This window comes from Talaromyces amestolkiae (genome assembly GCF_001896365.1).
Source record: "Talaromyces amestolkiae strain CIB chromosome Unknown scaffold13.1, whole genome shotgun sequence".
In the NCBI taxonomy this organism is placed as follows: Eukaryota; Fungi; Ascomycota; class Eurotiomycetes; order Eurotiales; family Trichocomaceae; genus Talaromyces; species Talaromyces amestolkiae.
This window is the reverse complement of record NW_024468049.1, coordinates 59,063-299,937: the sequence shown is the minus strand read 5'-3', so window position 1 is coordinate 299,937 and position 240,875 is coordinate 59,063. Positions and strand designations below refer to the sequence as shown.

Below are 240,875 nucleotides of genomic sequence, written 5' to 3'. Positions count from 1 at the left end.
AAGAAGTGATTACCATACTAGGCAAGCATGATGCCATCATGTCCGCATCGCATCCAGGATAAAGCAGATGGTTCCTGTTGATCATCGCTGGAAAAGTGGATTGCTCGCTAGTCAGTGCCGAGTACTCAATCCGGGTACGACAATACATACACGTACGACGCGTCGGTATGCCATGATACTAGCTCGTATCCAAGAAACGTTATTCATTGTTCAGATTCAAGGTTTGTCGTTCGCGATCCGGACCTTTCGTATGTACTGTACTGACTTGGAAGTCTGTACTATTACGTCGATGCAAAGTTCAGACTATGTACATACCCGCTAAACTACGCAACAAGGTACCAACGCAGCAAAGACATCCCATATTCACGGAAAATGTACCAACAGGCCTCACCGCTTTGATTGTTGTCTATCTTCATATTGATCTCTGAAAATAAACAAGACTAGAATTAATAGACTGTAAGATTACGTAGTACGTACGCGGTGAGTCGTTGGCCCTAGTCGAGCGTACTGGGTCCTTACAGGTCCAGCCCCTCGGTTTTTCCCGCTGGCGCAGCGGACCGTCCCTCTTTCCATCCGATCCATCACCCATGGATTCATGCCATACGTACTTCATACTATATTATTACCTATTCTCGGAGCATATTGGCGACAAACATTATCTATCAAATTATCACAGGTATTTACTCATCGGACCTCTCGCCTCTGGCAAGGATTATACATATGCTGTGTGCGGGACCTGACCTTAGTGGAGTCTATCTCCTGTCATGAATCATTCATCCCAAGTCAAGAGTCGAAACCGTCAAATCATTCAATCGGTATGTATTCGTGATGTAGTATTGTGCCCGATAGTCTAGATTTGCTCGACAAAGTCGGTCAATCAATCCCGAACATGTACGGGGTAGACTCAGTAGAGAGGTGAATACTTAGCATCCTCGATACACCGACAAGTCAACCGAGTCGGTGAAGAATTGACTAAAATGCTAGCATCTCAACAGTCCACACGCTATATTAAAAATGCTAAGTATATAGTTGACAATATTCGATGCCTTACTGACCGCTTCTCTTATTCCTTGATATCTTCTATGTGATGMGAGTTGCATTTTTCTAATCTTAAATCGAAAATGCCATGCAAACAATCTGCAACTCGCGCATGATTAAAACTATTCCCACTTTAGGCAATTCGTACACATCCTTGGCAAACTTGCTTTTTTGCCCCTTTCCTCAGGCTCCTTACTCAAGAGCAAGATCTCCCCCTTTCATTTCCTTACCAGGCAAACAAGCCACAAAACACCCATCGTTTGAGAATTCGGAAGCTTAACCTCTTCTTCGGGACACGCCTTTGCTGGATTCGTCAATTGGAGTCTCCGGTGAGGATCCTGCCTGGGCCTATTCTATCGAGCTAGAAAATGAAGAATATTCTTTTGTTCCGACACTCCGTTTTCTAGTGTGGGATGTTGCAAAGAGAAAGGATGGTCATCCCCGTTGAGTTAGATTACGAGTGGATCTTGGCTGGGAAATGAAGCTGCTTTACTGCTCTAAAAAGTCAAGTACCGAAAAAAGGGGCTTGAAGGGAGTTCCCGGTTCCCCGGCGCCACTGGTGTCGACTTAAAGGTGGACTCTGTTGGTGAACGACTCACGAATAAGTTTTCCTAAGTCTGAAAAGCACTCCCAAAGTCTGGACATGGGACTTGACTCGTTTGGGATAAAAAAGACGTCGATCGAGGATAAATGCATCCCTCGAAGACTCGTCGGTTCTGTGCAGTAGGTTTTGTGTTCCGTCAAAGAACAGCAGAGTCTACTCATTGCACATGGTCAAAATATCTTAGTACGAAATACTAACATGCTCATCCATCGAGAAACAGCTTAAGTCATGCTGTGATTTCAGTATAATGTTTTTTTATTAGATTATCTGGATCGAAATCTTAGGCTTGAGGTATAATAGTGGAAGCATTCTAGTAGACTTATCAGATGGCATTTTGTATCTTCTATAAATTTCGATCTACCGTTGTACACTAAAGACTTTTTCTCCCCCAAACCAAGTCTCGTCCACAGTCGCCTGCAACAATTTCTCCTTCGACCACTCCATATCAACAACCACAAAATCCGCCTTCAACCCTTTCTCTAGCTTGCCTGTAATCTTATCCGCAAAGCAGGCGTACGCGGCACCCGTGGTCGCCGCCGTGAAAGCAGTAACCAGCGGCAGAGCGAAATGCGGATTCACAGTCTCTTCAGAATCGGGCAATCGAGCGGATCGTCTAGTGGTCGCTGTATATACGTTTGGTAAAGGCTCGAATGGTGCTGTGGGCGAGTCAGATCCGAAGGCGATCGGGGCGCCACCATCAACAAAGTCGCGATATGCGAATGCGCGACGACATCGATCATGTCCAATCAATGAAGGCCATGCTCGTAGGATATCCGGGTCTGAGTGTACCGGTTGCACTGATGCTGTAACACCTAGCTTGCCTAATCGAGCTGCGTCTTCGGCAGTCGTCATTTCAAGATGCTCGATGCGGTGTCGACCATCGCGAGTACCGTGAGCCTCGAGCACATTCAGCACCATATGCACGGTTTTGTCTCCTATCGCGTGTAGAGCACATTGAAGCCCTGCCTTGACCGCGCGACTGACAACAGGCGCTAATCTCTCCTCCGGCCAGAGAGGATCACACGAGACGCCGTTAAGGGCATACGGCTCGAGAAGTGCTGCAGTGCATCCATCAACTACTCCGTCACAGATGACTTTGATACCTGCAATGCGGAAGTCGGGCGAACTTTCCAGATTGTACTCGGCATGAAGCTCAGTTGCTCTGTCAACCTGCTTCAGATCTGCTTCCGAGTCTGCGGATGGCACTATCAGCCAATGGGCAGCAATACGCAGATTCAATGTCCCGTTCGGCTGCTGCTGTCGCAAGACGAGAAGTGCCTCCCATGTGTTTTCGTCCATGGCCATATCAACAAGACCAGTGTATCCGGAAGCGGTATACGCGCTAATTGCGCCCTTCAAAGCATCCAGTTTCTCTTCCATTGAAGCAGCACGCGCAAGATGCGGCCAGATCACAGCAAAGACCACGGCTTCTGATAGAAGACCCGATGGCTTGCCATTTTCATCGCGATGAATGGTGCCACCCTCTGGATCGGCCATTTCATCGACCTTTAATTCCTGAAGTGCGGCAGTGTTGCACCATGTTGAGTGCAAGTCCTTAGCATCAATGAAAATCGGTCGTGGGTCGAGATCATCCAGCATTGACGCCAGAGCCTCATTGTCGGTCATACTCTGCATCCATCCTTTGCACAAAATCCGAGGAACCTGTGGATTCTGTTTGGCGTACACGCTAATTCTCTCCCGGATTTCGCTGAGGTCCTTGCAGCCGTCCAGGTCTAGCTTTTGGAGCGCCTGGCCGAGAAGGAGCAGATGCATGTGCCCATCAATGAAGCCAGGAAGAACATATCTCTTCTTCAGATCCCGAACCACAGCACCGTTCTGCTGAGCCTGGGAAACCACTTCGTCTGTTGACGAACCGACGTGCACAATGGTGTCGTCCTGGATCACCAAGCATTCCGCAAAGGACGCCTCGTCTACCTGTTCCGTCCCCTTTCCGGTGAAGAAGTGCCCGTTGGCGAAAATAGTCGTCATTTCCGAAAACCCTTCGAGCCTAAGAGTTTCCCCAGAGAATAGTGAGAGGATGAAGTCTCGTGTTGTCTGAAGCGGGGGTTTTCTTATCTCCTTATCGGTCGTTGTCTTGGATGTGGGGTGGTCGCCTATATGGCCCTGAGTAAAACTGAGTCATATTTATCACACAGGCAATGGCTGATGCAATGTTCAAAGTAGGTGGAATATTCATATTGAAGGTTGATTGCACAGCTAGGATGTTCGGGCTCTGACTCTCGAGTAGCGAGTGGTATCCCTGCCATATAAGCCATGCCGGCGCACTTCAGACTCCCGGTCTTGAATGTCTTGTCGATGATCTCAAATCAGACCAGTACAATACCACAGGAAGTATGTACTGCATCTTTGCACCATGATCACTGGGGAAAGTATTAGCAGAACATGTGCGCCTTCTCATCTAATTCCCGCCTCCGCATTCCCCCGAGATATAAATCGACCTTGATCAATTGATACGGGCCTTTAATGGTTGAACAAGCATATTGTACAAATTTGGCACCATGATTATCACAGATGCCGGATTTCACCTTCAATGGCTATTATATTTCAGCGGACTCATGTACTAGTAATATGCTCCACCGAGGCGAGATCATGATGATCGTGCGTTCGTTTGGGCAGCTCAGGCGAGATTCGCTCATCAAGTTCATCAAGTTCATGATTTGTGTTGAAGAAAGTAAGCTACGGTCAATGAGCTTGCTTAATGGTATCTTAAAACTTAATTGGCAGTACGATTACGTCGGTAGCATGCGAGGTGGGCTTTACAGATTCAGAGAAGTGATTTGGCACTCGCATGTAAGTATTGACATTAAGTATGGCAAGGGAGTTCTGGAGCTTGAAATGGCGGCTATCAAATCACATATTGTTCGTTTATTTACATATTTACATGTGTGCATATCTATTTTGAGTAAAGAAATGTATGACAACCTTGATCAGATATTGTCGCTAGAACCGACTCTTCCAAACCTTAGGGTCAGGCTACTTTCGTGTCTTTTTTAAGGTGCTCAGGTATGCACAATTTATCACTTCCAGTTAGGTGTATCCACCGCTTACAGATTTTCGAAGCATTGGTGTAACGTTATGGAGTAGAGCTTTGCCGCAGGCCTGCCCTAATATTATATCCTCAGATCAATTATACGTCCAATACAACCAACGTAGGAAGTCAAGGATCAAAGACCAAAATCTCACCCATTAAATTAGTACTGAGCCAACCCCGCGACTGAAATATATGGGAGCTTGATTTTCTGGCAAAGCCGACTCATCACAACTTTCGATAATGTGCGAGGACAAGAGGAACTGTTACCCAACCCAACGGAGCTTGAACCACCAGAACTACCACCACCCATCGAGGCAAGATCAACCCTCAAATGCAAAGAAGTAAGAGTCTACAATGTCCCATTTTAGTACAACATAGAGATTTTAATGATCCCTTATGACATGGTACATCGAATGTATAGAAACCAGGTCAAGTATCTCTCTAGACTCTGCGCTTGGATGAGGGTAATCGCTGTGGAAACTACAGATCTTTGAACCCACAACTGGTTCTCGGGAATGGTATGAGGAGTGGAAAAAACGCGCTGAATGGATGAGAGATTGTAATGATCATTGAAGCGACAGCATTGGCCTGATTCTCGGATGTTAGGGTTGGTAGATCCTTCCGCTTGCGTTGGAAACTACCATGTCAATCATAACCACCTTGATAAATTCATCCTTCATCCCTAGATGATGTGTACTACGCTTGTCCTTGTGTAGACACAATCAATGGGACTATTGTGCGTTTTCGGACTGGTCAGGTGAGGAAAATAAAGAAAAGCAATTCCTCGGGATGGTCCCCAGCATGATATACCTCAAAAAATGAATATACAAAAACATAATTGGCAGGGAGCAGACCTACCTAGGTATGATTTACATTGATGCCGAGGTAACTGTTCCGATACATCGAGATGTCCTGCAAAAAATGACCATCTGACAGCTTGTACGAATTTGTTGACATTATAGGAGCAGAATGCATACATACTGTTGCATACATAGCATATACACGTACTTATTCTCCGCAGCGTAGATAAACGGATAATGACCAATCTCGCGGTAGATTGCAGGCGAATCCTCCGGACTATAATCCTAGCAAGTCATCCATGGATGTCGGGCATACATCTACGACCGATGCATCATGATGTATGCGTTAAATTCTTTGACGTGCCTTGGTTGATGAATTACCGCCAATATGATTAAACATACTTTCTAAGAAGTCACGTGTTATATTCAAATGAATTCGTCCCAAAATTGGAAATTTTGAACCGCTTCTTGATTATACTAAGATGCAAGGAATATCGGGTAAATACTTGTAAGTTTTCAAGCAGTTCCTCAAAATTTATCCAATCGAAAAAAACACAAAGCACAGAACATGAAATCTGCATCTACCGGTAAACTATTGAACGATAGTTCTCCGCATGTTGGTCGATCTTGTTCGCATAGAGAAGGAATCGACGCAAAATGGATAGATCCTTGCCTGTATTGCAGTGAAACTGTCAAATGGATAAATCTTAACGGCTGTAAACAATAAATAAGAATACATGCATCCGATATTCTGGTCCGTGGCCCTTGGCTCTTGGTCAGGCAGAAAAAGTCTCTTGAACAAGCAATGATCATCTACACTAGAATGATTTACGGAGTCGACTTAACTACTTACTGGATAGAGTAAATTTGGCCGCGGCTCGTAGCGTAGCCTCTTAGTGAACACTCCATGGAATCATGTGTACATGCACATCGGCAGCCTCCGAATGTCGTTATCGACGTTATCGTTATCACGACGCGACGTGCCTAGCTCTGCTGTCCGGTCCAGGAACAGATAGGAAGGAGAGTGAAAAGAGGCGTCGTTGGCTTGTTCTAGAAAACACACAGAACGAGCCCTAAGCCGCTAGAATATATTAGACACGAGGGCAGTTCTAGACCGGCAATATTCGGATGGTAGTACGTACTACCTAGTACCTACTAGTGCTAGATGTTGATTAGGTTACGAGAGGACTGTGCAGAGGGACTGTAACCTCAAACCGTCGCGATTTTATACGTCGTATGTTACGCGGGTACGAGAATGCCGAGCCCCTGGATATTACATAGTACCTTCTCAACACGACGACGCGTATGGCATACATACATACATACATACTAAGTAAGAGCACAAGCATCGGCTGCACAGTGCACAAATACGAGCCTCGCATGGCGGCCATGACGCAGTGCCATGCGACACCGGTACATGTACCTAGCAGAGTGCACAGACAGATTCGACGCAACGACTGACCTTGTCGTATTTCTACAATGTAAGCATGCCTGTCAACTCTTGAAATGAATTCCACGGAATTTGAGAGTGTCGTGTAGCGAGGCGGACCCCGATGTATCACAGTCATGCCATGTTTGAGATGTATCAGTGTGATACCTTGAGCGTTGAGGGTCTGGTTTGAGACAGTTTCGGATGCCGAGATGATAACAGACTCGCCGTCAGAACTCAGAAAAACTGCTGGAGAGGAGCAACACTTGACAGCGCCAATACGGAAAAAAACTCCGCAAGGTCGCTACAGAGTGCCCTGTATGTTCGTACTTTGTCCAGGTTGGATGATCAAGAGGAAGAAGAGAAAATGCCGCGGTCTAGACTAGCTGACTCCACCAATCAGCTGCCCCAGTAACACTCGCGACGCTGATTGGCTGTGTCGCCAGGGAAATGTGTTGTTTGCGCCAGCAAATAAGCGACCGCTACTGGGGTTTTAGTATACTATGACTCTGCATATTTACTCCTAGGAATTAGGATTATTTTATACTTTACACAAGTTCAATAGACGGGTGGACACTGGAACAGCCATGAGTCGTTCCGCACAAATGGGGTGCTATATACTAGCGCGTGTTATGTACTACGGAGTATGGCGTACTGAAGTTTCAACGTCGGGTGGGACCAATCCAAAAGTACGGGGTGCCAAATCCGTATTACTTCCTACATCCATAAGTAGTACTCATGGTCTGAACGACGAAGGTACTCAAATAATAGAAGAGGACATAGTCGGTACCCAGTATTGAAGGAAAATATTGTGGCACCTTCTGAGAGTATCGACAAGTTTGACAAGACAAGTTCAACGACGAGCACAGCCCGGTGACAGAACCAAACGGTCCCGTAAAATACGTATCACTTGAAACAGCAAAACACAAGCCAAGCATCTGATATCGTACGCTCAGTCGCTCACCTGTTGACTTCTCTTTCTCTACGGGGTTCCTAGTTCATCGGATTGCAGGGTTCAAGTACCGGCACTCTGACTCTTCTCTTTGTGACGCCGAAAAGGTCTGCCCTGCTCATTCTTGTGATGCCTGGACAGCAGTGGCAATTTCTGCCAGAGAGGAGTGAGTCAGGTTTTCAACGACTCCGCTGTCAGTTCGATCAATGCACATGAAATGATAGGCGTCAGTCAAGACCAGACAAAAAGCCAGAACAACGAAATGACAAGTCGAGAGCCTCGGCGCGAGAGTATCTCATGTTAAGTACGTAGTTGACTATCACATTCGAATGGTCAAGTAACTACACAGTAACAGACAATGCGATGAGTGAGTACAGCATTAATATCGACAGTAATACTATACTTATCATTCAATAATGTGGAGAGCACCCGTACGCAGCGTAACTTACAGCCGGCGTATCGGTACGGTAACGTGTAAGTTCTGCCGCGCTTGAGCCCACTTTTTCAGGCAGTCTGTTCTCGCCAATCTCTGTGCTGCGTCTGCTCTTGCCTTCTTCGCTCTCGCTCTTCCCTCGCAGTCAGTCTCTCTGACACTTCTCCTCCTTACCACGACCTCCTCCTCTCAGATCTACATTCCGCCAATTTCAACCTCATGCTGTGAACTCGCTCTTTTGGGGATATTCAACTCTCTATCCCCTTCAGCTAACACCTCTATAACTCAACGTTCATTCTGAGTGCCAGCCGAGGCCGCCCCTCATTCCCGAAAGAGCCACCCCCAATCTGCAACGGTGCACGTTACCTATATCTTACAAACGCAACGCAACACCACCACACCTGCTGACCCGCGACCGTCGACCTGTGCCTGTGTCATCCGTTCTGTTATCAAGTCATGAGCACTCGATTGTCAAAATTAGTCCTTTAGTGTTCTAGCGAGCATATTCAACCTCATTGGACCAGCCAGTCAGATCGATACATTTGCTACTGACTACGTACTCGTACTCCGAATCATTTGCCCTCGAAAAGGGTCATGTACCAAGGTGGAGTGGCAGAGCCCTTGGCTTTGGACGCTCACCCCGGATTCGCTTTCAAAAAAACTGCTGCGTATGCTGCCACCTTTCGCTACGAGACCGACGAAGAGCGTCCAGACATGGCAACCCATTCCCCTCTTCGCACCAGTGGTGGTCGCCAACGTAGTCACTCGATCCAAAAAGACATGTCCCAGGCCTCTCCGCAGCGCCAGACCTCCCCCATCAAACTAGCAGCAGAACCGCTCCCCGCACTCTACGTGAAAGCGCTGTATGACTACAATGCCGACGATCGCGCCAGCCTTAGTTTTCGCCAAGGCGATGTTATCCAGGTCCTCAACCGACTCGAGACGGGATGGTGGGACGGCGTCATCGGCAATGTTCGGGGCTGGTTTCCCAGCAACTACTGTACTATAATTACCAACCCAGACGAAATAGAGCATTACGCCTCCCATCGAATGATGATGATGATGGCTGACCCCGGCGATGCCAGCGCAGAGTCAGGTGCCGAAGACGAATATGAGGATGACCAAGAGGACGAGTTCGACCTAGAGCACCATTCCCGCGATTCGCAACCCATCCTGCCTATTGAAGGTGTGCCTCCAATGGACCAGGAAGAAGCCGCATATTGGGTGCCACAAGCCACCGCAGACGGTCGCTTGTTTTATTTCAACACTTTAACCGGAACGAGTACTATGGAGCTACCATTGGAGAACCCGTTGTTGGCAAACGAGACTGGCCCACGCGATCGTAATAATTTCTTCGTCCCAGACCAGACCCGCCCGCCACCAGAAATGATGGCTCGTGGTGTCGAGCACGAAGATGATTACGACGGTTCTGGCTCAGAAGGCGAAGGCGAATCATTGATGCTGGCTTCTCGCGATTCGATCTCCCGAAGACGTCGATCACTGGCAGATGATGTCTCACCTGCCACCTCCATGGATTCTCTGAATCCATCACCTGTCACCAAATCTTCTCAACATACTACAACACACTCTGGCCAAGGTTCATACCTTCACTCTAAAGACTCGATATCGACATCTATCGCTACGTCTAATGGATCTTCAATACCCCGACACTTCGTGGATGACACACCTGGCTCTCGAATTGGCTGGGCTGACTTGCTCGAGAACATGCGTCATGCCATCGACGCTTACCGACAAGTTGTTAGAAACGGCGACCGCAACGAATACGTCCGAAAAGCAGAGGATATTTCAGACCATCTTCGCATGCTGCTTGCTGCAGGTTCAGACACTACAGACAACCACTCCGGAAGCCCTTCAATTATTTCACCAAATCGTCTCCTGTACCCACACTTCCGAGACATGATGTCGAAATTTTCCAAATTGGTTCTATCTTCACACATTGCCGCTGCAGATTGGACGAGTCCTGATTCAGCCACGAAATGTTTGCAAGAGGCAGATGGCGTCTGGCAGGGAGTTTCCGGATATGTTCAGGTCGCTAGCCAACAGCGCGGTGACAACGTCAACCGTATCGTCCCCGGATTCGTCCTTAACAGTTCCACAGGTGGCCACTGGCAGAATAATGGTATTCGAACTGGTGAATCAGGTGCCACCTCTTTTCTGGATCCAGATGGTCAGGATTCCAGCCAGGAACCTTCCGTTCCGCTGGATGCTGCGTTGGTTGATCAGATTGACTCTATGAGAAAGGCCATCGTACTCAGCATTAGAAAGATTGACGAACATCTAAAAATGGAACAGAAGACCATTACCCCTCGACAACATCAAGCGTTGAGCGACGCTATCTGCTTAGCTGCCCTGAGCGTTGTCGAGAAGTACAGACCCTGGATCGCCACGATCGAATCGATTAATCTAGCTCCATTTGGTACAAGTCTACAAAACCCACAACTAGTCGATTTTGGTCTGCAAAAACAGAGGGTGTATGAAACTATGGCCGACCTCGTACTCAGCTGTCAAGCCGTTTCGGCTCCGCTTGGTGACGAGTGGGCCGAACTACGCAGAGATCCTATTGAGGATCGTCTCAACAACGTGCGAATTGTCGCACGCCAGTTAGAAGGCACCATTTCGCAAATAGGATTCTCCTTGTCACTTCTCCAAGAGCAGGTCCCGCAGGATGCCAATGGCCAGACCCATTTCATTGATGATAATGAGGCCGGCGCTGCGCCAAATCGCGAACCAGGCAGACGACGGGGTACTACTTCCTCAGTGTCGGCCGTGCCAATAGCAGCCCTCACTATTGATGACGACGACACACAAGTGCGCCGAAATATGAACAAAGCACAGCGATTCTTTGGTCAGGCTCCTCCTTCCACAATCACGAGAGAACCTCTTCGCGAACCAGTTTCATTACCAGAGGAGAATCCTTGGTTCTTGAACTTTGATCAAGAAGGCGAGGTTTTCTATGATAACAAGGCCGATGTCCCCACACTCAAATGCGGTACGCTGGAGGGTTTGGTTGCTCAATTGMCCCGCCACGACAAGCTAGATGCCTCTTTCAATAATACTTTCTTGCTGACGTATCGCTCTTTTACCACTGCTGCCGAGCTTTTCGACAAGCTCGTGCAAAGATTCAGCATTCAACCACCTTATGGGTTAACCCCTGATGAATTGCGAATGTGGATTGACCGCAAGCAAAAGCCGATCCGATTCCGAGTAGTCAACATTCTCAAGACGTGGTTCGAAAATTACTGGATGGAAACGAATGATGAGGCAAACATGCAACTTCTTCGCGACGTGCACGCTTTCACACAAGATTCGATTGCCACCACCAAAACTCCAGGATCACCACAATTGTTGAGTGTTATTGAACAGCGATTGCGCGGTCAAGATACTACAGTCAAGAAGCTTGTTCCTACGCAGAATATGGCCACGCCGACACCTATTGTCCCGAAGAATATGAAGAAACTCAGATTCCTTGACATTGATGCGACTGAATTTGCCAGACAACTCACGATAATTGAATCGAGGTTGTATGGTAAGATTCGAGCAACCGAATGTTTGAACAAGACATGGCAGAAGAAGATTGGTCCTGGGGAGAGTGAGCCGGCTGCGAACGTCAAGGCTCTGATCCTGCACTCTAACCAACTTACCAATTGGGTTGCTGAAATGATTCTAACTCAAGGCGACGTCAAAAAGCGCGTTGTCGTCATCAAGCACTTCGTCAATGTGGCAGATGTGAGTTGCTCTTGCCGCGATTGTTGGTTATTGAGGATTAGCTAACGATTGATTTTAGAAATGTCGCGCTCTTAACAATTACTCTACGCTTACGTCTATCATTTCAGCACTGGGAACTGCCCCGATTCATCGTTTATCCCGAACATGGGCTCAAGTTAGCGGTCGAACTTCGACTGTCCTTGAACAAATGCGCAGGCTTATGGCCAGTACGAAGAACTTTGGTGAATACAGGGAAACGCTACATGCGGCAAATCCGCCATGTATTCCATTCTTTGGTATGCGGGAAAATACAACACTGGTTTTGAGCTGCACTGATTCATTTTTTTATAGGTGTATACTTGACCGATTTAACTTTTATCGAGGACGGTATTCCATCACACACGCCATCCGATCTCATCAATTTCAACAAACGAGCCAAAACCGCCGAGGTGATACGCGATATCCAGCAATACCAGAATGTGCCTTACCAATTGCAGGCCGTTCCTGAGCTGCAAGATTACATTTTAAGTAACATGCAAGCGGCAGGCGACGTTCACGAAATGTATGAGCGCAGTCTGGAAGTGGAGCCCAGAGAACGAGAAGACGAAAAGATTGCAAGGTATGGTAAAAGTAGCACTGATTCCTCTTCAACCGCCATGACTGTTTCATCATTTCTCAATTCGATGCGTTGATCATGTTCTACTAACATCTGTCACTATACACGGCGTCTTTTCTTGCATTGATGAGCTTCATGATCCTGACACGACCGATATTTTATTTGCACTTCCAATCATATGTGGCCCCATTTACAGCCGCTGTCTATTATAAGCGACGTATGCGATCATTCGAAAGCAAACTTTGTTTAAGGTCGCTTTTGCAGCTATCGAAAATTGATATGCTATGAATGTCATCGTATATGCCGGCATCTCACGTTTCTTTGTTCATTCTTTTCTTTTTCTGCTGATCTCTTCCATTATTTCATTTTCCTCTGACTCCACTATTATCATCTTCTTATGATCATCTATGGATATCGCAGAGACTAACGTTTTTCCCTCGCGTAGACTGCTATCGGAATCAGGCTTCCTCTAGAGCCCTGACGATCGAGAGTTAAGACAAACCGGCGTGTTCAAAATCAGATATGCGACTGGATCTCATCGACAACAAATCACAGCAATGCGGCACTCGGGATCCCTGCCAATACTACGAAAAATAGTATTACAGCATCCTGCAAAATGATCCTTCGGTGGAGTCTACTTTCTACTTTGAGCTCGCGAAATCCGGGTGGATCGTTCGTTGTACGATGGCTCGCCGGGACGTTGCGGACTGGCGGAACTAGGGGCGGGCCCGTGTCTGATCAGCGTGCCGATTGAGCGTTACATGCGACGCTGACACGTTAGACTGCTCCGGCCCGCGTTCTTGTTGGAACTCCGGTAATCAGACTAAACCGGTTTACTATATACACACAGAACAGTAGCACACCGCTAGGTCGGCCGGATAAGAGATAAGCTAGCTTGTCTGCAAGATCCTGCGATAGGCCCAGATTCGAGCTACGAAAGTCTCGATGCAGCAAAAGTCTTATCGATTTATTATCTACAACAGCTGACGACTTTGTCTCTGTACTGAGGAAGCCGAGTCACCGTTATGCGGGCGAATTTGTTGTACATACACATATTCTTTCTCATCCCGCCGAGCATCACTCTGGCTCTTACATATTGACGTCTTCTTTTCTCTGGACATATGACTTGCACCTTACACATGTCGCTTGAACTCACTTTCTTCGTCGATCCTTTTTTTCTCATTCTTGTATCTATCATTTTGATTGATCTGTCTCATGGTTGAAATTTTAGTTTTTAGTGTTGGAGTCTCGGGATCTTGGAGTACGAGATGCTATGAATGGTCGGACATGGTTGCTTCAATTGGTTTGGTGTTGGTTTGACGGCTAAATAACTGCTTATCTTATGAATGACACGTGATGACTTCTTCATCCTCTATCTCCCTACAAGAAATTTTCATAAACCACATGTTCATATGCATCGTAAATCGTAGTCGTGTGTAGTCTATTTGTATTTAAGCTGTCTCGGGGATATTTTGGAAAAGCCCCTTCTTAATGTCAGCAGCTACTAGGCCACTAACTTCCTCGGCAACAATGCGATTCCCGTCACGAACAACCTTGGAAATCTGTTGGTCTTTGACTGGGACATTTCTACCGCCACCTGCAGCAACCCCATCTAATGCTCCTCCAAGTAGCCCTGATGCTCCCATACCTCCGCCGCCGCCACTTCCGATTGTCTTTGCGGCTCGTTTCACTTTCTGGCTGAGGKCCATGATTTGCTTGCTGCCGTAGTCTCTGGTAGTGAACAGCGGACTCTGACTCAACGTTGCGACCCAGTACTTATTCCAGAGTAGCGACAGAAGCTGCGTATCTAGCGTGCTCTTGAAATGCGACACGTCCAGCGAATAGTATTGTGAGGCATGTGCGCCGAAGTCTTCCACTTTGTTGAGCGGGATACTCTGATACTCATCATCCTCGCTCGATTCCTTGGGTGCCGTATAACCCTCTGGATACGTACGGAAAGCGCCGATCTCGACTTTACCCGCGGATATGGTACGATCGGGATCAATAACGACGGCCACAAATGGATCACTCATCTGCTGCATCGACTGCGTTGAGACATCGATACCAGAAAGCCAGCATCCATAACCAGGATGACTATGATACCAACCCACTGCATTCTCCATACGGCCAGAATCTCGGCAGGACTGTAGGTATTCAACCATGTACTCGTTTGCATCGCCCTGGGCGTTGACTCTAGTCTCTGTGCCTTCGACAGGTAATCGAAATGCGTCGGTGACGATGAATGTCTCGGATGCGATGTATCCTTGCATCAGGCCCATAACCTCTAGCGATCCGCCTGATCGTGCGTGCATGACCATTTTGAGCAGAGCGACGGCGGAGATTTTGACATTTTTGAAGTAGCGTGGGTCAGCGGCCCAGGGTTTTGTGTCAGAGAGGGCGCGGTGGGCATCGGCGTCATAGTTGTAGAGAGCATCGCGGCGGGGGTCTATGAGTTGGACGACATTCTCGAGCTCTGTCGTTGTCAGTTGGGTATCTGATATCAAGGTGATGAAAGCTCACCCCACGACTGCTGTGCAGTCTGCATAGTGGATGGAGACCACACAGTATTCTTCAAGATAATAACGAAGTCACCCTGATCAGGTCAAGTTCTTACAAGAGATGCAATGATCGAGGAGTCTCAGTCTGGTCAGCTTGTGAAGACAGCTCTATGAAGCTGTTGCATGGAAAGTGACGGAGTTAACCTAACAAAGTGTGGAGCAGGCCAAAGCAAGTGGGGGGTGAGCCTTATTGCCTGGAAGCATAGACACCTTAAAAGCAAGGCACGAAGGCACCATGGCACCATTGCGGGCACACTCAGTGGTGGTTGCCGTGACAACAGCGGGAAAGCAGCCATCACCAGCTCCTTCCAACTTCCAAGCCCTCTCTGTGACCTCTCTGTTCCTGTCCATGTCTCAACATCACAACTCACTCTCTTTCACTTCTTCTCTTACGTGGATGCGCACTCTTACACTCTTCACAAGAGAATCACTCGACTGTCCCTGACTTTCACCCACATGGAGGGCAATTCTGATTGAAGCACCCACTCGAGTATTTGTTTTCGAACAACATTCGCTGTTCCTGCGCATTCTCCACCATTTTGTCCACTCTACTATACGCCACGCTGCGATTGCAGCCAGATCCGTACGCAATTGGCCTTCTTCAATTGAAGCTTTTGGACGTCGAAGTATATATTCATACTCACCATGTCGGTCGACACGAGTTATTTGACCACCCAGGTCAACAATATCATCGATCAGTTGCATGGGATATTCGATGATATTGGTGTACCGAACCATGAGAGAGAGACTCGCGAGACAGAGGTAAGTACCACAATCAGTCTGCCTCATTGTAATGCCATCGTCTAACGTCCACTTCAGCTCTTCGCCGCCCTGTCAGATACATTAAACAACCATTTACGCATTGTCAACACGTGAGTATACATCCTGACCGTATATGGTTGAATCACGCTAAAACTATGGCTTTATAGTGAGAAACAAGACATGATTGCAGAAGCCGAACACCTTATAAATACAATTAAGCAGATGGAAGTAGCGCTTGATGACCAAAAAGCAAATGGTCAATATGAGCTCGACAGCGATCTCCAAATCACTTTCCCCCTCAATCGCTGCATTGTCGCATTGAAAGAAAAGTACTCCGCAATCAGCAGACTACATCGCGAGCGTTACGAGCAAGTCAAAAGTATGTCGATCCCAATTGGTTCAAGACTCGATTAACAGACGCGCTGACTTGCACAGAATTGGTTGAGGCTCTCGAGTCCTACTCTTCACACTTGGAAGCGTCTTTTGTGAAAATCCCTCTTCCACCGACAGCGCCCAACGCATCTATTCCACCCAACTTTGACCTCTCTCCCTCTTATGTCACCAAGTTGGACAATGAATTCACTCGCGTCTACGAAGAATATAACAAGCGTGTCCACCTGGTCAAAGTAACATCCGAAGAGATTATAAAGCTGTGGGCCGAACTGGGAACTCCTCAAGCACAAACTGACTCTACCATTGTCAAATACTACCGTGACGCTCCAGAACAACTTGGTCTTCATGACACTGATCTCGCCAACCTCAAGAGCAAGCGCGACAAGCTCATGGATGAGAAGAGGAATCGTGAAAAGAAACTAAAAGACCTAAAGATCGCGGTCGAAGGCTTGTGGGAGCGCCTCGGGGTTGATGAGCGCGATCAAAAGGCGTTTCTGGCAGCCAACCGTGGCTGTGGTCTTCGCATTATCAATGAATTCAATGAAGAATTCAATAGACTCCAAGAACTCAAGCGTCAAAACCTACACTTGTTTGTTGAAGACGCGCGTTGTCGCTTGCAGGAGTTGTGGGATAGCTTGTACTATTCCGAAGAGGAAATGTTGGACTTTACACCTGCTTTCTCCGACGTCTATAGTGACGCCTTGTTGGAAGCTCACGAAGCCGAAATTGGACGACTTGAGGCTATCCGAGAGCAGCGTGCCCCTACTCTTGACCTCATCACCAGACACAAAACTTTGATCGAAGAACGAGACGCCCTTGCAGCATCCAGTCAAGATGCATCCCGCTTGATGGCGCGCGGTAACAAGGGAGAGAAACGCGATCCTGGCAAGCTCCTTCGAGAAGAGAAGATGCGTAAGAGGATTGCTAAGGAACTCCCAAAGCTTGAATCAGATCTGCGCAAGATGCTCGAGCAATGGGAAGATGAATTTGGCAGGCCTTTCCTGATCCATGGCGAAAGGTATCTTGATGAGATCACGCCAGTGGCTTCCAAAGTTCCTCCACGATCCAAAACTCCATCGGTGCCGCCACCAAATTCAGTCAAGTCCAAGCAAGCAAGCACGTATGGTACAGGAAGTGTTCGCGGGCCTCCACCACCTCGATCTGCAACTAAAACGCCAACGGGTACGTTGCGACGCAACGCACCACAGACAGCAGCTCCGTATTCCACTCAAGCACAAACCAAATCTCCGTCTAAGATTCCTGCTCGTGTTCCACTAGGAAATATGCCTCATGGCAACAATTCTCCCGAACGCCGTCAGCCTCCAACTTCGTATTCTTCGAACACCATACGAGGCAAGGTGCCACCCCGTGCTCCTCCACCAAAAATGCGCGAACTATTCAATGACCCAAATGAGGATTCTGTAGCTCCTAGTTACATCATGGAACCTTCTCATTGCGAAAGCATGATGTCTGCTCGAAGCGTACGCCCCGTTTCTCTCGAGGACGTCTATGATGACAGACAGCAACGATCGATGATCAACAAATCTGGTATTTCTCGATCGAGGACAGATTTAAGCTCACATGGTTCATCTCAATCTCTTCATTCCATAGCATCCCGTGAAATGGCATACCCTCCGCAGAACCCATATCTCAACCGCCAGCCGCCTCCACCAGCTACAGCAATGAGACAAATATCAAACTCAACGGTCGAAACAGCCACCTCTGGTTCGGAAAACTGGGAAACTTTTGACGATGTCTCAGAGCCGGAGACTGATGCCAGTAATGTCTATTATGCCAAGCTTCGTGCAGCTCATGGAAAGCGCTTGGCTCCTGAGGACCAACATGAAGAGTCGCTCATGGGCAAAAAGATGAGGGGCATCCGCACAGTTGGGTCCGATGAGCGATTTCTTGAGCATAATGGCCAAATGGTGAGGATTGAAGGAAGTGATGGAGGTTGGACCGACGACTTGGATACGTATTGAGCTATAAGGAACGAATGTCGATGATCTACGATATTTATGAATTCGCAATACATATATGACATGAGTTTCTGGCTGGTACTGAAAACGATCGTTCGGTTCATGCTACGGCGGATGATTTGATGTTATTACGGCGATAAAGGTCATTCACCCTCGATATCACCATCTTCTCTCCTTTTCGGGCGAAGGCTTTCCTACTTGGCGCATTTCTTTTGGCTGGTACTGGAGTTTGCGGCGACCGAGGAAAAAGGGCCCAGACATATACATTTCTTCCCTTCATGTGAACACTTTCTTTCATACTCTTCTGGTTAATATTGGTTTTTGATTCATGTATTGATTATTCCCCTTCGAGGTGGGTTTGTGTTGTCTTTGGTTTCGGCCTTATCTTTCTGTTTTTCTACTTCCATTTCAAATAATTGCGGCTCTCTGTACAGGGTGCCTGTGTGATGTTACTTAGCCTTTTATACCAGCTCTGCAATTTGGTTTTCAAGAAAGACTCCCCAACAAGTAAAATAGGAGTGGTACCATTACAAACATGGTAGTAAACCTAATTGTCATGAATCATAGAAATACAAGTAAATCGCTGCTTGGCATGAATGGATGCTTGCTCGAGGAGTAAAACACAACCACAGAAGTTTTGTAATTCCAGAGTGCTCAATTGCACTTTCCAAGTGACGGAGGTACTACAAGGCTGAATTTTCTATCTTGTCTCGTCGACCGTCTCGCATGTCTTCTTCTGGAAGTCAGGGGCCTTCTTACTGCAGCTGATATTGAAAACCCAACTTGTTCTCGAACTTCTATTGAGCACTGCCCTCATCCCATCGAAGTTGCTGTTAAAAATCACTCCCTTAATCCAGCTATATTCAATCTGACCGAAGACACCTTCAGACTGGTATTCGAGCACCTAGATCCACCAGACCAAATCTGCCTTTCACTCAGCTGCGAGCCACTATACAATCTCTTCCGTCCTGTTTTGGATAGACGAAACGGAGCCCTTGCGGCGTTCTTTGATAGAGAGGGCCATGCGCGCGCTGAGTTCCTGGTTCTGCCTCGGGGTTTGCAATGGCTATTGTGTATGGTGCGTCTTGAGTTGCATCGGCGGGATCATTTACGCCAATTGCCTCGGGGATGGAAGGGGAGATGTACGCTTTGTGGTTCAGTCTAGAGACATCATCAGGGAGTTTAGACTAGACTGATGATTATTGTTACCTTTGTTATAGTATGCGTTGCGGTACTCATTCGAAACGTCACCAGCAAAAAGCATGATCCTACAAACCCCTAAGTAGGAGTTTTGTCCTAAACGTAGCTATAGGGCGTTTATGGTAGTCTATATGTACGTGATGGCCAAAATTCGTGATTGGTTTGAATGACATTTGTTGAATGTAGAGTGTTATCAGATTAAATTATGATACGGGAGAACTTGGCTATAACGAACTGAACACCGCTCCATATTAATGTTGATAGTTAGCTCTAATCTAAAGTCGATTCGATAATCAAACTCCTCAGAGAATAAGTATCATAACATCTGAAAGTGCTACCCAGTCCCATTGAAAATTTCTTGCTACAAGGCCAATCCAAGGCCAATGTGTGTGTGAGTATATGGGTACAAGGAGAGAACAATCTCGGTATGAGGCTAGACTTTGACTAATATATTTCGATTTCCTCCAACAGAACTCATCACATATGGAAAGCGGCATTGCAGACAACGAGAGAAGTAGATGCCCGTCAACACATCAGATGTTATTGGTAGGCAGCTCAACACGTAAACAGTAGTACCATTAGTGGAAGCAGGCAACAAACCCATCTATGATTATTCATGAAACAATAAAAAGGTATCTTCGCTAAAAAAAAAATCTTTCCTGTTTTCTTCGCATAAGATTGGCGACTCTCTCTAAGATAAAAAGAAAGAAAATATTCAATTCGAAAGATGTCACGATTTCAATTCTGCAAAAAACAAATCACGTCACCAAGACGACTCTTCACTCGCATATATCTGCCACGTCTAGTCAGGTCCCCATTCAAGGACCTAGAAGTGAAACATATGCATGCTGTAGTGTTCTCTTATCTCATTCGCCATTCCAAGGTTCGGTCTCATATGCAAAAGCCTCAAGTCCATGAGACTCACTGTCGCCCCCCTATCTTCAATCTAAACATCGATATCTTCCGTAGACTACTCGATTACCTCGACCCAATCGATCAACTCTGCTTGTCAGCGACTTGCAAAGTGGTATTCGACTTGCTGTGGCCCCTCATGCAGAAATGGGTCGGATGGAATGAGCACACCCAGTCATGGCACAAGTATTCGCAGGAGATACACCACGATGAGATTCAATTCTGCTTCGATCTTTCAGTTGGAAAATATGCTCCCTGCATGTGTGCGAAAATTTTTGCCCAGGATACAGCATCATGCAGAGAGTCAAATGTAGGACAGACATCGACAAATTTCAGATGCAGGACACTATGAAGAAAGGAGCACCATGTCACAAAGACGAGTCGCATGTACGTTACCCATGCTCGTGTTGGAGACTTCTAAAGGACATGAAGAAGAGGCCGCCTGTTCTGGAATGCCGAGAAGGACATCCCGTCATAAACCTTTTCGACAGCCATACGAACAAGCTTCTAGACAGTATTGGATTATGTTCGTTTCAACCATGGCTCTTGCATAATTACAAATTAGGCCGGTATCATATGCAAAAGTACCCTTTGCTACAAGCGAGTGCAGCCTTTTATCTTGCAGTCTCGACTCGCACCAATAAGCCAGGACTATTTCTGCTTGTGAATTATACCACATGGGTGGATGACCACAGGTCCGTTGCCATTTGCCCACACAATTTGGTATCTGGAATGTACACATCCCGTCCCAGATTGTATATGGATGGTCCATGTGCAACGATTTTTGTGATTGAACCGTTCGTTCAAGAGGCCGAGGAAGGAGGGTGGTTTGTCAAGTTTTCGACCGCTCGTTTTTTGAGATTGTTTTGACTGTTCGATGATCACAGCTTTTTTCTATCTTACACGAGACCCATTATTGTACATATTCGCAGTCCTGGAGCATCTCAATCAAGCTTTATTCTCCCTCTTCTACTCCGATCTTGATTCCCATTCAATTGAATAGCTTCCGTTAGTCGTCGTACCGTTTCGTCTCTACCTAGAACTTCCATAATCTGCGGCATTCCAGGACCGGGAGCGCCAGCAAGAAGAGCCCAGCGGAGATAGTGATAGAGCTCTTTCTTGAATGCCTTGCTTGCATATGGAATACAGTCAAGGTTCGTCCGATGGGTCTCAACGTTCCAATGACTTTCAGGAACAAGGGTTAGAATTGTTGCTACTGTCTGCAGGGCGACAAGAGGCGGTGTTGGGTCTCCGATCTCGAGATCGCTTTGAGTTAATGTATACGGAGTTCGATCCAAAGATGATGTGAAGAAGGACCAATTGCGGTCCAGGAATTGAGCTGGTGTAGTGAAATGGCCGCCATCATATCGAAGGAGGGACGTGACGGTCTCCTTAACAGGCAGGCTGGCAGAAAAAGCATTAGCATCCAAATAGTTCAAAAGTGAAGACGTCTTCGATATAAGCAACAAGAAGAAAAAAAATACAACAGCTGGGATTCGCTGGTGGACTACTAACCAGCCGGCGTGTGGCTTAAGTACGGCTGAGCGGACGGGAAGCCCTGTTTTCCACACCCTATGGTCGTATGTGCTAGATAATTTCAAACAATGGGTTATATCGGGCACTTGCGCAGGCATTGCTCCAAACAAAAAAGAAAAAAACATACTTAGCTCTGATATTCCCTCGTCCCTCCGCTGCTTCTGTGACATCGCCCACCAATTTCTGGAACTCGGGGCCATTCTCAGCTACACATCGCTTTGTGTGTGCTTTTTGAAGGAACCACATTTTTTCGGGGCTGACGATAGTGTTCCCTTTGGTGATCTTCAGATTGAACTAGAGAGACAAGTATGAGTGCCAAGAACTGGGTGGTGGAATGTACTTCACGGTCAACATCTTACAAGCTCTTCCATATCTTTCAAAGAAAAGACTTCTGACTTCTGGTTATGCGACCAGCCTAACAAGGCGGCATAGTTGAGAAGCGTAGAAGGCAGGATACCGCTGTCTCTGTAGAAGGAAATGTCAATATTTGAGTTGCGTTTGCTCAGCTTTTGGCCGTTCAGATCGACAAGAAGAGGCACATGGCCGAATTGGGGCGGCGTCCAATCGAAGGCATTGTAGAGTGCGACATGCATGGGTGTCGAAGCCAACCACTCCTAGCTCCGATATAAGCCTGATATACCTCTCAGATAGAATAGCAAACTCACTGTTCCTCTGATGACATGAGTGATCTTCATGTGGTGGTCATCCACGACATTGGCCAGGTGGTATGTCGGATTGCCATCGGACTTCAACAGAATAGGGTCATCGTAAATACGATTTATTGTCTTGAGAAACTTCTTTTGACCATCTTGGTTTTGTCCTGTCGTCCCAATTACGAAATCTTTGAATTTCGGGTACTCGTCCGCTTTCAGCCGGACAACATGTATTTCTCCCTTTGCCGCCCTTTCTTCTGCCTCTTCGGCAGGTATGTCAACGCATTGGCGATCGTATCCGAGCGGAAGGCCGGCCTGGTTGCGCTGCCTGGCAAGGGTGTCTAGTCGTCCGGCGCTACAGAAGCAGCGATAGGCATGCCCGGAGTGAACGAGATCGTTTGCATGTTTGTGGTAGAGAGCTGTTCGCTCGGACTAAAACGACAGTTTAGCAAAGTAATCGTTGAGTCGGAGAACCCTACGTACTTGTCTGTATGGACCATAAGGACCGCCAACGATAGGACCTACAAATGTCAGAAGCACTGATCGACAAAGCGCATACACGTTTCCATCCAATTATCATACCTTCATCCCATTCTAAAGCAGCCCATTGCAGATCGCTATACAGCCTTTCCTCCGCACCCGGTATGGTTCTCTTCTGATCTGTGTCCTCGATACGGAGCAGGAATTGTCCGCCAGTACGTTTTGCCAGGAGGTAATTGAACAAAGCTGTGCGTAGAGAGCCTAAATGCAGGTAACCGGTAGGAGAAGGCGCAAAACGTGTTCGAGCAGGCTCGTCTGGAACAAGCTTCGTGTTGCTGCTACTGCGGACAGAGCACGGAAGTTGGGAGCGGGATGCGACAGACGAGTTGGCTCTACATTGGAAGCAGACCCATGACGGCGGCTTTGCGAATACCCCAGGACGCAATTTCATCATCCTGCTATAGAACAGAAAGCAGGACTCTTCCTCTCTTGCCAAAGAAATGATGTTGGTCAGGGTCAATCAAACAATTGGCCGAAGCTGCGAGTCTTGGCGCGCGGCATCGCAGAAAAAATTCCGCCCGGCAGATCCCTCTCCGTATCTTATCAATGTTTGCAGCCCACTCTAAACAAATACTTCTTCTCTTCCATTTCTCTGTCTTTTCTATTGTCTCGTTCGGTGAAGCGTACTTTCTTACCAGTACATTCCGACCATAGCTGGTCGATAAAACAAAAGTTCGTCCAAACTTAGCTTTCTGTTGACCACTTCTGACTTACTTTTCAGTGGACGGCGCAGGTATTGATCTCTATGGTAAGACCGCTCTCACTCCTCTGTCGCTACACATACTCACCGTCCAATAGAAATTCTCGAAGTTGAACATGGCGCATCAAAGGATGAAATCCGAAAGGCATATCGCAAAGTAAGAACACACAGTGACTCGCATCTGGTCTAAGCCTAACCCATCAAACCAGGCGGCATTAGCGAGCCATCCCGACAAAGTCCCCGAAGCGGAGCGAGAAGCGGCGGAGATCAAGTTCAAAGCGGTCCAGCAAGCATATGACATTCTTTACGATGAGGACAAACGCCATCTGTACGACACGCATGGTATGAGCGCTTTTGATGGATCAGGAAACCCCGGTATGGGTGGCGGACCGGACTTGGACGATATACTAGCCCAGATGTTTGGAGGCATGGGTGGTATGGGAGGTATGCCTGGTCACGGAGGAGGAGGACGACGACCGCCCAAACCTAGAAAGAGCCCGGACGAAGAAACAAAATACGAAGTGAGCCTGGAAGATCTTTACAAAGGAAAAACCGTCAAATTTGCCAGCACCAAAAACGTGATCTGTGGACTTTGTAAGGGAAAAGGTGGAAAAGACAAGGCTGTTGCAAAAGAATGTTCGACTTGTGGCGGACAAGGTAGGTTGTTGCTTCAACGATGATTAATGACATAGCTAACTCCGTGTAGGATACAAGGAAGTGCTTCGCCAAATGGGTCCCATGTTGACTTCGTCTATGGCTCCTTGCACTGTGTGTGACGGACAGGGCAGTTTTTTCGCCACAAAAGATAAATGCAAAAAGTGCAAAGGAAAGAAGGTCACGGAGGAGAAGAAGATGCTTGAAATATACATCCCTCGAGGAGCCAAGTGAGTGATTATTTATCTTTGCTATGCGTTCGTCGACTAATTATCCGTCATTACAGAGAAGGAGATCGTGTCGTTTTGGAAGGAGAAGCGGATCAAGTACCCGACCAAGAACCAGGCGACATTGTGTTCCACCTTGTTGAGACCGAACATCCGATTTTCCGTCGAGCCGGTCCTGATCTAACTGCTGATCTCGAAATCACTCTTGCCGAAGCCCTGGCTGGCTTCTCTCGGGTGGTGCTCAAACATTTAGACGGACGAGGCATTGAGATCACCCATCCAAAGAAACCAGGCGATGTCCTCTCCCCAGGACAGGTCTTGAAAATCCCCGGAGAAGGAATGCCACTCAAGAAGAGCGATGCTCGTGGAGACTTGTACCTGATTGTCGATATCAAATTCCCCGATAAGGATTGGACACCAAGTCCTGAGACCTTGGAGAAACTTAGAGAAATCTTGCCAAAATCAACACAACCACCAATCACAACCGAATCCGTGGATGAAGTCGACTACGAATCCGATGCTGATATTGAAGCATTCGGTCAGGGCGACCCCCGAGGAGGTTCCGGATGGCAAGACGATGATGAAGAAGGCGAGCCAGCGCAGTGCGCGACTCAGTAGATAGACTCTTGTGCTTTTTGAGACTACGCGACGATGCACATCAGCATTTTTATGATTATCATTATTTGCATTATGATTTTCTGAGCTTTTCGATGCGACGATTTGTTCAATGATGACTTGTATACACTTATTGGTAGACTTTGAGGACTCCACTCTATTTGAATGACGATGATGCTTGGACGACATGACAAAAGTTTCTGTTTATGTTCCAGTCGTTCGCGTTCAAGGTTCTTTCTTGTCGATAAGTATTCCTATGTGTATATATGTGATGTAGGATAGAATGAGCCTTTAGTTTACATCGAGACATTTCTGGAGCATGGGTATATCTAAAGTTGGTCTAAGTTTTCGAACACTTCATAAGGAAGGGATTATCAACTGTCTCGCACGTCTTTGTAAATGAATTAGGAATATTAAATTGGTCTGACGGTTGTTTTAGAGTTGATGGTCTCTTTGAAGATATGTCGCAACCATTTTTGGAGACAAACCCTCCCCAATGCTTACCGAATATTGAGATTTAATGTTGGTATAGATATTATACATGTAGTTAAAGGTATGAGTCTAGATCTGCTTGACTATCAACATCGATTGCAAATGTGAAGTTGTTTGTCGTACTTTCAGTCGGACCTGTGTATATTAATATCACTCGAGATGGCTTCTACCCATAAATCAAGACTGTCTTTTCAATCACTCGGAAACATCTCTTCGAATCAACAATTCAAAGACCTTCCATTCCAAAGCTAGCCCTAATCGCCCCAATTTGGAAAGTTAACCCGATTATGTAATGCAAAATCGGAGCATCTCCGCATCGCCCGAGGTCATTCTCCAACTCGGACATCTTTCCGGCTGACATTTTCTGTCGTTTTTGTATGACTGCGACAATGGCTACGTGCTACATAAATACGAGTTTCTCTCTCAATCCTTTGACTGTCGTTGATCTAATTGCTTGTATTGACCAAGACTTATTTATAATAGACCGCTTCATATCCCACGCTCAGTGAGAGAGCTGTTGTACCCCCGCGTCGACTCCCACGCAAATGACTAGATAGTGGATACTACTACATAGTCACCGGTGATCATAAAAGGTGTCGCATGAATCATCATCGTTGATAAATAGCTCTCCTCCTCTTCCCCGGATATTAGATTCTCATATACTAGAGATCTTGACAGAGAGCTTCCGCAATGGGCTGCGACTCAAAAACAAGCTGTGAGGGTTGCTCATGCGACGCCCCGCAATCACCCATCAACATCGAGGATTGTCAGCAAGAACTCCTGGCCTTGAGAAAACGTACCCAACAACTAGAGTCTACACTAGCAGAGCTCAAGATCCACGGCTCGTTAAAAAAGAAGTCTTCATCCCCTCGCGAACTCCGTTCCCGCAAATGGTTCGGTCCAGAAGTCAACCCATCCATGGGCGCCATCTACATCGAGCGATACCTCAACTACGGCATCACACAGGACGAACTTACATCCGGCAAACCAATTATCGGAATTGCTCAGTCCGGATCCGATCTCGTTCCCTGTAACAGATATCATCTAGAACTGTCCAAACGGATTCGTGAGGGGATTCGTGAAGCCGGTGGTATCGCATTCGAGTTTCCTATCCATCCGATCCAGGAGAGCTCGCGACGACCGACGGCTTGTTTGGATAGAAATTTCGCGTATCTAGGACTTGTGGAGATTATGTTTGGGTATCCGTTGGATGGAGTGGTGTTGTTGACGGGATGTGACAAGACGACACCTGCGTGTCTAATGGCTGCTGCTACAGTGGTGAGTATCTTTTTGCAATGAAACAGGATAAAGCCAAGCTCATGGTTCTAGAACATCCCTGCATTAGTTTTCAATGTCGGACCGATGATCAACGGCTATCACAAAGGTGAATTGTCCGGCTCGGGTATGGTAGTCTGGAAAGGTCGTGAACTGCTGGCGGCTGGCGAAATGACTCGTGACGAGTTTATCGAGTATGCCGCAACTGGGTATGTAGCATCGTTCTTTGTGTACTGCCCATGTTAACAATGATTAGAGCACCATCTGCTGGCCATTGCAACACTATGGGAACAGCATCCACCATGAACGCCCTGGCAGAAGCGCTCGGAATGGCCCTCCCCGGTTCCGCAGCCATCCCAGCCCCCTACCGCGAACGACCTCAATGCGCCTATGAGACAGGCAAACAGATCGTCGAGATGGTCCTCACAGACCGAAAGCCAAGTGACATCATGACCCGCGAAGCATTCGAGAACGCAATTATCGTCAACACAGCCATCGGAGGCAGCACCAACGCTCCTATTCATGTCACGGCTATTGCCAAGCATATGGGTGTTGATCTCTCGGTCGAAGATTGGGATACAGTCGGATATGAAGTTCCATTACTACTCAATATGCAACCAGCCGGTGAGTATTTGGGTGAAGAATACTTCCGTGCAGGCGGTCTTCCAGCTATTATGGCTGAATTACTTGATGCCGAAAAACTTCATCCGGATGTCCTCACCTGCAACGGACGTACAGTTGCAGACAATGTCCGAGGCAAGCATTCATGGGACCGCCGCGTGATCCGCGAATACAGCAAGCCAATGCTTGAAAATGCGGGTTTCCGTCACTTGAGCGGTACACTCTTTGACTCAGCCGTGATGAAAACATGCGTTATATCCCAGGAGTTTCGAGAACGATTCCTTCAAAATCCGGATGATCCAGACGCCTTTGAAGGGCCTGTTGTCGTCTTTGATGGTCCTGAAGACTACCATCGACGCATTGAAGATGAGACGACCCCTATTGATGACAAGACCCTGTTGATTATCCGTGGCACGGGTCCATTGGGATATCCCGGTGCCGCCGAAGTGGTAAATATGCACCCACCCGGCCGACTTTTGAAAAAGGGCGTTCAATCCTTGCCGTGTATCGGCGACGGTAGACAATCTGGCACATCGAGTTCGCCATCAATCTTGAATGCAAGCCCCGAAGCAGCAGCGGGCGGAAATCTTGGTATTTTGCAGACCGGAGATCGGGTCAGGGTTGATCTCCGCAAGCGACGGGTGGATATATTGATTCCGGACGAAGAAATTAAAATTCGACAAGACAAACTCAATGCTGAAGGAGGATATCAGGGGCCGGAGAGCCAAACTCCGTGGCAAGAGATTTTCCGAAAGGAGACTGATCAGCTTAGTCAAGGGATGGTTTTGCGGGAGGCGTTGAAGTACCAACGACTTGCGCAGAAGTGGGATGAGCCGAGGCATAATCATTAGCTTTACAGTATGTACAGTGTAGAATTTTTGCAAAAGACACTTTTTGAATGCACATCATCGTCATTGATAATCGAACGGTCGAGATAGCCAAGCATACAAGAGGTAGAGTGATGTTTTGCATGTGTAGAGATCAGTCCACGACGTCATGGCACTATCTGACTTGCACCTCAATGCAACAAACCAGAAGAGGTACATCGCGCCATCCACTATTGCCATAGCACATTCATCTATAAATACTCCTCTCAAAGATAATCGTTTCGTAGTATGGAGTATGGAGAGGACCCACCGGCACTTGCTGGGTGAGGCCCACTACAGATGCACCATTTCCACATCTCTTCTACTTCATATATTGAGTATATTGATGATTCGATGCATTTGGTCTGATTTGGATATGGGGAAATTGTCGGGTGGTTCATGTGAGTATTGCCGACAAAAGTGGCGACTCAAGAATGGCTGGCGGACAGCTTCATTCCTGTGGCGGTTTGCCGACTCAAAAAGTGCGTCTAACGCCGCATAAAATCGGATTAGGGAGTAATGGCAGGCATTCCTTTAATTCTTGCGTAATGTCGTTCATCTGATAAAAGCGACCGATGATGTTCAGACACTCTTGATAGAGTCAGACAGAGCGATAGGAGCATTCCCTGTCCTTAAAACGGGAAACTCAGGAATGGCCGATGCACCTCTCTCGTTCAGGGAGGACATGGACCTCGCCCACAAGTTGCGAATGTCGGACGCGAAAATATATCGGATCAAATCGATTATTTGTATGTTGCACAACCTTGATCCAAGACTATTGTTGAATGTCCGGAGTAAGTCAGGATATCACCAAGATAGACAATCCTCGGTGAGCTGATGCTGCACGTCAGACACGAGAATGATACGGGATGTTCTCATACGGTAGACAGATATATGCGATCAGCAATCAGCACGCAGGTGGGCCGCCACACATGTTGTTGATCAGCGTGCCTATTTTAGCCCACAGCTAGTACAGAGCTGGGTACGTTAGTAGGCTAGCTGTGATGTACGTAATGTGCATCAAGCCATAAAGTCTCCGAAACGCGCTCCACCGAGTCGGTGTGATGAGAGCCTGTGGTAGGCAAGGAGGATGGGCCGGGTCCACAATTACATCCAGCAGGACGGTTTTCTTGGGAGTCTTGGACCGTTGGCGATATTGAATAATATTGAGCAGCCAGTGGGCAGTCAGAAAAAGAAAAAACCAATCGTGGCTGGATCTCGGCATCGGGGAGGTGGGAAGTGGGAAGTAGGGAGTGGTGGAAGACCGTACAGAGTAAGGACTAAGGAGCTGCCGTGGGTCGGAAGCGGGCCGCCCAATTAGTGCCTTGGTGCCTTGGTGCCTTGATAGCCGGGCCTGGCCTGAGCCACGCAGAAAATTTGATATCCCACATTGTTTCTCCGCCTACCAGGCACCACTCCGTATATATTTTCTTTTTCTCTCCTGATTCTGCCCTTGCCAGCTCAACGACAAAAAATAATCGCCAGGGCTGCATGTTGTCCATCTCCCCTATCGTCCAGTCATATCCCGCCATTCGGCCATGCTCTTGATATAGCCCGAGATTAAGGATAGCTTGTCCTTGTCCATCATCTGGCGGTGACTTTCAGACTTACACCAGCTCGTCTTGTTGAACTCCATTCTCCTGCTCCACCATTTATCTGGCCAAGTCCTCTCCATCTTTCTTGCTCTGCTCGCCCTATCTATCTACCATTCCGCTGGTTATCTCCATCTGCTTCTAGGCTATACCTGGCCAGGCAGACAACTCCCCTTACTTCTTATATAAATTCCAGTGGCTTCTCTGCTTCTTAACATCCTTCACACCATGGATCTCACTCAATAACCCCGGCGGCTGTCACAGCCAACACAAAGTAATCACACTCGTGCTTGACTCACGACCAGCACAATCCACTGTGTCATTGTCACAACACCTTTTACCTTTTCAGTCTACCAAAACTTTTCTCCTTCGACTACGTATTTCACACATCCAAATCATCAATCAACACAAAGACTCTATCAACAATGGCTCCAAACATCTTCATCTGCCTCCGGAACGTCATCTGCCCACTCTACTGGTTCGACAACGGAGCCCGGGTCCATGGCCATCCTACCAAGGAGGAACACTGGGAGTCTCCTGTTCCTGGCACCTACCGCTACATCCCAGAGCGAGGCTGGCACCTCATCCGCCGCGACGGCGCTGAAGAGGACGAATCCGAACCACGTCCCGTTGTCTACTGCCGCATTGTCCATCGCTATCTCTTTGCCTCGGAGATGGAAAAGCGCTGCCGTTACCACCGCGTCACTCTGAGACAAGGCGACGAACCTTCGAAATGCCTCTTCTTCCAACTCGATGACGGTTTCACCTGGGTCATTGGTTGGGATTCGCGTGGCAAATTCATACCGGGCCCGTACCGCAAGTGGTGCTACGACAAAGAGAATATGACTATGCGCCGAATGACATCGGATGAGGACAGTTCTGCTGCTTCTTCGCCTATGACGTCGCGTACCAGCAGTGTTGTTTGAATTTCTGTCCTCGAGAACTTACTTCGACCACTCAAAATTTCTTTAGCATGCTATTTTATCTATCAGCAAGCGGGTTCATTTCATTCGGGTATTAATGTGCTATTTTGAGCGACGGCGTTATGGGAAGCCAGCTACGAGCATGGCGTAGACTATAAAAGGCGGGATATACTCTTTAATGCAATCATTTCTTCATGAGCTGAATGGTAGACGATATACGTACATACCAATTCATCACAACTTTGAACTATCCCCTATATACAACTTCTTCAAACCCTCTCGTATACTATCGTTCATCCCACCGCTACTCCTCGGCTTCATCGTCTCCCTCTCCACAAAAACATGAGTAAATCCACCCACAACATTAACCCGCTCCTCCCCAGCCCTGAACACACCAACCTCATACATCACACTCGAAGACCCGAGCTTGACAACCCTCAATCCCAATTCAAGCACATCGGGGTACGCAACAGAGGCAAAATAATCGCAATAAGACGAAACCACAAGACCGATCTGGTTGTGTTTTTGGGCTTGTTGTGGTTGTCGATGCGCAGGATCAATCCCGCAGTGGGTTATTAGGTAGTGATTGATTATGGAGTCGAAGAGGAATGCGTATATGCTGTTGTTGAGGTGGCCATACATGTCGTTATCGGACCTAGAGACGTTAGTCGGTATCTTTCTTGTGATTGGAAGGAAAGCTACCATCGTGTCCGATATTCTAGATGAAATGGATAGTCTGCTCGTGTGCGAGACTTTTTGGCATTCTTGTCTGCCATTATGGTCTCTGTAGCTTTGCAAAAGATTTATGTATCTTACTCCATTCAATTATCACTGATCGTTTAAAATTTAGTGGACCTTACAGAAAGATACAGTTCATCGGCCGACGTTAAGCAAAGCCGAGGTCCGGAATCAACCAGACACCTCAATGGCCAATCAGATCGTCAGGACTGTAACACTAGATATCTTTGAATCGTGCGAACATAAATAAACAAGCTTTTTAGTGCTATGCTACATCCTAGGTATTCATGTTCTACGAGAATTTGTATCTTGCATGCTCAGCTTCAGGGCCCTCTGCAAGTCTTCATCGTCTCCATCCTCTTCCGCTGTAGCATGGCCTTTGCCTTTGCTTTGATGGTGCGCTTCTAAGAGACTCTGCTTCTTGACATACTCCAGCACGATCTCTTCTTCTGTCCTTTCTTGTGCCGTTTTCTCTCCGCGTTGACCCTCGAACCTACTTTGTGAATGCCCGGGATCATAGGAAGGAGGTTGCTGGCTCGATGACCCGGCCGCCTTCCCTGCCATCTCGTCGGATTCCCGCTCAATCTCATCATCACCCTCGTCCAGACTTGTATCCGACTCCCATACACTACTGCTGCTGCTACTCTGCCTCTGCCTCTGCTCTCTTAAACTCTCCGCCATGACTCGCTCCAACTGCCTCTCAAACTCCAATGCTTCGCTTGCTTGTTGTTGAGCTTCGGTTTCGCTGGCCGCTATCGCTTGGCGCAAACTCTCCTGCTCTACCTGGTTGTCTGTAGCATCGTTTTGTTGGCGCTGAGACTCATTTTCTTGGTCCCCCCCTTCCGTACAGGCACCTTCTCCTACATGCCTACGTGAAGTCCCTTGGACTGGCAGTTGGACGATTTCGTTGTCTCCAGCCAATTCATACAATTCCTCAGGGTGTGGTAGGACACTCTCAGGATCTAAGTTCGGAGCAGTCGTGCTGACCGAAGTCACCTCTGCATCCTCCATGTTCTCCTCTTGCTGTGCTTTCAAAACGTCTAGCATGCTCTCGTCAGGGTTGCGTTCCTTTAGGTATTTCTGGACTATATTCCACCGATCGATGACGTCTTGCTTTTCTGTATCGGAGCTTTGCAGCCACTCCTCGTATCCCTGGGCCACCCTAGATGCAACAATGTAGCTTTGCACATTGCCGCCGAACAACTTCTGCATTTCTTTGTGTACACCCTTCATGGTATGACCGAGGACACCAGCAAATCCCGCAGTTGGCTTGGTAACGAATCCTCCGAGCCCTTTACCAATCCCTTTCAGGAAACCGCCAGGGCCCTCTTTCTGCGCACCTTTCCAGGGCTGAGTGACCAGGCCAGTAACGCCATCGTMCCAGCCGTACCCAAACTCTTTTCCTACTGCCATGACGCCTGATTTGAAATCGCTTACTTTTTCCTGAGGGCGCACTGTATTGTCGCCCCAAAGCTTTGGGAAATTGTGAAACCCTTTGGTCAAGCCCACGGAGATTTCCATAGGGATCTTCGCAGCCGACTTTACGATACGTCCGAGGCCTTTGCTCGTATGCACGCCAGTCTGGCGCAACATGTCACGATCCTTGCCGAAGTCGGATTCATTCCGGCTGCGGGCTCGTCTTCGGCCAGCATCGTCTTGCTTGGGATTCGACTGGCCATCCAGTGTATCGGAGAAATGGCTCGATCCGACGTTCGAAGTGGAAGACGAGAGACTTGGGAAGCTTCCAACGCGAAAAGGAGACTCTTGCACGATCAAGCTCGAACTTGGTCCTGCCAAGGTCGATCTTTCATTCACGAGTAAGGTCTTGCTTCTCCTTGCGATTGTCGACATTGATTCTTGCGACTGCCGTCGAGACCCAACCGGAATGTGCAAAGGTTTCAACGTCTCCGTAGGAATTTCGGCTACCCCCATCGCCATGCCGCTGAATGCCCTGAAACATGCCGCAGCACCTCCAGATATAGGATCCCATGGACCTTCATCAGTCTCATACTCCTGTGGCCTGAAGAGCTTTAGGTCATGGAAATTCAAAAGTTTTGCATTTGCTAAAGTACAGGCAGCAAAAGCGCTTAACCTGATCTGAGTGCGCTTGATGCGCCACGTAGCTGGCCGAGATGGTGCGAGCATGCAACGGAGTCGGTCAGCCTCGAGATATTGATGTAACAATTGAGCACCCATGTCGCTGCCTTTCTCTGCCGCTATCTCGCTTGCGAGCTCTTTAGCGCGTTCCAGGCTTTCTGGCTTCAGACAGAAGCTGACTGCATTGGCTAGTTTATCCGCTGTGAGTTGTTTACGAGGGATAGGGTTGGGACCGGCGCCTGCTCGCGCGACCATGGCGCCCCAGAATGGCTGGTCTCCAAAAAAGGGAACAATAACAGTTGGCCGACCTGCAGCAATGCCTGCTGCTGTGGTTCCTGCGCCACCATGGTGAACGACGCACGAGACCCGCTTGAAAAGCCAGTCATGCGGCACGTTACCTAGCACAAAGATGCCGTCCGGGATACTATCACTATTCGTATCCATGCCTCCCCAGCCTTTGGAAAATACCGCACGCTGGCCAGTCTTTCTCACTGCCTCAATGATAAGCTCCATCATCGCATTTGGATCTTCCAGCACGATACTACCGAATCCTATATAGATCGGGAGCGGACCAGCGTCGAGAAATGCCTGAAGATCAGGCGGTGGGCTGTAGTCAGAAGCCGATTCAAGAGAGTAGTACCCGGAGATAGATACATGAGGACCCCAGTCTTTTGGTTTGGGTATCAGAGCTGGAGACCAGCAGTAAGTGTGAGGGACTTTGAGACGATGGAGCATCCCAGGGCCCCATATTAGACTCACGGGATCCAACCCGAGACATTTTGCGCGAAATCGGTTGATGATATCACCGAGACCTTGCCATTGAAGGACTTCGATCATAACATAACTTATGTAATTAGTGAGTTGAGGGTCGGCATTGGTGGACTGGATATTGGCTAGCGGATGGGGAAAGGCCTGGGTGGGAGAATATGGCATAGTGAACATAATATGAAGAGGGATTCCCAGCTTCTCTGCACAATGAATGTGGGCAAAGCTTGGAGGGTTGGCAATGATGCAGTCTGCGACGAAAGGCCTTGCCGAGAGGTCATCGTCAGTAGCACGAAAAGTCATTCCGTCGCCTGCTTTGTAACATGATCTCCAGCAGCCCTGAATATACTCGGCAACATCTTTCCTTCGCTGGTTGATATCTCCACTTATCAGACTGCGAAATCCCGGCATCAGACTGGAATTCTTGGCCATGAAGGCCATTAGCTGGACCGGGTCGCCGCCAATACTGAAGAATTCCAGGCCATTCTCCTGCACGAAATCCTTGAAATTGGGATGAGTTGCCAGGCGTACTCGATGGCCGTAGGTATCTTTTAAGACTTTCCCCAGGGCAACGAAAGGCTGCACATCTCCACGTGAGCCTACGATCTGGATGACGATGTTCAAGGGCGGGGGTGGAGGAACTCCCTTTTTGCCTTCTAAACCAGGGAGTATATAAGGGGAAGGCGGCGGGCGACTATCTTGGACGCTTTCAACTTGTTGACGTAAAGCAGGAGTAAATATCTGGGACAAACGGCGGTTGACCTGATTGATGCGGATGTTGACACGGCCATCATCAGTGACACGGGCACTAGTACCCAGGCCGTTCTCCTCGCTGTCAATTTCGCCATAGATATCACCGTAAGCAGGAGGAGGAATTTCGTCCTCGGCCGGAGCGGGATTGACGAGGTCAATTTTTGCCAAGGGGGCCTCCTGTCTTGTACGCCTCTGAGCAGCAGCGGCGGACTGAGCTTGCTGAAATATGGACTGCTCAATGACGGTCTCCGAGAGGGATTGATCCTCTACTGGGGAAGGATTGGTAGCCATGATGCCGGTGGTATAAGACACTTCAGCAGGCTGGCTTCAGTTCGATCAGTCATAGCATCACAGTGTATTTTGAGCGGGCGACCGATCGATGGATATTTACCACAAAGCAAGTGGCTGAGCATGTAGCATTGAGAAAGATTGATTTTCCCGTAGTTACTCCATAACAAGGCAGCCACTTTCTACTTGATCATCTTGCTGCTAGACAGATGATAGATCAGCACCTATCCATGGTGGCTCTGATACAGGGCAAGGAGTCCGTTTGGGGAATTAATCTGCCTAGTTTTTTCAGCTGGTTCAAGAAAGTCCCATCATGGACTAGTCGCTGGCGTCATTGTTGAGAGTATCCTCAGGAAGAGACCTGATTAGAGTAGTTGGAGATGAAATTGATGATAGGGTCATTGAGTATATTCGTACATGCAAGAAGCAAGTGATCTTTCACTCTGGAAAGACGCTTCCCCGGATAACCCTAGGTAATCCTAGGTAACCCTAAAAAGAGCACTAAGAAAACCCCGCCAGGTTGAAGTTGCATTCTCTCAACATGATTGGCCGCTCGATTGGCCTCAAAATATATTTTCATTTCGAGGAACAATATTCCGACAGCATATTGTTCGAAGATAGTGCTTGCCATTCGACGATAGATTAGCACTACCGACACTCGGCTCGAGTCATAGCCGCCATATGACAAACTGAGTTTCGTACACAAATGCGCCGTTTGTGGTCGCTATCGCTATTTACCCAGCTTCATCTCCGTAATTGAAACCGCACCAACTATGGCTAAAAAAGGGAAACAAACCACCAAGCCCACTGAAGACATTAGCGCATGGCCGGTCAACAACCCCGACCGCTATTACTTTGAGGGCGGTCTTCGAAGGGTCAAGCCATATCACCATACCTACAACACCTACTGCAAGGAGCGATGGCGGGGTAGGACGTTGTATGACATTTTCACGTCCGAATTCAGAGATCGCACGCCAGAGTATTATGTAAGTGGACGCTCCTCTCGCCCTGTGGGATCGAAATGCTAACATCGAAGCAGAAACAAGCTATTGAAGAAGGCCGCGTCCTCGTCGGCGGAAAAGTCGCGAACCTCGATACTATCGTCCCCAACGGCGCAATCGTCTCGCATTCCACCCACCGACACGAACCGCCCGTGAGCTCTCGTCCCATTGGAATAATCCACGAAGATGATGACATGATCGTAATCGACAAGCCCGCTGGAATTCCCGTTCACGGCGCAGGCCGATACCACTTCAATACCATCCTCGAAATCATGAAAGCTGACCGGCCCGGTTTCAAACCTCTTCCATGCAATCGACTGGACAGGCTGACATCTGGCGTAATGTTTATCAGCAAGAATCCCAAAGCCGCAGAAAAGTTTGCCGTTCAACTTAAGTCGCGCACTTTGCAAAAGGAGTATGTAGCGAGAGTCGGCGGGCGGTTCCCTGATGGCGTTGTGCTCTGCGACCAACCCATCATGTCGGTTAGTCCCAAGCTGGGCTTGAACAGGGTTCGTGCTACAGGCAAGGAAGCCAGGACAAAGTTTCGTCGCATAGCCTACTACCCAGCTTCAGCAAAGACTGATGCCGAAATTGCGTCAAAAAACGGTGATCTMCCTGCCACGCCACCAGCTACAGCCTCCGAGGACGAAGGCTACAGTATCGTGCACTGTCTCCCTCTGACAGGCCGTACGCACCAAATTCGCGTCCACCTTCAATTTCTAGGATATCCCATCTCCAATGACCCCATCTACTCCAACAGGCGCGTCTTCGGACCCAGTCTGGGCAAACACGATGACAGCGCCGAGAACGACGGTGAGATCATCGATCGACTCTCCAACATGGGCAAGACAGAATTAGCAGAGACAACCGCTTATCGTACCCATCTCACATGCCCGCCCGTTGTAGCGCCGGACACAGATCCGCAGGTGATCGAGGCAATCATGTTCCGTGAACATGAAGCTGCTGTAGACGCCTATCACAAGCGCAAGGGCGAGCGTCTTTCTGGTGAAATTTGCGAGGAATGTGATGCGCCGCTCTACACAGACCCCGGTGTTCATGAACTTGGCATTTTCCTGCATGCAGCTAGGTATGCAGATAATGAAGGGACATGGAAATATAAAAGTGCCCTACCAACATGGGCTTTCCCACCGGAAGGTTTGGAGGGACCAACTTCGATACCTGATTGGCGTGAGCCTAGCGAAGGCGAGGAATTGATAATCAATAATGGATTTGCGGGACCTAGTCCTGATGGTGGTCAGGACGTTGAGACCAAGGAAGATGATGTCCTGGCCCTTGTGCGCGGAGTCGGAATGGTCAATCTTTCACAAAAGTTGAGGGATGGCCAGGATCTGACAGCCTAATAGACATTTTATATATTTCCTTTATAAAAAGTTCGTACATAGATAGAAGGGTTAGAAAAAAGTTACATGTTACGATTGGCGCAAATCACACTACTGAAGCAATCACGCAACAATGTAATGCATTTCTTTTATCTTTGAAAAATTTTGGAATTGTCCGGTCCTAATACAAGAACCTCTCTTGTAAGTTGTGACAAGAAACCGTCATTTCCCCCAGACCAAGCCTGCTCCGTTTCCTCATAAAAATTGATTGATATTTGTCGATCGATCACTCATGCTTTTTTGATAATGAGAAATAGTTTCCCTCTTCCCAGACCGACCATGGGAGTAGTTGATATCATCGTTCAAAGATTCCTTGACGAAGGAAGCTCCGTAAAAACCGCAACAAGATCCCATTCATCCATTTAATAAACACACTCCCTCTCTCGGCTTTTTTCAGAAAGGGAGATTGAGATGCAAAACCCCGGCAACGCGCGAAAACAAGAACAAGGAAAAAAGATAATGAGATGGAAAATCCTGTTCATGATGCATTGCATTAAATAATCTATGCCTCGGTGGTAACGCGGGCCTTGGCGTTTGTGACCTTGACACCGAGAGCCTTGGCCTTAGCCAGAATGTCAACACGCTTGCGGGAGGACACGGCGCTGGCGATCCTGTTGTTTGTTAGTAGAGAGACAGAATCACTCGTGTTGAAGAACGTACTCAGCGGCGTAAGTGCGGTTGTGCATGAGGAGGAGCTCAACGTCCTTGGTGTTGTGGACAAGGAAAGCCTTGTGACCAGAGGGCATCAAGTGGCGGGKCTTCTTGTTGCTACCATAACCGATCTAACATTCTCATTAGACATGATCCCAATCCTGGCGAAAATTTGTTCAAACGTACCGAGGGCATGGCAATGGTACCCTTGAATCGTCTGCGGACACGGTTGTCGATACCCTTGGGCTTGCGCCATGATGCGGGCACGCACTTGAAGGTGTCGGATTGATGGCGGAAGAAGCGCTTTGTGCCTGTAATCAAGATCCTTCATCAGCCGTTTATTCCATTTATTTTTCTTGGTCCCAATCGATGATAGAGCTCCTCAAATCCTCCTCTTCTGTATGCTGGCGACGGGTAGAGTACTAACGCTTCTTGACGATCGGGATATGGGATTTGGCGGCCATCTGTAATAACGTAACACTCGTCAATCGAATATTCTTCCAATAACCAGACAACAAGAATGATAAACGAACCTCGTCGGTGTCGTGGGTGTCGGCGTCGAGAAGTTGTCGTGACGGGAGCAAAATTCGAGATCTCGAAAAATGGTAGGCCCCAAAGGCGGGTTTGGGTGCTCTTTCCGCACTACTCGCTAAGCGAAGGGCGTGCCCTAGACTATTCCGTTTACGGAAGCGCCAAGACTCCTGGACGCCTTAATGGCAAGGCAGAACATCACATGACCTACCTAGCCAACAACCAATCAACGGGCAATTACTGTTTATTGGTGCAAGTGGCTCCTTCCCGCTGGACACGCTAGACGCGTCGGGCGCTTGCCTAATGAGTCTACTCTCTCTGTCCGTCTGTCTGAGCATCCCCAACTTTGCTTTCTCTCACGCATGTCAATTGACATCGCGACTTCTGCTTTCTCTCTTTCCTTTCGTCCTTACTGATCGCGACCACCCCCAGCTTATCTTTACTTCGCGCTCTATACAGGCCGCTACTACGCCCGACCTAATACATCAGGAGATATTTATACACCATCTGATGATTCGCTAACGTCCTGCGCCAGCTTCCCCGCTCTTCTAGCAACGATGCCTGCGCGCACTCGCCATGCTGTTACATCGACGGCCGAGGTCGTCGAGCCGGAGGAAGAGCAGAATGGTCTCCACAAACTGCGATTCAACGAGCCCTTATCATGGCGCGTGGGAAAATCCGCCATTCCTGTCGCCGATTTATTGAGCCGACTCCAGATCCTTGCGCATGAGCTATCAACAACTGAACAGGATGATATTGACAAGGCTTCGTTGAAAAAGGTTTCTCAAGAACTGGCAAACGGTCATTTGCTGGCCCACCGCGACAAGGGAGTACGTGCTTGGGTCACCAGTTGTATCGTGGATATTCTACGTTTATGCGCGCCGGATGCCCCCTTTACCGGAAATCAATTGAAGGTGTGCCATTTTTCTCAACTACTCCGGCTTCAAATACGTCTGGTGATGTGCTAATTGTCCAGGATATATTTACGTGCATCGTAACTTCAATCATTCCGGCTCTCGCAGACCCCTCGAATGCCTATAACACGCAGCACATCTATGTCTTGAACTCACTGGCCGAAGTCAAGAGTATCGTGCTTTTGACTGATCTCGACGCCCCCGATGCTTTAATTTTTCCTCTATTCAACTCATGCTTCGACATCGTGGAAGGGTCTTCGAAGTCTTCCACCGGAGAACAAGTCGCAAAGAATGTCGAATACGATATGACTCGCCTGCTGGTGACGGTTATTGACGAGTCGCCGACCTTGGCACCAGAAGTGGTCGATATCCTGATCACACAGTTCCTTCGTGTCGAACCGCGCGTCTTCGAACAGTCGGGAAAAAAGGCCAAAAAGATCGAGCTCGACCCGAGCCAGGACACCCTCCTTCTCAAAGACTACCCAGCAGCCTATGATATGGCCAAGGCTATATGTCATGCGTGCCCCGAAAAGATGACAAGCTACATCAGCCAATACTTCAACAATGTCATTATCGATGCGTCTGCCCCGTCAGAGACTGCCAACGGGTCCAAGAACTCGGCAAACCGCAGACATAGCTTAGACGAATCAGACGATGAGACTGAAGATATCAAAGAGCTTGGAAAAGCCCATCGTTTGATTAGAGAGCTATGGCGCGCATGTCCCGACGTGTTGCAGAACGTTATTCCGCAGTTAGAGGCAGAACTGTCAGCGGAATCGGTATCTCTTCGTCTTCTTGCAACCGAGACTATTGGCGACCTTGCCGCTGGCATTGGATTGTCGGGTCCTCCTCCAGCTCCCCCAATGGACCCTGCACAATATCCGCCTGTCACCTTGATAGGATATCCGGAAACAGTACCCCAGCCGAATGTACTCCAGAAACCATTAGCACCGAAGCCTTTTGCCCAAGTGCATTCATCTGCATACGAGAGTTTCCTCAGTCGTCGCCAGGACAAGTCTGCTTCGGTCCGCTCAGCATGGACTACAGCCATAGGGCGTATCGTGCGTACTTCTGCGGGTGGCTCCGGCTTGAGCGAAAGTGACGAACAGTCCCTGGTGAAAAGTCTGGCCAATATGCTCCGTGATGCTGATGACAAGGTGCGACTAGCCGGCGTTGAAGCTATTGGATCCATGGGTTTCACAGATATTGTGAACAAGCTGGGCGTTGCTGGTGGCCTCGGATCGGCTGACTCGATCTTTTCTATCCTTGCTGAACGTGTCAAGGACCGAAAACCGACCGTCCGGGACCGCGCGATGAGAGTATTCGCAAGGATATGGGCAGTCGCTATTGGTGAGATCGAAGAGGGCAATGAACAGGTTCTGTCACTTCTCAAAGATGCACCATCCAAAATTTATGACGCATTCTACACGAATGACCCCGAGATTCAAGCTCTCATTGATCGCGTGCAGTTCGAGTACCTACTTCCCATCAGCTATCCCGGCTCTAAGTCAAAGAATAAGGGCAAAGATGTCGAAGGCACGATGGACAGAGTTCGAGTACAGCGCATTCTCACTCTTATCAAGAGTCTCGATGATAAGGCCAAGAAGGTGTTCTTTGCATTCCAGAATCGACAATTGAACATAAGAACGGCATTGAATGTGTATCTACAGGCCTGCGAGGAATACAATGTGAGTCCTAGCCCAGAAGCTTATATGAAGAGTGACCTGACTAATGCACTGGTCTAGGGCGGTATCATCGAGAAAGATGAAGAGCGAATTAAGGCTCAACTTGGTAGAGTTGTTGACCTTGTTTCAAAGTCCCTTCCAGACAGCACTCGTGTTTCGGCGGATCTATGGAAGTTCGCTAAAACGCATGACCGACGAAATTATCAGCTTATACGCTTTGCTATGGCGGCGCAAAGCGACTATCGGACAGTCACCAAAGCCATCAAAGAACTAGCCAAGAGGATACAAAGTGGAAACACTCCGTCTTTGCTCGATACACTCACCCCGCTGCTCTATCGTGCTAGCTCCCTTGTATTTAACAGGAGCCATATTCCAGCTATCATGGAATTTTCACGAACCGATGATAAGGGACTTGCACTTCCTGCCCAAGAAATATTGAAAGAAATCTCGTCCCGCAACCCGGAAGTGTTGGAAGCGCAAGTGCAGGAAATGTGCAAGGACTTAGAAGAGCAGGCTCCAAGCGCAAAAACACCGGATGACTTGGGATCAGAAGAGATTCTAAAAGCCTGCTCTGGTTTCGCCAAGAAGCTGCCCGAGAAACTCCCTAAAGAAAGAAAGTTCCTGCAAGCTCTCAATGCCTATGCTCTATACAGCTCATCTCCTCGAGCCGCGAAGCACGCTGTATCTATTATTATGGCTATTGCGGATAAAAAGGAGATGTACGCCAAAGACCTCGTGCAGAAATGCGTCAAAGACTGCGAATATGGCTCSACTCACTTCTTGACGCGCTTAGCTACACTTGCGCAACTTAATCTCCTTGCTCCCAAAGAAGTCGATGGCGAGAGTACTAAAATCATATCTATTGCAGTTGATAAAATTCTACTTGTGAACCGATCAAAGCAGCCGGACTCGGGCTATACTTGGTCAGAAGAGCTTGATGAGGAGACAAAAGCCAAACAATGGGCACTTAGGATCATTGTTAACCGACTGCGAGGAAAAGACGGCGCAGAAGAAGATGAGTTTCAGAAGCTTGCCGAACCAGTTTACGGTATTTTGAACAAGCTCGTTGCTGGCGAGGGTGAAATCTCGAAGAAGAAAGATACACCTGATACTCAGAAACCTCGATTGCGCCTCGATGCCGCCAAGTTGCTGATGAAATTATCCGCCTCACATGCATCGTGTGACCAACTTCTGTCACCAAAACATTTCAATTCGCTGGCTCTGATTGTCCAAGATCGCCTTCTACCTGTGAGATCCGGTTTCGTCAATGGATTACGAAAGAGATTGTCTCAAAAGTCTTTCCTAAGTGTTCGATGGTATACTTTACCGTGCTTACTTGCGTTTGAGCCTAGTATCACTTTAAAGGACAGCACCCTCACGTGGCTTCGCTCACGGGCATCAGGTTTTTCTCGTCAGATGGCAGCCAACAGCAAAGCCAAGGAACAACAGCAACCTGTGATGGAATCTATGTTTGCGCGCCTTCTTTCTTTACTCGCCTATCACCCCGATTATCCTCCTGCCAGTGAAGTCGCCGAGACTCGCATGGCTGAGCTGGCAGATTTCTCTCGATATATCCTCTTTTATCTGTCTGCGGTCGCGAATGAGAACAACATTTCTTTAATATTCCATGTTGCGCAACGAGTCAAACAAACGAGAGATGGCATCAGCAAGTCTGATGAAATTACAGAACGGCTTCATACGTTATCAGATCTAGCGCAGGCAACCATCCGCCGGTTCGCAGAGGTATATGCACAGCAGAACCGGATTGGGGGTGCAACCGGCGGTGCAAGTATTCTTCAGACATACCCAGGCAAATTGAGGCTTCCTAGTTCATTGTTTGCTGCCATGGCAAGCCACAAAGAGGCACAAGAAGTCGCCGACAAGAATTTTCTTCCAGAAGATATTGAAGACAGTCTTGATAGTATTGTACGGGCGTGGATGCGGCCGAGGAAATTGACTCAGGCGACCATCACTAGTAAAAAGAGGAAGAGCGAACATGCCGAGACAAACGGTCAAGGTGAAGTCAAAAAGGCCCGCAAGAAGTCCTCCACTACACCGCGAAGAATTTCCACATCTGCAACTACGAAAATACCACACAAGAAGAGGGCCGAAGAGGACGAGTGGGGCTCTGATTACGATGGAGATAAGAAAGCTCTTGCAGCGGAGCGAAGGCGAAGCGGCCGAGGCGCATCTAAGAAGATTAGCTATGCTGATCGTGATAGCGACGAGGATGACCAAGAGATGGAGGACTTGAATGGAGATGAAAATGGCGAGGAAGAGGAGGAGGACGAAGACGAAGCTAAAGAAAGCGAGGCGGAAGACGCTGCCAGTGCGAACGATGACGAGGAATTGAGCGATGCACCAGAAGAAGACGAAGACGAAGAGGATGAAAAAATAGAAGAAAAGCAAACAACATCAAAGACAAAGGCAGCCGCAAAGAACGCATTGTCTAGTCCTACAAAACCCGCCAGAACCGAGACATTACCAGTGCGACGTTCGAGTAGACGATAATCGTCTTTCTCCCTGTCAAGTGTACCATTTCACCGCTCGATTGTCTGTTGTTATGTATGTTTATGTCTATACTCCCGCATCAAAGCAAAAGAAAGGGTTCAGTCAGTCAGGATTTCCAACTTGTTCAATACCCATCTGTCTTTCTTAATTTTTCATGTTTGTTCCTGAAATTCTGCGAATGTATTTGTTTAAAAGTGCGAGTGTTGCGATTGAATCATACTACATTACAACAATACACATGTCTATTCGAATAGCTGTGTATTTACCATTTTAATGTCCATGAACTTATGATGCAATAGAATGAATCGATGTATACGACTGTACTCTCTCCATATGTACTAGAATTGTGTATAATACTAAAGAGTAATATTCAAAAAAAAAAAAAGAGAGAGAAGCAGAAAGAAAACATGAATGAAAGAGGGGACGTTTGCGCTCAAACAGATACAGATAAAGGTGTTCGTAATGAGGAATTGTTTTGTGTATCTTTGACAAATCCAATTCAACACGACATCATACACGGTAAGTAAAATCATCCGTCATCATGCCGGTGTTGTAGCGGCATTACTACTACCACCTGCAGCTTTGGCAAGTCTTGCTTCGACACGTTCCTTGTGTTGTCGATTTCGTAGATGGACCTCGAAATTCTCGACTGTCATGCCCGGACCGGGTGTGTATAGTTTCCCGGGACAATCGAGACATCGAATGCGTGGCAGGTACTGATATTTCACTTTGCCGTTTGATGGTGGGCCATTCGAGGTTGCTACGGGCATCATTGTTGTTGTATCCACAGCAGAGTAGCGCATGACTTCTTCGAATTTATCATTCGGATATCCCTTCTTGAGATTCTCTAACCCGTCTATGAGCCAGCTTGGTGCGGCGGGCTGATCGACCGAGTTAGTACTTGTGGATCGTAAATGCAAGCTGTCAACTTACAGGTGGCACCCCGGACTGGGGAGGATTGGGAGCATCAACGGCTCCAATTTGTGATGTTGGAGTATGTGATTGCGGGACTCCGCTGGTGCTGCCCGGCCGGCTTGTGGATGCGTGTTGAGGTTGAGTGCTGGGTGGAGGCATTGTGCTCTGGATGGGAGTGGCTAGCTGAGGAGTGCTGCTTTTTGATGCTGGTACCTGGACTGGGAAATTCGGTGTCACTGGGCGTTTGCGGTTGCTGAGGTCCGAAACTAATTGTCTAAATCGATCTTTCGTGAATTTAAATGTAATCACGAGTTTCTCGGGTTCTTCTGAACTTTCCTCCCGGTAGTCGCGCCGTCGTGATAGTCGTGGCTCATGATGTGAAGGCTCTGGTGTAGCAGATTGTGCAAAGTTGGCTCGCATAGCTGCCTGTGCGGCAGATGCCGCTCCTCTCATTCCTCTTGTGCGGGCTGTTCCTTGAGCTAGATGCGTGCCAATAGCTGGAGAACCAACCGAAGAGTCATCGCTGTCCGACAAATCGGAATCATCCAAGCCATCGCGTTGTCCAGCACCAGCACGTCTCGTTCGTCCACTTGAAGATCTCTTAAACAAACGAGTCTCTTCGAGAGAAGCGGCGCTATTGGGTATCACAGAGGAAACAATCATTGTACGAATGGTTCGTTGTCGATCTTTAAGATCAGGTAGAGCAGGACCGCCACGGCGATTGACAGAGCGTTTCTGTCTTCGTTGCTCGCGCGATATCGATACTTCGGTGCGTTCCAACTCGGCTTCATTGAGCTCGTACAAGTAAGGTGTGAAGTCCTTGGCAGCCTGGAATGGGCGGAAAGTAGATGACATAGGAGAGGGTAAAAAGGCGGTTTTGAGATCTGGATCATCGACGGGTCGTCCGTCGAAGGGATGTGCTGTAATGTACAATGAACGAGTGAAGAGCTGCACTTGTTCTCGAATTGAGTGAGCAATGGCTGTTGTAAACTCACCCGATAAAGATAGATCGTTCGTCATTTGTAAAGCAAAGTCCTCCGGAGAGTTATATGGATTGTTGATCTCCCATTCGAATTGATCGACCAGGGTGTGCTGGCCAATTGTAATATTGAGCTTAACGAGAATGCGCATCTCGTCATTCTTGTATGCTTCGTATGGTAAATGAGGGTCGAGAGGATCCTCTTGCATGAATACATGAGGGAAGTAATCGCTTAACTGTTCTTGAATACTCTGCGTGATTTGACGAATAAGCGGCGCACATGCTTCAGGTTGAAGCCCTAAATCCTCCACAAGCTTTTCAGCGAACAATTCAGGAGATACGACTCGGTCATGGAGGTTCCAGGTAAATGTATCACGAATCTTGACCTTGTCCCAATCGCAGTCTAGTCGGATTGGAACCAAATCTTCCCGAAGGTCGCTTTGTGCCTTGAGATCTCTTCTCGATATACGCAATTCCCTAGTCTTTTTTCCACCTGGACGACGTCGATTGGCAGGATATAGCAATTGAGGGTGTTGATTCCTTAGATCCGTTCGTGCATTGCCGTATCCCTCATAGCCGACACCGTAGATCGCAGCAGGATTGAGCTGATGTTCGCGACGCAACGCCAATAGATAGTCACGTTCGGCCCTCTTTTGATGAAAAAGCTCCTGGCTTTTGTTCCGTGTAGCTTCTAAAGCATTGTGTTGAAATTCCCGATACACATACTGTTCAAGGAGTATCTTCTCTGCAGGTGTCTCTCGCACAGTGACAGACGCATTTTCTTGAGAATAGGTCGAAATAACAGAGCCCGATCGTGAGCGTTTCCGACTCGCGCTAACTCCGTTGGTTCCATTTGTCCCATTGGATGGCTGTTGTTGCTGACCTTCAGAGGAATTGGATTTGGTTGGAGAGACACCCGACACGGACAGCATAGCCTTTGCGTTTTGCTTAGATTCAGATATAGAATCTAGCACCGGGCCATTGGTCTGTTTATCGGGCGATCCATTGAGCGCTTCAGGTCTAGAGTTATCGCCGACCGTAACAGCTTGCGAATCTTTGGTAGCGACTGGTTGCAGTGAGTCGCCGGTCGATACGACTGGACGTGACGAATCCGTCTCTGACGCGTCGGGTGAAGGCATAGCGGTGACCAGCAACGCGAAAGCAGATGAGAGGACGTATCACTCGTGCGAGACACGTGGAAAGTCGCTCGCGATTGACGGGGAATGACAGCGGTCCGTGCCTACAGACGCATCGTTGATTGTCGGGAACCTGTTGGAAAGACGATGAATATGTCAGCGGTCAGTTGTTCGTATTGACAGCCGTGGCCATCGCTATGATCGCATAATCGACACGAAGCAGGTGCAGTGACCACTCGAAGGGGTTAGATACGCAGGATACGCGCCAATGACAACCGTGCGGCTAGGGATGCAGCGATCTCATTTTCTCTCACCATCACGAAGACTAATAGGGCAGTGACAATGAGAAAAGACAATGGGTACGTACCACAACCAGAAACGATCAAGCGCGCCAACCAACAGCAGGCGAGATGACGATAATAATATCGGAGTCTTGCCGAATATCTAGCCAGGTATCCAGGCTATGAGGGCACAGGCAGGAAAGTATGGCTGGGTCTGGGGGAAAGGTGTCTGGACTGTGCCGCGAGTCCGAGCTGGCGACTGTAAGTAAGCCGTAAGGTAAGGACAGACACTCGGGATGCCGGGCCGAAGAATAAACGGAATGTGAGCGTGAAACGTGAAAAAGTATGTAAAATACTCGATACTAATCGTACTGTAGTATGACTATGCAAGTTTGCAGTGGTGAGTGGCTGCTGATTTGTCTGGTTCTGGTAATGGCCTGGGAAAAAAGAGGAGAAAAGAAAGGGAGCCCAGCCGGGGGGAAAAACCTTTCAGCCCGCCGCCCAGTGGCCCTAGCCAATTAGCCCGTTACGTCGCCGTTTCCGGACTGCCAGTCTGTGACAGAGCCATATACACAAACATGGCCGTGTGAGGGCACAACTACATGAAGGACTGGGATTTTTGGAGGTCAAGGAAAGTTGAGGATCGTGTGTTTCTTTTTTGACAGCTTGAAGAGGAGCGTTTCGTTTGGTAACGAAGTAATTCCATTACGTGTATTGACCTTGTCTGTATGCATACAGTCACATTACGGTATTTCTCACTGCTCCAGTGGATCCCGCTCTGTCACGGGAGTGAAGATCATGTGACGCGTGTGGCTGACAGCCACACGCACGATATCTTTCAATTGTTTATTTACATGGCACTCGACGACTTCTTCAGATCGATTTAATACAATCAGATCAAGCTAAAGATCAACCAAGACGGCATCGACTACCACCGCACGATGATCAGAGTTCCAGACTCCATCGTCAAACCGACTCGCCAGGACAGCATATCCAACGGATTCCCAAGGCGGCGGTGCGGAAGATGTCTTGTCAACAGGCCCTAGCAAGATATAGTCGATTCTCTTCTTCGGCTCATCTTCGTATCCAAACCCAGTCCAGGTTATGTCGTTACCATAGCGTTCCTCCGCCTTGGTGAGTTTCTGGCTGTCGACCAGGAGCGAGTCCTCTGCCGTTAAATCCTGGTATGCTTCTTGGTCTTCTTGGCTGTTGAAGTCGCCTGCGAGGATGACTCCAGAGATTGTCTCATCGTATGATCCGTCTAAGTATCCATCGATTTTACGACGAATGATACGGGCTGCCTCAAATCGGGACCGGGGCCCTTGGTCGTCTAAATGGGTACTTAATACAAGCAGAAATTTGCCAGTGGCCTGATGCTTAAAAACTCCAATCGTTACGATGCGGGTTGATGCTGCATCCCATGACTTCGAGGGCTTCTCAGGCGTCTCAGAGAGCCACACGGTTTCCCAGTGGTGCAGCTGCCACGTTGCCGGTTTATACAATATCGGCGAGTATTCCCCGTTCTTTTTGCCATCATCTCGGCCGACTCCAATGTAAGCCCATTGATCCCCTGATTTTGCGGATTGATTCAGTCCGTCAATAATGTCCTTCAATTGGACTTGGAGAACTTCTTGTAGACAGACGAAAGATTCGGCAACGTGTCGGGTGTTGTAGACAAGCTCATTGAGTAGCAACTGCTTCCGCTCTGCCCATGGCTTTTCCCCTCTAAACGGCTGGGAGGTAGCATACCGGATGTTATGAGTGAGGATGCGTATGGGGAGATGTGCCTTTTTTGACTTCATTGCGAGATTCTAGGATACTAGGTTGGAATATACGTGAGTGAAGCTTGTTTCGATATCCGTGCTTGGGTTGTAGAGGAAATCAAGTCAAGGGCGCTACGACATCATCCTATGAGTAGAGCCGGGGTATCGTTGAGCATGTCATAACTGGGGTAGTGCTTCTTGTGTTGTTGCAAAGGGGAGTATCGTGCTGTAGGTTTCAGAGCAACAACAATGACGTTGATGACGGTTGGGGCGATACGACATGCCTTCCCTCTTCCCTTCCTGCCCCACACTTCCGTCCGCCGCACACAAACCGTCTCGACCCCGCCAGAGCACATTTTGTCTCTTCGATCTGGGAATAGCTCGTGCACACGACCTCAGCTATTCTTATTTCGTGTTCCCTGTTGCTGCTGTTAGCTCTCGTCAGCTTGTGATTTGGCCATATCTTAAAAGTTGCATCTACTCTAGCATCTTCTCCGCGTGAGAGAACATCTCGTCGCAATGGCCGAGAACACCGAGGTTGGTAAGTGGCTGGTTGCTCCGGATTCACTTTGCCTGTAGCTATGAGCATAGACTGACTGTTCGATGTCTAGACTACACCCTCAACAACCCGGATACCCTCACCAAGTACAAGACCGCTGCTCAAATCTCCCACAAAGTGCTAGAGGCCGTTACAGGTACTTACGGATGCTTGTTTGGTCATTGAAGCAATAGTCTGACAGCTCTTTTTTCTTCACTGTAGGATGGAGCGTTGAAGGAACTAAGATCCTGGAGCTCTGCCAGAAGGGTGACCAGCTCCTCGAGGAGGAGATTGCCAAGGTTTACAAAGGAAAGAAGATCGCCAAAGGTTATTCCTTTCAATCTAGCTCTTAATAGGGCACGGCTGACTGGAAAACCCCCTCTTTAGGCATTGCTCATCCCACCACCGTTTCACCCAGCTCATTCGTGACTCCGTACACACCACTTGTTTCGGATGCCGAGGAAGCTGAGACCACCATCAAAGCCGGTGAGGTCATCAAGATCCAGCTCGGTGCTCAGATCGATGGGTTCGGTACCATCGTCTCCGACACCATCATTGTCGCTGGCAAAGAGTCATCAGACGGTGTGGTTGAAGGCCGCGAAGCCGACCTTATCCATGCGACACACTATGCCAATGAACTCCTTTTGCGCTTGATGGTGCCCCCCGGACTTTTGGCCTCGGGCACGGATGAGGAAAAGGCAAAGGCTGCTGCTGAGAAGCCTCCTACCCAGAGCAAGATTTCCAGCCTTATCGAGAAAGTTGCCAAGTCATACGACGTCAATGTCGTAGAGAACACCACCAGCTGGCTATTCGACCGCAATGAGATTGAAGGCACCAAGAAGATTATCCTCTCCCCCAACGGTGGAGTTAAAGGTGAAGGCTCACCAGCAGTTGGTGAAGTCTGGGGTGTCGAAGTCGGCCTCAGCTTGGGCTCAGGTAAAGTAAAGACATTGCCCCAACGCCCTACCCTGCATCGCCGAACCACTACAACCTATATCTTGAAGCGCCCAAGCTCTCGTCAAACCTTGTCTGAGGTTGTCAAGAAGTTCGGAACGTTCCCTTTTAGTCTACGCCAATTGGAAGACGAGAAGGCAGGTAAAGTTGGTATCGTCGAATGTGTTCGAGGTGGTGTCATCAGGCAGTACGAGCCAGCCGGTGACTCGGACAACGCCGCCGTCTCTCGCTTGCTGAGCACTGTTGGTGAGTAAACTTTTCACTTAATACGACTGACAAGATTGCTAACTGCTGAATACAGCCATTACCAAGAACGGTTTGACCAGGCTAGCAGCTCCCCCCACACCTGATCTGACCAAGTTCAAAACCGAAAAGAAGATCGAAGATGAAGAGATCTTAAAGATCCTCGAGCAGCCTTTGGCCAAGTCTACAGGATCTAAGGGAAAGAAGAACAAGAAGAAGAAGAAGCCCGCCAAGGAGGCTGCGGGTGCAGAGGAAAGCGATGCCGAGTAAAAGAGGCATCGCATTTTGCTGTCCTTTGATTCATGATATGCTGTCGGGGATTTACCAATTTTTGGTGTATCCTCCTCGGAAGGAAGACGCGTTATTAAAATGGTCATCCGTCAATGAAATGACAGCCAATGTTATTGCAGGCTTGGAAATGATGCCGTTGGTTCGGCACAGTAGTCGGTCGCAGCTTAGTAGACTGCGATGCATGAGACAGTACATACCATGCATGCATGACAATAAAAGAATAAAAAAAGAATGAAATCCATTGAAATTTGGTCCATCAGACTCGTTAGTACTACATATAGTTGCGTTTCACCTTGTAACTAAGTGAGAAACGCAAGAATCGTCATATTATATATACATATAGTTCTCATATAAGGTTAGGCCTTTTGTGAAAGCCGAGTGTATGCAACGCAACTCATACTGCCAACCGATTTTTACCTTGGGTTTGAAATGTATTAAATAATCCACGAAAGGAGAGTGGTAGTGTTGTTGTAGTAGTGAGTGTTGGTAGTGGTTCTCTCTATGCCAGGGAATGTCGGCCGATTTTTGCCGCTCGTTTTTCACATCCTCGACCACCGCACCTTACTCAGCCTACAACTTTCCCCTTCAAACGCCCAAGTCGCACTCTCCCCCAAAGAACCAACTCCTCGGTCCTTTGCGTCTGTCTCTTCTTCATTGAACAAATCTATTCATTATTCCGTCTGCCTTTGCCTACAGCGCGTGTCATTCCCAAGCCTACCTAGTCTTTGCCATGCCCCTTAAAAACTCCCATCATCCTTGATTTCCAACTCTCCTGCCGACTTGCTGTCATCGTTCTATCGGCATCTTGTATATTCAAAAAGCCCTGTAAATCTCTACATGTTCTCCAAGACCCTTCGTCACTCTGACAAGACTAATATTTTCCCCGTCCATCTCCTGTCTGACCTTTTTGTCTCCATCTCCTTATCGCCGTTTGTCATCATCTCCAACTCTCACGGCGTATGTGCTACGCTCCCAGCCCCCATCATTCCTCTTTAAACAAACAATTCTCCTCTCAATCTATCAAGACCGGGTGTTTTTTATTTGTTTGAACCCCTCTTAATACATAAAAAGTTATTGTTGCGCTTTCAGTCCGTCGGAGTTCTCTTCCCATTCTCCTTCCAAACCCGCGGCTGGCTTTCTTACCCTTGACTTTCTTCTTCTTTCTTTCTCTCCCTTTCCCCTTTCACGCCACAAACCACCACTTTCATCAAATATTGACCATTCCCAGTGTCGGTGAGTCATATTCCCTCGAGTGTTCGAGTTCACCGAGCATATCTCGTGTATCTGGCGACGGTGCTCTTCTACTTCTTGCCACTACTTTCCCCGCATCCCCTCGGTTCTTCGAGTCTCTGCTGTTCAAGACTTGCAAGCATCCGACTTCTCTACTACTCTAAGCGTGGCAGTCAATCTCTTTTGAGGCCAAGACACGTTTTATCTTTTCTACTTGAGGTACCACTGCAATTTTGGCTATCATATCAGCCTGACCTTTAGGTCTTCTGACGGGTTGAATCGTGACCGTCTACAGGGGTTATCGAAAGAGCAGCGCACAACAGAGATCAACCTCAAATACCAAATTATTGATTAAGCTGGGCCATACAATCAGAGGATTCTCGACCGTCTTTTATTTTTCATCATTTTCTGTCTCCTGGAGTCACTTTTCACAGGAGACAGCAGAACCCCTGAACCCCCCTTGACTTATTGAGATGTTGGAAAGTCCTCATACCTGAACTATCATCATCTATTTCCTGTATCACGACTGGATCTATCCATATTTCTACTATTTTACGCATTCTGCGCTTGCCAGCAAAGAGTGGTCTCGTTTGGGGGCAGTTTTTCTCCTTACATTTTTTCCGGAAAGGGTTCTCTGGGCGAGTTCCCGAAAAAGATCCAACTTTAGTTCCCCGAGCTTCCTCAGTCCTTCCTCCTCCTTCAACCCGGAGGTTACGCGCGGGTACACCACAACCCTACAGCAGAGCCTGGTGCTTTTGCGTCCAGTTTGTGGTCCATTGTACCAGTGAGTATTATTTTCGACCGGCTCTTACTATTTCATACAGTGCTGACAGACAATGCGTGGAGGCGCTCCGCGGTTCTTTCTTAGACCACTTTCTTGCCGCTCGGTTGGCTTTAGACGAAACTGCTGCCACCACCATGGCTCCTCATTTGCGTTCCAGTTCTCGCGCTCCCTCGAATAATTCTCGCCCATCTACTCCTACAGTTACTCTACCACCAGCAGATTACTTCTATGGAGACTCCAATCGACCGCGCAAACAGCGCCGTACCGGCCGCAACTCGCGCGTCGGTGTTGACACTCTAGACGATTCTCGTGAGGCTACTACAGAACCACAGGATGTTTACACGAATAACCTCCCGCGTCCTCTTACGGAAAATGGAGATCAACCAAATCGCCAACCGCAGGTGGTTGGAGCGGATGGGAAAATAAGCATCGACCAGCTCATTGCCGATTCGGACTGGAGTGAGCCTGCCTTGAGGGATGCTCAGCCCAGTTACAAAGACTATACATGGTCCACTGCATGGTTCGGCAATAATCCTGCGCTGTCCACCATGAAACCACTAGGGCAGCTGCCCAACGCAACTGACAAGCGCAAAGCTGGAATCAAGGCGCCCAAGCCGGCAGTCAAGGAGGTCAAAGAAAATAACAAGAAGTTGTCAAAAAAGACCGCTAGCCAAGCAACCAGCACACCTGTAAACGAAGTTGTCACAGACGCATCTGACCCAACATCTTTACGAATGTTCACATCATCTGAACATGATGTTGAGAAGCTACGATCAGTGGTGCAAGCCGCATTGCATGTTGCAGAGGATAAAGGTGACCGTGCAGTATCTCAAGGCCTCCGCGAAATGTGGGCTCAGGGCGCCAACGATCCTTTTGTGCTTTCAATTCTGGATAATGTGATGCGAAAGAACCCAGACGCAGAACAAAAGACTATCTTCAAAACCTATATGCGCGCTGCTTATAAAAAGATACAGTCCAATCTGCCTCCCACCGAACCTACAGAACCAGAACCAATCAGTCGTTCACTCTCTACCAACAGCATTACTTCTGTGTCTTCAGCGAACTTGGCTGATGCAGCAGCAGCTAAGCCTATCATGGCTTCAACTATGATCGAGAATGGATCTGGCGCTATTACTAGAGGACGCAAAAGGGCCCGCAATTCGGAGGTACTTCCCACTCCGAATTCGAATGTGGATGACGCATCTAGTCAAAAAAGATCGATAGGAGAAGTTTACGATGGAGTAGAGGAGACAGAGGATGCAGCAACGGTTGCAAAACGCACTCGCCGTGACAATTTCCCCGTTGTGGCAAAACCAAGTCAAATGAGGTCGTCATTAGGCAGGGAGAGCCCAATGAGCGCCACGGCCCCTAGGACCAGGAACAAAACGTCCAAATCAGCGAACGGGCCAGTCTTGAACAATCATGCTGCGGACGAAGGCCCTGACAATAATGATTTCTGTCGACAATGCCAACGCAGCGGTTCCCTACTTTGTTGCGATGGATGCGTAAATTCCTATCACTTCTCGTGTCTAGATCCTCCTCTGGATCCTGCTCATCCCCCAGAAGGAGAATGGTTCTGCCCATCGTGTCAAATGCGAAACTCATTTGGGTCTCTCGTCAAGAATATCAGGGACGTGGAACATGATTTTCAGCTTCCACTTGGTATACGAGAGTATTACCAAGGCGTGGCAACCGGAAAGGGAGGCGTTTATCAGCAGGTCGTGGCCAACCTTCGACCTGGAACTCACGGTAGGGGTAAACGGGAGGGCAAATCTGAGCAAGAATATCTTACCCGACAATTTGATGCAAAGGGCAAATTGATTGTTTGTATTGCTTGCGGCTTGACCTCGAACGGTGTACGTCCCTTAGTCCAGTGTGACTATTGCCCGTGCTGGTGGCACATTGATTGTACCGACCCGCCGTTACCAGGCCCGCCCAAGCAGCAACAATCTAGCGAAAAGACCTACCATAACTGGATGTGTCCTAACCATATCGACCACGAGCTTTATCTTGTACATACCGATAACGGCTCATACGCTGGCACGTCTCGCATTCGTCGTCCCCGAAACCCACGTGTCATTGATATTGATGTCTTACCTGACGATTCAGAAGTTGAAGAGCTACAGGAGACGGAAACACAAGGGATTGTTTATAGAGTTTCTGAAAGTGGATTGAAGCTCAATTTCCTAGAACGTGTTAAACGAGAAAACCTCGAAGCCGAGGTTCGTGCGTCAGCCGCAGCCCAGTACAGGGATTATGCCTGTCAGAAATTGGACCAACTTGTTGAAAAGGCAACAGCATTCTATGAAAAAGCAGCCGCACCGGAACCTACACCTATTGCTGAAGCACAAGCTTCGATTTTGACTTCACGCTCAGAGGCAGACCGAGAGGCGATTGCCAATTTGGTAGCCTTTGCCACGGAGAATCGTGATGCTCAAGCCATTCCATCTGAAAGAGTTGGCTTTCTTGTTGATGCGTTACTTGCATCTTCGGAAGATGGAGCGCCAAAAGCTTCGAGTGAACTTGACTCTCTTCAAGCGTTGAAAGACTTGATTGAGCGCCGCATGGGAGCACTACAGGCTTCTMAATGAGMAAGCCGATTCTCATAAAAGACGTCAGACATACCGGCGTAATAAACATTCATGTACCATAGGCAGTAAATACTGCATCTTTTGAATCATTTTCTCTGTGACTCATTTGTCTCCAGGTCACCACAACCCATGGAATTCCTCCTCCGGAATTCACGCGGTATCTCATCTATTTTCTTACCACACATATCACAGTCATCATTTTTATCAGCAAAAACTTAAAAAGGCGTCGGGATTCCAGCTTGTTCTCGTGAGTTTCTTTTCTTCTATGCGTTTCTGTTCTTTCCAGGCATCACTGGCATATAAGCCGCTTGTTTTGGTTGTCTTTTTTCTCTTCCTTTGTGTGTTCTCAGTCCTATGCTCAGTCCTCATGGTTGTCTTTTTCTGCGCGCGTATATGCTGTTTTCTTTTTGGGTAGATTCTTTTAACTACCTTACATGCCTCAACTCATGCCTCATCTCATTATCATCTTTTCGAACATTGTATGTCAGCCGATGATTGGAAATGAGAAGGCTCTATCGTTGGATCATTATTCGCTCAATGACTTGCGTAAAACTATAACCAAAATTCATACTGTTGTTATACAAGACGAAATGCTAAACCACCTAGTCACGTAACCAACGAAAACAACCAATTTAAGGAGAAAACTAGATACACCACATTATTGAACATGTTCTTTCCATCATATATCAGTATATATAGTCCCATTTACAGGAACTTCTTTGGCATGCCATTGCGTCGACGCTTGTAGTATACATATGCACCTGCGAGAAGGAGTTGAAAGGCAATCACGACGCAGATGAAGAGACCCATGCGTGGTGTGGTGGCGGTGATCACTACCGATTGTCAGTTGTGCTACGCTGAGTCAAGAGTGAGGTAGACTTACTATTGAAGATTGATGTTTGCAAAGCTTCAGTCAGGCTATGGTGGGAATTTTCAATGGCCTTGTGGAGTCGAGTAAACTCGTTACGGTAGTCTTTTCCTACACTGTCGCGTTGTAGATCCGATAACATGGTCTCGATGCGGCGAAGACGTTCATCCATGGCGTTCAAGCGAGCCTCATTCTGCGATGAAGAATCTGACGACGAAACAACGGAACCAGTTGATATCCTGTTGAGAAGCTCTTGGTGACGTTGATTTATGCTCTGGGAGATTTGAGAGACTTCTTGACTGATTTGTTGAATACGTCCGTTCATATCGTCCAGTGAACCAAGGTTGATATTGTTGCTTGTCGAGCGAGACTCAATCGGTATCTGTTGCTGCTGCTGCATGGTTTGTTCCGTGAATTGAGCAGTAGCCTTAGCACCCGATGTCACGACAAATTTGAAAAGCTCAAAAGAGTCTGGATTATCGGGTGTGGCAGCAGTCACACCAAACTGATTGCCGGCCGGGAGGATGACTTTTGGGGTTTGAAAGCACACCTTATCATCGACTGTGACTTGAAAGAGCGAGCTGGACTGTTCGATCTTTATGACGGACGGACGTCCAAGGTTGCGGTACGCATAGTCACAGTGGCCAAAGGCCAAGCTGTCGACATTGCTATGCTGGTTGTAGGCAATTGTGCCATCATTCAAAAATCCACGAATGCTTCCACCCTAAGACGACTTAGCCGCTTGTATATAGATGTTGAAAGAAATGAGAGATTCTTACCCTGCCTCCGTGGGTGTCGACTGTCAAGACAAATCCATCGAATTGGCCCACTGTGTAGATGCTTGAAGCACCAACACTCCTCTCGCCGTCTTTGACATACCATAATTGGAGGTTGCCGCTTCCTCTTTCCTCACCACTAGCTCTGAACTGGAACTCAGAGGTCCACTCTAATAGAGAGAGACTGCATCAGATTAGACATAGCACATACATAATGAGTAAAAAAGGTATACCTATTTTCAGCCCATATGGAACCTCTTGTGTGTCCGGGATACGGGGGTGTTAGAATAAGTTTGTCCGACAGCTTGACTTGTCAGTTTTTAATTTCATGTTCTTATACACAAAGAACGTACTATTTGCGGCTCGTGGCCTTCGCCCTTGATTCTCCAACCCGGAAGACTTTCTCCACTTGGAGAAAACCTGGATTTGGGCATCAGCAAGTGTGCGGCAGCAAATGGCGAGAACTAACTTACCTTGAGTCATGTCCAAAACTCAGTGTGTCAATAATAGATTGTGCGCCGACCGTGGTCAAGAACGCAAGAGCAAAAGAGTACTTCATTCTCCCTGACAATTTTTAGATCTTGTCTCACGCGACTCGTTGCCGGAGTTGGGCAATAATATTCAATTGTCAAAATGAAGTCGTGTGGATCGGGCGAACGGTTAGGATTTTAACAGAGTGATAGTCTATGAGGAATCCTTCTTCTTTCGATTCGTCACTGAAGAGACAATGCTAGTAGCTACCCAGCCAGCTACAAGCACAATAACGCAGATGCGAACCTCCCTGAAAAGCGAGACGACAGCTGATGAGGACTCGATGCGGTGGACTACCTCGATATTCAACGGGGCAAGAGTATGACGAACAGCAACGTCCGACATATCCATAGGAAGGGAGAGAAAGCTTGAGATGTTCAAAGGATGTTGAGTTGTTGACGTCCAAAAAGTATCGGCCCGTCAGCCAATCAGCTTCTTGACAGCTTGGCCTCTGCTCTGCGGGAAGCCGCCAGGGGAGCTCCGGTCACGTGCTCCGGCTTCCAATTTACTTTTGGGCGGCTTCTGTCGTCTTACAGCTCCCATTGTACTTACGATAAATCAAGCTTTCGTTGCGTCGTGTTGACCTTCTCATCGCGCGATGTGCAATTGACACAATGCCTGATTTCTATCCCTCGTTAGCGCAAACCGCCCTGGTGGCGGCGGCGTTCAAGGTGCTTCTGTTTCCTGCATAGTATGCACTTCTCCGCGCCCCCCGGATTTTTCTGAATACTTAGTTTGACATCGCAAGCAGCAAATCTACCGACTTTGAGGTTCACCGTAACTGGCTTGCAATCACTCATTCTCTCCCGGTACAAGAATGGTATTATGAGGTACGATCGGGAACATCCCCGAGGACAGCAACCCCCCCGCCTAACCTGTTCTACGACAGAAAACATCGGAATGGACCCTCGATTMCCCGCCGTTCTTCGCTGCGTTCGAATGGTCTCTGTCGCAAATTGCAAAATACACCGACCCCGCAATGCTGGTTGTGAATAACCTCAACTATGACTCATGGCAAACCATCTACTTTCAACGTGCCACCGTTATCTTTACCGAGTTGGTATTGGCATTTGCCTTAAACCAGTCAGTGCTCCTTGCCCATATCACAGGAAAATAGAGAGTTAACATACACGATAATAGATATGTCAAGTCCGTTCCGAGCTCTAGCAAAAATCTTGCGCATATCGCAAGCCTCTCGATCCTCCTCTCGCCGGGCCTGCTTATTATCGACCATATTCACTTCCAATACAACGGGTTCCTTTACGGAATTTTGATCCTGTCCATGGTATGGGCAAGAAAGCAACCAACAATGCTTTACAGCGCAATTGCGTTCGCGGCGCTATTGTGTCTGAAGCACATCTACCTGTACCTCTCGCTAGCCTGGTTCGTCTACCTCTTGAGAGTCTACTGTCTGGACCCGAAGTCCGTGCTGCGCCCTCGTTTCGGAAATACGATCAAGTTGGGAATCGCCGTTATAGCTGTCTTCGGACTCGCATTTGGTCCATTTGCCTACTGGAATCAGCTGTTTCAGTTAAAAGATCGACTGTTCCCATTCTCTCGCGGGTTGACTCACGCCTACTGGGCTCCCAACATTTGGGCGTTGTACGCATTTGCAGACCGTCTTTTAATTCCACGTACGAACTCCTCCGCTCAATGAATGACCTTGAAATGAGATTAACAAGGTTTAGTTGCTCCACGGCTGGGTCTGCCTGTCGACTACGAAGCCGTACTGAGCGTGACTCGTGGTTTAGTGGGAGATACCTCATTTGCGGTTTTGCCAGAAGTCACAAAGGAACAAACATTTGCTCTTACATTCATATTCCAGCTGGTATGTTGCGACGCGCCGACATATACTTGTGTTCTTTATCTAATTGTTTTAGCTATGTCTTGTCAAACTTTGGGTGCGACCTACATGGGATACTTTCGTCGGGGCGGTCACTCTTTGTGGTTATGCCTCTTTTCTGTTTGGCTGGCATGTGCACGAGAAGGCCATCCTCCTCGTCATCATTCCCTTCAGTCTGATTGCACTCAAGGATCGACGATACCTCGGTGCATTTCGACCGTTGGCAGTTGCCGGACACGTCTCTCTCTTCCCTCTTCTTTTCAMCGCGACCGAGTTCCCGATCAAAACCGCCTATACAATCTTCTGGCTCATTTTATTCCTCTTTGTATTTGATCGAGTGGCACCCGTTCCGGAGCGACCTCGAGTGTTTCTCTTTGATCGATTTTCATTTCTGTACATTACTGTTAGTATCCCGCTGATACTGTATTGCTCGCTCTTCCACCAGATTGTCTTTGGTCTGAACCGATACGAGTTTGTGCCACTCATGTTCATGAGTGCATACTCGGCGGTGGGCATTGTAGGCAGCTGGCTCGGCTTTATGGTGGTGTATTTTACTAGCTAGGCAGATAGATGATACCCATGTGCATGCTCTGATTGATGAATGACTGATCTAGTATTTCTCCAAGGACAGTATGCAGTCGACTACTATGCGTGGGAGGTTCCGCCAATGATGAGTGCCCGATCCACCGGGACCCGCCTCTAACCCTAAGAGGACTAGACGGGTGGCCCCATAGCGCATCGTCCAGCGTTCCGTCAAATCTTTCAATTTTCAGACGAAGCCCACAACACGTCGACACGTCTCGGTGCCAGGCTACCCTGAGGCCGCTGGACGACGAGAAAAATAAGCATGGTATTGACCTATAGTGCAGTTATTTTTACAACGAGTTGATAGCGATGGATACATGTGCGACCGCTGGCGCGTAGACGTCTGCCCTGAATTAGGGTTTCGTCGAACGTTGGGCAGAGAAGTCAGATGACGATTTCTTTGTCAATTACAATAATCAGATGAGGGGCACAATGGCTATCTTCAGTCAGCGATGAAGATGAGTCTGCGATCATGTAAACGGTTTGAGTACCTCTTCGTCCGTTGTCTCTGAAGGGGGTAAGCCATAGCGTAGCTAATGCTTACAATGATGACAGCTTGCAAGCCCTCTAACGACACGCGACGACCACCACGCTTGGATATTCATGAAATGTCCTAGCTGAGGCTTTCTCGTTTGTCTTCCAGGGCTAATACGATGAGTGACCGTCCGTAGAAGGACGCCTCGAGCTCTGACAGCCCCTGACAAGATACTTACTCAAATAGGAAATAAATGCACTCAACGCTCAAAGAGGAAATATAAGTACAAGAGATGCTCAGGTACTCTCTAGCCATATTTAAGACATTGCATGCGAAGAGGTGAACAAGCAAGTAGTAAGCGTTTGGTCATTTCCTTGGTAGTAGATCCAGTGCAACTGTAAAGTCCTAAATGCCGACGCGGAGGGGGCTGATGGGGAAATTTCTGATAGAGCTACTGCATGTTACTACAGAAGATCAAACTCAGTAGTATGTCTGATTCTCCGGTTCTCCAATTCTTGACGATTCGAAAGAGGGTAAATACATTGGCGAGCATGGTGTCCGTGAGCACAGCAACCGGCCAAACAAATAATGGGGGAAGTGTAGCCAAACAGAGAAAAAGGCGCGGGACCGGTTCCCCGGCGCGTGTTAGTGCGCTCATCCTCGCCCGCAACTACTTCTCCTCGTCTGGCCCAATGAGCGGCGCCCGGGAGGGTCTGTACGTAGTTTCCTTCTTGGCCTCCACCCACGCCCTCAGCTTCCTTCCTAATGGGCGCTTTTTTCTTCCTCTCTTCTTCCCTCCTCCTCCTCGACCTCCCTCAACAAAACAACACCTCCTTTATCACCATCATCAACAACCACCACCATTCCATCTAGCCCTACTTTCAATCTCCACAAAGCTATCGATGCGCATGCGCCCCGCTCGCTTCAAGAACGCGTTGACTCCGGCCTCGTCCACCCTCTACCTAGCTTCCACCGATTCCGTGTCGCCGCCGAACCACAACGCGCTTTTCCAGTAACCACCATAGCTTCCTCGACTGCTTTGTATACTCATTGGCTCCACGTTTTTCGAACGCGTGCGGGAAGCAACAACTGTACGTCGAAACTTCAATCCGGGTACATCCATGTGGAATAACCTCTGTTGCGCTACGAAGCACACACTCGAGTAGACAAAAACCCTAACATCCGGATGTTATAGAACCGCAATCGGAGATCTTTTTTGACTACGCCGTTACATCCAATCTATGTCGGGGGATTGTTGTTGCCTCCGGCGATAAACCACCATGGTGCGAATCGATTAGCCTCCATCAGCCGAACAGCTAATAACCAGCTTTCCAGGTGTTATTCAAGAGGAAACCCGTCCAATACCTTCCCCGGCCCACGATCGAAGATGATAGCTCAGAGGTACGAGTGTCACCTTGTTGGAAATACCGGAAAATGTCAGCCATACTGATCAAGTCGGTCTTTAGGTCTGGGTCATCCCCGAGACCAACGAGGTCTTCATCAACTATGAATCCTTCCTGCATAGGATGGACTTTTACAAACAAAGGAGGTTTATTTGCGAGATAACCGGTCATTCGGGGTTAACATTTTTCGAGGCGCTTCAGAGTGAAGTACGCATACGACTTTCAACCTGTACCTCTTGCTGGACGGATTCTAACAATTCGTGTAGGCGACAGAGTCTCGAGAGCTCAATAGCGCTTTTCCGGATGCTTTGAAGGAGCCTATATTGAGGAGAGTACAATTCTCAACTGTTTCAAGAGTTGATCATCTCGGTACATTACCTACTTATTCAATTCATGATTTTTTAGCTAACTGGCGCTTTGCAAACAGTCGATGAAATTTTTGAAGTATGCCTCGACTAGTCGGTTACTCGGATTCAAAGCTAATACATTCTAGGAATTCAAGCAAGACTTTTACCCCGGAGAGCATGTCACCACGGTTTTGGAGGATAACACCCGTCTGCACGGCATCATTCGAGACAAGATGAGCATTCCGAGACAGTACTATCCGGACGGAGGCGTGAAGTCGGAGGCATATGCACGGTATTTGATCAGAATCGACCGCTCGCACGAAGAAGCCCTCCTTGATCAGGATCATATCACCCGTGACCGAAAGACCTTCTCCAAACAAATGCTGCGTGCTTTCATCAAGAACAACACCACTCGTGAATCATGGAGCGGTGCCCCATGGCTAGTCAAACCAACTATTGCAGAGGAGTATAAGATTGAGACCGAAGTTCCCAAGCATCTCCAATACGGTGCTCGTGTCGCTGAAAAGAAGGCTATGAAGAAGGCGGACCAGGAAGGGCATTTTGGATTCTTTTCCTCAAAGAAACTGCCCGAGCTCAAACCGGCCACCGGCAACGTCCCGAAAGTCAAGCTTACTCCCCAAGAGCTGGCGCGGAATAAAGCCGAACAATTCTTGGAGTACCAACGCTCACTAAATGGTGACCCGTCTTTCCTGGTTACGAAGCAGAACGGCATGACGGTAACCCGTCATATCAAAGATCTAGAGGTCGATAAGAAAATACCAATTCCACCCACAGTCGTCATCAACACGGCACCTCCTCCACCTCCTCCTCAAGCTCCGAAGTACCCAATGGAAGATTTGGAAATCAAGTATGATCCCGAGCGAAGAACTCGTCCGAAGTTGAGTTTTGGGGTCGATTCTCTTGCAGTTATCTCGGACGACAGCAATATGTTACAGAACGAGATCAAGCCCGAATCAGTCAGCCACTTCCTCGAGACTTGGAATACATTGAATGTGTATTGCGAAGTTTTTCAATTGGATTCGTTTACTTTCGATGATTTCGTTGAAGCCATGCGGTTTTCCTCGGAAGAAGCAACCTGTGAACTGTTCGTTGAGGTCCATTGTGCAGTCCTGAAAAAGCTTGTCAACGCCGCCAACGACGACGGGGCAATCCAAGTTTCGTTGCCTGACTTACCACATGATTCTTCTGATGAATCAGGATCCGAAGAAGAAGAAGAGGAAGAAGAGCCAACTCCTGAACCAGAGCCAATCGTCACTCGAATGACGACAAGAAGTAGCCTGGCTAAAGCCGAAGCTGCTAATTTACAATCACAGCTTGAGACGAGTAATGGGGCAGATCTAGGACAACCTCTGGTGCATCGGGCTGCATCGTTGTTCGAGAAGTACGATTGGATCGACAAATTGCGGAAACGCGATTTTCGCCACGGTGGATGGGAGTTGATCATGGCCGGGCTTTTCAATCAATTATCTGTGCGACCGAAGATGCAAGCGATCTGTGAAGAAATATTGAAACATCTTACACCTGTCGACATCGACCCAACACAGGAAAGTGTTAGTCAGCAATACCTGACTCTCGATGTCAACCTTCGCATCCGTGCACTACAGATTATCTGCATGCTTAGCCTGGAAACCAAGGCGATTAGAAACTACCTGGAGGAATGTAGCAATCAGATGACAGAGTTTCGTAAGGAGAAGATTGAGCACCAACGAGCTCGGAAATTACTGTGAGTGCATGAGAATCAAACTAGGTGACCTAGGCTAATATATTGTGGCTTTTTAGACAAGAGGAACTAAAAAAGCTTAATGTCGAGAGGAAAGAGCACGAGCCCGAGCCGGAAAAGGAAGAGAAAGAAAAGGAAACCGACAAATCCGGGAAGGAGAAGGTATTGGAGGACGAGAATCAAGACTCTATGCTAACTACGAAATCCGAGGATGATGTTGACACCGATGAAATTATGGATACGGAGGACGATAATCCCCGTGGTCCATCACTTCGTGGAGGAATGGACCGCATTCTCGAGCGCAAACGACGACGAGAAGTCGAGAAAGAACGAAGGGAACAGTTGGCGAAGCAGCCAAAGGGATCTAAGCAATACCAAAGAATATTGAAGAAGATTGACGAAGTGGAGACCAAGATCGCAGGATTAGAAGATGAGATTGCGGTGATCGATAACGACTTGCGCGAGGCAGATTGTCCAAGAACAAGATGTTTGGGCAAAGATCGCTTTTGCAATCGGTATTGGTGGTTTGAGCGTAACGGTATGCCCTATGAAGGTCTACCGAACAGCTCCACTGCCCATGCAAAGTACGCAAATGGTCGATTGTGGGTTCAAGGACCTGACGATATGGAACGCGATGGGTTTTTGGAACTGCCGGAAAGTATCAAGAAGATATATGTCAAAGAGCATCGCGTCAGTCCAGCTGAGCGCAAAACTCGTGAGGAGGGAGGGACAAGTCTGCCGGATGCTCTACACTGGGCATTTTATGATGAACCTGGTCAGGTGGAAGAGCTGATCAAGTGGCTTGATCCACGAGGTTTCCGGGAGGTGAAGTTGAAGAAGGAGCTTACAAATCAGAAAAAGATTATTGAGAAGCACATGGAAAACCGCCGAGAATATCTGACACACACCGCAGACAGAGCAGAATCCGAAGACATCCCGGCCAAGCGTATGTCTACTAGGACTAAGACCTACGTTGACGACGGAAAACACCGATGCCTCAAATGGAAGAACACGACAGCGCTGAATGAAAACGGACACCTTCACGTCGACGCAGCTCGGCCTACGAAGCGTGCCAAGAGAGCCACAGATGAGCCCAAAGAACTGAAGGCGGCTGGTAAACAGGCGAAGCCTTTAAGTCGCCAAAACTCACGCTACAAGTCGTGAGGCTGGGAGCGAACATTTCTTCATGTATCATACCTGGATTTGCGGCCATATGGGCGGTTTTTAAGTTATTGAGGTTTGTTGCAGGAGTTGGAGATTTCTATTGGGCTTATACATCATTGGACACATGCATACAATCTGGCGCATGAGCAGCTGCAATTGAGCAGAATCGATCTTATAGACGTCTCCCGAAGGTGTTGGGTTGGCATGTTATTGCATCTGTGCGGGCTTGATACTGGAGTTTGGCTGGGAAGTTGGCTCGCGATGAGTAGAGCGTTGATGGTACTATTAATATTTGAAATAAAGACACACTCACTATCACCATCTACACAAAATCAAGGATAGGAACGTGGTAAATCATTCACACTTCCGTAAGCGGAAATATTGCGCATAATGGCAGCGCAATGCCAAGACTTGCCGCGTCTTTCCGCAGTGGCTCTCCCTCTCGGCACTGACGGGCCACGGCTAAGGCTCAGAGTTTACCGGCGGAATGGCAACTCGAGAAAGCCCGACTTGCCTCTCAACGGTCATTTCTACCCCGGATCTCGAATTGGACCACATCGTGGTTGTCCCTGGCACAGAAGATTATTACATCTGGCATATATCAAAACGCATATATCAGAGCCAAGCCTATCGTGGTCGCCACAAGCGCTGTAGCTAAGCCGAGTCCAGGCGTTTCTGATAGCCGAATAAAGCCTTCTTCCGAAAGACATCATCGTCACCGCGCCACTCCACAGACACCATTCTGTGCACCCCGACACACAGACAAGCAGAATAACCGTGTGAATACCTCTTTAGACCATGTGCAACTCACTCCACTCTTATAGTTCGATGATCACTTTGCGCAAATAAGAATCACACCAGGGAATAAGTGTTCACGACCGTCGGATACAGTCATGGAGGTATCCCGACAGGCCTCCTCGCTGCGCTCGTCCGGGATGGCCAAGAATTCAGAAGACACCACAGCACCGACTGCGGCAGATAGACTCAGATCAAAAGAACGAGCGAATGACAGCACAATAAATGATGTCAAAGCAGTCGATAAGCGCAGCCTCGACTATGTTTTGCGGAGTGGTCTGGCAGGAGGATTAGCGGGATGTGCTGTAGGTTTAATATGTCTCTTTCTGAACTGATCAGTGTGCTAATCCAGATCGTGATAACTAGGCCAAGACAGTCGTTGCTCCCCTTGATAGAGTCAAGATCCTCTTCCAAGCGTCAAATCCACAGTTTGCAAAATACTCCGGCAGCTGGTCAGGTCTGGTCCTAGCGATGCGCGATATACACAAATACGAGGGTTCCCGGGGTCTTTACAAAGGACATTCAGCAACATTATTACGAATATTTCCGTACGCCGCCATCAAATTTCTAGCATATGAGCAAATCAGAGCGGTCATCATTTCATCCAGGGATAAAGAAACGCCGTTTCGCCGTCTGATATCCGGAAGTTTGGCCGGTGTGACATCGGTGTTCTTTACATACCCATTAGAGGTTGTACGTGTGCGCATGGCATTCGAAACAAAGCGAAATGCGCGCTCGTCCTACTCCGCAATCTGTAAACAAATATACCATGAACAGGCCTCTTCGCGACCAGTGGCTGCAAGTACCGGTGCCAACCAATCAGCCGCAATGGCTACCGCTCAAACCGTCTCAACATCCATCGACGCCGTCACGCCGCGGTCTGGCCTTGCCAACTTCTATCGCGGATTTGCTGCTACCATTCTCGGCATGATCCCATATGCTGGAATATCATTCTTGACGCACGATACTGTTGGGGATGTACTGCGTCTTCCAGCTCTTGCTCCGTATACTACGATACCTAACTCAGACGCCCCTAGCAAATCGAAGAAACAACAGGGCAAACGTCGCCTGCAATTGACTGCATCTGCTGAGCTATTCTCCGGCGCTGTAGCAGGCCTCATGTCACAGACATCAGCATACCCACTTGAAGTAATTCGTCGACGAATGCAGGTCGGTGGTGCGACGGGCGATGGCCGTCGACTAAATATTGCTGATACAGCCCGCAAGATCTTCTTGGAAAGAGGCTTCCGAGGGTTCTGGGTCGGTCTAACTATTGGATATCTCAAGATCGTGCCTATGAGTGCCACAAGCTTCTTTGTCTACGAGAGGATGAAGTGGTATCTTGGTATATGAGATCGATCTTGAATGTTTAGTGCATGTTTGTATTTTTTTGCTCAACAACGTTCTCATGCCCAATCGACAGCGCATTCAGCCGTAAGTTGCATAAATTTGCAAGACGCTTCGACAACGCCGAGACCACTGGCCACCAAGGACGTGCAGAAAACGAGCGAGGGCCAGTCCATAATGCAGCGGTATATCTCCGCGAGCGCCAGATTTCAGAGACTACGGCCTCTACATGATCACTCCAGGAGTGAGTGGATCTTCTCATTTTCGACGAGAAGATAGTAGATATGATACCCCATCTCAATCAATAGAATATGATTCTGAATGCATGATCCTGTACACAATGCATATATCTACGAAATAGAATTTTGTAATATAAGTCGTCTACAAACACAAAGATCTTCAAATTTTTACGCTTCGAACTAGTGTGTCTGGTAAAGTGAGCAGTATGGCGTCTTAGTATAGCATATTATATATTAACTAACAAGTAATATCAGAGATAACTCGTTCAACACCAGGCTTGTCTGCTTAGAAAATCTTCCCAAGAACTCTCTTCGCATCTGCCCCAATAGTACCAATATCTTCATCCTCTTTCCTCAGCTTGACTTCATTCTGCCTAAATACCCGACGAATCTGCAAATCATCTGCAGCACTCGCATCATTATCACCATCATTGGCTTTCGCCTTCTTTTTCTCTTCTCTCTTCTTCCGAATCCCCTCCACAACTTTGCCCTTCTCAACGCCAGAGAGAAATACTTTATCTTCCTTGCGAGCACGCATATCTTCGATACGCTGTCGAGCTTCGCGCTCAGATCGTTCTCGTTGTACTTGCTCCATCAGATCTGCCCATTTGAAGCCCCTATCACATCTCAAATTAGCATATTCACAAACCTTGAACTCGTCGAAATACGTACCGTAGATACTTCATATTCCAGATATCATCATGATACCAGCCCCCCTTCTTCCCACCAACAATATTCGCATTGAGTGTCTCCGCGCATATCTTCGCCGTCTTCTTCGACTCAAACTCCACCCATCCATCGGAGTATGTTTTGCGCTTATTATTGCGTCTCCCGCTTCCACTCGTCGAATGTACAGCAGGAGTCAAGAAAACTTTCGTAATAGGTCCAAACCCGCGCTGAATAAGTAGCGTTTTGAGGGCCATTGGTTTCAAATATGGTGGTAAAGAGGAGAGGTATACGACGCCCGTTTTGTTCTTTTTGGGTGGCTTGACTTTGAGTGGTTTTTTGAGCAATTTTTCGTTATGTGTCTTTGAGGATCCTTTCTCATGATTATCGTCATCGTCGTCGTGCACCGATTTTTCTTGCTCGTCAGCGCTTGCTTCAAGATCATTGTCATCGTCTTCCAAATCCGAGAGATTGTTATCGCTATCTAGAATTTTCCGTCGTTTCGAGGCGCGAGTTTTCGATTCCTCTGCAGCTTCGGAGTCGTAGCCATTATCGCTCTGATCGTTGTCACTCTCGTCGATATCGAGGAACTCGTTCCGCTTTCGAGAAGCCATTTTAATTATTCAACTTATTGTTGTCCTTTGAATTGCTGTTGGTGCAATGGCGAGTGGCAGAGAAAGTTATTTTTCGGGGTAATTTATCACCGCTTTTTTCTGCCGGCATTTCTATTTGCATTTGACGGAGGCTGGCCAATTATCAAAAGGCGGTAGACAAGGTGTATTTTGAACTCTACAAGAATATTGGAAGCTACGTTGCAATCATCAAAAGCACTCGAAAATCAATTGAAGGTATCAAGTCAGTATGTACTTTTATATGTACTTTCCATGAAATGAACGCGAAACGCCAAACACCTTGATATCTAACCACAAATGCACATTTAGTCCATTCATTTCTTCATGATATCCGTTTTTGGTTGCCAGAAATTTATTCCGCGTCGTCCATATTCAGCTCGTCGAACTCGTCCAACAATTCCTCCATGTTGATCTTCGGTGCCTCATCCTCGCTGCTGTCATCAGCCATCTCATCCTGCTCCTCGACAACATCCATTTTCTCAGGCCGGCGGTTTTCGTTCTTAGCCTTGTACAGTGACAATGTGCTCCGGAGCTCCTGATCTTCCTCAATATCACGCAAGAACATCTCGAAATCGGCCTCCAAGCGATCTGCGTCTTGTTTGCGTGCGGGCTCCTCCTCTTCGTAGTTCATACGCTTGAGTTTCCAGTTGCGTGACTTGGGCTTCTTCTTGCGAGCATAGTATTTCCTGACCAGTACAACGTCCGGTATCATAGAGCCGTATTGACTGCTTTCATGGATAGCGTCGAAATTGGGGTCATTGAAATTCGACCCAGTCAAGTGGTAGCCCATTACAGAGTCACCAACGTGAAGGATACCACCCAGATGTGTTCTTGTGAAGTAAGTGTTGTCATTCACGCCCATCTCTGAAGCGCGCGCGACCGTGATCTCGGCCAAGAAGAAGCGTCCCTTTGACTCGCCCACGGGCTCGATATCCATAACGACAAACTCAACGAGTTCCTGCACGTCGGCCAAGTTCTTGAAAGGCTGTCTCCAGTATACGGGTGCTGGGACTTCAGCTGTTTGCAATGTATGGGGATCAAGGAGACTGATTGAGGTGCCAACTCGGAAACACAACGTCAACGGATTGATGTTTCCCAGTGACCTGGCGAGTTTGATCGGAAGGGCAACGAGATCATCTTTACAGATGGGTATCAACTCGACGGAATATGTGATTTTATATTGTCGTACCGAGGTATGAATATCCATGGAAATAAGCTCCTGGGACTTTTTGATGCGAACGGGTGTCACAGACTGTAGGAAATCTGTCATTTTCTCGGCGTGGTTTCTCTGTGAGAAAAAAAAGTCCAAGCCGTCTTTTGCTTCTTTTATGTTGATTGTGTCTCGATGGGCGTTGTGTTTGAGCATTAACTGTTCGAGGTAGAGGAAGCTTCGCTTATGTGGAACTTTCTGACGGATTTGGACACCTAAACAGAGAGCAGTCAGCACGAAAGGCTCCTACAGACACGACGTAGGGCAGCACTTACAAGCTCTCCAAGAATGGTGGGTGAATGATTTGGCGCAGTCAGGACACTGCTGTGTAGACACCACGTATTCAACCTCGAAAGTCTGCTGGAGAATCGTGCCTTGGAATGCCTCCTGTTGTATTGTAATCTTGACCTTTATACGTCGCGAGTGCGGTTCGGTCCAAATGAAACTGGCGTCGATAATTCGGACTCTGGACAAGCCCCGGAGTTTTCGAAGACACAGTGCAAGTAACTCTCGCGACTCGAGTGCGGCACTAACCCAGGTGTTTGGTGGTTGGAGCCATCGCTATTGAGATGTAAGTATGTTGTATAAAGTGGCTGTATTCCCGAACCAACCTCGCAATCACGACAGAAATGAAGAGCTGATTCACGTTGAATATCTTGGCTGATATCGACAGTAAGTTTTATACAATCGTGGCATAATGCGCCTAATCAATGTTAGCCCCTCATATCATAGATCATCTCATTAGGAAAACATACCAGCTGATGCAGTGCCATCTATCGGAGCGCCACAGTTGCAACATAGAATACTAGGAGAAAAGTCAGCAAAAATCGTACGTCGAGCAATGTCTGATACTCACGTTGCTTCTGGTTGCTGCTGAGCATTATAATCCGTAATCGGGACACCGGGGTCAAGATCCATCGACATTTTGAGGAAGCCTTAGACGAATATATTGTTTGATGGAGAAGAAAAGCGAGGATCTCGCCTGACCTGATGAAAAAAGTAGCAGACTGCTAGTAATTAATCATCACATATCGCGGGCAGATAAGTTTTGCCCCGCCGAGGAACAAAATTTGTGGCAGCGATAAATGTTTGCAGTGTTTGCATCAGTCGATTACCCATCGGTAGTTTGCACTGTTTGCTCACCTCTTCAAGCCAAATTGACGGCTGTTCATCTTCGGGCTCGTTTCTTAATCACAGTGGCTACATCAAACGACCAAAATGGCTGCTGCTTTGATACGGAGCGCACGATGTCATGCATGTCGCCATGGCGTGCTCCAGTCATTCGTGCGAGTCTCTGGTTTTACCTTTAGTCAGACTCCACGATTGTCAGCCGAGCTGCAAAGAAGACGATTCTTCTCTACTCCGTACCTAAAAGTCGAATCAGCAAATCACCCTTCGTCCGATCGAGATATCGTGACTGAACTACATCATGACGTACCAGTCCCAGACGAAGCCACGAACTCATCCCAACATGTGCCGTGGTATTTGCAGGTCGAACCAGTCATTGAAACAACCCATCCGCTAGCCAGAAAGCAGCAGATTCCGGATGTTCCTGAAAACGCGCCCCCTATTACACGAGAAATACTGCAACACCTCTTACTCGAGATCGGCTTGGATGACATGGTTCTACTAGATCTACGAGGAAGAGATCCCCCGCCAGCTTTGGGAGGCAATGTGATCATGGTCATTGGATCTGCCCGAGGTGTGAAACATTTGAACGTTTCGGCAGATCGATTCTGTCGATGGTTGAGATCTACATACAAGCTCCGACCGTATGCAGATGGCTTGCTTGGACGCAACGAACTGAAGATCAAGCTTCGACGCAAAGCTCGCCGTGCTCGTCTTGCAAGCAGTGCTGGGACCACCGCGGATACATCAGACGATGGAATCACCACAGGCTGGATATGTGTAAATGTCGGCAGTGTGGATGATCCAAGTATTATCCAAAATATGAGAGAAGGGGGGTTTGAAGGATTCGGCAAAGTTCAGGGAGGTACAAGGATCGTTGTCCAAATGTTCACAGAGGAGAAGAGAGCCGATGTCGATTTGGAAGCACTCTGGACCCCMAAGGAAGACGCCAAGGGCCAAGCCGAGGGAACCCGTTCAGATTTGGTTGAAGAAGATTACCAGGTGCGTTTACAGTCTTCGACGGCTACCGAACACTTATCTAACGAACCGACCTCCAACATATTCAGGTCACCACCTCGTATCGATCTTAGCCAAAGACGAAACTTCTCCACCAGCGTGAGACTCAACTCAGTTAATACAGATGGCAACCTAGGATCCAACTACGATTTCCCAGATGTTGGAGATGAATCAGATGAACAGGATGGCGAACTCTCTTCCATTCTGCAAAATCTCAATCGGCTGCCATTGCAAGAAAAAATAGAACAACTAGGAAGCGGTCCGGAAGATACGAATTCAACCGAGCTTCTACGAGAATGCTATTCCTTTGCGGGGAATGATCCAGACCGAAAATCTACCCTTCGTTTGATGCTCGGTGCAGCAGCGGTATCTGCTCAGCATCCAGATTACACAAAAGAATATTTGTGGACGCTTTTTTTGGAGCACACTGCCTCCGGGTATAAAATCAGTGAGCCACTAGCATTCGAGGTAGCATCAGCTTTTCTCGTTCCGCGTTTGGAGGGTCAGGAACAGAAGAGAACAATCTCAGAGCTGGTGGATTTTGATATCGAATCCGCAATGCGTGTGATGGATAACCTATCACTTAACGGAGCGTCTATAATTATGAAACATCGCGTTTATAACATGATGTACAGAGCTTTGGTACTCAGCTTGGCCGACGAGAAAGCTGTGAACGTCCAGCTCAAGGCTTTGCGAATACGCACTTTGATGAGTGAAATTGATTTGGAATGGCATGGTACAGACACCCGGGAGACCATGCAGCTCAGACTGTTACTGGGCGACGTAGAGGGTTTCTACGAAATTTGGCATGCGATCGCTTTCAATGAAGGCTCAAGAACAGCTGACGATTATGAAGTACTGTTCCGGGTCCACGCCGAGGCTGGACATGCGGTCAATGCGCGAGAATGTTTGGCTGTTTGGATCTCGATGATGGAAAGAGAGATCCCTCGAATTAAACCTAACGCTGGTTTGATCTCTGCTATTGCAAGATGTGCGCATGTTGCAGGCCAACATGCCAATACATTCCGTCTAGCATCGGTTTCACGGGAGTGGGAGGAGGTAGAGCCGTTGATTCTAGAGGAGATGAAAGCACTCGAGGAGTTGTCTTGATTGTATATTATTCTGTATACTTTTATAGCACTGTACATTAATTCAAATATAGCGACACCGTTTTCCGTGATCTTGACATGACATGCGGTCCCGAATTCCAGAAATACAAATAGGGTTAGGGTTTGTGACACGACCGAAAGTGTCTCCCCTCTTGAACCTCGGCTCGCCCGACGTCACGTCTAAACAGTCTACCCGACTTACTAACATCTTTTACCTTCTGTGTTTCATGCAACTCCTGAACAAAACTCTGGTCTTTGCTTATCACTACAGTATAATTTACTGTCGTCATTCTCGCAGTCTGATATTCGAGGATGTGAGGCGAATCAACGGCCACTGACCCTTATCCGCAAACATGGAATACGCTTCCAGCGTACAGAATGAATTGGACGATTTGAAGCCCTCGCTCTTTGGTACGTCGCAATTTCAGTACGATACGGGATTGAATATATACTGACGTTCTTAAAGAGCTTCTCGCTGAGGAACAGCTCTCTTCGCTCCTTCCCCCATCAATCCGTTACCTTTTAGCAGTCGCAACCCACCGACATCCTCGGTATCTTCTACGGATTCTCAACAACTTTGATGAGCTCTACGCGCTGTTATCACTGATAGTAGAGCGTTACTACCTCCGTACCTTCGGCGGCTCATTCACCGAAAATTTCTACTCCCTCAAGCGCGAACGTGTTCTCTTCACAGAGAATGGCGAGGTACCTCGAGCGCAGATCGGTGCTGCGACAGCAGTTCGAGAAACCCTCAGACTGCGGACGTCTGATGTCTGGAAGAATCTAGCTATTATGGTTGGGCTGCCATATCTTAAACGAAAACTCGATGAAAGCTACGACATCCATGTTGTGCCGCAATCGTCTTCTCTGCTCGGTGGGCCGAGATACAATCGTCACAACGATTTACCACCCAATGCGACACTCAAACAGCGCATGATGTTTTATTATAAATGGTTTCTACGAAACATATATCCGTCCGTGAACGCGGCGTACTACTTCTCCATACTGGCATTCAACCTTGCCTATCTCTTCGACAACACGAAATATTCTTCACCATTTCTATGGCTGATAGGAACCCGCATTCGTCGCCTAGGACCAGCCGACCACCGTGCCATCGCAATGACTATGCAACCTAAAGCCGGTGGTAATAACGCTCGCCAACGTCCCGGGTCAGGTCTGTTAGGCCTCCTGAGCCCCCAAAACATATACCCCCAGCTTCTACAATCATTGCGATTTTTCCTTCCAGCATCAATATTCGCTCTCAAATTCCTCGAGTGGTGGCACGCAAGCGACTTTTCGCGACAGCTAGCCCGCAAAGTCACCGAGACCCTTGATCTACCAGCTCCAGTCGTAACTGGTATGGTGGATCCTTCACTAAAGAAGAACGCCACGGCAAATACAACATCTCCATCCCCGAATTTAAAACCAGCCATCAAAACTTCTCCATCCCGCCGTCAGCCACCAATATCATCGACATCATATCTCCCCATCTTCACAGTCCCTATTCCGGCTCCAGATTCAAATAATGCAGGCGCATGCCCTGTGTGTCTCAACCCGCTCACAAATCCTACCGCATGCCAAACCGGATATGTGTTCTGCTATGGTTGCGTTTTTCGATGGTTGAATGGCGACCATGAACGACAAATAAATTTTATGAATGGAGTAGACGGAGGCGCGGCTTGGGATACTCATGATGATGAAGTGGACGACGAAGATAAGCGTCAAAATAATGGAAAAGATAAACCGGAGAATAATACTTCTGCAGACTCGAACAAGAGTCGAGAAGGGAAGTGGGAGAGTGGCAAGGGCAGATGTCCTGTAACGGGACGGAGGGTTCTGGGTGGTACGGATTGTCTGAGGAGAGTCTTAGTTTAGGCTAGATATCGATGCTCATATGGATATAACATATATAATATGTATAGAATAGTGAAGCAGAATTGAAAAGAAGCTTCCACTCGTTATATACGCTGTTTGTAACAATGTGCACCACCGTTTTGTATTGTCACATAAGATGCATGTCACCTAGGTAGGAACAATGTAGGGTGTGCTGTCGTTGAAAATCAAGTATGGCTTCTCCTCCGCAAGCTTGAGAATGGTCTGCGAAAACAACGAGTTGGCCCATGCGAACCACGGTCTTGTGTAGTCAGTGATGTTGTTGACATTGATGGATTCGTGAATAAGTCCTAGACGACTCGAGTTAACCACGAGGTTGATGCACTCCATGATCTCGGTGTCGTTGTCTGTTGTCTGGGCTTGAACGAGAAGCGACATTGGCCATGCAGTTGTTAGCCCCGCTGTAGACATATGATTAGCTCCCCAGATCATTCAACAAAAGGAAAGAAATACTCACCATGAGGACCACCGATGCCATGGAAGGCTGATCCGCTCAAATAATAAGGATTGCCATCGGCGCTCAGAACCATTTTGCGAGTATTCTGATACGTTTCATCGTCCACATCCAGAAAGCCTAAGTAAGGAAGGGCCAGCAAAGAGGGAATGTTGGCATCGTCCATCACGTTGCGTCCTCCGTATCCGTCAACCTCAAACGCAAATACTTTCCCATATGTTGGGTGCTCAAAAACTCCTTGGTTCAAAACAGCCTTGCGAAGGTTTGTTGATCGCGTACGCAAGTCTTGGATGAGTGTTTTATTTCCACCAATTGCTTCAAGAGTATCGGCAGTTCTTCCCAATTGCACCGACATCATGGCGTTGGCAGGAACGAAATACCCAAAAATAGTTGCATCGTCACTCGGGCGGAAGGCACTACGGATTAAACCGACGTTTCTATTCAGTGGATTTCCTTCGCCGGTGAGACTGAGGGTCTCCGTTCCCAAGGTAGTCTGTCGCTGCCATGTGTAAACATTGGTGACAAATTGCCCGTTGCTGTCGAATGTGGGTTGTGCTTCCTTGTCGAGTGTCTGTAGAACGGTGTCTAACGCTGTGTACCATCGGTCTGATAGATACTCAGTTGACCCAGTCGCATTGTAAAACTGGTTTCCGAGCGAGAGGAATGCTGCCAGTGAGTCAAGTTCATATTTGCACTCGTAGACGAATGTGCGGTCATAGTCGGGAGTAACAGTGTCAATTTCTGTATTGTTGGTCGCGGCAAGACCGCTTGGAGATGGCGGCTGGAATGCTCCACAGAATGGGTAGTTGATGATAAATTCGGACTGGGTGTTTATAGCACCAAGAATTAGCTGATAGAGGGCTGCATCGGACTTTGCTAGAGTCTGGTAATTCATGACTTGGTTCACACTATCACGCAGCCACTCTGCGTCAATGTCGCCAGTGATGATGAATGACTGAGCTCCCGGCCATGTCGCGTTAGAAGCACGTTTTTGCACGGAGTCTGAAGAGGCATTGACATGCCATGCAACTGTGGTATCCAATGTGTTTGGCAGCGCATTGGTAAACAACATAGCCAGGTCCGGGTCCACGAGCCGCGAAGTCACGTCAGTAATGACCTTTTCTACGGATTCAGACACGAATGTCCGACACTCTTCCGTTGGACGTTGGAAAGGAAGGTGGAGTGGTCCATCGCTGTACGGAGCGCTATACAATTTCGTCAATGTTTTGTTTTGTCAGACCGAGGCGTCATTTGAGGGAATCTTACTGCGGAGATTGGGAGTAATCGGTGTAATCAGGACAGTCTCGACGCGTCAGAGCCGATTTATGCTGTAAGGCTGCAGCTTCTGCTCCGGGGATGACAGAGAGTGCAATCACGGCCACTATGGCCGGTGTCATAGTTGATGCCACCATGTTGTTTATAGCGTGTCGAGCAAGGAACTGAAGCTGATTACGAAGAACCCAGAACAATGAGCAACTGGCAGAGCCAATGTCCGGTATTAGGCGTACTGGTGGGTGGACTATCAAGAAAGGACCCAACAGCAGCGATCAGCACTTTAAATAAGATGGAGAGGAAAATCACTGGGCATCCCACGCGAACACAACCCTGGAGCTGTGGTACGACACTGGCATTCCGAAGGCCGAGCTAAAGCGGGATGAAAGCTGGGGTATGGAGCATTGGTAGGATCGTCGTTGTATATCGTCGAAGGCGCACTAGTAGATATTGAAAGCGCCACAGCAGCGGGGAGGAAGCGTTAGTGGCTGGGAGTGGTAATTCTGACGATGCTAAAGAATCAAGCCTTTGTTGATTTGTTTACTTGGGGGTTCTAAGGGCAACTATGCCGAAACGGGGGCCTAGTCGGCCTGAGGCTCCCCCGCGTCTGACGTCGGGGGAAAGAAGCTACAGAAGGAAGGAGCGCACCCGGGACATAAGAAGGACAGAGGGAAGGAAGGACTGTTGCAGATCATCCTGCGCCGATGCAACCTCACGCTCCAACTTCCAACATTTCCTTCCGCTATACAACCCCGCTTACACTATTCGGACTTTAGAGCGCAACAATTGACGATACTATCTTGACATTCAACTATATCGACTCATTTCTTGGAAAAGAACGACATGATATTCCCCTGTCCCGCCTTCTTCCCCGCTGCACTAACCGCAGGTTTCTTCTTTGGCGGTGGCGCTGGTTCATCTTCCGAGAAAGACTCCCACGCTGGCTCCTCGACCGTGACTAAGAACGTTTGCGTTAGCCAATAGCCTATATCGATTGAGACTCAGATTCTTACCAAGATATCCCTCGTCATCCTTGACCGTCTTCTTCTTCATGATCTTCCTCTTGCCTCTGCGTCGCCCGCCTTGGACGGTCACTGTTTCCTTGGGATCCGGCTCCGACCCCGGCTCCTTCTGCGCCTCTGTCTGCTGAGAACTTTCGGCTGCAGATTCGACGAACGTTTCGGTGGCATCAGGCATGTCTTCATCTAGTAGGCATTAGCAACCGCCGGTCTTCGGCTCCAAGCTAACATACCATCGTCATCCTCCATCATTTGCTTTAATTTCGCTTCACGCTCTTTTCGCGATTCTCGATTCGACATGGCTTTGCTCTCTTTGCTGTCTGAGAATGGGTCCTCTGCTTCTGCGTCTTCGGCGTCGTCGTCATCATCGAACATGCCTATTTCAGGTTAGAATTGAAGCTATAACTTCTTAGAAGAGATCTCACTTTTCTGTGGGACACTCTCGATTGTCTGAGAGTGGATATTAGCGGCAGCCAATGTAAGTTGATTATCTTCAAGAGTATTTACCGATTTTACGCTGGAAGCAGCCGAGTCCTCCTTTTTCAATTTCGGCTTGGCGTTTGCAAAAGAAGAGAAGAGATCACCCTTCCTACGGGCGGGTGCCTTTTCCGTTGTTTTGGTCTGTGTCTTTTGCTGTGACGACTCTCTTGACAAATCTTCAGGCTCAGCTTTAGGCTGCGCAACTTCTTTCTTTGGGACATCCTTCTTAGCTGCTTCAGCCTTGGGAGGAGCTGGCACGACTACAGGTACAGGCGGCTTGCCTAACTTTCTCCGTTTGACGTTCTGATTCTGAATCATGCCCCATTGCTTGCCTAGCTCTAGAGGATCCTCACTGCCGAATGATGTGAGAATCTCCCGGTTAACGTCAACCAGGGCGTTCAGATCCGGAAGGTCGTCCGACTGCAGGCTGTAAACGTGTATCATTGAAATAGACTCAAATGTAGCTTTGGCATCTGCAAAATCATATTCAACTCTGAAACTTTTTGATATCTGCATAGGTACTCACCATCTAAATCTTCTTCTCTCGCTAAAACAAAAACTTTAGTGCGCGTAGAAGCTTCTTTCTCCTCTGGCTGAGGCATGGAGCTCATATACGGGCTACTTCTCATGACTGTATCTTCTCCATCCTTGGTCCCTCCATTTGCAGCTGGGAATTTCTGCGTCGCTTGAACCCCACTGATCAGATAAGACGCGGATATACTGTTGGGCTTCTTTCCATTTTCTGTTTTATGAAAGTCAAACAACATCCTATATTTATCAGCAACTGAAGTTCTTTTGCTTTCAAATGAAAGTCAACTGACTGCTTTGCGAGATCGCTGTGGACTTTCAAAGCTCGACTGAGGAGTCGATACGTAACCTGGGCCTATGTTAGTATCTTCGAAGATTGCATGAATATTGATCATACATACCACACGGCGCTCATTAAGCACATTTTCAGCCAGATATCTTCTATAATCTACCGCCATTTGCTTTCTGATGTTGTGGTCGATGATTCTTGATAGATAGTTGAGTAAAGGCAGGAGCGGAGGAGACGCGTGCCGGGCCACTTAACGCGTCGCAAATCGGAGCTAGTTCTTGGCACGCTTATTGCGGTCTCTCTCGGCCTTCTTGCTCAACGCCAGACTGTCTGTTGTGACTGATTTCTTTTCTAATCAGTTTTTAGACTGACATACAGATGAACCGCGATAATGGACCGACCCTTTGATATACCAGACTCCACGGACTGGCTAAACTCCTCCCTCCCCGTCGTTGCGCCACTCGAATCCGCACTGCGATGTCAAATCTGCAAAGACTTCTTCAACAACCCCGTTATCACGTCGTGCTCGCATACGTTCTGCTCTATTTGCATTCGAAGATGTCTTAGTAGCGAAGGGAAATGTCCGGCCTGCAGGAGTTCCGACCAGCTGCTGAAATTGAGGCGCAACTGGGCCGTTCAAGAAATTCTGGAAAGCTTCCAAAATGCTCGATCGAATATTCTTGCTCTCGCACGACAGCCTCAGACATCAAACTCAACGGAAGAAAACCAAGAGGAAAATGGTGAACTGTCACATCCGGTGACTAAGAAACGGCGACTGAACCAATCCGACGATACTGCTACCGTTTCTGCGCAGCCTGAGATGAGAAGGACAAGATCGCATGGAAGACAGATTGAGCGACAAGTTTCGCCGATGGAGCCTGAGGTTATCGAAGATAGCAAGGATGAGGACTTTGTCCCAGGTAATTGTCATTTTCGCATCTTGCTAGGAGCATGCTGACACTATCTGCAGATGATGGCTTGGTACCTTGCCCAATGTGCAATCGTCGGATGAAAGAAGCATCCGTCTTCAACCATTTAGATAACTGTAAAGGGCCTGTAAAAGGAAGCGCCGCAGGCTCTCAAAATCCTTATTCCCGGTATGCTGTTCAAGAGCCCGATAGATGGGATTTGGACTAATACTCAACAGAACGCCGCAACACCCATTCCGAACCCTACAAAACAAAAGTCCCGCCAAACCATTAGAGCGTCTTCCAACACTGAACTATTCTCTTCTAAAAGACAATATGCTACGCAAAAAACTCAAAGACTTAGGCATCCCGGACTGGGGCACGCGGCCTCTGTTACAAAGACGTCACACTGAATGGATGAATTTATGGAATGCCAATTGTGACGCCAAGAATCCAAAGACGAAGGACGAACTCCGTCGAGATTTAGATATCTGGGAGAGGACACAGGGAGGTGCTGCGCCGCAGTCTGGAGTACCATCGGGACCAAATGCGGTGATGGCGAAGACTTTTGATGCGGCTGCTTGGTCTGCGAATCACGACGACGACTTTAGGCGATTAATTGAGAACGCGAGGAAAAAGAAGGATATGGCCAAGCAACAGTCGCAAGACCAGGAAAATGCCAAGGACAGTCTGTCGTCAAGTCAACAAGATAAAAATGTGCCGGCGAGTACAGTCAATGAACCAAATAACGAGCCATCTGCTAGTCCGGAGAAACCTGAGCTGGCAGGAAATCCGCGGCGAACATCTCAGTTATATGCACTTCTTAACGAAACACCAGTTGGCCATACTCCAGGCGGAAGCAACGACTATCTCCCCAGATGATCCGATGTTGAGATCCTCCCAAGAGGAAATAGTTGATACCACTTTGTCGTATTTCATATGAGTTTCACACTGCATGGCGGGAGTAATGACTGTCTCGCAAGATGATATGATATTGATGCCCTCCATGAGAGGAAAGAGTTGATACCACTTTCGTCGTATTTGATTAAAAATACACTGTACATAAGTTTCGGATAGGGACTTGCCGTCTCCAAGCATAAATTTATTATTCCTTCGCATTGCTACTCTGCAGGCATAGGTTGTTTGGTTTCTAGTTTCTCTTCTCTCTCGGTCGCCTTCAAGTCATTCAACGACATGGTCGAAAGCTGACCAATACTCTTTGCCAATTCTGAGTCGATATCCTCCATTGTTTCTGCAGCTTTCGACTCTTCTGCCAATCTGGCAGCCTCCTGCGCAGCTTGTTCGTGGGCTTCCAGCTGCGCCAATCTCTGTCGTGTAGCCTTGGCTTCTGCCTCCTCTCTTTCGCGTAGTTCTTTGGTCTCGAGTGCATCCAGTTCACCGTCGATTTCGCCTTCGTCAATGACAGGACCAGCCTCATTGATGATATTGCCAACTTCGTCAACCTTGGACATCTCCTCCCGCAGATTCTCAACGACATCCCCGACTGTTTCGATGCCACCCATCTGCGCATGTAGATTGCGAAGAACGCCCGTGCTAGCTTGCATAATGCGCACAATCTCAATCTGATCTGCTGACTGCTCGATCTTATTGTATACTTCTTCTAGCTGGTGCAGTGTATTGGCGCGCTGGGTAAGGTTGTGTTCGGCGATCTTTTTATTCTTGATGGCCGAAAGGGCGGATATTCGATTTCTGTTGGCGAGTGCTTTTTTTGCACTGTAATTCAGTTCATTAATTTTCTGTTCAAGCCGGGATACTTGTTCGGTTAGGGTTGAGATGAGGTCCCTCATATGGGCTATAGTTGTATCTTCGGGAGTGATTGGGGATTTGTCATTGCCAGTGTGGAATTTGACCGTCTATCAAGAAGTATTAGTAGATTGTTCTTCTGATTGTCGTATTACTTTGAAAACTGCTTACCTTTCCATCATAAGATATGGCGTTGATATCTCGTGAAAGGTAAATTAATAGTGCCTGCATGTCATTATCGGAAAGCTCGGTGTCGTCTCCTAGTACAGTACTGAAAGTATCTGTAAATCTTTCTTTGGAGTATATCCTGTCCAAAGCCGAGGCTTTCTGACCACCTTGCACGTGCAGTACTTGTTTGGCAGCCTCCTATATCGGCCCATGAATATCAGGTCTACGAACGTCAAAACAAAACTCAAAATGGTGTGTGCATACCTTGAGGTTATCCACAAGCACTAATATCTGAGTGCGAATCTTTCCAGAACCATTTTCCGTCCCAACCACAAGTCCCCTGAGCTGTCTCAAGCTCCAATTCATGACGCTCCAAGGGCTCAGCACTCCGGGATCGAGGACCCGCCACCGACTGGTCGACAAGCTAAAGTTATTTGACTTGTAGACTTCTAAAGGAATCATATTCCGTTTCTGAATTGCCTCGTCCTAAGTGATATTGTTAGTGGAATTAACCCTAGCATTAGGAAATTTAAAACAATCTGGCCGTACAAAAACACTGGCCAAAGCCACTGGCCTGCCCCATTCTGGAGACTTCAACCTGTGTAGAAGATTCTCGTCTACAACCAGGACTAGATGATCGCGTTTTTTCGTTGGGAAATTATGGGCTGTGACGTGGCCAGTACGCGCCGCGTTCGTAAGAGCCTTTTCCCAAGCCACAACATTCACAGCGTATCCATCCGGGTTTGTATTTTTCTGTAGGGCAAAGTCTGAGTATAAGGATGGTAATCGGTTCCTAGCATTCGATGTAAATTAGCATGGGTTTAACAACATGAGAGTGATCTTGCATACTTTCTGAAAGCATCTTCATGCGACAAGATAAATCCCAGGAGGTCGCTCATGACGACACCGACCTGATTCGCGGTGCCGACCACAGAAGGAATCGCGAGCTAGAATAGTCAAATAAACCAGGGAAATAAAAGGAAATAAAGATTACTACATGCGTCGCAGGGGCTCAACGCAGTTCTCTATTCAAAAGTGGTCATGGTGGCAGAACGGAAGATTGTTGTTGGGGCTGCATGTGCTACAGCAACCTTATCGATAGCTAAGATAAGCCGCGATATCAAGCAGCCCCACGTGATTGTTACGTACTATGTTGGTATCTTTCTTCATTTGTTTCCTTCAACACATGCTAACTGCAATTGAAGACGCCGCATTCTTCATACACCTCGTCAGACTTCTCAACTTCCTCCCCGATGGTTTGCAATGCATCTCGGCATCTCTGAACAAAAGATACGATGCGACCGCCGTGTCTGTAATGACCTGAAAAGACTGGATCCGTTCTCCAGGCTTGCATGGCGTCTCATCTGCAATCACCTAAACTAGTCTAGAGCAGAGCTGTCATTCTATTCCCATTTTGAACTCTGGAGAAATTTCTCCAGTTTGTAGATACATGCGCTCCGAAACGGCGCCCTAGTAATTTATATGGGGTAAGGATAACACACTCCCCACTGATGACTACTTCCAGAGACCCAGTGAAATGTGCGAAAAGAGATACATGTATATCTATAATTCATCCAGCCCGTGATCTATCTACAATCGTGGTATATGGGCTCGTATGACGCCTGCTATCCCTCTTTTCATTCAAAATCATCATCAAGCGGGTTGGAGTTGTTTCCGTCGTGTGGCATGGAGCTAAGAGGAGCAGCATCAAGAGGACCGGTATTCATTATTAATGATTTGCGATTCGTTCGGTGGTCCAGCTTTTCACTAGTCTCTTCTGTTCCCAATTCTTGATCAATCATCATTTCATCGGCGGTATTGACGCCCTTTGCCTCAAGATATTCAAGCTTGACAGCTCGCTGTAGATTTTCAATGAACGTCCGCATCTCAGGCATAGGGACAATGCCGTCTTTATCGTATAGTTCTGCATATAGACCATCTGCGTCCTCTAAACAAACGGAGGCGAGTGCAGGTTTACCAAGTCTCAGCCAACTGTCAGTGGCAAGTACACTCCACATAGCTGCTTTTCTGTGTCGCGCTCCCCATTTGGCACCACCAGTCGTTGTCTTTGAAGCGTAACAAGCCGAGACGCGTTCAGTTAGAAGTGCTTGCCCAATTGGGCCAGTGAGGCCCAACTCTATGGCACGCATTGCCCATTTTGCCGCACCTTCAGTAGCAGAACCACCTCTGGACTTCAGCAGCTCAAGAGCAAGTCCAAGGCAGCGCAGAGTGCTGACCGTGTCGGAACACCTAGTGAGATAGGAGTAACATGCTGTGTCAATCATCTGGTCAACTCCCTCGAGTTTACTTCTTGCAGCAGATGTCAGAGGATTGAGCAGTGTGCTCATTGCATACATTTCATGAGCACCAGCGTGATATTTCCAAGCCTTATCATTCGCGTAATCCGAACGGATCAAGTCATATGTAGATGCAGCAAGCTTATAGTCCCGTAACATAAAGGCAAAGTCTGCAAGCTTTCGAAGGACAGCCTCCGGCGCATCATGTTTGTAGAAGCCATGTAGTGTATTATAATTTCCCGTCATGCCCGAGGATGTACCGGAAGAGGTCGATTTTGAGCTGGAGCCAAAGCCAGTCCATCTCCTGGACATTGACATGAACCTTCCGCTGATTCCTCTCCGCTTTGATGCCACTTGGTCGTTCCAGAGTGCAACTTTATTTTCCATAAAGGGTATGACAGACTGAACAACAAGTTCACGCACCAGAGAATTTATGGCCGATATGTCGCTCTCAGAAAGATAATGAACACCAGTCCCGAAATCTATCAATGCGTCTATGGAAAGTGTCAGCGCGGCAGGGTCAATCGAAGTCATAATTCCTACTATTTTCGTTCAAGCTTGAAAGATCCTCATCGGGGGACAGCCATTCGCATGACGGTACTTCAAGACTATCGTCATCAGTGACCACGCATTGATCACTTCGCAATCTGAGAAGGTGGCAATGTAGACCGAAATGGCGTTTCATCTGATCGTAAAGCTTGGTGGATTCTGCGATATCGCTTCGGTCTTCATCGTGCACCAAGACATAGTATCGGAGAAATTCAGGATGCACATAGGGGGCCGGCGCTGTATCTCCTTGGGTTGTTTGGGCATATAACTGTCGGAGTGACTCGAGGGGAGCCTTATTATGCGAACTGATAGCGATCACGCAGGCTACCGGATGTAAGAATGTTTCATGGGGTGTGGGTTGGTCTATAGATAGGGTTCGGCGTAGAAGCAATTGGTACAAAGGAGATGCAAGATATTTGTTCGTAAGCGGTACCTGACTGTGTCGTGACAATCTGTTCGCTGAATCGTCCGTAGAATCGAGCCGTCGTTGCAGTACCTCTTCAAGCTGTACTAATGGCGATGTGGGAGTAGCATGACTTCCGCTGTCACCGCGTGGTGTTAGATTCACAAAGCGAACACCATAATCTTCCCAGGTACGGCTCATTCCAGTACTATCCCTAATGACGACCTTTCCAGTGATGTTCTCGCCGAAGGGTCTAAGAACTTCTCTCAATCCATTCTTGAATCCCTTTTGTCTTATTAAATCCTCTGTATCGTCTGAAGCGAATACACCGACCGCGGGAGAAAAGGATCGTATTATTAGAGACCTTGTATTATCAGAGCTGTCTGGCAGACTGCCGAGTGGTGAACCCAGCGATAACCGGTGGGGGAGAGAAGCGGAGCTTGAAAGTCGGTTGCTGGGAGAGGAAGAGCGAGACTGAGATCCGCTTCTGGGAGGAAATGGGGCTCGGGGCGAGCCTATGATCGAATGATCTCGTATCTCTGAGCTGAGCGGCCGAGAAGAGCTCTGCACGGAGTCTGCATCGTATCTCGACTTTGGCACGGCGATAGGGGCTCCTGAGAAGGATGGCGGAGGCTTGACCGGTGCTGCATCTTCTGGTGATGTCATGGGCGCAGGTAGGAGTCCCTTAACGCTGCGGAAGTATTATAAGCGGACAGGAATCGCTTCATCTATGCATTGGCGAGAGTAGAAAGACTGATTGCGCAAACATGGGGAGCTGAAGATGTGAAATGGGGGAGGATGTTGGATGGGGTTGAGCGAGGAGGAGGTTTGCGGGAAGGAAGTTGCCCTGGTCAGCCGTCATCAAATTATCTTGCCGACCGAGCTCCAAGATCAGCACCTTTAAACAACTTTGTCACCTCTTTCACTCAATTGTTCTGCCACTCTCCTCCTAGATACACCTCGTCTATTAAAGAAATCATCACTATCACTTTCAACGCCGTATACCACGCTCGAAATCTTCTATTCGACAACTACCGTGCCTACTACATTTTTTCCACTGACTCATTCGGTTGCCTACCTGCGGAGCTTCGATCTTTATGGAAAGCTACAGTAACGAGTGATTACCTATAGAGGGCAACGCTGAACGAGAACAACTGGACAGAGGAGTGAGTCACAGTAGTCACCGCGAACGACAACCTTTTCGTGACTTGCTTGAACGAAGAACGCCCGAGAACCATTCTCCACGCAATGCCCGCTTGATCCTTATGCTGAACGCTCGTTTGCGCGCATGGAGTCCTAGGATTTGCTCTCACTTCCGGATCGACTATCATAACTTGTCATTGACTTGTAGTTCGAGGTTGGCCGCATATGGCAGACCTTTTGATCGCGAGTCTTCCTCTTTAACAGGCCCACTGCACATCTCTTCTATGCCAACACACAAACGGAAAAATCCGAATTCGGATGGTGGATACAAGCTTCGACGAATTAAGTTCACACAGGTGCAGCCAGGCAAGATGGAAAGAACGCAAATGAGACGGCGGTCTCTACCGACAATCAAACTTACACCGCTCGAGGAAACCATACAGAGACTTTTGCTGGACTTGAAAGGATACATAGAGACAAAGGAGCAATCTGATAGCCATGCGGCGCAAGAAGAAATGGTACTGCGGTTCACAGGTGGCTGGGTACGAGACAAGTTGCTGGGTGCTGAAAGTCACGATATCGATGTCGCAATCAGTACAATGACCGGCCTGCAATTCGGAACATACCTCCAGGAATATCTGGACGAACCCGAGAACCTGGAAAAATACATGAACAACAAGGAGCTTGCATTTACCGACGAGATGCTAAAAGTCCACACGATCAAAGCAAACCCGGAAAAATCCAAGCATCTCGAGACTGTGACCACAAGATTGTTCGGTCTGGATATTGATCTGGTTAATTTGCGAAAGGAAACATACACCGAGCTCAGTCGAAATCCACAGGTGGAATTCGGTACAGCTGAAGAAGATGCTCTGCGTCGAGACGCCACTGTCAACGCGTTGTTTTACAACTTGAACACGTCCATGCTAGAGGATTTTACTGGATTGGGACTCGATGATATGGAGAAAAAAGTGATCAGAACTCCACTTGAGCCATATCAAACTTTCAAGGATGATCCCCTGCGAGTGCTTCGGCTGATTCGATTTGCAAGTAGACTGGGATATCACATTGATGGGAAAACTCAGGAAGCTATGCAGGATGAAGAGATCAAGAAGGCATTTGAACTGAAGATTAGCAAGGAACGTGTGGGTATCGAAGTGGAAAAAACCCTCCGAGGTAGGTTTTTTTAAAGCGAAGTAGGGACATTCGCGATTAGCAGTACTGATTTCTCATCTAGGGCCGGACCCCAGAATTGGCCTGAAGTACATAGATGACCTTGGGCTTTATGCTACTATCTTTGCGAACCAACACGATGATGTTGAAGCGCCAACGAGTTCATGGTCTCTAGCCTATGACGCCCTCGACCGACTAATCAGCCCGATTTACAGACTAGACGAGATGCAGCAAATCAAGCACATTAAACAAGTCCTTATTCGAGATGACGAAGATAAGAATGAGCAATTCTATGCTTGGGTTATGGCTGCGTTTGTCCCCTGGGTCACCGTTCCTGCTCGCAAGCCAGGCCCGAAAAAAGAGAAGCCGCCTATTATAGCAAGGGCGGCTGAAGTTGCCCGGGACAATCTTCGTATGGAGAATAAAGTAGTCAATGCCTTGAAGGACGCAACGGACTTCTACAAAGACGTCAGCTCTTTGAAATCATCGGTGATTCTGAACGACATCCCTGGCACAGCTGCCGAGGTTAGACAACATGTTGGGCTCCAAATCAGATCCTGGAAAAAAGATTGGAGATTGATCGTCTTGATGGCCTTGCTACAGGAGATTGCGGCGGGKTTCGAATCGCGGAAAGGTTTGTTAATACATTACTTAGCCATAAATGACACCACTGACTTTGTGCCAGTTTTCCAAGAATTCGATGCTTTCCTCACATATCTTGAGAACGAAGATCTTCTTGAAGTGAGCGAGCTCAGGCCGATTGCGAATGGCAAGGAGATTTCCGCTGCGTTTGGACTTCCCAACGGAAAATGGCTTGCTTCAGCTCTGGAGATGCTGATTAGTTGGCAGCTTCTTCATCCTAAAAGTTTCGATAAAGAGGAGGCGCTGGAAGTGCTAAAAAGTCGTAGGGCGGAGTTGGGCATATAATACACATAGATACCTTGCAGTACTGGCAAGTCATATAGCATTATACTGGCGGTACTTTTTTCACATTTACCTAGACGACTTATGGTTGGGATTTCTTCAATCATCGATGGATGTATATACTATGTAGACGGTATTTGACCAATCGAAAAGTGTGTTATACAAGCGCTAGTCCTAATCAAGTAAAGATACTCAGAGTTGATGCCTCAGGCTGTAAGGCAACAAACAGGGCATCTACCAGGCATATCGGACGGAGATTTTGATTTGCATTCAGTCCGTCACATAAACACACCTCCACAAGCATATGGCCGGGTACTTGGTCATTCTTCAGGTCTTTATACTTTGAGTATGACCGGCTCCTTTGACATCCTACTTACGACTAACTCATTTGAGACTACGATCCTGTTGGAGGGCAAGTCGCTCAGATGGAGCATCTCCGTGTGGCTGCGAGAAAATCCATTCAAGTCGGAAGTCTGAATGGACCTGTCACACTGGACGAAGATACGAGCCATGTCTCTGAATTGATTAGCCTGTATGCTTTATGGGCGGACGTGTCTGCACACATTACCCACGAATCATACGATTCTGTGGTATGCATGACCGTGGACTCGGCTTATATAAATATTCAATTATACTAACTTGCTGTACCAGGTAAAAGAGAACTTACTGGTAATTCGATATGTCCTAGAAACACATCCTCGAGAGACACCTTTGAAAGAAGAAGACAAGAACTCAGCCGAGGCAATTTACGCCTGGCTGGCTCAGTTATCTTTGCCATCATCCAAATTCGCTGCATCTCTAGAGGCAAGCTATTCAGCTGGGAGTAAGATGTGAAATCTCAAAGAAACCTTTCAAAACCTAATATGGACACAGAAAATGATGACTGTAAGCTTCCGGCTACCCTCAGAGACCAGCAAACCACATATACCCTTGCCATCTCATGCATCAAACATCTCAACGGCATACTTCCAATACTGGAAGTCACGAATTCAGAAAGAATTCTCACAACTCTTTTGAGTTTCACTTCACCGCATGACCCCTGGACGACGAATACAAGTCTTCAAGACGCTGTGACAATTCTCCGATCATACATGGAATCGGAAACACGTCTCAAATGCTGGCATATCCTAGAACGTATTTGTGAGTCAAGAATAAGACCAATATTCGCCAAAACCAAAAATCCTGCTATAACGGCCAGTGGTCGTAAGAATCTTCATCCACTACCGCAACCAAGGTTTGATGAGAGTCTTTTTGATCCAAAGACCAAGCCCTGGAAGCACAAGGACGTTTACGCGACGACTGTCTTGGAGTGGATACTCGCACAATACACCGTAAGTTTTTCTTATATTATGCTGCATGATATCAAATTAATAGCAGTGCAGACTTCAGATATCAACCGCTTAGAGAACCAATTCCACTTCTATGTTCCACCGATACTGTCTCTAATTGATGACGAGAGTTCATCTTTCAAATATCGCGGCTGCAATCTTCTGACTAAGTTTCTCACACCAGTTAGAGCAAGTGACTCTGATCTTCTCAAACGTACAAACTTATCCTCGGTGTTCGACGACGCAATCACCCCATGTCTCCTTTCTCTACCGACCATAACCCCTGAAGACGAGGCACTGCATCTTCTTGGAGTAGCATACCCTGCTCTATTACTGACACTAAAAACTCGCTATCATGTTGAGGGAGATTCAAAACTTCGTCAAACTGCGACCGAACAAGATGATAAGAAAGCATACATAGGCCGCCTCGTAACTCTTCTACGCGACAACGTCATTTCATCATTCCACCACGTCAGCTCATACTCCCCAGCCTCCGCGAATGAAGAGGTCTCGTCTCTCGCATCTTTCCCCTATCCAGGTCTATCAGCATTCCTACTCGACCAGTTGACGACAATCATCCAGGAACTCGGTATCCATACCACAAAATACCTGCAAGAAATCGTCCCGGTGGTTTATAGTACATTGTCAAACCCGTTCGGCACAGCATTTGTACCGTTACTTCTTGCCGGTCTTGCGAGCACACAAGCTGCCATAATGAATGCGCATCCACGCATATGGCGGTATAGAGGAGATCTTTTGGCCGCTATATGTCAATGCTGGATCAGCGTCTCCCGAGATGAGTCTAGCACCAAGGACTCAGAACAGAAATTGCAGTTACGCAAGGTTTTGCTAAAGCTCCAGGGGGCGGTCTATCTATTGAAACTAAGTATGCGGGCGGTACGCTCTACAAAGACAGGAGGTGAGGAGAACTCAGACTTGGTTGAGATGGGGGATGAGGAAATTGTCAACATAGACGACGACGTCAAGGGCCTTGTTGGTGCGGATGAGCAATTGAAGGAACTGCTCCAGATTGATATTGATGTAGACCCGGAGGATAATCAATTCTTCACATGATATCACTTGGTTGCTACTCAATATATTTGTTTGCACTTAGTGAAATTTCAACGTAATTTAGGTATATCAATGCTATGCGAACAACGGGGTATCATTAATCAGATTCTATGGTCGGCAAGCCATCATCAGATGCTATAAGAGCAACGAGCAAATATAGGTATCACGCATCTACCCTTTGTTTGAAGAGACTCTTCCCCTTCAACCACTGCCTGTACCTCTTATACCTTTTCTTATCATAATCCTCAGCCACCACTGTCAATCCTTCATCATTCACGCTGAGAAACTCGACGTAGTCATTCAAGTCTTCTTCGGCAATATACGTGTCTCGCATCCCACCAGTATTAATACCATTAGCCTTATTGACATACTCCAAGAACTCGAGATTGGCGCCTTGTTCTCGCAAGGTCAAAGTGGTTCCGAGATCATCATCCGAAGTGACGACCAAAGGTACTTTGAGCGGATGATTAATGTATCGTTCGTATTCTTCGGCTTCGGCTGAGGTGACAGACGGATTCAGGGAATCTGATACCAGCTGACCAAGAGTCCACTGGGCAATTTGCGCTTTGCTTGGGATGGCCTCTGCCCCGTTATTGCCCACTTGAGTGGAGGATTCGAGTGATGGGAAGCGCGAACTCTGATCTGGAGACGTCTTCATTGCAACACCTTTCATAATGCCCGTTGATGGGGGCATCTTCTCTGCAGATGGTGGTTGATGTTGCCAAGTATGGATATGCTCCATGACGTTAGCCCCGTGAAAGGTTCCACTTGACTGATCGTTTAAAACCTCTGGCTCTTGGATAGTCACTCCCTTTTTCTGATGTGACGATGTCGGTCGCTGTTGAGCAGCTGCACGCTCTCGACTTGCTGGTTCGTGCGGAGGAAGTCTGACAACAAAGGGGCTCAAATCATATCGACCACCTTGGGTGGACCGGAAAGGAAGATATTTCATCGTCGAGTTGAGTCTTAAAGGGTATATCTTTCCGAACGAGGTCACTGATGTTGGACGATAATATTCCACCCAGTAATCATCGTAATATGATAAAGGGTTGTCTTTGGCAGCAACAGGAGGAGGACATTTGGTGTCTTCGTTGCCTCTTTTCAAATATTCTGGTGTGTACCAAGTGATATAATTTGGGCGTCTCAGTTTGGACCACGTACGTGGGTCTGCGTGGTGAAGATAGTAATCTGTAGACAAGTCCCAAAGCATAGGCTGGCCCTGACTAAAGATGTAGTTTCCGAGAAAGAGATTGTACGCCTCTTGCCGTTGAGCATCCAAGAAAGAATTATTGTAATATCTCTTGAAACTCTCGACCATATCGCGGGATTGACTCGTCCATTGATTTGTTTTGCGGTATGTCGCCATCGTGTTGACCAAGTGAGAGCCACCATATTGGATGGCAATGGTGTCTCCATGGTCATGCCACATATTTGTAAACATGTTGACTGCATCAGTATCATACTCGATTTGTGTTCCTTCTATCACTCCGAGGGCATGTAATTGATAGCCTAGTGCCCTTTTGCCAATCACGAATTGAGCGGCATTTGTTCGATCCAAGCAGTCAATGCAATTTGTTCTTACAACACCATCTTGTAGCTGTAGGCCCGATTCCTTGTCATCCCCGTTCTTGAAAAACCCGGTAATGGGGAGAGCGTCAGAAGCAATGTTCTCCAATGTGTCAATGACATTTTGATCACGACTCTTGGAGGCACGGCTCATATCCCAAGCCTTGTATATTATCTTCCTGTCATCTGGTAAAAATTGGTTGAGATAACTTATAGCGTTGGTAAACTCTTTGAGTAGCTTTGATTCTCTTGGAGTTCGCTCCCTCGCTTTGATCAAATTCAGGACGTACACAGGCGCCCCATAGCGTTCGAAAAGATTGTCGAAATGCAAGGCGGCTGCCGAGTAAAAAGGGTCAACAAGGTTGAGTTCGATATCGGGTTTTGGACTGACACCAGTGCTGTCTTGAGTCCAATATAAAGGAATACTTCCACGATGTTGTACATATGAGGTATAACGTGGGTTTGCGTAAAGTTTAGGTCCCGGTGAATGAAAGGAAGTAGTCGTCATTTCTGATACAATCTGCTCGGTCTCGACATCATTGGCGACATAACCTAAGTCATTGGCTCCGCGTTTCAGAAATCGCGCACCAGCAAAAAATCTGGATCGGCGTGCGATGATAGTGATATATACTGATCGTCCATAAACCGAGAGAACCGACTGATCGACGTATCCATGTATGATAGGGAGACACCAATCATAGGCTGATTTGAGATTGGCGACAGCGGGGCTGAGTAAGTGATGGTTCCATACAAACATCGAATTATGATCATATACGGGTGGTTTCTCAGGATCTTCCTGAAGAGATTGACGTTCTCGCGAGATGTTTCGCTGCAGGGTGCGTGTGATATCGTATGAGTTACTAAAGTAGAACGATCGAGATAGGTCGAGATTATTCAATATCCCTATGTAGCGAGCTTCCTCGGGATTTCTTTCGAGCTTCACACGGGACGAAGCGGTTGTTATCAGCGGGATTAGCTCCGTGCCGTCGATTTGATAGATAAAATGACCGCCGATATTGGCCACAGAGCTTCTCTTGGTAACCAGTAACATGTAGTAAGCTGAAGTAAACCGTATGAAACCAAGTAGTGCCCATGCGCTACATCTGAGTTTCAGACCGCCGGAGCTTTTGTTGCCATCCTCGATCGTCTCAAGTAGTTGGTTCATCTCATGCTTGCTGTAGACGATGTCATCTTCCACGAGATTCAGATCATCTGAGTCAGAAGTCCGGTCAATCTTCAGGACTCTATAACGAGTATCGAGCTGGTCAATTCCAACCAAGTAGTATCGTGTGGCTGTTTCGTAGAGCGTGAATTTGTGCATGCGCACGATACCCTCCTCGCCAACTTTCTCATAGAATGATCCCTTGCTCTTTTGCGTACTAGTCACCGGCGACCCCGACCTATTGAACGAGGGAGCCGTTGGTTCTTCGTCAACACCACCACCAACAACATCCGCCAGCCTTTCCTCTGCAGATAGCGCTGGGTTGTAAGATAATTGTGGGAAGGAAGGTTCGGATGCGGCATCGTCTTCGAGTTCGTGGTGTATTCTCGACGAGGCTGGATAGACGTTCGGCAGATCACCGGTGGATTCTGCTGGATAGCCTTTGTCGAGTACAGTGTCCGAGACCGAGGCTCTTAGCTCTTCTGGGGGCGCCAGTGGCTGTTGGGATGTGGGAGCATCGCCAGCAACAGTATGGGCACTGTTGTTGGCTACCCGCAGAGTGTCTTGCAGGCTCTCCATGGCAGACGCTTCCCTGAAGCTGACTAGATTAGATCAAATCATCTTGTCCAGAGCGATGAAATGTTGATGTTGTTCAAGGATGACGTGGGGCGAGTTGGGGAAGCTGCGGGACACTCCAGGCTTGGCAATTTGCGTCAAGTGACCACCCTCGACAATATTTCTAGCTCTCTTAATTATTTATTGCTTCCTTCCTTTTTTCTGTCTTCAAGCTCAAAATATAGCAGAAGTATAACGCTAATATCAGAAAAGGCCTGGCGCGCTCAGCCTTCCAGGAAAAGAACAGACCGACCAGCCGAGGTACATTTGCGATGATGCGACGGCGTGCGGAGGAGCTTAGATGACAAGCTAATCGCCAACCTCCATCAACAAGAACGCATATGAGAGCTATATAAACGAGGAACTGCCCATCGAATTCCTGCAAATTCTGTGTTATCGCCCCTGCTCGGTCTTATCGTTCAGTATTTGTTTATCATAGATTAAAAATGGCACCAACTTTTTATCCAGTGACCGCTCCCTACAGCGAGCCTCTGCTACCGCAACTCGACGTTAAAAATCCCTATTACACCGAGACTCATTACAATCTACGCAAATATGTTCGTGACTACGTAGAGAAAAGTATCATCCCATACGCCCAGGAATGGGAAGAGGCGGGCCTGGTTCCAGAACAAGTGCGCCTCCGTCACTATCAGCTCGGATTCGGCATTGTACACCCCCTTACCAGCCCCGAAGATGCAGCCAATATAGCTCTTCCGGGTGGAGTACTCCGTGAGAAGTGGGATACTTGGTGCTCGCTCATCGTTGCTGACGAACTGACCCGATGTGGATTTGTCGGCGTTGTTTGGGGCTTAGGAGGAGGCAATAACATCGGAGCACCTCCGATTGCACGATTTGGAACACCAGAGCAGAGGCGACGCTGGCTTCCAGGTGTGGCCAGTGGAAGGATTCGGTTTTGTCTTGGAATAACGGAGCCAGAAGGTGAGCTATGTTCTTCTAGTCGCTTGAACCACGGTCTAATGACTTGTAGCCGGATCGGATGTCGCAAGCATCACCACCAGGGCGAAGAGAGAAGGAAACCACTACATCGTCAATGGTGCCAAAAAGTGGATTACCAATGGTATCTGGGCCGATTACTGCACTGCTGCCGTACGTACTGGGGGTCCGGGACGAAAGGGAGTCAGCGTCTTGGTGATTCCTCTCAAAGAGAAAGGCGTGACTCGCAAGCGTATGCATAACTCTGGGGTGAACGCTAGCGGTAGGAATCTATGCTTTCGAGATTTGGCCTCATCTGACAATTGCGCAGGCTCCACTTTCCTTGAGTTTGACGATGTTCGTGTTCCAGCCGATCATATTGTAGGAAAAGAAAATGAGGGTTTCCAAATCATAATGTCGAGTAAGAACACTGCAGCCAGTATTTATTGGAAGCTCTTCTGATTGTTTTTCTATCCAGACTTCAATCCGGAACGCTTGTCACTTTCTTGCGCAGCTCTTCGATTAGCACGAGTCTGTATCGAGGATGCCTTCAACTATGCAGTTCAGCGGGAGACATTTGGAGCACCTCTGATAACTCGGCAAGCAATCCAGTCCAAGATAACCAAATGTGGTATGCTCATTGAGCCCGCTCAATCATTCCTGGAACAGCTGGTATATATCATCGAGACTACCAAAGATCGTCCCGATGCAGTCAACATTGGTGGTATGACCGCATTACTCAAAGTGATGTCGACAAGAGCACTCGAGAAAAGTGTGCGCGAAGCCCAGCAGATCTTCGGAGGGGCTGGTTATAACAAAGGAGGTAAAGGTGCCCGTGTAGAGCAGATTAGTCGCGACGTTCGTGTACATGTTGTGGGAGGAGGTAGTGAGGAAATCATGTTGGGCTTAGCGTTGCAGGAGGAAACCAAAGCTTTGAAGGCACGAGCAAAGGCACAGGCAGCCAAGCTTTGATATTCCCCCTTACAGGACTTCCGAGAGATAGCTACGCTAGCAAACAAAAGACCATTAGTTCGGTGTCATACCAGACCTATCGTAGACAGCTTGAACGAACCATGATTCTTGAAAAATTCTATTCATATCTTCGTCATCATCCCAGAATCTAATCTCGAAGCGATGGCTCATTCTCTATCATACAAACAATCTCCTGCAATGATTTTCGAACATCCTTACAGCTCCACCGCCTATGAGAATCAGGATGAAGCATGCCCTGAATACAAGTAGACAGCGACTCAGCAACGGATATACCATTGACAAGTTTGACTCGACCGCATTCAATCTTATCCTCAAAATCGTGAGGCATCCGGACGGTGCCATCTCGCAATCCGCGACGAGTCAATTCAGACAATACCAACTGTCGTTCCATCTTAGTGCTCAGACGGTAAAGCAGTTCAAATAGTATAACGCCTAGTGCAAACACGTCTAGCTTCTCATCGATTGAGTATTGGCTCGAGTCCAAATTTGAAGCAGAACCCGGTCTCGGTGGACAGTAGAATTCCGTACCGACGTGTCGGAGTCTTCTCCTTGGACTTTGTCCCGTCTGAACAGCAACCACGCCGCTGGTGACCGTCGTCTCCGCACAATGCGAGATATCTGCTACAAGGCCGAAATCTCCTATGCGAGGACGGTACTGATTTCTGATAGGCTGGTCATTCACACCGCGACAAGAGTGACAGCCACTTTCATCATCCTCACGGACCGAGAGAAATATGTTGGCTGGTTTCAAGTCACGATGGACAATGCCCTTTGAGTGAAGGTACTCTACTCCTGATAGTATGCCAAGGAGTATCCGTAGGGATGGGAGGAGATGGAAGCAATGACAGGCTGATGTTGAACGGTGTTTAGGATTAAGGAATGTGCTCAGGGTTAGAGGATGTAACGACATTTGAATATGCAGGACGACTGTCTGATTCTGCGTAGTCTTGTCTCGGCGTGCAAGCTGGAACTTTGATGGATCTTCGCTCATATCGTTTGTAAAGATGTCCGTGCCCGTAAAATCGCTTGTTGATGTATAGTCGTGTGAAAGCACTCCCGCTTTCGGGATGCTGAAATTTCTTTGGATAGATTCAACATCTTCATCATCATAGTCTCCACTACTCAGGATTGTGCTTTTCTTTGATAATGACGACGCATTGGTGAAGCGACTGTCCCGACGTGGGCGAGAATTTGACCAGGCACTTGTTCCGTGGCTGTGAGAGTCCGATTTGTTGTCATCGTCGTGTTCACCATCATTACTAGATAAGCCGAAAACAATTCCAAAACTTTGGTCCTCTTCTGCAGGATCATGCTTCTCTTCGGATGGTTCCAATCCGATGTGTAGGTTTTCTGCTGGGTCTGAAGGTGCAGTCTCCGGTAATGCATGTCTTTCTTCTACCCAAGCGCCAAAATATCGAACAACGTTTTTATGTTCCAAACGGGCCAATGTCCTAATTTCCTTGAGTATGTGCTCCAAATGCTGAACTCCCTCTTGCTGCAGCATTTCCAATCGCCACTTGCTCAGTGGTATTTTTTTCACGGCGTAGCTCTGGCCATCAACATGGTGCCGCGCTTCATAGACTTGACCAAAGGATCCACGACCTAGTAGTTTGACTTCTAGAAATTCCGAAGCGTACCTGGATCCGTGATCGATTGTCGGCTCGAATTTGGTGCTGACCAGCGCCATGGTGCCTGGTTCACCTACAGGGACCTGAGGAGCTCGTAATAAGTTGTTCAAATGCAAAAAGCTTTCCGAGTGGCCTTGATTGACAGGAGGACCTGGGTTGCGTTTTTGCACGTTCCAATGACTGCTACTTGAGGGACCTGGCTCAATGGCGGCTTGGTAGATTTTGGTGGTGGTGGAGATAAGAGATTGAGACTTAGTCAACGCAGGCCGAGCGAACTCAATGTCTCCTTCTCGAGAGGTCGGCCTCTCGGATGAAATATCAACTTTTGCGTCTCCAATGACTGCGTTGCCTAATATGTCGAGGTTGTCTCGATAATACTGACGGATCCTTTCCCAATCATCATCTTCAATACCACCGGCTACGATTCCATGGGTGGACAGAAACTGTGACTTATAACGGAACATTTGCTTTGCCAATTGCTTAACCTCTGGAGAATCCCGGGTGAACCGACCAAAAGATCTGGGCTGTGCATTGAGGAATTCGGCAGCACGAGTAAGACAGAAAAACTCTAGTAAAGCCGACGTCATTACAGATGCATGTCCATCGGCATCGAGATCTAATGCACCTCCCAGGATGTTGTCCTGTCCTAGGCGTCCCGGTGTAGGAAGGTCATAATCATCTAAAAGGAGTTCATCTAAACTGGCGGCTGCATCCGTCGGTTGCCCGGCACCGACATGGATCTCTGGCAGACTATCATTGTCACTTTCTTCCGAGCTAGACTCCGGATCCGAGGATGAGATGTCTGCCGCAGACCGAAACATGGACATGTTGACGTAGAGACGCCTAAACGGTGTAGCTTCTGTCGTGTGTCATGGAAGACCCAGAAGAGGCAGAGTAGTTGCTCTTCTACATCAAAAAGTAGCCTAGCAATCCAGTGGACCGTTATCTTTACACTGTGATAAAGTCGAGGATATATTCCAAACGAGTGACAAATCGTGTGATTCAACAGATTCAATAGCTGGTGGCGATTGCGAGGGTTGACTGACGTTGTGCTCCGCCGAGCATTACTTGACCGACATGTCGAAGATTAAGCAGTCAAGTCTGCCTAAATACGTGCAATGTAGAGAAGGGAGAAAAGTCACACAGTCGAATGACCGTTAAATAGGAGGGAATTGATTTGGATTTGCAGGAAGGCAGCGACACAAATGATCTGGCGATGGGGTCACGTGTGTGCTTAACCAATTGAGTCATTCTTTCCCCCTCAGTGACCCACCACAGCTCTCCCTCTTGTTCTACGTTGTGGTTCCTACCGGACACTTCTCGCTGGATTTTGTGCTTATTACAGTGCCTCAGCGCTATTGGCACTGCTGAATCTGGTGCAGGCCATCAAAGGGCGCCATAGAAGTCAAAAGAAATCACCGTCTCGTATTCCATCGAATTCCACGCCCTTCGCTCGAGTATTTTCGACGAAACATTGTTGAGAAGCTGTGACTGCCAAGCCCAGCAATGGACGAACCTGAAATGCCAAATGGCACATTTTGACTCGTCCGAAAGATACAGATAGTGGAGGAGCAGATTCAGTGAAGCAGCTCATGAGTTACTGCCGCTCTAGCCTTCTATCGCTGACCATCTACATACTCGATCGGCTACCATTGAGTCAATAGATTGGACTCTGTTTCCGAGATTTCACCTGAGCTGAGTCGTCCTCAAGGCACTAGCTCAAGAGCCTCCATTGGCCATTGGATATGTTCCCTCCAAGAGACGTCTAATCGGTCGTGTATCGATTGTAATAGTAATCGAGGCCAGCTTTCTAACCACCATCGGTCGGATACTTTATGAAGTAGTATACAGAAATGGGCCAACACCACCAAAGCCAATGGCCGTCGATCTCGCAAGAGTGAAAATAGCACTGGCTTGATGACGATGGGCCATCTGAAAACAGACAAGTCCTGGTAGCCCGAGTTGAGTCGCTGGAAAACATGTGACAGTTCAGAGATGGCTTCTTCACATGCCACTGCTTCTTGAATGTTGAGCCCAGTCCTTGTCAAATCCGCATTGAGCTTATAAACCGGAGCGAGCTTTGCTTCAATGTCTGCGGGCGGGGACTGCATTTTCGAAGATCGCTTCCTAGAGGAGAGCATATCCGTAACCCAACTATCTGAGGAATTTTCCAGCCATCCTCTCGATGTTTGGAGAATTTCAGCGATTCCCCGACACAAGGTACTGATTTGTAGCATCTCGTCGATCGGTGACAGAGAATGCATTCCTGAGATTTGTGGCGAAGCAAAGGCAAGCACGGTCGCTATACTTGAAAACACGAAGAGCGCCGCACTATTCGACGGCGTAATATTGTCCAGCTCCTTCCTAAATAATGCCAGTGCCAGTGTCTGGTGCCCCGCAGCGAGCTCATCGTATTCGTTGACCCGGTCACCGTTTTTGTTCAGATACGCTAAATGTAGGGCAGATAATGCTAGAACCCCGTGCATTAGAAACGGATGCGACAAGGCGATCTTGGGGACCTCTTTCTGGAAGGGTTGTGCAAATGCGTCATCCTGGGAGATGGATTTATAACTTTCAAGACAGTAATGATGCATCAATTCCAAGTCGCGTAGATGTAAGTCTGCTGGGAGACTGCCATCGCGTCGCGGATCCAATATTAACAACGGGTCGGACTCGGCGGACACAATCGATGGCGATGTTGTGTTACTTGACATGCCATTCTCGGTCGTGAGAAGCGTAGACTCGTCGGGAGTTGCGCTGGATGCGCTCGGCTGTGTAGCTAAGTTCTGGGCTAATAATCGACTCTTGACCGGCGAGACAGAGTAGGCACAATCTATGTTGTGTCTGAGACAATTTTTACAAGCTGGTCTCTGCTCATCGCACTATACTCAAATCAACACGATGACAAAAGCACACCCAGAATGCTTAATCTACCTTGATCCGCCGTTGCTTACATTGGACACAGCCCAGTCTGCTCTTCGTGTGCGTTCGTCGAGATCTCATTATTTTGCGCTTTCGGTCACATCACATTTGCGTGTGTCAGTTGAAGGCATCGTAACCCATACTACCCCAGAATGGGTGTGCCACGAGTCAAGTGTTGTAGAACAATAATCTTTAATGTCTCACAGTGTGGAGCGGTCATCGATAAAAGGGATCTTACGACGGCCGGAGAAACCAGGCGCCACTAGTCCGTATGCAGTTAATTCATCCGCCTATTTTTTTTCCGTGGTTTTTCGCGTGAACAACTCAGACAAGCAATGAACACAGCGAGAATAACTAATCTACATTTTACTGGGCATCCTCATGGCACCATCGAGTCGAAGTACAGTGCCATTCAACATGGAATTAGTGACGCTTTGCATCACCAAGCTCGAGAATTCCTCCGGGTTCCCGGCTCTGACCGGAAACTCCATCACCCTCTCCAAACTCTTACGAGCCTTGTCAGGCAGCTGTCGGGTCATTGCACTGTCAAATAAGCTTGGTGCGATTGTGACTGCGCGAATTCCGTGCCGCGCAAGGTCTCTGGCCAACGGTAATGTCATTGAGGCCACTGCTCCTTTGGAGGCGGCATATGCGACTTGACCTGGCTGTCCGTCAAAGGCAGCGGCTGAGGAGACCATGATAATGACTCCTCGCTCACCATCCTCTGTTAACGGACTGTTCTTGACCATGTGTGGCACAGAAAGGCGGATGAGATCAATTGTTCCTCGAATATTGATATTGAGGACGAAGTCGATGCTCGACATCGCAACTGGCGACTCTGTTCTTGCATCATAGATCTATAAAGTAAAATTAAGACATGCCAGTATGCCAAATCAAATCACGAACTGACCTTTGCTGGCAAGCCAACTCCAGCCGCTGCGACAACACCAGCGAGGACAGACCCGGTTTGTTTGATCCATTCAGCAGTGCTATTAACTGCAGTCTCAAGGCTTGATGTGTCGGTCACATCAGCCTGCCAGAACTTTGCTCTTTGTTCCCCGAGTTGTTGGATGACAGCGCTGCCAGCGTCCGCATTCACATCCAACAGCGCAACGTAAGCTCCAGCTTGGTGTAGGTCGCGGGCTGTAGCCAGGCCAAGCCCGGAGCATCCGCCGGAGATAATAAATGTGCGACCGGCCGGTTTCATTTTGTATCTGCTTTCTGTTTACTGTATATTCGGGATCTTTGTATACGACTCGGAGCACTAGTCGTGGAGGAAAAGAAGCCGATTTGGAACGGGAGTCTCTGACAAGGTCATCTCGTTACTCGTCGCGGGAAAACCTTGGAAGCCGAGGACCGAGGCCGATCATTGGTCATTGCAGGTGATTTTATACATATCTAGAATAGCTTCAACTCGACTCGACATGGATTTCGTCTCATCTAACGAATTCATCTTCGGCTTGGTCTTTTTGCAATACGCTGATCGCAAACCTCTGTTGCTACGTAGGGTCCAGGAGAATGTCGTTCATTAGCGCCCCTGCTGCTCGTTCGCAAGCCGGACACGAGTACGCACACCTATCATGGCACAAAGAACCCATAAGTAGTCCCGCAATGCCTGTCTGAAGTCGACATATCAAGGCAAGCTCTTCGCCTGCGAGACCTGCAAGCTTTGATTTCATGGATTGATACGCAGCTTTTCAAAAAATAAAGAAGCTACTGAAATGGAGACTTGAATTATTACGATCCGACTCCCACCGGCCCAGAGTTAGGGTTTACTTCGATGGTGAACAGTTCCGGTGGAAGAGAGACATCTCCGACTTCCGACTCTCCGGAACTCGAGTGGATTGCATGTCGTTCACAGACTAGTCCAAGTGCCAGAAGCATTATTAATTGCTTGGAATGTGCACACACATATATCCCAGCGTCTTTCCACCCCAGGATTTCCTCCTGTGAAGAGTTCCGGGGTAATACTGTCCGCATGCGATACACCTCATCAACTCTCACAACGTGGTATAAACAACAAAAAAAAATGAAAACCTGACATTCCACAAGATACTCTTTCAATCACCATACTCAGTCGATATCATGCCATTTGAGATCGTTGAACAAGACAGCGCGTCTTCTACGAAAGGGCCGACCGAAACAATGCGTGAAATCCACTCAACACTCGATGCCCTGCGACTCACACAACAAGAAAAAGTGCTCCTATATGCATTAATAGAGCCCGAGCTTCTCTCACCGTCTCCGAAGAATCAACTGATGGACGTCGACAATCGAACAACAATCAAACAGAAGAAACAGCCTCTTTCACATGCACCAAGGTATACCGCAGATGTCGCGAGTGACCTTCCAAGACCGTTTGGAATGTTGATAGAAGTTGCCGATATCGATCGAGCTTGGGAAGAATGGAATCGACGCTCGTGAACGCCAGCAACCGCGATTTGCGTTGACTTTGCTTGGTTCTCATGTACGATGAAATGATAAAAATGTTGATGAACAAAGACAAACATGTGAACAATTCAAGGAGTTGGATTAATAGGAAGACGCTAATATGCACTGGATCTCCTATACCAGAATCAAGACTTCCGGATTACTTGAAGACTTGGTGAATTGCGTGCATTTACCACCGGAACGGATTACAGCCAGCCTTCACTGGCTAGGAGTAGATACTTGGCGTTACGATGCTTGAAGGTTAATCTATGAACATAGCTACAGCCAAAGAACCACTAATAAAGTCGTAATCATTTTTGGACAACGAGCGAAATCTTCCGAGCCCAATACGTAGCGCTGATCTCTCCGCAGTTCCCCGTCACTTCCCCGCAATGTATGGAGTTATGTCAATACTTCACTCACCACTGCACCTCAAGGCATCGCCGAGCAGGATAAGTACAAAGATTAAAGGCCTGGAAGAATTCTTCGCCAAAGGAACATATAATCTCCCAGGGTTTGCATCAATAAATAAATGGATGTGTAAACATTTGGGCGCTTCACCTTACATAATCGCGGCATATGAATGCAATACTTCCGCATCCACCCTTTGGCTGATCTTCGAATTTCCGGTGGAGATCAAATTCGTCGGAAGCTACCTACATGATCTTATAGGCGTACTGCACGCAGCTGGAAAGAAAAATATGACCGGGCATTCTTCAAACAATACCCGGAAATCGCCTCATTCGATGACCAGGGTTTCGCGTGCATGTCAAAGATGCCGCCGCCAAAAATTAAAGGTTGGTCTTTACTGTTTTAAAGGGTTATGTGGATATGATAGACCAGCACCGATGTTAACTGGCCTTGTATTTGCAGTGCGATGAGGCCCGACCATGCACAATGTGCGTGCGGTCCGGGGCTTCTTGTCTATCTCGAGATCTTGCGAGCGGTCGTAGATCCACAGGAAAGCGAATTACACGACGGAAAAGTGGCACACCACCACCGCCAACTAGCCAGGAGTATCAGACGCACAGTCGCTCATACAGACGCCAGCGATTTGGTGCTAGCAGTTCCACCGTTGGTTTCGCCGTGAACATATTTGGAGAATACGCGGCTTCCAACTCGGAGGATATTTCCAGCATACCTGGCTATGCTAATCCTCTAGAGCGACCCCCGAAGAGCGATTGGACTTTTGAGAAGTTATCTATACCGCCAGTAGTTGTGATGACCAGCTTGCTCGAGGCATACTTTCAACATGTGCACTGGTTCATCTTTCTTTTCCATGAGGAAGAGTTTATGCGTTCCGTCGGCCCTCTACTAGGCCAGTCTGCATGGCAATCAAAAGACCGAGGCCGAGTTATCATAGCATTAATGATGGCGGCACTAGGACTTCAATGTGTGATGCACGATACCGAGTGGGAAGGCCACTTGCTGCTCGCTTCGTCATCTTTGCAGGCTATTCGCCTTCGAGACGGTTTGATTGCGGAAGTGAGAATGCATCTCTTAAAGCTGATGGATGAGTGTAGCCTCGAGTCAGTGCAGGTGCCCCTTCTACTAGGAACTTATTACATCTACTATGGCTCCCCGGTTCTCGCGTGGAATATGCTTGGTTTTGCCGTGCGTGCAGCTTATGCTTTAGCATTGCATTGTGAAAGTGCCGCACCTCTCCCTGATCAGGTCCAATCTCAAATTCGTCTTCGGACATGGAATCATGTAATCGTCGCGGATACATTCACGGCTATGATATATGGTCGCCCAACTTCGTTAGATACTGCCTTTTCTGGCTTTCAGGAGCTGATTGAGCTTGACGATATCCGCTTACCGTCTACTATATCGAACACTTTACATGACCCACACTTGACCGGCGTTACCTTTCACATTTTAAAATATCGACTCTACGAGATAATTCGGACTGGTCTCAATCTATTTCGTTTGATGAACCTGCAGAATCCAGTAACTCCTGAAGTATTCTGCCGCCTGGTTGAAGCAATCTTGCAAATTCGTGCGTCTTTAGAGTCTTGGAAAGCGGACCTGCCGAACATATTCGAACGAAACACAGGAATTGACGAGACTGTGCTGTTATCAATGACCAAAAATGGTCATATTAGACCTGGCACAGCAGAATATCAAGCTTACAAAACTCTCATTCTGCAGGCGCAGTCCTTGCGGGTGACCTATGACAGTGCTGTCATTTTCATAAACCGCCCTCTATTGGAGTATAAGGTTAGTCCCGAAACTAGGGAGGCGGTTGCCGAACATGTGCCGGTAGTTCGGGCATCATTGGATTCATGCCTTAATGCTGCTCTCAGTATCTCCCGCATCTCGGCAGAGTGTCACCAAAATGAATTCAGTGTCTCCTTTATATTGATGAACTACTTCAGTGCCGGGGTGATATTATGCCTCATACCAACAATACGGCCATTTAGCACTGCAGCAAGCGAGGCAAAAACTGGACTATTACGAATAATTCGCACTAGTCGCAGGCTACAGGTCCAAAGCCAGATTGCGCAGCATGCAGAACAGTTGCTTACTCGTTTGTTGAAGCGAAGTCATGAGTTGGAATTGAATAATGGACTTGATGGTGCAAATACCTGTGAGCTTGCGGATAATGAACGTCGGGAATCGGTGACTCATGCATCGCCTCCATATTCTCCGCAACCGCATTCAGATACAAGAAATCACCAAGAGCCACACGGCTCTTTCGTTCCCGGAGAAACCCCCAACGAGCTAACACTAAACCCTTCTCTGGGCCATTTTGCTACTGGGACCACAGCTGCTAATCCAGAAGATTGTGAAAGAGCCGCATTCTCATCATCTCTGAGGGCTGGAGGTAGTTATGAAGCTATGCCATATATACCAGAGAATGATCGTTATTACGTGATGGATCATCATGTTGATGAAGCTCTTGGCTCCTTTGGCCAAAGTCAGTTGGTCCCGAATCACTTGGAACCTAACCTTGAGGTCAGCTAACATTGCCATTAGTGCTCTTCAACCTCGTGCCGAACGATCCCTATAGTGCTTGGAACTGGGGGAACGGACCTCACTGATTCCAGGTTTTATATCAAATTGATCTGAGAATTACTAACACGGCTAGCAGGTGGTTGAACAGCAGATGTATCTTGTCTCATGACAAAGCTCAGTTGTGTTTTCGGATCGGTTGGCTAGGTAGACAGTCGTACCGCGAGGTAGGGTATTATAGAGTTGTCTGCAAAAGTAGAATACTAATCGGGAAATATAATCAAATGCTGTCTAACAATCTTCTACATGATAACTTGCGATGATATTTGAAAGAAGTCTCGCCAAAGTACTTACAGTCGTGTCGAGCTTAGCTCTAATTACCCAAAAAGAGGAAGCCGTATCTTTTAGCCCTAACCCTAAAGCAAAGCCAGGTCACATGACAAGCGACGCGTAAAGTGGAAGTCGCGGTATCACGTCACAGGCGCGACACGGCAGCCCCAGAAATGGACATTCTTCCTTCTACATTCTATCAGACAGGCAACACCCGACTGTCTCTTTGTATTTTGCGGGACCCATAGCTACACTTATGGGCATTTGGCACGACTTCTAGCTATTTTATCTATATTTTGTTCGCCTCTTGGCTCACAGCACATTCGCCATGACCGAAAACGGCCTGAAGTCGCAGAAGCGCATTCTCACCGATGCCACGATGACCTCTGGAAATCTACTACCGAATAACACGCCCAAAAAGCGTAAACTCGATGTCGACGAACCTACAGTGCGCTTGAATGTGCCCCCTCGAAGCAGTGCTCCCAAAAGCTTCGGGTCCAGTCAGATGCAACCAAAAAGTCGCTTCGAAGAGGATCTCGAGAAATTGACGCAAGACATAACCGGCTTGAAAGAGTCCAATGCAGAAAAGGATCAACAATGGGATCGCCCACCGCTGGGAGATTTCGATCCTGCAAAGGATAATTTGTGCTTCCAGCAGATCGATGTAGAAGAGGGGGACTCAAATGGTCGTACTGCGGTCAAGCTCTTCGGCGTCACTGAGGTTTGTAGTGTGTCATGGATACTAGCTGGGATATTTTCAGGCTCACTGTTTTGCAGAAAGGGAACTCCGTTCTTCTCCATGTCGAAGGCTTTCGCCACTACCTTTATATTGCTGCTCCGGTCGGATTCCATCCCGAGGACGTCAAACCATATACCGCTTTCCTAGAACAGAGGTTCGGACAGCATGAACGCATGATCCACTCAGTAAACCTAGCGCAGAAAGAAAACCTCTATGGCTTTCAAGGGAATCTAAAGTCTTGGTACATTAGAATCACGGTGACCGATCCGAAATATATCGCCAAGCTACGAAACGGTCTCGAAAAGAGTATCGCGAACTATAACTACAAAAGACTCTGGCCTTCGGGGGACGATGGTGGTATAATGACTTTTGACAACATTCAATACGTGTTGAGATTCATGATTGATACAGGGGTAAATAGTTCCCTCAGTACATTGAACAAATGGCGGGATGTCTAATCTTCAAACCAGATTTCAGGAATGTCCTGGGTCGAAGCCAAAGCAGGAGACTACGAACTTGTGCCAGAGGCAAAGCGACAGTCAAATTGTCAGATCGAGGCTTTTATGCCGTATACCAGCCTCATTGCACATTCACACGATGGAGAATGGGCAAAAATGGCACCCTTGCGGATTTTGTCATTTGATATTGAGTGTGCTGGTCGAAAAGGAATCTTCCCCGAACCGAACCAAGATCCTGTCATCCAAATCGCCAATGTTGTCACTCGCTATGGAGAATCAAAACCGTTTGTCCGAAATGTTTTTGTTTTGGATACGTGCAGTCTGATTGTTAATACCCAGATTTTTGAATTTAAGGACGAAGCTAAGTTGCTCGCGGCCTGGCAACAATTTGTTCAAAAAGTCGATCCGGACGTTATCATAGGGTACAACATTGCAAACTTCGATTTTCCCTACCTACTTGATCGCGCAAGACACTTAAAGTGCCAGCAGTTTCCCTTCCTCACGAGACTGCCTCAAATCAAGTCGGAAGCCAAAGAAACGAACTTTTCTAGTAAGCAGATGGGGAATCGTGACACGAAATCAACGAACACAAACGGCAGAATCCAACTCGATCTTCTTCAGTTAGTTCAACGGGACCATCAGCTCCGAAGCTACACCCTTAACTCTGTTTGCGCCGAATTCCTGGGAGAACAGAAAGAAGACGTTCACCACACCATCATCACAGAGCTTTTCAACGGTACTCCAGACTCCAGAAGACGCTTGGCTGTTTATTGCTTGAAAGATGCCTATCTTCCACAGCGATTGATGGACAAGTTGATGTGTCTTGTCAATTACACTGAGATGGCTAGGGTCACAGGCGTGCCTTTCAATTACCTGTTGTCACGCGGTCAGCAAGTCAAGTTCATCAGTCAGATTTTCCGCAAAGCTCGAACTGAACAACTGGTCATTCCCAATTTGAGCAAACAGGATGACGGAGATTATGAGGGAGCTACGGTCATTGAGCCTGTTCGAGGGTACTATGACGTGCCCGTAGCGACTCTCGATTTTGCCTCTCTATACCCGTCCATCATCCAAGCTCATAATTTGTGTTACACCACCCTTTTGGATAAACGAAAAGTAGAGCATTTCAACCTCAAAAAAGATGAGGACTACATTGTTACACCTAATGGCGATCTGTTTTGTACTACCAAGGTGCGGAAAGGGCTGTTGACGCAAATTCTGGAAGAGCTTTTGGGTGCGCGTAAAAGGGCCAAAAAAGAATTAGCCGTGGAGAAGGATCCATTCAAAAAGGCCGTCTTGAACGGTCGTCAGCTTGCTCTGAAAATTAGCGCCAACAGTGTGTACGGTTTGACAGGTGCGACTGTTGGCAAGCTTCCTTGTTTGGAGATTGCTAGCAGTACTACTAGTTACGGTCGCCAGATGATCGAAAAGACGAAAGCTGAAGTTGAAGCAAAATACACTATTGCAAACGGCTATTCTCACGACGCTCAGGTTATCTACGGAGATACCGACTCTGTGATGGTCAAATTTGGCGTTCGGACGCTTGAAGAAGCGATGAAGTTAGGTGAAGAGGCTGCCGATTATGTGTCTTCGAAATTCATCAAACCGATCAAACTCGAATTCGAGAAAGTCTACTTTCCGTATCTGCTGATCAACAAAAAGCGTTACGCCGGGCTTTACTGGACCAACACTAAGAAGTACGATAAAATGGACACCAAGGGTATCGAAACTGTTCGACGAGACAACTGTCGACTGGTACAAACAGTTATTGAGACGGTATTGAATAAGATTCTGATCGACCGAGATATCAATGGCGCGCAAGAGTAAGTTTTGATCCTGCTGGCATTAACCAAGATACTAATATATTGTGCAGTTATGTCAAGAATATGATATCTGATCTTCTGCAAAACAAAGTGGACTTGTCCAAATTGGTGATCACCAAAGCTTTATCGAAATCGGACTACACTGCCAAACAAGCTCATGTTGAACTTGCTGAGCGTATGCGCAAAAGAGATGCAGGTTCTGCGCCAACACTTGGTGACCGTGTGGCCTACGTTATTGTCAAGGGTGCTGGAGGATCGAAAAACTACGAAAAATCCGAGGATCCCATCTATGTCTTGGAGAACAACATTCCCATTGACACCAAATATTACCTGGATAATCAATTAGCCAACCCCCTCGGCCGTATCTTCGAGCCTATTTTGGGAGAGAAAAAGGCGGCACAACTGCTCACGGGCGAGCACACTCGATCTATTTCTGTCGCTGCACCCACCTTGGGCGGGCTGATGAAGTTTGCAAAGAAGACGCAAACCTGTATGGGTTGCAAGAAGCCTTTGGTCGGAAAAGATGAAATGGCTGGAGCTGTGTGTGAGAATTGTCGACCGAGGTTAGGTGAGCTGTATGCTAGAACGTTGAAGAAGACATCGGATCTCGAGGTCCGGTTTGGTCGTTTATGGACACAGTGTCAACGCTGCCAGGGCAGTTTGCATTGCGAGGTCATCTGCTCAGCGCGAGATTGTCCTATCTTCTATATGCGCATGAAGGCCAAGAAGGACGTTGAAGATGCAGAAAAGGAACTGATGCGGTTTGATCACGATCTCGGTGCATGGTAGTTTTATGGAACGTTTACCTGTGTATATCTTGGCGTTAGAGAGCTGGAGTTGATGTAACCACGATACTGGGAGGAATGATTAATTGATTGGTTCTTGTAGGAGCTGTACGATGTGTCCATGAATACATTAATATTGCACGTAATCAATTCCTCTCGTAGCTGACCCTAGTAGGTACGTACTAGTTCTTGATTCGGAGAAATGACGAAATGCGGGGATAGCGCGATGTGGGTGATGCGTCACGCCACAAAAGGAAAAGTGCAAACTATTTTGCTTGGCATACTCGTTCTGTCTGCTTAATTCCAACTTCATCTCTGACTTCGTTCGGCCAAAACTGATGATAAAAGCTCTTATTCTCTGATATTTATATGAATACGACGGCACCGATAATGGAGCATACGAGGTCGCGTTCTGCGCAAGATGCAAGCGAAAAGAGACCCATATCAGAGGTAAAAACTCCGAGCTACACGGATTTTGGAGATCTGACTGACGAACTGGTCATGATACTGCTGCAGGGGTTGAGTGCGCATGACTCTAGCTTATCATCTCATCTGCAACTTATAGAATCGCTCAAAGCCGACTTGACATCACAGAAAATCTCGCAGATCCTAGATAGTGCGCAAAAGCTGGTTGATGAATTTGCGAAATTGAAGACTCAGCTTGTAAGTTACGGTCACTTGGCAATCAATGAGACTATATACTGATACGTAAATTTAATGATTAGACAGCTAGCGGGCAGGAAACGACCAGCGAAAGACAGAGATTGAACGCCAAAGCGCCCAGCGTACTCAACAAGATGAACGGTAGTAACCCGAAAGTGAAAATGGTGGAGACGGCGAAAAGCGGAATGGCAACAGAAAAAGGAACAAGCAAAAAGCGATCGTGGGACAATGACTTCTCGGAGGGACTGGAATCGGGCATAGACTACACGATCAATCAATCGTCGCGGAAACGACTGAGAACCACGCGAGAAGTATCCGGAGAGCATGACGCTGTAGAAGATTTTGTGCCTGTTGCGCTTCAAAAGGACGACATTTCGGATGAGGTTGAGCGGCGATTGAGACTAAAGGAAGAACGACGGAAGAAAATGAGTGCCGAGCCGGAGAAGAAGAGGAAACGCGACAGCACTTCGTCGAACAATGGAATCGCAAAGAGTAAAACAAAGCGCTCTCGGGATGTCATTACTGGGGAAGTAGACGGATGAACATCCGCCTGTCTGTTAACTCCCCGCCTACACCGTCTGGAGTCGCAATTGTCGGTCCTTAGCAAGTGTTGAAAGTCCTAGAGCCAATCCAACAAGCAGAACTATCAATTGGCCAAAAATTAGAATCAATTGGAATGAATTAGACAGTCGCAAGTGTTTGCCGCCTGTCGTTGTCTCCAATCATCTGCTCACCCGTTCTTTGTGGTTGCGGATGCCTGGGGTCCCAAACTCAATGCAAGGCACCCCAGGCCGCAAGACTCAATCCATCAAATCGTTATACGACAGATGGCCCGATGCCTCGATTCTGCCTAGGTCGAATTGGCTGCTATATTCCTGTCTATCAGGCGACGATCATCAATCAATGGTTCTGGTGAACTCAATTGAAGATTGCCTGTGTGTACTTCATATCTCATGGAGTCGAATTGCAAAATAACTCTTAAAGATATGACCTTAATGATCGGTTCAAGGGCATCTTTCGAGCAGGCAGCTAAGCAGGCAACAATTGCCTCGTCGAGACTCATCCATGCATTGGCATGCAACGCTGTCTACAAATGTAGCCTTCTTCTCCTGTCCTCTTCCTCTCTTCTTTCCTTTCTTCTTCAGACACACTGTGACTGTATCGCACTTGAATTGACTTAACGGAACGGTTGAAACAGATCGAAAGAGACCCCGTGGTTGGTAAAAGCTCAAGATAAACCGGGTTTTATGCGTGCTCTGTTCAAAACCTCAAAAACGCCCAAAAAAAAGCTGAGAGGATAAATGCTTAATTGAATTTTGATATCTGGGATCTTGACACCAACGCATTGTGCTAAGGTACTCCCGACGAATATACCTTCCAACAGCAACAACTGCTACAGAAATACTGAGCCTCAACCAAAAAGTTTTGTTTCCACCTCGCATCTCCAAAAGCTCAAACTGCGGACTTCGAACGCAAAAGTCCCATCTTGACAACATCATTTTCTTTGAGACGTCCATCGGACTCTCAATCATATCCGACTACGGGTCGTTCTCAAGACTCCCGAGTCGACTTAGCATCAAACCTTGATCCAATCAATCAATCATCCTGACATACTCAATTGCCTCATCGGCAGGACACTTGCAACTCAATCAATCAATCCACATTTGCAAGCATCTGTTATTCGGAGGGCCCCCGGTCTCAGATCTTTCTAAGCGAATTCTTTCTCTGAAACAATTTGTGTCCTCGTCCGAATGAATCCAATTTGAAGCGAACCAAAACGAACCAAAACATACCAAAGCAAGCCTATTCTGCAAACAATTTTCAATTCAAGCAATCTTCAGTTCCTTGATCTAATGGCTCACGTTCAAAACCGCTCCAACAATTACCGCCGTAACGGCAATAACAACAATTTCCATCGACGAGGTCGTCGTTCTCATCCATTCCAAAGACAATCCCTCCTAGACGTTGACGGGAACATTGTCATGGGCGGCATGGAAATTGCAGCTCCATCGCGTGCTCCGTTCAACCGTCCAAACCACCAAGGACAAGTCTTTCGTCAAGGACCAAACTCTGGCCAAAGACCAAACTGCAGCCAAGGATCAAACTCTAGCCAAGGTGGCAGAGGCCGACGCAGAAACCGCAACCGAAACCGCAACCGCAGTCGCAATGGCCAAAACGGGCAAATCGTCAAGCCGGACATGTCTCCTGTGAATGTCCATGCCCATCCAGAAGTTCTTTCGCACGCTCATCCACAGATGCTGACCCAGTTGGACTATCAAATCTTCCAGGGCCAAGCAGAGCCGAACTCGATCGCCCAACACCATCAAATCCCCGCCTTGCAAGTTGCTTCAGTCCCCGCACCCGACTACAGTTGGAGTTCGCCCATCAAATACGTTCACATGAAAGGTGAATTGACTCCAGTAGACAACTGCGGAGACGTCGTTATGGGAGAAGCTCCATCTCTCCCTACAGTTTACTCTATTGAATGTACGGCAAATGAGCATATGCTCGTCATCGCACTCAGCGAGGAGATGGGAAATCTCCAACTTTTCAAGTGAACATGGACTCGTGATTCCGTTTCACCTTTTCACTACGAACAATGGATGAGAATAGCGCGCTCGTGATCGTGCCATCCACTTCAAATCTACAATATTTTAATATACTCTTATATATACACCTTCAAGGGACGCCTTTAGTGGTGCAAGGCTTTCGGGTTGGAATATGGACACTGCCCTAGAGGCATTTTTGAATGGCTGGCAGGGCCAAGGCCTGCAGGGGAAGATTTGATTGATCATGTCTATGACATTGACGTTACTACCGGGAGGTTGCCCTGGACCTGAGGCCCGCGTTTATGTATTGTTGAGATTCGCTTATATGTGATGAAATCTGGATTTTGTACCTGTTGCCTTGCTTCAATGGGCCAGGGTATTGCTTTGTTGCTTGGAATATTTGAAATATTTGGAATATCGCTGGATTACCACGTGAATGGTGTTTGGGACGATACCCGGAGTTGACTGTGTACCAGCAACCCGAGCTGGACTTACTACATACTAGGATTCTGACTTGATGAAGTTAGTCAACATTACTGTCTGTGTGAAAATCAAGTAGATCATAATACTCATTATTATTACTATTATACAATTTTGTCGACCCCCATATCCGTATTGTACACGCAGTAAATATTACTTGGACGAACGCTCTTTCTTCTCATTCACTTCATCTCTCTTCTTCTGATCGTTCGGCTTTCCCCAATTCCACACGTCCCAGATATGATCCATAATCAAATCACCATACCCCTTCCCCTCATCCAGAGCCTCCTGCTCCTCCCGCAATCTCTTCTCCTTCCAATTCTCTGCCTCGGAGCCCATCCAGATCTTTTCCGGTATTGACCGGTCGTCGAACCTCTTTGCGGTCTGATATTTCTCCAATTCTTCTTGCGTTTTGATGGAAGACTCTTTCGCGGCGCGCAGTTGTGCTTGCACCTGTTGTGCTTTTTCAGTGGGGAGGGTATTGAATAAACTCGAGATTCCCCCGTCGCGGGTAGATGTCGGCTGAGTCGAGACCGGCGAAGTACCGAAGTATTTCACCCCGAGGTCATCAACCAATCCCCGGCCGTGTGGGTTGCTGTCCTTGTAGAGATAATTGGCAGATATGCCAAAGGCAGCGGAGAGGGCGGCGGTGTTCAAGTCGAGTTTGCGCGGGGGAGCGGCGATGAGGATGGGGGCAGCGACGACGAAGGTCCAGGCGGCGTAGCGTTTGAATTTGGCGTAGTCATTTTGACGGGCTGCCTGCAGTGCGTTGGGGGTGGTGTTATCGGAGGACATGGTGTCCGTAAGAGTATGAGGTATAATTTGGTCTGGTTGGAATGTTCTCAATTGAAGCTTTGCGGGCCCGCTCTGGGCGAGCTTGGCCGGGCTTCGGAACCTCGGCACGGTGCGACACGTGACTGGCTGTCTATATTTAGGGCATATACTCCGTATTGAGTATTGTGTTTACTGTTTATTGTAGTTACTATGTAGTAGTACATAGTATTTACTGTATTGTTGGTACGTACCGTACGTATTCCGTAAATCGGTGTACATACGTAGTACGTAAAAAACGTTGTAGCCTGGGGCTGACGTGGCTGAAATTTCCTCTCTTTTCAGACTTTTCAGGCTTTTCGGATTGGTTGGTCGGTTGGTTGGTTGGTATTTCCATTTAATGTCTGGCGCTTTAAATGGAACTTTTTCAGACTTTTCACACTTTTCAGACTTTTTTCAGGCGCAGACAAGAGCCCACTCATTCAGACGATTCATCCCAATCGCCTGCTATGTACAAGCATTCGCGGCCTCTCCTTACAGCAAAGCACCTCGCTGATCATGCACTGGCCTGACGTCAGCTGCTTAGCCGCTGTCTCAGCCTCGATCCAACCTAAAACAGATTCATCATTAATATACTCCGTGGATAGCACGCACTGATACTGGCCAATTATAATACTGCTACGTCGTATCAGTAGGATCCCGGCAGGCCTGGCGGGCTGACAATAAATTGCGCATGAAGTCTCTGACGTCGGTGTGTGGCTGAACCGTCTGGATCCCCAGGCACTAGTTTGTTACTAGGACGTAGGAGTACGTAGTATGTACTGGGAGTGGGCAATCACCAGCCGTATGGCCACTATAATAAAGCTTGTCCCCCCTTTCGGTTTTTTTCCTTCGCGACAGATCATCTCACACACTCACAGTCTCTCTCTATATATACAATATACAACATACAATAAACATACCACCCTACCGGTCACAGAAAAAATGTTCCAAAACGGTTTCTTCGGTCTCTTCAAGTCCTCCCAGCAAGAGGAAGAACCTCGCACCCAGCAGGTAACCTGGAACGCGTCCACTATGGCCATGGAGCAGCCCGCCAGCTATGCCGGCAGCCAACAGACCGCCGCTGTAAGTCTACCCACAACTCTTTGGTTATTCTGTCCCTTGAGTGCCATACTAACTAGCATTGAGCAGCCCTCTCAGGAAGAGCAGCAAATGAAACTCCGTGGTGGAGCCGGCTGCTGTGATGTCTGCTGCGGATGGTAAGTGATACTCTGCGTACCTAGGTAAACTACACGCACACCCGCTAACTATATGATAAGTTTCGCTGGTCTCTGCGCTTTCGAGTGCCTCGAGGACTGCTGTTAAAGCTGTTTAGTCTAAAGACAACTACCACTTGCTTATTTACGCACCTGTCTTTATCTCACCTACGTCCATCTACTACGATACCAATCCGTTAGCTTGATCAAATGAATTGATTCAATTGAAAAGTCCTTTTAAATTATCCTAGTTGCAAATTAGAAGCGCGAAAAAGGCAGCCACTTCCCCCGCAATGTGATAACAGCCCAATTGTTTCCATCCGCATCCGTCTCCTTTTCCACTTTGGTCGAGAATGAAATCGCACTCATAATGCCATCGCCAAATTTCTCATTGAGCACAGCCTTGTACGCGTATCCGTAGTTCTGCACAATCTCGTACAAGCGGTAGATCAACGGTTCCTTGGGCGGCATCTCCACCGACCGGCCCCGATCGGGGAACCCACTGAGCTGTGCTTCGAGTAAGTCGTGCGGAATATCGAGTGCCTTGGATAGATTGGTAATATCCTCTGGCGAAGCTTTGGCTTGGCCATAGAAGATCGCTGCAGTGGCTACTTCGTTGCGGCCGATCTGCTTGGAGACTTCTTCGAAGCTGTATTTCTTCTTGGCCTTAGCGGCGAAGAGAGTCTGCGATGATGCCGGGAGGTAGGGATGCTGCGAGGCCTGTTTTGCTATCAATACCCAATAGTGAGCTAATATTGAGATATCAGTTAGTACTTACATCCAATGTTGCGAGGTTAAGGTGCGCCATGTTGCAATGCTTAGTAGATAGAATTCAGTAGACTAGGTGCTTGTGTTGAGTAATTGAGAGATGGAAGATCTCGTACAGATACCCCGCGGCAGATGTCATCTTTATATAATGCGCTATGCTCCGACAACAGTTGATATCTCTTCATTTCTCCATCTCACATCTCCAATTCTTGTTCAATTGAGCACAAATCAAAAGTCGTTGTTCCTAATCCGGTGTCTCCATATTGTACTGCTCTCACTGCTGATTTGTCGAGTTGGTGCCTCCAAGTAATCAGCGTGCGGAGTACTCGTGAGAATCCCCGCACAGCAATCATTTTACTTATCGTGACACGCAGAATGCTGTCAACATTTCCTCGGAAGTAACACGATCTACTCTGCCTAACGTATCGATCGAAAGATGCGAAACGCGACAATACTATTGTGTATGTTGAGCGGCCAAGAGTCACAGCCAAGATTGTAAGAGGACTGCGCCACACCACCTTCGCATGTACCTTGTTAGTACCAGCAGCCACGACCACGTAGCTTGATCATTCCGAGACTATTGCCGACGCGTTCACTGCCACAATCCTCACGCAACAGCCAATGGCTGACTCAATGACAAACTGTCAGCGGGGTCTGAGACACGCGGGAGACCGGATGGCGGGGGGAGACGACTCGTCCCTAAGCTGAGCTGGTAGCACGTTTTCGTAGCTGCTGTTTCATGTTAATATCTGCGTTGGCCGCTGTTTTTTTCATCCTTGTGTAAATATTCATCGCTTTTGCTGAGAAAAACCAGAAAACAAACGATCAGCTTACTGTACAGCGATGTCGGGAGGGCAAGACCCACTGGCCTACGGTCGCTATTACGACGGTCGCGATGGCGAAGCAGAAGGTCAACGAGGACTGAGCGACTCAGCGCGAGGATTTTTGTCAGATGGATTGAAGAAATTCAAGGATCAATACGGGACAGGTCACGGTGGACAAGGACAGCAGCAGCAGCAGAGCTATTACTCTGGGTCGGCCACGGCGCAGCCGCCGTCGTACCAAAGCGGCAGCTACAACCAGCAACAACAACAACAACCACCTTCCACCAGACCACACAAGCAGGACAAACTCTCCAGCTTCCTTGACAAATTCGAAGAAACTGTCTCTGGCGTGGGCTCGCAGCTAGCCCAGAAGATCGGAACGACCATCGATGCCGACGCCTATGCCGGCTACGGATCAAGCAGTAATGCCAACTCCAGGAATCGCTTCGGCAGCTTTGCGCCGGCGCGGGAGGCCAACGACGTCAAATGGCACGTCGATGGCTTCACCTATTTCTGGGCTGTTTCGAGGGCACTCGAGACTGCCAGAGACTCGGTCTGGATTCTGGACTGTATGTTTTTCAGCTAACCTATGACCTTTCGAGAATGCTAATTGTCCATGGTTGTAGGGTGGCTTTCGCCAGAGCTATATCTACGACGTCCTCCGGCCAAGAACGAACAGTATCGTCTTGACCGCATGCTGCAAGCCGCTGCCCAACGCGGCGTCCGAGTGAACATTATTGTCTATAAGGAGGTTGAGGCGGCTCTATCATGTACGTCCTCCAGTAATATCATGACAATTAACATGCTGATCTGACTTTCGGCAGTGAGCTCTGCTCATACAAAACAAACACTTGAAGCCCTGCATCCTAATATCGCTGTATTCCGTCACCCGGACCATATTCCAGACGTCGCCGACATCAAGAACTCTCTGACAGCCTCGTTCCACAACTTGTCCCTGGATGCGGCAGGAATCAATAAGCTACCCGGCGAATCACTCAAAGCACTCTACGGTAGCAAGGGCGACACAGTTCTATACTGGGCTCACCACGAGAAGTTATGTCTGATCGACGGCAAAATTGCGTTCATGGGTGGACTTGACCTTTGCTTCGGACGATGGGATACGAACCAGCATTCTATCTCCGACGTTCATCCTAGCGATCTCTCCCAAATTGTCTTCCCCGGTCAAGATTACAACAACGCTCGAGTGCTTGACTTTCAGAATGTGTCTCATTGGCAAGAGAATCAAGTTGACAGAAAACGAACCGGACGCATGGGATGGTCCGATATCTCCATCAGTCTACGCGGCCCTGTTGTAGAAGATCTCAAGAGACATTTTGTAGAACGCTGGAACTACATTTATGACACCAAGTACCGCGAACGCAATCAGCAAAAGTACCAGAGACTGGACTTGTATCGGAGACCCGGCGACAGTCAACTGCAGGGTAACCCCAATCCTACCTCGCAAACACCCCAGCCACCTCAACAGGGTGCGGCTCACCCAGTGCCCCCAAATCAAGGTCAATTGAATTCGGAGCCTCACTGGCAACAAGCACATGCACAGCTACCGACACAACAGCCAGGTCAATCATACTACCCACCACCCGCAGGCCAAGAGCAGCAGTATCCTGGACAACAATATCACACCCCGCCTCCTACACAGCAGTACTACCCGCCGACTTCTCCTAATCAGGGGCAGCAGCTTCCGCCTCCGCCAAATACTCAGCAGCAACAGCAGCAACCACAATGGCAAGGTCAGTCGCAAACCGGTAGTCATTCATACTACCCTCCGCCGCCACCAAGTCAAGAACACCAGCAGCAGTCATCCTATTCTGGCTACTCAAGCACAGGAAACACTCAACCGACAGGGCAATACTATCCACCACCACCCCCCGCCGGCCCTACCCCATCGCAAATTGGCAACCCCAATCCTGGCCAGTATCAGAACACTCCTTCACACTCAAGTTATGATTCCGCACAATATAGCTCGCACTCATCAAATCCAGCACAGACACCGTATTTTCCTCCTCCACCCGGACAAGAGCCACAACAATCACAGACGCAGACACAGACACGGGGCCTTTACGAAGAAGACGGCACTCGAGGAATTGGCGGTGGCTCCGGTCGATCTACCACTGAAAACGTTCTTAGCGATGTACGAGGCTTCGGCCAGTCCCTTCGAGGGCAATTGGCCGGACAGGTCCATCAGTATCAGGACCGCTATATTACCAACTTCGGACGCACCTACGGCAATCAATCGTGTCAGGTGGTGCGAAGCGTTTCGCAATGGAGCGGAGGTATTCCGACGGAGCATTCGGTCCAAGACGCGTATATTGGTGCTATTCGCAACAGTCGTCACTTTGTGTATATTGAGAATCAGTTTTTCATCACAGCCACAGGTGACCATCAAAAGCCCGTTCAGAATAAGATTGGCGCTGCTCTTGTAGAGCGCATTCTTCGAGCTGCTCGTGCTGGTCAGAAGTACAAGGTTATCGTGGTCATTCCATCTGTCCCGGGATTTGCGGGCGATTTGAGAGACGACTCGTCACTTGGTACACGTGCCATCATGGAGTACCAATATAACTCAATCAATAGAGGAGGGAATAGTATCATGGAGCTGATCGCCAAGGAGGGATTCAACCCGATGGAATACATTCGATTCTACAACCTCCGCAACTACGATCGTATCAACACCAACAGCACCATGCTCCAGGCGGAAAAGGCCAGCGGTGTAAACTACGAAGATGCGCGTAAATACCACGACGCTGCTGAAGTGGGATATGGTGGCTATGGCTCTGGTACTCCTGCTAAAGGTTATGACACTACTCAATCGTACGATCAGTATCAGCAGGCAGCAAAGGCCTACCCTTCCGCAACCTCTAGCCGTTGGGACTCGGTTGCTGAATGCTACATGCTAGGTGGACAGGATATCCGCTCAGTTCCGTGGGACAGCGATCTTCCTGAAATTGACGCATTCATTACTGAGGAGCTGTATATTCATAGCAAGGTATGTAATCGATTCTTCTTTGTTGTTTTACATCGCTTGGTACTTTCTGTAATCGCTAATTGATATATGAACAAAGGTTTTAATTGCCGATGATCGAATAGTCATTTGCGGGTCAGCAAACTTGAATGACCGCTCGCAGCTTGGAACACATGATTCCGAAATTGCCCTGGTGATTGAGGATCCTACACCACTAGAGTCCAGCATGGATGGCCAGCCATTCCAGGCGAGTCGATTTGCCGCTTCTCTTCGACGTGAATTGTTTCGTAAACACCTGGGGTTGCTTAAACCTCAAGACTACACGCAGCCTAATGCCAACTGCGAGCCAGTCGGAGTCCCCAATGAGCTTGATCTAAGTAGTCCAGAAAGCCAGGTCGTTGCCGATCCTCTGTCTGACACGTTCCAGAGTCTATGGAACTCACGGGCTCGGACGAACACGGAGGTTTTCCGCAAAGTATTCAACATTGTGCCAGATGACTACGTCCGTAATTGGGATGCCTACAAGGAGTTCTTTGAGTACAACTTTCGCAAAGCGGACATCCAAGCTGAGGGTAAGCGAATTACGAGGCCCAGCAAGTACGAATGGGGCCATGTTGTTCGGGATAACTTTGCACCTGGGCCTGAGGGGGCACAACAGGTCAAAGAGCAGTTGAGTCAGGTCAAAGGCACATTGGTTGAGATGCCGTTAATGTTTTTGATCGAGGAGGACATTGCTAAGGAGGGCTTGACCTTGAACGCGTTGACCGAGGAGGTTTACACATAGTCGGACTAATCAGTGACCGGATAACGTGGTATGACATCCAATTTGGTAAATTTGGTCATATAGTCATAGTTAGTTACTCATGAGAGAATCGTTCATTGCATAAACGGTCGAAACGATATATTCCCTGTACGAGAATGAATGCAGGCCCAGAACTTCTTGAATAGTGTCTTGGTTTCTGGTATCCAATAAATAGGAAGCAAACGACCAGGACGAGAAACGATAGGGGCAGTTAAGCATAAAGAATCGATATTGAAAGAAAATACTGAAACAAAAGGATAAGAAAGAATACACGAGGTGAATGTAGAGTCAAGAATATTAGTTCGAAGTGTTATTACTATTGTTCTGGTGGCTCCAAGCCCTAAGTCGCGGGTGCGGATTGGCCGTGGCTGAAGAACAATACTAAGCAGAACATCATTTTGGCCGACCTGAATGGCAGCGCGAGAGATGGGCCTATCGTCACAACATTAACTAGTCTTGAGTATGATACGGAATTCTTTATTTGCTTCGAGAACAATGGATGGTTATTGGTGCAGTCTATGACATTGTCTGATGCCTTTCCCTCATGCCAGTATCCATTAACGTAGCGATGCTTCAAGCGAAGAGATGGTCCGACTCGAATTTCCGCAATTCTTCATCCTCTCTGCCATTCTTCAACTCAGTTAGTGGCGCTCAGACAAAGGGTCATCCCTGTCATCCACATCTCGCTTACCGAAGTCTACCCAAAGCATCGACGGTTTCGTTGACTTCGTTCGCATCCTTCGGGGAGTCCCGATCTCATCTTTGACGACATAAATAGAACAGCTCATCCCTTCTTTCTGCCCCAGAATCTCTTCTCTTTCACTCATCAGCATACATCTGAGATCATCGACACTCAAAAAGATACTCAAAGTTAAGTACGTTTCATGGTCTATCTTTAGGTTTGGAAGGAAGGCATCAAAGCTGATGTGAAAAAGCGATTTTTGAAACCACTCATATCTTAGCAAAATGGCTCCCAAGTTCAACCCCCTCGAGACCGGTATGTCGAGAAATTATATTGTTGCTATTTTTAATTGAAGAAAGATGGACGCTGACATCTGTGGATTGGAAATATAGTCAAGGCTCCTTCTGGTCCTACCAATGGCTGCGTTATTCTCTAAAGTCCTCTTTTGGCGGACAATGTGACTCTCAGGTATCAAGGTAAGCATTTGATCTTTGGACTCTCAAAGAACGAAGGCTCTGATAAGACTGTTGCAGACAAGTCAAATCATGCCTGCACGCACGTATGAGACGAACATGACATTTCGACGTCATTTCGACGTGACGATCCACTTCTTTTCACTGTTTGATATTCCTCCTTAAAACTGAAAATAAAGCGGGAGCTTCTCGATTTATTTTTGCGATTGATTCGGCCTTTTCCGACAATGCTATACAGTGCGATCATGATCTCTGATCTCATATATCGGACCGATCCTCTCGCATATGATCATTCCGGCGCCTTCACTGAGTTATCAGCCAATATACATATCCCAATCGCCTTATTCGCAAGCCTGGGAACTGCAGGATTCTCAGTGATGGCTTCGTGATATCGTCTTTCTTTGCTCGATGCTGCCCTCCGTTCTTGTGATATATTGACTCTTTTTTTTTTTCGCTATCTTGCTTGTGATATAGTTTCATTTGGTTCAGTGCCGGCATTGTTGATCAACCAAATCGTGTATATTGAAGGGCCTCTTAGTATCCCGAGGTTAATGTACATAATCGACGCTCCTTTGAGTCAAACAATGCGTGTGTAGTTATCTTGATTAATCTTCCAAGTGTAGTTACGTAGAGAAGCTCAAAAGCATGAAATGTAATAAGTCATGGGTATATAGTAAGAGGCTATGCCTTGACCGCTTCGTCTCCGCCATCTCTGAATATTTCATTCAACTTCTCATCAACCTGTTCGATTACATGAAATAGCAGTCCGACAGACTGCGCCATACCGATTTTACACATATCCTCGCCCACCACGGCTTCGATACGCCCATCGCCACCATTCTGCACCAAGTCTTCTTCGAATGTGCGACATGTTAATTTCAAGGGTTCGAGAAAGTTCTTGCGGAATGAGGGATACTCATTCTCTATCTTGAGTAGTTTGCGAAGTTGAGCCGAGCTGATAATGACATAGTATAAGTTTAGCGCGGCATGAAGGTAAGGTGCGAGAGATTGTGAAAAGCGAATCCATGAGATGACTATTCCTGTTGACATATCAAGAGACCGAAAGACGGAAGCGTTGTAGAGAGATGCCGAGATTTTTGAAAATTGTTGTGGGTCGCTGAAGATGTTATCATTTTCCTCATGTGTCTTTGCTGGCGTCAATATCTCGTCTTTGAGCCAGCCTACCGCGCTTTCTCGTGCGTAAGATAACTCGTCCTTTTGTATAATATCCTGTATCAAATTAAATCGGGATGTCGGTGACGGATTGCTATGCACTATGACCGCTGGAATGTTCCGGAGACCATTGTAGGTCTGACGACAGCTGCACCTTGTCAATGCTAATACCAAAGTTTGAAATTGCTGATCATCCGCTGGCGTCTCGACCTCTTTCTGGGACGAAATTATAGTAAGTGCTAAGAGCGCATCATGAAGAGCTTGCGCCTGTTCGTCTGGAGCCTCATCGGTGATTCCATTACCGACAAAATTTGACAAAATCACTTCCATAGTTGGATATATCGGGATACGTGCCGTTTCAGCACCTTCAAACAAAGTGGCAGCTGAAGACCGCGCAGCCAGCAACAGCAAAGCACCATGTCTTTCCAGTGGAATTTCCTTTACTGACTTTGGTGCCTCTTCAAAGTCGAGAGGTGGGGGATGAGATTCTGCTGGGGTTGAAACGATGGCCAGGAGATCTTCATCTTTGATACCAATGTCCCGTGACAGGGCCTGATAGAGTCAATCATTCTGAAAAGGAATTGAAACAGCGAAACAAGGGATAAACGCACGCAAATCCTTCCAACTATTAAATCTCGTTCCTTGAGTTGTTCATCCTCTGTATACATTCGAATCCTCGAGTTTTGATCTGTTGAGGATTTTCCCCGTTGATCTGATTTCTCTAGCAATCTCAATGCAAACCATAATCCAGATTTATCCGGAGTCGTTAGACTGAGCATATACGTTTTCAGAACCTCGATCAGGCCAAACTGTACCAACTTTTGTTGCACTGCTGTATCAACGGATGCCGTTGGTTCGTCATACACAGCTTCGGGGTCGGGTGCAGATGCTTGTGACACCCGTACCGCAGAAGAGCTGCTTGTTCCACGAGGAGGTAGCGTAGGTCGTTTCGACGGCGAAAGATCGCGGAGAAATTCTAGTATCGCGTTGGTTGTCTCATTTGTCGGCATTGAGCTGTAAGCTTCTAGCGCAGCTTGTAACGACGTTGCGATGAAACGACTGGGGTATTGGGTCTTGATGCGACGGTGAAGGACGGACAACATAGCAACCAAACAGTTGAATTGCATTACATGTCGAGGAACTTCCGTTGTCTCCAAGGCTTGCTCGCTCGACTCATCCTCGCTCTCGTCGTCATCGCCAGGTTCTAGCTTCATTAAGCTATCTGACACCCTTAATATAACTTCTCGCGGATTTCCAAGATGGGCCACATCTTGTAGGCAGTCTTGCGATTGTGGAAGCATGGGCAAAAGAATCTGGACCAAGTCCCAGCCGATGTTTGTTGTCAGGACCTCATCTTGTAACAACCGATGCAGGGTCGGTAGACGGGCAGGGGTGAGCTGGTACTCGAGTAGGGTCAGGTACGTCAAGTAATCGGTCGCCGGGGGCAAGGCTTTGATGAGTGGGTCATCGCTTTCGGAAGCCATGTTGAAGTATAGCAGCGCTATTCTAATCAAAGTTGAGGTTGTATGAGGAGCAATGCGAGGATGGCTTAGCAGGAGACTAAGAACTATCACCCCGCACAAGGTGGACCGAGCCAACAAATGACATCAGCGGCAGTTGCAGTGCGGGAGAGTCGATATTTGTATATGTACAGCCTTGTATGGAAGTAAGTATTTGCAGTCGGAGCGAGGAGATGTGTAGAAGGAAGAGAGTATGTAAGTAGTAGAGATAGTGCACTGAACACTTCCAAGGTTGAATGTAGGGTAATTGGCCCAAGGAAGGTGCAACCTCCTTCCCGAGGGGTCAATTGGTGCCTGAGGGATTATTGTCACGGGTTCTCTCCAGCCCTAGTTTGTTCACGATACATCGATGCATCTAAAATGCACCACAAATATCGTTTGGCGCACAAGGAGACAGCGGGAATCTTTAATTTATCCGGTCGCGATAACTTCGATTCCACGTTCAGTCCCCAAGTCCTCTCGTTCGGTATCGTTAGCGATGCTATGTACAGCACGCTGCTGGCCTGGCCAGCTGAATTGCATATACCAAACGCCGTACTCCGTACTGTTGTCGAACTTTCAGGGTTGGCTTCCGACATCTGGAGTCCTGAAAATAAATAGGGATCTACGACTACTATGGTGGTTGAGAGGAATAGAGTTAGGCTGTGGCCCACTTGGCCAATCTGGCGGTCGAGCCCCGAGTACGATCTTTGATATACTTTGTATATATGCCGTAGAGCTTACATCAATGTACCAGGTAGCAGGAAAATCTTGACAAGACTACTTCACAGTATGCAACCAGAGATATTTTGTGTTTCTAACTCACCTCCAAACTGAATCTCTTCACCCAGCCATTGCGTCATTGCATAAGGTAATTTTTCTCTTGGGCGCGCTGATTCGCGCTTACGTGAACGCCAACGCTCCGAAGCATCCGAACGCCCCATCTGAGCATCCGACATGATGCATTCGTCTTTGGTCTTGACTTGTAGAAATCCAATATGCAAAAAAGAAAATTCCACCTGATGGAATGGATCATGGAACGGGGCGAAAGTCTGAGAGGTCGGTGTCTGCTGATCAACTTATTTGATAGCTCTTTCCCATCTTCACCTCTTTCCCACCTTTCTACCCTCTCCCTTCTGCTGCTGCTGCCCAAGACACAGTCAGCTCCTAGCTTCTAGCTCCTGGAGGCCGTCGGAAATAGCTTCTTCGGTGCTTATTCATCCCACTAATCGGCATTATTAATCTGCCTTCGCTTCGTGCGTGCGCAATTTCTGAGCTTTGAGCCGCCTTCTCCAACTATTGCTATAGCCCAGTCGGTCACGATCTCAGTCCGTGAAGCTTGTCCAGCTTACCGTATTTCGCCCTGGAACCTGCGAAATTCCCTCGAGTTGCTTCGCGTATTGCTTATTTTCTCCGGCCACCTGGTTGGCTTTAAAAATAGGCTCCGCTGCCAGTGCTTCGTTGTTTCTTGCGCGGAGCTATAACCACGTCGCGAAGCTGGGCATCGTCGTTGAGCACAGATTCAAGAACGTCATCCCTCCGATCTCTGTTCGCAAGTGAAGAAAACATGGCTACCGAAATGGGTTCCTTTTATACACCTTCCACGACAGCCCATGTGTCGCAGCACTCGTCACCCATAGTCGATGAGCTCATCAGTAAGTATTCGTCGTCCATGAGCACAAGCTATCGCACCGCAACGTCGCACGGCAAAAGTCACAATTATGTTCGACGCTGCGTCGATCAGATCCGTCTACTATACTATCGATATGAGGTGACATTCGGTGTCTACGTCATGACCCCCGGAGAAAAATTTGTCGCAAACACTTTTGTCTTGGTGTCCCTGTTGCTGCTCATCTGGGCCTCTCTTCTCTACTTTCCACAGCTACTTTTCCGGAAGATAGGACGTATGACCTGGCTTCTTACGGGTCACAGCGAAGATGTGACTGCGCTTGCTGGCATCTTTGAGCAGAGTTATCTCAGTCCGACGGCAGCAGCTGCGATCCCCGCAAGTTCCATGGTGTCTTGATTGCGTGCGAGTTCCTTTGAACGATGCTCCTGCCACTGTACAACACTTGTCTTTGTTATTTCGCGCCGTGCTGCGATGATACCATGTTCGAGCTGGATTTTTGCTATTCCTTCGCGCTAGAAGCATTGCAACACTATATGGCGCCGCGGGCATTGGATGGCCTGTCATTTTCATCTTTCTTATCTGCTTTTGAGTACCCTTTATTTGGCGCAAACCCGAAGTTTTCTGCACTTTCTCCTGCTCTTTGCAGACGGCTTTCAACAGGAGAGAATGATTAATGCATATACAAACGAAACGTCACGAATTAGCGGATGGATGCCCTCTTTTATTTGGCGAGCCGACTATCATTCTATGAACATAATGCGAGGAGGATAAGGAGGGTGGTACCTAGTCTTGAAGGATTGATTTTGCATGGGACGAAATCGGACGGACACTGAGCGTGGAGGATTGGGTGTACTAATAATATTTTAATTATCATTGACAGCCCTCGCTTACTACTCTGCACTGAAAGCCCTTCATGGACAATTACTTATCATTAACTACCACTCTGAGAGAAACGCTTTACTATCTGATTTTTATTTTTTCTGCAACCAAAAGCTAATCAGTGTAACGCGTTGGACATGAAATTGCCTGAAATCAAGGCATGATAGAGAAGCATCAAACAGCCAAAAACACCCCGGTCCAGAAGTATATTCCGGCATCCTGCCCATGCTCAAGTGCAACCCCATTGAAATGCGATAGATAGAAACTTTGCGTAGAGATTGAAATAACCACGGCCGTCAAATTACAGATGATTATTTCAGAAGATATAGAGGTGCAATGTTGATGAAGAGGTTAACTTAAAATACGAAACAAGGGTATCTTTCTATTCTCACTATTGACTCCCTCCGCCTTTGAATATGCTTTCGGTTCTGACCGGCTACTTGCTCGAGTAGAGAAAAGGTGTAGATGAAACGGCGGCTAGATTATGATGAAGTTGATGTGGTCGTTAGGTCCAGATTTCCTACGCTACACCAGTTCTTGATGGGCTATCAAAGGATGTTAGCTCCGGAGCTTCACATGGTGTACACGCCAAAAGACTTACCAGGCAACTCAATCGGTAGCACCAAGAACAGTTCGACTTGGGGTATTTATAAAAATTCGTCACCAACAGGATAAAGCCAATGATCACAGCGACTAGAGCTCCAGCGCGAACTAGCCACCACGCCCACCAAAGCGGTTTCCTTCCTTGAAAGACACCGATGAAGCGTCCAGTGGTCATTGAACGGTTCGGCTTGCTGTTGTCAGAATTGTTGTTGGTGATGTTGCTATTATTGTCGTCGTCAGCGGGAGGAGGACCAGCGCCACCGCTCATGACCACATATGGTCTACGCTGAAGGCCGATTCGTTCACGTATATAATTGGGGGATCGCATCATGCAGAGACCCATGGCTAATCCCATGATAAATCCACCAATATGAGAGAAATTGTCGAGACCGGGGAGCAGTCCCAACACAAATGAAACGGCGATTTCGATGATCAGGAAGATTAATTCGACCCATGGGCTTCTTCTTTCGCCCCAGGTGTACAGGAGATCCAATAGACTTAATGCAACCAGCCCAAATAATGCGCCCGAAGCGCCAGTTGACGAAATACCTTGCGCTGCGTAATTACCGCCCATCACAAACCCAAAAATGCCGCTTGAGAAATAAACCAGTGCGTAACGCCACCATCCAATCCTCCTCTCCATATCTGCCCCGACAGTCATTTGCATAAGCATATTAAATCCGATGTGAATAAGCCCGGCGTGCAAAAACATAGGCACAATGAAACGGAACCACTGATTGGGTTCCGGCTGGTCGTCTAGAGAGCCATTTGGTTTAGGATTCGGCACACCGCTGAATCCACATAGCTCCGACAGGGTACACTGATTCATAGAGGAGCTGGCGTCAGATGAAGTTGTGTTTGGGCATGGCCAACTGATCGTTGTGTTCGCATCTTGGACACCGGGGATATTCTTCATGCACGCGACAAAACGAGAGCCCATATTGATCTGAACGTAGGGAGACGGTCCGATCATAGGGTTGAAGCTAGGGTGTATTTCGATGGGACTGCCAGTCAGTTGGGCTAAAAGATGTTAATTAAACTGCACAATATTTCTCCTTCTTAGAGCTAAGCATGTGTACTTACCACTATAGATCAATTCTCCAACAAATACGCCAATGTCGACTGCTGTCAATAACCATGTAACCCATGGAGTCTTCTTGCCAAAAAATCCCCCTTTCTGAGTCCGCCTTCGCTTTTTCCTTGTGCCCATCACTGGATCCATTGGCATTCCTGCGTCGTAATTTGTATTTTCATTCATCCAGTGTGAACCAGGAGCCTGCGGCGGCTGGGCATTTGCTTTCAGCGGGATGTCTTCTCCATACTGGTCAGCAGGATGATTTCTCCCGCCCACAAAAGGGGTATCATCGGTGAAGGAGTTCTGACTGTATTGGGGCTGATGACCGTAGTTGTCGGGATGGGAATTGTAGGGTGTTTGCGATGCTGTGGAAGGAAAGGCATGTAATTGGTGTGAATCGTCTACCGGGCTCTTGTGGTTGTAGTCATCGTCATGGTAGGAAGGGGGTTGACTGTGAGTAGGTTGAGGTCGGAAATCACCATAATAGTCGTTGGCAGCCATTTTGAGATGAGGTCGTTGCTAATGACCCAACAACGGGGTAATTGGAGACCGTGATCAGCGAGAACGGCGAGACTCTCGTGGAGCAGCTATCGTAAATGCCTATATGGTATGTTGTCGTTCGAGCACTACTTCGGGAGCGGATATGAAACGCTGGGCTGAGCACTCTGTAACTCGGTCGATGCGCAGTACTCCTGAGGGTTTGCAAGTGTATACGAAAAAAAGGATGCAAGTGAAATGAACGACTGACTATTGAATGAGCAATGGAATAAATGATCGAAGAGAAGTAAAGAGATGATGAAGAAATAATAAGATGAGACAAAGTTCATGAGTTGTACGGAATACGGAGTAAGAGGGGCGGTGCAGGCGTCCCTGACCCAGACCAAACAGCCAAGCTGATCCGCCGCTAAGCCGCGTAACGTATTCTTAGCATCAGGCTGCAGCCCAGCAATGTAGGGTAGCTATGTGATGTGCGTGGGATGTGCTCTGTGGATATTTCTCGAGCATGGCGATCGATGGACTCACTTGTTGACCCAAAGGATCACTACTTGCTTTGTATATGCGTACTGCATGATATGGATGGTATGTAATATATGTAATTATGCATGGATGGATGCTCATGAAATCGTGGCTGAACTCTGTGTGAGGCTGAGAGGGAGCGACGTAACGCAATACGTACATACACAGAGCCAGTCAGCATCCGTAATGTCAGACACTAGTGGGCTCCCGTACGGCGTACTACTCACACCGTTAGCGCAATACGTAGGAACTTGTCGCGGACTCGTATTATTAATAACAACAATTCGTCCGAGATCCCGAAACATTGATACAACACTCAAAGGCTGCCGTCAATCAGACACAGGCCCCTTGACTACCCATGATGTCTGTCACCACCTGATCTGCTTGCACTATCGACGGCAACGGTACATGTGCGTGGTTCGAGTTTATGTGATAGACTAGATATCGCCGCGAATATTCACGTTATCGTCTCGTTCAGCTGGCATCCTCGGGCCACTTGTTACCCCGACGCAACGGATGAAAAGGCATGCGCTTCTACGACACCAGCTCACTTTCGCTCGTTTCGCTCGAGAATATCGACCCCTCACCAAAGATAGAGAAATCACCAATTGAGAATAGCGTTTACAATTCCTAGTAAATGGCAACCTCCGGCTCCCCGATACTGTCCCCCAGACGACGGGTCCGCTCGCTGGCCCGCGCTGTTGAGCGAACATGTGTCATAGTAGCTTCATACTTTCCTTTGGCATTCGTCTATGGCTTGACTACTTGGGCGGTATGGGTTGACGCTGGCATTGGCTTTATACCTACAAAAAGCAGATGGTTAGGTGTGTTGCGCCCTCGCCAGCTCCTCGATCATGAATTAACCACTTTCTTTGTTTCAGGTTTACCCAGCTCAGCAGTAGGGATCATTTTATATATATTGCTGAATCTATCGTATACGGTTGCCGTATTTACGGATCCCGGTTCACCCCTCGGTTCGTCGGATAAACGCGGCAGCGGCCGCGGTCAATATAGTCATCTTCCTACCGCCGAAATGCCCGAATACCAGAGCTATACAGTCAATAGACATGGCGGTGCCAGATTCTGCAAGAAATGTCAGTGCCCGAAACCTGATCGAGCCCACCATTGCTCGAGCTGCAAGAGATGTGTTTTAAAGATGGATCATCATTGTCCGTGGCTGGCCACATGCGTGGGACTCCGCAACTACAAGGCATTTATGCTCTTCCTTATTTACACGTCAATATTCTGCTGGGCGTGTTTTGCGACAGCTAGTTTATGGGTCTGGGACGAAGTATTGAATGATGTCGTATACGCCAACACTTTGATGCCTGTGAATGTTATTTTACTCGCCGTTATCTCTGGCATCATCGGCTTGGTGCTGACCGGCTTTACTGCCTGGCACATCAGCCTCGCTGTACGAAATCTAACTACCATCGAGTCGTTAGAGAGTACCCGATACCTTTCCCCTCTACGCAAAGCCCTCGATCGCCAACGTGGTGATTATCAAGCAGCTCATGGTCAGAGCGCTGACCATGCTACGAGGAATGGTGGCTTTGGCCAGCGACTACAGGGATATGGGCAGCAAATACTTGAGGCGCATGCCAATGCTATTCCAGGTGTGACCCGTGCAGAAGAGGGCGAAGAGAGGCCTTCACCAATCGCAGAAGCCCAACACGGCCACTCTCAAGATTATATGTCGTTCCTGCGGGAATCCAACACTCACGGCACGCCCGCTCAAAAGGCCTTACATCGTTCATATGAAGATCTAGAAAGGCAAAGAGAGCGTGAGCGATATGAAGACTACCTTGACTCACGCGATAGTGATAATATTCCCAGTCCCTTCAATCACGGATGGAAGCAGAACCTGCGACACTTATTTGGCGACAATCCGTTCCTCTGGGCTCTTCCTATTTGTAATACCTCGGGCGATGGTTGGTATTGGGAGCCTAGTCCTGCATTCCTCGAAGCAAGAGATCGTATCAGAGAAGATCGTGATCGCGAAATGTCACAGTGGTTAGAACGACAACGACAGCAATCTCATGATCATTGGATGAACAATAACAATACAGTTCAAACTTCGACCAGACCGGTACCCTTGCCACGCTTTCCCAAGAATGAAACCAATGTTTCTCAGCCGAATTCTGGAGTTTCAATGACTACTCTACGGCCAAAATCTCCACGAGTCCATCATGAAGACAGCGAAGATGACGAACACGATTTGAATTCGGACGATGATGATGAGCTACAAAAACCGAGACGAGGACGGAATGGCCATTCACCCGGGAGCAAAGCTGATAGAGTGCTTGGTATCTCTCGAGATCAATTTGGAAGCCCGAAAGATGAATGGCGAGACTGGGATTAGTTTTGCTGGCTATGTACATGTAATTATTTTGGCGCAAATATGTGTTTCAAGCTTATTCACGATGCTACTACATATCTGTCTGGCGTTTGAAATCCTATTTGAGGTTGCATGTGTAAATATATATTGGTACGGTGGAAACGATTTTTTTTTATTTGGCTATCACAAAGACCCTGGAAATATGCGCTAGGGTTAGAATAAGTAGAGGGGTTAGGGTTAGTGGCATTACGTATGCCGGGAGTTACCCTGGTCACCGCTATCTTCCTAAATGCCAGCTGGTCATTCTTTCCAAGCGACTTGTCTTAGTCAACAACATCCAGCCTCTTATTTTCTTCTTGTCTTATCCTCTCATTCCAGCACACCGTATATCCCACGAGTCGCGATTTTAAAAACACTCACTGCTGGCAGTTTGGAGTCTGCAAGTCGCCTATTACCGTCACGCTATCGCTTGAGGGGAAATTGCTTGAGGGGAAATAGATCACATCGTCCAGCCATTCGCCATACAATACCTAGAAACACAGCCATCAGGAGTCACACTTCTCATAAATCCCAATTCCCCATTCTTTCTCGTCATCGCCTTTGATCTGAAGGACGGGTAACTGCCTGCATGCAGCAGGACCCTGCGCGAAACTACAAAGTCACGCAAGGATAGCCACATCAGCAACGAATAAACCATGTCGCCCACCATCCGGCGATTAATGAAGGAGGCGGCAGAACTCTCAGAATCTTCGCCTTCCCCGTCTCCACATTTTTGTGCACACCCTGTATCTGACTCGAATCTATTCGATTGGCACTTCACACTGGCTGGCCCGCCAGCTCCGTCACCATACGCCGGAGGAATCTACCATGGCCGCATTGTCCTGCCACCGACATACCCATTAAGACCGCCGTCGTTTCGCTTTCTGACACCTTCCGGACGTTTTGAAGTTAATCGCGAAATCTGTCTAAGTATCAGTGGCCACCACGAGGAAACGTGGCAGCCTGCGTGGGGGATTCGCACTGCACTGACAGCAATACGGAGCTTCATGGATGGAGACGCCAAGGGACAACTAGGTGGTTTAGATGCACCAGAGGATGTCCGGAGGATGTGGGCTGAGAAAAGTCGAACATGGAGCTGTGATTGTATGAACGGAAAGACAAATGAGCAAACTCTGATTGAGTGGCGCGCGATCTGTTCGCAAAAGGGCATATCCGTGGACGACCAGGATCGCGAGACCGTACCCAAGGAACTGAGGATGAGTTACAAGAAAAGTTCTCCAGAAGGTCAATCGCAATCGTCGTCGGTCAATGCAACTGATATAATTGAAGAGTCCACTGCACTTTCAACTGAAGGCAATGGAAATTCAGCAACCACTATAAGCTCGGCACAGCAAGAACCCTCGCGATCAACCTTAATAGATACTCCAACTCGTAGTCCCCAGGTTCCTCCATCCTCTGAGACTAACACATCCACAACAACTTCACAGTCAACACCCACAGCTACGGTAGCGACGGTGACATCTACAATTACATCGCACAACAGCACAGTTGGCAGATCAGTAAACACACAAACAACCTCCTCTCAAGATGGGCCCTGGCTGGACCGAGCCATCGTCGGCGTTCTCATTGCCCTGATATTTATGATAATGAGACGGATCGCTGTTTCAGAAGATGTATAACCATCCAATATTATCGGCTTAAATTCTCCATAATAGTATTCGACCATTAGCTATACCCCGTTACAGTTACATTCCTTTGATAGATGAGCGTTCTTGGTCGAATCCGATTTTTTCTTCAGATTTCATGTCGTGACATTTCCAATCAAATTTGTATCATTTGCGACATGAAAGGTTGTTTTGAATCCGCAAGAATCAGAACCCTGGATTTCACTCATTCCCCCGTTTCTAGTCTATACATGGATAAGCTATTTATACATATTTAATCGATCAGAAGAGAAAAATATAAAATAATACAAGATCGAAAACCAATTAGGCATTCCGCGATTGATCAAGCCCAGATCATCCACCAGTACTCTCTTACTGACCAGATACCCTGATCACCAGCACCACCTTCGTTTTCAGCCAATCCATTCTTCTCAAGCCAGACAAGCACACGTTCGATATCCCAGGGTGCTAGGAATTTCTGGAGTTGCTCGTGAAGATTGACATAGTCAATCTTCGGCCGTATTGCAAGAATACCCACTATTGCCGATACAATGGACTCCCATAAGTCCTCGTGCACGTTGCCATTGATATCCAACCACAATGGAAGCTTTGCCAAAGGCTTATTGCTTCCGTTGCCACTCATAAGACAATTTATTTCCTCGTCTTCAATAGGCGGGTAGCGCTCACTAGTTTTGTTCCTAACAGGATTACCATATTCGTATCTGCCGCTGTCCGGAACGACATCCACCTGGAATTTGAAAATTGCTTTGTCCAAAGTTCGTGTTTCATAATTACCTTCAGTGAGACCAAATGGATCTGCAGGAGGATCGTTAGGAAAGATATGCACCCGTCCTTTGGCTGCCAACGCCATGACTGCAAGGACTTCTCCATCTGATGCATCATATTTTATTTGAGATACCCCGTCGCGTTTAAAATCATCGTCAAGCACACGCTTGAATCTTGAGGCTTGGTGGAGGATTTCTGAGTCGATCGCTCTTCTGCGTCCAAAGGTCAGATGAAGGTTATCCGTGAAAATGAAATTGCGGCCCGGAACAACACGGCCACGATTGACATGCGAAATGAAGCGATCACGGATGAGCTCCTTGATTGCCTCTTCGACAATCCCATTCGAAAGCCGCGATAATTTACTGCTGGCATCGTTAGCATCGTACGTTTCTTCTTTGGCGACTATATTTGATAATATCCAGCATTTGGCTGCTTTCTTGTCTTCATTTGGATTGCGACTGGCGTTGTCCGCAGTACTCAGCTTGCTCAGAAATGGTCGTGAGGCAAAAAGTGACTCTCGTTTCGCGAGGCTCAATGCAGGATTGGACGTATAAATCATTTCGAATTCATCAGAGACTTGATCTATGCGATGTGCGAGGTCCTGTACCAAACGTGCCCGCGATCCTGGCAACATAGGTACATCTCGAGCCGAAGGTGAGTAGTACTGTGCAGTTGCCCATGTGACTGCCGCATCCCAGTCATAAGATGCCATGTTATTGAAGTTGATAGTCGGAATTGAGGAATTCTCTTTCCTATATTCAGCGAGTAGTTTGACCCGAAATTCATCCTGCATCTGTGCGAGCTGGCGTCGGTCACGATTCAAAAGCAGTCTACCGGTCATTCTGATTGCTTCTGGATCTTCTTGCGGAAAGGCCTTGGTCACCAAATCCCAATCCACAGTCCTGCCAAAAGTTCCTCCAGCGATAGTTCTAACGACAACTATTCCGTGTTTGATCCGTTCAATCATCGAGCTGGACAGATACTTCAACCCTCTGCGTCTTCTCCTTACTGAAGCCGAGCTGGCCTTTCCTTCAGCCTGATGATCGTAGAGCACTTCTTCTTCTTCTTCTTCCACTGAAATTGATGGCTGAAGCGCTTGTGAAGCAGTAGCTTGTATATACAATTCTTCTTCTGTTGGTTGCTGAGTTTGAGCGATGGACCATAGCTTCGGTGCATTCTCGGCGGACGCCTGCTCTCGCGACGTTACAGGCTTGAATATCGTTTCAGGAGCAATGGAGGATCTGCGTTGTCGTCTTCTGAGACTTGGCATGGAAGACGAAATCTGTCTCGTTTCTTTCTCCCCTGCAAAGCGTATATTGCCGACGATCGGTGCTTGTTCGAAGGCTTCATTGACAGTGTGGTGAATGAAGCTAGTGTCATCTTCTGTGGAGTCTGGATAGAAAGCTGAATCTCTCTCGGCGTCATCCAATAACATATTCCTTAATTCCCATTGCGAAACATCTTCAAGGTCGCCCAGAAATCGATCATATCGGGAATCCGCATATGTTCGTTTACGTCGTTTGACTTCTGAGAGTGGTCGATCTGACAACGTCTGACGCGATCGACGTTTAATTTTTGTAGACGGGAGAACATCGATATCCGTAGGTATAGATTCTTCCAGTGGCTGTCCTTCGATTTCAGGAGGCGGCCGAGGTTGACGTTTCATGACTCTCTTGCTCACCGGCCGGGAGAATGAAGTGATACCTTCGGAAGTGTGATGTCTGCCTTTGTGCTTGATACCCATCAACCGAATGGGCTTTGACAGTTGTTTGTGTATAGCCTGCTCTTTTCTTCTCTCTACTGCTATGACAGATGCAGGCTTTGTCCGTAGGTTGACGGTTATTGCGGGCTCAATAGGCAACTGTTTGGTGTAAATGCCTGTCGGCGCACCACTGAGACCGCGTAGGATCCTCGTAATATTGGCGTCTACTTCGACATTATCTGGCACATAGTAGTTTGACTTCAAGACCTCCTCCTGCATTCTTGTCACCAATGGACTAGAAGGACTAAGTTCTGGTGTCATGACGATACTGCGGGTAACCATGAAGCCTTTTGGACCTTTGCCACTGAACGTTATCTGTCGTAACTTCCCACTGTCAACAAGATGTTTTACCACATTTCTTATCGTTCGTGAATCCGGCTTCTCAGTATGCTTGAGATGCTTCATCCACACCGTGGAATATGCGTGCCAAATTTCACTTCCTGATGGAAACGCCCCTCCAGCCTGGTTTATAATATCCATGATAATAGTACGCCTCAAACGAGCAACAGAACCTTCTTTGTCCAAACGTCGGCTTTTGGAATATATGACCGGGGTTGGAGGTATCGCATCATGTACGGGGCCAGAAATGGTAGCTTCAGCTGTATTTTCTATTGCATCTGATAGAATGGTTTTCGAAAAATGCGTAGGGACGTCAGGCTCCGACTGATTATTCTCAGGGACACGTCTCGCCGCTGGTGTCGTAGGCTTTGCAGGTAGTCCTTCAGCTTCCAAAATGGTAGCGTCCTGTGTTTCAGGGGCGTTGGGGTTAATTTTCGGGGATTTTGACGCAGTGGACCTGGATGCGGGGATCACCGATGTAGGTACGACATCATCCTGTTTGTCAACTTGAACTTCAGGGATTGAAGAAGCGGATTCGCGATTTGTTTGGTCTGATATATGCATCGTCTCTGATGTCGAATCGTCTTTTGAGATCATGATTGACGGTTCTTGGCAAATGGCTCGTGCTGGGCGCGAGACAGGTGTTCGTAGATTAGGAGCATAAGAAACATCTGTTGCAGCTCGGGGAAGTGATTTGAGGTAACCGATGAGACCGGAGCTCCTGAAGATTGCGATTCGGCTTTCCTTGGGACGCCCCTGACGTTTGCCGGCAGGTCGTGCTTTTCCTTTGGCCGTCATATAGACCCCAGGAGCATTTCGCTCCATCAGCCGCACGGCTACATGTGTCCAACTTTCGTCTAGACCGAATGCTGCAAAAACCTCTCTGGCAGACTTTTCACCTTTCTTGAGCTCCGCTTCGATCTTTTCTGCTTTCGTCATTGGCGCATACCTCGGGGTCTCGACCAAGGTCTCAACGACAGGATCCGGCAGAGATTCGATCAGTGTCTTCTCAACCGCTTTATGGGTCGTTGGCGGTTTGAGAAAGGACCGATGACCCGGGAAACTGTCTATATCACGTGGAAATACAGCCACTGCAGTCTCATGTCAGTAAGGTCTTCCCGTGACCGGCTGAGAAGGGCTTACCAAATTCGCCATTTTGATTTGCCATAGGGACAGGATCGCTTTTAGTGGTTGTATAGCTGGCAGGTCCCTTGAATGACACCACACAATAGTGATCACGCTCGGTTACTCCTCTTCGATGAGCTTTGAAAGGTGCCAAGCCGTCTTGGTCCGTCGTGGGCAGAGTATCTGGGGGTGGCATAGCAAGCTTGGAGCTTTTAGTGTCTCTCGGACGAAAAGTCACCGCTTCCCAATCAGCGCGGCCAGTTTCGACTAGCTGCTTAAAATTAGAATATGAATAGTGAACGTAATGTGTCACCGTGCCATTCAATGCAGTGTCTCGGACGATGGCGCTACCTCTGAGATGCGATGGTTGGGAAAGCTGCCAACACTCAGTGATGCGATTCAAAGTGTTTTCACTTGGGCGACGAAAGACTTTTCCAAAGCCATCTCTGATAACTTCGGCATTAGTTTTTCCTGCAATGCCGCTTTCTTTAATAAGACAAGCAATGATGTTTGCAAAATTTGCATCGGGGGTCCATCGAATGAGTCTGTGGTCATAGGCCTGTACGTCCGCTTGTTCTTCTGCTTCTTCGTTTTCTTGATCCGTTGCGGACAATATAGTCTTGTAGTCACTTTTGAACAACTTCAAGTCGACCTCTGTGGGTTCACGAACCAACAAAACGCAGGGATGTAGAGTATCCATAGTGTCGTGGAACTGCGATCGTGCTTTAACTCGTTGCACACAACCGATAGCCTCAAGTTTCCGAACCGCTCTGCTCAATATACGCCGTCGCCATGTGTCACCAAAACCAAGCTCATCTTTAAGGTCACTCCGAGCTATGATCTGATATTTCTTGAGGATGCGGAATATGTCCTGACAAAAGCTATCGAAGTCAATCATGTCCTCGGATTGTGCCGACTTGGCTGCCGGCCCTTCGGCGTCACCATCGCCAAGATTGGCGAACCTTGAAAGCGTGCACAGGCTAGTTTTTGCCGACTTAGCTTGCACTTGACGTTTGTCGATGTAGCCCTTTGTCCTCAATGCGTCGGTCCGTTTCGGCACTGACCGAGCATCCTGGCCACTACGACGAACCAATTCGGTCTGCAAAATTCCCTGAGACCGGTAAGAGGCGATTATAGAAAGCAAGAAGAACTCGGTAGCTGGGACTCTAGATTCGTCCTTTTCGTGACCTGTGAGGGCTTTCCAAGTGCGTTCCTCGGAAACAAAAAGCCGAAGTTCCGAGTTTGCCTCCGCTTCAGATAAGCTCAGGCCATTGTGCTCCTTATTCTTGCCGACGGAGACCTCTGGGTTCAACGTCAACCACTCCCAGAGGTCTTCCTGTAGGGCGCGATCCAGATGGAAAGCCGTGTCATGCCCGGGGTCGGATGACTTGGAATTATAAAAGGTTTCAACCAGACTCCATATGTCCGCCAAGGGGGTTCCTAAGCGAGATCAGCGCAGTCCAGCCACGGGGGCAAAGGCGGGAGAAAGTGGATTGCATGGGTATTGCATGAATGTAATAGAGGTAGGAAGTTGGAGAGATACGGAGTCAACGAGTTGAGTCGCAGAGACACGTGATCTGCCGCAACAGCAGGAAGGAGGGAAGGGGAGAAGGAGGGAAGGAGGTTCTTACCGTCGGTGCCGCTGATGGCAATTTCAGTCAGCAAAAGCTCAATGAGTTCGCGGAGTGCCCCGGCCATCGTGATGAGGCTCATCAATCCATGGAAGAGTTGCGAGTTTCTTTCCGTGTATGCGCGAACTTTTTTGAAAAAGCGAGCAGCCGGAGTTTCGAACGCGTGACGGATCGATGAAAAAATCCAGGAAAAAAGGGAAGCTCGAGGCGGCAAGACGCCAAGACCATGTCTGGCTCTAGCCTTTCTAGGTTAGATTGTTCCGGTTTGCCCCGCCAATAACGTATGAGGGCGTAGATTTCCTGTTTGGGCCAATCTCTGCAAAATGTTCGAGTATCGCAAGCAGAACAAAGCACATGTACACGATAATCTAAAATGTGATTATACTTCTACTCGGGCTTATCAGGCTGCTGAGGAGGCTGGCGAGCTACCAAATCAAGTGAAGGGGCACGTATCATCGCGTGGCGCAAAGCGGTAGTACTACAAAAACGAGGAGTCTCGACCATCCTCGTATGTCAATAATGCGCCTTGAAGGGATCAAATTCCACCGTTAGGACAGAAATCAATGGAGAAGTGAGGACAAAGAAAAGATCAAGCAGAACAAAGAGTAGACAGACTGCTGAGGGTGGGGAAGAGCGCGGCTCAGAACTCGAGAGTCACAGGAGGTGAATAGGTGCGAGATGCCACCTGTGTGACTATCTCTGCTAAAGGCCAGACGTATCGCTAGGCTTGTTTCTTTCGGTTATCATCTCTCCAATCGCAGTTACCTCAGCAAGGTGTTACTTCTAGGTTCATTAGTGTTCGTCGTCGTACAGAAAACACATCATACCTGTGTAACCAACTTAGGCACTTGAAAGCTTACTTTGAATACCTCTGATACTCAGCTCTTTGTGAACGAAGGATTGCACGATATCGATGTGTTCGGACAGCTGTGGATGTTCAAAGGATATGAATTAGTCGCGCTGCTCGTTAGTTAATGGAACTACGTGTAAGTAGCTGGCAGCTCGAGCGCTTCTAAGCATCTGCTTCTATTACCGGTTCAGGCATGGATACCTTTCTCGTATTGCTGCCATGAGTGCCTCATCCTCTCTCGCAGGGGTAGGACCGTCAAATGTTAAAGAATCACCAGGAAACTTGAAGCATTGCGCTACAAAATACCCTCGCGAGATTAGCCGACCACGAACTATTGTGATTAGCAAAGGAAATGATAACATGCAGCTGCATATTGCTCGAACATTGGTTACCCATGAGATATGCTCCTTTCACTCATATCACTTACAGCAATTTTTGACAGTGAAACATTCCATTGAAATAATGTATGCAAGTGTTGGTAATGATGGCATTGCATGTACTTGCATATCCCATATATGTTTGTAGATGGGATAAGATACAACGTCAGTTCAATAATGCATTAGATCTAGATGCCCAAGCTGGATCTGCTTGGGGCATCGTCGTCTGCTAAATTTCGCTATGTTTATAGCTGAATGATATGGACGTGCGTATATTACACATTTATTAATGAGCAGCCATGAGATAGTCTCCTCAGTTCGGGTTGAGTGTGCCAAACAAGACTCCCTCAAAAATTCAGGGCTGTCAGGAAGTAGGGTGAGATGATTAACTTACAAGCTCCGGTTGACTTAGGCAAGAAGTATACTGCAAGCCCGTACTCAGAGCAGGTGATGCAAGACTGATGCATTTCATGCGCTTGATAGTAGGGGGAGGTGAGTTTTAATTATTTCTTCTTCGAATCTCAGACCGCAACTTGTAGCCATAGCAGAAGCTTAGGATCATAGCAAGGCAGGCACGTTACCCTCTTTGTGCATGATATCACTATTGGGTTAGTTGAGATTATCTTGATGTCTCTTTATCGACTTAGTCTTACCTTTGGTGATACTATTCGACCACGGGTAATGTTGTTTCTATAGTAAAACTGTTTTGTAATTTTGACGTGCATGAAGTATATGTAGTCCTGGAATGAAAAATGCGGTGAAGCCAGAACGCGAGCGTGTTGGACTGCAGCGAGTGTCGTGCGATTGTTTTCATTCGCTACATAGATAAAAATATATGTATGTATATTGTGCATCAAAGACTTGCAGCTACATGCTTCTGATCGCTGATCTGCATGTGGTATTCTGGATGGGCGTAGCTAAAACTATGACTAAAGAATGTCAATTGAATATACTTCTACTTCGTTTCCAATGAGTCTAACCATTGTCATCAGAATAAAAAAATAATAACTAAAATGCTAATGTTGAGGATTATATCAGAAAAAATGCAAACGGAATGGTGAAGTTTCGAATGAGAACCAATTATTCAAGTAGCGGTCCCGTTACCCAAGTCGTCAGGTCTTATTACAAGCTCCTTCATTTTAATTTAATCGGCATCTCGATGGAATTGGCTCATATGACTCTCCACTAGCAACCCGAAGTAATCAAGTATGTATGCAAGACGAACACATTATTCAGGTAAAGTGAATATTCCATATCAATCAGTGAAGATATGCATATCACACAGAACTACATATGCTGAAAAGGTTGCATCACTGAGTACCCCAATATTACGTGACTCGCAGCGTCACAGGCCCGCCATTGCTAATAGATCTTCCAGATAAATACGAAGCAAGGAGTTTGGTGCTGGATGTTGATTTCAAAGCAAGAAACCCACGAGAGCGACCAGACTGACAGAATGACGACTTTGTGCAACCACGCACCTGTTTCAACATGCGAGTAACTGATGTTATGGAAGTGTATCAACACCAGCCACATGGAAAGTGACTAGGATATTGACGAAAATAGTTCCGTTTGTGTATTTGAATTACCCGATTCTATTGCCGACTGAACAATTGAACATGGCCAGGAAAAAAGAAAAGTGCCCGAGTCTTTGGTAATGTCTTGGCCTTCTGACGAATTTAATACGAGAGCTCGCTTGAAGTAGAAAAGTGGAAGAAAACAATCCACATTGAAATCTCGGCCGATCTCCGGTAGGATGGCAATCGATGCATGGCGTTCATGACAGCTGCAGAGATTCTGAAGAGACATTCAGATCGAGCGAGATTCCGGTTTTGTGTATGATATTAGTGAAATATCACTTGCCACTACTTAAATCTTATTCCTTTTTTATTAAACGCGTTTACCTGGCTATTAATCTGAGATTTACTTTGAAACTACTGCAGGAAGCGTCCCCGGTGGGCGTCACCGCCCCCATCGATCTTCAACATATATCTAGCCAGAACGGTGGAAACCTGAAGGAGAAGATAAGTCAGTTGCTTCTTTGCATGGTAATTGTAGCCTATGATATCCCTGTTTTAATTCTGATGAGCTGAGCGATAACTCCTGTCAGTAAGATTCATTAAGTGTCGATGCAGATACAGCTAAACAAGTCTGACATTACAAAGTTGGCTGACCGACATCTCCCGAACTGCCGCATCGACGACTGCCTGATGAAGATCCATTTTGTGTTTTCCCTTCGATTGTGCACACCATTTCAACTGCTTTGCCGCCTAGGGAAAACAGCAAACAAGAAGTGATGAATTGAGTCATAGGCAGGCTTTTTCGTACTCCGTACACACGGGGAGGTCGCATGAAGAAAAAGCAACGAAAATAGAAATGTCGAAATATGCCTTCTCATTTAATGCGAGAGGGTAGTACGGTTCTTGCGCCACATATATATTTTGGTCTAAGCTCGTGTGCAGGGGGGCCCCGGCTTCCGAGCGAGGGAGAAATGAGTGTCAGTGACCAACTTACGATTCAACCAGACCCCTGTTAGGCGGTCCTGATCCTGGTTCAGCGAATGCTCGACTACTCCATGGATAGGATGTTCCTGGAGCGCTGAGGTCTGAATTCTCAACTGACTTGGATGGTTTTTGACGGCGAAAGACGGCACGGGAAGTGGAGCCGGCCGTGTGTTATTGGATGCTAAGGCCTCCTCTCTTGGAGTTCGTTGCTTTCGTTGCTTCTTCCTTCCATTATTCCTAGTTCTTAATGCTACTTATTTGCGGCGCAGGACTCCGCAGGAGAGGGCTGACATGTTACTACATTGGGCCACTGAGTTGGCAGATTGGGTCACAGCCGTAAACGAGGAAGAAGGGAGACTGGGCAGCGGACATGCTGAAGAGCTATATCATGGTTGGTATTAATCTGCTAATAAACATGTTGCTCTACTCCCAAGAGATCAAGAAGTTTTATAAAGGGTGAAGCCTTCGCCTGTGATCGATCCTCTCTGATATTTCTGCACTTCGCCTCATGGTTTGCAATCCAATTTACCATTCGGACTCGAGACAACTCAGGTTCTAGCCAAATCTGTGCGGCAACTCGGTTGATATTATCGAAACATCTCTTCCGTTACACTTAGACAAACAGAAAAGGTAAGAATTTTCTGAGCCTCTGCCACGGCGCAGACAATGTTATGCCCCATAAGCCCTGGACTAGGATTGACTAGGTTAGCAGCCGCCGGAAAAGCGTCACGAGCCGCTCCAAAACAATTTACCATAAGATCGATCTTCTGTCGACATAGCATCTACAGTACAGTGGTGTACTTCTATATCTAGATATATTGTGGAATTAGTATATCGACGCAAACATTCCTAAGCGAGAGAAAAGCCCGTCATGCCCGAGTCGACTCAAAATCGCCCACCTGCCACGGCCCCGGTGGGCTCCAAGCACCCTTCCTCCTCCTCTCCACCTCAGATTCCCGATCTGGAAGCAATGAGACAAAGATGGGACGAAAACCTAGAAGCGGATTTCGCAGAAATCAAAGAGATACTTCGTGAGTGTACGATGCTACATACCGCCTAACACCGAACATTTTCTCACATCCCGTTTGAGCAACATACAGGTCGAGACAGAGATGCGCACGCACAGCAACAGAGCGCCAATGACGCACACACCCAATGACCTCTAACTCGCTAGTCCTTGAGTAAAATTTATCACCGAATATGGCTTGGTGTTTTTGGCAGAGACCTGAGGTTGTTATCAGACCATGGATGACCTTTTGCTGAACTTGGCCAATGGACAGATTGCGCCACAGCTTGTATTGCTGTGACTTCGGACGAGTCGAAAGGGTTAGATATGACTCTGCGACACTTCAAATCCTCTGGAACAAGCAGAAGATTAAGATCAGGATAGAAGTGTAGAGCTTATCTTTTCCTCTTCATCCTCGTTTGATTCGCGGCTATCTGATAACGGGGCCAGTCGAATTTATTCGGCCATTACTCCTCTACTTTGACTTCTTCATTCCTATACTTTCAGGCAATGTACTTATCCCTCGATGAATTCTTCCACACCCTTCATGCTGTTAGCTTCGTGGACCAGGGTCTATGTCTAAAGAAGTGCTGTTGGATTTTCCGGGGTGTCTTAGATTTTTGTTCTCTTGCTCAACATCAAACACAATAGAATACTCGATAGTGCGTAGCAGAAAGCCTTTGCTCTAAATTACAAGTCTTTGGCTCGTCTTACAAAACTGTTGATGATGTAGTAGCAAAAAGAATATTATATCCGTCTGACCGTTGTAATTAACACCAAGTACACATCTGGTCCTTCAATTAATCTACCCGAGTAATTGATGTATGTGATTACTGATAAGTGAGCATATGCAATGCTGATCGTGATCTACAAAGAACCTAAAATAAAAATTGGCGTACTATGCATATATAGTCAAAACTTGCATGTGTCATGTTTCGGCGTAAGGACCTATGAGGTGACTCGATAGTTTTTTCTATGTAACGCGATCCTACGAGCCCTAACCCTATTCCCCTAAGGATCCTCCGTTATCGAAATTACAGGCTATCGAGCTGAATTAAGGCAGATATATGAATATGCATTGGATATTACAAGTTATTCTTGTACGCAATTTTACAAAAGGGGCTTAGGCCTCGGGATTCATGTCTGAAGCATTCGGCAAGGAGTGCTGCTAGTAACATCCTAATGTCCGACATGATTTATGGAATAAGGGATATGTTTCTCCGTATGATATCAAAATGAAGGACATTTGGACTCCGAGACTCCCAGAGAAATTTGCTTTGTCAAGACAGCCTTTGCATGGGCCAAAATATTATTAAGTGATGTATGCCTCTCATTTAGCACAAATGATTGAAACTCACAGGCCTACACGTCTCGGGTTTAAAACTACTATCCAGTATAACCTCTGTATCCGACTGGTAAAATAAGCGGGTAGACGATTGCATAAAAGTCGGCATATCACATGCATTGATGTACAATTTCCAGTTGTGTCTGTCACTGACATGCGAGAAGCTGTTGAACTTGACCATTACTCGCATTGATGGCGGGGTACGTACATAGACTAATAGTATTGAACTCTTTTGCATTTATATTGTAATGAAACAGCTGAAGATTCGGACAAATATGGAAGAATAATTGCAGGCCCAGGCAAACGATCATCCCGCTTTCAGCACACAGGCAGGTATGACGGCCAGAACAACCAATGAAATTTCCTGATGATAAGACGTCCAGTTTGTAACACGTTAGTAAGGCACTTCTCTGTACTTCTTTAAAGTATAATCTAGACTACCTGCCTTATTGGGGAGTCAAAGGGGTAGTTGTCGTGCTATTTTAGTGCATTGCCTCCAATTGACGCTTCAATGTTTCTGATGATTTGTGTGATCTAGATACGATTCTGCAGATTGATTGTATTTGACAATGCATTTTTCAGAGATGCGATTGACAGGTGAGTTCTTTCTTGTTTTTACTTGAAAATCAGTCTCCAAGAATCTCTATTCGATCCAATTCTAGTATTTAACGGCGACCTGGAAACATTAAAATGTCGGAAACTTCAGGGTTGGAGAAGATCACGGTCATAGCATCTTGTTCTGATCTTAGTGGGGGACAGAGAGCCGAGCTTCGAGGAGTTTTCGTTCCATGACTCTATTCAGACTGCTGAATGGAAAAGTGTGATTGACATTCAACTCCTTTTCGCAGAGTCAAACATCGGATAGTTTTCATCGATCAACCTTCCCAAGTCATTTGCATGACATCCGAACGAACAAGACATCCACACCCGCAAACAACCTTCCCGACATCCACTGTATATGTAGACGAGATGTGAACTTTCCCACCTGTTCGTATTCCCGGTTTTGCGCGTAACATTCACAATCCCTCTGCTTCAAGTTGCGGTGACTTGCACACTGACAGCCCCCAATCAGAGGACAAAAGTCGGTGGATTCTCTGCAAGGGTGGATAACAAATACTCCGTCCAACCAATGATCGGCGGTGTGGAGCTGCAATGCAAGTCACTGAAAAGTGATATGTCATTTTTTTGTATTAATCTAGATACCGCTTTGACACCATGGCGGTTTTCGTGTCTGAACTGAGTAGTCTAGTGATATTAAAGCAGTTGCAGTGCATAAGGCTAGGGAAACAGACAGGAGATTTAGTGGGACACAGGCAGAATGCAGCCAATACGGGGTATGCGCTGTGTAATTTCTATGAGCCATGTGCAAACGGAGGATTATATTGCAGCATCAACTGGTATCACCAAGACAAACGTACATGAGTAGTGATGAGCACTGTTGTCATATCCCCTCACTTAGCTTGGTAGGGTCTCGGATCTTAAGTGTGAAAGGAAGGGTTTGGGTCTATTTTCCCAGCACTTCCCCGCCCCTGATCGGCTGATATTAATTGCGAGTCAATAAAAGATATATATAGGTGTACTTGATTTCAGCTTTCGAAAACCTAGTCAGCATCTACTATAACTATCATTGTCGGTTCCTGTGTATATGTGTACGCCCCTAGTCGCTTTCCAAGGATCTGTTTAGGAAATATACACAGTTTCACCTTGCAATTAAAAATGGACGTTGTATCAATTGGACGATTTATGCTTTACAGCCTCAGCCTGTTCTTCATTTACAAAATTCTTGCCCAGTTCAAACACATCAAACGGCCGCCGCTCCCACCGGGACCCAAGGGCAAGTTCCTGGTTGGTAATCTAGGCGATCTACCTCCGCCCGGGCAGCAAGAGTGGCAGCATTGGTTGCGGCACAAAGATGCATACGGTACGTTAGGAGTCACTACATGGCTAGTTGATCCATTGAAGTCTCATACCTTTGGTTTGATTAGGTGGCATTAGTTCCGTCACAATCATGGGACAGACTTTGGTCATTGTCAATGACGTTCGCTTGGCGTTCGATTTGCTGGAAAAGCGCTCAGTCAAACATTCATCTCGGCCAAAGCAAGTCTTTGCTGGTGAAATGTAAGTTTCCCTTTTCGCCTTGATTTTCAGAATGATTGTTAGATGAAAGAAAAAACTAAGGGTGACTTCTTCCCTTTTCCTCTAGATTGGGCTGGGAAAATTCACTTGGGCTTTCACCGTACAACAATCGATTCCGAGCTATTCGAAAGAACATGTCCAAAGTGCTAGGTTCGTTGACTGCGTCCGCACGCTTCAACCCTCTTCAAGAAAGAGAGGCCGGTCATTTCCTGCTTCACATCTTGGATGATCCGACTAACCTCACCGAGCATATCCGAAAGTATGTCTCTCTTCGAATCATTGACTGCGAGTCGAAGTCACTAACCCTACTGTTGAAAAATAGGGAGGCCGGCTCCGTTATCCTTAAGATTGCCTATGGATACACGACAGAACCACATGGCAGGGACCCGTTGGTAGAGTTGGCTGGTCAAGCCATGGATCAATTTGCGCGGGCTGCCGTTCCTGGTACATGGCTAGTTGATATGCTTCCGTTTCGTATGATCCCAATATTTTGGAATAATAAAGCCAGACATTAACATCTGAAGCAGTAAAACACTTGCCGGATTGGTTCCCTGGAGCTAGATTCAAAGAAATTGGTCGCTTGTGGGGATCCACGCTGTCCGAACTCACCGAAAGACCGTATGCTTTTGTTAAGCAGCAGATGGCGGACGGTGTCAATGAACCATCTTTTCTGTCGGATTTGCTCCAGCAACCAATTGCAAATGCCGATGATTTGTTCACTGTGAAATGTTCAGCCATGTCCTTGTTCACAGCAGGTGCAGATACTGTAAGCAACCTGTGCTGATTTGAGTATGAGATGACGCTAATTAAAATAGACCGTTTCGTCGTTGTCATGTTTCTTCTTGGCCATGATTCTATTTCCAGAGGTCCAACAGAAAGCGCAAGAAGAGATTGACCGTGTTGTTGGTACTGGTCGTCTCCCCGAAATTGCAGACCGGCCGAATCTTCCGTATTTGGATGCAATGGTGAAAGAGGTGCTTCGTTGGCATCCTGTAGCACCAATGTGTTTGCCGCATATGACCACCGAAGACGATATTTGTGAAGGTTACTTTATCCCAAAAGGATCATACATCATGCCTAACGTTTGGTGAGTCAACTTGTGTCAACGCACTCTATTTGAACATAGACTATGATGCTGACTTGTACTTAAGGTTCTTTACGCATGATCCAGCTGTCTATCACAACCCGATGCAATTCAAACCTGAACGTTTCCTAGCCACCGAGAGACATATCCCGGAACCTGACCCGCATACACTAGTCTTCGGCTTCGGACGCCGGGTATGTCCTGGCCGTTTGCTAGCCGACACTGCCCTATTTGTCAATATAGCACAGGCTCTATCCGTCTTCAAGATAGGAAAAGCCACTGAAGATGGTCAGGAGGTTGAGCCAGTGGTAGATTTCCTACCTGGTGTTGTTAGCCACCCGGCTCCATTCAAAGCTTCAATAAGGCCACGATCTCCGCATCACGAAGATCTCATAAGGAGTATCGAACAAGCACACCCTTGGCAGCAGAGCGATGCCAAACTAATGCAAAATGTCACATTTTAGATTGATCACGAATATACCGATTATACTAGGGTGTCAATGTAGTCATTTTGAGAGATTTAATTTAGCGAACAAGTAATATTTAGAGCGATAATACAAACTAATACAGATTACTATAATAGTCGATTAGTCAAATTTGATATCTATCTGCTTCATAGTGTCCAAGGCAGGCTGTTGCAATTCATTTGGAATGACAAACGATGTCCCTGTAAATGATCGGAGTCAATTTCTATACATAACAATTATGAGCTGTTTTACCAGGTTCAGTTCCACCCATGCATGTCCAGTGACGTCGGACAATGTGATACGTATTTTCTCAAGGTCGAGACATCTACCGCGGATCACCCCTAGTCTTGAGTCTCCGATTAGCTAAAGACAGGCAACAGCAAGCCATGCGTGTGAGATTGTCAATTTCCGCAGCCAATGTCTACCATCGACATTGATCCACTTTCGGAGAGTATTTTAGAGTGTGGGTGATCTACGAAGCTATGACACATATGCTATACAGTTTATGCAATGATCGAATAGTGGCTAGACAGGTTATATATACTGCACTGGACGTACTTTTAGACTCAAATGCGTGAAAGCGTCGGTAGGAGCCTTATAACCTGTCAAACCGTGGGAATTGTGAACCCCTTGCGCCGGATACAGTCCGCACCACTAGTTGATGTTGACGCCACAACCGGAAGAGAGTGCCTTGCGTCAAACAAAATATGACATGTCTTCTACCTATTAAAATGTTAATGCTAAATAATCCGAGGAGTAAAGAGCTCTTGAATGTTCCAATCAGCTGCTAGGAATCTGACCTCGTATGCTGTTGGGTAGGCTATAGTTTGATTACCCAACCCGAATTCGAATAGCAGAACGGAGCCTCAAGATACATCATCTGTGCGCATGGAACCCTGACAAGACGCATAAATGGAAAAAAAGAAAAGTCTCCTTACAGTGATGTTCGCTTTCCCCCTCTTTGAATATTTAGAGGGACTATAGCCCCTCAAACAATAGATATATAAAGGTTCGCAGAATATTTGTCAATCGATGGATAATGCAAGAGCCCCAATCGTATTTCGACAATCAGCTCACCTTGGGTAAAAGTAATTTCTTTGCGAAAAGGTCAAAAAACTCATCAAGAAGCGACGATGAAAGCTGTTTTCTCGATATTGGCGGCCTTTTCGCTAGCACTCCTCACTTGTGCTAGTTTGCTAGACGAGATGCCGAAATGTGCGGTAAGTCTCTGATTCATTTCATGCAGTCACATTCCGATTACTTCATTTTCTAAAATATACACATAGGCCACTTGCTTCGAAGACTCGCTTCCGCTCTCTCACTGCTCGTCCCAGGACTTGACCTGTCTTTGTGCAGACACGGCATTTCAAGGTGCAGTTCAATTATGTGTTGGGAACGGAACCTGCACACCGAAGGAAATTCTCAGTAAGATAATCTCAGACCCGAAGGACACTTACAAACTATACTTAAGTTGTGACATCAATCTAATGTTGTTTGCAGCAACCACTAATGCGACCTACGCGGCTTGCGAGATGCCATCTCATGACATCAGGCCAGTGATGGTTGGTATCCCGGCCGCGTTTGGAAGTCTGACGATAATTCTCGTCTTACTTCGGATTTACGCCCGGGTATTCATCAACAAGTTCTTCGCTTGGGACGACAGATTTATAATACTGGCCTTGGTACCTACCCTCTCCTGGTCTCCGTCATCTTCAATAGGCTTCGCTGACATTCGTAAAATAGGTCTTTGCTTTGCCCTTGAATTTCCTTCTTTTCCCGAGTACGTATTCTGTTAGGGAAAGAGTTGAGATGGTTAGGTTAATTTACTTTTGTAGTGGCCAGAACTGGCATGGGCAAGGATATATGGACCATACCCTTCGACAATTTGACGCAAACACTGAAGGCGAGTACTGGTTCTTTCTGCAACTGAGCCATTGATTCTCTGCGGCGCTTTATCACTGACGATTCAAGTATCAGGATCTATATTTTGCGGAGGTTTTCTACATGATTTCGGAGATGTTCACTCAGCTTTCTATTCTCTTCTTCTATCTCCGTGTTTTCGACTCAACCGTATTCCGCCAGTGTGCCATTGGTATATCGATTTTTGTGGTCTGCTTCGGAGCCGCAAATACATTTTCTATGATATTCCAATGCACGCCGATATCCTTCTTCTGGGATGGTTGGACTGGTGAATATGCCGGAAAGTGTATCAACATCAATACCTTCTCGTGGATCCGTGCCGCGTTTGAAATCATCATTGACTTGGCCATCATTTCTCTGCCAATTCCTCTCCTTTTAGGCCTGAAGTTGAACTGGCACAAGAAATTGCAGATTTTGTCCATGTTCTCTATTGGATTTCTGTGAGTAGCCTTCCCGTGACCATTTTGTTAGATTTTTGTCATACCTAGAGTCAAACTAACGATAATGGGACAGAATTACATTGGTCAGCATCTTACGACTTGAGTCCTTGGTACGATTTTCTAAATCTACTAATATTACCTGTAAGTCTTGGGATTTCAACTCCACGTCCGAATACTTTTTATTCTCCATGCTAATATTACCGAAAGACGAAAATGCTCCCGCAGTCTACTGGTCAGTCCTCGAATGTGATATTGCCATTGTCTGCGCTTGCATGCCAGCACTTCGTATCATCCTAGGAGCTATCTTTCCAAAGTATTTTGGCAGCAACTTCAATTCAGTCACTGGAGAATCGCGTCGAACTACACGCAACGAGCAACAATCCGTGCCCAAATCAGACCCAGAAGCCGACCCTATTACAAAGACGATAGCCTCATGGACTGTTGGTCCCGATGATCGCAGCCGGACCCCGTCTCCGGTAGAAATGAACAACATCGAGCCTGAGGAGACCAAACATTAAGAAGACTCGTCTTGGGAGTGTCAATAACATCGGGATGTCCATTGTATGAACAGATCCGGAGATTTGTTCCATTAAACACCCATATACCCATATATCCTAATACTTGAAATTTTATCATTCTTTTCCCTATCCTCTCTTACAATCGTTTGAAAGTATATCACCTGTCAACATGCATCATGTCATAAATTAGTGTACCACATTGGCTTGGTAATGTGCAAAAGAAGTCTTTCTTGAAATGGGGGGTTTTTCTTTCTTTTTTCTTGCAATTCCTAGGCTTTACAAGTTGCTCTCGCTAAGGTACACGAGTTTTGGTTTAACTGACAAATAATTACTTGTTCACCCAAAAAGACATGCATTTTTTCAGTACTAGGTACGGAACAAGTTTCCCGGCACTGTATGCACATTGAGACTTTCAAAAAATTGAGATTTATATTGTATTGCGATCTCAGAAAACCCTCAAGCCGAGTGACCGGCGTATTGTGCAACAGTGGTTCATGATGGAATAAAATATTGAGAGGGCACCGGTCGAGGGAATAATATCAGAACATACTTGGTTAATATGGGATATGATCGCTATACCACGCCATCCCTAGTCACTTTGATCTTAGCTCCCATAACTTTTATTAGCTATAACCCTGACTGGTCTGACCAAAGTGCTTTATTTTATCAGAAATATGACAGATGCCAATCAAACAAGATGGAAAGAAAAGGGCGAACAGACTACATAGCTCCTGCATTTCTAATATTAGACTTCTCTGAAAGAATTGCCCATTTGCCTTGTACCCCAATGTATGTATTGGCGATATATGATATTTCTTATTTACTTGATTAAGGCACTATCTATCGGCTATCCGACGTAATTAGTCAACTTAATCCACACAGTGGGTTAGACGATCTAAACACCGTTAGAAATTAGTGTTAGATACTTCCTTGTTTAGATTCCTAGACTAGAAAGAAAGAAAAAGAAGACTACCTATATATTTTTAATTTCGTATAGACAAAAGAAATTTACGGTAATATAGGCAAGAAAGCTTGTAATTCTCTTTCTCGTAACGCTGCCACTTTATGCCATAATCTACTCTTTAGCGACTTCAGCCTCGTGAGTAGCTCGTACCTCCTTCTGCTGCATCAGCCTATCGTTCTCCACCTTCTTCTTAACGCTCCTCCACTCCAGTGACACCGCCCCAAGCACACTCAAACAGGAAGGGACCAAGCCCGTCTTGAACACCTCACGCAGTGCTTCATTATAGTCCGCCAGTCCTTTCTGACGCATGTCCTCCGGCAGCGAATCAAGCAAAGACGTTGCACCCGACGATATAACAAGTTCTCGATTAAAACCGGGAACCCAGGAAAGTCTCTGCACAAGCTGATTACCAAGCACATTTTCACCAACAGATACAAAGACAGCCGCGCCCAGAAGCGTTCCAAACAGCAACAGAGCTAATCCAGTGGGTATATCCTTTTTAGGTAGAGTGACTTGTGCCGCGAGATTGGGCACTTGAAAGCAGCATCCGAGACCAATACCGTATATTATTTGATAGCCAACCCATTTTGCTTCCTCAGTATCTAGTTGAAGGGTTGTAAACAAGCCAAAGCCAACAGCCATGACGCAGGATCCCATGATTGCAAGGGGCGTGTAGTATCCGATTTTGGAACTTAGGAATCCGCTACCGATTGATACGGCGACCATAGATAGCATTAGAGGCAGTATTTTGATGCCGGATTGTGCGGCACTGACGCCTTTTATTGATTGGAACCAGACAGGGAGGAAGTATACTGGAATAGATGGTTAATTATGAGTGAGGTGGCAAAGAGTTTCACTAACCCAGTATATAGTTCCCAGAATTCATGCACAGCGTTGACCAAAACCCGGCAACGAGACTGCGCTGTTTGAAGATACGGGCAGGAAGCGTCGCCGTTGTTGGGCAGAGTAATTGAACGGCAGCAAAAGCAATCAGAAGCGCCCCTGAAAGGACAAGCAATAAAATTATGCGCCAGTTACTCCACTGAATGAGAGGTCATCAGTTAATCATATTCCAAGATCGACAGGGATACTGTCAACTTACAGCGTACTGTTGACCGCCCCATTGAAGCGCCAGCAGGAGGCAGATCACACCAGGCATCATGAATCCGGTACCCAAGAAATCAAGTTTCAATAATTTGGCAGTAAAGGGAAGTTTGGTAGTCTCTCGATCCGGGGTATCGAGCAAAAAGAAAATGACCACCAACGCCAGCGCGCCAAAGGGTAGATTTATATAGAAACACCATCTCCAAGTCACATTCGACGTGAAACCACCACCAATCAAGGGACCGGCAATCGACGAAACCCCCATGAGCCCGCCGAATAAGCCTTGAATTTGGGGACGTTTTTCCACAGGTATGACCAAGGCAATACATACCACCTAGTACGAAAAAATCGTTTAGAAAGCGGGTATGAACCGGAGTATATTTGAATAGGATAACTCACGACACCAGCAAATATACCGGCAGCACCAACACCCGCAATCGCCCTTCCAACAATAAAAGTAACTGAATTCGGAGCAGCTCCACAAATAGCAGAGGCAATCTCAAATAATAGTATACTCATTAACAAAACCTCTCTAATAGGAAACAGAGTGTATACCCTGCCATAGAACAATTGTAGTGCACAACACGTCAACAAATAGGCACTTCCGTACCAGCCTACATCGGAGAGGGAATTGAACTCGTCGGTGATTCGGGGTATGGCCTGAAGTGTCCGAAAACTGAGTCAGAACAATAAGTATCATTGCAATTGGTTCAGAGAGTTCGTACAGTCGAAATAATTGTGCGGTCCAAAGCAACCAGGAACATGCTCATGAGAACCGAGACTAAGACGAGGACAGTCTTCGTTGCTGACCGTTTTTCCGGCTGTGTAGGAGTTGCCTCCTTGACTGCTGCATTGATAGATTCTTCGCCCTCAAGCTCAGTGCTGGTTATGTCAGATTGCTGGTCCCCAGATGCCGCTTTACCTTCTGGCGACGTTGGCTGCCGAGACGTCATGGTGTTGGGATTCGATGCTTTTCCTGCAATATTATAGTACAAATAATGATGAATATACAATTTCATGACTTGAAATAGTCGTTTTTCGAAAGGGCGAGCTGGACCTTTTATACAGGAATTTTTTGGTGGTCATCGGGGCCGAGCAGCATTGGAATCTTAGGGCATTGGCAGCGTCCTTTCTTTAGAAGTATGTATAATCAATCTTACAACGTATCTAGGGCACTCACTCTATCTACATATTTGTAATTCTAAGCTTCAAGATGCATGAGTACGGCGTGAGAAATAATGAGTCCATACCTAATTAATATTGCACTGTTTTTATTTAACCTACGAGACCTATCAACTTCTTGTATATAGATTATTGAACAACGACGCCAATAAGCAAACTTTGGCACATTCTCATACTGCTGTTACTATTCCAAAATATCGTTGTTTCCTCAAAAATAAAATAAAAACTTATCTACATGTAGAATTACAGTGATTTACGATGGAGGTATGGTGACTTTGATGCCCGGGATTTCAAAGTCCGAACGGAAAAGAAACCCCGAGACGGGGCCGAGCCCTCCTCAACTTCCTCCATCAATCATCCACAATTTTCTTTCGACTCGTGATAAATAAAACAACATGTCGACAACACCAGAGCCACCATCAAAGCGCAAATCACAACGGATGCTCTCGTGCGTTCTCTGCCAGAAACGCAAGGTGAAATGTGAACGCAAATTCCCATGCGCAAACTGTGTCCGGAACGGCGCGCAGTGCGTTCAAGCTTCGCTTACGCAGCGGAGTAGCCGCCGACAGTTTCCGGAGAGAGAATTGCTCGAACGAGTCCGATTTTATGAAGATTTKCTGCGGCAAAATCATGTCGATTTTGATCCTTGGTCTGCCGAAGTTCCAGAGCTACGTGCACTCACGCCTGCTAGTCAGGGTAGAAGCTCTGATGTTGCGCGCCCAAAGGCATCGACTAGCAAAGAGCCAAATAAATGTAAACAGGTGTATGCATAAAACGAGCTATGCGAGCTCAAGTATACTTTGACTGATTTATCCGCAGGGAACTTTGGCATATATTAAGTCAGGCCGTACGACCAATCTCTCACTTCTACTGAACACCTACGTCGACTGATTATTCGAGCAGATCCTAGAAAATGACAGTGATGACCCCATATGCAACAACGACGCTGTCCGTGACGCCATCATAAAACACCTGTGGGATCTCTCCTACCAAAGCGAAGGCAGTGAGCACCTGTTATTTGGTTCACCATCACCATCGCCATCACCTGAAAATCTCACTTTTGTGCATCCATCCCAGATCCAAATTCTAAAGCTTTGGCAAGTCTATCTAGAAAATGTAAACCCTCTACTCAAAGTCACGCACACAGTGACTCTGCAACGGCGTATTATTGATGCAGCGCTCGATTTGCCGAATGTGCATGCTCATGATTCTATATTGGAGGCACTCATGTTCAGTATTTATTGCGTTTCGGTTCTGAGTCTCTCCGAGGATGAGTGTCGCGCTTTGTTTGCATCTGCATCTCGGAAAGATGTTTTGTCACGGTATCAGGCTGCATGTCGGCAAGCGTTGATGAAGTGTAGAGTTATGGAGTCGAGTGACCGTGATTGCTTGACAGCGCTGTATCTGTATTTAGTATGTCACCCTCTCATCTCTTACAGATATATCTATATGTGTGGATATCATCTAACTGGGCGTCAGATCTCAATTGCGTCCGAAACAGACCCCCGATCTCTATCCTCCATGCTGGCCATAGCCATCCATATCGCACAACGCATGGGGATCCACGACGAAACCGCCAATTCAAACTCCGGCTTTTTCGAAGCCGAAATGCGTCGTCGACTGTGGTGGTCGCTTGCTATTTTCAACAACCAAGTCTGCTCCGACATAGGCATAACACCATTTGCCTGTTCTTCCTGGGACTGTCAAATCCCTCTAAATGTGAATGATTCGGAACTACGACCGAACTCGTCATCACCAATTACAATGCAGGACGGACCAACCGAAGCTATTTTCACAGTGGCGCGAAGCGCATTGTACGATTTTGGGCGTTCGTTTTATCCCAATAGGATTACCCGGTATAGGATGAAGAATACCTTGCACATCAGCTTATTATCGGAAGACCCAGATGAGGAACACGAATCAACCAGAAAAAAGTTAGATGACTTGTCTGTTCTGGAGAGGACTATGGAAGATAAATATCTTTCGTTTTGCGATCCAGAGAATCCGTTGCATTTTCTTACCATTTGGACGACGCGAGGCTATATCGCCAAACACCGACTACGAGAGTACTATTTTTCCATATATTTTAGTTCATTGAACCATGACGACGCAAATAGCGGCAAAAATGAAGATGCGGAAGCGAATGTTGGTGCAACCGTGGCAGCCCTGAAAATGCTCGACTCAGATACCAAGATCATAACGACACTCTCCGCTCAGAATAATAACAATTATAAATCACAGTTCCAATGGTTTTTTCACTTTGAATTTCCCATCCTCGCATATATACACCTTCTTCGAGAATTACGCAAGTCTCCTCTGGCGCATGCGCATGCCTGGGAAGCCTTGAATGAGAACTACAAGGCCCGCATGACCATGAATGTTAACATGAACGAAAACGCCAATACTGATGAGACACTCAATAATGCCGGAAAACAGCAAAAGGCAATTGTGATTGTGTTTTCGAGGGGTGTTTTGAAGGCGTGGGAGGCGTGGGAGTCTGCCACTACAAAAACCGCCGGTGCTGGTACTGTCGACGGTGCCGAGGTCATGCCATTGCCGTGGATTGTGTCCGATGTGAGGAATAGGTTGGCGCAAATGAAAGCACATCAGCCACATCAATACCACCACCAAGCCAGCGTCGATATGGTTAATGTCGATGGTGCCATGCTCATGCCGGAAGTGTTAGAGGAGGTTCTGGGCACGGACGGAATGGCCATTGATATGGACCAGTTCTGGGATACAATTGACTGGAATTGGGTATACACGCAAAATTAGTGCTTATAATCTGCATGGTTATTAATTTTTATATTACGCTACCATTGGTGCTGCTGCTCTTGGTAGTCGATTCATTCGACACCTATAGACGCTATCTGTAACATTTGGACGGTTTCCTCTAGAAGACAACAATTAATTCATTAAATACCACAGTGAGAACTATTTTGACCATCTTCGTACAGTTCCCGCACTTTCTCAGTTAGAAACCCAGAGGAACGGCATATGTCGTCCCTGCACCGGCCCTGCAACGGCTATGGATTGGAGCTAGTATCATACTAAAATAAATCTATAATGGCACTATTTTAAACGAAGTAAGATTACCGCTATTTGCTATTGCTCAGAGTCGTCTGTTATTAGGATTTGCTGTACTGAAATCCGAGTATAACAAGAGCCATATAAAACCAATCATAGTCCTTTTGTGCAACGTCCATCCGAACAAGATTTGTAACCTATTTTAGACAGACAACAATACTTGCACTTTTGAAGCTCAAACTAGAGTTTCCCTTTCTTTTTTGGAACCCTGTCCAGAGAATCACTGGAACGGAATGATTTTTAAACCAGTCCGGTGTTTGTACAGCTATTTACATAGGTACTTCGCTCTTCCATCATTCTGAGATATATCAATGATGTCACACTATGAAACGCCGAGATAAACAAATGTTATTGATCAATACTCGCTGAAAAAAAGGCTTGATATTTACTAGCGGTCTTAGTCAGTTCATGTGTGAGTCCCTTACCAAAAAGGAAACCATCAATACAGAAATCGACACTTCCGATTCTTTGCCTGATCGGAGTCACCTTGGCCCTTAAAAGCCCTTTATTAAATAAGCACAAAGTGGCCGTTCAAGACAAACGTCGTTGAAGTGGATGAGCGTAAACTGAGGGTTGCAAAAAGAGCTTATTTTGGTTGTATCACCGTCATTTTTTGCTGTCAAAGATAAGAATTATATCCACGGTTCAGGATTTGAATTTCTTGAGCTAAGCCTTTTTGAACACTATCAAGTTTTACGTTGCGGCGTTGGCCGCTCTTTGTGTAATCTCCTCGCTGACAATCTTTTTAAGATTTTCGACGATTGAGACCTCGTTGACAACCTCAGCCTCAGTCCAGAGGACTTGTTGTGCAACTGCTTGCCATATCATTGCCTCGGTACCTGGTATGACATACCACCCGTTGTTTTCAGCGTAGTCGTACAGGGAAGTTCTGATGTTGGGGTGGTAACACATTTCTAGTAGAAGTCCTTTCTCCGCCGCACTTTGTCGCCCAAGAAGCTCTCTGGTAATGGCGGATGATAGTTTCTCGCCCTCTGTCTGTGGAGGGAAGTCAGGGATGGCGCTGACAACGTAATATGGAGCAGGAAGTGTTTTCGCTTCTTCAAGAGAATGCAGTGCCCGTAATTTTCCGTTGAATTTGGATCCCGAAGTTGTGGACGCATCGCGATTGAACCAATCTATAAGTTCATCTGTCTCACTTTTCAATCGACTGACCAAATATATCTCCGAAACACCCATAAGATAGTGCAGAGCGTATATGGCACTGCGAGAAGCACCACCTCCCCCTACCACCAGGGCAGGTTTATTCTTAGCGTCCGGAGACACCAAAGACGATGGAACAGTGCTGAAAGATCTACTAATACCAATTGTATCCGTGTTGGTGCCAATGCGCCTTGGCTTGCCGGTAGTCTTGTCTCGGCGTAAGAAAACGGTATTGATTGCTCCTATCACTTTGCCTGACGATGTGACTTCATCCACATGAGACATGAATGTGACTTTGTGTGGCATAGTCACAGCGGCACCAATGCAATTCTCTGCCGGATCGTCCAGGACTTTCAGCAAATCACTCGGCTCTTTCGACTCCAAGAGGTAGTATTGCCATGGTAGATTCTTGCCGTTGAACAGGTAATTCTGGACCAAGGGCGCCATCGAGTGATGGATGGGGTATCCCAGGAGAGGGATTCTCGTTTTCGTGTCTCGCGCTGCTGAATCGCTGAAGAATGAGGAGCCATGTTCGTAGGACTCACGAAGAGCGATGGTGAGATCAGAAGCCATTTTCGCGATTTCCCGGGCTTTCGTAGAGTGGTGACGTTCCTTCGCGCTTAGCTGCTCGCCTGGTGAATAGAAGACTGAATAGAAAGGAGGAAATATATTTCGCTGGTGTCTTCTGGTGTTTCGACATATACATGTACAGCGCAAAGTTATGAAATGAGAAGCTTTCCTTCCCGTTTTCCTCCGTCGGCCGCCTGGACTGCGGGATGAAAGGTTCCCCGCCGGCTGAGTGTTTCGCCGTGCCAAGACTCGTCCTGTCCATCTTCGCAGAGTATAGCAGACTAGCATGATGTGCCGACTTCTTTACTCAGGGACGTCTGGATTCATCCTTGCTGTTTCTTATTGACGGTGTCTGCCTAAGAATCGAAGGGTCGGCTGCAAGCAAAGTCGTTTGCGAAACATGCGGACAATCGGATATCTGAGTACTGATCAATCGAAAACATGTAGAACTATAGTATCACAGTAGATCACTGAGCCCCGTCGACAAGTCGCAACCGGACCGGCCTTGAGGCTGGCTTCGGCAGCCCTGCTCCGACGACAACAGGGGACATGGGAATGGTTTTTCCCGAACAAAATTCCCTGATTCGTTTCGACATGCGACGGGCGCTCTATAGTATCTTATTTATTTTCATTTACGTTCCTGTCATAAGTAAATCATCTCGCCCACTGATAATTCATGATCTGCCACCAATTCATTCTCGGAGCATTTGCACAGCGTCATTTGAGCCTTATACCTGTTAGACAGCGTTGACCCCATATCTGTATTCGTTTTCATTATAGCCGCTTACAACGTTTTCCTGGTCGCATGTCGCCGGTCAGACAAGAACAGTCTTGAAAGAACACACAGAAACACATTTACGATGCAGTGTGCCCCAGCGATATCAACCATGTCCCTCGGGCGCGCCTGGGTGCACGACATGCCGGGAAAGCTCCAACAAGCCGCCGAAGCCGGCTTCGAAGGAATCGAACTGTTTTACGAAGACTTGGAATACTTTGCAAAGTCGTATGGAGTCAACAGAACACACGAGGAGAATTTAATAGACGCAGCAGCGGAGATTCGTCGCTTATGTGATCTCTATCGATTGACTATCATCAACCTACAACCTTTCGGCTTTTATGGCGGGCTTTTAGATCGCGAAGAACACAAACGCAGAATCCAAGAGATTAAATTCTGGTTTAGGCTGGTCAAGATACTGAGAACAGACCTGATCCATATACCCTCGAACTTTCTACCTAAGGAGGAATTATCAGACGACATGGAGCTTCTTGTCCGCGACCTGACAGAACTTGCCGATCTGGGTCTGCAGGAAAGACCCCCTGTGAGATTTGCTTTCGAAAGCCTTTGTTGGGGAACCTATGTTGATACTTGGGAACAATCATGGGAAGTGGTCGAAAGAGTGAATAGAATCAATTTCGGTTGTTGCCTCGACACCTTCAATATCGCCGGCCGGATATGGGCCGACCCAGCAAGCCCGTCGGGGAAAACTCCGGATGCAGACACAGTCCTCAAGGCTTCCCTTAACCGAATGCGCGCGACTGTTGATATTAAGAGAGTGTTCTTTATCCAGTTAGTGGACGCTGAGCGCATGGAGGCGCCATTAGTTGAAGGACACCCGTGGCATGTCGAAAGCCAGCCACCCAGAATGTCTTGGAGCCGCAATGCAAGGCTCTTTGCCTATGAAGCCGACAGAGGCGGCTATCTTCCCGTTGCTGACATTGCGAGGACCATCCTGAAAGACCTTGGATATAAAGGCTGGGTGTCCATGGAGCTATTCTCTAGAACAATGGCCGATCCCAACCCTTCCGTTCCCGCTGACCACGCAAAGAGAGGGATCGCTTCGTGGGAAAAGCTGAGGGCGGATATTCTCGATTCCGATGGTCCTTCTCATCAAATCGCAGGACGTCTTTGAGGGCTTCGCACCAACAAGTGTCTAGGTATCAATGTCATCAGCGTCCTATCAATTCAAGAGCCACCTTGTGTGCCCTGAAAAGCCATAGAGTCAAAGTTGAGATCATTGCTAAGAAAACCAAGGTTTTGAGCAAAGTCGGCGATTTCGCCATCATATCTGTTTGGTGCCTTAGTAAACGTAATACATGATGTTTGAGGAAAGTGTTGATGTAATACCTCCTTGGCAAGACCATCGCTGCAATGTCTTCAAAAATGATATCTAGATCATCTCTTTCGACAGTAGTATCGTCAGGAGGCAGATTAGTGGTCAAATTTCTGTCACTGACGGGAGTCTGTGGCTTATATTCACGTTAGCGACAGCAAAGAGTAAAAGTAGTGCCATTGAATGTTTAGTACGAGGTACTCACATAAACTCGATCATCGGACATAACGGTTTGGCCACCTATCATCGATGGTGACACGGTGGAGGGATGGCCAGAGTGTATCTTTGCAACGTTACTTGTATCTGATCCTATCGCTGGGGGGTGATGATTGTATGCTCTTGAGCGCTCAGAATTGTATATTTCCTGGAAATTGCCAAACAGCTGAGAGAAGCGCGACTGAATGGCCGGGCTTATGGCTAGCGGGGCCAACGTGTAGGATAAATCGACCCAAGACTTCAGTTGATACGCAAATAGAATCAGGAGCGGATTTCTATATAATGCATGACCAAGATCCAAAGCTTGAGCCAGGAGCTCTATACTAGAGCTGATTGTCTTATCAATTAGTAGTTTATGCTGGAGTCCAGACTTGCTGGCCTCTTCAAGGACAAGTAAAAGAACAAAATTGTAGGTTAGATGAAGAACAAAGAGCGGCGGGTTTGCTGTTCCAAGCTTCGGAAGTTGGTGATGCTTTCTTAGACTCGAATACCAGTTTTGTAAATGGGTTATGAGTGCATGCAGCTGTTCTCTGTCAAGCTTACTCTCCCCGCGAGGGGGGATCCTACTCACGAGCTCACAGGTCATGTTGAAAGAGCTTATTGTGCGAAGCGGTTGTCGATCAAGGTTCATCAGAGAGGGGTCAAGACTTTTGGCAGGTGGAGAAAGCTCCCACTCTTCCAAAGCGTTTTCATCCAGATGACCAATAACTGAATACCAGGTGTTTGGAAAGAATGAGGTTGTCGACAAATACGCCGATAGTATTTGATCTAGGTAAAAACACCCATGCAGCGTATGATAGTATCGCTCAGAATTTTGTCGTTCTTCAGCATTGGCATCTATTAGCATGGTGAATGCTTGTAAAAGCAATAGCCTGGACGTGTTAAACTTTTCCAGTCCAATATTGAGAAGTGCCAATATGCAAAGCGCCTGAACACTGCCGATAGAAAAAGAGTTCTCGCTTCTCATCAAGCAAAACCTGACATATGTCTGAATGCTGTTCAGATGGATTGCATCGAACCGGGCGAATTGATCAGACGCGATGGCCGAAGTGTAACCCACAATCGCCCACAAACAAAGGCTGTAGTTGTCCGAGTCGCGTTCAGCGTTGTTACCCGTGTCGTCGCGGTAAAGGGCTTTCAGGATCATGCGACGCTCGACGATCGGAAACCAACAATGGGTGGTTTGAAAATAAAAGTCTACAATCTCTTGGATATTTGGCGGGTAATCCGGAGGTGGCAGATCCGCGCAATACTTTAGTCTTTCAAAGAGATTGACCTCGCCCGGTTGTTGATGGATTATTGTGTCGACATTTCGCAGTTCTGGAAGTTGAACTGTCTCTGATGTCAATCTGCTTCCTATGTTGTTGTCCACCGAGCTTAGCAATTGGTCAAAGTCTTTCGCTAAATCGGAAGATCGCCAAATGTCCGACGCGTTGTCCAGATATTCGCTGTCGACAATTCGCCCCGCAATGTTCTCTCTCAAGATCTTCCGTAGCGTGTACTCTCCGTTGGGAAGAAACTGTTGGAACAGCCCGAGCAAGGCTTCGATGCCTCTGACATAGCCGGTGGGCAGCCCTCTTTTCTTCACAGGGGTTCCGTACGTGCACACCTTTCCCAGATTATCACACGTTGAGCAAGTAGGCTGGGCGCCATCGCATTTCGACTTTCGTTTGCGGCACTGATCACAGGCTTGGTTGATTCGCTGGCGTTTCGAAGAGGGGTCCTGTTCTGACATGGCGTGTCATGATGGTGAGCCGATCCGAAGGGAGGGGCCGAGTCGTATGATCTAAGACTGTTCTTGTTCTTGTTCTTGTTCTTGTCAAGATCTCATCACTTACTAGTGCCTACGGAAGGTACAAGGCTGGCCAGGCAAGCGCACGGAGACCGGGCAATCGCTGTTCCGACCTGCGGACCGGATTAATGCTCCTCCGGGTGGATGCCTTAGGTAGGCCTTACTCGGAGGTGGCCGTGGCTCACTCCCCCATTTCCTTCCTAGGCTCCTGCTCCTTCCCCAGCTTTTCGGTAACGATGGTGTCCTCTCGCTGACTATAAGTCATGGACACCGCTTCGCTAGACAGCCCTCGTCGCAGTCCTTTCGGCCCATCGCTCTTTAGTTCACGGAAGCGCAGTTTTGATCAGACCCAGTTACCGCAACAAAACAATGGCTCTTCGCGCCGATCCACTCCCACGCACATCCATCCCCGCGTGGACTTGGAGCGCCATTCCAGACACATAGTGTCCCTCTCATCGCCCAATAGATCGCCAAGTCTTGAGGACCTCGAGAATCGCTTGTACGAGTCGCCGGTATTAGCTAGGCAATATCATGGCGACGAGAGTATCATCCTGGTGGGATTTCCTAGCGCAGGCAAGAAAACGCTGGGTCTCATAGCCTCGGCTGCTCTGCGGAGAGAGTTTGTTGATTTTGACACCGTCTTCACGGCAAGTTCAGGGCTATCGCCCCGAGAATACATCGAGGCGCATGGAGCAACTGCATACCGGAATCTGGAAGACGAGGTAACCAGTGAGGTATTTGGCTCGAGGCAGAAAGGTTGCGTTCTTGTCGGATTTTTTGCCATGGCAAGCAACCGCCAACGTCGACTGTTGAAATCATTATCAAACACAAACCCCATTGTACACATTCAACGGGATCTCGACAACATAATTAACCGAACGGATTCGGACAAAGATCGGCTCTATCGAACTTATCAATTAAGTGAGAAGATACACCGCAGATTTGCCAATTTTGAGTTCTTCAATATATCTCAGCCATTGATGGACGATAAAGCACTTGGACCCCTCAAATTGAAAGCGACCGAGGGAGAATTTATCCGCTTTCTCAATGGTATTTTTCCGCAATCTGAAGAGCCAAAGGCACTTGCCAATATCTTTTCACATCCGTACACTTATGCGCTGCAAGTTCCAATGTCATGGTTGGAAGACACACAAGCCGACTACACGGAGCTTGACTCTGGAGCGGACGCAGTGGTCATACTGGTTGAAATTACCCTTGAAAATCAACATGAAATCTTCTCTCAGCTATCACAAAGAGTTGCAGTATTAAGAAAGTACTGCCATGTCCCTATTATCATCGATCTGGAGATCTCGACGAAGATGAGCTATATAGCTCAAGCCAACTTGTTGGAACTCGTTGTGCGGCAAGCACCAGAGGTTATCGTTGTTTCATTGGACACGAGAGCAGCTTTAGCCAAGCAATTACAGCTTGCAAAGTGCCATTCTAAGATCATTGGGAAATACCACCACCCTGGATCCGTTTCAGAATACTGGAACTCCACTACTTTGCCAGCCGTCTTTGACAAAGCAAGCTTACTCCATTGTAGTGCCATAAGGCTGACTGGCGAGGCTCACGAGCCTATTGATAATCTTGGATGTGTTAAAGTGATTTTAGAGGCACAGAAATTCAGCGACTTTCCGGTGAGCTGCTATAATACTGGGAAATTTGGACGTTCATCCGTTTGCTTAAACCCTCTTTTATCCCCCGTCGTCCTCCGGTCGCAAGCTACGAGTCGCGGGGTCACCCTCGCAGATGCTCAAAAAGCATTATATTCCTCCTTCTGGAGATCAAAAAAATATTTTACAGTTTTTGGACAGAATGTTTCATACAGCTTGACGCCAGCTATGCATAATGCTGCGTCCACTGCATGTGGAATGCCTCACATTTGTGATTACGTTGAAAGCGATCAACTGGCTCGCATTCGCGAGGTTTTCCGACGTGACTCACAGGGCGGGCTTGCTATTGTATATCCATACAAAACCGAGGTCGTGCAGATGATGGATGAAATGAGTCTTGATGCCAAAGTTATCGGCGCGGTCAACACCGTTGTTATTGAGAGCATTTCGACTGGCCAGGATAGTTCAAGATTATATCTCAAGGGCTACAATACAGACCATATTGGAATTCGTACATGTATCGAGAAGAATCTCTCGCCTGCAAATGCAGTACGATCGCAAACGAGCGCGCTGATTATCGGCGCCGGCGGTATGGCTCSTGCTGCCATATATGCCTGTGTCAAAGCGGGKGTCAAGAATATTTGCATCTTCAACCGAACTGAAGCGAATGCTCGTAGACTTGCGGATTATTTTGCAACGGTTTATCCTGATTTGCGAGTGGCTGTTTTCACTACCCTCGCCACCCCATGGCCTGCTGATCTGTGGCAGCCCACAATTATCGTCTCTTGTATCCCTGCACACAAAGTTGGTGATAATGACGCCCCAGACTTTCTAATCCCGGAACAATGGTTAAGTAGTCCGACCGGGGGTGTTTTCGTTGAGGTGAGTCACTGATTTTTTCTACTGTTCCATGTCATCTATTGTAGACTTCAAAGTTGCTGACCACCTGCAGTTTGCTTACAAACCTCTTGTCACCCGACTGATTCGCGATATGCAAGCTCGACGGTCGCAAGGGTGGATTGTCGCTGATGGTCTCGATGTGCTTGTTGAGCAGGGTATTGCTCAATTTGAACTATTCACGAACAGACCTGCGCCTAGCCACATTATGCGACATACAGTACGAGAACAATACTTCATTGCCCAAAATGCTCAACGCGACGATGAGTCTGCAGATACTGACTGAACGCTGGGGCTTGTCCATCCTCGAAGCATCTTTATTTACTCGTTATGTTTGCTGTCTTTGAGAGGGAGTGTGTATGACGCCTAGGATGAATAGTTACGACCTGAATGACGAAGTGCCATATACCCCCTGATGGTGCTAATTTGCGAATGCTATGATTACATATCCCAACAACCAAGATACGTACTGCTGACTTGTCCATATGGTCTTCTAATCCATATACTGCTAGTCTTTACAATAGGGATCTGTAATGAGGCGAGTAAATTATCGGCGAACTGCCCGGTGGGTCGATCGGGGTTTCGGCCGGGATTTCCTGACAACGGCAAAGCATTTCCCCGGGTGGGCGGGGTAGTGACGCTCACCATTTGACTTCAACATAGTACCATGCGTCTATTCGCGCACACTGCCCAGGGGGCAGAAATATATTCCTAGATTGTATATTCTTACTATATCGTTAATTTTGAGAGGAGAAAGAGAAAATCGAACTCAAACCTTCACGATACCCATTCAGTCACTTGCAATGCCGACTATCTTGATCCTCAACGGTCCTAACCTCAACCTACTCGGCCTTCGAGAACCTCATATCTACGGATCGACTACGCTACAAGACGTCGAAAACACCTGTATCGAATTGGGCAAGCAACACAATGTTACAGTGGAAGCATTTCAAAGCAATCATGAGGGCCAATTGGTCGATCGCATCCACGAGGCTCGGAATAAGGTGGACTTGATCGTAATCAACCCAGCAGCATATACACATACAAGCGTTGCCATCCGAGATGCTCTCCTTGGAGTATCAATACCGTTCATCGAGGTTCACATTAGTAATGTTCATGCCAGAGAGCAATGGCGACATCACAGTTACTTTTCAGACAAAGCTGTTGCTTGCATCGTCGGCCTAGGGACATTTGGGTACGAAGCCGCTATTCAGCATGCGGTACGGAATCTTCTTCCTAAATATACTCCGAAATAATAGGAAGATGCCTTTCCGCTTGGGCGACGGCCGTCAACTTTTGAACAGTTCAAGAATCCTTTTATTCGCATACAAAGAAGGCAATCGTGGAAAGGTCATCAATAAACATTCTCGTGGTCAATTGGCGCAATGTGGCAATCGGGATTGTGGATAGTTGAAAAAAATTCATGACGCATGGAATAGCTACGTATGTACTATGATCAGCGTTCTTTGCGGGGTCTTTCTCTCTATACGCAGAGTTTTCGTAGTACAAGCGCCATTTCGAGCACGACCTTGTAACAAATCATTATTGAACTGAATCAAGGTTCCTTTATATCAGGATTATTCTTATGGAGAAACAAGTCGCCTAGAACTCGGAGCTTGAGTAAACTGTACTCTCAATTTCATCTGGATACGACAGCCCGCCTTGTCTCCAAGTTTCATCAATTGTCCTTCATCACTGTAATCATTTAATCCCATGGAAACAATTCACTCTTAATTTTGCCATCCCAGAGACAACGTCTTACATCGTCAGCTTCCCAATACATGCACTTTATCTCCATCAAATTGGGATGATTGACTTCTCGAACGCTTCTACGGCCCTCGACCTTTGTATTGTCGTTCCGGAGAATTATACGATATTTCCCGGGTCGAAACGATGGAGCATCAAGCTGAATCTCTCCACGGCTACCCTGTATACGGATAGGGAGGCCAGCACTATTCTGGCCGTCTGGATCAGTCGAGACTCGCAAGTTGGCGAGAGCAACAGCCTGCAATTTCCGATTTGCGATGTTATTGCGTATAGTCGTGGGGAAGGTAAGAAAAATCGACGATGCTTCCTCTGCGCGGATCAAAGAGTTCAATTTAACCTGAGCTGCAATCGCTGCCGGGGGCTTGCGTTGTGGTAAAGGCAAGATGTGGTAAAGGGATAGGAAATCCACGTCAAGCTGTAAATTCCCACTTGTCCATGGGTGCCAATATTTCAAAGCGCGTATTCCAATATAATACAGTGACTTGCGGTTCGAATGGATCTATCGAAATTTACAGTCAAGAAATGCTCCGCCGGCCAATCCCTTGTTGAGCATCCTGTGCTCAGTTCCCCAGATTTTCTCGACCCCGACTCCAAAACTTGTGTCTACCAAATTTCGTAACACCTCGCCGACAGTTTCACGGCGGATGTCACTCATCACATCTTTGGTAATCGACAGAGATAGTGTCCACATAACCTCCGTTAGAATGGGTTCTTTTTCTGGCTTCGTCGCATAGTGCTTCTGCTTGGTTGGCATTAACCGTCAGTGGCTTCTCACACATAACGTGCTTCCCGGACACGAGTGCCAACATAGCATGCTAATAATGATGAGAATGAGGTGTCGCTATATATACCACATCAAAATTTTGATCGGACGTAACTCCTCTGTTAAAATTATAGCATACATATGTGGCTGGTAACTCGAGTCCTGCAATAAAATTTTGTGCCTTCTCTATGCATGACTATGATACCACTGCCGAGACAACATGGTCAATATCTCCATCATTTTGCAAATTCTGGGTATGTAATAGATCCTCGGCGAATGCTGTTCCTCTGGCATCAGAACCAGAGACTATTCAGTGCGTGTTGTCAAAATTTAACAATGTTCCCAAAGGACACTTGCTCATGGCCATGTTGCCAGTACCTGGCATATTTTGTTGAGCCCTAGACTATATTGTGGCATAATAATGATACGGCAGAGAGTAGTTTCTTACCCATAAGTCCCCATCTCACAGTGAAGGACTGATGCATTTTGAGCGAAAATTTGTAATAAATACTTTCTATGGGTCCTATCGTCGTTTTCTTCTGGTAATGGCCACAATCATTCGATTCCCCTCCCATCAAAATTGGGTGCTCATGCTCAGATTAGAGCTGAATATCTACAAGAAGACTTCCGCATTTAGTTCATCTGGAAGGATTTTTCATCTCATAGACGCCCACCATAAGATACCCTCATGTATTTATCACTAACACCACAAGTCACTAAAACGTAGCATGACGAGCAGCTTCGAAAGAACATTCCAGGTTGTAATACCCTACGTTGTACATTCAACCCCCAATGCGAGCATCTTCGTGGAATTCGAACTAAGGTAACCATTAATTGACGGCATTGCGATGGTAGAATTAAATCATATAGATGTTTGCAATGTCACGTTACATTATTTTCATTACAAAAGATGTGTTAGAGTTGTGGACAGAGTGGATAATGGTGAATGTGTGGGTGATTGGTGGAGTCTGCCTTATTGAGCCATAATCAGGTTGCTTACTTACTAGTACAATACAGGATCCTTATGGTCACATTGTGAGATCACTGATTACAATTATTTCAAAGGTTTTGAAGTCCTTCCTATCCTCTAGGAAGCACGCAAGCTGTAACAACTCTGAAGGTAGGCTGCGACCATTACCTAATATTAACAAGTGTACCAACATCTGCATTAACAGACAGCCTTGAGAAATTCATTCCATTGAATAATTTATGTAACATGACTAACTTGACCATGCAGATCTAGCTAAGCAAGCTTGTATATATATACACATCTTTCCTCCATCAATTCCGCCTATTCCAAACACCAAGTTTCTCAACACCCTATTAATCTTATCAAGACCCAATATATACACCCGGTAAAATGACCACCACTACAACAATGACTGCTTCCACTACAACAAGTACCCATAGGCCTTATCTGGAAGCTCTTCAACGTGACGGATTCGTGGTTGTGCGATCAATCCTCACACCCTCTGAAGTGGCGACTTTGCGTGAAGCAGCAACCGAAGTCACTTTGCGAACACGAAATGGTAAATGGCCGTACCTGCGCTCTGTTCCCAAGCAGTTTCCACCATGGCCAAGCACTCCGCCACCATCATCCGAGGGTGGTATTTGGGGAGTTCAACACCTGATGCATCCCGAGATGCCACATCGCGAAAAGTTTATTAAGACATACTTTTCGCCCAAGATTCTCAGTGTCGCGGAAGAATTATTGGGACTTTCGGCCAGCAAGAAAGAGGCCACAAGCAATGATGCAACACATGAAGAATTGCTAGTCATGGAATTATTCAATCTTTTGGTTGCACCAGAAAACATACCGTTTGAGCTACGTTGGCATCGAGATGATATTTCAGAAACCGTTACACCCGAACAAGAGCTCCAGCTACTCCAACAGAAAAGCCCAGAAGGCAAACAATCACATGCACAATATAATCTGTCGTTATGCCCCGACGCATCACTGATTGTGGTACCAGGCTCTCATCGCCGTGTGCGCACTGATATTGAACGAGCGGCAGATCCTTACGAAGCGACTCTACCAAACCAGCTCATTGTTCGTCTAGAACCTGGTGACGCAGTCTTCTATGACAGCAATATTTTGCACCGTGGTATTTACCAACCTAAGGTCGAGGGAGGCGAGGAAATCCGGCTCACACTGCACGGTAGCCTGGGCTTGAAAGACCGCAGCGGCAATTCAGATAAAGTGCGAGCTACAGCTGTGTTGCAACACGGTATAGGCTTCTGGATTGACCGGGAGGATGCTTCTTTGGGAGCAGGTGAGCGAGCGGAGAAGATGAGGGCCAATTTAATCAGCCTAGGAAGGGGTGAGAATGTCGGATATTCTCTTCAGGGATAGATAGTTGGAGCAGGATCCAGCAGGGGTTAGGGTTAGTGCGCATCATGTGATCAGCAATAAATCATTCGTGATATGATTGGCCAAAAGACTGATCACAGCATGGACAGCCCCATTTTCTACACTAAATTTATGTAACGTTACAATTTTTACCCCTTGACTTTTCTAATTCGCTTTTTCTGCTTGTTGTGGCACTGGGCTTGACCGGGTCTGTCTGGACTAGAACAGAACGTTCATAATCGAACGCAACAAGCTACTTAGACCAAACATTTGATGGATTCGCATTTGTGGAGATTCTTATGTTGTGCCAACCACATTATACTCCCCTTCTATAGCCGGACCTAGTCATGAGTTCAGTGATTATAGACCAAACGAAGCCGATAAAATATCATCGCATCAGCCATTGTTCATACTTTTGTGATGGTTGTCAATGACTATGGCTTAATCCACCCATATTCAAATATTAATGTCATATAGTTGCCTATGCAACGGTTGACTATTGAGGGTGCCGGTCATGGCGGACTCTATGGATGAGTAAGTGGCATAACAGCAAAAACTGCATGGCTCTCCTGATTCCGAAACTGACATATTGTTTCTCAGGCAAATTGGCTCTCTATTGTCAATGGGATTTGAGGGTACTACAATCACACCCCATGTCAAGTCCCTTATTGAAGACTACCGAGTGGGCGCCATATGCCTTCAAGCTAAAAACCTTAAGAGTAAGCCTTTGCAGTCCTGATCATATCTCACAAAGTGCGCAAAATTGCATTTCACCTTTTTTTTAACCCGTCGAACCCCCTAACCATGTCGAAGTTGCATGTAGTTGAACGATTAGATCGAATTTCCTAACACATTTGACAGGCGCCCCACAGGCTATAGAGGTAACATTCTGAACGATGTTCGATCGAGTACATATGTCTGGATCTCATAGGCTGACATCTTTAACGGTAAAAGCTTATCAACTCACTCCAGAAAGTTGCATATGATGCTGGATATCCAGAACCACTTCTCATTAGCCTCGATCACGAAAATGGAGGGGTCAACTCAATTTTTGATCCTGATTATATTCATCAATTTCCATCGGCCATGGGCCTAGCTGCCTGTCGATCCCGAGAGTTGACACGCTCTGTATGTCGCGCTGCAGCCAAGGAACTTGCCTGTATAGGGGTCAACTGGCTTGTCGGACCCGTTTTCGATGTGCACTCAGATGCAAAGCCACAACCAATGGGGGTCCGGTGTTTTGGAGAATATCCAGAAATCGTAGCTGAGCAGGCTTTGGAGTCTATGTTGGGATACCAGGAGGGTGGACTTCTAACGTGCATCAAGCATTTTCCAGGATTTGGAAATCTTGACTTTGTAGGATCACCAGCTGATATACCAAATGTCTCTGGTACCTTCGATCAGTTGCTGTCAACCTCTTTAGTACCGTTTCAAACTGCGATCGACAACGGAACAGACTCGATCCTGGTTGGGGCTTGCGGAATGCCTGATGTCAATGATGCGCAGATTCCTTACTCATGCTTATCCCATGCAGTTGTCACTGGCTTATTACGACGCCGCATGGGTTTTGGTGGTGTAATTTTATCAGACTGTCTCGAGATTGAGGCGTTATATGAAGGAGTTGGGGTTAGCCAGGCTGCGGCAATGGCAATCAATGCTGGTTGTGATGTGATCATGCTATGCCAAAGTCATTCCAACCAGATCGAAGCTATCCAGGGAATTAAGACCGCCATTGGATCAGGATTGCTATCCAAAGGTCATGTTCAGGCTGCAGCAGGTCGTGTACGAAGAATGAAACAGCGGAAACTGTCGTGGGACAACGTTTGGAACCTTGGCGGACTATCCGCTTTGGACGTGATGAAGCCGGCACATAGACTGTTGTCGCGGTCGGCATATGATGCTTCTATTACACTGGTCAGGGACTTGGGTCACTGCATTCCTTTGGCAAAGAATAGTGCACCAACTGATGTGCTACTACTTTTAACTCCATTGGTGGAACCATTTGAACGACCATCCAAAAGCGAGGAAGAATCGCAACAAGCTTCGTCCACATCTCCAACCAGCCCATCAAAACTGGTCAATATAGCGAGACATCTCAATCACCGACAAAAAGGATATCTAGAGGGTGAGAGTACTTTTCAAGAGCTGGGTGTTGCCCTGGCAAAGAGATGGCGTGGCAAGGTAGTTCACACCTCATATACTGCAAGTGGAATTAGTCCACTCCATGAACGGCTGGTTTCGGAAGCATCAGCAGTAGTCTTGCTTACAGCTGACGGCGTCCGTAATGTCTATCAATATGGCTTTACGAAGTATATAGTGAGTCTTTGTCAAGGAAGTCAAAACCAGTCTCCAGCGGCCTCGTCCACGATCGGCCTCCCAGAAAAGCCTTGTATCGTTGTCGCAGTAAGCTCGCCATATGACTTCATGAACGACCGACAAGTCACAACATATCTATGTACATATGATCTGACAGGTCCACCTCTGAACACTCTTGTGCGTGTTCTTTTTGGAAAGCTAAAGGCTACTGGTCTTCCTCCGACGGCACGACAAACATCTCCACGTTCAAAAGTGCAGAGGCAACTATGGTTAGTTGAAAAATTTGACTTTGGACGAGATGCATTCCCATTACAAGAAATGTTTGATCAAGTACGTATGGCTGTTTCGAATACTTTTAGCGACCCGGAAGCTCAATATCCGTCATATTGTTTTGAAACATCTCATTATCAAAATAGTTACCAGCCGCTGTTTGAAGCAGAGCATTTCATCGTCCGTAACAGCAGTACCCAGAAGATTTACGGGTTTTGCGCAACCTACTTCAACCAAAACCTTTCGCGCGGTATTATTGCCGCCATTGTGGTATCCACAAGTCACAGAGGCAAAGGCATCGGTTTTTCATTACACCAATATGCTATGCATAGTCTGGAACAACGCCGTGGGATTGAAGTAGTGCAGTTCGGGTCGGAAATTCCCGTTATATTCCCAGGTATACCAAATAGGTTGAGCACCCATCAACTGGGTCTTCGAAGTTGGGTTAGGAACAGGTACGTCCTCACTTGGGGTCATTCATGGTAACTCGAAACTATATCTTGCTCGTCGCCTTGACTTTCCTAGAGTGCTATCTCTTGTTGTCACTTGTTTCGCTGGGTGCCTTCATAATGCTATACTTATCAATTTGTTTCTTTATAGGGGCTGGGATGTCGGAAACTGGGATCACCACGATTTCTATGCGATACGCCTCGTGAATGACTGGCAACCGATCTCAACACCGGAAAAGATTGCTATTGACAACGGATTCTTTTATGACACCGTTCAGACCCAAGACCACGAAGAACTGAACCAGCACCTGCTCATTCAGACTTGCTTCGGCGCCGGTAACTCATTACTACGCCACCCGGTCGTTTTATCGGAGCTTTATCGGTGCGCCCAAACTGACACTCAGGGATGCAAAATTCTCCTAGCGAGGGCCAGAGATGTCAGAAATTCACGAGGCTCGACTGGGAAGGGAAAGATTATAGGTTCAGTCATACTATATCACGCATCATCACAGATGAGTAAATACTTTCCAGTTGAAGATCGGAAGACCGGCGGCCTAGTCGGAGTAGTTTCCTCGCGCGGCGTTCAAGCCGTTCCGATTGTCGAGGGCTTGATCCTCAAGTCCCTTTCAATCCTAATTGATATGGGATTCAATAGCGTACAGACATTTATCGTAAGTTTGAGCTCCATCATATTGCCTCATTGCTGGAAGTGCCTTGCCTCAACTTTAACTCCGCACCTTTGATACTAATAGTGGTACGCATTTAGGTGGGAGATCCTGTTTMCCCGCCGATATTGGTGAACCTCGGGTTTCAAAAGGTTTCTGAATTTCTCAGTATCAGCAAGAAGGTTATACCACAAGCCGCAAGGCGTCTTTCGAATGGTCGTGAGTAGGGTCGACATTTTAATTACACGCCATGACGCGTGTAACACCATGAATCCGCACACATTGTGGAGCTTATAGCTCTATGGTAGCACTAGTACATGAGCTTTCTCCTCTTGTTTTTGCCTAAGATTTCCAGAAGACAGTAAATCCTGGCCTGGTTCTGATACCAAAGCAAGCCGGAAGCTTGTCATCCTCTGTATTGTTAATAATCGGCACAACGATGCAGGGAACTTGGGGTCCGGGGAGGGCTGAAGAGGTGAACGTAAGAGCTGCTCTATCAGAGTGTGAAGAAGCAAAAACGTCGTTACAAAAGTCCTGGGTGCTTTGAGGCGAGATAGTACGAGTTGCTAAAACACTAACTCTTATACAACGCAGAATTTAACGGTATCCTTGAAATTGTGGTAAAAGGAAAGATTTCCCTGTATCAAAGCTGTCAGGGTTATCTCAACGACGCTATAGAGCAAGTTGTAAGCCACGGAGGGCATATTTCTTTCATTAAGTAAAGTATTTGAAACATGCAATACGGCTTCAAGAGTTTTCCTGTATAAACTGTAGCAGCAGAAAGAAGTTTTATCTAGACAAGCCAACGCGTTGTAAGTTTCTTGGAAATTTCCGAGTTAGGCAAGATCCCATTGTTTTCATTCGTGTCTTGATTGCAGCTCTCGGTCGAAGCAGCAGAAGATTAAGGTTCCAGCAGACTGCAACCTTGGATTAGGGGCCAACGCCAGCGTTGCAAGGGATTGGTTAAACCCGTAGGCTCCATATTTTTACTTCAGGGAGCTGCGACCACCTAAATGTAACTAAAAGATTCAACCCCGACCGTCGTACTGCGGGTATGCACTAAAATACGAAACGCTATCTATAATTTCCGCTCCGTTCCGTCCCCAAATTTCAAACCATAACCCACGCTGAGCCTCAGATTGCTGATTGCCTATTCGGTTCCTAATCTCTAATGATAAACCGCCTCCTTTTCTTTTGCACGACGCGTCATTAATATCGCTAAGGATTTCTGCGCCCGTGCAGCAGGTACAGAGCGCGCAACGGCGGTGGAGACGATGCAACCACCGTTGCTGTCTTGAATCAGCGAAGCAGGCTGATCACGATGTCGGACCTCGACTTAGTTGATAATTTGGAGGAAGATGAATTGTCGGAGAATGGAATGGTATCCGACTTGGGTATTGTCGGTGCGGTGCAGGATGGGGATGAGCACACACCTGAACTTTTATCATTCGAAGCCCATGAACAGTTTCAACCAAGAACGGCAAGCAACGAAACCTACTTGACATTCCAACCTCTCAATCTCTCTCAATCCCAGGCTTTCAAGGATTTGGTGGATGTTTCGTTAGTCTCAAACATAAAGATTCAGGCATATCTACGGGGTCGATTCACACATAATGACGAAGCAAGTTTACCCAGCACTCATCGCGAGAACGCTGTCGATATTGCTAATGGCACTGATGATAAGGACACGATTGGTCTTATCTTCTATCGTCGCAACAAGTTCAAGGTTGTTGGAACAATATCTGTCCCGACCACAGTTACCAGTGTCAAGCATGGGATGTTCAGAGACTCCCGAATAACTGGTCTTTATGCCGAATTGGATGCCATAGAAAGCCTCGAAGGTGTCCCGGTGCGCCTTATACACACAAATCCAAAGCCAAAAATGACATCAAAGTCATCGCAGTTGGACCCATCAATTGATCAGGGCGGTTCTAGTCGAATTTTGACGCCACGAACAGCACAAGGCCTTCCTCGGGTTTGCCTTTGGCAGGATAAAAGTGACCAGGATGGAGACCCTAGCCCAAACACGGCTGAGGACAACTCAGGATTACCTATTCCCATTTTCTGGGACAAACTGCAATTCCGTCATGCCACAGCAAAGAAGCGTGGTACGTGGCAGTACTTTTACCTTCGGGTAACAGTGATAGCGATACTGAAAGATGGGACGAGTCATGCACTTTGTCGGAGCCAAAGCTCAGCAATAACTGTGCGCGGGAGATCACCTCAAAGCTTTCCAACGCATGTAAGCAAGTCAATGAAGACGAGCTCTTCAACGGGACGAGGGCCGCAAGCAGCCACAAGGAACCAAGATAGCCACAAAGCAACGGAGTGGAGCAATGATTCTGTTAACTTTCAACCCGCAAACTACAGCTCTACCTTTGATTCTGTTCCCAGTAATCTGCTTTTCTATGATTTCTCTGATCTGGGCATAGGATATAATGATCTTCAATGGCAGGATGGGGATGAAAACGCGGGAGAGCTCAGTACACTGAATGGGTATCTTGACAGTGAAAATCTCATGAACACCTCTACCAGAAATACCCAGAGCATGGATCCTAGCAACAATCTTTTGATCCCATCTTCTGAAACACATCTGCTCCCAAGTGTCCCTAACCTCGGTTCAATATTCAACCTACCAGATTCTTTGTCTTCGTTATCTGCAAATTACTCAAGCTCACAAGATGCTCACGGTGCAACTTTATCTTCGTTCGCGTCTATGCCCCTGAATAGTGGCATGGATGAAGCGGGATCTTCTTCCCTTATTTCACCTAGATCTCTTGAGAATCTGGGTCGTAAACCTACGTCTTCCGAAAAGCCGAATACCATGGACGAGGATGAGAGCGATTTCACGGATGACGAGCGTAAGACCTATTCTTATGAGTATATCCCACTATCTATCAATGACTGGACAGTTCCAGTTGACGCAGTTTATGTAAGTATCGAACTCTTATCCTTGCCTGATTTTCTATACTGGCTACATACTATGCCTACTGAGAAGGAAACTTACATGAAACTCAAAGCGTCCGCATGGAGTACATGCCAGGAAGGTACCCAACACGGAGAAGTCCGTAATGAAGAAACGATACTTTATTTCGGCGAAATAGTACATAATTGAAGTACGTCCTCACAAAAGAATAGTGCCTTCCTGCAACAAGAGAACGAGTGAATAAGAGAACTCAGACACTTGCATTCCATGTAAACCTGAGGATATCTCTAGGAGAGTTTGTCGGGACTAAGAATTTTATGATTACGGCAATGTTACTTTCGGGAACTGTTTAAGGGTTGAATGCGAGATATGATCGCATTAAAGGACTTGATACGCCTATAGCTATCAGGAACGTGTACTTGAACTATGCTTGAAACATTAATCTGGAAATTAATCAATATATCAATGGATATTCTTTACGATACAGCAGCTTTAGAGATATGTTCCATGTAGATTCAAGAATGCTTTTACCAGTTTACCTTGACGCCTACAGGAAGCGCCCACACTTGGCTATCAATCTCGTACTGACATGCGGACAAGGTTGATTGAGTGGACTCGGTTACGCATTGCTTGTTCAGTCTGTTCGTCAAGTAACCATGGACTGAATAATCCCACTGCTGAGCCAGATCGACAGGAATGAGTGCACACGGCTCCAGCTTTGCCTGTTTGCCACTCGCTGTGAGACAGAGACTGGTGTCAGAAAGGGGGCTGATGGTTCCCACGAGTGGTCGAATATGCCACACCTGCTCATCTGTGCCAGAACAAGTGTTGAAAGCAATTTGGCCGGTCTTTCCATTTGAGCTCGTGGCAGTGAGACAATTGGATGAAGCGTCGTTGAAGATGAGGCCAGTTGGAGTAACAAGATCAGCTAGTACCGTCGATAGGGAGATTCGATAGACTGCGGTAGCGTGGGTAGCTAAATCTTTAATCTCTAGGCTGTCTCTGAATACAGAAGTCTTGCCAGTCCAGAGATCTTTTGCGGTGTATTCAATCTTGATACCCAGGACTTCCTCGACCAACCCCAAGCGAGGTACGCTAACTGCTGTACTAGCTGTGTCATTACCCAAGTTAAGTACCGTTAGCAGGCGATCGCCGTTATCCAGGCTTTTCGTAAACACATCGAATGTCCCGTCACGGCTGACTAAGGTTGCTTGCTGAGCTAATTTATCTTGATCGACCGCAATCAAATCAGCATTTTTCAAATACGAAAGTACATCCTCTGGCAGCTCTGGAATCCAGGCGCTAATGATAAGGGGCGCGGAAAAAGACGACCAAAGAGCGAACTGAGACTTCTTTTCGTCCAGAGAAAGGCCAGGGTGATCCGCAATCAGAAAATCTGGGTCATTGTAATATCCAGGAACCTGATAACGTGCAAGTAGGATCTCATAGTTGTAGTTTTGCATGATGCTTCCCCATGGACTCGTAACGCCATCCCACGAGGTCGCATTCAAAGCATACACTATAATGTCAGATGAGTGTCTTGCTAGTTCTCCATTGTATGGCATGTAATCCATGGTTGTGTACCAATCGGTCAAATTATCGGATCCGGTGATCCATTTTGAAAAGTAAGCAGGTGCCGACTGCGAGAAGATCAGTGGCGCAGACATGTTGGTGAAGACTTCATGCCAGGTCGAATACCGCTTTTGATATTCGGCTTCGGTTGCCGGGGATACATTACAACCATCGACTTTTAGATAGTCGATTCCCCAGGACGCAAATGTCTCTGCATCAATAGCTTCGTAACTATATGATCCAGGGCCGCCGCCGCAGGTGACATTCCCCGCATCTTCGTAGATGCCAAAGTAAAAACCACGCTCTTTCAAGTACTGTCCCAGCCAGGGTAGTCCGTGAGGAAATGTTGTTGTGTTCCAGGTCAAGGTGTTGTGTTCTGTGCGGGAGTCTGCCATCCAGCAGTCATCGAGATTAATACGATTGTAGCCGGCAGCATGCAGTCCTGTGGAGACCATAGAATCAGCCGTTTGAGTGAAGATGGTCTCGTTGATATCGCACTCGAAGCGCGACCAGTCGTTGAATCCCATGGGCGGTGTTGGCAGCAGGCCTGGGTTCTCAATTGAGGCGCTACATCTGGCGATCATCCAGCCGCTGACTGCGGTGACCGCAGCGACCGCCTGCAGCAGCGACGTATCTTTCCTGTAGGTATGCATTTCTCTCAATATTCGTGCAGAGAAGAAATACAGGATATGCAGAAGACTGAAGCGAACTTTGTGCCACTTGCAACAAGTGATGGTCTGTCCTCGCAGTTATATATCTACTTGCAAGAATCTCTCAATTAGAGTATAGAGGTAACTAACACCAATGTTGACGACGCACTAGTCTGCTATCGAAGTAGGCCATGTTACAATGTTGCAATCCATGCATTGCTGGAATTTATCATCTGGTCTATCGCGGTAGTGTACTATAGTAAATAGCTAGCGTTAGTCGCAAACAGAGTAGTTACTACGGAGTTGGCATGTTCAAGCTGGGTTGGCTACTACTACATAGTAGGGATTGTTCAGTGTTTATCTTGGGAGACGCCGAGTATGGGGAACGTTTGTCTGGGCCCCACACTCGAGTTATGATTGGCCACTATTTGGAAAACCAGCCCGCATTTATAGCTGATCCACCAATCATATTGAGAGATGATCTCAATTCAAGAAGGGCAGCTGACCAATGACATTATTTCACTCCACTAAATCCCCCGTTGGTGTGGGGCTTCACTCGGCTTTTATCTGTATCTTGGACCAATCACAACTCTGCGTTTCAAAAATACCACCATCCCCCTGAACATATCAACACATTTTATATTTCTCTGTCCATCATACTCTCAGCTCAGAGTAGCCGAGCCCACCAAGACCAGAAACTCATCACGCAGCAATGCCCTCCGAGACTCTGTCAAGCGGGCCAAAGCGGCGGCGGATCCGGTAATTTGGCGCGTGTGGAGCCGGGGGAAGATAGCGAGAACCTTAACGCGAAAAGTGTAACGTAGCAGCTTTCCGCATCTAACATTTCTCGACTTGCGCATCTAAAATCTTGTTACAGTGTTGAACCCCCAGGTTGATAGCCATCCCGCGTTACTGCTATCTCCAAAGCTTATCGCTCAATGCTCCACCAGATACTCCGCACAGTAAGCGGACCGTCATGGCAAGGGTGACTTTGTTGCAACGAGTCAATGAAAAGGTCTAATACAGCTATCTCCTCCGTGAGGAACGAGAAATCAATGGACTTACGCTGTCAATCCGATGCCAGGTGGTTTTATCACGATTTGACTGTCTTATCTGCGGAGTTGCATTGATCATATATTGACCAAGATAACGACCCAATTTTTACACGCGATTGAGAACGGTGATCCTTTGTACCGTAGCTGGTAGCTAGTGTCGAGCTGAAAGGGATCTATTGCCGACGCCTGTAACCCTAATCCTTCAGGCCAACATTAGCCCTAAACCCTAAGCCCTAGAGCTGTACACTCGACGTCATGGTGATGAAAGCAACGTATTGACTCAACAACCAAAAACGTCAACAACAAAGAAATTTCCCCTGAATCCACAAGACAAACTCATTATACAGCCATTTTCCAATTTACAAGTAGATTTGCGACTGTGTGCTACTTACAACGACGAAGGGGTCGTCACCAACAGACGACATGGCAGAAAACAAGCCTCCTCCAAGACGCCAGCAGGTACCGGCAGCGTCCACCACTCAGGTGCCAACTGTCGGTACAGTCCACAGTTTCAAGCGACTCTTATCATATTCAGACAATTTATCGATTAATGGACAAACCGCCAACCCCGAAGCACTATCCGCTGCCGTCACGTCGGACAAGAAAGAGGAAGGCCATCGCAACTCGGAGAACATGGTCAAAGCTGCACTAACTGAGCTTCTTAACGATGAGGATGTCAAAAATAATCCAGCTGGCAACAAATCCGTACAGAATCTACTCATGAAGACCGAGAAAGAGTGGAGAAAACAGCGCAGAAAGACGGTACATGAGCGCGACCCTGACCAACCTCCGAAGTAGGCGGATGTATCCCAACTACGTGCACAATATCGACGGGTTTCACAGCTGCCCGTCTACTCTTCAGACACGGTAATTATTTGGCCCCAGAACACCCTGCTAGTAGTTTGAAAATCAACGGATTTTGACATGCTATCCAGTGTCCCAAATCGGGAAACGAGAGTCCTCCAAAACGACGAAAGGCGCCCGCAATACCCGATACCTTATCTGTGAGAGATGAACCTTTATCTCTTAATGAAAGCAATTACTTGCTGGATTTGTACCCTACAACTCACTTTGCCCTCAACGAACGATTCGGCGAGTCTGGGCTTGCAGGAAGCACATTGATACATAATCTATGCATGTGGAAGGTATCAGTACCCGAACAGATTGAAACCGTTGTGATGAATGAATATTGAGATTCAAAGCGTCATATTTACAAGGGATCGGGCCTCTAAGTGATGGTCCCAATCGTTGTTTGAAATGAAATTGTACATTTCTTTTGTGAGCGGCTGCATGAGTTGAGCAATGATTAGCACCATCACGTTGCTACCTACACAATTAATAGATAGGCATAACCTTGTGCTTTCTGGTCTGAACTATGGAATGTGCTCGACTTGAAGAATATCGAGCAATTAAGAACATCCAGTCAAAGCGGCGTACCATCTTCCTACCGCTGACTGGACAAGACACCCCGCTTATAACAAGCTCATGTCTACAGCAAGACAACGGACTGATCTAGAGCGGTTCTGAGAATAGTCATCATCTTATTAGTGAGAATGTTTCTGGTCATGAATATCTTCTACCAAGCCCTCCTTTTGCCGTTGTGGCTGTTACCCGAGCAGACTCGTCCATGTCCTCCCAATTTATTGGTGCGACTACAGTCCCTGCCACGTTGACAGGAAATTTAATGGTATTAGCAACAAGATGCACGATCTATCTTCACGGATTGCCTAATAGTCCAGGACCCCCCGCCAGCGCCTCTAGCCAGGGATTTTAGCAAGAGGTCGACCTTGTGTGCCATTTCTGAACAAATCTAGGACAGACGAGAGTCGGAAATGCTGTGGTCAGGCCAGCTCGAGTGTATGTTTCGCAGACTTCGAAGACGACGCGTAGTCTTTGACTACCCCTGCAACTTCGGCCATTACTTCTGCAGCTCTACCAACCGCTGCAACAGGTGGTGCAGTTTCAAGCACAAAGTCGGAAACGAATGCCAGACGAATCCACAATAAGCAGCTAGAATTGGAATCCAAAGAAGTCTCTTGGGAAGATGTAGGTCTCATTGTTGATGATGAACATGTAGGTAGTCATCCGTCCGTAACAAACGCTACTGTCAAGCGTGGCTTAGGAGCGCTCCCATGTATGCCACGCGTCAATTCTTCAGCAATAGATTCAACCAAACCAATTTTTATTTCATGCTCTCTAAGTAAGCGAGGAAAGTTGCGAATCTGTGAGACAAATTGAGACCATAACAAAGGAGAGGAAATTGGCCAATCAGAACGGACAGTCTATCTCCGAGATGTGCCGACGTGTTCTCCGTCAACTCCGACAGCTTTTCTGTCTTCCCCCTCTCTTTCCGTAACATCCCTTTATCCTACGCGACCAACGCACGCGATAATGCAGTCTTCGCTCCCTTCAGCTCGGACTTCGACATCTCCGAGGCCCAGCTCGCATTCAGTCCAAGGAAAGCGAAAGCGCAAGACCCTCTCATGCTATGAATGTAGACGGCGAAAACTGAAATGTGATCGCGAGGAGCCTTCGTGTAGCCGCTGTAGAAAAGCCGGACAGCCAGATTTATGCTCCTATGTTTACGATGCTTCATTGCTCTCCACAAACCGACAGTCTTCGAATACGCCAGGCTTGCTTCCGCCGTCATCTTCTCTCTCCCAGCAGCTTCATCCTTCTCCGCGCGGTATCCCCTCGCGGAACCACGTTTCAACACCGCGAGTAGCCCCCCAATTCCTTGATATCAGCGGCAAGGAATATGCACCGTCCACTTTACAGGCAGTCCAAAACCAAGGAACTTGGCAATTACTGGGAAATCTTTCCCTTGCCACCAACGGTGCAGAAGCTAGGCCTGCTATCAGCGGTGACACGACAGATGTCGCTGCGGGCGCCCAGGAGTCGATCCCGAAAGAAACTGTGATTTTTCGCGGAGAAAATTTCCGAACTCAATATTACGGCGGCAGCAATGCAACCAGCTCTATTGCTCATGTGAGGCTCCATTGTCGTTGAATAAAGTACAATCCTAACTCCGCACCATGACAGTTTCCAGAACTTCGCTCATTTATGAAAGAGACCATTCACAGTCAGACGGGTTTACCCCGTGTTCAGCGAGAATTAAAGTCACTACAAGTCAAATGGAAAGGTATCAGAGTCGATGATGCATGGTTCCTGACCCATGATGAATTGCTTCAATTACTCCCTGACCGAGAGACTGCAGACCGACATGTCAATCTGTACTTCGACACTGTTGAAATTACCTATAGAATACTACACTATCAGAGCTTCCAGGAACAGTACGAGCTGTTATGGCAAGACCCAAAGCAGGTCAACTCCGCAGTTGTGATCATCCTTCTACTCGTCATGGCGTCTGTTGACGTCCTGTTTTCGCATGAACAGCCAAGATATATTGGTGATAGTTCCGTGTCTAGGGAGCGCGCAACCTTCTGGATCGAGGTGTCTGAGAAATGGCTGGTGCGCCAAAGCTACAAGCACGCGTATCTCGCAATCTGGCAAATCCGCTGTCTAATTGTATTCGCCAAGCAGATCAATGTCGTGAAGAAAAAGCGCATCTGGACGGAAGCTGGAACACTATTAAGGGAGGCTATGTCTGCCGGTTTTCATCGTGATCCTAGTGTGCTAGGAGAGAAGGTTTCTTTCTTTGACCAGGAAATGCGCAGGAGACTGTGGGCTACCATTATAGAAATGGAACTACAGATCTCAATCGACCGGGGAATGCCCTCTGCTTCCGCTGGTATTCCTTCGGACACGGCTACTGTACTCAATGTTCATGACGAAGAATTGGAAAAGAACAGTCGGCCGACATCTAGATCAATTCGCGAGTACACCTCGACCTCCTATCTCCACATTTCGAGGTCAAGCTTTTCTCTTAGAGTGTCTTTGAATTCAATGATAAACGATCTGAGTTCTCCACTAGTCCATGAAAATATTCTTGATTATGAAGACATGATCACAAGAGAACTTCAAAGGCTACAATCTAGTGGAGTCAACCACAGACAGGCGCATGAAAACAAGAGGAGGACCATGGTAAGATCATTACTCGACATTCAATTGCGACAATTCTTAGTTATGCTCCACGCACCTTTTGCACGACAAACACAAACAAGCTCGAGATATGCCTTGTCTAGGATCACTTGTCTTACGGCCGCTGCGGAGATTGTTAAGATGTATTCGGATCTGATCGCGGCAGGGAATTTTGCCATTTTGCTGCAGAGAAATGATTACTTCCGAGCTGCACTTGTGATATGTCAAAGCACATACACGGACCTGACCATCAAAAGTAAGTACTACCCAGTCGGTCCCTCGCTGAGAAGACTATCTACGGATCGACTTTATTAAATGGAGAGAAACACAGATAATTATTTCATGAATTCGAATAGCACTATGTTTATCCAGTATTTGGAAGATGTTCTTGGAATGTTGGAACATCGGATTTCGCAACATGGAACAGGTTATACCTACTACTGGTACATTTCGGCTGCGTCTGCATTCTTGCGATCTGTGTTAGTTCCGTCCCAAAGCACAGTAGAAAAGGAAGGCGCTATAAACAGAGTCACGAGACAGTATTGTCGCGTACTAGAAGCACAGCAAGATATAGACAGTGCCAAGAATATAATAATGCCAATGCATTTGCGAAGTGTAAGTGCAGGTCCCTTGACCAACCCGAGCGAAGTCAAGAGTTGCTATAGTCGGTGAGCACACATCTGACTTTGATCTAGATGAAGTCGGCTAGAAACGTGGAGCTTTCGAATAATAATGGCGAATCTGCTGCACTTGAGATGATTCCCGCAGATGACTCACAGGTATAACCACTGCTTCAATTGCTTCTTACCATCATTTGCTAACCAATCATCTTGTAGCTTATGGAATCTCTAGAATTGCCGTTGGATGAATTCTTCTTCGGAAACCCATCCGCTTGGACTTTCGAAAATCTCTGGAATACGATGGACTGAGAAGTTTTGACCAATATATACACTTTATTCCTTTAGAAAAATCTTATCAGGAGGATGAACTAATTGTGAGGGATAATTAAGGACCAGCAGGTACTTTTATAGAAGTCTTTCCAGTGATTTTGTGAGAATACTGGCTGCCTAAAATGGTTAGCCCTTGAAAGAATAGCTTGATGTATCTATTCGCAGATAACATTGGGCCAATTGATGAATGAAGCCGAATATTGTGAAAAGTCCAGAATTCCCAGACCATTGTGGGAATTTCAACAATGTGCACATTTTACAGAAAAAACCAGCGTGTAATAATAACACTAGCTTTAAGAGTGCCCCATGCCATACACGTCTAGTCTATGCATAGGCTACCTAGGTAGGTTGGGGTTAAGGTTAACCATAGCCTACTGGAGCTATTTGGTTTGGTAATGAGAGTCTGATTTATCTAAATCTGCACTGAATATCATACAACTAACGTTTTTCAAAGTCGAAGAAATATAAGTATTGTTTAATATATGTGAGCTGGGTTAGGCACAAATTTAGGTAGCATGCAGAATGGCCCGTTTCAAGACAAATTTTGGATTGAGTAGCGTGGGTAACCTGAAAACAAATACTACTACTAGATCCACCATCCACGTTCTTGGTTGTAGAACGCTAAGTGTTGTTCGTGTGTGATTCAACAAGTCGGCAAACTCATAACTATCGCTGATCAGTATGTAACGTGATTGGCTACTCGCATCTCGCAACATTTGCTTGGTCGATCATAAGTAGCCATGCCGAGGTTATTACCACATCGGGTAATTGACGATCGTGACGATCATGAGGTCTCGATCTTTGACTTCATTATAGCAAACGCGAACAGTGGCAAAAATTCCCAAAACAGAACAGCAGATATTTCTAGAGCCTCAGAGATAGTTTCTCGGTTCTCGAGAGTCGGTCCTCGTTCTTCGTAACCTTCTATTCATACTACCGGAACTATTTTAGTACCATGTGCAGCCACCTGCGACACGTAGTCATGGTTAGACTCTTTATCGGCCGTAAGTGTTGTTTCTCTAGCTCATTCGACGGCGGAACAGCGGCGTCGAATAGCTTTGTCAACATCGCACCCGAACATCAATCCTTTTGGTGTCTTTTCCATTCTGTATACATCATGATATCGTGCTCTATGCGAACATGTGAAATTACGCCACCTGGCTCTACGTACCTTTGACATGCCTTTCGTTTTCCTTCTTTTCAAATTATGTCAAATAAGTCATACTTATTCAAAATCGTTAGCTATGAAAACCCAATGATTATAAATAGTGCGTCAATTAGTCGCCTAAACTCCCAAGTTTCTCGAAAACAAAGAGTAATTAGATATTATAACGCCGTACTTTGAACTTTTACATCGCCAGTTACATATAAATACTCCAGTCAGACCTCGAACCCTTACTTAGATCTGTTCATCGCAACTCGCCAATAGCACGATGTCAAAATCTGACTCGAAGCCAAGCTCCACCATCACGAACATTATGCCACGGTATTTGCTGGCAATAATTCGTCTAGGACAGTTCGCTTTTGGTGCGGTATGTGAATTTATTGCTTTTCTAGTCTTCAATTTGACTCTACTAACATTGATTAGGTCGTGACCGGGATTATTGGTTACTTCATCAGCTTGTTTGACACAGACGACGCTGGCTTTTTGCTGGGACGTTGGATCTACATTGAAGTCCTCGCTGGTCTCTCAGTTATTCTAGGACTTGTCTTTGTACTCCCAGCATTTCTCTCATTCTTCATTTGGCCTAGTATGTGCATCCCTCTTGCATGAATATTGACAGCAGCTAACCTACTCATAAAAGTTGATGTGGTAATTGCTTTGGCATGGTTTGCGGCTTTTGGACTTCTTTTTGATGCCCTTGACGGAGTTGTTTGCGGTGGCTTTGACGGCCTGAGTCCCGTGGATGGAGGGAACTGTTCCATTTGGGAAGCCGCCGAGGCATTTACCTTTCTGTCCGCATTCACCTGGTTGGTCACAGGTTTCTTTGGTCTCTATCTGGTATGGCGTGCCGAGTAAGTCTCTTAAATGTCAAGCATAATTTCGTCATATGGATACTAATATGCATGACAAGTGGACATGGCGCGAACCGCTGGCATCAAACCTACGACGTCTAATTCAATATGGCTTGCTCGCGATTCTAGCTGAAACCTCTCGTAGGTTTCACAGAAAATTTACGGCGATACAAAACATCCGAGAAAGATATTTGATCAGTGATGAGTCGAAAATAGCTCTTCGTAAGATCTCGATCGGAAATGCTCTCGTCATTCCGTCAATGATGAATGACACCATGAGCGATATCAGGGAAGCTGTCCATGCTAGGAATTTTTGACATAGATGAATTTCGGAGTCTGATTTTACGGAATTAATACCGGTATACGATAGATAGATAGACCATTATTTTATGTAATGATTAATGAGAAATGGCGATTACAAAAGCATGATAATCGAACTCTTGATGCAATCTATAACCTACCAGCTGCTTTATGATTTAAAGCCGACATTAAATCTTCTCATAAGAAATAAAGCTAATTTACCCATAACAATTCCAGATCTCAGGATATAAATGTACTCTGTAGATAAAGATAATGAGCTAGCAGTATCTCCTACCAAATAAACAGAAGAGATCAGGGGGGGTATCCACTTACGTTTCTCTCTCTAAAGTGATTCGTGCACATACTCCTCACTGCTGGTTGGATATCATATCAGTGCGCAATCATGAAGGTCATCGAGTCGGCACTGACTGACAGTCGCTTTAGGGTTAACAAGATCTACGGTCAGCGCCACCGATATGTGCACTGTCCGTCCATCGGAACCCGCCGTTAACAAGCCATCAACTGATAAACCCCAAAGGATATTTATTTAGTCAAACCAATCATCGATTCAACCATTATCATAAAGATCTCGCGCTTGATTTCAGCACAGATTTAGACCTCTAAAATCCATCCGGTGCTATCGTTCTAGCACTAAGTAGCTCGATAATTAGTTTCGAAGCGAGGACGAAGCCTTGAGTGTTAGATACGTATGCGCTACAGCGGCAACCTCCGGGTTCTTACACACAATGTCATAGCTAAGTAGAAATTTACATGGGAAATGAGTATTTCTATATCAAGAGGATAATGTTAAATGGATCTGATGTGCCACGATCATGGTGCTATACGCTCTTTCCGGTATTTAAACTGCTAGTACTCTTCACAAACCTGCGCAGGATGGTCCTCTCAAAGAGAGTCTCAACTGTCAATTTAGGATCGAGCCTGCTTCGAGATGTCTGGATATTTGCAGTGATTTCAGTCGTTGTAGTTATGCTTAGAGTTGCGTCCAAAGCTCGATTGGGGACGTTTGCACTGGACGATGGGCTGATTATTTTTGCAATGGTTAGCAGTACCAATCGATATGACACTGCAGAAATGCCTTATTAGACTACGCTTTCTAATCCCCATATCATTCTAGTGCGCAGCTTTGACCGGATCAACAATACTTACCATTGGAATCGAAAATGGGTATGGTCAGCAAGTATGGGATATAAGCCCAGATAATGTTTCTACAGTCATTATGTATGACTACTTGTCGCAGACATTCGGCTCAGCAGCAGGAGCCATTGGTCGGATTGCTTTTGCACTCTTCATCATTAGCGTACTAGGCACGAGAAAGGGTCATCGGACTGTGCTATGGGCTTTGATTGGAGCACAGATCATCATAAATGCTCTATTCATCCTTATTATATTCCTGCAATGCCCAGGGCATGCATCGGCGATATGGAACAAAACTGGGGAAGGAAAGTGCTGGGATCTACGTGTTCAAACCTATTATGGGTATTTTCAAGGCTGTCAGTAATACTCAAACCCGAGATAATCCAGGACTGAAACTGTGCTATGACAGCCTTCAACTCCGCCACAGATCTCTATCTTGCATTGTTCTCGGCATATATTACATGGAACTTAAAGCTTGATGTGCGTGTCAAATGTGGGTTGGTAGCTCTTTTAGGCCTTGGAATCTTGTAGGTATTTCATCAATTTCTTTTCCATGCGGAGTACCAACTGATAAATGTGATTGCTATTAGTGCGATGATAGCCTCTATCATAAAGACCGTTCAGATACGTGTTCTTGTGAGTGTTGACAGTGACCCGACTGTTGCAACAGTCAATTTAGAGCGTTGGCTCTATATCGAAACTTATCTAGTCATCATTACGACTTCAGTACCCTTTCTCCGATCGTTGATCCGCACGACAAAGTTGAGCTCTGAAAACTCCTATATGACTATACAACCATCTCGTATTGCGCCTTCTCGAGGTATGGAATTATCCGTACGGTCCGGAAATCAAGAATCGATTAGCGCATCCAGTGACAGGGGGGCTATCTTACAGAAGACATTCGGTGGCAGTAGCTCTATCGTTGGAGATATTGCAAATGATGAATTTGTTGACTTTGATTGTTGGAAACACGGTCATCGATCGGTTTCCTGTGACAGTATCTCTAATGACCTTCCATAAATTGTTATATACACCTCACATGTGCAATAAATTGAAGCTTTGTTTATAGGGTCTTGAATATTACATTGATAGATTATACCTAAGCATGCTCTGTTGGTATCGGTCTTGTGATCAGCGTTGAAAACGAGGCTTACATCCAGGTATCGTATCGACTCCATTCTTGATCAGAAAAAGTAAAATAACATCTATATACAGATTTGAGGATGACACAGCCAAGAGCTATATACAAATGCAAATATTTCTTCAGTAAAGACCTCGGGATCGCTAGTTGAATTGTTTCCCACATTTCTTCAAGCCTTGATGAGGCCGAATTTGAACATACTCTCAGCGGATGCCGTGATTGCTTGCTCATTGCTGTACTTCCATGTCCACCCCAAAACTTCTTTAGCTTTAGCATTGCTGAACGCCTTTTCCACTCCCAAATCTGGTAGGATGAGACGAGCAACTGGGAGGAAGATGGCAACCCCGCGGATAAGGAGGTTTGGTAGGACAATAGTTGGCACTTTATTGGCCTTTGATCCGAAATTTTTCTTCAGAATTTTGGCGACATCCAGCAAAGAAGCAGAACCCTCGCCCACGCATAGGAAGCGCTCCCCTTTGGCATCTGGATTGGTCATAGCAAGGACGTGCATATTTGCACAGTCGCGTACATCAACTAGACCAAAGGACACGCGTGCGAGGCCGGGAGTATTGCCCTCCAAGAGCTCACTGATAGTTCGTAGACTTGTACTTGCATTGGTGCCCAACGCGGGGCCCATGATTAGCACGGGGTTGATGACTGTGAGTTGAAGTTCCCCGCCTTCTTTCTTTATAAAATCCCATGCAGCACGTTCCGCCAAGGTCTTGGATTTAGCATAGGCCTGGACCTGGTTGGAATTGAGGTTGGTCCAATCTTTCTCAGTATAAATGTGTGTCTCTGAAGTCGAGCGGGAATGGCCGCATTCAATTGCTGCGGCACTACTCGTTAACACGACGCGACTGACAGTTCCAGCATCGCGGGCATTGCGAAGTACACGCAACGTGCCTTCACGAGCGGGTATGATCAGATCATCTTCATGTTTTGGTAACCCATCTGGAAAAGGAGAGGCGACGTGTTGAACAAAGGACACGCCCTTCATAGCATCAGCCCAGCCATCATCCTCGAGGAGATCTGCCTGCACTACTTGGAGGGAAGATATTTGTTCCTCGTTTGTAGCAGCCTCGCGAAGCTCCTTTTGGATTTCGTTGGCCCGACTGAGGGTACGCACAGTGGTGCGCACGCGAAACCCTTTCTCAAAGAGGCTGGCAATGACCCGAACTGCGAGAAAGCCAGTACCGCCAGTAACGAGGACCAGAGGCTTATCGGACATGTTGCGCAACTGTGCAGGCCGTACAGCTGAAATGGTGTCTGATTTGTTTGTATTTGGTGGGAGAGTATCCACGGCGATCGACCGTGTGTGAAGAAAGGGGGCTGAGCTGAAAGTGAGTTGCAGGCCCCCACCAATACTACCCAGCTTTGACTGAATAAATAAGGCTTGGCGAGTACTAACGTATCTTGTAGTACTTGATGCTGCTACGTACTTAGCTTTTCAATGATCAAAACTTCGCCCTGAGGTATGTCGAACTGCTGTCGACTTATTCATCGCTTCTTCTGCAGAGTGTTTGAGTGTAATGCAATACAGGGAGCGGCCATGATTGCGCCGGCTCGAGCTGTTTATCACACCGAATTACAACGAGCTTACCGCTTCCCGCTGTTACACGCTAGTCCGAAAGTAGATCTAGTATCCATAGTAGAGATATAAAATACTTTTAATTGGCTGTGCAGTGGTATTTCATCCAATCAGATCCGACAAACTGCACGTCAATCTCCATATAGTCCCGCCACAGATCCAGAGCTAACCGCTTTTAATCTAGCTGTCTTTTTCCTCAGGAACATTGTGACACAAGTACTCTTTGCGCGCCTTCACCGTTCAATGAGAAAAGAGGCGTTTAAGTATACTACGTACTACGCAAGTCAACATCACCAGACTGATGCGCTGGCTGTAGATGCACACAGCCGGTCAATGCGAACTCCTGGTCATCTTTGTTCATCCTCCTCCCAGTGTCCCCAAACACACCTACATAGTGTACCTGGACCTTGATGCGTCCGGTACTATCCCGACTTGTCTGCCAAGACACAATCCTGCCCAGTCGCAGAACATTTTCGGCCGGTTGACGTTTTGGAACGATCATAAATTTCAAGTGTGTACCCTCGAGCACTGCATGATTATCTACAGAAATCCTCCTCAACCCCACCAGATTCAACGCGCCACGTAAAACTAGTGCCACTAGTCTATAGTAGTATGCCTAGATAGTACTCCGTTCTGATAAAGAATTGCCAGCCTAGCACAATTGATTGGACAAGGTTGATGTCCGGACCGAGATAACCATAGAGATCACATTCTGAAGTCATTTATCCTACACTGTTCTTGACTCCCCTCAATTCGTAGCCTGTGGATTTTATATTATTTCGGTTGATGGGAAAGTTGAAATTTGAGCAAGGAAAATTTCCGAGCTTAGTTAAAACAAGCAGCTACATCAATGCGCTAGGTGACGGCCTTCAACATGGAGAACCTACAATGCTCATTACCATGGTCAAGCAAGCAATGTCACACTCAAACAGAGTCGGAACAAAGACAAAGACGAGTACCGTTCACCATATTGGCAAAGACTGGCAGCCTAGCCTTTTTCTGTGTAATGCTATGGTGGTGGAACAAAGTATTGTCAATCCCTCAGCATGCAGGGGCATTTGATCGAAATAGTATACAAGAAGTAGTACAACCAGCTAGACAGAMCTTCCGATGGAACGATATCATACCCAGCGAATCTCTTCAGTATACCGACTGCTTCTCCTCTTTTCTCTGCGCGCGACTTTCCGTGCCTCTAAACTGGAATGCGACATATCCTGAAGATAACACTCCACAGGCCGCAATAGCTGTTATCAAACTCCCTGCCAGAGTACCAGTCACCGATTCACGATATGGTGGATCGATCATTGTGAACCCTGGGGGCCCAGGAGAGTCAGGAGTTTACCAGGTTCTCACAGATGGGACAAATCTTCAGACCGTAGTCGACTCCAGTATATCACCTGAAGCAGGATCAGGAGAAGTTGAGGACGATGCAAAATACTTTGACATTCTGTCCTTCGATCCGCGAGGTGTAAATAACACCACACCTCGGCTCCGATGTTTCCCCGATGCGTTCAATCAGCAAGTGTGGCAGCTCCAGTCACCCGATTACGGCTTGCTATGGCACAGTGAAAGTATCATCGGGCTTGAGTGGGGAAGGGCTTCTGCACTTGGGGCTAGTTGCTCAGCTGAAGAAGAGGACGGTGGTATTTTGCCTTATTTGAACACACCACAAACAGCCCGAGACATGCTTCATTTAGTTGAAAAGGAATCGCAATGGCGAGAAAGGCAGACTGTACATTTTTCAAAGTCCCAGTCTGTGCGCTTGTCGCAGTTGGAAGTGACTGGTGGCGCTATGAAAAAACCACACCATCCCAATGATGCAAAAATCCAATACTGGGGAATGAGTTATGGAACATTACTGGGCGCAACGTTCGCCGCCATGTACCCAGATCGGGTTGGCCGACTGATTCTTGACGGCGTTGTCGATCCAGCGGATCACTATGCTGGAAATTGGCTTACTCAGCTCCAAGATTCAGATCATATCATAAGTAAATTCTGCGAGTATTGCTTTCGAGCCGGCCCTACTAAGTGTCCTCTCTACACTGGCGACTCAGCAGCAGATATCGAACAGAGATTCACGAAAATCATGTACGGGATGAAAGAGAATCCAATTGCTGTGCTTCCCATGAATTCTAGCAGACAAAACAGCATTGGCCCCGATATGATCACATATGGCGATCTTCATCTCCGGCTACTTTCAGGCATGTATTTCCCGTTTACAATGGCAGAAAGCCTATTCACCTTGCTTTGGGAAGTTGAACAACAAAACACATCTGCGGCGCAAATAACTGATCTGTTTCTACGGAAGCAAGCACTACTTACGCCATCTGGATGCCATGAACAGGAGTTATCTGATCCCGATATTCCATATGTATCTGGCATCGGCGCATTTCAGTCTATTTCTTGCATGGATATAGGTGGCTCTATGAATCTCACGAGAACTGGTTTCCGGGATTATTTAAAGAAGCTGCAAGGTCAGAGTCACTGGATCGGGCCTAGTTGGGCACGAAACAAATTATCTTGCGAGGGATTCACAGTGAAACCAGCGTGGAAGCCTGATTTAGCATTCAAGACCCAACAGTGGCCTAATACATCCAACCCTTTGCTGCTTATAGGCAACACTCATGACACAGTTACACCTTTGAGAAATGCACGTCGCGTCTCCACTTTATTCCCTGCGAGCATTGTCCTGCAGCAAGACTCTCAAGGCCACTGCTCACATTCGAGTCCAACTCTATGCACGGGTAAGGTGATACGCCAATATTTCCAGACAGGCAAATTACCAGAGGAAGGAAAAATATGTAAACCCGACACCTTGCCATTCCTCGGTTGTATAAAAGAAAATAAAGGGTCGATAGGTAACTGTGATTTCTCCGACGGGCCGGATGCGAGGTTGTGGGAAGCATTAGTAGAACTGGCAGATCCTTTCAAGCTTAAGCTGGAGTCAGATGCCGCTAGTTTCAGGTCTTATGGTAGTGGTATTTGGTTATAGATGTGACTATCGAGTTGGCATATTTCATGATAGTCGTCTGGAACTACCTGGAAACCTGCTGCACATACCAGCCAGTAGTATTCTGTGGCTAATGGTCGCTTATACATGGAGCATACTACCCACATGGCTATTTAAATCAAGAATAGCGCGCGATCACATTTTTCAGTACATCCTGTCAATGCAGTTGGAACGTATGTAGGTTTTCAGTGCTGTATGCACTCCGACTCTCCGACCCTCCGACCTCTCAACCGTAAATGTCCGACCCTCCGGCTGGAGTTAATGATTTTAATAAAGTCTTCAATAAGTCCGGAGAGTACTTCCACTTAGGTCGCAGATTTTGTTGTCGAATAGTAACTCACGCCAAGATGGTATTTCCTTTGGCCTACGTCACCAGACACGGAAGGGTGTATATAGAATCTCAATCGAAATTCAATGGATTTTCAATACTCGATACCAGATGACTTGACACTCTTTACGTAAGTAGTCGCTTTTCAATGTTAATATTCATTACATTATAGGAGAGATTTCAGTAGGGTTAATTTGGCTGAGCTACATGCTCTGCTGTATAGACATGCCCAATATTCAGTCTTGTAAGATATGAATGACCCGTCTGTGAATATCATCATCCATTACTTCCTCCCTCTGACCCATAGCAATAGCAACAGAAGTGGCAGGGTCCAGCTCCTCGCTTGGTAGACCGAGGATATCATTGTCGAGACCATGTATGGACTCAAAGTCACCACCACCGTTTGGATAAAAGGTACGACTGTAAAGGAATTTTACAAATGCATGATTGTCACCTCGCATGATGGAAGTCTTCGAAGATCTGTAGCGTTCTACAGTGGATTCATGGGTGATGGTCCAGTCCGCGTCATTCGTACCCGTGACACGTTTGACACTGTCAAACATTTCTCTTTGGTTTAGTCGAAAGCTAGATATGTAGACAGGACTGTTACGAAACCGAGAGAGAGTCACTGAGTTGTCATTTTCATCCTCAGGAAGTTCCTTCAGGCTCATTAGGCTGGCAATCGCCCTGCCACACTGTGACCAAGTGCTCGTGTTGATGGGAGTATTGCCACCATCGAAAAAAACAAGAGATCGCTTCTTGAAATCAAAGCCATAGCGGTCAGGCCCGCCACCAAGACTGAATTCGTACCAAAACCCGCAAGCCAGCAAGATGTATGAAGTTACACCGAGACTTTCAACCTCGGTGCAAATTCTAATTTTGACATCCGCTAAATATGTATCTTCACAAAGCTTTTCATTCGCAGGATCATGTCCATACCAATTGGGTAAGATATAAGATACACCAGCTTTAGCTGCCGCACGTATAAGCCTGATAATAGTATCCCTTGGTGCTGTAACTGACATAGTGATGATCAATGCTTGTTGTCCTTGAAGAGCTCGGACAATCTCCGTATCATCATTGCCGCCATATTCAATACGCTCCACTTGAACCCCCGATGGCAGCTTGCTCGTGCTATTAGGCCGTGAAATCACTTTCACGACATGTTGACCGGTCTTTAGTAAAGCTCCAATGATATGCGTTCCCATACGACCGCCAGCCTTTTTGAAAAAGTTAGAGATGACTGCGACAGTAGATGAAATTTCGAACGTACCCCAATGACTGCAACGTTTTCGATACAGTTTCGAAAACTTCGTGGTTGATCCTTTGCATAAATCTGCGCCATGGTTTCCCTGCAAGGGGTTGATCCTTTCTTTGCAATCAAGCAATCAAATAAGATAAAAGTAAACGGTCTGATAAGGTAAGCGAATAATCAAGATAATCTTTCAGTTGGAAGATTCTGACCATTAAATAAAGCCCTGCTAGTCGACTCCTTGCACTGCAATCCGGAAATAACGGAATTACCTAAGAGAGGAAGCGTTTGGTCCGTACATTCCCCGTGGGATTTGGTCATTAAATCTATACGTGTGATAGTGTCTACTAGATGAAATATAGGAAATTCTTGATGCGACTTTGAATATGGAATTAACAAAAGTAAAGTCCGGTAACACCTGCTGGGTAACTAGCCAGAAGACTCGGAGATATTGAATATGACGGGTCGTTCTAACATAATTTTTACCAGAGAAAATACATTCGCACATTGAGAAATCCAATATGAAAGTCCGTTTCTGGACCTCTACGAAATAAGTTTCGAAAAATAAATAACAAGCATTACCATAATATTAGTCCTGGACTATTCATAGCTACTATCTCACAAATGCTGCAAGCTGTCGTGGCTGCAAATCAGAAAGGATTACATACATGTATATCTAATTATGCTCACGCCATGTTACCAGGCTTATTCAAAACTCCATGGGCTTCCAAGACAATACATGTAGCCCAATTTCTACAAGGCAACAGGTGGAATATGGATTCCTCTTACATAGAAATTAGTATATAGTGAGGTTTGAGGTATGTTTATCTTTCCTATGCCTTGTCATTCAGGCATTCGATAATCCTATCCCGCAAACTCTCGGTACACGTGTATATCTGGTTGACTTTGAGGCCAACTTCCCCTGTAATAACATGCCACTGTTCAATCGTTCGCTCCCTGGAAGCTATAACAGATATCATGGTCACATCCACTTGAGTTGCGTGTCAGTGGATCCAATGGCGGGGACTACCATATCATCAATGAGTATCACAGAGTCAGATACAAAAGTAGAATTGATGTGCTTCAGAACATGGATCGCCTTCTCATCGGGTTAATCGTGCATGATGTTGCGGGGGAATAGAGCCTCACCCCTGTACGAAGATGTCAGCAATGAAATGATCAAATACAAGCATGGAAGGATTATTTATCTATGCATCAGACCTAACTTTGATGGATTCGGATTCAAAAAAGTTATGTCGAATGGTTTGAACCCCTTCCACCGGGGAAAGCATGGGCAATGACCACATATAGAACCTCAACAATAATCTGATTCAAGACTTCAGACGGGAGGCGCTGGCGCAGAGCGTTGCTCTGATCGCCAATAACACCTCCAATATCAACGGACAGAGTTTGTGTAGGTTAAAGATCCCCAATTTTTCCTCCAGTGGATACATATCTAGCCATTGACGTATTCCCTAGTGCTGTGCTTGCATGAAGCAATTGTAATAATCATAGTTTGCCGGCAATTTTTGCAACCCTATAAATGCTGGAAGATCCGTACTCAAGTCTTTTGTAAAGGAGCTTGTATCACGATTTTCATATCTTTGTAACTGTTTTCTTTCAATAAGTCAGGTAACGCCCAAATGCAGGGAGCCATGCTGTTGACATTAAAATGGTGATATTTTTAGCACAAATCATAAGTTGAATTAAGCTTGCTATAACTATGAAGGAAGGCCTGGACGGCCTCGATTTACTTGTGGTAAACAGTACTTTCAACCCCTGGATCACTACGGTGGATAGTAATGTTGTTGGCAGTAAACGTATTCCTCGTGGTTTCCTCGATAGTTCCGAGAGATGCCAGATAGCGTATAATGCGTCCTAATGGTATAGTAATAAATACCAATACTTGTTTTATTTTGAGTTGCGGATCGAACACGTATCCTTTCTTTGTCGCTGCTTTGACTGCCACATGTGTAGTCGGAGGACTTCAGTAACTGACCGAGTAGCAATGGAGATGAATCAGTTTTTGTGGCCAGTTCCTCAGCGTTCATAACACCCTTGGCGTCGACCAGTAGTTTAAAAATCATCAAGTCAACCTCAACTAGAACAAAGGGCATGCGTTGATGGGCTCACTGCAGCGGCATATCCTTGTCAGTATGCTCGTTCCGACAGGAGGAAGAAACAGCCGACCTTGATATTTGCAATGACGGCTTCGGGTTTGTGAGCGGATCTTGAGGGCTGAAACCACCCCACCACGGGGCATGTACAAGAATAGTGTCATTCGCGCTCGCAGTTGCCCTAGAAGTGGTAGTCATAAGAAAATGGTTGACAAGCTTGATCAAAGCCATTATTCAAATTCGTATTGAGAGAGTACAAGTGAACTTTTCAAACACAATGATTATACCTGGCGCAGACTTTACATAATCCTCCTGAATCTAATGAGCAAACCTTCTCAAAATCCTAAAAGATCCGACACTCTCTTCTTATCGACTTCATCTTGTTGTCCCCGACTCATAGACACATATTGTAGACGACGTATCCATGTGCGGTGTCAGGCTCGACATAAATATAATCAGCGCGACCATAGCCGTTCATACTGATGGCAGTTAGTAGGTGTCCCAACACAGTGCTAGGTATATCTGAACTTACTTTGCAAAATGAATACATTCTCCTCTCATATCTCCTCCTGGGAAAATTGTCCCTTGGCTGAACCAGCTAAATTCCTCGGGACCGTCACTACCTAATCCGTCATTAATCCAAGCATCTGCGGCTCCAGAGACCGGGTCTAGCGCAAGAAAATCCGCGCGTCCCTAGAAATATCATTAGCTGTTTCATACATTGTTTTGAGGGGTGATCCTTACATCTCCATTAATATCCGCAAAGCGAAGGTTGGCACGCTCCTTTCCTTCAATAGACTTTATAAGCCCGGCGGATTGAAAGTTGTTGAGTCCATGATTTAGCCAGCCAGTTACTGTTCCGTTCTGGCTTATACATAGAAAGTCTGCCTTGCCATCACCTATCGCAGACTTTAGCTCGATATAAATCGTTCAGTAGGCGCGTGACGAATGACTACATACCATCAAGATCTGCAAATCGAACAGATAAATCAAATAAGCCAGTTCCATAATGCTCATGGCAGTCAACACCGCCAGAAACGATCCCCATATCTGTAAAAGAAAATGTATCCGTCTCTCTAGAGTAGTCATTCCGTAGCATATGAATCGAGTTTGATTCTTTATCAACAAGAAGAAAATCGCATTTTCCATCACCGTCAACTGGTCTTAGTTAGCTATTTATTCTCCCTCAAATTGGACTGTGATTAAGACTCACGGTCAGCCAGGTGAATGTCCTTTCGAACATGACCAGACATCAAGGATTCTGTTCCAATCAAAATATGCCCATACTGTCCCCAAGCTGGGAGCATATGGTTATTTGCATAGAGCGTCAAATTGCCAGTTTTACCAATCCACACATAATCATCTTAGGGATACATTAGCTATATGCAAACAATATAGAAGCTGTTACCACTTACCTGTCCCTGAACCCCGCATATCGCAGTAATGTACGCCGTCCCCTTTAGTTCTGGCTCCACCATAACCCGAATTACCAAGTAGTCGCACAGGAAAGAAGTTTGTGTCATCATTCGCTGATGATGCTGGTCCAGTATTGTAAACTGTTGTGTAATCTGCGCCTTGAGCATCGTACTTTGGAAAATCTGTATCTATAGTGAAAGTTTTGTTCGTTACTCTGCCCAGCTTCACGTGAGACCTATCTTCTATTTGTTCGCCTAGTCCAGTTCCATCATGCGTGAGCAAGGCAGGTAACCAAACAGGACGGTAACTGAGATCTGAACCGCGCTGGTTTATTGAGGTATATATTTGACCGCTGTTACTGACCCAAGCCCAGTCAGCTCTCCCTATAACTTGTTAGCGACTCAAAAGACATATTACTATAAGAAAACTAGACCGTACCGTCTCCGTTAATGTCAACCTGCAGCACGTCCATAGTTATTAAAGCTTTCTTTTCGATTCAGGAGGTTGCTGTGGAGGACTTACAAACCGAACTCCATTTATGTCTCCCATTGTACCTCCACTCATAACAACTCCCATATCCTCCCAGATTGGCGTTGTCTGACTTGTCCCAACATTCCTCCATCCGTGAGCATTGCCATCAGCGTCGAGACCTAGGTAGTCAATTCTGCCATCGCCATCTATATCTGCTAATCTGACCATATCACGTGTATAGCCTTGTCCAGGAAGTATAACCCCTAAACTAATCCAGAAAGGATTCGTAAAGAGGTCAGCTCCGATATTGGTGTTTATATATGCAGAGAGTGTCCCATCAGAGGCCAGACAAAGGACATCATCACGGCCATCTCCATCAAGATCACCGAAATGAAAACCTTCTGTATCGCAATCATCCATTACTGCGTCAGAATAGGACTCAGTATAGTTTGAGAAGCCTTTGTTGCCTGTCCCGTCATTTAATGCTATCCCAAAATGACCTGGAGACAATACGTAAACGAAGTCGTCAATGCCTATAGAGTTTTTAATGAACCATCCAGATCAACAATTTTCACGTATTTACCATCGCCATTAAGATCTGCCCACATAGCATTTTCAACCTTGAAGCTCACGCCATTGTAAGGGAGGGGATGTATATCCAGAAGACCATAGGGATGCCCTATATGACTGTAATGTCGTTAATTGTTTTAGTTTAAGCATAATATGAAAGTGGATATGATGGAGAAATTTGCATGATAAATAACGTACTGATAGTTGCTATCATTAACTCCTGATCCCTTTAGAATCTGCACTGGACTGGGAAAATTTGCCGCATTCACTTCGCACGTTGTGCTCGTACCCAAAGTATTAGTATCGTTCAGTCCTGGCACGGCTACTGGTGGAGTCAACCAGCAATTAGAATAGACTTCTTGTATGGCTTTGTACCATAAGTTTGCCATCACTTCATAACCATCTGCCACCATCTATCAGCTTATAGAAAAACAGGCTATCATGTTTTTAGTAGTATCGCTCTGAACTTACAGTCAGTTGGATGAGTTCCGTCACGAGCGTTGATCATCTCAGTTGTGATACTAGACATATCAGCAAGATAAACTAACTTGCCCTGAGCCGCTAGCTTTTCGACCAAATTGACGTATTTCGGGTTTACTTGCTCAGTAAGAGCCTGCTTGGTCGCATTGCGATTGACTAATAGAGTTGAGACTATAATAACCGTGCCGGGTATGTTGTCTAGAAGCTTATTAACCAGGTCTTCCATAGTCTGATCAATACTGTTGATTTCATAGTCCTGTGCCACATCATTTGTGCCAGCGTTGATGAGGACAAGATTGGGAAGCATGGAGAGGTCATTATTAGCTCTATCACTAATCTGATCAACGCGGAAGCCAGGCCTGTTAAACATCTAAAATTAGCATATCTCTATTAGAAACAAACACAGTGACATGAGTGGGGTTACAGTTATCTGTGACATAGAGCGCGAAATATCTCATTGCAACAATTTGTGATCATCGCGGACGTCCTTAAAAAGGAGACCATTCTATCTGGATAGAGAACTTACCAGCCTTCATTGTCATTGTCTCCCATAGTCCCGTGCTGTATTGTACCAACCATATTCACATTGGCACCATCTATCATGGTGTTAGTACGTCTTTTGAGAAAGGCTGCAAAAGTATTTGAACTCACTGGAAATAAGTTTATCACGAAGGTATTTTCTGTAACCGTTACCGGAGGGAGACTGCTGACCCCAAGTGATAGAGCCACCAAGAGGAAGTATACGTAGCATCTGGGGGTCAAAAGTACCACCAACAGGTACACAGGTGCCGTTACCTTTGGTCGCAGGTCGGGTATCTTCAAGAAACTGATTGAGGACCAGCTCTCGAATTGCAGAATGGTAGGGAACTTGAGGATGGAAAAGCTTTGCACGCCAACCAACGGTATCTCTCCAGAGATCATACCACTTGTCATTTACTGGATCACTACTTACTGCAGCCACTTCGGTAACATTAACAGCATCCCAAAGTGCATCTTCAAAAGCTGAAATGTTTGGAAACCTAGCACCCAGTGCTGATATGTCTAGCCCGTCGGTTATTTGATTGGTGGCGTTTATCATGATTTGTAGTTCGGGAGAAGGATCTTGGTCCTCATTTTGGTTATACGGATAGTGAAATAGCCAAAGATTCTCATTCTTTTGGTCTGGTTCTTTGATACCAGGCTCGCAGAATCGATGACCATCCAAAAGGCCATTAGCCTGGATATCAATGAATTTGACATTTGAATCTGCATTCAAAGCTACAGCACTTTGAATCGCTGCGTTGAGCGCGCGGCTCATTGAATTATAGTCCTTTCGAAGGTCTGTGGTCATCATAATGTGTTCTTTGCCATCTGATACTGGATTTGCAGTCCGCGAGAATGTGACTGTGTCACACCCTGGATCGTCCTCGTTAAAGAATTCTGGAAAGCCGGTAACGTATAACCTGAAGGCGTCTCCAATAGTACCTGATCTGCCCTTTGTGACAATTTCCTTGATGAGATGATCAATATTGTTAACTAGTTCAGGGCTGTCAATCAGAGCGTGAGTTTCCTGTCTTTGTTGGTCGCACGGTTTCGTAGGCGTGAAGCCAAACTGGGTAGATTCGATGATACAATTGAAGAGGATGCCTTTGAAGTCGATATCGTTACCCCCGATAGACAGAGTTGCCATTTGTGGATTTCCGAACTTAGGTCGAGGGGCTGATATGAGTACATAATATTAGTTTTGATCAACTTACAAGTATAATAAGATAGTAAGGAACCTACAAAATTGCCAATTTGGTTGGTTTGTGGTGTCTTCATCGTAGAATTGATAAAGCTCGACTTCATCAGTAGTCGATCCGGAGCACACGACGTTGTTGAAGATGTGATTCAATGGTGAAAGATTTGCGTCTCCGTTCAAGAGTACTGGGTAGGCTTGATCATATCGTAGACATCGTCTTCCATCCACATAGTTTCCAGCACCCACCCCAGATGCATATGAATCTCCTAAAGCTGTCCACTCAAAGTCTTGAGAGAAAGAACCTGAAAAAAAGAGAAATATGAACAAGTATCTCCACATGGCTGGTGATTAATTCTCGGGATCTGTTTCCTGTGATAGCTTCAAACCTAATGAACAACAGGACTGTAGAGAAATGGAGCACAGCTTTCTTTATGATTGAAGATAGTTTATATATCAAAGACCAAGAACTTCCAGCATACGAAAGATACAGGCAGGAATTTTAATTGCGTATGATACTATCTTGAATCCAGGGTTCGTAGCTCAAAGCCTTCTCTGATTACTGGTACTTCTAAGGTTGCATTGAATAAAACCCTAGTCAATTCCTGACTCTTAAACCAGTACTGGTTCTAAGTCTGTCTAGTTTTGGAATTGCATGGGTTCCACATATCAGGAGGCCCAAGAATATCTACGGCACGAAAGATACGAGCGATAAATTGTAATACGCTTTGTTGGTACGATGCTACCGTGAACGCGGATTAGCATTTGAAACCCTTGTCTGTTTATTGGTACTTCTAAGGTAGTATTAAATGAAAATCGTCGTGAGTTATTGGCTATCTGAGCCAACATTGGATTCCAAATTCGTAAAGTTTTCTAACTGCGTGGTTTCTGACTATCTCATATCAGGCCCTCCATCCAACATTAGACCCAAAAGAAGCTGGGATGAGTAGTCTGGTCTCTCATATTCTACGATTAATTGCCTCGTGTAGATAAGTCACGGTTAACTAATATTTTGCCATATTTTGTCGATGATGGGTGGTTGGAAAGAGTCCGAACAATCTATTTTAGGGACTAATTACGGGACCATCAAGGTCTGATATAACGTATTTGTGAAGTTCTCATGGTACTTTATTCCATCCACTATCTAATTGTTCATGACACTAAGTTCGGGTAATGTGACTGTTTCAGAGCCTTTAAGACGATAAGTAGGTGTATTTGTAACTCGTTTACCACAATTGGAGAGACTATAGTGCTTAGGCCACACGTGAAACGAAGTTGACATCGTTCAATGTCAGCCAAAGTATGGAAGCCCAACCATTCTAAATTTCCGAAATTTCACTTCACTCAATATGTATCAGGTAGGACTATTGAGAGAGTAAAAATGACAACAAAAACCAACAACTGAATGCCGGTTCCCAAAAGCAACTTCCGGCACTCGAGACGTCGGACGAAAGATTACAACTATCTAGTTTTCTAAATCATTTCTTTGTTGAAGGGTTGAAAAGCCACAATATCTGACTAGCCATTTCATTAGCTTTCGAGATACCGGCCGAAAATATCTTATAATGATATTAAAAAAAAATGTACTACGGTGGAAACCGAAAGGGTCTGGAACCGCTTTAGACACCAATTTAGCGCATCTATAAACCAATCATAAATAGTTCTAAGGTAAGACTTCTCCGCGGTTAGCTACTATGGTAAAAGTACAAGGTAATGGGGCTTATGCCCCCGTTCCTCGGGACGCCACGTTTATAAGCCGAGAGACCCTGTGAGCCTACGCCGCACGCCAGGTCTTAGAATGCTATTGTTACTATTGTAGGGTGATCAACCGAAACTATAGCGTGTATGTGTATTTGGCGGTGTAATCCACTGTTGGGAATAGATTAACACCTCAAAGATTTCAAGGCACGTTCAGAAAACTTAAATCACTAAATTAGGAAGGCTGTCACTTAGGTATGAGCAGAACTATATTTTCAGCTACACCAGCTGCCGTTTTGTTCCCCTCTGATCTGTAAAAAACACCAATATATAAACAAATTGGTTCTCAAAATCACAGTGTTGATCCAATCAATACAAGGAAAAGCGAACTAGATTCCATCTCTACTAAAATGCTTCAATCTCCCCGATCGAGCATCTCATTTCGCAATGTAACCTCGATTACATACTATCAGACATAATAATTTCTAGTTCGATGTAGCAGGCCTACTCTAGCTTCTACACGCCATTGTAGTCACATAGCAATAAGTAGAGAATGAAGAGGCTACCCCAATCACATTCAGATGTACTCAAATATCGAATAGCTCAAAGACTGGTTTATGTCATGTCTAAGGTCGTTGGCCTACTTTCAGTCTCTCCTCTCAGAGAGAGTGGACTGACTATATTAGACCTTATCTATAACCATTCAGAGACTATACATGGTCGGTTAACTCACTTTGAAAGCGCCATTCCTTGTGATTTGGACACTAGAATATCTATTCATTTCTCAATGCCCAGGGCTTCCGAGTAGCACGAGTATTTCAAATTGCAGTACCGAGGTCAATCTCGAGCTAAAATAGTCGGAAACGGATACCCAGTCATCATTTGGAAGGTGAAGTAATTAGAAAGATCCTATGCAGTTTAATTTCTGGAATCTGATATACATTGACGGGCAACGGAGGAGTCGGAAGAACGTAGTGACTTATTGATACTATTCCATCCTCATCCTGGGATTGGAATCTCACGAATTCAAGCTATCAAGGCTTACCTGTGGGTGCATCCTTGAGCACCTGCACAGCACTACTCAGTGAGCACCCACATAAACCCGCTCTAAACGTTACAAAGAGTCCTAGAGGGCTGCAATCAAGTTTTGTTGTAGCAGTGACTCAATTTTGTGGTGTCCCTCCCCACATGATTCTAGACTTCATTCTCAATGCTACGGATAGAAAGAGAACAATCTTATAAGATCTAAGAAACAGAAGCGAACTAGTCAATGGATGTCTTGGATATCAGGTTGAATACCCTTGTCGTCGCAGAGCTTGCGCATTGAAACAGCGAAGTAATTTTTTTATCCAAGGATTGGTCTGTAAGCTGGTAAAGCGGAAAACCCTTCTGGAGCGCCACGAGAACATATCAATAGCAACAGTGATCTGCCAAGCATTGCAGAATAGCATCCATCGTGCGGCGCGGCGCAGCAAAGTCTTTGATATAAGACCCTGAACTGCATGACTCTGACTCGTGCTGTATTTATGAATTTTCAAACTAGCCACGCCAAGGCCCGTAAAATTCGCCGGTACAGAACGTCTTGGCGTTGGTATCGATGCGGTGTGTGTCCATGTGGCGCAATCTAGGTATGTGCATTTAGTTCGCTGTGGAAAGAAGTCTGCATCAATATCAATTGTCTCAGCCCGCTAGAAATCTCGACTACTGTTTTTTAAGGAGATACTAGCAACTATGACACCTGAGCTACTATCCATAGCTAGCTCTGATGCCGATGTTGATAAAGTATACCACATAGCCGGAATCACTCTAACAGTTCAAAACAAGCCCAGCGAGTCTGATCTAATCGGGCCGCTTACCTTGAGCCGCGGAAACCATTTCTGAAATCCGAATGTTGGGAGGACCAGGAGCTAGGGCGTACATCCTAGGACATATTATGGCGCTGCTACCGAGTGCTGCCGAGCGCTAACGAAACTCAAAATCTTGCGGCTATTTGCAGTCGTCAACTACATGAGGCTTCAATAAAAGAGTGATTGCATGCATGTATTAGATACTGTTAGTACATTTGGTAAAGACATGCCGTTCGAACCGAAGTTTATCCGCTAGCTCCTACCTCTGAGATGGACGCTCAGAGGCAGGCAGTCGCAGTCACCTGCACGATCTCTGTATCCCTGCGTGGGCATCTTATCGAATCCACAAGAGTTATGTCGGTGTGTCATAGTCATTTGGTTTGCACTAGTGTCGGAATGGTGATATTTGCTACTAGGCGTATATTCGATACTAGGCTGCGGCTGAGAGCCTCGCCATCCAGGGTCATTCGTGAAATCATGGGATAGCATGGATTGAGACGCAGGAAATATATGGCGACCGCTTTATTTCATTCGACTTCCCAAAGCGCCGTCCATTCAGTACGGTCCATGGACGCTAGGTATTTACTGAATTGGTTGCACGAGACTGGTGGATTGCCAAGTATTTTCAGACAATGTACGGTTCTGAACTTGTTGGAAAGAGATTATTTGTTTGTTTACTTTTTTTTTTTTCCAAACTGAACTTCAGATATTTTTGAGTGTTACTATTCTTGAGTACTCAAAAATCAAGGTCCGGTGGAAGGTAAAGCTTCTACCATCATACTAATTCTATCAAAACGACTTTCCTTCTGGGTATTTGAGCTCGAATTCTCCATCTAGACAATAAATTCTCTCTCCTTCCTTCGTCATTGCATCGAATTTCACAGTTAAATTTGCCTATTTTGTTAATTTGAGATATATACACATAGAAGAGAAATGGTAAACGTACTTCACCCACAAACCAGGGCACATAATAATGAAGACTTATTAAGGCGAAGCCTTTTTCAGGTGGACATTCCTTTTCTCGGTTTGGGTCTGGTTGCTCAATGGTTTCCATTATATCACAGAACGGCAGTGTGCCGCTCAGCCCTGGGTTATTGGTTGAGTTGTCGCGTAAGTCACGAGCATACCAATTCCAAATTGGATCATCTGAGATATCTGCAAGAAACGTTCCTAGGGCAGTTAGTAGATTTCCTCAATGCACTTTCCGTTGAGCGTACCATATATGTAGATGTCAAGATTTTCTTCGCTGAAATGCCAGTGTCAGGTTGAATCGAGTGATTTAGAAGGTAAGAGTCTTACACCAGTGGGGGTGTTGGATCAACTATGAGTTGTTCGATTTGAAACAGATCTGTATTGCGAGATTCGGCGCAGAACTTTAGATTCGACCCCCCAGGGATTACTCCTGGGATTGACAATGAGGTAGCCGTGTTTGTAGAGGACTGAAACCAAGCAAGCCAAGCAAGAGTATTCACAGCAAGAAAACGTATCTGCTCCATTGTTTAGAAGGTTGAGAGTCGATATATTGATGAAGTAAAATAAACGATTCTGAAGAGGAATGATTTTGGAGTCTAGAAATATGAGGAGAGGGGAGCTCACTTTCGGAAAATGTTGTCAAGGTTGAAACGGTAGCATTCAGCAGCAGCGCCGCAATGTTATAAAGCAGGCTGCTACCTAACGCTATCATGGATCTAGATCCAGCTCAAATGCCAAGCGATTAGTGGTGCCAACGATTTGCGAATTCCAAGAGGATGATTGGTGTAGCGACTTGGGTGGCAAATAAAATAAATTGATATTTCATTCAGATGCAGAATGTTCCCCTATTTATTTCAACTTATACCTAATATAGCTGTTATCAATTTGGGTGGCTTATAAGATATCGAATGTCTGGTTACAACACGAGTTTACGAACCTACACCCGGGATTACCCCAGTGATCTGACCCACATATATCCTAGTTATCATATATCATTGTCTCGACGGCCTTGAATTTACACTATGTTTTTAGGCAGGTACATCCATGCGGCGCAGTAATGTTTTATTAGTAAGCGCATTAGCTTTGGTCTCACTAAGCACTTTAGCGCCAGTTTCACAGTGGATGACTTTATTGCGCACAACAATACTCCTGGTATCTCATGAAAGCACGCATTAGCGTTAAGAGCATTTCAAGCCTCAAGACGACCCTTTCAACATTCGGACTTCAAAAATGGGTTCCGAGGCTCAGGGTACTCAGGCCGATTCAATTAAACTCACCGTGCTTATCCTGTACCGTACGGAACTAGCTGATTCAAACGGCATCACAGTATCGGGAAGGAGGAAAGAAGGATTTTAATTGTAAATTAAATCCACACCAATCTGACAAAGAAATTCTTTGTATCAGCTGTGTCGCTCTCATATGCAATAGCCATGCTACAGAACCGACTCAAAAGGCTTTGTAAGGCCAAGGATAATGACCGCTTGAATGCTGGATGAATACGCCGATTGGTCAAAAGCGAATTATCCCTGTTCGGAAGCTAAGCCCTGACTAGGCAGCAATATCTTTGCTTTTCAGCCGGCAGCTAGGCACAGGAATTGATGTACGTCCCGTCTTTTGCCTATCGGCAATAAATCTGATTTTCAGGGTCCAAGAGACAGTTCCGTACTAAGATTATTGGCTCAGATAGGTCGGTAGTGCTACTTCTGGAGCTGTTATTTTTGAATCCTTTTGATGAAGCAGAATTGGCCTCTTTCATCTAATCATGATTCATTCCCAGTAAATATCAAAGGCTATTTGCTGTTAGAATATATTCCATTCACAGACTTGTTCTTTCTTTTTCAGCATGGAACAAGTCCGATCCTTTGTTATGATCGGTTTTGCTTGGCTTGCCTGGTTCCAGGCCTCTTTCACACATCAGCACATCATGAGTACAAGTGATTCACTTTCAATTCCAGGAGTGATCCCTGGAGGCTCCAATCTCAAGTTATGCGATGAGTCCAGTGTCACAGATTTATTTAATATTACTCGGTTGGAGGTTCATCCTACACCTCCACTTGTGTAAGCACTATATTATCTTCTACGTCTTCAGCATGATTCTAATAGTGATATAATAGTGAAGAAGATATAGACATTTAATTTATGGTAAGCTTCTACACTAAAGAATATAAGCTGAGTACTAACTAGCATTAGGAATATTTCTTTCGGACATCTCAGACGATCCGATCTGGAATTGGTATGTCCGAGACACGGAGAACCTTTATCCAGGGGATAATGGAACTATGGCATTCTGTGATGCTATGGAAGAAATTGAGCAGCCGGGTCGAAGAGGATGTCCGCCTAAGAAGGGATTCGCTATAATCAGCATCCATACCTTTGTCCCCTGGTTTGTAGGCACTGTAAGTTAAACAGATTCCAGTTTACCATTTTGTTAAAAAAAAAAAAGTCTAATGGATCAGGGAAATATTACTGTGAAATTCGATGCGAGGACAAAAGAGGGCGAGAAAATCTATTGCCTAGATGGAGATTTTGAGCTTGATTACCCACATTATACTAGAGTTCAGAGATAGAGAGATGGAGATTTTAAAGAGCACGGAGATTTTATATAGTCAAAATAAGTCGGTCCGGGACAATACTCGCTACTTGACCCAAATATAATGATGTGGCTGTTCGAGAATGAAATGGGAGTACGGAGTAGTCACATCAACTATCCACGGATACTCGGGTATTATAATTGAGATGTTTCGTTATTACAAATTTTCATTGAGCGACTATCCATGCATCTCAAGTCTGAATCCTTGTCCCTTGACCCTAGGTACGAAGCTTGCGGTGGAGACTCTAGTATCAACGTTGCTAGAGTGCGGCGTTGTTAGAAGTCTCATGAGCCCTGCATCAGCGCTAATAATTTTTGAAGCCTCGAACAAATACTTTTCTTGTTATGTACGTGAGATGAACAGAGCACGAATAGTTCCGTGATGAGAATTAGCATATACTTTCGCAACAACCGGTCTCCCAAAACGACCGTAAACTTCTGCTATCATACTTATACCATCACAACCGACTTTCTTTCTGGGTATTTCATCTCGAATTCTCCATCTAGACAGTAGATTCTCTCCCCTTCCTTTGTCATTGCGTCAAATTTCACAGTAAAATTTCCCTATTTCGTAAACGTTATTTACGATCAATATACATAGAAAGAAGGTAGTAGACATACTTCACCGACAAACCAGGGTATATAATAATGAAGACTAATTAAAGCAAATCCCTTCTCAGGTGGACATTCTTTCTCTCGACTTATATCTGGCTGCTCAATATTTTCCATAATACCACAGAATGGGACTGCACCACTCCGCCCTGGGTTGTTGGTTGAGTTCTCGCGTGCATACCAGTTCCAGACTGGATGATCTGAGATGTCTGAAAGAAAGGTGCCTAGAGAAGTTAAAATTTGACTAGTACTCCTTCCATAGAATATACCATAAATGTAGATATCAAGATTTTCCTCACTAAAGTGGCTGTGTTAGGCTGAATCCGCGATTGATAGAAAGGTACTCCAGCGTCTTACACAAGTGGGGGGGTTGGAGTTATTATAAGTTGTTCGATCTGGAATAAATCTGTATCGCGAGATTCAGGGCAGAATTTTAGATTCGAGCCCCCCGGGATTACTCCCGGGACTGACAATGAAGTAGGTGTGTTGATAGAGCGATGAGCTGAGGGCTGAAAGTAAGCAAGCCAAGCAAGAACGTCTATGGTTATGAAGCGTAGATGCTTCATTATCTAGTCGGATAAGAGTTGGCTGTTTGATCAAGACAAGTTTTCTGGAGAGAAATGGGGTTTCAGTCGAAAAAGATTGAAGAAAAGTCTCTCGTCTCTGAAAGATCTTAGGAAATGGAAATACCCAGCAGCAGCGCCGCATTTAATGACAAGTGCTGCCTAGGGGTTATCAGTGACCTACTGGATTTTGTTGCCAAGTGATTAGTGGTATCACCAGTCTGTACATTCGGAGTGGCCGATTGGTTCATGTCATATATCATGTTTTCCTTATGCGTTATTATCATACGTAGTATAAATGTGAGTCCTAGCGTGCGGGCGCAAATTTCAGGGTTCTCGGCTTCAGGTTCGGTCCGAGTTGTGGAGCACGAACTCAATTGTATGGTTTATAGGTGCGCTATATTAGTTTTTCCAGTGACTATACCCCAATGAAACATACATTTGGAGGTAGGGCGTGCATATTCTACTCCATTTTTGAATCAAGGGTCTGACCAAACTACGTAGTACGTAGTGTCGGCGCGTAGTTTTGTCGGCCGTAGGACGGCAATTTACTCCCCAGATAACCAGAAGCCGACAACCATTCATAGATTGGTAGCGGCTTAACCAAAATGGAATATGCTAGTTATTCCTGTAATCTCATATACATTTACGAGTAGCGAATGAGTTGACGGAGTGTAACGCCTTACTGATATCGCGGTTTTTGATTTCGGGATGGAGATCTCATGAATTCAGTCAAATTTAATTATCCGGGTCAGCTTTGGCTGCAACCATGAGTATCTACGCCGCACTATTTATTGAGCACTAAGTAAGAACCGCTGTGGATATTACAGAAATTTCTAGGGGCCTGTAATCAGGTTTTATTGTAGTCCTTATCTCATATATTGCGGCACTAGCGACTAAAGCTGCACATCTACGGTATTTACCCCCTTCTAGCAGTAGCAGGGGTAGTATATTGATCAACCTGCAGTGATCAGCTTCCCTACAAACGCAGTTATCCAGAATCGCTTTTCTATAGAATTTCCGGAGCGATAAAAGAACCTACACACAACTTCAATGATGTGACAAATAATGCACATATCATAGGTTTCGTACTCAGCGAAGTGTTTGACAAAATTTCTGATTTGTCGTGACTCGTGCTGCGCCGCATACTTTCACAAACTAGCGCCAACGCCAACGCCGTGGAGAACCCGAAGTCTTGGCGTTAGTACCACTATCATTGGAGTCCGTGCCCATGCGGCTCCTGAATCTAGTTACATGCACAGGTTCACTATAAAACAGGAGTCCATATCAATGTCAATTATCTTAGCCCGCTAAAAAACCGACTAACCGTAACAAAAAGGATTAGACCATTGTTAATGAATCCAAAGTAACGCTTAGTTAGCATTGTAGGCTGAAATAACTAGTGGATATATGGGGGTCAAAAGTTTCGTGTACGAAAAATACCATGCTAAAGAAATTCTGCCAGTTTTTAGAGATTGTAATACATATCAGGTTTAAATTGCCGTATGAATTGACTTTAAATATCATATCTAAAATTGACATCGTGTTCCTGATATAATACTTATAGCCTACTCAGACCTAGCCAATCTGTCTCGGTCATGCTATCCGTTTGCACCTACTGATATGGGTGCCTGGTGGTGGCAAAATCCATTGGATCAGCCTGCATTGATTCATATACTTTTCTCAACCAGTACACTTCATGTGGCAGGCCGGGCTCTTACGACTTCCGTGTCTACACAAGATACCAGCCGCGCATCACGACATGCTATCCATTGCTTGAACTTGGCGATCCTGTCTCTTCAAAGCATTCCGAGCTATGGATCAAAGAAAGTGCTTGAAATGACTGTGTTGATAATCAGTAACCTTATTTGTGCTGAGGTAAGCATTCGAACACGCTTTCATTTTGTTAGCTTTCTATTTGGTCGGGTTTTTTTGTCTGTAACCCATGTTTCTGTCTTGACAGATCAAGAGTGATGATGCCCAGGTTAAAAATGTAGAAGCCCACATAAAAGGTCTACACTAAGTCCTGCACTTGCTCGGTGGTATATATAACATTGATCATTTGTCGATATCAGCGATATTTTGGTAAATATGTTATGTGATAAAACTTAGCTGACTCGTTAATTGTTTTTACCGGCACGTTCATGCATCGGGTTCTGAAGAAGTCTCCACCAGCATTCCCAATGTCTAGAAAATGGAAATATTCAGTTCTCTATGAAGCTAAACTTTCGAACAAACGTTCCACCGTGCATCTTTTGGTACCTTTGAAATTCGATTCTCCGAAGTCGGGATTGCCCAATTCCCTTCAACCCCTGCTTTCGCGAATACTTGTTCCCTTTCGACAAATTGTATTCCGGTATGAAGCAATCGTTCAGGATCGCTCGACAGCCACAAGACACGAGTGCGATTTCTTGCTGCTCTGGATTCATTAACCCTCTCGGTACAATCTCAAGATAGTATCGATGGTGTGCCAAGCACGATACGGCTTGCATTTCTKCCCCACGCAATGATTTCAATTTGGGATCTTCAGGGTGTCGAAGTTTGGGGATCTCTTGCTCAAAATATGGGACGAAGCCTTGTTATGACAGTAAGCATACTTGAAACCGATGCGCCATGCATATCAATCTACATTCTTTCCTTGGGGGACTGGCTTCACTGGGCTGAGAAATACCACAAGTGGTGGGTGTATAGGCTTGCAGATATCGCCATGAGAATGTCTAATACAAAATGGGAAAGCTTGCTTGAAGTATTGAAGGTTTCTATCTTGTTTGTCGCTCAACAGATCCATCACTAAAGATTGCCTGGGCTCGGACGCTTGAGATAATGAGGTGTTCTTCATTCACAGTTAGTATAGAAAACTCAAATAATGTGTCTTTTGACATCTTGAGTGGATGTATTAGAAAATAATCGAGGTTTTTTGATACTTCGGTCGTAAGCCAGAACGTTATGTTGATATGATTCTACGGATACCTATATTCCGTTCCGTCTTTACGCCGTTCCAAGTCTCGTGTCAATGTTTTATCTTTAATCGCCCTGTAGTTTTAGCATCACTGAATAAAAGCTCTGATTATGGGATAAACATGTTTCAAAATGGCTGCTTAACTGAGATCGTTTACTCATTGGACCCTTCGGGGCAATTTGGAGCCAAAACAGAATGTATTATACCTAGCCGTATGATTCATTTACCGATGGATAAAACCACCATATTATTCGAAATGTAAAACCCCGTCGGCATCGACCAACGTCACAATCATGGGGTAAAAAGCCCTCCGCTTGAAAATTTTCCGATACTTTTAAGCGATATGCTTGCAAGATTGCTCGGTTATATTATCGCAATATGTGAAACTAATGAAGCGGTAAGGATAACAAAGTATACCCCGCTTCATGCTGTTTCTATCCAGATCAAGACCACATGGTCATGGCCTCAGAGAATTCGGCTTGTAGTAGTTTGAAAACTTATAAATTTTGTTTTCAGTGAGACTATTGGATGTGTCTAGTGAAGAACTCGGGGAACATCGGCGCTTTTATCTTGTCTAACCAGTCATTTTCGAGCAGGCCCTCTTGTTTTACCGGACCAGGTGAATGAAACTATCCACCAATGATTGTTAATAGCAACAGAGAGGCTCGAGAACGATGACATTTTTATTTAGCCCGGATGTCGTCTATGTCTTGAGTTTTGCACTGATGGTAAGTAGCGAAAGATTAACAATTTAAAATCTTATGCAAGTGTGAGCCATCATGGGCCTCTGCAACATACTAAAGTTTTTCTTCCTTCCTCTTGGGTTACTTCCATTGTTTACAACTGCCGTTGCTGGTTATGCCAACCCAGGGTCCTGTTCGGGTGCGTGTAACGTCCACGATCCTGGTTTGATCCGAAGAGTGTCTGATGGAAAGTATTTCCGCTTCTCTACGGGAAATAAAATATCCTATGCTTCCTCATCATCAATCAAAGGGCCATGGACGGTGGTTGGGTCAGTTTTGCCGGACGGCTCATCAATTGATATTCCGGGCTATGATGATCTATGGGTATGTCTGGATCGTGGCAATTCATAGTGGTCCCAAGAGCCATTCTCATGAGAAGCTTTTTTAGGCCCCTGACGCAAGTCTGGTAGATGGCACTTATTATGTTTATTATTCTGTATCGACGTTTGGGTCCCAAGAATCAGCTATTGGATTGGCTACGTCGTCTAGCATGAATCTTGACACCTGGACCGATCACGGTCGCATTGGCGTGGATTCATATTCCGGGAGCGCTTATAATGCCATTGATGGAAATCTCTTTCTGGATGGTAGTACATATTACATGCAATTTGGCTCCTTCTGGGGAGATTTGTATCAGGTTGAGATGAACTCAGCGGCGACGTTAACTGCAGGTACGGCTTCTAAGAACCTGGCCTACGACCCGTCTGGTAAACACGCCGAGGAAGGTTCGTATCTATACAAGTACGGAAGCTATTATTATCTATTCTATTCAGCAGGTATTTGCTGCGGATACGACACTTCCATGCCCGCTTCCGGACAGGAATATAAAGTCAAAGTTTGTCGTTCCACATCTGCTACAAGTGGTTTCGTATGTCCACGACCCGATTCCTCGCACTTTTCGCGAAGAGCTCACAAATATATAGGTTGACGCAAGTGGCACTTCTTGCACTGCAGGCGGTGGTACAGTTGTTTTACAGAGCCATGGAACTGTTTATGGACCTGGTGGACAGTAAGTACTTGGTTACACATAGCTTTATATTACCTGGTAAGACGAAGAGTTCCACGAAGAAGATGACTGATATCCCGTTATAGAGGCGTTTTCACGGATCCTAGTCTTGGTCCAGTGTTATACTATCATTATGTTAATACCACGATCGGCTATGCAGATGACCAAAAGTTGTTTGGATGGAATGTCATTGACTTTTCCTCTGGGTGGCCAGTCGTTTGATTTTGTTGGGATATTACAGACGTCGATGAGACGAGCATGTTACTGAAATGGAGGGGTACCAAAATTGACTCAATAAAGTCGCACTATTTGCTCATTGATATATTCTCTCTCTGCTATTAAAATACATCGCAGGAGATGGAATTTGGATCTATCCCATTGGAAAAAGAGATGAAACGTATACCAACCGAGCTGATTTTGGTTGTACAATCACAGTGCATAAAGAAGAGTGCAGTGCTAGAATATCAGTAGCTCATGAATCAAAATCTGAACAAGCAGCTTACGTATTATATATGTGTGCCAATGTGAAAAGGGTCTTGCCCAGGTAGACCCTAGAGAATTGAACGTTGAATGAGTTAGGGTGAAATTAGCGGTAGCTACCAGCTACTACTCAGGAGTGAAACATTGATTCTAAAGATTGGCTTTCGAGTAGCATTCAGCAATAAAATAAATATAATGTTTTTCAAGTATCATCTTGACCTTCGCCCTGGTCGATGGTAGCAGTATATTAGTTGAATTGGAAAAGGAAAATATCAAGTCCGACATTTAATGAACATGGATTAGCACTAGTAGACAATCCAAAGATGAACTCAAATTAGTTATGTTGAACCGAATGCAAGTCATAAGAACCGTGCGTTTCGTAACATTGAACAAATGAGATATTTATATTAGAACTTAAGGTATTCGTCTCATTAATTATAATCTTGAACTCCCGGTAACCCTCCGAAGTCCTTCATATATTAACCATTTGGTCCATGTCAGACTACATCCGGCAGCAATAGCTAGACAAGTTTGTTAATTGCTCTCAGAAAGTGGTTTAAAGATCGCGTATATAATGTACTCGGAATGCCAAATTCGTTACAGACGCGTTCTGGCAGTAACTCGATTGTGGTTACACTCCTTGAGGGACCCGTTAACACCAAGTCGATATTCAAACCTCAGATCCTATGATGACTCGAAGGATACAAGACTTGCGTTGCGACTGCCTTTAGGTTGTTGGTACCTCAAGCTCTGAGACTGTCTTGTCATTGTATTCTTGAAAAGCCTGTGGATCTTCTGGCCATTTCTCTGGAGGTACACGAAGACCTGTGGCCATGACCGATAACTCTTTGTAGACTAGATCAGTCATCTGGCAGTCAGGCTTCCCATAGACCTTTTCATATCCAGTCAATAAGCTCCAGTATGTTGTGGCTGCCACCCAAAGTTGTAAGTTTGATGTCGTTGGCATCGTAATCGGGACCTTTTACCCGCAAGTGTGCATGATGTGTTGCATCCATTACAATCCTTCGTTCAGCTTCGGTGCCAAATGCCATGACAAAGATGTGGACAATTCTTCTCGTAGCACGCTCAACAAGCCGAACTGTGAAGCTACTGTATGCTGAAACCCCTCTGAAACCCCTAAGAAAACCCCTTTGGCTGGTATCTTAAGTAAAACGGCTGCAGCTCCTGGTCCTAGGCCACAAGCTTCTGCGACGATGGTTTGTATTGCGTCAGATTGTGGCATGAAAGGGTCGTGATAAAGTCCATGTTTTCTTCCCAATATGATTTCTGAAATTCGCCTTTGATAGACTTTGCGTCGTCGGGTTTTCCTTTTTTTTTGGCATGCTGATATCTCACGAAGATCATCGTAATTTGATGCTATTCAAAAAAATCCCGGCCAAGACAAGGAGACAAGCTAGTCCGATAGGCAAGAGTGTAATATATTCTGAGCCACTGGGTTTCTCTTTAACCCCAAATTAGAGAGCTTTGTAGTGGGATGGGAGATGCTTTAAAATGATTCTTGGTCGGTTTGCCGAGTTTGGGGCGGTCGAATCATTTTCTTCACTCGGTTGGCTCTATCACATCACATGATCGATATCTATGAGCACTCGAAGCCTTGATATTACAATTTCTTGATAATGGCCATCACTTCGTATTCGGCCAATCCTGCTTCACGTCCACCTATAATTTGCTCTGGAACCCAACCTTTGTCAGTGAAACATGATTTGAACTCCGCCCAATCGCAGTTGGGCCCAAGCCAAAGAACAACATGCAATGGGCCGGATAAAAGGTCGGCTTCTTCAATATATAAACGCGTAAGCTTTGTGCTTCGAGGATATACAAACATGAGTGCTTTGACATATTTGATTCTCGATGAGACTGCCCATGTGCCCTTGACAGTATCGAAACACTGCTCTGCAAGGTACTTGTTCGGAGAATGGAAGTCCGAGGTCGCAGAGCCCATGACCTCTACACCCTCGATCAGAAGATTTGTTGTATGAGATACGGAAGATGAAGTCCACATAGCGTACAACAGAGCTTCAAGTAAGCCAGCACCACTCCCAACCGACAGTACAAGGCCGGATTGAATGCTTTCAGACAAACTAGCTGTGATAGTATGAAGTAGGGTAGAGGAAAGACTGATACAGCAATCTGGGTGGCGTAAGGGCGTATTGGTTAGTGTGGGTAGCCACACTGATGATACGGAATGATCTCCCTTCATCGCTCATGTAAGTGAAAGTAATGTGATGATGATGATGATGATGATGATGATGATGATGATGAGTTGAAGATTTTTTCCAGAATGAAAGGGTGGGTCCTTGGACACGGGGTCCCGCCCACCCATGGACAATCCCGTGGGCGTGATCCCATGGGACTTGCAGAGGTCTAGTAAGCATTTACCACTGTGAACATTTAAATGTTTTTCTCGAATGTAAATATTGCACCAAGTATTAACCACCTTCCGCTGCTTCTCCATGCCTTCAAATCCTGCATTTTTGCACATCAGAGACTTCATTGAAGAACTTGAACCTGATTCCAGCTTGCGTTACAACTTCACGTTTCACTTCATATCCCCGAAAGTCGGGAAGCACACCGCGTTCTTATTAGGTGACCTACCCCTTACATACAGGTGACTGCGTCGGGGCACTAATCAGAAGGAAAAGAGAGAATCCTAACTTTCCTGCAAGCTCACTAACCTTTCTAAAAGAATGCATGTAAATTGAGTCATGATATTAATAGAATATTTTTAATATTTATCTTCTTATTTATTTATAGAGGCCTGAATATCAAATAGACAGACCAATATTAAATGTAATTTCTTTTCTTTATCCTCTCTTTGCCTCTTCGGTGCCTGTGGTAAATTCCTCCAATAGGCTTCTAGAGTTAGGGTTGTGATATTGACCCATGTAGAAATGACACTGTTTCAAGGCGATTTTCATCCACTTCCATGTCTTGCTCTCACCTTCCTTCTCGCCAAATCATAAATTGGATCCTCGCTCACTTGAATGGGCTTTCTATGCTACATACCTCTGATTCAATTCGGTAGTAAGGTTGATTTTATGTCCATGAATGTTTGTGTTGTGGAACCATCCACAGCTTGCGACATTAGACATCTATCTTGATTCAACGTTGTGCTACCGATCCAGTACCATTTATAAGAATATCATTCTATATCTAATGCATAAACCAATTTTGAGTTGCTGTCAGACTTTTCAAAACAAGATAGTACCCAAACACGGTGCAGGACAAGTCCACCCACCAGGGACTTGAAACCAGTTCAGTAAATGAAAAAATGCTCTTTTGCGCCAGTGTGGATGCTTCCAGGACTAGCCATCGAATCAAGCACGAGAAGATGAATATATAAGTCGCGAGTAACTTTTGTGATCCAAGGGCGAGTATCCGCGCGACAGACAGTCGAAGAGTAGAAGAGATATAGACAGCACGAGACACAGGATCAAACGTCGAAAGCACAAACTCATCCATGAATGTGAGAGGTGACCACAACCGAGTGAGATACAGAATCCGCCGTGATTTCCAATTTGAGAATGCACTAAGCTCCGATGGTTGAGACGAAAGCGAAATAGATCCGAGAATGGAGTTGAGGAGATTGATGTCAGAAACAATTAGATTCTTAGCTGTCGGATCGGCAATGTGCCCAGTCTTTCTGGTTTCCTGAGCCAGTGCTGTTTTCACATCAACATAACTTATGATTCGAGTATAGAATGACGGGTCAGTAGGCTCAACTGTGAGGTATCGTACACTGATAGCTTCTTTGCCATAGAAGGAAGGAGAACGCATGCGGATACTGTCGTTAGTGAACGACCTACAAGGTAGGTAGGTGAGCTCAATAGGATCTGGGTATATCCCGACACAATAGGAAAGATAGGCTCGAAAGAAAGGCTCAAGATCTCTAAATTGGCATGAGCAAAATTCATCATCAGCAGTGCTATTATTTGGCAAACATACATTTCAAGCTTTTGAATAGGACGGCCAACGCTTCCGCTTCGAACAGGAGGCTTAGAATTCATTTTCATCTGCCCCAAGAAACGGATCTTCAGTGCCTTGAAGATAATCTCCGGAGTGGTCATCATTCCTGGCAACGTCCACTGAAGAACAATTTTCGCAACATCCAACCAGGACATTGTGGTCGGATCAATTGGGGAACTATCGCAAGTCAACCGTGTTGCCATTCTGACTTCCCCTGACTCCTCCAGCGTCGTCATGTTGGAAAAACTGGCATCAGATGTCCAGGCATTGGGATTGAGAGGGTCCATCATCCGTTGTGAAACCAACCCGTCAACTTTTTCGAAGGGGGACGCGAAAATATATTTTTGCCATTCACCTCCATAAAACTTGGCCTTGGTTGCTGTTGGCAATGACCGTACAGACTGTCGTCTATCAAGATACATTACTGTTTCTGCCGACTCGGGTTGTCTGTATTTATCGGAAGTCGGTTTTATCCTCAACAGAATGTTTCTCTTCTCCCAGTAGGAGTTGTTTATCTCGAGGATGAGAGCTTCGAGCTCTCGATCTTCGTTATAAAGATACCACCAGCTCACAACACTCCTAGACCATCCCATAAACTGAGGCACACTCAACAAATATGCATAAGGCCACTGAGTAGGGGCTTCGTTCTATCTCATGTCAGTATTCACTTTGCTTCCCTTTACTCTAAGCTTTCTGTACCTGAGATTTAAGAAAGTTGTCCAATTTCTCTCTCAGATCTACTCCATGATCTCCTCTATGTAGGAATCTTGCTGAGTCGAAGCTGAACCAGCAACTCCAATGGGAGAATATGCGAGTCCAAGAGAATAAAGTAGTATTTCCCGGTGGCGGGGAGACATCGAGGGACTTGTCATCGACGGCCAAAAGGTTACCAACACGGCAACGAAGCCCAACGGGCACACCTATAAGCAGAAACCGATTGTTGAATTTGTCTTTAACAGGTGAGAGACGAATATGCTTGAACTTGACCGGAAATAAAAGAGGTTTTCCCAGCACAGTCTGGCCTTTATCTGATAGAGATATCAACTCCCGAGATGTGAAGAGCGTCCGAGCTAACATTATGAGGAACAAAGAGATAATGATCAACATCACAAAAATCACGCTCCAGGTCACAGTCTGTATCGATATCGAGATTGTTGGAATTTGGGACACTTGTCCCAAATATAACAGCAGTAGTGTTACGTCCTTGATCATCTTGTTCTTTTCGAGGTTCCTTTATGGCTGATTTTAGATCTCTGTCTTGTTACAGAAAATCAAGGGTGGTCTACGTAGGTGCCTGGCATGGGTATAACTTTTTATATATTAGATACTGAGAGTGCGAGTACTGAAAAAATAAAAAATAAAGTTACGTTTCGATCCCAAGCGCTCGGGTATCTCCGAGCACGGTAGAAAATGAAAAAAAAGAAAGAAAAAATTCGAAAAAAAAAATAAAAGCCAACACAGACGAGCGAATTATTACAGACACACGCAAGCTGACGCCTCAAGGACCTAGATTGATGGGACCTACTCAGATTGCAGATCAGGTAGCCTCCTTGATCGATTATACGGCGTGGCGCGTATCAGGGCTTGACAGATGGTTTCCGAAGCCCAATATATATTTTCCGAGATATTTGGTTTATGAAGGCTGGCTGAATGCTGCTGTGGATGTAGGCTGGCTGGCTGGCTGGCGCGTCTGCGTGGCTGGTGGGTCTTCGGTATACGGCGCCTTCGGTATCTGCAAGATGAAACAAACAACCAATAATTATGGCGAACGCCGCATCATCTTACAACACGAAAAGAGACTCGATAGAATAAGCGAAACAAGGTTATTGGTTACAAGCTGTGGCCTATACGATATCACAGTGACGGTGAACCTGGCTATCATACACGACGATGGTGCATCGTACCCACTTCAACATGAGAAAAGCAAAATATAGCTTTTGAGAACCTTATTTTACAATGTTCCTCAAGCTCGCTGGCACCGGCCTACTCGGAATGGCCGATACTGTAATACGGAAAAGAACACTAATTTCTTCAGAAGCTGGAAGCCTGGACGTGCAAACCCTTCGTCTGGGACTGGAGACCTGATAGCGGCGTCAGATCATGCGACAACGATATAAATCTCAGTTGCTCACCACCTGGGCAGAAACGGATCGTTTCAAAATTCTCCTTTTGACTACGACTTGAATTCGATTATATTCTGATCTAGCATTCTCAAACTCCTCTTTGATTACGGCCATGGGTCTTTTATCACTGCCTCCATGCCGTGTAATCATCATCGGCGGTGGAGTATCTGGAATAGCAACAGCATGCCGTCTCGCGAGGGACTTTAGTTTGGATAATTATTGTGTCTATGATCGTCAAGTGGGATTGGGCGGAACCTGGCTGGCTAATACATGTGAGTGAATTTTCCAACTTGATGGAACACAGATCTAATGTCGGGGTTTTTTTAGATCCTGGTTGCGCAGTCGACATTCCTGGATTCTGTTACAGCTACTCGTTCGCTTCGAAACCCGATTTTACACAGATGTTCCCGCCTCAAGCAGAGATACTGCAATATTTGTTGACAGTCGCCAAGGAGTACAGCGTGGACCAGCATTTCAAAGGAGGCATGGAATGGATTGCTGCTGACTGGCAAGAAAAGTCAAAAACTTGGGTAGTCATATTGAAAGATATTCAGACAAGACAAAGCTTTAAGCAGGAGTGCCAGGTGTTGATATCTGCAGTTGGAGGACTAGTCAACCCTCAGGAAATCAACATTCCTGGTGCTGAACGCTTTCAGGGAGCGATCATTCATACATCGAGGTGGAAGAATGGGTTTGATCTTACGAATAAACACGTCGCTGTTATTGGCAATGGAGGTAAGCAGCTTCTCATTTGCTCTGCGTTGGTATCACTGGAATCTCGAGTGACAGGAGACAGCCTCCGCCATGCAAGTGGTACCAGCCATCATCAATGAAACGAAATCAGTTACACAGTTTATGCGGGTTGGTATAGTACCGCTCCCACCTTTCCAAAAGGCTAGTTGCTGAACTTTTTGCCATACAGTCACCTCATCACATTGTTAGTGCAACGAACTACATATTTTCCTCAAAGTGGAGGAATCTACTCCATCGTTTTCCTCTCCTGTTTTATATAATCCGGATTATATTGTTTGTCTACATGGAGATCACTTGGTTCCGTTTTCAAAACAACCATCTAGGGAAGCTCGGTCGTGAATCTGTCCGACGAAAAAGTCGGAAGTATGTTCAAGACATGGCCCCAGGTATGAATATTCAGCTCAAGTCGTGATACCTTCACAGCCAGACTAATCACCGAATTTAGAGTCCTATTGGAATTTGTTAATACCAGAATACGAGTTTGGATGCAGGGTAATACCTCTAGCTTATTGGAGGGATATATTTACATGGTCGAAGCTCATGTTTAATTAGCGACGGATCTTCGATCGCGGGTACCTCGCCGCCCTCCATAAGAGTAACATGCGCCTGACGAATGATCCTATTGTGGAGATTACTGAAAACTCAATCATTACTTCCTCAAACGAAGAAGTTTTTGTCGATGCAATTGTACGTTTACAATGAACCTTCTCAGGATAAGAAAAGGGCGAGGCTGACAGATTTCAAGTTACTGGCCACCGGATTTGCGCTTACTCACTACGATGTCGAATTAAGGGGACGGAATGGCATTACTCGGAAACAATATTGGGATGATTATGGCCACAAGGCCACTTACAAGTCGATAGCCATGCATGGATTTCCGAACTTTTTTTATATTTTGGGACCGAATTCAGGTCGTCTTTACACATCTACGATTCAAATGATCGAAAGGTACGATCTCTCTTATAAGTTCTATCTGCAGGTCTAATCAAAAACAGTGAGGTGGAGATGGTGCTAGATGCCATTAGACCAATCCTTATCTGCCAGGCCTCTTCAGTTGAAGTCAAATACGACAGCCAACGGTCATATGATATACGGTTACATAAAGCTATCAATAAGACGGTCCACAGTAATGTGTGTGGCAGTGTACGTTTGAGAATCCATTTATGTCTTCATTTGACTAGAGGCTAACTTGGAACTGCAGTACTTCATTGATAAGAATACAGGGAAGAATTGGTTTGTCTATCCATGGAATTCATTCCACCTGTGGCTTTCTACGAACTGGACCTTTTCTAGTGACTGGGATTATCGAGTAAAGAGGTCTTCTTGACTAAAGATTAGGGAGAAGTATAAAAGGATATCTTTTCTCATAGAGTAAGAAGAAAATATCTGTGGCGAAAATAATATAAAGTTGGAGTTACGTACAAAGCCATCTTCATTCACGAGTAGCCATCCTAAATCTTGCCGTTCCTTCTAACATACCTTCAATAGAAATTAGCTTATACGACTTGAGGGTTAAGGGGAATATTGCATAACGAGTTTGTTCTACTAAATTGCTTGGTTCTTACGTAGGGAGTCTTTTTTTTCCGTGTCTAGTCGGCCTATCACAACTAGCTCTGCAGCTGACCTAAATTAACTGAACCAATTTGAAACTTTTGCTTATGAGACGAGTTTTGATAGATCTAATTTGAACTTCAATTTGAGATCAGCGTGCAATCTGGTAAGATCTCATGAAAGTTTGTAGAGACCAACTATGTGACTATTGAAGCTTATACAGTCTCGGTAAGCAAAGTTTGATGTTCAGCAGATTAGAGTATTGTCAGGTATAATAAGATTATGTAGGGCTATCGGTCATATGCTCTGGTAGATGGGAGAATACTACGCTAGTTATGAATACAGATATCTTCAATGGTAGTGATTCCGACTTATTTCCGTATCAGGGCAAACCGAGATTGTAGCACAAATGCTGGACCTTGCCAAAGCAAAGCCTTTCAAGGAAGAACAGCGAGAAACCCGATTGACTTTGAATAAACACGTACTGAGTGCTTGCATATGACAAGAAAGAAAATGCGTAGCCCCTGTGAACCTTTGTTTAGACAATACCACAGGAAGATTTCATGTGGGGTTGTTTATCCACGTATATGGATCATGTCGCGATCACTTTACTCAAACCCCATAATCGGGAGTGTGGTCCTCATCCGACGTCCCCACGTATTGAGCGGCTATATGAGTTTAGCTGGACCGAGAAGGGCAGGAATTAAAGGCGAGCTATCGATGTCCTTGTTCGAAGAAGTAGATATCATAACACCGATTTAGAATTTTTTTTGGACATTCCCTTTTCCTACCGTCCCAATCGTTCCTGTTTTGTAACAGTTAAAATGGCACTTATTTCTACCAAGGAGGAAATGAAAATCATTTGGCGCGATTCAGCCGATGCAGCTATTTACGAAGACGCTCGAGTCGGCCGTGTGTTCAACCAACGGCGACCGCAGAGGTTCCCCCTTGCGGTGGTAAAAGCTACCTCCCAGGATGAGATTAAAGCTGCAGTGAAACTAGCCATTGAAAAGAACTGTCGTGTCGCCGTCCGCTCGGGGGGCCACTCATGGGCTGCTTGGAGTGTGCGAGACCAGTCGATTTTGATTGATCTGGGTAACTACAAGGGATTCGAAGTTGACCAAGAAAATCGTTTGGTGCGAGCAACTCCTAGTGTGACGGGCAAGGAGCTGAATGGAAGACTTATTTCGGAATATGGTCTTATGTTCCCCGGAGGACATTGCCCAGATGTAGGATTAGGAGGATTCCTGCTTCAGGGGGGCATGGGATGGAATTGTCGGGTATGCCTCATGGAACGTCTCCTTCCCAAATTCAATAACAGCACTGATATTGATGATCTCTGGCAGAATTGGGGTTGGGCATGCGAGCGAGTAAGGGCTGTCGATGTTGTGACAGCTAGTGGTGAGCTGGTACGATGTACTCCGGTCGAGAACCCCGATCTTTATTGGGCGGCTCGCGGAGCAGGACCAGGTAAGAGGATAACAGGATTATGATGTATCTACTTTCGATGAACCTAACAGAATACTCCAGGATTTCCTGGTATTGTAACCATGTTTCACCTCGAATTACTACCTTATCCAGCTGGTGGGTTTCGTTCCTCGGGGTATATCTATCCTTCCCATATGTACCGTGAGGTGTTCGACTGGGTACTTTCCATTACGCCGGGATTTGATGAAGATACGGAAATAGTTTTTGTTTCAAAGTATGCCGAAGACAGTAACCAGCTGTGCATCCTAGTCCTCTTCGTGACCATGAAAAACAGTCCCAAAGAAGCTGAAAATGCTCTCATCAGTGCTCAGGAAACACGACCCGGAGGTTGCATCGAAGAATGGTTCTGTCAAGTGGATAGTCTTGATAATCAATATATTGCTCAAGGAAAAGCCAACCCTGAAAATCACCGGTATTGTTGCGACAACGCCTACATTGACAATAACGCGGATGTACCAGCGGTTCTTCAGGACGCCTTTCTTACACTGCCCCATCGTAAGGCTTTTACCCTCTGGTACGCAATGAACCCCTGCAGTCGCCGTAAGCTGCCGGATATGGCGCTTAGTATGCAATCGGATCACTATTTCGCGTTGTACACAGTGTGGGAAGATGAGGCAGACGACGAAAGATGCCAGAAATGGGTCCATGAGATCATGAGAACTGTCGAATCGCACTCGGTTGGTGCGTATCTAGGCGACTCAGACTTTCAAGTTCGTCAGACACGATATTGGGCAGATGAGAATGCTAAGCGCCTGATGAACATCCGGCGTAGATGGGACCCGCAGGGTCGGATCTGTGGGTATCTTGATGCCGGGGATGTATCTGGAGTGAACGGATTAACCAACGCGATCGATTAATGACTGTGATTAGAGACTTGGAAGAAGCCATCTAGCACTGGAATTCATAGCCCAAGTAGTTAATCCAATCATCTGTTGCACAATGTCACGCATCCTTCAGTGCAGTTTGCTTTTCATGATATCCAGATATATTGTGATCTATAAGTGCCCTCCTTCGTACTTGGTGCCTAGAAATCGGGCTACAACCGGAATGTGGACCACATGCCGGATGCCTGGCAATCCCGGCAGCCAACCAGAATCCCCGAGGTAAAGTCTCCAGTACGTACCCATCACGCTTCCAATGTTGCTTGTAGGGTCTGCTTGCGGGGTCCCCAGACAGACGACAGACGTTTCTTGGCATCCCCTGGAAGACATCTTCCTTCGTCTGTGGATCGACCCATCAACGTCGTTTTCTTTCGTCTAGCCATCCCTCTCTATTTTCAATCTCTTAATATGAATACATAGGCCTTTAAGCTACCGAAATGAGCCCGCGGAGCTCATCGCCTCTTTCAACCGCCAAATCAGCGAATACCGGCGGCGGATATTTCCAGTGCAGGTCCTGCAACAAGTATTACAACCGCGCAGATCATCTGATCCGCCATGTAAGGTCACGTGCGTAGACATTGGGATATTTTTTGGATTGCCTGTAGTAACTGACCAACGTCGATAGACACCAGGGAGAAACCGTACGCCTGTCATATCTGTCACAAGGGCTTTACGAGACCGTGAGTGACCTCCCGGTATGCTCAGGTATACCCACGTCAACAAATGAGCTGATTTTCTTTTTTCCTTCGTTAGCGATCTTTTAAAAAGACATGCTGCCGGTCATGACCGAGAGGGCTTCTGTAAACATCGCTCCTCTGTCGTTGAGAAACATGCTCGCGTCTCGCAGGCGTGTAAGTCCTGCGCTGCGTCTAAGCTGAAATGCAACGACGATAAGCCATGTCAACGATGTCGCGAGAAAAATATCGTTTGTGAGGGTGTGCCTAGATCGGCAATGGCAGCGTTCCCTCCGAAGCTAACTGAGCGGCAAGGTACACTCTCCCAAGTTCACCCAGACATATTAGGTAGAGCTTTACCCTTTTTGCATGCATTGCTAAATCTCCACCAGGTCTTGTAAAGAATGACTGTAACCGGCCTTCGGTCAGGACAGAGGAGCTTGATGCCCCGTCCGATTTTCCGGATATCCAGCCTCATACGAGTGACCACCTGACGCCAGTACAATTCCGATCTCGGATCGAATCCAGCAACCTTTTGGCGGAAAAAGATCTGTTTTTAACACCGCTCTCTCCTCATGATGGTAGGCAGAGAAAAAGCTTCTCACACCGTCACACTAGGTAACAATTTGAACAGTAGCAGATAATACCATTTCTCCAACAGACGGCGGGAGTGGCATTTTCAGCCTTGACGGGACATTCTTCCCAGAGTTTATACCGGAATCGTTACCTTCTTCATTGCTACGACCATACGAGGTCGAAATGGGGTTATCTCTTGCTTTCAACCCTTCAAATTTCAATGAGTTCGATAAAACTAACATGCATTTGGATTTTGACCTTACTGAAGTCGATTATAGTCTCATTGATTTCTTCAGTATGAATGGCGTCAACGAGGGTATTAAATTAAATACTGATCCAGTTGAGAATGCTGACAGTGAGATTGCGCTCGGTGTTGAAGCCTTCCATCGGTCATCTCTCTCTGCCTGGAATCCAGACCATCAAGATCATGCATTCGCTGAGCACGACAATCTATCAGTCTCTAGAACTGTGATCGAGAATACAGAATTGAATATTTCTTATAAATATCCGACTCTGTGCGAACGGCTGTCGTCGACTAGCCGGGATCTTATTTACGGGATGGTATTGCACACCAGCAAAGGAGGAAATTTGGCAGGGATCATCAAGTCGTTCCCTAGCACCGAGTTACTCGATAGGTTTATACAAGATTATTTCCAGTTCCAAAAACGGCAAGTGGATTCGTGGATCCATTGTCCGACTTTTCAGCCAAACAGCGAAGGTCCAGAAATTCTGGCTGCGCTGGCATCCGCCGGAGCTACGCTTTCTCCTATCGGATCGATTCGAAAACTCGGATATGCACTAATGGAAATGGCAAGACTTCGCTTACCTGCTATAGTCTGTTTTTCCCTGATCTACCTATACGTTTCCGTCCCTCCTGGCTAACACGTCAATTGGGTCACAGTATGAGACTGATAACAGCATCACCCGAGATCTGCGGCTTTCCCAGGCGTATGCGCTCCTTATTAATGTTGGACTTTGGAGTGGTAATGGCCGCAAGATGGAGATTGCAGAGAGCTCGGCGCAGAATCTCGTGACGGTGCGTCATTTAGGCAATATTATATCTTTCTCTCTTCAATGACTAATCCTTATGGTCAGATGTTACGACGTGCACTCCGTTATCGTCGGTCGCGATATTCTTCCATTGTACCGACAACAATGGATGCAGGCCCGGAACTGAACAAAAAATGGCGCCAGTGGGTGGAACAGGAGTCCTTCAAGAGGTATGAACTTTGATAAACCACGGAGGATTAATATCAACTCACACCATCATATTCGCCAGACTCGTCTATCACGTTTTCCTCCACGATTCACAAGCGGCCGTGACACTCAATATCAACTCGCTTATCTCTTATTCCGATTTGCAGCTGCCCCTACCTGGGCCTCGTCGACTTTGGGAGGCAAAATCCGCAACGGAATGGAAAGAACTATATCTATCTTTACAATTATCTAGTTCTGAGCGTATACCATCACTGACGGACCTTTTGCGAGATATGTCCCAATTAAGAGTCTTTGAAGTCTCTATCGATACGCAAATGGCAGCTTTTATTCTACTACACGGTATTATCGCGCTGATTATGGAATATCACAGACTTAAATTTATATCTAAGGGACACTGTGAGCACTGGCATGCTTTACTCATCAAATCGCGCCATCAGGAACTCTGTACCGCGCTTCAACACTTCAGGACTGTGTGTTCCGCGTTGAACGACCCTCAGCGACCAGAAATCGATCTTGTCTATGAAGCCACCTCAATATTCTTGTACACATCGTTGGAAGAGCTCCAACTTTTTGCTGGCAAAGAAGACAAGAATGAGGCTCGGCGTGCGTATGATAGCGCCATTGAGTGGATCAATAATATGGACTCACGACGTGCAATTCTGCACGCGGGTCAGGCTGTACGTGCCGCAAAGGCTATCCCTGGTACTCTATTACGTGGATTCTTGGCGTTTGCAGTCTATCACGCGGGTCTAGCATTCTGGTCATACAGTGTAGTTTCCAATGCGAAAACCAAATCCGCAAAGGCGCCTTTGACCAGCCTTAGTAGTGCTCAGATTATTGGATCACCGCCCAGGCCAGCTGTTTTTTTGGATTCAAAGGAAACGCTTGACGTTGAGAAGTTTATTCCCCTTGCCTATGGTAGCCCAGCGTTGCATGGACCGCAGGGAACAACTATTTTGGTGGAAAATGCGTGTCAGACTATGCATATCATCCAAGATGTGCTTAGGAAGGATGCAACAAATGAAGCATTGCCTCCGTTGGTACTTAACTTGTGTCAACTGATGAATGACCTGGGGAACGCCGCTGGTGGAAACAACGATACTAGCTTGACTTAGATTGGCTCCGTTCACTGTCGACCACAGTTAGACTTGTTGGGATATACAAGAATAATATACATACCTAGGATGACGACAATGTAAGAAACAGTTCACATGTGCTAATCAGCTAAATCATAGACGTAGATGCTAATCTCAATAATTAATGATCTTCCACAACATAGTCATATTGAGCATATCGCCAGAACTCAAATATATATCCGGTGAGAATCACTGGCTGATGAACTTAACCTCAAGTCCTACATATCCACTTTCTGTGTCAAGACAGTAATGGTTGGGGATATTCATCGGCGTCCCAGATTTTAGTATAAAGCAACACTTCACTGACTTATCGCTTTTCATCACGTTGGTCATTGCCTACGGTTCTGGCGATGGCTCTATGAGTAGAGGGAGCCAGCTAACGACACCTGTGTTAATATTGTTCTGGAATTCTTGACCTGCAGATGAGGTCTTTTTTTATAATATAGGTTGCGAATCGAATTAAAAATCCGTCAATGGAGTCGGCTATGTTGTTCATTACATTAAAGGTCCAGTTAATAGTTCTATCAACTGAGGCGGCTAGATAGCCGGTATTGCTTCCCAAGTTGTTAGACGTAGCTTCAATACTTAATGAGAAACGCTTCTTGTCTATATCACAATAATCATATTTGTCTTCAATTGGATTGTCATAGTACATGGCCGATGTAATGCTGAACTGATCGACGATGGAAATATCCGTGCCTTTTACATCGAGGATTTAGGTAGGGTTCTGGAGTGTAAAATGGTGCAAGCAAGTTCAGAGGTGAAGAAACTAAATAACATTCGAGTAGAATCACTGTTAGATGGCCCGCTAGACAGATTGAAATGATAACTGAGCAAAGTCAATTATGTCAAAGGGCATTGAAGTAACATACCTCTCACACGGTGTCTCAAAAAACGGTATATAGCTAAGAAACCAGACGCGAATAATGACAAGTGTTCGTCAGCTGACGTCCTCGGTCTAACCATAGATAGAACCCCGGGTGCTGACCTAGGGTGGAAAGCATCATCCCCAAAGGAAGCTAGCTTTGTGCATAAATTCCAATAGTGCATATTGACTGCACGTCGGCACGTCGAAGTGTTCTCGTGGAGCTATACAAAAGGTCGTAAGCCCCTTACCAAAGGCTATTAGTTCTCTAGTGGAATGTGTACATGAGCATAGTACGAAATATTAGAAGCATCAAGAAGAAGAATATTCGAGCTCCTAGCTAGGTGTTCGCATATGCAATGCCAATCAGAGAGTTAGGTCTCCATAACTCCATAAATTTCGAAGGAATTTCCTGTGTGGGGCCGAAATGTTGGGTCTTACCGTAGTGTGGGGACGAAATCCGGGGTAAGCAAGCATCCTTCGGCTGACCGATGTCCACATTGCCGAGCATGATCATGCTGGTAGGCGAAGAGATTCAAAGCACCCGTGTAATATATATACTTGTTTATTTCATCTTATATTGAAGTATCGAACCCAAAGATTGCTACATTCACCAAAGCCTCCCAACGGAAATTCCACTTTGACAATGGCAGATGTCGCGGAGCAGACCAATGGCGGTCACGAGCATTTCCATATGCGTAGTCTTGGCCATCTCAGACTGCGACACCAGCATACAAACGAAATTATTCTGACACCTACTCCATCCATTGATCCCAACGATCCATTGAGATGGTGAGTCTATCGACACAAACCGTGCACGGATTAATCATGCCCGCCCAAATTGAGTAGCGCATTATCCTAACACTAATTTGCAATGTTCCAGGAGCACCTCGTACAAGATTTATATTGCTATCCTCGTCTGTCTCGCAATGATCATGTGTAACTTTATGGCAGCGGGGCCTACCGTGGCCATGGTCCAGGTCGCTCAAGATTTCTCGGAAGGGGGCAACACTAACCTGTCCGATTGGATAGCCCGTGCAGCGTACTTTTTTAACAACAGCGCGCTGCTTCAGGGAGTCTCAACACTGTTCTGGGTGCCACTACTAAATAAATACGGACGTCGGCCCGTGTATCTCGCGTCTTTGGTCCTGTATTTCTTCATGATATTGGGAGCCGGATTGGCGCGAACCTACGCCGGTGAGCTGACGACTAGGACAATTCTTGGATTTGGTGCAGGAGCTGGAGAGTGCCTCGCGCCGGTGACGATTGCAGATGTTTTTTACCTGCATCAGAGAGGTTATGGAATGGCGTGAGTGTAACTGCAAAGTCTTTTGCTTCGATGAAATAGTGCTAATCCAAAGCCATGCAGAATTTACAACGCTGCACTCTCCGCCGGAGTGGCTTTTGGCATTATTATTTCTGGCCTTGTTACAATCCAGCATTCATGGCGCTCCATCTACTGGGTTGGTTGTGGCCTCGTCGGAGGTTTGCTCATTGTTGTCTTCTTCTTTTTCCCGGAGACAGCATTCGTCCGTGTGGGAAACCCTCTCGCTGAACGTAGCTACGAAGTGGAAAAAGAGGCGGAGGCTACCACAACCGAAGCCCTACCTGATATTCCACCCAAGGATAGCTACTGGCATCATTTACGCCTCTGGAGTGGCAAGACGTACACTGAAGAATCTTTCTGGCGAATGTTTGTTCGTCCCTTTGGTCTGATTTTAATACCGCCGGTATTTTGGGCCACAATAGTTATGTCTGTCACCATCGGCTTCCTCGTTGCCGTGGTGTCAAATTTTGCTTCCGCATTTAGTACTGTTTATGGATTTTCCGCATGGCAGAGTGGTCTCTGCTTTGTTTCGGGGATGGTAGGCTGCTTGTTGGGTACTTTTGCCGGAGGCCCATTTTCTGACTGGGTAGCCGATTACTTCACACGGCGGAATAATGGCATTCGGGAACCGGAGATGCGCCTTCCAGCCATTATACCTAGTGTCATTGCAGCACCACTAGCACTGCTGTTGTACGGCTTGGGTATTGCGAACGCCTGGCATTGGATGGTTCCTACTTTCGCCCTCGGTCTGCGTAAGCCTATTCTTTTTCATTTATCTTTCTTTTTCCGATCCTGGCAATGGTCTCGTTGTTTGAAAAGTGGGGATCAATACTAATCAATACCTGGTAGTTTCCTTCGCTATTTCGCAAGGCACCAACGTTTCGTTCGTGTATTGTATTGACTCCTTCCGGCCCATCGCAGCGGAAGTCACTGTGACCCAGTTGGCTTTTAAATGTACGTTTCCTTTATTGATCAGATATACAATGAGCTAATAACAACTTGTAGCATGCTTCGGATTTCTTTTATCTTTCTATACTAATCCTTGGGTTGAAAAATCTGGATACGCTGCGGCCTACGGAGCGATGGCAGGTATTTCTGGAGGCTGCCTATTATTCTTTATACCTCTCTTCTTCTGGGGTAAGCAAATTCGAACTTCATCGATGAAATGGTCATTTCTACAGTTCGTCTTTTGGAAAAACGATCGCGAGGTTGGAGAGTAATATGCGGCATACTTTTAGGCGCCATCACACCCCGGCATATCTCACAACTTCAGCTCTTCCTTATGTTGCTGATCATTGGTATCTCTTGTAAATTATGAGACATCTATCAACCCGTTAAAAGTCGTTTATCAAATTCCATAAAACTTCATCCTATGTAACTTCGAAAATAAGTTCAACAGATAGAAATTCCCCCTTGTTCAACAGTGGACGGTCCAAAGCATACAACTGAAGCTGATTTGAACAGCCTGACTAGTGAAGATACAGCCTAGGTTTCTGATATTCAACACCCGAATAAAGCAGATTTCTTGCTTCTCATATGCACATACTAGTTGTCAGTAATACTAGCTAGTTATGACATTGGCTCCTTGTACACGTCATACCATTTTAGATTAGCTATAGACAATGCTAATAGAGTAAGTACGACTAATATGACAAAACTAGGAATTCCATGACCTACTTAGGTGTTGTATACGTGTTAAATACATATAGATCGACAGATTTTCCACATACAACGCGGGGTGAGGAGTTTATGATTTGGATACTTATCTTATAGTGTATATTTAGGACGAGCCTGCAGTTATAGGTGTGCTTGGCTCAGTATTTTCCCTAGTATTACGTACTTTACCTTTCTACAGATGAGGAAGGCCATTGGATTCGTTCAAATTGGGGTCGGGTGAGGGTAAATCTGCAGAGTCGAGCTGATCGATATAACAGAATGGCTTCAAATTTGATAACTGACATCTAGAACTATCTATTGGGGGAAGAAGGCCATACTTATAGCCTATAAGTGGCTCTCTTTCATGATCGTAGGGCTAACCCGTAAAAAGAGGTAGAGATACTGGTCGAGACAGAAGTACGTACAAAATTTTAAGCTCTTTCCGCATAGACAACAAATATATGTGAGACCTGCTTTTTGTGTCTCAAACCACACGAAACCCAGTACAGACGATAGCGTACGGAAGTATCTTCTAGATGGGTGCCTAAAAGTAATAATCCAGTGTCCAATTCTAGATAACATTGTATAAAGCTCCCCAAAACACATATACAGGCTCCCCCAACAGAGGCAACAGTAATTTCAATAGGTATATAGTGGGTGATTGATTTGTAGGCGGCGATGTCAACGGAATATCGGAAAGAATTATTGCTTGAAATGCCGCGCTGATTGTGAAGTTACGGGGAATGTCGGAGAACATACACTCTACATCATACATCAAACCCCGCAGTCAATCACGATTCTAAAACTTACGGAGTGGAGAAAAACGCGAATTGCCATAAAGCTCACATATCATGATCGACAGGAAATAATACATAGTCATATACGGAGTCCAGACTCGGCAATTCTTACCAATCACTTACTGCGTGTCGATTGCTACGAATTCTAACTCTCTCGACTTCCCGGCTGAATGAACGCCAATGGCTAATATCAATTATTGCTGTAATTCTACTTACCGTCCAGGCTAAGTGAAACGAAAGAATTGTTAACACCCTGTTTTCGAACCTCACCACTTCCGTATCATATTACCAACGTACGCTCCGAACTAGTGATATCACGTGTTATAATAGAGTGGAAAAATGGCTGAGTGGAAACATATGGTATAGCAAAGTAAGAAGAAATAGGCTGAAGAGCAAAAGTGGACTACAGGAGAGTCAGCTTGTTATCTGTAAACTGCATTTACTTCAGGAAAATTTTAAGAACATTTCAGCGTTTAGTCTAGCCTTTGTGAGAGGGAACATGAAACCCCAATATAGCCTATACGATACTTTAGGGAGACATCCCTTACTCATGGTAATGAGAAAAATGAAAGAAATTTGAAGGAGAGCTTTAGGTAGACAGCCATTCATTCTCGTTTGAGCAGGTAGCTAGGTAAATATTGAATGTAATATTGAAACTACTCCGAGTAATCCAAAGCCGGGAGCATACTCCGCTGCATCTCCACCACGCGTTACATACAGTCTTAAAATCTTGGGAATTGCACAACCCTCAATTTATCGAGTGAATGGCGATGTCGACTTCGAAATTTTCGACAATAAACCTATACTGAATCTAAGAGCCAGACACGGTCACGGTTGCACTTCCTGCGCCGTTGAAAGCCTCCACTGCGAAGACCTGGAAATTGTATGAGTTGCCAAAGCCGTGCTGAGCCCAGAAATTGAAATGGTTACTCGTCGTGACGGTTCCAGACGAACGCTTGCTCTGTCGAACGGAGAAAAATTGCGTGAAAGTGCTCGTACCCGTGATGGACGGCTGGTTGTAACGGGTATCGGTGCAAACTTGGTAGGTGCCACCATCCGAAGACAAGGTACCGAGGCTTGTAGCTCCGCTGCAAGGGTTATAATCGCCGTAATTCTCAACGATATAGTATTCAGCCTGGGGGCTATTGATCCAGCCATAAACCGACAGGTAAGAGCCAGAACTAGCAGCATTGTAGTTTGCAGAGTAGGTAATGGACCTTCAAAGACGTTAAATTGGGGGCCCACAGTCTAAAATACGTGTACATAGCAACCTACCGAGGAGAACCGGTACTCCAACCCAGCCCAACAACAAAATCTCCATTGACCCCATCCTCCCAGTACATTGAATATGTTCCAGCACCCTCGTTGTACGAGAATGCACCAAGATTTCCATTATAGTTCTGAACGTAGTTGATAGGAGTCGAACGCTCCATCAAGTCAGAGTTGGCAACAGGAACTGCCATTGCAGTGGCCAGGAGGCCGGCAAATGTTGCTGCGATCTTCATCGTGGATCAATCAAATAGATATTTTTGAAATCGAAAAGTAGGTATTCACAACGGAAGACGAAATTGGTGCTAAGTATCTTGGTGATAACTAACTCCGTCCAAGAGTCCATTCTCCTCTTATTTATATTTCATAAATGAAACAATTGATCCTGGATTTCTGCCTATTTTCTCATGATTGCCCCGTATATTCAGCCTATTCATCCGCCAGTTCAATGAATTGTTTCATTTTGCCGTTTTATCTACGATGGCTAAATGGGTGGTGCCCCTTTTCCGTGTAGAGAGTAGTAAAACAAACAATTGAATGGTTTCTACGGAGTACACGCTGATAAATTGCAGGATAGGAACTCCCGCTGTGGAGTTTACCCCGCCCTCGGCACTTCATCGAGCTGCAACATTGCAGCGGATAAAGACGCTTCAATTGTACTAGGGTATGGGCGCTGGGAAGTAGGACTACAAGCCTATATTCCAAGATCGGCTGAAGATCTACATAACAAGCGACTAAACCAGGGAGGTTCAGATTGTTTGGAGCTGACAAACCGCAAACTCTATATACTGACCAATGGGATAGTATACTGCTACTGCTAGTAATAGCCTAAAATGGAAATATAAATACCTTACTGTCTTTTTATAGGTCGAGCTAACAGTCATTTGACTGTTATATAACTGTAAGTCGGCCATTACGTGAGCAGTTTAATAGGACAAACACTACCGCTTGGCATTTGAAGACCATCCAAAGCCATGACGTCTTAAGAGTTTCACGACATCTTAGATTACATAATGGTTACAATCCGCGTAGAGCAACAGCGGGGGTTCCAAAGTAGATTGTAGCAGCTATTATGGAGGATGACCACATTTTCGCAGATGTTAGCAAAGCAGTGCCATCAAAAGTAGGTCAAATTAATACTCATTGTTTGTCCACGTCTTTGAAGACGGTTATCTTCGATGGAGGCTGCTCAACTTGAGAAGAATTGATTGAAAGAAAATTGAGTACAGAGATTGGAATGGCACATTACTGTCACGAATATAGTAGGTTTAATTTCTAGATTACTAAAATTCTATTCTTAATTAGAATCTATTTAGCTCCTGTGAAAATCAATATAACCAAACTACGAGGTTCACTCTACCTGAAACATCTTGACGCACCATTGTCAGAACGAAGGTGGATCCAGGTCCGCGACATAACCCCTTATTTAAATAACTCTTTTCTTTAGCTCATGTCTTGTTGGTTTTCCTACATATTCGTTTAAACTGATATTCTCGCTGCACTACAAGTAAGCAAGAGCAATAGAGTAAGCTCTCATCATTAAATCTTGACTAGATTTACACACTTAAAAGATCCTGTGAGAGAGTAA

The 240,875-nt window shown here is 46.5% G+C and overlaps 66 protein-coding genes across 66 annotated transcripts; 37 read left to right on the top strand and 29 right to left on the bottom strand.

Annotated features, from left to right (window-relative positions):
- Nucleotides 1-1,999: 1,999 nt before the first annotated feature.
- Nucleotides 2,000-3,631, bottom strand: BHQ10_006771 (uncharacterized protein; the record flags this gene model as incomplete). Its single annotated transcript, XM_040879394.1, has 1 exon — nt 2,000-3,631. The coding sequence occupies one exon, from the start codon at nt 3,629-3,631 to the stop codon at nt 2,000-2,002; it is 1,632 nt and encodes a 543-aa protein (XP_040735275.1).
- Nucleotides 3,632-8,902: 5,271 nt separating this feature from the next.
- Nucleotides 8,903-13,468, top strand: BHQ10_006770 (uncharacterized protein; the record flags this gene model as incomplete). The annotated part of the gene is made up of 4 exons (XM_040879393.1): nt 8,903-12,055; nt 12,114-12,330; nt 12,386-12,653; nt 13,432-13,468. The coding sequence occupies 4 exons, from the start codon at nt 8,903-8,905 to the stop codon at nt 13,466-13,468; spliced, it is 3,675 nt and encodes a 1,224-aa protein (XP_040735274.1).
- Nucleotides 13,469-14,101: 633 nt separating this feature from the next.
- On the bottom strand, nt 14,102-15,195 carry BHQ10_006769 (uncharacterized protein; the record flags this gene model as incomplete). Its single annotated transcript, XM_040879391.1, has 2 exons — nt 14,102-15,123; nt 15,171-15,195. 2 exons carry the CDS (start codon nt 15,193-15,195, stop codon nt 14,102-14,104), a joined length of 1,047 nt encoding a protein of 348 aa, XP_040735273.1.
- A 658-nt stretch (nt 15,196-15,853) lies between these two features.
- On the top strand, nt 15,854-18,345 carry BHQ10_006768 (uncharacterized protein; the record flags this gene model as incomplete). Its single annotated transcript, XM_040879390.1, has 4 exons — nt 15,854-15,970; nt 16,028-16,080; nt 16,138-16,349; nt 16,406-18,345. 4 exons carry the CDS (start codon nt 15,854-15,856, stop codon nt 18,343-18,345), a joined length of 2,322 nt encoding a protein of 773 aa, XP_040735272.1.
- A 3,022-nt stretch (nt 18,346-21,367) lies between these two features.
- Nucleotides 21,368-23,536, bottom strand: BHQ10_006767 (uncharacterized protein; the record flags this gene model as incomplete). Its single annotated transcript, XM_040879389.1, has 8 exons — nt 21,368-21,388; nt 21,477-21,858; nt 22,118-22,284; nt 22,350-22,604; nt 22,656-23,075; nt 23,127-23,164; nt 23,226-23,464; nt 23,520-23,536. 8 exons carry the CDS (start codon nt 23,534-23,536, stop codon nt 21,368-21,370), a joined length of 1,539 nt encoding a protein of 512 aa, XP_040735271.1.
- A 193-nt stretch (nt 23,537-23,729) lies between these two features.
- On the top strand, nt 23,730-25,382 carry BHQ10_006766 (uncharacterized protein; the record flags this gene model as incomplete). The annotated part of the gene is made up of 6 exons (XM_040879388.1): nt 23,730-23,820; nt 23,905-23,931; nt 23,982-24,040; nt 24,093-24,540; nt 24,590-24,767; nt 24,824-25,382. 6 exons carry the CDS (start codon nt 23,730-23,732, stop codon nt 25,380-25,382), a joined length of 1,362 nt encoding a protein of 453 aa, XP_040735270.1.
- A 1,179-nt stretch (nt 25,383-26,561) lies between these two features.
- Nucleotides 26,562-28,618, top strand: BHQ10_006765 (uncharacterized protein; the record flags this gene model as incomplete). Its single annotated transcript, XM_040879387.1, has 3 exons — nt 26,562-27,149; nt 27,201-27,355; nt 27,403-28,618. 3 exons carry the CDS (start codon nt 26,562-26,564, stop codon nt 28,616-28,618), a joined length of 1,959 nt encoding a protein of 652 aa, XP_040735269.1.
- A 2,032-nt stretch (nt 28,619-30,650) lies between these two features.
- Nucleotides 30,651-31,151, top strand: BHQ10_006764 (uncharacterized protein; the record flags this gene model as incomplete). The annotated part of the gene is made up of 1 exon (XM_040879386.1): nt 30,651-31,151. One exon carries the CDS (start codon nt 30,651-30,653, stop codon nt 31,149-31,151), a length of 501 nt encoding a protein of 166 aa, XP_040735268.1.
- Nucleotides 31,152-32,171: 1,020 nt separating this feature from the next.
- On the bottom strand, nt 32,172-35,792 carry BHQ10_006763 (uncharacterized protein; the record flags this gene model as incomplete). Its single annotated transcript, XM_040879385.1, has 1 exon — nt 32,172-35,792. The coding sequence occupies one exon, from the start codon at nt 35,790-35,792 to the stop codon at nt 32,172-32,174; it is 3,621 nt and encodes a 1,206-aa protein (XP_040735267.1).
- A 770-nt stretch (nt 35,793-36,562) lies between these two features.
- BHQ10_006762 (uncharacterized protein) lies at nt 36,563-38,151 on the top strand (the record flags this gene model as incomplete). Its single annotated transcript, XM_040879384.1, has 2 exons — nt 36,563-36,775; nt 36,829-38,151. 2 exons carry the CDS (start codon nt 36,563-36,565, stop codon nt 38,149-38,151), a joined length of 1,536 nt encoding a protein of 511 aa, XP_040735266.1.
- A 541-nt stretch (nt 38,152-38,692) lies between these two features.
- BHQ10_006761 (uncharacterized protein) lies at nt 38,693-39,305 on the bottom strand (the record flags this gene model as incomplete). Its single annotated transcript, XM_040879383.1, has 4 exons — nt 38,693-38,801; nt 38,851-38,972; nt 39,028-39,152; nt 39,269-39,305. The coding sequence occupies 4 exons, from the start codon at nt 39,303-39,305 to the stop codon at nt 38,693-38,695; spliced, it is 393 nt and encodes a 130-aa protein (XP_040735265.1).
- Nucleotides 39,306-39,929: 624 nt separating this feature from the next.
- On the top strand, nt 39,930-44,482 carry BHQ10_006760 (uncharacterized protein; the record flags this gene model as incomplete). The annotated part of the gene is made up of 3 exons (XM_040879382.1): nt 39,930-40,286; nt 40,349-41,974; nt 42,032-44,482. 3 exons carry the CDS (start codon nt 39,930-39,932, stop codon nt 44,480-44,482), a joined length of 4,434 nt encoding a protein of 1,477 aa, XP_040735264.1.
- Nucleotides 44,483-45,021: 539 nt separating this feature from the next.
- BHQ10_006759 (uncharacterized protein) lies at nt 45,022-47,515 on the bottom strand (the record flags this gene model as incomplete). Its single annotated transcript, XM_040879380.1, has 2 exons — nt 45,022-45,363; nt 45,416-47,515. 2 exons carry the CDS (start codon nt 47,513-47,515, stop codon nt 45,022-45,024), a joined length of 2,442 nt encoding a protein of 813 aa, XP_040735263.1.
- A 1,180-nt stretch (nt 47,516-48,695) lies between these two features.
- Nucleotides 48,696-49,595, bottom strand: BHQ10_006758 (uncharacterized protein; the record flags this gene model as incomplete). Its single annotated transcript, XM_040879379.1, has 1 exon — nt 48,696-49,595. The coding sequence occupies one exon, from the start codon at nt 49,593-49,595 to the stop codon at nt 48,696-48,698; it is 900 nt and encodes a 299-aa protein (XP_040735262.1).
- Nucleotides 49,596-50,075: 480 nt separating this feature from the next.
- On the top strand, nt 50,076-51,561 carry BHQ10_006757 (uncharacterized protein; the record flags this gene model as incomplete). The annotated part of the gene is made up of 5 exons (XM_040879378.1): nt 50,076-50,097; nt 50,168-50,251; nt 50,317-50,421; nt 50,482-51,294; nt 51,350-51,561. 5 exons carry the CDS (start codon nt 50,076-50,078, stop codon nt 51,559-51,561), a joined length of 1,236 nt encoding a protein of 411 aa, XP_040735261.1.
- Nucleotides 51,562-53,730: 2,169 nt separating this feature from the next.
- BHQ10_006756 (uncharacterized protein) lies at nt 53,731-56,187 on the top strand (the record flags this gene model as incomplete). Its single annotated transcript, XM_040879377.1, has 1 exon — nt 53,731-56,187. One exon carries the CDS (start codon nt 53,731-53,733, stop codon nt 56,185-56,187), a length of 2,457 nt encoding a protein of 818 aa, XP_040735260.1.
- A 705-nt stretch (nt 56,188-56,892) lies between these two features.
- On the bottom strand, nt 56,893-58,390 carry BHQ10_006755 (uncharacterized protein; the record flags this gene model as incomplete). Its single annotated transcript, XM_040879376.1, has 6 exons — nt 56,893-57,020; nt 57,071-57,779; nt 57,835-58,015; nt 58,065-58,135; nt 58,185-58,251; nt 58,305-58,390. The coding sequence occupies 6 exons, from the start codon at nt 58,388-58,390 to the stop codon at nt 56,893-56,895; spliced, it is 1,242 nt and encodes a 413-aa protein (XP_040735259.1).
- Nucleotides 58,391-58,976: 586 nt separating this feature from the next.
- Nucleotides 58,977-65,920, top strand: BHQ10_006754 (uncharacterized protein; the record flags this gene model as incomplete). Its single annotated transcript, XM_040879375.1, has 12 exons — nt 58,977-59,053; nt 59,114-59,192; nt 59,252-59,445; nt 59,503-59,996; nt 60,051-60,190; nt 60,243-60,722; nt 62,601-62,666; nt 62,732-62,875; nt 62,935-63,037; nt 63,096-63,112; nt 63,162-64,759; nt 64,816-65,920. 12 exons carry the CDS (start codon nt 58,977-58,979, stop codon nt 65,918-65,920), a joined length of 4,497 nt encoding a protein of 1,498 aa, XP_040735258.1.
- An 893-nt stretch (nt 65,921-66,813) lies between these two features.
- BHQ10_006753 (uncharacterized protein) lies at nt 66,814-68,068 on the top strand (the record flags this gene model as incomplete). The annotated part of the gene is made up of 2 exons (XM_040879374.1): nt 66,814-67,020; nt 67,082-68,068. 2 exons carry the CDS (start codon nt 66,814-66,816, stop codon nt 68,066-68,068), a joined length of 1,194 nt encoding a protein of 397 aa, XP_040735257.1.
- A 519-nt stretch (nt 68,069-68,587) lies between these two features.
- On the bottom strand, nt 68,588-69,581 carry BHQ10_006752 (uncharacterized protein; the record flags this gene model as incomplete). The annotated part of the gene is made up of 2 exons (XM_040879373.1): nt 68,588-68,918; nt 68,974-69,581. 2 exons carry the CDS (start codon nt 69,579-69,581, stop codon nt 68,588-68,590), a joined length of 939 nt encoding a protein of 312 aa, XP_040735256.1.
- Nucleotides 69,582-69,951: 370 nt separating this feature from the next.
- BHQ10_006751 (uncharacterized protein) lies at nt 69,952-71,733 on the bottom strand (the record flags this gene model as incomplete). Its single annotated transcript, XM_040879372.1, has 5 exons — nt 69,952-71,024; nt 71,085-71,370; nt 71,421-71,512; nt 71,565-71,614; nt 71,666-71,733. 5 exons carry the CDS (start codon nt 71,731-71,733, stop codon nt 69,952-69,954), a joined length of 1,569 nt encoding a protein of 522 aa, XP_040735255.1.
- Nucleotides 71,734-72,027: 294 nt separating this feature from the next.
- BHQ10_006750 (uncharacterized protein) lies at nt 72,028-74,064 on the top strand (the record flags this gene model as incomplete). Its single annotated transcript, XM_040879371.1, has 1 exon — nt 72,028-74,064. The coding sequence occupies one exon, from the start codon at nt 72,028-72,030 to the stop codon at nt 74,062-74,064; it is 2,037 nt and encodes a 678-aa protein (XP_040735254.1).
- A 352-nt stretch (nt 74,065-74,416) lies between these two features.
- Nucleotides 74,417-75,938, top strand: BHQ10_006749 (uncharacterized protein; the record flags this gene model as incomplete). Its single annotated transcript, XM_040879369.1, has 2 exons — nt 74,417-74,474; nt 74,530-75,938. 2 exons carry the CDS (start codon nt 74,417-74,419, stop codon nt 75,936-75,938), a joined length of 1,467 nt encoding a protein of 488 aa, XP_040735253.1.
- A 147-nt stretch (nt 75,939-76,085) lies between these two features.
- Nucleotides 76,086-77,822, bottom strand: BHQ10_006748 (uncharacterized protein; the record flags this gene model as incomplete). The annotated part of the gene is made up of 3 exons (XM_040879368.1): nt 76,086-76,357; nt 76,414-77,615; nt 77,677-77,822. 3 exons carry the CDS (start codon nt 77,820-77,822, stop codon nt 76,086-76,088), a joined length of 1,620 nt encoding a protein of 539 aa, XP_040735252.1.
- A 681-nt stretch (nt 77,823-78,503) lies between these two features.
- BHQ10_006747 (uncharacterized protein) lies at nt 78,504-80,167 on the bottom strand (the record flags this gene model as incomplete). The annotated part of the gene is made up of 7 exons (XM_040879367.1): nt 78,504-78,640; nt 78,696-78,887; nt 78,935-79,078; nt 79,127-79,654; nt 79,708-79,949; nt 80,003-80,058; nt 80,111-80,167. The coding sequence occupies 7 exons, from the start codon at nt 80,165-80,167 to the stop codon at nt 78,504-78,506; spliced, it is 1,356 nt and encodes a 451-aa protein (XP_040735251.1).
- A 222-nt stretch (nt 80,168-80,389) lies between these two features.
- BHQ10_006746 (uncharacterized protein) lies at nt 80,390-81,788 on the top strand (the record flags this gene model as incomplete). The annotated part of the gene is made up of 3 exons (XM_040879366.1): nt 80,390-80,918; nt 80,969-81,095; nt 81,146-81,788. The coding sequence occupies 3 exons, from the start codon at nt 80,390-80,392 to the stop codon at nt 81,786-81,788; spliced, it is 1,299 nt and encodes a 432-aa protein (XP_040735250.1).
- Nucleotides 81,789-82,027: 239 nt separating this feature from the next.
- BHQ10_006745 (uncharacterized protein) lies at nt 82,028-83,737 on the bottom strand (the record flags this gene model as incomplete). The annotated part of the gene is made up of 5 exons (XM_040879365.1): nt 82,028-82,780; nt 82,842-83,036; nt 83,103-83,324; nt 83,388-83,631; nt 83,688-83,737. 5 exons carry the CDS (start codon nt 83,735-83,737, stop codon nt 82,028-82,030), a joined length of 1,464 nt encoding a protein of 487 aa, XP_040735249.1.
- Nucleotides 83,738-84,475: 738 nt separating this feature from the next.
- BHQ10_006744 (uncharacterized protein) lies at nt 84,476-86,753 on the bottom strand (the record flags this gene model as incomplete). The annotated part of the gene is made up of 2 exons (XM_040879364.1): nt 84,476-85,629; nt 85,679-86,753. The coding sequence occupies 2 exons, from the start codon at nt 86,751-86,753 to the stop codon at nt 84,476-84,478; spliced, it is 2,229 nt and encodes a 742-aa protein (XP_040735248.1).
- Nucleotides 86,754-87,601: 848 nt separating this feature from the next.
- Nucleotides 87,602-91,729, top strand: BHQ10_006743 (uncharacterized protein; the record flags this gene model as incomplete). The annotated part of the gene is made up of 7 exons (XM_040879363.1): nt 87,602-88,406; nt 88,468-89,037; nt 89,089-89,307; nt 89,721-89,917; nt 89,979-90,150; nt 90,201-90,658; nt 90,710-91,729. 7 exons carry the CDS (start codon nt 87,602-87,604, stop codon nt 91,727-91,729), a joined length of 3,441 nt encoding a protein of 1,146 aa, XP_040735247.1.
- A 160-nt stretch (nt 91,730-91,889) lies between these two features.
- On the bottom strand, nt 91,890-95,033 carry BHQ10_006742 (uncharacterized protein; the record flags this gene model as incomplete). Its single annotated transcript, XM_040879362.1, has 1 exon — nt 91,890-95,033. One exon carries the CDS (start codon nt 95,031-95,033, stop codon nt 91,890-91,892), a length of 3,144 nt encoding a protein of 1,047 aa, XP_040735246.1.
- Nucleotides 95,034-95,515: 482 nt separating this feature from the next.
- Nucleotides 95,516-96,974, top strand: BHQ10_006741 (uncharacterized protein; the record flags this gene model as incomplete). The annotated part of the gene is made up of 4 exons (XM_040879361.1): nt 95,516-96,008; nt 96,058-96,285; nt 96,334-96,423; nt 96,481-96,974. 4 exons carry the CDS (start codon nt 95,516-95,518, stop codon nt 96,972-96,974), a joined length of 1,305 nt encoding a protein of 434 aa, XP_040735245.1.
- Nucleotides 96,975-97,122: 148 nt separating this feature from the next.
- Nucleotides 97,123-102,752, bottom strand: BHQ10_006740 (uncharacterized protein; the record flags this gene model as incomplete). The annotated part of the gene is made up of 5 exons (XM_040879360.1): nt 97,123-99,466; nt 100,568-101,467; nt 101,750-101,807; nt 101,916-102,402; nt 102,456-102,752. 5 exons carry the CDS (start codon nt 102,750-102,752, stop codon nt 97,123-97,125), a joined length of 4,086 nt encoding a protein of 1,361 aa, XP_040735244.1.
- A 2,591-nt stretch (nt 102,753-105,343) lies between these two features.
- Nucleotides 105,344-106,942, top strand: BHQ10_006739 (uncharacterized protein; the record flags this gene model as incomplete). The annotated part of the gene is made up of 1 exon (XM_040879358.1): nt 105,344-106,942. The coding sequence occupies one exon, from the start codon at nt 105,344-105,346 to the stop codon at nt 106,940-106,942; it is 1,599 nt and encodes a 532-aa protein (XP_040735243.1).
- A 646-nt stretch (nt 106,943-107,588) lies between these two features.
- On the top strand, nt 107,589-111,069 carry BHQ10_006738 (uncharacterized protein; the record flags this gene model as incomplete). The annotated part of the gene is made up of 4 exons (XM_040879357.1): nt 107,589-107,981; nt 108,038-108,412; nt 108,470-110,280; nt 110,331-111,069. The coding sequence occupies 4 exons, from the start codon at nt 107,589-107,591 to the stop codon at nt 111,067-111,069; spliced, it is 3,318 nt and encodes a 1,105-aa protein (XP_040735242.1).
- Nucleotides 111,070-111,455: 386 nt separating this feature from the next.
- Nucleotides 111,456-112,270, top strand: BHQ10_006737 (uncharacterized protein; the record flags this gene model as incomplete). Its single annotated transcript, XM_040879356.1, has 2 exons — nt 111,456-111,728; nt 111,791-112,270. The coding sequence occupies 2 exons, from the start codon at nt 111,456-111,458 to the stop codon at nt 112,268-112,270; spliced, it is 753 nt and encodes a 250-aa protein (XP_040735241.1).
- A 1,311-nt stretch (nt 112,271-113,581) lies between these two features.
- On the top strand, nt 113,582-114,286 carry BHQ10_006736 (uncharacterized protein; the record flags this gene model as incomplete). Its single annotated transcript, XM_040879355.1, has 1 exon — nt 113,582-114,286. One exon carries the CDS (start codon nt 113,582-113,584, stop codon nt 114,284-114,286), a length of 705 nt encoding a protein of 234 aa, XP_040735240.1.
- Nucleotides 114,287-114,910: 624 nt separating this feature from the next.
- BHQ10_006735 (uncharacterized protein) lies at nt 114,911-115,552 on the bottom strand (the record flags this gene model as incomplete). Its single annotated transcript, XM_040879354.1, has 1 exon — nt 114,911-115,552. One exon carries the CDS (start codon nt 115,550-115,552, stop codon nt 114,911-114,913), a length of 642 nt encoding a protein of 213 aa, XP_040735239.1.
- Nucleotides 115,553-116,512: 960 nt separating this feature from the next.
- Nucleotides 116,513-116,893, top strand: BHQ10_006734 (uncharacterized protein; the record flags this gene model as incomplete). Its single annotated transcript, XM_040879353.1, has 3 exons — nt 116,513-116,653; nt 116,720-116,787; nt 116,848-116,893. The coding sequence occupies 3 exons, from the start codon at nt 116,513-116,515 to the stop codon at nt 116,891-116,893; spliced, it is 255 nt and encodes an 84-aa protein (XP_040735238.1).
- Nucleotides 116,894-117,042: 149 nt separating this feature from the next.
- On the bottom strand, nt 117,043-117,592 carry BHQ10_006733 (uncharacterized protein; the record flags this gene model as incomplete). The annotated part of the gene is made up of 2 exons (XM_040879352.1): nt 117,043-117,504; nt 117,563-117,592. 2 exons carry the CDS (start codon nt 117,590-117,592, stop codon nt 117,043-117,045), a joined length of 492 nt encoding a protein of 163 aa, XP_040735237.1.
- Nucleotides 117,593-118,395: 803 nt separating this feature from the next.
- BHQ10_006732 (uncharacterized protein) lies at nt 118,396-122,140 on the top strand (the record flags this gene model as incomplete). The annotated part of the gene is made up of 4 exons (XM_040879351.1): nt 118,396-118,945; nt 119,003-119,146; nt 119,201-121,380; nt 121,520-122,140. 4 exons carry the CDS (start codon nt 118,396-118,398, stop codon nt 122,138-122,140), a joined length of 3,495 nt encoding a protein of 1,164 aa, XP_040735236.1.
- A 1,854-nt stretch (nt 122,141-123,994) lies between these two features.
- BHQ10_006731 (uncharacterized protein) lies at nt 123,995-125,970 on the bottom strand (the record flags this gene model as incomplete). The annotated part of the gene is made up of 3 exons (XM_040879350.1): nt 123,995-124,543; nt 124,595-125,038; nt 125,098-125,970. 3 exons carry the CDS (start codon nt 125,968-125,970, stop codon nt 123,995-123,997), a joined length of 1,866 nt encoding a protein of 621 aa, XP_040735235.1.
- Nucleotides 125,971-127,552: 1,582 nt separating this feature from the next.
- BHQ10_006730 (uncharacterized protein) lies at nt 127,553-128,011 on the top strand (the record flags this gene model as incomplete). Its single annotated transcript, XM_040879349.1, has 1 exon — nt 127,553-128,011. The coding sequence occupies one exon, from the start codon at nt 127,553-127,555 to the stop codon at nt 128,009-128,011; it is 459 nt and encodes a 152-aa protein (XP_040735234.1).
- Nucleotides 128,012-128,976: 965 nt separating this feature from the next.
- Nucleotides 128,977-130,673, bottom strand: BHQ10_006729 (uncharacterized protein; the record flags this gene model as incomplete). The annotated part of the gene is made up of 3 exons (XM_040879347.1): nt 128,977-129,039; nt 129,096-130,117; nt 130,181-130,673. 3 exons carry the CDS (start codon nt 130,671-130,673, stop codon nt 128,977-128,979), a joined length of 1,578 nt encoding a protein of 525 aa, XP_040735233.1.
- A 1,672-nt stretch (nt 130,674-132,345) lies between these two features.
- Nucleotides 132,346-133,551, top strand: BHQ10_006728 (uncharacterized protein; the record flags this gene model as incomplete). Its single annotated transcript, XM_040879346.1, has 1 exon — nt 132,346-133,551. The coding sequence occupies one exon, from the start codon at nt 132,346-132,348 to the stop codon at nt 133,549-133,551; it is 1,206 nt and encodes a 401-aa protein (XP_040735232.1).
- Nucleotides 133,552-135,534: 1,983 nt separating this feature from the next.
- Nucleotides 135,535-140,916, bottom strand: BHQ10_006727 (uncharacterized protein; the record flags this gene model as incomplete). Its single annotated transcript, XM_040879345.1, has 3 exons — nt 135,535-139,169; nt 139,222-140,643; nt 140,835-140,916. The coding sequence occupies 3 exons, from the start codon at nt 140,914-140,916 to the stop codon at nt 135,535-135,537; spliced, it is 5,139 nt and encodes a 1,712-aa protein (XP_040735231.1).
- A 4,520-nt stretch (nt 140,917-145,436) lies between these two features.
- On the top strand, nt 145,437-145,724 carry BHQ10_006726 (uncharacterized protein; the record flags this gene model as incomplete). The annotated part of the gene is made up of 2 exons (XM_040879344.1): nt 145,437-145,596; nt 145,666-145,724. The coding sequence occupies 2 exons, from the start codon at nt 145,437-145,439 to the stop codon at nt 145,722-145,724; spliced, it is 219 nt and encodes a 72-aa protein (XP_040735230.1).
- A 2,908-nt stretch (nt 145,725-148,632) lies between these two features.
- BHQ10_006725 (uncharacterized protein) lies at nt 148,633-153,481 on the top strand (the record flags this gene model as incomplete). Its single annotated transcript, XM_040879343.1, has 10 exons — nt 148,633-148,837; nt 148,902-149,034; nt 149,120-149,311; nt 149,375-149,496; nt 149,580-149,818; nt 149,868-150,139; nt 150,204-150,330; nt 152,581-152,963; nt 153,037-153,104; nt 153,171-153,481. The coding sequence occupies 10 exons, from the start codon at nt 148,633-148,635 to the stop codon at nt 153,479-153,481; spliced, it is 2,052 nt and encodes a 683-aa protein (XP_040735229.1).
- A 1,075-nt stretch (nt 153,482-154,556) lies between these two features.
- On the bottom strand, nt 154,557-156,502 carry BHQ10_006724 (uncharacterized protein; the record flags this gene model as incomplete). Its single annotated transcript, XM_040879342.1, has 7 exons — nt 154,557-155,257; nt 155,307-155,487; nt 155,548-155,883; nt 155,949-156,010; nt 156,065-156,105; nt 156,160-156,209; nt 156,275-156,502. The coding sequence occupies 7 exons, from the start codon at nt 156,500-156,502 to the stop codon at nt 154,557-154,559; spliced, it is 1,599 nt and encodes a 532-aa protein (XP_040735228.1).
- Nucleotides 156,503-157,126: 624 nt separating this feature from the next.
- BHQ10_006723 (uncharacterized protein) lies at nt 157,127-159,506 on the top strand (the record flags this gene model as incomplete). Its single annotated transcript, XM_040879341.1, has 4 exons — nt 157,127-157,494; nt 157,551-157,578; nt 157,635-158,144; nt 158,211-159,506. 4 exons carry the CDS (start codon nt 157,127-157,129, stop codon nt 159,504-159,506), a joined length of 2,202 nt encoding a protein of 733 aa, XP_040735227.1.
- A 1,005-nt stretch (nt 159,507-160,511) lies between these two features.
- On the bottom strand, nt 160,512-161,552 carry BHQ10_006722 (uncharacterized protein; the record flags this gene model as incomplete). The annotated part of the gene is made up of 1 exon (XM_040879340.1): nt 160,512-161,552. The coding sequence occupies one exon, from the start codon at nt 161,550-161,552 to the stop codon at nt 160,512-160,514; it is 1,041 nt and encodes a 346-aa protein (XP_040735226.1).
- An 857-nt stretch (nt 161,553-162,409) lies between these two features.
- On the top strand, nt 162,410-163,459 carry BHQ10_006721 (uncharacterized protein; the record flags this gene model as incomplete). Its single annotated transcript, XM_040879339.1, has 1 exon — nt 162,410-163,459. The coding sequence occupies one exon, from the start codon at nt 162,410-162,412 to the stop codon at nt 163,457-163,459; it is 1,050 nt and encodes a 349-aa protein (XP_040735225.1).
- Nucleotides 163,460-163,512: 53 nt separating this feature from the next.
- BHQ10_006720 (uncharacterized protein) lies at nt 163,513-165,611 on the bottom strand (the record flags this gene model as incomplete). Its single annotated transcript, XM_040879338.1, has 3 exons — nt 163,513-163,615; nt 163,675-163,796; nt 164,859-165,611. 3 exons carry the CDS (start codon nt 165,609-165,611, stop codon nt 163,513-163,515), a joined length of 978 nt encoding a protein of 325 aa, XP_040735224.1.
- Nucleotides 165,612-165,931: 320 nt separating this feature from the next.
- Nucleotides 165,932-168,467, top strand: BHQ10_006719 (uncharacterized protein; the record flags this gene model as incomplete). Its single annotated transcript, XM_040879336.1, has 3 exons — nt 165,932-166,402; nt 166,643-168,166; nt 168,237-168,467. The coding sequence occupies 3 exons, from the start codon at nt 165,932-165,934 to the stop codon at nt 168,465-168,467; spliced, it is 2,226 nt and encodes a 741-aa protein (XP_040735223.1).
- A 517-nt stretch (nt 168,468-168,984) lies between these two features.
- Nucleotides 168,985-169,437, top strand: BHQ10_006718 (uncharacterized protein; the record flags this gene model as incomplete). Its single annotated transcript, XM_040879335.1, has 1 exon — nt 168,985-169,437. The coding sequence occupies one exon, from the start codon at nt 168,985-168,987 to the stop codon at nt 169,435-169,437; it is 453 nt and encodes a 150-aa protein (XP_040735222.1).
- Nucleotides 169,438-172,071: 2,634 nt separating this feature from the next.
- On the top strand, nt 172,072-173,064 carry BHQ10_006717 (uncharacterized protein; the record flags this gene model as incomplete). Its single annotated transcript, XM_040879334.1, has 1 exon — nt 172,072-173,064. One exon carries the CDS (start codon nt 172,072-172,074, stop codon nt 173,062-173,064), a length of 993 nt encoding a protein of 330 aa, XP_040735221.1.
- A 1,083-nt stretch (nt 173,065-174,147) lies between these two features.
- On the top strand, nt 174,148-179,865 carry BHQ10_006716 (uncharacterized protein; the record flags this gene model as incomplete). The annotated part of the gene is made up of 6 exons (XM_040879333.1): nt 174,148-175,646; nt 175,794-176,102; nt 176,248-176,478; nt 178,004-178,869; nt 179,194-179,693; nt 179,782-179,865. 6 exons carry the CDS (start codon nt 174,148-174,150, stop codon nt 179,863-179,865), a joined length of 3,489 nt encoding a protein of 1,162 aa, XP_040735220.1.
- A 349-nt stretch (nt 179,866-180,214) lies between these two features.
- BHQ10_006715 (uncharacterized protein) lies at nt 180,215-181,912 on the bottom strand (the record flags this gene model as incomplete). The annotated part of the gene is made up of 1 exon (XM_040879332.1): nt 180,215-181,912. The coding sequence occupies one exon, from the start codon at nt 181,910-181,912 to the stop codon at nt 180,215-180,217; it is 1,698 nt and encodes a 565-aa protein (XP_040735219.1).
- A 1,475-nt stretch (nt 181,913-183,387) lies between these two features.
- On the top strand, nt 183,388-183,762 carry BHQ10_006714 (uncharacterized protein; the record flags this gene model as incomplete). The annotated part of the gene is made up of 1 exon (XM_040879331.1): nt 183,388-183,762. One exon carries the CDS (start codon nt 183,388-183,390, stop codon nt 183,760-183,762), a length of 375 nt encoding a protein of 124 aa, XP_040735218.1.
- A 1,593-nt stretch (nt 183,763-185,355) lies between these two features.
- BHQ10_006713 (uncharacterized protein) lies at nt 185,356-190,073 on the top strand (the record flags this gene model as incomplete). The annotated part of the gene is made up of 6 exons (XM_040879330.1): nt 185,356-185,952; nt 186,007-186,775; nt 189,468-189,487; nt 189,544-189,706; nt 189,761-189,971; nt 190,031-190,073. 6 exons carry the CDS (start codon nt 185,356-185,358, stop codon nt 190,071-190,073), a joined length of 1,803 nt encoding a protein of 600 aa, XP_040735217.1.
- A 2,663-nt stretch (nt 190,074-192,736) lies between these two features.
- Nucleotides 192,737-193,795, bottom strand: BHQ10_006712 (uncharacterized protein; the record flags this gene model as incomplete). Its single annotated transcript, XM_040879329.1, has 1 exon — nt 192,737-193,795. The coding sequence occupies one exon, from the start codon at nt 193,793-193,795 to the stop codon at nt 192,737-192,739; it is 1,059 nt and encodes a 352-aa protein (XP_040735216.1).
- Nucleotides 193,796-197,729: 3,934 nt separating this feature from the next.
- BHQ10_006711 (uncharacterized protein) lies at nt 197,730-198,838 on the bottom strand (the record flags this gene model as incomplete). Its single annotated transcript, XM_040879328.1, has 2 exons — nt 197,730-198,713; nt 198,767-198,838. 2 exons carry the CDS (start codon nt 198,836-198,838, stop codon nt 197,730-197,732), a joined length of 1,056 nt encoding a protein of 351 aa, XP_040735215.1.
- Nucleotides 198,839-201,256: 2,418 nt separating this feature from the next.
- BHQ10_006710 (uncharacterized protein) lies at nt 201,257-205,468 on the bottom strand (the record flags this gene model as incomplete). The annotated part of the gene is made up of 13 exons (XM_040879327.1): nt 201,257-201,341; nt 201,395-201,555; nt 201,607-201,761; nt 201,823-202,020; nt 202,076-202,225; nt 202,278-202,661; nt 202,717-202,735; nt 202,801-203,282; nt 203,333-203,436; nt 203,518-203,644; nt 203,791-204,158; nt 204,326-204,395; nt 204,451-205,468. The coding sequence occupies 13 exons, from the start codon at nt 205,466-205,468 to the stop codon at nt 201,257-201,259; spliced, it is 3,321 nt and encodes a 1,106-aa protein (XP_040735214.1).
- Nucleotides 205,469-228,224: 22,756 nt separating this feature from the next.
- BHQ10_006709 (uncharacterized protein) lies at nt 228,225-229,745 on the top strand (the record flags this gene model as incomplete). Its single annotated transcript, XM_040879325.1, has 2 exons — nt 228,225-228,870; nt 228,931-229,745. 2 exons carry the CDS (start codon nt 228,225-228,227, stop codon nt 229,743-229,745), a joined length of 1,461 nt encoding a protein of 486 aa, XP_040735213.1.
- Nucleotides 229,746-230,206: 461 nt separating this feature from the next.
- Nucleotides 230,207-233,352, top strand: BHQ10_006708 (uncharacterized protein; the record flags this gene model as incomplete). The annotated part of the gene is made up of 8 exons (XM_040879324.1): nt 230,207-230,336; nt 230,395-230,449; nt 230,523-230,620; nt 230,836-231,024; nt 231,078-231,853; nt 231,921-232,055; nt 232,115-232,239; nt 232,299-233,352. 8 exons carry the CDS (start codon nt 230,207-230,209, stop codon nt 233,350-233,352), a joined length of 2,562 nt encoding a protein of 853 aa, XP_040735212.1.
- Nucleotides 233,353-234,884: 1,532 nt separating this feature from the next.
- On the top strand, nt 234,885-236,785 carry BHQ10_006707 (uncharacterized protein; the record flags this gene model as incomplete). The annotated part of the gene is made up of 5 exons (XM_040879323.1): nt 234,885-235,030; nt 235,122-235,547; nt 235,608-236,317; nt 236,415-236,519; nt 236,571-236,785. 5 exons carry the CDS (start codon nt 234,885-234,887, stop codon nt 236,783-236,785), a joined length of 1,602 nt encoding a protein of 533 aa, XP_040735211.1.
- Nucleotides 236,786-238,829: 2,044 nt separating this feature from the next.
- BHQ10_006706 (uncharacterized protein) lies at nt 238,830-239,523 on the bottom strand (the record flags this gene model as incomplete). The annotated part of the gene is made up of 2 exons (XM_040879322.1): nt 238,830-239,235; nt 239,294-239,523. 2 exons carry the CDS (start codon nt 239,521-239,523, stop codon nt 238,830-238,832), a joined length of 636 nt encoding a protein of 211 aa, XP_040735210.1.
- Nucleotides 239,524-240,875: the final 1,352 nt, after the last annotated feature.